At 42.1% G+C, this 288,358-nt stretch overlaps 3 protein-coding genes across 3 annotated transcripts in view; 2 read left to right on the forward strand and 1 right to left on the reverse strand.

Annotated features, from left to right (window-relative positions):
• Positions 1–28,005: 28,005 nt before the first annotated feature.
• lrch2 (leucine-rich repeats and calponin homology (CH) domain containing 2) lies at positions 28,006–172,898 on the reverse strand. The gene is made up of 21 exons (XM_067996862.1): positions 172,676–172,898; positions 113,416–113,560; positions 111,174–111,300; positions 104,260–104,365; positions 104,032–104,168; positions 103,740–103,870; positions 100,654–100,741; positions 80,985–81,096; positions 80,128–80,240; positions 75,910–75,974; positions 71,360–71,467; positions 68,351–68,416; positions 59,643–59,691; positions 57,771–57,911; positions 52,870–52,917; positions 44,925–45,020; positions 43,690–43,759; positions 41,137–41,249; positions 38,923–39,060; positions 34,386–34,463; positions 28,006–29,142 (listed from the first exon to the last, which is right to left on the reverse strand). Exons 1-21 carry the CDS (start codon positions 172,869–172,871, stop codon positions 29,023–29,025), a joined length of 2,247 nt encoding a protein of 748 aa, XP_067852963.1. The 5' UTR covers positions 172,872–172,898; the 3' UTR covers positions 28,006–29,022.
• A 21,544-nt stretch (positions 172,899–194,442) lies between these two features.
• si:dkey-17o15.2 (UAP56-interacting factor) lies at positions 194,443–249,664 on the forward strand. Its single transcript, XM_067996863.1, has 9 exons — positions 194,443–194,603; positions 207,971–208,138; positions 209,225–209,391; positions 209,487–209,602; positions 211,137–211,224; positions 213,332–213,381; positions 235,015–235,089; positions 237,350–237,470; positions 247,125–249,664. Exons 1-9 carry the CDS (start codon positions 194,531–194,533, stop codon positions 247,218–247,220), a joined length of 954 nt encoding a protein of 317 aa, XP_067852964.1. The 5' UTR covers positions 194,443–194,530; the 3' UTR covers positions 247,221–249,664.
• Positions 249,665–279,792: 30,128 nt separating this feature from the next.
• Positions 279,793–288,358, forward strand: part of LOC137332884 (chloride intracellular channel protein 2-like) — an 18,385-nt gene continuing 9,819 nt past the window's right edge. Inside the window, exons 1-3 of the mRNA XM_067996864.1 lie at positions 279,793–280,112; positions 282,652–282,761; positions 285,088–285,213. Coding sequence (XP_067852965.1) covers positions 280,059–280,112; positions 282,652–282,761; positions 285,088–285,213 — 290 coding nt within the window. The 5' untranslated portion in view covers positions 279,793–280,058. The remainder of the gene's footprint in view (positions 280,113–282,651; positions 282,762–285,087; positions 285,214–288,358) is intronic.

The following is a 288,358-nucleotide window of genomic DNA, read 5'->3' on the forward strand; positions in this document are numbered from 1 at the left end:
CTCTCTCTCTCTTTTTTTTGGGGGGGTTTGTATATTCGGTGGCCTTTTAGGTGACACCTTTCTGTCTGCTCACTGTGATTGCCTTGGCAACGGGCAGTAATCACCAGGCATTGTTCTGTGATTTTCAAATGCGAAGGATTCGAAAATGTCATTTCCACACCGTTCACCTGAGGAAGGAGGAAGCCTCCGAAAGCTTGTGGAATTTAAAATAAATTTGTTGGACTATAACTTGGTGTTGTAAAATTGTTTACAATTTTCAACCCCAGTCCATCACTGGCATCTCCACATCTTGGTTAAGATCAGTTAACTCTGTGCAGACCAGAGATTGCATTTGAGACTTTCCTAATCTTGGTATCAAAGCAGGTGGTGCTGATTGAGCCATCAAGAAGACACTCTTTAAAATTTCAAATTGTAGTTGACAATTTTGGTGCGAAGATCTTTTCAAAAGTATTAGACACACCTTGATTTATATAGGATTACATAGAATGTACATCACAGAAACAGGCCATTCAGCCCAACAGGTCCATGCCGGTGTTTATGCTCCACAGGAGCCTCCTCCCTCCCTACTTCATCTAACCTTATCTGCATATCCCTCTATTCTTTTCTCCCTCATGTGTTTATCTAGCTTCCCCTTAAATGCATCTATGCTATTCGCCTCAACTACTCCTTGTGGTAGGGAGTTCTACATTCTAACCACTCTCTGGGTAAAGAAGTTTCTCCTAAATTCCCAATTGGATTTATTAATGACTATCTTATATTTATGGCCCGTAGTTCTGGTCTCCCCTGCAAGTGGAAACATCGTCTCTACATCTACCCTATCAAACCCTTTCATAATCTTAAAGTCCTCTATCAGGTCACCCCTCAGCCTTCTTTTTTCTAGAGAAAAGAGCTCCAGCCTGCTCAATCTTTCCTGATAGGTATAACCTTGCGGAGGCTGAACTCTCCGACACCTCCACCTACCTCCCCCTGGACCATGACCCCACTGCCGAACATCAAGCCATAGTTTCCTGGACCATCACTGATCTCATCTCCTCTGGAGATCTTCCCCTCACGACCTCCAACCTCTTAGTCCCCCAACCCAACACAGCTCGCTTCTACCTCCTTCCCAAGATCCACAAGCAGGACTGCCTCGGGAGACCCATCATTTCAGCCTGTTCTTGCCCCACAGAACTTATTTCTTCCTATCTCGACTCTTTTTTCTCCCCTTGTCCAGTCTCTTCCGACGCTCTCCGCTACTTTAACAGTTTCCAGTTCCCCGGCCCTAACCATCTCCTTTTCACCATGGCTGCCTAGTCCCTCTACACCTCCATCCCCTACCAGGACAGCCTGCTGGCCCTCCGCTTCTTCCTTGAATGGAGGCCCAACCAGTCCCTATCCACCACCACTCTCCTCCGCCTGGCTGAACTTGTTCTTATGTTGAACAATTTCTCCTTTGACTTGACTCACTTCCTCCAAATAAAAAGAGTCACAGGTAGATAGGGTGGTTAAGAAGGCATATGGAATACTTTCCTTTATTAGCCGAGGCATAGAATATATGAGCAGGGAGGTTATGCTGGAACTGTATAAAACACTGGTTGGGCCACAGAGAGAGTACAGAGGAGATTTACGAGGATGTTGCCAGGACTGGAGAATTTTAGCTATGTGGAAAGATTGGATAGGCTGGGGTTGTTTTCTTTGGAACAAAGGAGGCTGAGGAGTGATTTAATTGAGGTGTACAAAATTATGAGGGGCCCAGATAGAGTGGATAGGAAGGACCTATTTCCCTTAGCAGAGAGGTCAATAAACAGGGGGGCATGGATTTAAAGTGATTGGTAGAAGGATTAGAGGGGAGCTGAGGAAAAAAAATTTCACCCAGAGGGTGGTGGGGGTCTGGAATTCACTGCCTGAAAGGGTGGTAGAGGCAGAAACCCTCAACTCATTTAAAAAGTACCTGGATGTGCACCTGAAGTGCCGTAACCTACAGGGCTACAGACCAAGTGCTGGAAAGTGGGATTAGGCTGGGTGGCTCATTTTTGCCCGGCATGGACATGATGGGCTGAATGGCCTCTTTCTGTGCCGTGGCCTCTTTCTGTGCCGTAAATTTTCTATGATTCTATGACTATGGAACCAGTATGGGTCCTAGCCATGCCTGCCTTTTTGTGGGATACGTGGAACATTCTTTGTCCTACTCAGGTCCCCTCCTTCACCTCTTTTTCCAGTACATTGATGACTGTATCGGTGCCGTTTCCTGCTCTAGCCCCGAACTGGAAAATTTCATCAACTTTGCTTCCAATTTCCACCCTTCCCTCGCCTTCACATGGTCCATCTTCTCTTCCTCAACTTCTCTGTCTCTATTTCTGGGGATAGGCTGTCAACCAATATCTACTATAAGCCCACCGACTCACACAGCTACTTTGATTACACTTCCTCCCACCCCGCTTCCTGGAAGGACTCTATTCCCTTCTCCCAATTTCTCCGTCTCAGTCGCATCGATTCCGATGATGCCACCTTTCACACCAGTGCTTCCGATATGTCTTCCTTTTTCCTCAACTGACAATTCCCCTCACATGTTGTTGACAGGGCCCTCGGCCGTGTCCGTCCCATTTCCTGCCCTTCTGCCCTCACTCCTTCCTCTTCCTCCCAGAACCACGACAGGGTCCCCCATGTCCTCACCTTTCACCCTACCAGCCTCCACAATCAACGTATCCGCCATCTCCACTGCGATGCCACCACCAAACACATCTTCCTCTCCCCTTCCCTTTCAGCATTCCGAAGGGACTGCTCCCTCCGCAACATCCTGGTCCACTCTTCCATCATCCCCAACACCTTCCCGTGCGAGCACAGGAGATGCAACACCTGCCCTTTCACCTCCTCTCTTCCCACCGTCCAGGGCCCCAAACACTCCTTCAAGGTGAAACAGCGATTTTCTTGTACTTCTTTCAATTTAGTATAGTGTATTCGCTGCTCACAATGCAGTCCTATACATTGTGTAGATTGGGTGATTGCTTTGCTGAACACCTCCGCTCAGTCCGCAAGCATAACCCTGATCTGCCGGTTGCTTGCCATCTTAATTCCATCCCACTCCCAATCTGACCTCTCTGTCCTCGGCCTCTTGCACTGTTCCAATGAAGCTCAACGAAAGCTCGAGGAACAGCACCTCATCTTTCAATTAGGCACTTTACAACCTTCTGCACTCAACATTGATTTCAGTAACTTCAGATCATAACCACTGTTCCCATTTTTTCGGACAGCAAGTGCTGGTAATGGTTCTGATATTGCCATTTACAGCTCCTCTAGACCCATCTTTTGTTTCTTTACTAGTCCTATTACCACCCTCCTTGCCTTGCACCATCATCTCTTCGGTCATTTAATCACTCCTGCCCTCTACCCAATCAGACACCTTCCCTTTTGTTCTTTCCTCCCCTCCCCTCCTTTCCCTGGCTCTTGCTTAAAAACTGTTTAATCTTCAACTTCTTCTAGTTCTGATGAAAGGTCATGGACCTGAAACGTTAACTCTTTCTTTCTCCACAGATGTTGCCTGCCTTGCTGAGTATTTCCAGCATTTTCTGTTTTTATTTCAGATTTCCAGCATCCGCAGTATTTTGCTTTTGATAACCTCAATTTTGGTATCATCCTAATAAATCTTTTGTGCACCTTCTCCAGTGCCTCTGTATCCTTTTTATAATATGGAGACCAGAACGGATTTAAACAATTCCCTGAAATATACATACATAATAAAATATCCACCATAAAACTATAACCTCCTATAGGCTAGTGGTTCGCAATCTCCATCCCCAGCCATCAACACACAGCAAATAAACTTCTATCCAATCTCTGGTCTTATCTTTTGTATTTTTATTTGGGCTAACATTGTCTAACATTTACTTAAAGGTACACTATCATTTCCAAGGCCAAGTCACTAAATATATTTAAGGAGATAGATAGATTTCTAGACATAGAAGGCATCAAGGGGTATGGGGAGAGAGCGGGAATATGGTATTGAGATAGAGGATCAGCCATGATCACATTGAATGGCGGAGCAGGCTCGAAGGACCGAATGGCCTACTCCTGCTCCTATTTTCTATGTTTCCTATTTGTCCACATGCTGTTTGCTGTGGTGTGCCACATCTAGTTAAAATATTATGTGTGTTTTTTTAAAAACTTCGTAGAAGTTAAATGAATGACTAATTAAAATAAATCCAGTTCATCTGAAATTTAAATTCATTTTTCATCTATTCATACCTAGACTCATAATGGGAAATCCAATTGTTAAAAAAAGTGGCATGTCACTTTTGCAAATTGTAGCCCTACAGCAATGTTATTAAAGTACAAAAGAAATTAAAACATTATTAAAAGGGTTTCGGCAGTTCTGAGCATGTTAACTAAAACAGTGTAAGCAGTAGCAGCGAGCAATATATCAAGCCCTTGGTGGCAATTTTTTTTGAACGTTTATCTTACCCAAACAGTTCAGGCTAACTTACAGATATAATATAAAGTATAGGAGGAGGGATTATATAAAAACAATGTCCACAAGTGGCCTGAGCGCCACCATAGTAATGCTGGGTCTGGAATGAGTTGAGGTAATACCACCGATTGAAATATGGCTCTTACCTTGGATGCAAAGAAGGTATCTGACAGGGTTAAATGGAAATATCTGTGGCGTATCCGGAAATTGTTGGTATATGGGTGGAGTATCTGCTCCACAGCGTCAGGTACATCAAATGCCATTATCTTTTGAGTTAAAACATGTTACTAGATTATTGTCCTTGTACTGGCTCTCGAAGAATAGGGATAAACCTCAAAGCTAACTCAGGGGTTTAAAATCTCAGGAACCGAGCTGACAAACAGAGCTCACATTTTACATTATGTTTCTTTTAAACTGAATTTTCAAGAGTTTACCTTCACATATATAACTTTATTTTGTGTCAAAGCTGTGCAAATGCTGGGAATGTTGGATGCTTAATAGGCTGAAGCAAATCGCTGGGATTTAGCTGGGCAAAACATATAAAAGGGACATGTTTGACTTGGGTTTGGTGGTTGGGGGGAGGGGAGACAAGGGGCAGTGGGCAGTCACCATCCATGACTGGCTTTCAGCACATAACCGTTATTGACATTTTCCCTTCTGTGCTGGTCTGATTTTTCTGGTTGGGAGAAACCACCTTGTATTTTCCCAGTTCTGGACAGAGGCTGGCTATCACTCATTCTGATTGGAGTATGCCCCATAGTTACATATTTGTTGCAGGGAGGGCTATGTTCTGCCACAATGTGGGGTGCTATATTGTTAGAGATGCCGTCTTTGAGATAAGAAGTTAAAATGAGGTCCCATCTGCTTGATCGGACAGACTTAGAAAATTCTGCAATTCTGTTCAAGCAGCAAGTCGAGTTCTCCCAATGTCTTGGCCAACATTCCTATCTCAATCAACATCACACAAAAAAAATTAACTGGTCATTCATCTTATTTACTGCTTGTGGGACCCTGCTGTGTGCAATTGGCTGCCATGGTTACCTACATAACAGTGACTGTACTCTAAAAGGTAATGGATTGGTTGTGAAGTACTTTGCTGTCCCGATTAGGCTATATCAAAATAACCCACCCTTGACCCCTCTGTCCTTGCAAACGACCGCCCCATCTCCAACCTCCTTCTCCTCTCCGAAGTCCTTGAACATGTCGTCTCCCAAATCTGTGCCAATCTTTCCCGTAACTCCATGTTTGAATCCCTCCAATCAGGTTTCTGCCACAGCACTGAAATGGCCCTTATCAAAGTCACAATTGACATCCTGTGCAACTGTGACCGTGGTAAATTATCCCTCCTCATCCTTCTCGACCTGTCTGCAGCCTTTGACATGGTTGACCACACCATCCTCCTCCATCGTCTTTCCTCCGTTGTCCAGCTGCGTGGGACTGCCCTCGTCTGGTTCTATTCCTATCTATCCAGTCATAGCCAGAGAATCAACTGCTTCTCTTCCTGCTCCCGCACCAGTACCCTGGAGTCCCTCAAGGATCTATCCTTGGCCCCCTCCTAATTCTCATCTACATACTGCCCCTCAGCAACATCATCTGAAAACATGTCAGGCACCACATATACGCTGACACCACCTGGTTCTACCACCTCACGACCATCTCTCTCGATCCCTCCACTGTCTCTCATTTGCCACGCTGCTCGTCCAACATCCAGTACTGGATGAGCAGAAATTTCCTCCAATTAAATGTTAGGAAGACCAAAGCTATTGTCTTCAGTCCCCAGCACAAACTCCATCACTCTCTCTGGCCACCGTCTGAGGCTGAACCAGGCCCTTCGTAAACTTGGTGTCCTATTTGACCCTAAGCTGAGCTTCCGACCCCATATCCTCTCCAATACCAAGACTGACGACTTCCACCTCTGTAACAGCGCCCTTCATCACCCCTGCCTTAGCTCATCTGCTGCTGAAATCCTCTTCCATGCCTTTGTTACCTCTAGACTTGGCTATTCCAACGCTCTCCTGGCCTGCCTCCCACCTTACACCCTCCGTAAACTTGAGCTCATCCAAAACACTGCTGCCTGAATTGTAACTCGTGCCAAGTCCCGTTCACTCATCAGCCCTATACTCGCTGACCTACATTCGCTCCCAGTCCGATGTCTCGATTTTAACTCTCATCCTTGTTTACAAATCGCTCCATGGCCTCGCCCTCCCTATCTCTGTAACCTCTGCCAGACCTACAACCCTCCGAGATCTCTACGCTCCTCAAATTCTAGCCTCTTGTGCATCCCCGATTTTAATCGCTCCACCATTGGCGACTATGCCTTCAGCTGCCTAGGCCCTAAGGTCTGGAATTCCCTCCTTAAACCTCTCGGCCTCTCTCTCCTCCTTTAAGATGCTCCTTAAAACCTCTTTGACCAAGATGCTAATATTTCTATGTGGCTTGGTGGTGAATTATGTTTGATAACACGCCTGTGAAGCACTATGGGACATTTTACGACGTTAAAAGGTATTATATAAATGCAAGTAGTTGTTGTTGAACTTCTCTAAACAGGGTGTTAAGCCAGGTAGGTGAATCTTTCCACAGCCAAAGCATGTGATCACCAATAATGATGTTTGGTGGAGTGTATTCCTTGCCCAAGGTTAGTTGGAAGAGCACCAGCGTCTTTTTAAGGCTGATTGTCATGTTAAATTGCAGGCAAGCTATTGCAAGGTGCTTCATAACTGGTTGCATGGCATCCTGGGAGTGGGCCACAACAGCTGTCATCAACAAATAAGACTTCAGAAACAAGTTCTTCCAGCACTTTGTTTTAGCTTGTAGTCTTTTCAGGTTGAAGAGCTGCCCATCAGTCCTGAATCTGATCTTGACTCCGATTTTGAGATTATTGAAAGCCACAAGAAGCATAGCAGCAAAAACACTGAAGCGTGATGGTGCAAGGGCATATCCTTGCTTAACGCAGTTTATAATGTGGCATTGTCCCTAACTGCCATCACTCGAGCAATCATGGAATTGTTTGACAATTTCAGTGGGACACCCAAAATTTGGAGAGTATTTTCCAGCGACCTCCTCCACTGACAGTGTCAAATGCCTGTGCCAAAGACATAACAGATGTCCACAATTTGCTCTCCACATTTTTCTTGGATCATATAATCATAGAATGGTTACAGCACGGAAGGAGGCCATTTGACCCATAGAATCTGTGCCAACTCTATGCAAGAGCAATCCAGCTAGTCCCACTCCCCCGCCCTATCCCCGTAGCCCTGCAAATTTTTTCCTTTCAAGTACTTATCCAGTTCCCTTTTGAAGGCCATGATTTAATCTGCCTCCTGCACCCACTCTGGCAGTGCACTCCAGATCCTAACCCACTCGCTGTGTAAAAAAGTTCTTCCTCATGTCACCTTTGGTTCTTTTGCCAATCACCATAAGACTATGTCCTCTGGTTCTTGACCCTTCTGCCAATGGGAACAGTTTCTCTCTATCTGGACCCCTCATGATTTTGAATACCTCTATCAAATCTCCTCTCAACCATTTCTGTTTCAAGAAGAGCCCCAGCCTCTCCTGTTTATTCATGTTAACTAAAGTCCCTCATCCCTGGTGGAATCATTGTCATAAAACTCTTCTGCACCCTCTCTAAGGCCTTCACATCTTTCCTAAAGTTTTAGCTTTCTTTTTTGAAGCCACATTGACCTTCTCCCTAGAGGTGAAGTGGCTGTTGAACTCTGAAAACACTGGAGTAATGCATTCTGTTCATGATAATCTGGACTTACAGTTCCTGTACCATTTTAACAACAAACATCAGTTTTATTTGCCTAAATTATACTGCTTATAAAACCAATTATAAAAACTCCACTTAGATAGTATTTTGACACCATGTTCCATACAAATACAGTTTAGGATATCTTCAAACTAATTTTTTTCCAAAAAATATAATTTTGATTTTACATCCTTCATGAACAAAGCATTTTAAACAGATCCTGCGGGCAATATGACTAATAGACAGGGCTAACCCCAAGTTGCTAAGTTGCCAACATTTATGCATGCTTTGTAGCATCATCCTAGGTTTACTGAATGATTGATCTAAATTAATTAGAAATTCTTAGAACTCCAAAACAACAAAAAATAGAAGTTTTCATGACATGCACTTAATGTCAGTACCTACAATGATTTTTGGATACCTATTACCAGTTAATGAAACTATTACTTTATTATATAATTAGTATTTCACTGCAACAGTCATCCCAAAGACCCTTACTCAAGGGATATATTTACTTATCTTCCAAGGCTCTTAAAATTTTTACCATAGTCTGCATGCAATCTCATCCATACTCCTTAGACCTGCCTTCAGAAGAGGAACAATGTTACACTCTGAGGCAGCCTACTTTCTTGAAGCAGTATGTTGTCCTTCACATTTCCTCCCTTTAGTTAATTGCCTTGGGACATTTTACAACATTAAAGGCACTGTATAAATGCACGTTGTTGTTGTTATAGTGGGGACCTGTTAATGGTACCTTAACTATTTTTTCTAATATCGGCACAATTGAATAGGCACTGTGTAATGTTTATTTGATCTAATTTTCTTTCACTAATACCTTAACCTGGAATAAAGGCCCTAATGTGGAAAGAAGGCAGGAGAGATTAGTGTTTATGGTGGTCCTTCATCCACAGAAAGGAAACGTCAGTGGTGAATAACCTTATTTAAAACAATGATCTGCATCCTCCCCCAAACTCTTATTTAATAAGTATAGTGAATGCATTAAATCAAAATGTATCATTTTGGTGGGGGTGGAAATGGGGTCCAGGCATCATAACATTCATCAAGGAAAGGAAAGTATAATCATAGATCAAGCAACAAAAGAATCCATCCTGGAGGCATTTTAAATACTGCTGTACTGCATAATGAGAAAAAGTAGGAAAAAGTCAACACAACTGTCCGAAAAGACCGATTTATTTCTTAAACATGAAACAGTTTATGAAACATACTGTACATTATACATATATGTACAGTCTCAGGTTTGGTCAAATGACTCCATGCATGCAAAATGTAATACAAATTATTTACAAATAAGAGGCTCCATAAGAGAAAACATACATATTTGGGAAAGTTTAACAAGTGAATTCATGGTACACACAACTAAAATTACAGAAATATACAGAATTTTGTATTAAAACATTTTGAAAAAAAAAATGCATGAAATGACCTGTATGGAATAATAGGACATCTACACTACATTTATTTACACATGATTTCTTGTATTGCAAAGAACAAATGTCCATGTCAAACTAGCTTTATACTTGTTTCGCTTTATAACTGCATTAATGATATGCTGTCACCAAATTTTCAATTGCTCAGAACCTTTTTTCAGTTGCAGGTAACAAGTTTCCACCAGTATTCTCAATGAATAAAAATATGCTAATTACAAAAATGATTGTTTTTTTTTACAAATTTTGTTTGCAAACATGTTCCATATACACATTAAATTTCTATGTACATTGGACTACTAAAAGAATCATAGGGCATATGCTTCCCTGAAATTACAGTAGGGCAAACTGGCTAATGAGTCTGAAACTTTCTTAGAGAATGATATACAAAAAGGAAAGTTGAAACAACATGAAATATGCATTCTGAGTTCGATGTGGGATTTATAATCTGATCTTTGCACCTGATTGTGCAACATGCATTTCCCAGAACCCTAGAATTAGGTCAGTCACTTTGCCCCGTTTACCATATTGCCACATCTTCCCAGTTGAACCTTGCGTCTATACAATCATACTTGCGATTAAAACTATACCATTATCCATAACCGCAAATCTGAATATTGAAAATTTGGGAAAACCTTTTACAAGCAATAACATTTTTATTCTGTTTTGAAAGTTGGTGGTGTCCCATCTGAAAAAGATCTTTGAAGTAGGACTAACAATTACAAAAAATTCTTAGCCTCTAACTTAACAGTACAGTACTATAAATCCAGTTTATTATTTGTGCAAAAATTTGTTCCCTAATTTTGAATGAAATATTCACAAAAGTGCTCCAGGCTTGGAGAAATGTTTCTGGTAACATTAAAATGTTCACTATTCAAACTACGCTCCACTGATTTCACAACACCAGCTATCTATACAGGAAAAATATGCTTGTAGATGCATGAAGTAGTACAAATAAAAATACATTATTAAATTAGACATCTGTCTGCAGTTATTTGGCAATCAACATTTCAAAAACATTAATACAAAACACATGCTATTTTTAATGTGATATAAATCTCACTCATAATTGGATTCCATTTAGACAGAACAAAGCCGTATGAATTATATACCTATCTGCTCCTGTTCCAAAATCTTTGAGGCTAAATATTCAGGGCTGGTGCTCTTGGATTCAACGCCCAATGTCCATAACCTGATTTATGTTAACAGTGGGGTATCTCATGGAATGTGAAAAGCTGTGCTGAAAAGGTATAAAGTGACTGAAGGTGTGTTGAATATATGCATTAAAGATGTTTTTTTTAAGCAAAGTAAGAGTTTTGACCCGAAGTCAACTTTCGTGGAAGGCGGAGAACCTAAATCTTTTAGCACACACATTTGGAGGGATAAAGACTAAAGGCAGGCCTGACTTGACTGTACACAGCTCTGTTCAGTCTCTCTGGGAGCTATGTTTAGCTCCATTTCAAATCTGAATTTGAAAATGCTGTTCTGTATTTCCTGTCCCAATAATATCCTTATGTACTTCTCCTCCTTGCAGCAACTGTCTGAGATTCTCATCCAAAGAAATTCAGTAAAATAGAGATTAGTTTGAAAACAGAAATTTCTAAATACAAGGCTCAAGTTGTGCATTTATAACCAAGAATCTGCATCCCCATAAAATGTTAATCTGCAATGGTCTATCTGAAGTAAATTTAATAATTTGTAACATTTCTACTGTAAATGTAAGCAATATGTGCTGCAGTATATTCTGAAGTGTAATGAAATTCCAAAACAAAACTTAAATAAATTAATGATTTATATTTTCTGAACTGAGCAAAACGACATTAAACAAAACCTTATACTAAAATTTATGTAAACAATATCATACACCAAATTAAATAGATGGAAATAAACTTGTTAAGCTAGAATACCAATTCCAAGGCACAAATTAAAAACTATACAATTAAAATTTATAAACTATTTCTTTGATACAATGTGCCAGCGTCAAAACTTATATGCTGTATTCATCTCTATTTTCACAGAATATTGTAAACAATTTCACAACATCAAGTTATAGTCCAACAAATTTATTTTAAATTAAAATAAATTTGTTGGACTATAACTTGGTGTTGTGAAATTGTTTACAATTGTCAACCCCAGTCCATCACCGGCATCTCCACATCATTCACAGAATATAGTATCCTTTTTTGTTGGTGCACCGAAATAAAACCTGAACACGATAGTCATCAAATACATTTCATAATTCGCAACCACGTTACATTTGGTTGCATCAAGGAGTCAGTTTACATGCAATAAAGTGTTTAGCATTTATTTTAGTATAACTGACACTGGCTAAATTGTCAACAGAAGTTGGAGGGAATTAATTCTAGTTTTTAGGGCCTAAGCAAATCCCATCAGAATCAATTTAGATACATTATGAATCAACTGGTGGCTGAGGAAACACCCGTCAAAACATACCTATTAGCCAGCATAAACAGCTGTAACATTCTTTTAAGAACAGAAGTATAGACAAACTGTACGTTTTCATTAGTATCAAACCAATTGAATTGGGGTTACTACAGTTAAATTTAATGCCATTTTGAAACCACACAGGAGTCAGATTATCAGGCACTTTCGTAGTGAACAGCCGTAAAAATGACCACATGCTCAAATTAATGTTTTTCCAAAATGTGTGCCAGTTACTCTAACTTTGCAAATCACATCAGAGTACTGCTGATATGGCAGTTTAGAATGCAATCTGTTATCATTACTAAGCTACTGCAACTTTGCAGCATATTTTTCTGACACACAGAAATTAAGCACTACGTCAAGAAATGTTCAAGCATTCCAATGATTGTTATAATGAAAGTAGAGTTCAAAGATGTTGACTGGCATAATCTGACGTATTTGCATTTAGTCTACAATTTCAACAACGTGGTCTTTATCAACTCATACTGCTGGCAGGTCCAAGGAAATCCTAGTCTCCCTGGGTTAAATGGTTCTGTATGTTTTCAACTAATACAATAATAAGGCGGCATCCATATCAGGAATAACTACTTCCTAATCTTAGTAATACAATTAATAAAAACAAACATATCCAAAAATAAAAAATGGAAACTCTTGCCTCACCGTCCCTTTTTTCCTTTTTTTAAATAAAATGTTACTTTTGTTTTACTTAATCTAGCCTATCTTTTCTAATCATTTTTTTTTTAATTTAAAAAAAATTACATTTTAATCTTTTAATTTTCCTGTTTTTTTTCATGTTCTAGCACTGACCCTGGATTTGGCAGGCAGAAAAAAGGTGTTTTTTTTAAAAAAGGTTCATCATTGGTTGACAACTGGCTTTAAAAAGGAGAAAAGGATTTCCAGGGCTCTTGCTCCCAATCACAATAGGAATCATGTATGAGTGGATATCACACGAGATTGGGCTTTGATCTAACCAGATGTCAACGGTTTAGGCTGACAAAATGAATGGCTACTTTGTCAAGAGACCGTTGAGGTAATGATTGTTTCCTCCATAACAGTATTCTAGCAGAATTATTACTTTAAGACTTATGAGACAAAGGGGAGAAATTTGGTTGTGGGGAGCAACAAAATGCACCAGGAGGGCAGAGATGGAAGGGAAAGAGTGGGTTAGACACTAGAATCTGGATGCTAATACAACCCTATCCTATTGGAATAAATTATGTTTGTAAATCATATACAAAAATCAGTGAGCAAACTCAACTCAATTCCTAGTGGACACAAAAGAAAAGCTACTAATTCAGTGTTAATTAATAATTTCACGAGCGAGGTCACAATTGGCCAGTTTGGGAAATGGAAATTGAGCGCTTGCCTGAAGTTGAAGGCCACTAATGATGCCACAGTTATAGCGCAAATGCAGCATAAATCCAGAGTCAGGGTCCAACCTCACACCCGAGCAACACAGAATGGAGGAGGGAGTTTCACTTTGGAGTCGAGTCAGGCACTAGCTCTGAATTTCGTACTAACACTAAACTTTCAGGGTAAATGCACCCAAACAGCAACTTTAGACACCATCGCTGGTTGCTCAAAAAAGGTAACTGTTCCATTTTCCATCGTTAGCATACCTTAACTTTGACGAGATAAAAATTCAACACTCAAATGTTTTAAAAATGACTCATTTTTGGTGCCGGAGGGAGAGAATGTGAAATTTATGCTTCCATGGTGCTAAACATTTCAATCATCAATTGTGTTGCGTGCTCATCGGACTGATCTTATAAAAAGTTTTCAAAAGTATTTATTAGAACTGGGACAGCATTTTTTTTCTACTGGCTATCCATTTCCTCCTCATAACCTCTTCTCAGCTTATTTTAAAGAAAGCATTTACAGATACCTTCCTATTAAAACACTACAAACTAAAGACTACTATGGACTTACCCGTTGCCATCATTATTAATATTGGAAATCCACCTGCTTTAAGAAATTTATAAATTAGAATATTGCTGGACAGTGTTAGATTATTAACTGTTGGTATCACAGTCATTCTATGACTATAGTTCAAGTCGCAGACTACCAAAACATGGTAAAGCTCCTAAAGGGACACTGCACATGTCATTTTACAACTTACAGATTTCTTTGTTACTCTGATTAGGCAAGTACAGATAAATGTCTAGTTTTCAGATTGTTGACATTTTCCACACACAGGTACAAGACACATTATTCTTGTGCAGTGTTACAACGATATGTCAAGTATAATGGGTTCATACTGAATTGCTCAGAAGTCCCACAGCTGGGAATTTCCTCAGTGATTCTGGTTGACTGCCGTAACTTTGGTGGAAGATCGGCAGAAACCCTGAACTTTACACAGAAACAGGAAATTGCTGTCATCTTTTTGAAATGTCCTTTAGGAGCTTTATCCCGTTTTGGCAGTCCTCGAGTTGAACTATATTCATAGAATGACTGTAATATCAACAATTGGCAATCGGACAGTGTTATTGCAATATTCTAATTTATGAACTTCCTGAGAAAGCAGGCAGTTTTCCAACATCAACCCCAGATAGAGGCATAAACATAGCTTCTGCCAAAGTTATGGCAGACAATTGGGAGCGATGATTCAAAATGTAATCCAATTGGAGGGGGCCGAGAAAATCACAGAGCAAGTACCACCTTCAACAGTTCCTAATCATGAGAAATAATCTTCCACCAAATCACAATGGATAAAAACCCTAATCCATTATCCAGCCCCTAGTTCTTTGTGGCAGAGACAGTCTTTAGTGTAAGCTGCAACTGCACAGCAAACAAAACAACCTGCCAAAAATTCAACAAAACGTCTGAACAATTACCAAGACCGGAGCTGTTTGGCAAAAAAAAACTTTTCAATCTAAAGAATGATTTTCTTAAAAAGAAGGATGCTTTCCAACAGATTTCTACAACAATAAACCTGTGGTTTTATAATCTTCTCCGTTTCCAATGGCTAGACCAAAAATAGATTGCCCTGGTTTTCAGCAGAGACACTTGGGCCTGTGCCCGCCAGACTGTTTGTTTCTTCTATTAATTTTAAAACAAAATGCCTGATGCACTCACCCATTTCAGTACTCGGTACTAAAAGTGTGCACAAGTGGCAAATGTGTGCGTTACTACTTAACATGTAATTTCAAAATAAAATTTTAGATCCAAATTTCCACTTAGACTAAATCACCTCCACTATAGTTATAAATACATGTTACAAGTACTAAGCAAGAAAATGGGATTGTGTAAATCAGTCTCAAGAGAGGATGAAACTTTACTAAATCCCACGCAGGACAAGGCAGTCTGCTTGACCGGAACCCCCGCCAATGAACACAATATTCACCCCCTGCACGTCGTGTTTGCAGTTATGTACTATCTATAGAATGCATTGCTGCAATTCTCCAAGCTCATCTTGACAGTAGCTCTAAGCTCCATGACCTCCACTGCAATATCATGGAAACACCATTACCTTCAAGTCTCACACCATCTTCACTTGGGTATATCGCCACTCCTTCATTGTCTCTATGTCAATATCATGGAATTCCCTACCAGGCATTCTCACTGCAAGGACTACAGCAGTTCAAGGATTAAGTCCAACACCCCCACCTTTTCCGGACAATTTGGGATGGGCAATAAATGCAGCCTTGCCAGTGTCACCTACATCCTGAACAAATGTGGAAAAACCAATTTGGAAAACACCCTGTGCTGTATTTGTGTTTTAATACTGTGAATATTAAACAAGCTCCTGAATTATCCTAAAAAATTATTTTACTTTGAATAGTCAATTGTTTAACTATTTTACAACAGCTTCTGCAAGTTTATATATTACAGGGAGAGGAAAATAGAAAGTACTTTCCTTCTGGGGAAAATAATTCAAATCTGCCTACAGTTCTAAAATAGAAAAATGCAACAATAGTTTAACTTCTCCATTGCTGGTAATCTGAAGAACAATTTACCAAGCAATTTAGTAAAAGATCCTTTCCAGTTTCTAACATTTAACAGAACATTTAGTTTCAAACTTGAAACTATATTTAATAAGGGCGACATCTAGCGGTTATTTGCATTCCTCAGATGGAATGTGAATGTGCAAAACTGCTTTCAGTTTCTTCTTCCAGATTAACACCTATTGGTCAAGCACTCAGTACCAATCCAGGTATAAATTTATGAAATTCATAACATGTCCCTGCATGTTTCTGTTTTGACTGCTGGCACAAGTCATCTCAGGGCTATGTAGTAGGATTAGCCAATACTCTCAAAAATTGCATAGGGCACTGGACAAAACCTAGAAGGAACCTAGAGCCAAGACTGGTTGGATTGACAGTAGGCAACAGTATAGTTAGAGGGATAGACACTGTTCTCTGCAGCCAAGAGCAAGAGTCCCAAAGGCTGTGTTGTTGACCCGGTGCCAGGGTTAAGGACATCTCCTCAGAGCTGGAGAGAAACTTGGGAGTGGGAGGGGGAGGATCCAGTTGTCGTGGTCCACGTAGGTACCAACAACATAGGTAGGACTAAGAAAGAGGTTCTGCTGAGGGAGTTTGAACAGTTAGGGACTAAATTAAAAAGCAGAACCACAAAGGTAATAATCTCCGGATTATTACCTGAGCCACGAGCAAATTGCGCAGGGTAAATCAGATCAGAAAGATGAATGTGTGGCTCAAAGATTGGTGTGGGAGAAGTGGGTTTTGATTCATGGGGCACTGACACCAGTACTGGGGAAAGAGGGAGCTGTTCCGTTGGGACAGGCTTCACGTAAACCATGCTGAGACCAGTGTTCTGGCAAATGGAATAACTAGGGCGGTAGAGAACGCGGAGGGGGGGGGGGGGGGGCTCAGGTGGGGCGAAGTTTAGATTGATAAAGAGAAAAGACAAGGAAGTAGTACAGGAAAGCGATGGGGGTAATGATAAATAGTGTGTGTTAGGAAGGGACAGAGCGTACAAACATAAGAGTGCACTCACAAATGGGGCCGGGATAGGAGAGAATGGTAAAAAGACAAAATTAAAGGTTCATCATCTGAACACGCGCTGCATTCGTAATAAGATAGATGAATTGACGGCACAAATAGAAACAAATGGGTATGATCTCATGGCCATTACAGAGACGTGGTTACAGGTGACCAAGGTTGGGAGCTAAATATTCTGGGTTATTTAACATTTCGGAAGGATAGGAAAAAAGGTAAAGGTGGTGGGGTAGCTCTGTTAATAAAGGATGAAATTGGTATAATAGTGAGAAATGATCTTGGCTCAGAAGATCAAGATGTCGAATCAATTTGGGTGGAGGTAAGAAATAACAAGGGAAAGAAATCACTGGTGGGAGTAGTACATAGGCATCCAAACAGTAGCTGCACTATAGGGCAAAATATAAATCAGGAAATAAGGGGGGCTTGTAAAAAATATAATGCAATAATCATGGGCGATTTTAACTTTCACATAGATTGGACAAATCAAATTGGCAAAAATAGCCCTGAGGAGGAGTTCATAGAGTGTACTAGGGACTGTTTCTTAGGCCAATACGTCGGGGAACCAAGTAGGGAACAGGCCATTTTGGATCTGGTAATGGGTAACGAAACAGGATTAATTAATGATCTCAAAGTAAAGGATCCCTTGGGAAGCAGTGATCATAACATGATAGAATTTCACATCCAGTTTGAGAGCGAGGATCTTGGGTCTGAAACTATTGTATTAAACTTAAATAAGGGCAATTATAAAGGAATGAGGGCTGAATTGGCTAAAGTGGACTGGGTAAACAGATTAGATGATATGATGGTGGATAAGCAGTGGCAAACATTTAAAAAGATATTTTATGACTCGCAACAAAAATATATCCCTGTGAGGAGGAAAGATTCCACAAAAAGGGTGAACCAACCATGGCTAACTAAGGAAGTCAAGGATGGCATCAGGTTAAAAGAAAAAGCATAAAACATGGCAAAGATTATTGGTAAGCCCGAAGATTGGGAAAACTTTAAAAACAAGCAAAGGATGACTAAAAGAATAATGAGGGAGAAAATAAATTGAGAGTAAACTAGCAAGAAATATAAAAACTGACAGTAAAAGCTTCTACAAGTATATAAAAAGGAAGAGGGTAGCTAAAGTAAACATTGGTCCCTTCGAGGATGAGACTGGGGAAATAATAATGGAAAACAAGGAAATGACAGAGGAATTGAACAGATATTCTGTATCTGTCTTCACAGTAGAAGACACTAATAATATACCAATAGTAGTAGAAAATCAAGGGGCAATGGGGAGGGAGGAACTAAAAACAATCACTATCACTAGAGAAAAAGTACTAGGTAAACTAATGGGCCTAAAGGCTAACAAGTCCCCTGGACCTGATGGCTTGCATCCAAGGGTCTTAAAAAGGAAGTAGCAACAGAGATAGTGGGTGCATTGGTTGTAATCTTCCAGAATTCACTAGATTCTGGAAAGGTCCCAGCGGATTGGAAAACCACAAACGTAACACCCCTATTCAAGAAGGGAGTAAGACAGAAAGCAGGTAACTATAGACCAGTTAGCCTAACATCTGTCATTGGGAAAATGCTAGAATCCATTATTAAGGAAGTAGTAGCAGGACATTTAGAGACTCATAAAACCATGTTGACTCTCCTTGATTGTATTATGAAGGGGAAATCATGTCTGACAAATTTATTAGAGTTCTTTGAAGAAGTAATGGGCAGAGTGGATAAAGGGGAACCAATGGATGCAGTATATTTGGATTTCCAAAAGGCATTCGATAAGGTGCCACATAAAAGACTACTGCACAGGATAAGAGCTCATGGTGTTAGGGGTAATACACTGGCATGGATAGAGGATTGGCTAACTAACAGAAAACAAAGAGTCAGGATAAAAGGGTCATTTTCAAAATGTCAATCTGTAACTAGTGGGGTGCCGCAGGGATCAGTGCTGGGGCCTCAACTATTTACAATATATATATGTATCAAGTGTCTTGTGGCCAAATTTGCTGATGATACAAAGATAGGTGGAAAAGCAAGTTGCGATGAGGTCACAAAAGGCCCGATATTAGGAGGGAGGTGGGTTGCCAGCAGGTGGTCGACTGGGCGCGTGGGTAACGAGCCCAGTGAAATCGGTGTGCTCCGCATGAAATCGCAGCCTAATTGAAGTTACTTATGCGTGCTTCCGGGTTTCCCGTTGCAGACCTGCGCTGCAGGCGCACCTGCAACAGGCTGTCAGCCCAGAGGCAAGGCTGCTCCAAGGTTCTCAGACTCCTCACTCAGGTGCTGCTCGATAGGGTCAGGAGGAGGGAAACGTTTTTCCCAGCGGATGGGAGGAAGTGGCCTGCCTCTGCCACCAAGAAGGTCTGGCTCGAAGCAGCAGAGGAGGTCAGCAGCAGCAGTAACATCTCCCGAACTTGGGTCCAGTGCAGGAAGCGCTTTAATGACCTAACCAGGTCAGCCAAAATTAGTATAATTACGCATTCTCCCACACTCCGTCTTCCACATCACCTCCACCAACACACAACTCCCTCTGCACTGCCACCACAACATTCTCGCATCACTCCTCACATCCACTCAACCATCATCCTCACCTTGCCTACACTTACTCACCGCCCCAGTTCCTATTCGAACACTACCACGCAACTCAATCCTCATACAATCTCATGACTATGTCTCACACACACCCTCCCATGCATCTCCCTCACGCTCACCCCCACCCACACCAATGCGTGCAGCGGGTCACTATGCAACCATCACTCAATCACGCCTCTGTGTTTTGCCTTGATAGGAGAAGCGATGCCAGAAGGCCCAGGAAAGGGATGATGGCGAAAGGGGACATGGATGTTGGGACGCCACTCAAAGCACTTCCACCTCTCAACCAGTATCCGCAATGCTGCCTCCTCTCCAGGTGTTCGAGTCTGCCCCTGCACAGGTGCAGGTGGAGCAGTCTTTGGAGGGGGTCCTCACGGGCACCGAAACCCAGAAGGCGTCGGCCCAAAGCATCTAATCGGTCAGGGCATGAACAAGAGCAACCTGCCACTACCTCTGCTCCAGCCACAGGGGAGGCACCACGTAGGAGTAGTAGGAAACGTAAGCCAAAGGTTTTGTGAGCACAAAGGGGATGCACAAGGGTGTTTGACGATTTGTCATGTTTTTTTTTTAATTTATATTTGTTTTCTTTCACATTCACAATAAATCTGATTATCACGTCTTGCCCATTCTTGACTGGCTTGTGCAATGAGCCCCTTTCATGAGGTTCACCACGAAGACGCACACTTGATGCCACCCATTGGGTCATTCTACAGTGGGTGTAGGTATAGTTGCACCACTGTTTTGTGCAGGGGGCGGGGGAGGGGGCTGGTGTGGCTGCTCCTCTGTCCTAGTGATGAGGACTGGACTCTTCTCACTGTAATGTTAGGAGAACCGTTCACATATCAGTGACATCCTGGCCTCACGAGCAGCCAGGTGAGCTGCTGTTCTGCCCATGGGTTGCTCCTCCTCCTCCTCCTCAATATGGGTGGCAGATGTGGATGGGGCCTCCTCCAGCTGCACCTCTCTGTTGTGCCACATTGTGCAGGGCACAACAGACGATTATAATGCGTCCCACTCTGTGGTGCGTATTGAAGTGCTCCCCCAGAATGATCAAGGCACCTGAAGTGCATCTTGAGCAGCCCTATAGCCTGCTCAATTGGAGACCTGGCAGCGATGTGGCTGTCGTTATACCGATGCTGTGGCTCGGTGGTGGGGTTCCTCAAAGGTGCCATAAGCCACGTGTGCACAGGGTATCCCTTGTCCCCAAGGAGCCAGCCCTTGTGGAAGTTGGGTGGGACGTTGGACTCAGAGGATGAAGGAATCATGGCAGCTGCCAGGGTATCTGGTGTACACGTGAAGGAATGTCTTACGGTGGTCACAGATGAGCTGAGTGTTCATTGAGTGATAGCCCTTCCTGTTGATGAACAGTCTTGGCTCGTGTGGAGGTGCTCGTATTGCTATATGGGTGCAATCGATTACACCCTGCACCCGTGGGAAGCCAGCCACAGAGTGGAATTTCACTGCCCTCTCCATCTGGCTGAGGTCATCCGTGGGGAAGTTGATATAGTGCGAGGCCCTGCAGAACAAGCTGTCGGTGACCTGCCTTATGCACTTGTATGCAGACGACTGAGAGACCCAGGCGATGTCCCCGGTGGCACCCTGGAAGGATTCGGAGGCAAAGTTGTTGAGGGCAGTGGTGACTTTGACAGCAACAGGTAAGATGATGCTGCTCGGTCCATCCGGGAGCAGCTTGTCATTAAGGAGGCTGCAGATGTCCGCGACTACCTGGCGACTGACTCTGAGCCTCTGTACGCACTGTTCCTCAGGGGTCCAGGAAGCTGAGCCTCTGTCTGTAGACCCCGTGGCGAGGGTAGTGCCTTCTGCGACGCATCTCTCTCTGCGGTTGCCCTCCCTCCTGCTGTGCAAGTGGATGTATCACAGCACTGTGTTGTGGAGCTCCACGTGTCTGAGGTGGACGGCGTGGCTGGCGATGCTGTTCGTCTTCCGAGAAGGTCATGACGCAGCTATGGCAGCCCCATCCGGAAGATGTACATTTGAGGGGGTCCGCAAGGTAGGTAAATGTGTCTGCACACCGGGGTTGAGGTTCCAAGTTGGTGAATTTTAGTGTTAGGAGGAGGGTGGTGCAGAACAAACTTTGTCCAAAGTGACAGAGTGGCCTCCTGCAATGAGTGAGGGTCTCCCCCCCCACCTGTCAAATGGACCTTTGCAACCCCACTGGCTGGTGGCTGCAACACGTCTGTTTCAACTGGGAGTGTTTCCCCCAGCATGGGAAACACACTTTGTTGACATGAAAATCCCACCCCTCCTAAAATATCCCCCTAATCAGGTCTGCAAACAACCTGAACTATGTAATTAATTGCTTTAAGTGGGATCCCGCCGGCTTTAATTGCCGGTGGGAGTCCCGCATGCAGGGGGCCGCGCGCGCATCTAAGCGCGTCATTGGGGAACCCGGAAGTGGGCGGGTTGGAGCCGGGCTCCAAACCCACCCCAGGAATCCCCAATTTGCACCTGCTCAGCCATCTGAAAATTGACCTCAAAGTGTCTGCAAAGGGATATTGACAGGTTAAGCGAATGGGCAAAAATTTGGCAGATGGAATATAATGTGGGAAAATGTGAAGTCATCCACTTTGAGGGGAAAAATAAAAAAGCAAAATATTATTTGAATGGAGAAATACTACAAAATGCTGCGGTACAGAGGGATCCGAGTGTCCTCGTACATGAAACACAAAATGTCAACATATAGGTGTAGCAGGTAATCCGGAAGGCAAACGGAATACGGGCCTTTATTTCTAGGGGGATGAGTATAAAAGCAGGGAAGTCATGCTACAACTGTACAGGGTGCTGGTGAGACCACACCTGGAGTACAGCATACAGTTCTGGTGCCCTTATTTAAGGAAGGACATACTTGCATTGGAGGCAGTTCAGAGAAGGTTCACTAGGTTGATTCCGGGTATGGAAGGGTTGTCTTATGAGGAAAGATTGAACTGGTTGGGTCTATACTCATTGGAGTTTAGAAAAATGAGAGGAGATCTTATTGAAACATACAAGATTCTGAGGGGGACTCAATAGGGTAGATGCTGAGAGGATGTTACCCTCATGGGGGAATCTAAAACTCAGGGGCATAGTCTCAGAATAAGGGGTCGCCCGTTTAAGATGGAAATGAGGAGGAATTTCTTCTCCCAGAGGGTCGTGAATCTTTGGAATTCTTTACCCCAAAAAGCTGTGGAGGCTGAGTCATTGAATACATTCAAGGCTGAGTTAGACAAATTTTTGATCAGCCACGGAGTCAAAGGATATGGGGAAAAGGTGGGAAAGTGGAGTTGAGGCAAAAATCAGATCAGCCATGATCTCATTAAATGGTGGAGCAGGCTCGAGGGGATGAATGGCCTACTCCTGCTCCTATCTCTTATGGTCTTATGATGCAGCTATGTGGTAACCCTTTAATAGCTGCTATCCATCCAAAACAATTAATTTAATTGGCAGATTGTGCTCATACCAGGACTTACAAAAACTGAGGAGCTGTGCTCTTGAAGCCTAATCACTTTAGCTCAGAAACTCCTGCGCCAAAGTGTCAGTCATAGCAATTTGGAAGAAAGCCAAGATGTTTCAAGGCTGATGTTGCAATACTGGAAATAACTGGTCACCTGAGGCCACCAATGCCTTGGGAAGACTTCCAGCTCACAGAAAGACTGAAGCTTTTTCCCTGGCCATACGAGATGGTATAGAGGCTGCCTCATTTGAAGCTGTGATTGCCCTGGCCACCTGTGGCTTACAGTAACTGAGGAAACACTTCTGCTCTAGAGCACCTAGAAAGTTCATCATAATGGTTTTGAATATTCCAATTCTGGGGATTCTGTCAGTGAAGCACTGGTTTGAGGAAAAACCCTTAGGCCTCAAAATCTTCAAATTAAGAAACCCTCAAACAAAAAAATATTTGCCCTTCTTCGTGGAATCCTTCAGTGTGAAAGGATTTGCCTCAATGTAGGTTGCACTTAAGAATTTAAATCCTGCACTGCTATTTTGATCAAATCATTACAAACCTTGGCTTCAGTCTCTGCTTTTAGATAATCATTGCCAACCTTGGCCAGTGTCCCAATGGGCCTGTAATTGGTTGGGAGCAAGGGTTAAAGAGATGTGACAAGTGGTACTCCTCAGGGATCTGTACTGGGCCCTCAGCTTTTCACCATATATATATATATATATATATATGTCTCAATGACATGGGTGAAGGAATAGAGAGTTATTTATCCAAGTTTGCAGATGACACCAAGATCAAAGGTACAGTACATTTGTAGATGGGAGCAGGAAGTTACAAAGGGACATAGACAGATTAAGTGAGCGGGCAAAACTGTGGCAGACGGAGTTCAACATGGGGAAGTGTGAAACCATCCATTTTGGATCCAAGAATGACAAATCGGAATATTTTCTTAATACTGAGAGATTAGGAACCGGAGTAAAGGGATTTGGGTGTCCATTCACATAAATCACTAACAACTAGTGCACAGGTACAAAGGGTAACCATAAAGGCTAATGGAATGTTGGCCTTAATCTTAAGGGGGCTAGAATACAAAGGAGGAAGTTATGCTTCAGTTGTACAGAGCCTTGGAGTCCTGCATTCAGTTTCGGGTACCGCACCTCAGGAAGGATATACTGACCTCGGGTGGGGTACTGGTGCAGATTCACCAGAATAATGCTGAGAGCTTAAAGGACTAAAATTCTGAGGATAGGTTGCATAAATTTGGCTTGTATTCTTTTGAGTTTATAAGTGATAAAAGGATTCAATAGGGTTGAAAAAGAGAAGCTATTTCCTCTGGTGGGGGAATCCAGAACAAGGGGGCATAATCTAAAAATTAGACCCAGCCCATTTCAGGTGTGAATCAGGAAGCACTTCTTCACACAAAGGGTAGTGGAAATCTGGAACTCTCTTCCCCCAAATGGCTGTGGGGACTGGGTCAATTGAAAATTTCAAGACTGAGATTGATAGATGTGCATTAGGTAAGGGTATCAAGAGCTAGGGATCAAAGTCAGGTAAATGGAGTTAAGTAGAGATCCAATGGATTAAGTAGAGATCTGATTGAATGGAGGCAGAAGGCTGAATGGCCTACTCTTGCTCCTATGCCAGTTGAAAATTAGGAAAATTCCAAGACACCTGCTCCTTTATCTTGGGGAACACTGAGCAGTGCACAGGTCATGCTGACATCGCATCTCCCTCAAAGTTCAGTTTATTAAAGGAGCCAGAAAAAGCTCCACACCATCTCCTCAGTCACAAGGTAACAAGGGATCAAGTTTAAAATACATCAGTTCTGCGATTGCGTAACATCCATCTCTGCAAGATGCATCTCTCGCTGACGTGGGATGCTGCACTTTTTTTTTTGGATCTGGCCTGCAAATCCAGTTGTGAAGACCAACTTTTAGTAAGTGACAGAACATTTGAGTGAAACCATGCCTTTATCAAGGTAAAAGTCCAACAGGAAGGGTGAACTTAAAACCCAGCCTGAATATGTAATGGTACGTTTTGCATTGAACAAAAGTAATAAAACACTCCATTATATATAAAAATGAAAATTCCTTCAAACGAATCAAAATGAGGATGATATTTCACAAGACAAATCAACAGTAGAATTGTTTTTCACCACAAAACAGAGATTTCTTCTTAATTCTGGAAACAACAGGAAATGCTAACACTGATAGAAGTGAGCACTGAAAGCAAACACTTGCTCAGCAATTGCCCCTCTGGATGATGGGTCTATGAGGTATGAGAACAAATGAATAATGAATAGTGGTATAAAATATTATTTTTCCAAACCAGAATTTTCACTCTGAATTAAATTTAAACTCCACATACATTCAGGAATGTCCTGCCATCTTTAGGGCGATTTTCTCCCAGCTCTGGCAGCTCACAACCTTGCTCTTGCTCTAACCCCTTAAGTTCTTGTCTGCTGAAGTCCCAGGTAGGTGTCTTTGGATCTAGTGAGCACTCTAATTTTGGTGCACACATGATCATGTAACTGGTGAAACATCAAATCACAAGAAGTAAAAAGAGTGAGGTATAACATTAAAAACTTGAAAGATACATAGAAACATAGAAAATAGGAGCAAGAGTAGGCCATTCGGGCCTGCTCCGCCATTCAAAATGATCATTGCTGATTGTCTAACTCAGTACCTTGTTCCCGCTTTTTCCCCATATCCCTTTGGCACTAAGAAATATATCTATCTCCTTCTTGAATACATCTAATGACTTGGCCTCCAATGCCTTCTGTGGTAGAGAATTTCACAGGTTCACCACCCTCAGTGAAGAAATTTCTCCTCATCTCGGTTCTAAATGGCATACTCCGCATCCTGAGACTGTGACCCGTGCTTCTGGACTCCCCAGCCATCGGGAATATCCTCCCTGCATCTAGTCTGTCTAGTCCTGTTAGAATTTTATGTTTCGATGAGATCATCTCTCATTCTTCTAAACTCTAGTGAATATAGGCCTAGTTGACTCAATCTTTCCTCATACGTCAGTCCTGCCATCCCAGGAATCAGTCTGGTAAACCTTTGTTGCACTCCCTCCACGGCAAGGACATCCTTCCTCAGATAAGGAGACCAAAACTGCACACAATACTCCAGATGTGGTCTCACCAAGGCCCTGTATAACTGCAATAAGACATCCCTGCTCCTGTACTCCAATAAATACTGAAAAGATTTCTTTCCCCCTAATGGAAGGCCACATCCCTAAGCTTTGCCAGGTCAGAAAGAGATGAAAGGTTGACTGTGGGATAGTTTATATGGACTCTGAATGGATAGTGACCATTTGAACCTCAACTTGCAGACAGTAGTATACACAGATGCCCTCCACAACCCAGTTCATTAGCATTTGTTTAGTGAGATGAAACCCAAACTTGTGGAAAGCATAAGAAACAAAGTCTTATGGTCAATCCACATATAAGCTAGCAGCCTGTGTATGTCAAGTACATTATATTTCCTCTTCATGGGGAAGGTTGAAGGGGTGAGTAAAATATCAGTACTGATGAAGTATTGGAGAGGGTTGATGGGGGTAGTGCGGTTAATATTGTGTACGTGGATATTCAAAAGGCATTTGATAAAGTATCAGATAATAGACTTGTTAACAAAATTAAAGCCAATGGGATTAAAGGGGCAGTGGCAGCATAGATACAAAATTGGCTAAGGATCATAAACCAGAGAGTAGTGGTGAATGGTTGTTTTTCAGACTGGAGGGAAGTATACAATGGTGTTCCCCAGGGGTCAGCATTAGGACCACTGCTCTTTTTGATATATATTAATGACCTGGACTTGGGTATAGAGGGTATAATTACAAAGTTTGCAGATGACACAAAACTCAAATGTAGTAAACAATGTGGAGGATAGTAACAGACTTCAGGAGGACATAGACAGACTGATGAAATGGGCAGACACTTGGCAGATGAAATTTAACGCTGAGAAGTGTGAAGTGCTGCATTTTGGTAGCAAGAATAAGAGGCAATATAAACTAAATGGTACAATTTTAAGGGGGGGGTGCAGGAACGGAGAGACCTTGGGGTGTATGTACACAAATCTTTGAAGGTGGCAGGACAAGTTGAGAAGGCTTTTAAAAAAGCAGATGGGATCCTGGGCTTTACTAATAGAGACAGAGTACAAATGCAAGGAAGTTATGCTAAACCTTTATAAAACACTGGTTAGGCCTCAGCTGGAGTACTGAGATCAATTCTGGGCACCACACATTGGAAGGTTGTCAGGGCCTTAGAGAGATTTACTAGAATGGTACCAAGGGTGAGGGACTTCAGTTATGTGGAGACACTGGAGAAGTTGTGGTTGTTCTCTTCAGAACAGAGAAGGTTAAGGGGAGAAGCGAAAGAGGTGCTGATAAGAGTAAATAAGGCGAATCTGTTTACAGTGGCAGAAGGGTCCGTAACCAGAGGACACAGATTTAAGGTGATCGGCAAAAGAGCCAGAGGAAACATTTTTTTACGCAGCAAGTTGTAATGATCTGGAATGCACTGCCTTAAAGGGTGGCAGAAGCAGGTTGAATAGTAATTTTCAAAAGGGAATTAGATAAATACTTGAAAGGAAAAAAAATTACAGAGCTATGGGGAAAGAGCAGGGGATTGGGACTAATTGGATAGCTCTTTCAAAGAGCCAACACAGGCACGATGGGCCGAATGGCTGCCTCCTGTGCTGTACCCATGATATTTCCTACAGGTAGGAATCAGGAACTATATAAAAGAGGGGCGAAATGAGGAAGTTTGAGGGGCTTTGGCTGATGCCTTGGTCACCCAGTCAGAAATGATGGATGGTTTGCTGCCAGCTGAAAGGCCTACTCAAGACTGGTTATAACTTACTGAATGGCACTGGTCCAACTTTGGTGTTTAGGTCACACCCCAGCATCCAATACTGTAGGATGTTGTGCAAAACCCCTTCTCCTAATACCTTGCCCTATACTGTACAAATTCTCACAGTAAGGGTCTTGCTTGGTACATCCATGGCAGGCACCTGAACAGTCCTGGCTTACTAAAACTCCCTCTCTGAACTTGGGGTTGAAGCTAGTTTTACTGACCTGATTATTGATGTTTCCCTAAATTAGAACAAATTCAGTACAGACATTCTAGAGGCCAGGAACACTTCAAATGAATTTTGTGATATTAACTAGCCCTACCCTGTTTTAAGCAAACCTGTCATGCATTAAATCACAAGTAGAGGTAAGGCAACCGGAACAGTCATGAATGTCTGATACTGAAAAGGCTCCATGGCACTCAATATAAAAGAACTAGTAGTTGAAACTGGCATGGAAAACCTAGTAGCCCTGAGAAAACAATGGTACTAGAGTGCACCAATTGAATCTAAAACTTACTGACCAACTCACAAAGCTAGACTAAAATCACAAAAGCAGCAAAGCTACCAAAGAAATGTCAGGTTATACAAAATACAACTGGTCCAAAGATGTCTACAGCATTGAAAATTATTTTTCCTTGTGCGTAAACAGGCAGGTAAACAACCCGCAAACTTGAGTGGGAGAAAAACAAAAATCCAGTTAGGATGAACTTTGCAGAGCTAGGGGAGGAGGAAATCACCTGAAAAGTATGAATAGTGTTGCGAGAATGTTACTTCCTCTTAAATCTGGATAGAATGAGTTTCCTATTTGTTTGTGAGGATTGAGCAAATGACAAAATAAAGTGTTCTGAACTTGTATGGCAGCTGGGTACAATTACCTGGCAAAACAGATGAACATGGACATATAATCCAACTATTGGCTTAAATTGAGAGTGTTGTTATATTGGCTTTTTTTTAAAAAAACAAATAAATGTTGGCTTAAATGTTATTTCTGCAAGTATGATTTTTGAACAGAACCTGGTTTAGCCTTGGCTGTAAAACTGTAACCGAGTCCATGAATGTAACCATTTTATAAATGGTCATTAGCACAGGGAAGAGGAACATTGGTTACACAGCAGATAATTGAGTGTGTTTAGACGTAGGTAGTTCAAGTAGAGCTTGCACTGTAGAACCCACTTTCACCAGTTCCCTTTCTTCCAATATATGATGAGGAAGACAAAGTTTATCCTAAAGAAAAAAAAATTAAAAAATTAGATTCAAATAGAAGTTTTTTCTACAAGTTGTCTGCATGTCCTAAACAAGCAATCCTCTTCTCGAAGTTAGACTACAAATGGCAGTTGTCTTAGACCTTCCCACGTCAACCATATATTCTGTCCAGTATTTTTTTCATTAAGATTACTCAAGTATTCACAGCAATTTTTTTTTTAAAAGTCTGTTTTATATACTTATTCAGCATCCAAAACCATGATTTAAGAGTTTGCTCTGAATGAGCAGAAATTTTAACCAACCTAATTTTCAGACAGAATACACATCGTGACCCATTAAACACTCAAAAAAAGATAAAATTGAAGCGGTTCCTTTGAGAATCGAGGATATACAAGATGGTATTTTGGCACTAAAAGTAGTAAAAGCAATGGTAGAAGTTTTCAGTTAGTTTCAAGCTTTATATGGTAGTAGTATTACAGTGTAGGAATTCTTTATCGAGTGTAAGTAGAAGGGGATTTCTGTAAAAGGTTTCCGTGCAGGTCATCCCTCATCCTCCAAATGAAGAGTGATGGGAGTTAAAGTGAGACACAGCATGAGGCATTACAGGAGCCAAAAATTTACAGTTCTACCAGCCAGATATATATGTGTGACTTAGATGTACACGTTTCCTTTAGACCAAGGGAAGTGAGATTTAAGCCAGCTAGTCCAAATATAGTTATCAGTGCAGAAGGTGAATTTAGCCAGGAGCAGAAGACCAAAGAGGTCCAGATATCACCTCTATGGACAGAGGCTGATCACTGTCTTAAGAGGTTAGCACCATTATTCTAGAGGAGGACAAAGTAACCATCTCCATCACGCCAACTCATATGGCTGTCTAATACTGTTAACTTGTCAGCTGTCAAAGGAGTCTAATCATAAATTAATCTCACCAATTTATATCCTGCTTGGTCATAGATCTTAACTGTCAAAAAATACTCAGCAGGCCAGTTAATGCTGATTACTGTAATATAACTGAACTGTCTTTGGAGCCTCCTTAATTCAATCAGTTAACCTACCTACTAAACAATTTGCATACTCAGTCTAAATTTAAATACTGCTAATTATGATCATGACATTAATCAGGAATTGTTGCTTCATGACTATGGCTTGTCTGCTTGTTATCATTTGGCACAAGAAAGGGTTAATTGATTATCTCAGTAGATTGTGCATATCCTAATGGGAGGTTGGTAGTGTGAATGCTAACATAATCTAAACTGGTTGTCGTAATAGAATTTGGCTTGCCAAATTCAGGCATCATTCTCTCATAGGCATAGAGTGGGCAATAAATTCCAGATAGTTCCTTACTGAGGAACTAAAGTGAGGGGTTAAGGATTTGTCTGGCATTTATCTTCACCACTGACATTCTGCACTGGCTTCTGGATTGATAGATTGCTGTGGCCAGCTCTTCTGTACCTAGGATAAAAGAGGGGGATTGGCCTTGAACATTACCCTAGTCATAATTATAACTGTATAAGTCCATGAAGTTCTAAGAAATTGAGGGGTCTCAAATTCATCAATGATTCCTAAACTCAATGCCCAACACTATGAAATTGATAAATTTAATGGGGCCCCTACCTTTACAGATTCTGCCCAGCAAATGCAAATAGTATAAAAAAAACACAGCTCATCTTGTATAGGAGCAACAACCAGACCACGTATCTCCAATTCTGGAGAGGACAGACGGGCATAAAACGAGAGAATGATTTTCCGAAATACTTTCCCTAACCCATAAGAGCAACATTATAAGGTTCAGTCTCCACAAAGTGTTGTTTTCTCCCTTATTAGCTGACTAGTAATGGAAGACGAAGCATCTCACTGATATTACTGGAGTGCTTTGGTGGGTAGATTGGCACTTTTCTACAACTCTACTTGCCTAAATAATTTGAGCCTAGGCATTTATAGGCACTTCTTTTGGATCAAGTAGCAAACTATTTTTGCTGTGGAAACATAGCTGCAATATCTTCGAGATTTTGCTGGTACTTCTTGAGCACCTCCTTAATATGTTCCCCAAAATAATTCTCTCTCATAAGTGCGGTCTAAATGCTTTATCTGGAAGATTGGTAATGCACAGCTGGGCATGCTACTCAAAGATGATTGGCTAAAACCATATCTTCACTTCAAAAGTGTCACATTGGACCACTTTAGCCATTTCTTGGTATGACTATTCACCATGGGGAGTATGGACCATCTTGGCAACTGAGCAATTATGTACTTTTTAAATTGGTGCATCATTTCACCCAGTGCACCTGTTATGAATTTATCCTCATTTACAAAGTACCCTGAAATACGACCCATGCGTCCGATCTCAGACACCATCTGGCATGTGTTCTTTCCTTTTGGAAAGACTTCCTATAAATAAGGTGTTAGATGAATATTGCAGAGGACAAGTACAGACACCAATTATTACAGTGAATTTATCTTTCTTGGCAGGACTCTGCAATACTGACTCAGATCTCTCTAACCAAATCTACAGGTGAGGTGCCTGAAGATTGGAGGGTAGCAAATGTTGTGCCTTTGTTTAAGGGCGGTAGGGAAAAGCCTGGGAACTACAGACCGGTGAGCCTGACATCTGTAGTGGGTAAGTTGTTAGAGGGTATTCTGAGAGACAGGATCTACAGGCATTTGGAGAGGCAGGGACTGATTAGGCAGAGTCAGCATGGTTTTGTGAGAGGAAAATCATGTCTCACGAATTTGATTGAGTTTTTTGAAGGGGTAACCAAGAAGATAGATGAGGGCTGTGCAGTAGATGTGGTCTACATGGACTTTAGCAAAGCCTTTGACAAGGTACCGCATGGTAGGTTGTTACATAAGGTTAAATCTCATGGGATCAAAGGTAAGGTAGCCAATTGGATACAAAATTGGCTTGACGACAGAAGACAGAGGGTGGATGTAGAGGGTTGTTTTTCAGACTGGAGGCCTGTGACCAGCGGTGTGCCTCAGGGATCGGTGCTGGGTCTGCTGTTATTTGTTATTTATATTAATGATTTGGATGAGAATTTAGGAGGCATGGTTAGTAAGTTTGCAGATGACACCAAGATTGGTGGCATTGTGGACAGTGAAGAAGGTTATCTAGGATTGCAACGGGATCTTGATAAATTGGGCCAGTGGGCCGATGAATGGCAGATGGAGTTTGATTTAGATAAATGTGAGGTGATGCATTTTGGTAGATCGAATCGGACCAGGACCTACTCCGTTAATGGTAGGGCATTGGGGAGAGTTATAGAACAAAGAGATCTGGGAGTACAGGTTCATAGCTCCTTGAAAGTGGAGTCACAGGTGGATAGGGTGGTGAAGAAGGCATTCGGCATGCTTGGTTTCATTGGTCAGAACATTGAATACAGGAGTTGGGATGTCTTGTTGAAGTTGTACAAGGCATTAGTAAGGCCACACTTGGAATACTGTGTACAGTTCTGGTTACCCTACTATAGAAAGGATATTATTAAACTAGAAAGAGTGCAGAAAAGATTTACTAGGATGCTACCGGGACTTGATGGTTTGACTTATAGGGAGAGGTTAGATAGACTGGGACTTTTTTCCCTGGAGAGTAGGAGGTTAAGGGGTGATCTTATAGAAGTCTATAAAATAATGAGGGGCATAGATAAGGTAGTCAAAATCTTTTCCCAAAGGTAGGGGAGTCTATAACGAGGGGACATAGATTTAAGGTGAGAGGGAAGAGATACAAAAGGGTCCAGAGGGGCAATTTTTTCACTCAAAGGGTGGTGAGTGTCTGGAACGAGCTGCCAGAGGCAGTAGTAGAGGCGGGTACAATTTTGGCTTTTAAAAAGCATTTGGACAGTTACATGGGTAAGATGGGTATAGAGGGATATGGGCCAAGTGCAGGCAATTGGGACTAGCTTAGTGGTATAAACTGGGCGACATGGACATGTTGGGCCGAAGGGCCTGTTTCCATGTTGTAAACTTCTATGATTCGATGTAGCAGACCACAAAGTGGAATGGGGAATTCTGAATGTAGGAAATTCTAGGAGTTCTGATTTGCAATACAATAAACAGGAACAAGGTACATAAATAAAATCCTACTTGAGAATTGATGCTGTTTATGTAGATTGTTCTAAAAATTTCAATGGGCTACTCCCAGGAAGTAGTTCCCTCTTTGCTCTCGTTTGAAATTAGATGGGATTATTCAAACCATTACTCAAACACATCAAACAAAGTAAGGGATATGCAGTAGAATTAGCCAATACTCACAAAAACTAGACAGGGCACTGGCCAAAACCACTAGACTTTCTAGAAGGAACCCAGAGCCAAGACTAGTTGGATTGATGCAGCTATGTGGTAACCCTTTAAGAGCTGTTATCCATCCATAACAAATAATTTAATTGGCAGATTGTGCTCATACCAGGACTTACAAAAACTGTTTAAACTTCCAGAACACAGTGAGTTAATCACTTCAGAAATTCCTGAGCCAAAGTGTAGGTAATAGCAAGATGAAAGAAAGCCAAGATGTGTCAAGGCTGATGTAGCAAGACTGGAAATAACTCATCACCTGAGGCCACCAATGCCTTAGGAAGACTTCCAGCTCAAAGACTGAAGCTTTCTCCCTGGCCATAGGAGATGGTATAGAGCCTGCCTCAAACCTCAATATCTGTGACTGACTAGAACATTTTCCTGTTTTAGAGGAATTTTTCTCTAACAGAGATTACTTGTGTTATGAGAATTATACTAAATTACAACGGCCTTTTCCGCAGAGTGCATGAAGCAAATTCGTTCTATTTGAGGGTCTGTTTGTAATGGTTTGTTCTTTCTTGATATGCACTTCTCAAGATGAAGACATTCTTCAGTCTTGAAAGTTGTACCTTATTGAGGCAATGAAGAAAATTGTGGCAATCATGGGAAAAGCCCCACAACTCGATGCAGAGAACCCGAAATTGGGTGTTCAGCAGGAATCGAAAAAGGCTTCAATTTGAATAAAGTCTGCAGGCTGACCTCATGTGGAAAAATCATGCAATAATTGCAAGGGTACAGAAACAAAAAAAACTCAAAGCGACACTATCAGAGTGATTTTCCTTCACAGCATTCTGGTCTTAATAATATACATGGAGTAGAACAGATGAGAAACATAATTTAACGCTCTATTCAAGGATATCAACTTCCAATTAAAGCACTGATTCTAAAATTCTAGGCTTTCAGGCAAACGTTGTTGTAACCTTTTAGTTTTGGAATATCATTTAACTTGCAACACAGAAATCATACTACTTGCTTATTACCTCTGGAACTCCTAATTTTCTGCAAGCCTCGAGAAAACTTTCAACATTCCTTCTGCACTTTGCCATACTCAGTTTAGGCTGGAGAATAAAGAAAATTAGGTCATCATAATATGTTTTTTTTCTACAAAAAAGCATACAAGGCTGCATAAACAAACCCATTAAAATATCTGGTATACATTACATGACTGATAAACCATAAAAAGACATTTAAATTTCACTGATGATAAAATTATGAGAAGTTCCACTCCTGGCACATTGCCAGCCTTTGCTCAGTGAGAAGGTTGTACGTTCAAGCCCCACTCCTGAACCTTGTGCACATCATCCAGACTGGCACTACTTGAGGGAGTGCTACACCGTCACAGGTGCCGTCTTTCGGATGAGACATTAAACCAACTCTGCCCTCTCAGGTAGACGTAAGAGATCCTGTGGCACAATTCAAAGAAAAGCAGGAGAGTTCGCCTAGAATCCTGACCAGTATTTAGCCATCAACCAACATCACCTAAAACAGATTAACTGGTCACATATCTCATTGCTGTTTGTGGGACTTTGCTGTGCGTAATGTGGCTGTTGCGTTTCCCTACATTACAATAGTGACTCCACTGCAAAAAGTTCTTAATTGGCTATATAGTGCTTTGGGACATCCTTGAGGTCATGAAAGGTGCTATATAAATGCAAGTCCCTTCCTTTTCCTTTGCCTTGCTCAACAAGAATGTTGACCGATTCACAGTTCTCCACATTTTCCAGTGATTAAAATTAATCACTGAAAAATCAGGATTTCTGCGAATTAGGTACGCTGATCTCTGCATCCAATGCTCCAATCCACACTGGAGCAGAGCCTCGCTAAATTTCACCGTATGTAGGCTAAATACCAGTTTTGAGCTATATAGTTTTTCCAGTTAATATATTTTCTATGTGCTAGTTTCAGTTATGAACGAATTCATCATTTACCCAATGAAATTTTTTCAGTATAATTTCAGTTTGATCTGAAAATACATTTGGGGTGTACTAGTTGCAATTTAATCCAAACACGAGCAAGTGTAAGTTATCAAGGTTAAGAAATAATAGCACTTGTTATAGTGCTCCACTAACTTGTGCATAATAGGGTTGTTATTTTTGAAGGAAACTTCATATTATCTGTTAGTTCAACAGAAAACTGAAGCAATTATCAATATTTGAATCACAGGCTTTATCATCCAGCCTAGATAATAATCATGCACTATTTTATCTACATCATTTTCTTCCTGTGAACTAGAAGAAAAATGTCATAATACTCCACAAACAATTCAATAACTTCACAGCCACCCAAGTCATGATGACTGCATCTCATTCCCATGACTTTAGTGTTCTTCTGACACTATTTATATACAACACAGAAATCATATTACTGATTAACATGCTATTAGGGATTAATTATTAGGGATGGAATGAATAGATAACACAATTTAACATACACTTTATAAATCACAGTGAAAATTTTTTTGTAACAATACCATCAGCAATCCAGCTACTTGTAGGAACATAGGAACAGGAGTAGGCCATTCAGCCCCTCGTGCCTGCTCCACCATTTGATAAGATCATGGCTGATCTGTGATCTAACTCCACAAAACCACCCTTGGCCCATATCCCTTAATACCTTTGGTTGCCAACAAGCTATCTATCTCACATTTAAATTTAGCAATTGAGCTGGTATCAATTGCCATTTGCAGAAAAGAGTTCCAAACTTCTATAACCCTTTGTGTATAGAAATCTTTTCTAATCTTGCTCCTGAAAGGTCTGGCTCTAATTTTTAGACTGTGCCCCCTACTCCTAAAATCCCCAACCAGCAGAAATAGTTTCTCTCTATCCACCCCGTCTGTTCCCCTTAATATCTCCTAACCTTCGATCAGATCACCCCTTAACCTTCGAAACTCCAGAGAATTCAACCCCAATTTCTGTAATCTCTCCTCATAACTTAACCCTTGAAGTCCAGGTATCATTCCAGTAAAACTACGCTCCACTCCCTCCAAGGCCAATATGTCCTTCCGAAGGTTCGGTGCCCAGATCTGCGCTCAGTACTCCAGGTGCGGTCTAACCAGGGTTTTGTATAGCTGCAGCATAACTTCTGCCACCCTTGTACTCTAGATATAAAGGCCAGCATTCAATTAGCCTTATTGATTATTTTCTGCACCTGTTCATGACACTTCAATGATCTATGTACCTGTACCCCTAGGTCCCTTTGGACATCCACTGTTTTTAACTTTTTACCATTTAGAAAGTACCCTGTTCTATCCTTTTTTGATCCAAAGTGGATGACCTCACATTTGCCTACAATGAATTCCATTTGCCACAGTTTTGCCCATTCACCTAATCTATCAATATCCCTTTGTAATTTTATGTTTTCATCTACACTGCTTACAAAGCCACTAATCTTTGTGTCATCGGCAAACTTAGATAGGAGACTTTCTATGCCTTCATCTAAGTCGTTAATAAATATTGTGAATAATTGAGGCCCCAAGACAGATCCCTGCCGGACTCCACTAGTCACATCCTGCCAATGTGAGTACCTACCCTTTATCCCTACTCTCTGTCGCCTTTCGCTCAGCCAACTTCCTAACCAAGTCTGTACTTTTCCCTCGATTCCATGGGCTTCTATCTTAGCTAACAGTCTCTTATGTGGGACCTTATCAAATGCCTTCTGGAAGTCCATATAAATAACATCCACTGACATTCCCCCGACCACTACTTTAGTCACCTCTTCAAAAAATTCAATCAGGTTTGTCAGGCACGACCTACCCTTCACAAATCCATGCTAGCTCTCTCTGATTAACTGAAAATTCTCGAGGTGTTCAGTCACCCTATCCTTAATTATAGACTCCAGCATTTTCCCCACATCAGATGTTTGGCTAACTGGTCTATAATTCCCTGGTTTCCCTCTCTCTCCTTTCTTAAAAAGTGGAGTGACATGTGCAATTTTCCAATCTAGAGGGACAGGTCTGAATCTAGAGAACTTTGAATGATTATAGTGAGGGCATCTGCAATGTGCTCACCTACTTCCTTTAAAACACTGGGATGGAAACCATCTGGTCCTGGGGATTTGTCACTCTTTAGTGCTATTATTTTCTTCATTACTGTTGCTTTACTTATGTTGATTTTATAGAGTCCCTGTCCCCCATTCAATATTAGTTTTTTGGGGATTTCTGGCATGCTATCCTCTTTTTCTACTGTAAATATTGACACAAAGTAATTGTTCAACATGTCCGCCATTTCCCCATTGTCAATGACAATATCCCCACTTTCAGTTTTTAAGGGGCCAACACCGCTCCTGACCACCCTCTTTTTCCTAATGTAACTATAAAAGTTCTTCGTTTTGATATCCCTTGCGAGTTTCTTTTCATACTCTCTTTTTGTAGCTCTTACTATCTGTTTCGTAACTCTTTGTATCTTTCCCATTTGCTAGGATCTGTGCCATTTTTTGCCTTTTTGTATGCCCTTTTCTTATGTCTTATATTGTCCCTTACCTCTTTAGTTGTCCATGGCTGGTTTTTTTGGCAAGTAGAGTTCTTGCCCCTCAGGGATATAAACAGATTCTGTATCACGTTAAATGTTGCTTTAAACATTTCCCACTGATCATCAGTCGTTTTACCCATTAACAGATTTGCCCAGTTTACTGTGGACAGTCTCTGTCTCCTTCCATTGAAGTCGGCCTTACTCAAGTCTAGAATCTTAGCAGCTGATTCACTTTTTTCCCTTGCAAACACTATATTGAACTCGATCACGTTATGATCGTTATTGGATAGATGTTCGCATACAGTTAAGCCGTTAATTAAATACTTGTGTTCTGGTAGAAATTACAGCCATTTCTCAGCCATTTGTGGTTGCATACACCATTTCAATCCCAGAACGGCCAATAACTGAAGAAAGATTTGAGGTACCTGAGACCAGGACTGACATGGGAGTTTTGACCGACAGATATCCTAACCAAAGGAGGACAGCCAATATTAAATGTTTATGTATAATAAATACTAGTCAGTCAGAGGGGGAAATTAATACAAGAAGCTTTGCCATGGTCAATGCGATCAATTTTAATGGAGCCGACATTTAGGGGTGAGATTTTGAACAAGGTTTTGGGAATCTCTTCGTAAGGTGTGAATATGTTTCTTAATACAATATACTGTGAGGTATGAGCAGTGTTTGCACACATTCAAGCTAGGAACAGGGAAGATACAGCCAAACTGCTCCAATTACAAAATCAAGTAGAAAAGCCTGAACTTATCTCTAACAAATGCTGTTATGCAACACAAAAAGTTAAATCATGAAAACTGAATTAAGGACACAATTATATTCAGGATTTCTTAACCTAAATTAGATTGGTCATTTAAACTTGGTCAGGGTTTTGCACTAGGCATTTTTGCTGCCAATCTAGCTACTTAATTTGATCGCACTCACATCAGGGCTTTTAAAGGATTCTAAAAAGTACCACACTTAAAAGATAAATTAGGTTAGAATTGAGAAAAATATTGGTCAAGGATAACATCTATTTTACTGTAGGTGGACTTACCACTGCTGGTGATGGGACATGGATGCTGGCCACAGACCGTGGCCGAATATGATTAGCAAGATGGCAAAGTACCACCCCATCCATTAGTGCTGCACCTACGTCTTCTGGCAAAATGACTTTTAACCTTATTTCAAGGTTCTGTTTAAGGGAGAAATAAAGGGTTTATTTCATATTACCAAAATCAGTGATACAAAACAAAACATAAAAACAGCTGTATAGCAGAGGAACACTGCCAGGTTACCTTTCAGTAGAGTCTTCCCTCACTTTTTCAACAGATCTTATCCTACACGTGTATCATTTTGAAGGGGAAATTGATGGAGTATGCCCAATAGTATCTTTAGCTTGTGCTGGCCTAAGAACCATACCATCTTCCCTTCCCCAGTTCCATGCTGTATAAGAGTCAAGAGCATCAGACCAGTCTTTAAATCATTTTTGATAGAGTAGTCTGCCAGGGAAAGTATCCGTACACACCCAAGGAACATGTTATCAAACTGTAATATGTAAACACTTACAAGACCAAAAAGCATGAGGAGGAAAGTGAGAATTATATCTGTGGAAGATGAAATATATTCAATGAATGGATACCCTATATACGATAATTGACAAAACTTTTCATCTATTTGTCACAAGTAATTGAATGATAATACAGCAGTGACAAAAATAGCTCTCATTTTCTCTCATGTTGGTAGTTTCAAGGAATTGTGTTTTCCCTAGGATGGTCTTGTTGAGCCAAACACAATTCTGCAAAAAGCTCTCTCTTACCTATAAAATTGGTTTCATAATGTTAGAAATGCCTGCACAAAGTTTTCCCCTGATATACTTGCCCTTCTGTCTGGCCTGGAAATTTCACCTGGGCTTTGGGCAGGTTGCTGTAGACATATTCGAAAAAGAAATGCACTATGGGAAGCGTAGTTTTCACCCTGCTGTGAATCTACGACAACTAGAGTGCACCATGATAATCTAGGTCACATGATAAACAGGTAGAAAAGGATCAGTTATAATTCTGAGTGTATGTGAGAAACAATGCATCAGGGGAGTTGTTGCTTTCATCTTGTCCCTGTGGCGATACAATGTCCAGCATGTACAATGATAATCCATGCCACATGACAACCAGGCAGAAAATATACAAACACTAACCATGAGTCATGAGTGACAGAAACTAGTGAAAAATTAACTTTTTTAATTAAAAAAATGTTTAAGCCATTAAGTAAAGTGGATTTGGAGCATACCCTCAGTCAGCCCTGATCAAGGAGCTGGTCACTGGAGATTCGATAGTGGGGGAAGTCCTTGGTACAGTTGTTTCTGAAGCTATCAGCTTCAGAAACAACTACAAATTCATGAAAAGTGAGGGGTAGAAAAAATATTTTATATGCTCACAAACAACTGAAAGGGAAGAACATTTTTGGGGATGGAGGAGTGAAGCATAAACAAATAGAGCTTTGCATCTTAAGCAAATACTGCAATTCCACTATAAGAGGTAAAGCACAAACAATTATCATGTAAATAACTGAGAATAAGCAACCTGGGGTTGGGAGGAACAAAGTTAATTGCATCTTAGGCAAGTTGTGTGAACTGGTAGATTAACAGTATTACCTTGTATTTATCACCAGTGAAGTAGGTAATAATTTTACTTTATGTTAGTCATGTGAAATATTGATTCAGCAAACCTGCTATTTTACTGCTATGGACGAATCAGTGTCATGAAACCGCAGTAAACATCAGAAACTGCGCTCCAGATCTTGAACTATCCAGGAGGAACACTACAGAAGATTTATTAGCATTATTTTATGTTTAAACGTTCTTAGCTTTTCTTCTATCCCTTCATTGGCTTGTGATCCATTCTAGACCTGGGACCCACATTTCTTACATTTAAGCCATGTCCACTACCTCAACATAACTATTTCCTTACCCACAACCACTCATCCAATGTGCTTCATAAACTTAAACACAGATTAGTGTTTCACTCCACACCACTTCAAATTATAGCTTCGACAAATGACAGATCTGCAACTGCAAATACTTCACACCAGTTTTACACAGCTCAAAATGCTTTCTCCAGGCACAACCCAAGGGAAAAAATATGCAATTATATTGCTGAATGTTTTTCCACAGTTCCTGTACATACATCCCAAAAATCTCAAGCCCACTAATACACTCTATACTGAAATCTTGGTGACAGCATTGCATGAGGAAAAATTGTTTCAAATGGTTCACCTGTTTAAGCTGCCTCATTTGTTCCAATTCTTCTCTTATGTGTTCCATCTTTCTTCTAATAGTAAAACCTGGGTCCATCGCTCCAAACTCCTGGCGAGCTGGGCGTGTAAAAGCTGTTTAAAGTGCAATATAAACAAAAAAAGTAAATATCACATGAAATCATGGGACATGACCACAGAGACAGCAAGAACATTGTGCAGAGGCTGTTGTATCACACATGGCTGAGTCTGGATGGGCCAAGCCTCATCAAACATTTAGAGTGAGCCCCCAGCATGTAATCTGTTTTGGGAGCAAGTCCAATTTTGCTGTAGGCATTTAAAGGGCTAAGAAGGGTGATTTCTGGTCCAAAGAGGTTTTATAGCACTTGCTCAGTGCCATCCAGTTTGAGAATGAATGAATGGCATGTTAGAACACAAAGCTTCCTTGATGATGTAATGGAGGCGCTGGAAGAAGTGGGGTGCCGCAAGGATCAGTGCTTGGGCCTCAGCTATTTACAATCTATATTAATGACGTAGATGAAGGGTCCGAGTGTTATATATCCAAATTTGTTGACGATACAAAGCTATGTGGAAAAGTAAGCTGTGAGAACAACACAGAGTCTGCAAAGGGATAGAGACAGGTTAAGTGTGTGGGCAAAAAGGTGTTAGATGGAGTATAATGTAGGGAAATGTGAGGTTATGCACTTTGGTAGGAAGAGTAGAAAAACAGTTTTTTTTAAAAAAATGATGAGAAATTATTAAATGTTGGTGTTGAGAGAGATTTAGGTGTCCTCGTACAAGAAACACAAGAAGTTAGCATGCAGATACAGCGAGCAATTAGGAAGGCAAATGGTATGCTGGCCTTTATTGCAAGGGGGTTGGAGTACAAGATTAAGGAAGTCTTACTACAATTGTACAGGACTTTGGTGAGACCACACTCGGAGTACTGTGTACAGTTTTGGTCTCCTTATTCAAGCAAGGATATACTTGCCTTGGAGGCGGTACAACAAAGGTTCATTAGATTGATTCCTGGGATGAGAGGGTTATCCTATGAGGAGAGATTGAGTAGAATGGGCCTATACTCTCTGGAGTTTAGAAGAATGAGGGGTGACCTCATTGAAATATAAAAGATTCTGAGGGGGCTTGACAGGGTAGATGCTGAGAGTTTGTTTCCCTTGGCTGGAGAGTCTAGAACTAGGGGGCATAATCTCAGGATCTTAAGACTGAGATGAGGAGGAATTTCTTCACTCAGGAGGGTTGTGAATCTTTGAAATTGTCTACCCTAGAGGGCTGTGGATGCTGAGTTGTTGAGTATATTCAAGGCTGAGATAGATAGATTTTGGACTCTAGGGGAAATCAAGGGATATGGGGAACAGGCTGGAAGGTGGTGTTGAGGTCGAAGATCAGCCATGATCTTACTGAACGGCGGAGCAGGCTCGAGGGGCCGTATGGCCTACTCCTGCTCCTATTTCTTATGAAAGTACTACTACAGCTATACAGAGTGCTGGCCAGGCTTCAATTGAATGCTGTGTTCCGAATAGCGTTGCATTAACAATGATGTAGTTAAAGGGGTACTTACGCTATTAATTTGAGCCCTAACTTTCTGCGGCAAGTTTAATGGGCAATTAATGTGCAAATCCAACAAGTTCTTATAAATAATGGGGAGGCTAAGGGCAAGATACCGTTTGCACGAAGCAAATGGCGAAGCGGCGTAAATCGCCAGCAAGTTCTGGAAATTCGCAACTCATGACTCTCTTCATCCTCTGAATTTATTGACCGATTTGCACATTAATAACGGCATGCCTCATTAACACGCTATTATTTTTCCAGGAAGATTTGGCCCATTGTACATCTAGTACCTCAGGCAGAAGTGCTAAGTAGCTTAGTGAAACTCTCAATATAGTGAAATGTCATGTTCAAACACAAACTGTTTTCCCACCATAAATTGTTGTAAATGTTTTAAAAATTCAAAATAGTCACTATCTACCTCCACTTTTCACATGTAAAAGAATCTAAGTGCATTCCAATGTCTGAATACTAGAATATTTCTTCATTCTGTGTATCTTGCCATTTGTGATAATAAAGCCATTTGTATATATGAAGAAACTATATACTATTTGAATCCAACCCAAAAGTTGCAAGTCAGCTTCTGGACTCTAGAAAGTAGCAGGCGGTTATAGAAAGATAGATTTCCTTTCTGATAAGAGTCATAAATACACCAGTTTTAATTTCAAGTCAGAGATTCACAAACTTTCTTAAATAGATTTGCAGTTGTTCTCTATTTGGAGGCATTTTGTTTGAAGGTGTATCTTTAGCATCTTTGCGTGTCAGCTATGAATCTGACCACAGAGGTAACAACAGGCTGCAGGTTTACAATATGTTCGAGATCGTATTAGATATGCGCCTTATTTTTGTGAAACTGAGCTATGAACAATTAATCTTCGTATCTCTGAAGTCAAATGATAGTGATAAACCCATTTACTAACTTATCAAAATTACCCGTAAAATCACATTGTGTAGATTAACTACATATGAAAAGGAGACCAGATTCAGAGGAAATAACCAGATGACTTACCAGATCTAGGCTTGAGACCAAAAGGTACTGATGAAGGTTGGGTGGAGAAGCCAATAGGTCTTTCATCCTCCTGTGATAAAAAGCTGTATTTTTAACTAGGAGACAAGCCCTTTATTCCTCTGTCAAAGCTTCAATTCCAGAAAGTAAAATGTCAGCAATTCAAAAAAAGTAATTTTATCTGTTATTTCTATTTGCGCTCCATAATTTATTTTCAAATGTACAGTACCCCATTCAAGTGTGCATTATTCACATGCACCAGTAACTGTCAGGTGGCTATTCAACTGTAGTGAGCATCACACCTCTATATACACATACACACACACACACACACACACACACACACAGCAAAATAGCAACCAGGAGCAAGAACACTTGATTTCCCCCTCCCTAGTCCAGAGGTGTAGAGGCCAATTGTGATTTCCTCCTCACCACACCAATTGAGATCATCTAGCGAAGAGTGGGGATCAAATCTGGGATCTTCCAAATCTGTATGATGATAAACACACTGAACCATCAGAGGAACTCGAGGGCATTCATTTTAAATTTGACTTCAATTGATGTATAATAGTTTGCAATAGTCAAACAAATAAATACTATTTTTTGCAATACCTCAGCAAGACAGTGGACATTTGTCTAATAGTCCAATTGTGGGGGTTGAAGTGGTGTAGCAGGTAGCTGGTTTGATGCATCACCCAGAATGGTAGAATATGGTTTTGCATTCTTGATTTGACCCTGTGTTTCTCAGCTAAGTAGTGGTACTGTATTTCCATGGGGGAAGGGAGGGAATCTAACAAATTGGGTGAATGATCCTGAGCCACTTTCACTCACAAAGTTGTTCGTTACAGAGCAGCATTGTTCCAGACCAGAGAGCAAGTCATTTGCCCTTTACCTGAGCCAATGAATACTACACAGGAGGCAGGACTACAACTTTGGGAGGGGTAGAGACAATACAGATATAGCATTAGCTTTTATTCTTTCTAATACATTTCTTGTTTACATCACATACTAAAAAGCAGCATGTAAAACAAATATGATGAACTTCTCAATCATAAGCTGTTTCAAAGCCATGACAAAAACAAAATTCTAAGAGAGCTGTACATACAAGGTAAGTCCGCTGATCCCATTGGAAGTGCAGGATCGGTGAATTTACTCTGTAAGCTAAGCATCTTAATAAAAGGATGTGAAAGAGTTAGAAAGCTAATGATATGAAGAACAAGTAAATGCAGTATCAATACCTCATATGATACACTGGGTATGATCTGGACAGGAGGAGATGAAGGTATGATCTGAACAGAAGGTGGTGAAGGCATGAGTGCAGTTTCATTATCTGGCTGTAGGAGTGAAAACAGAAGTGAATACAATAGGATAAATTATTAAATGGAGGAAAGGCTACAGATAGTACTTTCAATACAAATTATTCCTCCATTAATATAACATACAAGAAAAACTTGAGGTAACAGACAGGAAATAGCTTTGTTTTAACATATTTCCTTTCTCTCTCGAGATCTGCCATTTCATGCCTCTCTTTGCATCAGGAGCTGCTAATATACATATTGGCTATGTGCCTGGGGCGGGGGAAGACATGAAAAAGAAACAAATTGCTCAGTCAGTGCCTTCATTTTCTATTGGGACGAAGAACCATATGAAAGACAATTAGTTAATTAAGTCACCGTTAACTTTCTTCTCATTAGTTACAGTAGAAATATCAAACACCCCTAACGTTTTGTACAAAAATAATTCTGACATTAACTCTTCAGCAAAATAAGATTTTCAATGCCAAAGTGCTCACAATATGTTTGCAATCAAATTCATTAACAGTAAAGAGGTTTCCATTATAGTTCATCTTATCTTGCTCGAGGGTGACCAAGTCTTTAGATAATTAAATGTCTGACAGGACTAATTTGCTTGATAAATTACTTTAAATGGTATTTTAGTAAGTTATAAACTAACATCTTTCAAAATATGCAAAGATAAACGCAGCAAAATATACTGCTAGCTCCATTTGCAGTTCAATGGGATCCCTGTTCATCTGATCTCAGGATGAGTAAAATATCTTAAAGGGCTACTGGGAGGGCTGCCCCAAGTCTGTGTTGGAAGGCACTAAATTATCTGCCTAACACATGCAGAGTTTTGGTCAATAGTTAAAGTTTGCCGAATTTATTACCAAATAAACCCAGTAAAGGATGATTTTTTGCTGCTGAATAATCACATTTGTTTTCCTGCAAGTTTTTTTTTAATCATGATGATTCTAAGCTGGAACAAGAGCGTTTCTGCAGTGGTAGCTCCAAAATGGAAGTCAATCAGTTGTAAGTGATTGCCTGAATAGAGGGTAATTACTGTGAGCTGGAAGCTGCTTGAACAGTTGTTACTGCTGTTCTCAAAAGGTGTATAACGTAGGTTATCTGCTGAAGCACAGTTTTTTTTTTTATTCGTTCATGGGATGTGGGCGTCACTGGCAAGGCCAGCATTTATTGCCCATCCCTAATTGCCCTCGAGAAGGTGGTAGTGAGCTGCTTTCTTGAACCGCTGCAAGAGCGCATTGTGAAGAGTGGATTGTGAACAGAGTGGTAATTTGAGAATTTAGTAAGAGTGGGAATTAGGTGTAGAGGAGAAGCAGGTGCTAAGTTTAAAAAAAGCAAAAAAAAAACCAGGGGAGGAGCCCCAGGTATCAGTACAAAGGTGGGAGCAGAGTCGAGAGAAGTGGTGCCGAGCACCAGGGGAGGAGCCCTTTCCCATTCACTAACAGAGTGACAAAACAGTGACGACACAGTGAATAGTGTGGAGGAGCTCTGAGACCTGGAGTAAAAGGGTAGGTTAATCAGGGTAAGTAAACAGTAAGTAAATTAATAAGAGTATCCAAACGACGTTTAGAAAACAAAGGTTTCTAAATGCAATGGACGGGCAACTGAGACCCATTGCCTGTAATTCCTGCACCATGTGGAAACTTAAGAACGCTTCGTGCATCCTGGAGGGCCACATGTGCAGGAAATGCCTCCAGTTGCTCAAGCTGAGGGTTTCCTGGGTCGTACGCTCCAGGAGGTGGTCCCCCCGCAGCCACAGAGAGTTCAGGATAGCAAGTGGGTGGCCATCCGAAAGGGTAGAAAGAGGCAGGAATCTTCTGGGTGCGTAACAGTCAAACCGGCATTCAGCTCCGAATACCAGTGAAGGTGACGACACCTCAAAGATGTGCTGTCCTGAGCATGGCACCCTGGGGCAAAGGACTGTACTGTGAAGTATAGAATGCAGTAGTCATAGGGACAAACAGGCATTTCTGTGACTGCTGACGTGAGTCCCACATGGTGTGTTGCCTCCATATAGCCAGGGTAAAGGACATCATGGAGAGGGTGCAGAATATTTTGCGGGGGGGAAAGCGAACAGCCAGAAGTCATGGTCCATGTGGGTACCAACGACATAGGAAAGAAAAGGGATGAGAGTCCTGCAGTCAAAGCTAGGGAAGAAGTTAAAAAGCAGGACCTCAAAGGTAGTAATCTCTGGATTACTCCTAGTGCCACATGCCAGCGAGTACAGAAATAGGAAGCTAAGGCAGGTTAATGGGGGCTGGAGACATGGTGCAAGAGGGATGGCTTCAGATTCTTGGGGCATTGGGATCAGTTCTGGGGCAGGAAGGACAGGTTTAAGACTGATGAGTTGCACCTCAACAGAGCTGGGACCAATGCCCTCGCGGGAAGGTTCACTAGAGCTGTGGGGGAGGGTTTAAACTAATTTGGCAGGGGAATGGACACCAGGATGTAGCATTAGAAAGGAGAAACAAGGTGCACAAAGGATTGGGAGAGACAGATGGCACTAGAGTAAGAAACAGTACGGTATTAGGTGGGATCAGACGGAGAGAGAAAAGAAAAGGTCTAAGATAGGTTTAGAGTGCATGTGTGTTAACGCACAAAGCATGGTAAATAAAGTTGGTGAGCTGCAGGCGCTAATAGCCACATGGGGATATGATGTCATGGCGATAACGGAGACCTGGCTCAAAAAAGGTCAGGTTTGGGTACTAAATATCCCTGGATACAAGGTGTTCAGGAAAGATAGGGAAGGAAAAAAGAGGTAAGGGCGGCAGTATTGATTAAGGAGAATATTGCAGTGGTGGAGAGAGAGGATGTCCTTAAGGGGTCAAGGGCAGAATCTATTTGGTTACAGTTAAGAAACAATAGAGGTGCTATTACACTACTGGGGGTAGTCTATAGGCCACCAACTATTTGGATGTGGTTTATTTGGATTTTCAGAAGGCCTTTGATAAAGTCCCACATATGAAATGAATGTACAAAATTAAAGCACATGGGATTGGGGGTAATATACTGGCATGGATTGAAAATTGGTTGACAGACAGGAAACAGTGAGTAGGAATAATTGGGTCTTTTTCAGGGTGGCAGGCAGTGACTAGTGGGGTACCGCAGGGATCAGTGCTTGGGCCCCAGTTATTCACAATATATATCAACGATTTGGATGAGGGAATCAAATGTAATATTTCCAAGTTTGCTGACGACACAAAACTAATTGGGATCGTGAGTCGTGAGGAGGATGCAAAGAGGCTTCAAGGCGATTTGGACAAGTTGAGTGAGTGGGCAAATACATGGCAGATGCAATATAATGTGGATAAATGTGAAGTTATCCACTTTGGAAGGAAAAATAGAAAGGCAAAGTATTATTTAAATGGTGATAGATTGGGAAATGTTGATGTACAAAGGGACCTGGGTGTTCTTGTACACCAGAAAGCAAATATGCAGATGCAGCAAGCAGTTAGGAAGGCAAATGGTATGTTGGCCTTCATTGCAAGAGGATGTGAGTATAGGAGCAAGGATGTCTTACTGCAGTTATACATGGCCTTGGTGAGACCACACCTGGAGTATAGTGTGCAGTTTTGGTTTCCTTACGTAAAAAAGGATATACTTGCCATGGAGGGAGTGCAGCGAAGGTTCACCAGACTGATTCCTGGGATGGCAGGACTGTCGTATGAGGAGAGACTGGGTCGACTCGGCCTGTATTCACTCGAGTTTAGAAGAATGAGAGGGGATCTCATTGAAACATATAAAATTCTGACAGGGCTACACAGACTGGATGCAGGGAGGATGTTTCCCCTGGCTGGGGGGTCCAGAACGAGGGGTCACAGTCTCAGGATATGGGGTAGGACATTTAGGACTGAGATGAGGAAAAATTTCTTCACTGAGGGTAGGGAACCTGTAGAATTCTCTACCACAGAAGGCTGTGGAGGCCAAGTCACTGAATATAATTAAGATGGAGCTAGATAGATTTCTAGACACAAAAGGCATCAAGGGATATGGGGAGAGAGTGGGAATATGGTATTGAGATAGAGGATCAGCCATGATCATATTGAATGGCAGAGTAGGCTCGAAGGGCCGAATGGCCTACTCCTGCTCCTATTTTCTATGTTTCTATGTGGAAGGATATAGAGGAGCAAATTTGCAGGGAAATTACAGAGAGGTTCAAGAACTATAGAGCAGTGATAATGGGGGACTTCAACTATCCTAATATAGACTGGGATAATAATAGTGTAAAGGGCAAAGAGGGGGAAGAAATACTGAAGTGTGTTCAGGAGAACTTTCTTATCAGTATGTTTCCGGCCCAACGAGGAAGGAGGCATTGCTGGATCTAGTTCCAGGGAATGAAGTGGGTCAAGTGGAGCAAGTGTCAGTGGGGGAACAATGATCATAAGGTTTAGATTAGTTATGGAAAAGCACAAGGAGCAATCTAGAGTAAAAATGCTTAATTGGAGGAGGGCCAATTTCAGTGAGTTAAGGACTGATCTGGCCTAGGTAAATTGGAATCAAAGATTGGCAGGCAAAACTGTAATCGAACAATGGGCAGACTTTAAAGAGATGGTTCGGGTGCAGTGTAGGTACATTCCCACGAGGGGGAAAGGTAGGGCAACCAAAGCCAGAGCTCCCTGGATGATGAAAGAGATACAGAGTAAGATGAAGCAGAAAAAGGGGGTATATGACAGATGTCAGGTTGATAATACAAATGGGAACCAGGCTGAATATAGAAAGTAGAGAAGTGAAAAAGAAAATAAGAGGGGCAAAGAGAGAGTATAAAGAATAGACTGACGGCCAACATAAAAGAGAATCCCAAAATCCATGTAAATAGTAAACAGGTAGAAAGAGGAGGGGTGGGGTTGATTAGGGACCAAAACGGAGGTCTATGCAGGAAGGCAGAGGGCATGGCTGAGGTACTAAATGAGTACTTTGCATCTGTCTTTACCAAGGAAGAAGATGCTGCCAAAGTCACAGTAAGAGAGATAGTTGAGGTACTGGATGGGCTAAAAATTGATAGAGGTACTAGAAAGGTTGGCTGTACTTAAACATTTGCCTGAGGAAGGAGAAAATCTCCGAAAGCTTGTGAATTTAAAATAAAATTGCTGGACTATAACTTGGTGTTGTAAAATTGTTTACAATTGTACTTAAAGTAGATAAGTCACCCGATCCAGATGGGATGTTTCCTAGGTTGCTGAGAGAAGTAAGGATGGAAATTGCAGAGGTACTGGCCATAATCTTCCAATCCTCCTTAGATATGGGGGTTGCGCCAGAGGACTGGAGAACAGCAAATGTTACACCCTTGTTCAAAAAAAGGTGCAAGGATAAACCTGGTAAATACAGGTCGGTCAGTTTAACCTTGGTGGTGGGGAAGCTTTTAGAAATGATAATCCGGAACAAAATTAAGAGTCACTTGGACAAGTGTGGACTAATAAAAGAAAGCCAGCACGGATCTGTTAAGGGCAAATAGTGTTTAACTAACTTGATTGAGTTTTTTGATGTGGTGACAGAGAGTGTTGATGAGGGCAATGCAGTTGATGTTGTGTATATGGACTTTCAAAAGACATTTGATAAAGTGCCACATAATGGGCTTTAATTTTGCTGACAAGCCTATGGAATAAAAGGGGCAGAGGCAACATGGATACGAAATTGGCTAAGTGACAGGAAAGAGAATAGTGGTGAACAGTTGTTTTTTGGACTGAGGAAGGTATACAGTGGCGTTCTCCAGGAGTAGGTAGTAGGACCGCTGCTTTTTTGATATATATTAATGACTTGGACGTACAGGGCACAATTTCTAAATTGGCAGATGACACAAAATTTAAGTGTAGTAAACAGGGAGGAGGATAGTAATAGACTTCAAGAGGACATAGACAGGCTGGTTAAATGGGCGGACACATGGCAGATGAAATTTAATACAGAGAAGTGTGAAGTGATATATTTTGGCAGGAAGAATGAGGAGAGGCAATATAAACTAAATGGTATAATTCTAAAGGGGGAGGGGGGTGCAGGAACAGAGAGACCTGGGGGTATACGTGCACAAATCTTTGATGGTGGCAGGGCAGGTTGAGAAATCGATTAAAAAAGCATATGGGATTCTGGGCTTTATAAATAGAGGCACAGAGTACAAAAGCAAGGCAGTTATGTTGAACTTTATAAACACTGGTTCGGCCACAACTGGAGTACTGTGTCCAATTCTGGGCACCACACTTTAGGAAGGACGTGAAGGCCTTAGAGAGGGTGCAGAAAAGATTTACTAGAATGGTTACATGGATGAGGGACTTGAGTTAGGTGGATAGACTAGAGAAGCTGGGGTTGTTCTCCTTTGAGCAGAGAAGATTGAGAGGAGATTTGATTTAAGTGTTCAAAAACATGAAGGGTTTAGATACAGTAAATAAAGATAAATTGTTCGCATTGGTGGAAGGGTCGAGAACCAGAGGACACAGATTTAAGGTGCTTAGCAAAAGAAACAAAAGTGACATGAGGAAAAACTTTTTTACACAGCGAATAGTTATGATCTGGAATGTGCTGCTGGAAGCAAATTTAATCTTGGCTTTCAAAAAGGAATTGGATAAATACTTGAAGGGAAAAAATCTGCAGAGCTACGAGGTAAGAACAGGGGAATGGGACTAACTGGATTGCTCTTACAAAGCCGGCAGGGGCTCGATGGGCCGAATGGCCTCCTTCTGTGCTGTAACCATTCTACGATTCTAATTACTAGAACTAATTTTTTTTTTAATATATACTGCCTCAACCTTTGTACTTTCTTGCTTCCACACTGCCACATTTCAATTGGAAAGGCAATCTTGTCATAAATTTCTCCACAGTTGAGGCCATTGGTACTTTATTGGCCAAATGAAGATGCACAAGGCAGGTGTAATGCAGCTCCGTGACAATTTTTCTGCAATCCATAGTCTGTCTAAAATAAATGTTCAGCACTACTATGTCCTCAGGGGCACTGAAAAAGTTACTCAGTTTGAAGGGGAGTTGAGGCAGTTCTTTGAACTAGGCCCTCAATGCACTAAACAAGTGGGTCAGTTATTGTAAGGTTTAATTTTTAAAAAGCAGATCTCAGCGAGTACTTTTTTCTCATAATTACTCTTCTAAATATAATCTAGGGCATGATGTACCAGAATTCACAGAGTGTCAACAGTGTGATCCTTTCGAGCCAAAGCATTGTAAATATACTATATCCACCTGAACTCACTGCGTAGTATAAGCTGTATCTCGGGTTAGGATTGTGAAAACAGAGTTAGCATGCTTATGTATGACAGACCATTGATCAGACAGATGCAATTGAAGCAGTTTCCTTAAGATGGTGGCAAATTAAATTTAGTGGCAACTGCTCTAAGGCCCATAATTAGAACTTCATCTAAAAAGGAACCACTCTTCCCATGTCTCAATGATCTAAGTTAATGACAGAAATTCTCTCCAATACCAGCACAGTGCACTCCCTGTGAAGACCCAAAGGGATACCACCTGCACTGCATTATAAAACTAGTTGAGATTTGGAGGTTAAACTCTATTCTGGCTTGGTGTGATTTATGACTAAAAAGCTCTTGCGCTGTTTTGGATTCAAAGGAATCTAGTGAATCTGCTGTTAACCATCTCACACATCATAAAAGCAATTCATATATCAAAATGTTAACAGTTAAGAGTGCAAAGCTAATGAAGATTGATGTAATTCATACCTACAAATTCATTGCTCATGAAAGCAACAGGAACAGCAACCAATCATTAAATTGAACTTTTTGAAGTCAAATTGAATATATAATCTAAAAACCACTTAATTTCACAATAATAACATAAAAGATCAAGGCTAACATACTTCAAAACATTTCTAGCTATTTGGAAAAAAATCTACTGTTAAGAATTTTTTTAACAAGTTAAATATACATACCTCATTTTCATATTCAAATTCCTCTTTATTCTTTTTTGAAGATTTTAGCTGCCAGAGGAAAAAAGGCTCGACAGATTACAAGGTAAGTTTAGACAGAAAGCTACATTTTATTAATTACAATTTTTTTTGCATGATAATGCATACATCATTCAAAGTGTATAGTATATAAGGAACAGTATGCACAGTAATGTAGCAGGAGTCTTACAAAGTTGACAGCCCAGGAGGTTGACTAACGTTGGGATGCATTCCCGTTCTTGCCCATTGAGTCAAAATCTGATGTTCTTTGGTTGCAAACTTTGCAAGTGACTGTATTAGGGCAGAATGAAGCACAGCCTATCACGTGGTATTGGTGCTCTTAAAAGGGACTGCTTTGGACAAAACCAGTAGCAGTGGCAGCAGAGGTGATAAATTTGCTGGACTGCTGGTTAGAAACTTAGATGCTCTGGTCAATACCAGAGTCACAGTCAAACACAAATATTGGGCAAAATCGTGGATCCTGAATCCTTTTGCCTGTCTATGAAAGTCGATGTGGAACATGGCTCTGGCAGTGAATCTTTTCAGGGCATTCCTAGGAACAGTCCTTGCTATCACAGAATTCCTCATTTGATTTGGTAGAGAAGTACTTCTGTGCCAAATCAGAACCCGTGCACAGGCAGAAACATCCCTGTAGCCAAGATAGTCAAATGAGCCCTTATGTCAAGCTTGGAGCAGAGTTCACACTTAGTCATGCAATACAAGGAACTTGATCCTCGATATTCAAATCCAATTCTGAACTGAGACTTCGTATTAGCCAAAGACCAAGATAGACTTAACTTGGACTGAGTTAGGCTATGGTGGGTCAATATCAACGAGTGTGAGATGGTGGTAATATTCAATTTGTATGTGAAATTTATATAGAAATGGAAAACAAAGAGTTCTGCCATATTTAAGTGGTAAACAGTGAAAAGGATAGTAGCAGACTTCAGGAGGACATAGACAGACTGGTGAAAGGGGCAGATACATAGCAGATGAAATTTAATTCAGAGAAGTGTGAAGTGATGCATTTTGGAAGGAAGAATGTGGATAGGCAATATAAACCAAATGGTACAATTTTAAAGGGGGTGCAAGAACAGAGACACTTAGGGATTTATATAAGGAAATCTTTGAAGGTGGCAGGGCAAGTAGATAAGGCTGTTCAAAAAAATACTGGCTGTATAAATAGAGGCAGAGAGTACAAAAGCAAGGAAGTTACACTAAACCTTTACAAAGCACTGGTTAGACTTCAGCTGGAGTACTGTGTCTAATTCTGGGCACCACACTTTAGGAAGGATGTCAAGGCCTTGGAGAGGGTGTAGAGAAAATTTACTAGAATGGTACCAGGGATGAGGGACTTTAGTTACGTGGAGAGATTAGAGAAGCTGGGATTGTCCCCCTTAGAGCAGAGAAGATTAAGGGGAGATTTAATAGAGGTGTTCGAAATCACAAAAGGTTTTGGGAGAAACTGTTTCCACTGGCAGAAGGGTCAGTTACCAGAGGACACAGATTTAAGGTAATTGGCAAAAGAGTCAGAGATGAGATGAGGAGAATTTTTTTTACGCAGCAAGTTATGATGAGCTGGAGTGCACTACCTGAAAGGGTGGTGGTAGCAGATTCAATAGTAACTTTCAAAAGGGAATTGTATAAATACATGAAGGGGATAAAATTGCAGGGCTATGGGGAAAAAGCAGAGGGGTGGGACTAATTGGATAGCTCTTTCAAAGAACAGGCACTGGCATGATGGGCTGAATGGCCTCCTTCTGTGTTGTAAGAGTCTATGATTCATTTTAACAATATGGCAAATTGCAGATTTGATAAAACACCAGATAAAAGCATTTTTTTCTTAAACATGCCAGCTAGGCAGCAAAAGGGACCTTCAATACATAATGCCAGCAACATTTTAGAGACATATATACAGATACATGATTGACAGGTTAAAAATTAAAGCACATAGCCCTTGGACTGACATGCCATTTTATACTTTAAAAATAAAGGTTTCTCTGGTCACTTAAGCAGGGAGCCACCATTTGTGATCAGTAATTCATTCAAGACCTTGCTCCCAATCAGTTTAACAAAAACAGTAAAAAAAAAACAGAAAAATCAAAAGGGATCTCAGAGTTTATCCCAACTCTTCAAATGTTTGATTTCCAGTTGTTTTATAAAAATATTAAATCTTCCAATAAAACAGTACTTAGCTGAAAAGCTGGGGCAAGAATCTTTATGTTGTGTACAAAGTTCAAGAAATCTCCATGGATTGACACTATTTCTTTACAAATGACTTTAAATATTTTCTTCAAGAAACTAAGGGCAAAGGGGGAAGCAGAAGGCTCACTGTTCACAGTTGAAAACAGTAAAAAAGACAAAATAATTCAGGAAGTAGTGACTAGGTGACATAAGTTTGGTTTTTAAAAATCTGAATATTGTAGAGGCAAGAAAACTGAGGGAGATAAGGGCCAAGATATCAACTCCCCCATCACAGGCAGGAGGGGGTCGGGTTAAAAATTAAAAATTGGGGGTCGCGTCCCCAACCCGCTGAGTATGCACCTGCCGCCATTTTTACAGCAGTGAGTTGTGTGGCATGCGTCTGTCCTGTGTTGGAGACACAGGACACTTTATTATCATATTTAAATCATGCTCCCACAGTGCAATTGGGAGCCTGATTTAAATTTAATAGACGCCAGCTGGGTTTCCCAGGGCTCGAAATGGAGTCGAGAGCTGTCGTCATAAGGTGAGTGCTGTGGGCCAGGAGAAGCAGAACTGCTTCCCCCCAGACCCTCAAGGAAGCCTGTGGCCTCTCCTAGCTGCTGCGATCAGTGATCTCCCCACCTTACCAAGCCCCAATCTCTTCCCTCGCCATTGCTGGGTTCTTCCAACTCCTCTTCCTCTCTTCCCCTCTTTGCCCCCCCCCCCCCCACTCCTCCTCCTCCCTCCTCTATATATTTGCCTCCATGTATAATTTGGTTTGGTGGGTAGTTTGCCACTTCTACATTTTTTTCTCTACCAGTACTTTATATTATTATTGGTTATTGCCATTTAAGGGATAAGGGTTCAAATTCCTTTGGAGGTTTTGATCGTGCTGCATGATTTGGGTGAGGAAGATGAGTTCACGAGGGGACAACAAATGTAGGTTCAATCATAACAGTCATTTTATCTGCACGTCATTACCCTAGTATCATGTTTGCAGACATCACTACATATCCCTGGACATAACAGAGGAGATATCATCGATGCCTCTGCTGCAGAAGGTAGGCTGCAACGCATTTGTACTGTCTGCTGCAAGAAGGCCTGCAGACAACATTTGGAACATGGATAGCTCTTCCCATAGGACTGAAGGTTACTGCAACATCCAGATCCTTCCAAGCCATAACAGGAAACCTCAAGCATGTATTGAATGTTGTGCTTGCAACATAAGGGACAACACCATCAGCACTTTTGCTCCCTGTGAAAAGGGCACAGAGCAAAACTTTCACCAGATGGCAGGGTTCACTTGAGTGCATGCATCATAGAAGGCATCCATCTGACCACAAATGTCATTAGGCACGTGACTAACAGTTATCCAGGAAGTAGCCATGATGCCTTCATTATGTGGCAGTCTACAATGCCCAACTCTTTGAAGGAAAAGAAACACTGAATGGATAGGAGAACAGGGCTAACCTCTGCATCTATGGCTGCTGACCCTACTGAGAAACCCACCAGCAAAGGAGTGCCTTGGGCTGGGAGCCACCTGCAAAAGTTTGGATTTGGTACTTTGAAATGTGTGTACAAAAGGGCAATGGTTGAGTACAATTCTGTAAATGGTACCTCAATGAGAGTGTGATGGTTCACAACTTAGGTTCATTATGCTTGATGAGCCCCACAAGAAATATGCATAAAAGTGAGGACCTCACATCTTCACTGTCCTCCTGATACCAAAAATCTTCTTCCTAATTTGCAGCCAGAAACAAGAGACCTGGGTAACTGCAACGACTTGGTCAGTGATCTCCTTCCATGCAGCTTATCTGTACTTTTCACTAGAGGGTGTTTTTTAGGCCCAATAGGGCCATTCTCATCTGGTGCACCTCCTGTGATAGGACCTCCATCTCTTCAGAATCAAAGGGAAGCAGCGTTGCCCACAGGTCTCTGCTGTACCACTGAACATAAAGTCCATTTTTTTCCCTCATTACCACAACTTCCTCTATCGGTGAGCTTCAGCCCTTTAACGGGTGTTGCATCACTGGATTTTATGCGTCCCAGCCAAATGTGCTACAAGCCAAGCTTTTGATATGCCAATAGCCTATTCAAATTATAGGGGGTGACTCATGTTGCGAAATTTGGCATGGCCAACCTCTGAACTGCTGGCACCGGCAGCTCAACCCCATTTTTACTAAATCAAGGTTGAGTGTATAGGGGGAAGGAAAAGTGTAAAGGACACCGTATTTGCACCCAGGAGGAAAGTTCAAAGATGCACTGATCACAAGTGTTGAAAAATTAGAGTGAGACACAAAAGGCTGGAGCCTAGAGACAAGAGCAGGATAGCCTAAACGATAATGTTTCTTCTTGAGCTTTGTCCAGGAATGTGAAAGAGGTTTTAAAATAGCCCTCCCACATATGGGTGTGATAACAGACCAACTTGGGTTTGTTAACAACTGTTGAAGAAAACACCTAACAGTGGTATTATTTGAGGGACAAATGTTGGCCAAGGGAGAATCGCCAATTATCTTTGAACAGTACGTATCTTTCAGAACCACTGGAGCATTCAGACGGGTTTCAGTTTTATATCTTATCCGAAGAACACTATCTCAAATGATGGAGCACCTAAGTTCTGGAGTAGGACTTAAACCCACAACCTCATTCAGTGTTTTAGAAACGTATATTATTCAAGCGACTAGCAGAAATTCTTCAGATACCTTCATGTGATCCTTTCTGATCTGTTTAATATGTCGCCTTTCTTCATGACGCCACTTTACATGTTGCTGTGTCTCAGTGCATTTCCGTTCTGTATTAGACACATCTGTTTTTTTTTCAACTTCACCAGAAAAACCTGTAGACTGTAATGTATGCAGAAAAGCTTTAGGCCAATAGTTATAGAAATATATAAAATTATGCAAATTGACAGTAAAATTTTCAGAAACACAGTAATACACAGAAATTGTAAATATCATCAAACCATATTACAAACTACTACAAAAGCTTTGTGGTCTGATTTCAGTAAACATTTTGACTGTGTTTATTTTCCAACTTTAATCAACAACACAAACTCTTTACAAGGAGCAGTGGCCTAATAACAAAGAGAATATACAATCAAAACACTGAACAGGATTGCTGCCCATGGAGTTGGAGCCTCTGCTCAAAGTAAAGTGGAAAATAAATAAAAGTAAAAATAATTTATCCAAAACATCTATTTATATAAAATTTTTGAGTGTCCACTATACTGCAGATGTCACACAATTCAGAGTGTCAAAAATAGAGAAAGGTGTGCTCTAGCCTGGAGCTGGCAATTAGCAAACTTCCCTCACCAAACAGTTATTGGGACCTATTTAGACCACTTCCCCAGGGCGTACTTGTATAGTGGTCTTAAGGGCCAGGCCAGGTTAGCAGCTAAACATCTGAACCCAGACCACCCACCCATCAGCAACACCACTGGAGATTAACTAGTTTGACTAAAACTTCATTTTGAACTGGAGAAAAAGTCTGCCACAAACACGTCAGCAGTCATTAATCGTTACCGATCTCCTTGCAAATGTGAGTACATTGTTCAAAATCTTAAAATCTTTTTTGGAATCATTTAACTAAAAGTACAATGAATGTAATATGGACATGGTTCTGCTCCACAGAATTGTTCCATGGAGCAATTTTGAAACTGATAAGTACATTGACGACATAAGTACATAAAAGATTCTGAGAGGGCTTGACAGGATAGATGATGAGAAGTTGTTTCCCTGGCTGGAGAGTCTAAAACTAGGAGGCATAGTCTCAGGATAAGGGGTAGGCCATTTAGGACTGAGATGAGGAGAAATTTCTTCACTCAGAAGCTTGAGTGTCTTTGGAATTCTCTACCCCAGAGGGCTGTGGATGCTCAGTCATTGAGTATATTCAAGGCTGAGATCGATAAATTTTTGTACTCTGAGGGAATCAAGGGATATGGGGATCGGGAGGGAAAGTGGAGTAGAGATCAAAGATCAGCCATGATCTTATTGAATGGTGGAGCAGGCTCGAGGGGCTGTATAGCCTACTCCTGCTCCTATTTTATATGTTCTTATTTGGTTTTACACCATAACCGAGTGAGCATACATTATGTTTGGATTTTTTAAATTTTGCATAGTCAATATTCAAACTTGGAAACTGAAGAATGCTTTCATTTTAATATCAATTTGTAGTTAATTTGCATGGTTCATAGATTAGGATGCAGTTCACAACTGTGATTCTCTTCACTGATGAGCTAGCTTGAGTACAAGCTCAGTTGTTATGATCTGCAGAGGAAGGTTACCACATTAGTAGTCATTAGTCAGCAGTCATTAACTGCTGATCCAGTAGACTTGGGTAATTTCTTCCTGATCTTGGATGGGGTATGAAGGAAAGGTATTCAGCAGACGCCAGGTACTTCTCAACAGGAAGGGAAGGTCTTTGGCCAAGTCATCTTAGCCACGAGGAGGTACACATGCAGCTCAGGAAAAGACCCAGCTCCAACTTCAACCCACGGTGAAGGGGGCCCCAACACAAATGGAAAAAGATACCAGAATGATACACTAAAAATAACTTCACTGAATACCACAGCTTACCCGACATCTGTAGGGAGATCCTGGTGATGTTACTTTATCTGCTGACCTGCTGGAAGAAAAGTTAAACTTTTAAATTTCACAACATGTATTTATAACAAAATACATATACTACCAATGTTTCTAAATGTAAACTTCTGTTTTCAAAAAAATTTACTGTTGCAGGTAATTTTTTTGAAGGCATCAGTTGCACAGTACTTACATTTGTAACACTGACATTAAATACACAAAGTTAACATATATATACTAAAGGCAATAAATCTCAGTGCCTCGACTACTAAATAAAATCAGAAGTACTATGGTGATGGCACCAGGATAATAACAGCCTTTTCTCTGAAGTTCACCACAGATTGATGAAAACAAAAAGGTACAAGGATCAAAGCTCAATGTTCATGCACTGCTCTGCACTTTTGAGAATGGGTAAGTCTATGCCATCATCTAGACTGGCAAGATCAGGAAGAATCAAGTCCATTTGCAAGGAGTCATCTTGTGGAATGACTGAATCAGCTCATTATGCCTATATCAGCTCCACATTACAGCTATTTCTCTAATCCTATTTCACTACTCTTTTCTTGCAGTTAATATTTTCCTCCAAGTGTGTATCCAATTCCCTCATGAATATGGTGATTGAGCACTTCCCAGAATCTCCAAACTGCATTTTTTTTTCTCCCCCCTTTACATTTTTGACAAATAATTGTGAATGATTGGGAGACATGTCCTTAGTTGCTCTGTTATTCTTCCCCTTGCTGTAGTGATTCAACTGATGTCATAGGGACATTCCCTCTGTGGTGATATTTCAGAGGGTTTCACTTTAGCATGAAAACTATCCTGGGAAAGCTGTGACACTGGCAGGAAGAGGCCCTGCCTAATCCTCTTTCCTCTGTGTTCCTGTCGGTAGATCTTTTCACATTACAGTATACTTAAGAGAATCTGAAGATCTGGGCCTGTCTGCCCCACAAGTAATTCTGATTGAATCACTCACGAGTTGCACAAGTTGCTACTGTGCTGGGGCAAGTGATTTGGCACCCTTAACATCTGTAAATTTCTACACTACTGTGTACAGCACGATTTGTTGCTACAGCATCACAATTTTGTATGTCATCCTGTTTGTGAGCGCTGTAATCGATAACAAATTATCGCTTGCCCTAGATACGGTCCCCCTCTGGAATGAACCTAAACTACGACATCCAGAGGCATTGATTATTCTGTTAAGTCGTCAGCCCTAGCACAGTGGTAGCACTTTCATCTGAGTCAGAAGGTCGTAAGTTCAAACCCCACTCCAGGACTTGACCACATAATTTAGGCTGATACTTCGGTAAACCCTCTGCGATACACGTAAAGATCCCATGGCACCATTTAAGGAAGAGCTGGGGAGACCGCCTAATGTCCTGGCCAACAGTTATCCCTTGACCAACATCACTAAAACAGATTATCTGATCATGTATTTCATGGCTGTTTGTGGGACCTTGCTGTGCGCAAATTGGTTTCCCTACATTACAATAGTGACTACACTGCAAAAAGTACTTCATTGTCTCGGATGTGCTTTGGAACGTCCTACGGTTGTGAACCTGACCACGTAAATGCAAGTTCTTTCTTTCTTCATCTAATGCCAATAAAGGGGCAGCATTGTGCTGTGGGCTGTGCTGAGGAGTAAGTCGAGTTGAGGCTGGCCACATTTATTTCATATAGGACCCTTACAGCTAAGTAGACTTTCATGTTAACAGTCTACAGTAGATTTAATCTACTGATCCAGCATTTGCAGTTTTTTTCTTTTTCTTTGTAACAAGCTTCAGGAACAGTACCCTATTTACTGCTGGGCATTCTGCAGCTCTCTGGTTCGAATATTCACTTCAGACTTTAGCTATATCCTCCATATTCTATATAGAAGAGAGAATTTGGGGAGAGGGGAGGCAGGCTGATGTTTGGGATGGAGGCCCTGGAACAGAACACAGTCTGGCGGGGACTGAAGACCCTGTTTCTCTTTTGATTTGCCAGCATATTGCATTTTAATTTCAGATCTGCTGCATTGGCAGCTTGCTTCCCCCACCCTATGTCCATTCTCCATCACCCAATTTTGTCATTTTTTTTTTGTGAGCCTCTCCCATAGCTTTTCAGCCTTCACTATTTGCACACTCTTTTGTCCTTTATGTCCCTCCATCACCTCAGTGAACATCCTTTATATCTAAGCGTTTTCTATGAAGTATTTGCAGTTTATTCAATCTATTAAATCCATCCATGTGTTTGGTAAACCTGCTAATCGTCTCCCCTCTTCCCCTTTTTCCAATCTTACTGAAATGTCTCATCATCTTTTAGTCTTCAGTTCAGATGATGGGTACACACAAATCATAACCTGCCTTTTCTTAAAGATGCTGAATGACCTGCTGTGCATTTCCAGCATTTTCTGGTTTTACTTGATTTCCAGGATTTGTAGTTTTTAATTTAAAAAAAAATTCATACCACTTACTCCCTTCTCCAAACTGCTTTTGCAGCCTTTTTGTTAGCTAGAACTACAGAAAAACTGTTGAAATCTGCAACCTTGTATTTTCTATTCCAGTATTCTTTCCTTGCTCCATTTTACATGCATTAGTTTGTTTAATGCATAATATAGATATCAAATTTTATCCAAACATATTGAAAAATAACAGAAGCCAACATTGGGATGCTTTACAATAGTGTTTTGCAAATATCCTCACATATCCCCTACATTTTCAAAAATGTGTCAAAACCCATAAAGAGTTCTTTTTTAAAAAAAATACTAAGAAATTACCTCAAAGCTTTTATCTAATTTCACATTCAGGTGAGGTTTATCACAGAGCTCGACCTTCATAGGAATTAACATTGCCACTTAAAGATTTCATTACAGCCTCGCTATATAACTGGTACTATTTACAAAATAACTGGACTATCAAGATCAAGATATTCAGTATGCGAGTTCATTTAAGGATTTTCCCTCTGCAATAAATTGCTGCTAAGGCCAGCAGTGTTTTACAATAGATATCTAAAATCAAACAAAACCTAAATATACATTGCATGTTACTTTCAATAAATACTCTTGAACCTCAGTTATACCTTGTTTATAGTGGCAAACAATTAAATTAATGCCAAAGTAACTCCTTTAGCTACCATTTACCACTAAAAATATTAACTTCTTAAAAAAATTGTAGTGCTTCATTTGTATAGAAATTTGCTGTCTGTGGGATCAGAAGAAATGGAAAAAACATGCAAAAACCAACATGTCCAAGAAAAGTAGAGGCCATACAGTCTCCTGGCTGATACAGACTTTGTCCTCAAGAACAATTATAGGAGCTGATATTTGTCCAGAGATGCGCTATGAACCCAACACACTTGCATTGGCATTTCCATACAGTGAAATGAAATTATACATCTTTTAGGGCTACAGCAAATAACTAGTTCAGTGGGCACACTCCCTCAATAATGTGTGATTGTGTGACCATCTTAAATTTCTTCTGTTTTTGGAATCAGTTTAGGATCCTGATTTCGAGCACAGGACAATTTTTGGGGATGACCCGTTTCCTGATCAGGGTGACGATCTCTCCTGATGCCAGTACTTTATCTACTTTTTTCCTAAAAATACCCTTCCCATCAAAAGATAGCTTTAGGTAGCTGCTGCTGTAGCTCCCAGTAGTAGTAATGCTAAACAAAGCCACATGGAGCAATATGCTGAATCGGGGGTGTGGACTGCTACATGCAGCAGCCTGACTATGGTCCTCAATAAAGGACAGCAACTTCTTTTGAGAAGGCCCAAACTCCCTTATAGAAACTGCCTGAACTGGTTTGGCCCTTTTATGAACAAATCCTACCCAATCAGATTGGTAACATGACATCCTAATCTGATTAGACCTTTGTTGCTAAATTATCCGCTGATTGCATTGATCTACTTGAATTCTTGGTCCAGAGGCTTAAGGTTTTTCTTTCTTGTCCCATGCTGGGAGACGACATGAAATATAACAGAGTCTAACTTGTTAATATGCAAAACAGTCATGGAGGACTTTGTATACTCAGTCTATATAAGGGTTAAATATCTGCTGAGGCCTTTGTGACCATGGTCCATAGGGGCGCAGCCACAAAGATTCTGGAAAAAAAAGTGCCTGACATGGTCTATGACAGATGCACTCCAGGATTTAGATTTTGACTGACTCACAGAGTGCTTCTGAGTAATGAGGGCTTTGGTGTAACCCTCTCTCTCTTTCTCCTCAGAGTCCTGTTACTAATTGCTCCTATGTAGATGGGGCATTCTAAAGTGAACCCTTGGGGTTTATGCTTACTCTGCTACAGACAGGGTCATGCCATTTATTGATTTCAATTCACTGTCCTGTTCAAGGAGTAAACCTGATCATATGGTTCTGATATGATGCCTAGGGAAGAATGCCAGATTTGCCTCAGTTTCCTGGAGTCCTCCTCCCTGGAAGTAGTTTGTGATTTTCTCAGAAGGAGTCCTTAATGATTCATGCATGCAGAAGTGGACTACTCATCTTCTCCATGAGATCACTATCTGATGGGCATCCCATGTTACTGAATAATTGTCACCTTGGTGGAATCAGATGTAATCTATCCTTGGCACCGATCACAGCCAAGACTCTTTCATTATCAGTGAACTCCCAGCACGAAGGGTAGTAATACAGACACCCTAATCCCTAGCTTCGACTGAAATCTTTCTCACAATCTAATGCCAATGTTTCCTCAATACTGGTTGGCACCAATGAGTAATCAACGGCACTCAACTGAGTATGGCTGAATTTTAGGCTTACTGTGTTGATTTGTCCTGTTCTGAATAATGTAGAAAATATAGCTCAGCTGTTCCAATATGTGCTTTTGCCTCTTGTATACTAATGCTCATTCATTTTTGCCTACTTTATGTATTCTCTCTATGGCCCACTAGGACGCTAGAATTGTTCCCTAGCATTACCACAAGGCCTAAGGAGCACAGTTTTTCGTTTTGTGTGCTTATCCTGAAAAGTAATAGCCTGAGCGAGATAATTTCTAGAGATTTGTTGCTCAGTGCTGATGCTTTACACGCTTAGGAAACCTGAAAGAATGAATTCAAAAACCTGGACTGACCATTTAGTTAATAGAATATCTGATAATCTAGTATCTGTAGTACCTGTGGAGAGACTCGGTAGACTTGTCCTAAACTTTGGGAACAGGAAATCAAACACAAGGAGCAAAGAACCTTGAGCTGGGAAAAAAAAATGGCACTGTCTTTATATAAGAGTCAGAGATCACTTTAGATGCTGCCTATCATGACATGGCAAAATTTTCATGCGCCTGCTTAGCATGGTTTCCAAAGAATCCATCAAGCTAGGTATATTCCTATGGCGTGTGAAGGATACCAAATTAAGAAATGAAATTTTAATTTGAAGTATGGTTGCAATATGATCACCTTTGAGACATTTATAGATACAGAGGAACTTTCATCTGAAAGCTAAGTATCTTGTAAAACTCCTGTTGACACTTCCACCGACTTTGCAATAGCTATAGGCCAGCATGTAATATCCAATGCTAATACTAACACAACTCCTATCTAGTTTCAATTCTTCCAAAACAGGGATACAATTTCAGTAATAGCAGCATTCATCTGGCTTTGTGTCTTGTTATACCGTGATGTTTTCAGTCAAGCGATCGTTCATTTTTAAAATAAGTATCAGCCAATTCAAAAAGAAGTCTTCATCTCATCTTTATTTAAAGCAGAACACACTATTTTTGATGAACACACTGCTGCTTCTAATGTAAATTTTGTGTTAGCATGTGCACATCAGTTTGCACCTTAAATAGTCTAAAATCTACCACTCTGCATTCAAAAATTATGCCATGCTATTTTATCTAAAATATATCTCAAGACTAGATTTCACATCAACATTAATCTAGGACAGCAAACAGCTCAAACAAATCAACTGTATATGAGTGTGGAGCAGCACCACAACAGAACTTATCCAGTCTCGTCTTTTCCACTCAGGGGCAAGCTGCTAGCAGAGGTCAAACAGAAAGCAACCATGAGTAAGAACTCTGACCGAAATTCTTTCTCTTTTCTATATCCCAAGGATAGCAAGTCCAAGTTAAGATATGCCAAGATCTTTTCTAGTTTCCATAGCTCAATAGTATACTATGCCACCTATTGAATGTTCTGTTACATTTGGTTTTAACTGAATATAAATATTTATGAGAAAGAAATGCAGTAATTAGAATGCTATCCTTTCATGCCTGCGACCTGGGTTAGAATGCAGCCCTGGTGCAGATGAAACTTTCATGCTGTTGGCTACAAGTGAATTGAGTTCCTGGTGGACATGAGAAAAGCTGCACTAATCTGGAAATCTCAGGGCGTACAAGGATAATTAGATGGCAAATGGATAAAAATAAATGACACTGGTGGAGCGGGACATCCACTTCGAGTTTAGGTTGTAGTACATTCAAACAAAAACAGATTTACTCCACATTAGGCTTGTGCCATGTGGACCTGGGCAAAAACAGGTGCACAGCAACTCCTATATTATAGAATCATAGAATATTTATGGCACAGGAGGAGGCCATTCGACCCATTGTATCTGCGCCGGCTGAAAATGAGCCACCCAGCCTAATGTTACTTTCCAGCACTTGATCTGTAGCCTTGTAGGTTATGGCACTTCAGGTGCATATCCAGGTACTTTTTGAATGTGATGAGGGATTCTGCCTCGACCACCCTTTCAGGCAGTGAGTTTCAGACCCCCGCCACCTTCTGGGTGAAAAAACTTTTCCTCAGCTCTCCTCTAATCCTTCTACCAATCACTTTAAATCTATGCCCCCTGGTCACTGACCCCTCTGCTAAGGGAAATAGGCCCCTCATAATTTTGCACATCTCAATTAAATCACCCCTCAGCCTCCTCTGTTCCAAAGAAAACAGCCCCAGCCTATCCCATCTTTCCTCATAGCTAAAATTCTCCAGTCCTGGCAACATCCTCGTAAATCTCTTCTGTACCCTTTCTAGTGCAATTACATCCTTCCTGTAACGTGGTGGCCAGAGCTGTACGCAATACTCAAGCTGTGGCCTGACCAGTGTTTTATACAGTTCTGGCATAACCTTCCTGCTCTTATATTCTATGCCTCAGCTAATAAAGGAAAGTATCCCTTATGCCTTTTTAACCACCTTATCTACCTGCCCTGCCATCTTGACATGCAAATGTAAGGCATCTCCACATCATGGCTACTATCGACACCACAAACTGCCAGCTCACAGTGGAGAGGATCTCCAAGAAGATCACGCATATTGACACAGACATCAAGTTTTTACAGAGCTGCAAGAAAGCAGACAAGATCCCGAAACATCTCCACATCTTGACATGCACTCCAAGGTCCCTCACTTCCTCTTCACCTCAGTATTCTCCCAATAATTGTGTATTCCCTTGCCTTGTTTGCCCTCCCCAAATGCTTTACCTCACTTCTTCGGATTGAATTCCATTTGCCACTTTTCTGCCCACCTGACCAGTCCATTAATATCTTACTGCAGTCCACAGCTTTCCTCCTCACTATCAACCACATGGCTAATTTTTGTATCATCTGCATACTTCTTAATCATGCCCCCTGCATTTAAGTCCAAATCATTAATACATACCACAAAAAGCAAGGGATCTAGTACTGAGCCCTGCGAAACCCCACTGGAAACAGCCTTCCAGTCACAAAAAGGCCTGTCAACCATTACCCTTTGCTTCCTGACACTGAGCCAATTTTGGATCCCATGGGCTTGTACTTTTTTGACCAATCTGCCTTGTGGACCTTGTCAAAAGCCTTGCTAAAATCCATGTAGATTACATCAAACGCACTACCCTCATCGACCCTCCTTGTTGCCGCCTCAAAAAATTTAATTAAGTTAGTCAGACACGACCTTCCCTTAGCAAATCCATGCTGACTATTCTTGATTACTCTGTGTCTTTCTAAGTGACGGTTTATTCTGTCCCACATAATTGTTTCCAATAATTTGCCCACCACCAAGGTTAGACTGATTGGCCTGTAATTACTTGGTCTATCCCTCTCTCCCTTTTTAAACAACGGTACAACCTTAGCAGTCCTCCAATCCTCCAGCACCACACCTGTATCCAGGGAGGATTGGAAAATGATGCGGAGAGCCTCCGCCATTTCCTCCCTTGCTTCTCTTAACAGCTTGGGATATATTTCATCCGGGCCTGGTGATTTATCTACTTTCAAAGATGCTAATCCCCGTAATACTTCCTCTCTTACTATGTTTATCCCACCCAATATTTCACACGCCTCCTCCTCCTCCTCAACTACAATGTCTGCATCGTCCCTCTCTTTTGTGATGACAGACACAAACTATTCATTAAGAACCATACATCTTCCGCTTCCACACATAGTTTACCTTTTTGGTCTGTATTATGCCCTACTCTTTCCTTAGTTATCCTCTTGCTCTTAATGTATTTATAAAACATCTTTGGGTTTTCCTTGATTTTACTAGCCAATACTTTTTCATGCTTTCTTTTTGCTTTCCTAATTTCCTTTTCAATTTCACCCCTGCACTTTCTATATTCCTCTAGGCTTTCTGTAGTATTGAGTTCTCGGTATCTATGTTTATAGGTACGAACGTTAATGATACGAGGGCAGTGTGCACACATCCAGTGGCGTTCTCAAACTGAAATTTATTAGTGTGACACAAGTTTTGGACAATAGGGGTGTGCTTAGAAAGAGAACACAACATTCACAAATACCTATCAGAATCCAACATTTTCTTCTTCCTGTCCCTTCCATTTATTGAAGATGAGTGAGCGAAAAGTCTGGGAAAAACAAAAAGGTGAAAAGCAATGACTCAATGTCATTTCAAATTCAAAACTTTATAAAATACATTAGCAAAACTCAAAATTCATTATCACATTCCTCCTGAAAAAAAACTCGAGAGTTTCAATATCTTTTGACTCATCATGAGCAATGATGCAGGAGGTGCAGTTTTATATACATGCACTGTTCAAATGTTTCAAAAAGCAATGCTATTTAAAAGGGTGCAGGACACTGATTGCTCATTTACCATGAACACTTAAAATTATCTGTGGAACTATTCAGTTCCCCATTTCTTTTTCAAATCTTCAACAGTTTGCAGGTGCAGGTTGCTAGTTTCATCAGCTGCTTTTCTGGGATCTCATTGTCGATGAGGTGAAGCAGAAAATCAACAATGGGAGTGACTCAATCTCTTCGATAACACAGTTAAACAGGTACATGTGAAGAACATTTGGAAAATAGGAATAGCTTTCATTGTTAGGAGTCAGTGTTTAACCATTTTCCTCCATTCACACTCAGAGAATCCTGAGTGATCGAATTTACTCAAGCTTTCTGACCAGAAAATAAAGTTGGTCTAACTTTACACGGAAGAGTATTCGGTTTTGCTGCTAATATATAAACCTGGAATACCCAACAAAAAATGCAAGGCAGCACCATGCATATGTTCAACACTGCAAGACCAATCATATCTTGTTAAATACCATATATAGAAGTATCTCAACACCAAAACTTAAATATTTACAGAACTGTCATAGTCGAGGCAAAAATTGTATTGCTTCAGCTTAAAGTAAAATACATGAAATCAGAAGAACACATTTACAGAATTGATAAGGTGGCAATAAAAGCTAGATCAAAGTATCTTCACAGCTGGACCCTCAAACAGAAAAAAAGTGCCAGACATTTATCTTCAAATAACTATGGTCACAGCTAGCTGATATTAACTGAAATTTATCTGTAAGGAAGGAGGTCCCACAGTCCATGAACAAATTTAAAGAAAAAGGAAAGGATCTGAAACACTAAAGCTAACATTAGAATAAAAGACAGACAAGATTAGTTATTAAAATTCAAGATGCAGTGTTACATATAGGGTAATAGATTAGCTCAGTTGAAAGTCTTGAGTAGTGGAAGATGTGCCTTTATTTTCAGAAGCCTTAGTCAAACATCTGATCATCCTAATCTGATGTGTTACTACCCAATATCACATTCTTTGCACCAACTCAGAATACTGCTGCTTTAACTACATATTCTATTTAACCATGAGAACAGGAATTCTAATTAGGTGATAAGTGTAAGGAAAAAAAGTAATAAAAACACTATGGGTACAGCTTGGTCAGTATACACAAGAGAAAATGTTAAATGCTGGTCTGGGGACTTAAATTTGAAATGATACAAGTGGGCTGCTAGTTATATAATCCGAACTACAATTTTCCCATTTAGCTACAACTAGTTTAATTGGAACAAGCAAAGAAACACTGTGCCATGATTTCTGCTTAGGCTGTCACAATGAAAACATAGGATGGTTGGATATTTCTCAGGCTAAATAAAAATTGCATACACTAAAATGGTCTCCAGCATCAGTTAAAGAAAGATTCATAAAACTAGGAAAAAGGTTTAGGTCAATTAATTTAATGGAGGTAAAAGGAACTAGCCTCAGATCTTTGTTGAACTGGTAGCAAGCAGTGGTTGATTAAACATGCTGACCCAGAAGCTGGAGGAGTGTCCAATATGAAAGGGATTTGAAACCTTAGAGAAGGAGGGCACTCAACTAGTGAAACTATTCACTTGAGTCCTAGAAGTCTGCCATCAGAACAATGCATGATGCTATTATACATTGTTTTACTTAGTCTTTGAAATTTTATTGTTCCCATTTTCGTTGTCACTATTACTGTTTTAGCTAATATAATGGCTTTTAAATAATAGGTAGGTAGAAATTCAAATAGTGCATATGGCAAAATACCAATATGCAAAATCCGTAACAACATTTCTAAGGATTACTTGTGCGCCACTTTCTAAAAGTACACAAGATTCTGGGCATAATTTCATGCTGTTATATGCGTCAGCTGGAGAAAAATTGGTCTAATGTTTGCTTTATGAATGTTTACACAGTGGTACAAGAAAGCCACTTTATATTTTGTTTTGTTCAATAAATGTACCTTGATCCTGGTCCTGCTGCTTTTCTCCTCTGGATAAAGTTTTCATTGAATGATGCTTTAAAAGTTAATGGCCTCCGTCTGTACTCACACACCATGAGCATCAATCATCCCAATATGAAACAAGGAAGTAATAAAAGGTATAGGGAAAGCATATAGAAGTTATTAGTAATGACATGTGAAAAGAAATCAAGAATAGGTATTTTATAACATTCAAAAAAATTGCCACATTTGGCAACATAGGAACAGAAAGAATAGCAGCATTGGGACTAGACTGCACATTATAAACTCAAAAGGATTAGAGAGAAAAAGAGAGGAAGCAAAAGGGTAAAAACATAAGAGAAAAAGATAGACAATTATCTAATTGTATATTCCCAATCTACAGATTTGCAAAATGTTCTCGTTTTAGGATGCCATCTAAATGAAATCCGTAATGTTTAAAACTTTATCACTGACCACCATTAGAATGTCATTATTTACAAAAAGTGCATTAGATACAAATTTATGTTTGCTACAGAACTTTTTCTATACAGTCTATTTCTGGCAATTTGAAGTAGTTTTTGCAGTAAAAAAAAAATTGAATTGTGATAGTTTGAATTAAGCAAAGTAAACAACAGTAAAGTGCGAATTTAGAGCTTTAAAACATTCAATTATCAGATAATTTGAAATAAGCAACTTCAAATTCAGAGTAGACAGTATATTTTAATTAGATTCAATTGCTGGCTTAAAAATATTTTACTACATCCAAATGGTTGCTTGCAAGAGTCAATCCAGATGGATAAACGTTCATTATACCTGTTTTGTGGTTCTTGCTGCAATAACTGAGCTGCTATTTTCCGCAAATCTGTCACTTCCTTCAACTCATCCTCATCTCGTACCATTTGCTGCAACTCCCTAGAAGACCTGCAATGGCACAATCAAATAATGTTACTTTGAGGCGCCATCTAGAGAAGTCACAAAACAATACCTCTTTTTAAAAAATGGCCTTGAACTCTACTATGACATTAACTTATTTTTCCCCCCAGAATATCAATTTAATATTTTCATTCGTGGGATACCTTTTTCCTGCAAATCATGCTGCCTGATGTGAAGGAAACTTAGGAGGTTTGTGAAACTTTCATTGTGCACCAAAAGGAAACTTGAGAAATCCTCTCAGTTTTGACTTTTAAAAAAATGGAGATAACATCTGGTTCCTGTAACACTCCAGGGCACACCTCCAATATGCTAGTCAGTTTCAACCATGGGATATGTTTATCCTGTAAATTATGCTGGTGGTAAACGGAACTTGGTGTGCGGTCTGTGAAACCTCCTGGCTGTAGCACGGTTTTAAAAAAAGCCTTCTGAAATGTGAGCGGAGTCTTCTGCTTCTCTTTAAAAAGCAAGGTGGACACGTAACAGTTGCAGCAATTCATTGCACATCTATTAAAACAAATTTTGTTGAATTGAATAAAAAGTTACTTCAACATTTTGTTTAAAACTACCATTTGTAGTGTTCTATATTAGTGTAATCAGGATACATTGGTTCAGCAGAAAAATAGGTATAATAGTTGCTGCACATTTCAAATATTTAAAAGTGTGCCTATACAACAGTGACACTTCAAAAGTAATGATGTGGAGATGCCGGTGATGGACTGGGATTGACAATTGTAAACAATTTTACAACACTAAGTTATAGTCCAACAATCTTCAAAAGTAATTCAATGGCTGTGAAACGCTTTGTGGGGCACCCTGATAACAAGACAGCCGCTAAATAACACAAGTTCATTTCTTTCTTTTACTAGCTGATCATGGATAGTCTAAAGTCGGGAGCACAGTTGTTAATTTTGTCTTTTAACCAGGCACATCCCAAGGGCACGACCATGGGAGAAGTGATTGAAAGAAGACAGGACATCAATTAAAGGCTAATTATGGTTGTCAGAAGTTTTTCTAGATTAGCAGCTCCTCGGGCACTTCCTTGTTATCTCAACGGATCAGATCAAAGCTCTGCAGTTCTGCCACATCCAGTCGTGAGGGTGGTGGACAATTAAACAACTAACGGGAGGAGGAGGCTCTGGAAACATTCCCATCCTCAATGACGGCGGAGTCCAGCACGAACGCAAAAGACAAGGCTGAAGCGTTTGCAACCATCTTCAGCCAGAAGTGCCGAGTGGATGATCCATCTCGGCCACCTCCCGATATCTCCACCATTACAGAAGCCAGTCTTCAGCCAATTTGATTCACTCCATGTGATATCAAGAAACGGCCGAGTGCATTGGAATCAGCAAAGGCTATGGGCCCCGACAACATCCTGGCTATAGTGCTGAAGACTTGTGCTCCAGAACTAGCTGCGCCTCTAGCCAAGCTGTTCCAATACAGCTACAACACTGGCATCTACCCGACAATGTGGAAAATTGCCCAGGTATGTTCTGCCCACAAAAAGCAGGACAAATCCAATCCGGCCAATTACCACCCCATCAGTCTACTCTCAATCATCAGCAAAGTGATGGACGGTGTTGTCGACAGTGTTATCAAGCGGCACTTACTCACCAATAACCTGCTCACCAATGCTCAGTTTGGGTTCCGCCAGGACCACTCGGCTCCAGACCTCAATACAGCCTTGGTCCTTGGACAAAAGAGCTGAGGTGAGAGTGACTGCCCTTGACATCAAGGCAGCATTTGACTGAATGTGGCACCAAGGAGCCCTAGTAAAGCTGAAGTAAATGGGAATCCGGGGGAAAACTCTCCAGTGGCTGGAGTCATACCTAGCACAAAGGAAGATGGTAGTGGTTGTTGGAGGTCATCTTCTCAGTCCCAGGACATTGCTGCAGGAGTTCCTCAGGGCAGTGTCCTAGGCCAACCATCTTCAGCTGCTTCATCCATGACCTTCCCTCCATCATAAGGTCAGAAATGGGGATGTTTGCTGATGATTGCACAGTGTTCAGTTCTATTCGCAACCCCTCAGATAATGAAGCAGTCCGTGCACGCATACAACAAGACCTGGACAACATCCAGGCTTGGGCTCATAAGTGGCAAGTAACATTTGCACCAGACAAGTGCCAGGCAATGACCATCTCCAACAAGAGAGAGCCTAACCACCTCCCCTTGACATTCAATGGCATTACCATCACTGAATCCACCATCAACATCCTGGGGGTCACCACTGACCAGAAACTTAACTGGACCAGTCATATAAATACTGTAGCTACAAGAGCAGGTCAGAGGCTGGGTATTCTGCGGAGAGTGACTCACCTCCTGACTCCACAAAGCCTCTCCACCATCTACAAGGCACAAGTCAGGAGTGTGATGGAATACTCTCCACTTGCCTGGACGAGTGCAGCTCCAACAACACAAGAAGCTTGACACCATCCAGGACAAAGCAGCCCACTTGATGGGCACCCCATCCACTACCCTAAACATTCACTCCCTTCACCACTGGCACACTGTGGCTGCAGTGTGTACCGTCCACAGGATACACTGCAGCAACTCGCCAAGGCTTCTTCGACAGCACCTCCAAAACCCGTGACCTCTACCACCTAGAAGGACAAGAGCAGCAGGCACATGGGAACACCACCACCTGCACGTTCCCCTCCAAATCACACACCATCCCGACTTGGAAATATATTGCCGTTCCTTCAACGTCGCTGGGTCAAAATCCTGGAACTCCCTTCCTAACAGCACTGTGGGAGAACCTTTGTTGGGATAAATGGTTCATTCTCGGACTGGCAACCAATAGCCAGTGGTGTTCCGCAGGGGTCGGTGCTGGGTCCCCAACTCTTTACAATCTATATTAACGATTTGGAGGAGGGGACCGAGTGTAACATAACAAAGTTTGCAGATGATATAAAGATGGGAGGGAAAGTAGAGTGAGGAGGACATAAAAAACCTACAAGGGGATATAGACAGGCTGGGGGAGTGGGCGGAGATTTGGCAGATGCAATACAATATTGGAAAATGTGAGGTTATGCACTTTGGCAGGAAAAATCAGAGAGCAAGTTATTATCTTAATGGCGAGAAACTGGAAAGTACTGCAGTACAAAGGGATCTGGGGGTCCTAGTGCAAGAAAATCAAAAAGTTAGTATGCAGGTGCAGCAGGTGATCAAGAAGGCCAACGGAATGTTGGCTTTTATTGCTAGGGGGATAGAATATAAAAACAGGGAGGTATTGCTGCAGTTATATAAGGCATTGGTGAGACCGCACCTGGAATACTGCATACAGTTTTGGTCTCCATACTTAACAAAAGACATACTTGCTCTCGAGGCAGTACAAAGAAGGTTCACTCGGCTAATCCCGGGGATGAGGGGGCGGACATATGAGGAGAGGTTGAGTAGATTGGGACTCTACTCATTGGAGTTCAGAAGAATGAGAGGCGATCTTATTGAAACATATAAGATTGTGAAGGGGCTTGATCGGGTGGATGCGGTAAGGATGTTCCCAAGGATGGGTGAAACTAGAATTAGGGGGCATAATCTTAGAATAAGGGGCTGCTCTTTCAAAACTGAGATGAGGAGAAACTTCTTCACTCAGAGGGTAGTAGGTCTGTAGAATTTGCTGCCCCAAGAAGCTGAGGAAGCTACATCATTAAATAAATTTAAAACAGAAATAGACAGTTTCCTAGAAGTAAAGGGAATTAGGGGTTACAGGGAGCGGGCAGGAAATTGGACATGAATTTAGATTTGAGGTTAGGATCATATCAGCCATGATCTTATTGAATGGCGGAGCAGGCTCGAGGGGCCAATTGGCCTACTCCTGCTCCTATTTCTTATGTTCTTATGTTCTTCACCACACGGACTGCAGCGGTTCAAGGCGGCGGCTCACAACCACCTTCTCAAAAGCAATTAGGGATGGGCAATAAATGCTTGCCTCGCCAGCGACGCCCAAATCCCATGAACGAATATTAAAAAAAACCTTCCCAGGTTATCTCAAGGTCAGAAAATAACTGGTATCTTTCTCTGCTGATAAACATTTCAAAACTCAGTTTTGATGTTTGTCATTTTATACAAAGCGGGACATTTGGAGTGTGTCTGACACTCAAAAACTGTGTGCGGACATGCACACACACGCATAGATATTTAATCCATGCAAATGATAAAGCAGATGAGCAAGGTCCATTTATTAAACTAATTGAAACAATCAAAAGAATACTAAACATTTTGGAGAATGCATTGTTTCACTCGAGAGGTGGCTCAGGTAGTTTAAAGAGCAGTATTAAACAAATTGAAATCTGCTCAAAGTTTGATTTCAGGGATTAAGTTCATTGAGAAACTGGATTTTTTTTGCATTTAAAAAAAAGTGTACAATGGTTTTAAGCTTGAGTACCTCCCAATGCCCTTCTGCATCTTTGAGTAATGTAGCTACACATACATACCTTGGTTCATCTCCCCAATTATTTTCTTCTGTGAACTGTGATTTTTCAGGCAACTTCCCTCGCTCCTGAGACAAAATACATCAGTGAAATCTGTGACCGTTTTCATCCAAGTTACATTATATAAAATAAGGATATCAAGCATGAAACTTTGCAAGATCCAAATAAAATTCTCAAGTTATCATATAACCACAACACCTTTTAGAAGCCCCAGTCCATAATTCCAATTGTAAATTCACAGGATCATTTCAACTAAATTGGCCTAAAGTATTTTAAGAAATTGTGTGGTGTTTTAAAATAGTAAACAGATTACAGCACCTTAAAACTACTAAAATTTTCAGTTATTTCTCTCCCCAGACCTCAATATTATGTACTTTTCCCTAGCCATCAAATTGAGTTACACATAAAATACGTTTTTTTTTTCTTTCAAACTTATTTCCAGCTACCTCATGTTACTATGAACTTTCTTCAGTGTGAAGCATAAGACAACTAACATATGAGTGGCTACACTAGAGGGCACAGTCAGTCACTCATATTAGAAATAGAACTGGAGACTGAACGTGTAAGCAAATCTGTCTCAAATTCAGGGAGGATTCCTGCTCCTGATCACTGTCTAGTAATCTCTGCTAGAAGTGGGTGTGGGTTAGGTGAAGATAAGATTGTGCGCAGCTATAATGTCCCTACCCCACCCTCGTGATTGAATGAACGGCTCATATTAAGGGAAGACAACACAGATTTTTAAGAGGAAAGCCATGTCTGACAAATTTAATAGAGTTATCTGAAGTGCATTTACAATGGAAGTGCGATCAATATGTTTGATACGGTGCTGCATAGGAGACTGTTGATAATGTTAAGATGTGTAGTATTAAAGGGAATGCAGCAGCATGGATATGAAGTTGGTTGAAGAACAGAAAACAATATAGCAGTCAATAGATTTTTTTCCAGACTGGAGGGATGTAAACAACGGTGTCCTCCAGTGGTCATTTTTGGGACCATTGCTCTTATAAATGATCTAGTAGAGAGAACACAATGTGAAAACTTTCAGATTACACAAATATAGGAAGCAGGATTAACTGTGAAGAGGTGTGTAAGTGCCTTCAGAGAACAAAAACAGGTTAGTAAATAGAGCATAGTTCTGAGATTAAATTTTATGTGAGAAATGGAGGTGATGCATTTTGGGAGAATGAATGAGGAAATATATACCACATTGTAAAAAAAAGTACAGCAAGAGGGAGACTTAGGGCTCCACATTCACAAATCTTTATAAGTTGGAGGACAAGTTGATAAAACAGTAAAAAAAACAGCATATTGAATGCTGGATTTTAAAAGTAGGGGTATAGAGTATAAGAGCGAAGAGATAATGTTGAACTTCTACAAATCATTGGTGAGGCCACATAGCTAAAATACTGTGTCCTGTTTTGGGCACCATACTTTAGGAAAGATGTTATGGCCACAGAAAGGGTGTTGACGAGATTCATTATGATAAGGATAATTACGAGGAGACACCGGAGAAACTGGGGCTCTTAATTACAGCTAAGAATTTAAGAGATTTGATTGAAGTGTTCAAAATTACAAGAGGTTTTGATAAAGTCAATCAGGAAAACTATTTCCACTGGTTGGTGAGTTAATAAGAGGGCATAAATTTAAGAACATTGCCAAAAGAATAAAATGAGAGACATGTGGATTTATTACATTTTTTTTAAAAAAGAAAGGGTTGTTAAGATATGGAACGTCCTACCAGAAACAGTGGCAGAAGCAGAATTCACGATAGCTTTTAAAAGAGAAGTAGATAAATATTTTAAAAAGAAATATTTACAAAGAGTATGAAAAAAGTGCCGAGAAATAGAACTAAGTGGAGAGCTCTTTCGGAGAGCTGGCATTTACACAATGTGCCAATTGGACTCCTTCTGTGCTATAAACTTCGATGATTCTATGCTTTACCCAGACTGACTGACTAGTTATTCAACAGGATCCATGACATGTAACAGCAAGTATTAATAAAGATAGATGCGTCAGAAAAGTTTAGTATTTGCACAGAAATTTTAAATATCTGGAAAAAGCAAGCCAATCCAATAGTACTGAGAGCTTGAGTCTCATCAGCACTTCGTCGGAATTCACATCATTTCATTTTAATGGAATATATACTAGCTTAAGAAGGATGGCACAATATTTAGACTGGAGTCCCAGAAATTTTTAAACAGTAGTAGTCAAGACATTTAGCTTTTGGGCACGTAACCAATTACATAAATTAAAAGCTGGAATAAAGTTTACACTTTCAATTTATTTTTGTTCTAACCAGGCCTTTTTCTTGATGTTGATTTCCTGTGTATCTACACTTTCCCACTAGTTCCTAGTCTCTCCACATCTACCACGTGCAGCAAGGTGTGGAATTCCCCAAAAATCTCATCTGGATCCTTGACTGTTCACATAAGTCATAAATGATATTGATGAGGACACATCTTGAAATATAACAAAGATTTGATAAATTATATCAAGCTACATGGCTAGGTGACCAGTACAAAGGAAAATTATGGCATTCAAAATACTCTGGTTCAATTAAGCAGATTGCTTAGGGGCGGTAGAGGAATTTGATGTGGAAAATGTAAAATACTGCACATTAACCGAGAAACATATGCATTATGAATGAATGACCACATGCAATGTTTACCACAATTGATTCGCTGTAAGTATCCAGTCAATATGATGTTAACCGGGCTAATCATGACTCAGATACATCTTGACATATTAGAAAGTGAGTCAAAACAAGTTGTTCTAGGGACATTAAGCAGGGCAGTGGATTAAACATCAGCTTTCTATCTCTGGGGCCTGATGTTTGATTCCAGCTCAGAGTTACAGGATAATAGTCTATTCTCCAGCATATCTGAAATGAATTTAACAGTCCGAACCCAGTCCACTATATAAAACTGCTCCTAATTCAGAACTAAACTGGCAATTTTACTCAAAGAATGGGCATAAGACAGCTGGTGGTGGAAATAGAATAATGCCACACTAGTGCAGGGTGGACTGCTCTTCTGAGGTTGGGATAGAGACAGCTTTACTCTGCATTAAATCCCTAGGAATTCTTGATGCTGACACTTGTCATGAAGTGTAAAGTGCTATATTCCTTCACCCTGAAGTCAAAAAACTAACCGTATACAGATCACTAGTGAGGCCCTAATTGGAATTATGTGTGGAAATTTTGGACCAACCCATCTTTAAAAATGACAATGGTGACTTGGAAGGGGTTCAGAGAAAAGCAAGGTGACAGCTATGAAATTATGAAGAGCAAATTACAAATTGAACTGATCAATAGAGAAGTGATGATCCAAGATTTTGAAGTTTCTGGATGTATGCAACAAATTGCCATATAAAGCAGTTAATGCTGTATTGATCAGAACATTTAAAAATCAACAACCTGGACAAACACCCGGTTATGAATGGAATTGTGGGTTATAAAGATAAAGTAGAAAGAAAGATACTCAAATGTTATGTGTGAACATAATTCTGGATTGGTTAAGAGCATGAAAAGGCCAATTTAGGAATGCAAACTGTCTAAGATGGATAAAATAGGATGTAAAATTGGACAAATATTCTAGCATCTTGCTCGACATACCTTTTGGAAATAAAATTGGTTTGGTAGAATCAATGATAAAGCAAACTGTACATTGTCAGTGGGAGAAATTGGCTTGATTAGCCAAATTACCCTTTCCCCATTCTGTGCTTTACTCTTATTCCAAAGTTTTGTACACTTGTGAGCCAGTTAATTTTTGAACATGCAATTTGGGTCACATTATCAAATTATAGGCAAAACTATATGGCTAGCATATGTGCTTTGTTCAAAAAATGTGAATTGTCTGAAAATATGATAGGAAAAAGGAACCACTTTGTTTTGTAACATGTCATGTATTTGCACACTCAACTAGTAGAGATCAGAACTAGACTATATAGTGGGGATTATACTGTACAATTTTATCTGCAACTCCAGTTTTGCTAACTACAAGAGTTCCCAGGTTAGTCATTCTATGGCATGACTTGTTGACACTGGGTAAAGAACAACGGTGTTCAGGCTATAAGATGGACAGCTTTGTTATTAAGCTATTTGTATAAAGCTTAAAATGTTAAAATAACAAATTCAAAAATAAAGCTAATTGGCACTGTTAACATCCATTCTCAGCATTGTGTTATATCAGTCACTCCTATGCACCAAAGTAAACATCTTACTTTTATATAAGTCACAAATGGAGCACTTAGATGAACATCTCCTGCTTCAGATGGTGGTGTCTCCTCCTCTTCTGCATTATCAATGAAATCTAAAGGTTCCTGATCCAATGAGGCTAAAATATGTGCCAAAAAATATTCAGAGGGCATGATCACATTTTAACATCCAGTTGTCTTTCACATTTAAACTTTATTACTGCTTAGTTGCTCATTCACAAGCCTGTAGGTATGTTATGGAGAAACCAAATAAAAGTTCATTTAAAATTGGTACAAATTCCAGTAAAAGTTATTTTTTCATAATCATATTTAAAATGTATCAAATTAACACTCCAGCATTTTTTTTTTAAAAGTTCTAAATATTTTCCATAGTTTAGTGAGTTTATCCGATCAGCAGCTGCACTATACAGACCAGGAAGATTCCAGGTTCAATTGCCAGTCTATGCGGAGTTAGCTGATCTCAACTGAGACAGTTGCAAGGGCTCGACCGAGGGGAAAATCATTAAAATTCTTGAACATCCAGCAACTCCTGCTGGAAGTATGTGATTAGGGAACCCATGTGCGGATAGGATCAGGCTTGGATGTGATGCTGACAGCTCAATAGCCTACCAATACTCTTAACTAGTTGAGGTAACAGCCACTTAGACAAGATACCGGAAGGTGCCCAGTGCCCACTGAAAGTTACCTCAGCATGGAGTCAGCACTTTCAGGGAAGGAGAAAGAAGAGGGAAGAAAACTGCTGAGAAATAAAAACATTCCACAATGGTACTCAAATATTGTTCAAAAACAATTTTAACAGCTAAAATTACATTTAAAAATAAAATTCAAATATTACTTCAAAAACATATATGTAATGTTCTTACTTTTGTGTGAGTTGAATTTATTCCCAACTAAATGATTGTCTGATTTCAGAGGTAAGTCCTTGGCTATTTCAGATACCTGAGAATGTAGGCTAATTGTATCATCATCTGAGGGCTAAACAAAGAAACGTTAGCATGAGAACATTTTCCAACATTAAAAAGTTAAAGCTAAACTTAAAACTATTAGAATTATAAATAGCGCTCATTGCAACATGAGGGCTAAAGACAAATATTAGCATCAGATTTTCCAAAAACAAAAATATTAAAACTGAATTGAAAATTAGTAGAACAAGTGCTTTTTGCTTTCAAACAGTAATGAATACTCATTTTCAAAGTATCATCAGGGTGTAATACCTCAGTCCAGACCTATTCTTCCTACTCCAAACTTGGTCAGTAACCAAAACTTTGCTTTTCACCTCTGTAAAAAATGCCTGTCTGCATCCCTGTATCTCTCCCTCTCTGCCACCAACACCCTAATCCACATTTTCACCACTCCCAGAATACAATTTTCTAGCGCTCTCATCAATGTGGCCTTATCCACCCTTCATAATCTACAATTAATTCAGATGTTGCAGTCAGAGTCCTGTCTTGCAGTCCCATTCTCCTATCACCTGTCTCTTTGCCAAACTCTGATCGCCCATCCTGTCCCGTCTCAAGCACTGACTTCAAAATCCTTATCCTAATCTTCAAGTACCCCCACCATGATCTCATCTAAAATTATCTGAGCGTTCACCAGAAACCAAATGCACTCGTATGCACCCTTCACTCCCATGAGCCTGATTACTGCTCATTCCTTACTTCCTCCACTCTACCGTTGGCAGCCACTTTATAAGCACTATGCCCCTGTTCTTTGGACCACTCTCCCCTTGCTTCACTTTGCTGCCTCTCTCTCTTAAAAAAAAAACCCATATCTGACTGAGCTTTCAGTCCTTCTCAACCACCTCCGCTTCTTCTCAGCTCCTGCCAAGTGCCCTCCTCCTCATCTTGTAAAGATTCTCAGAGAGCACCATAAAAAAAGTTTGTGTTGTCATAGTTGAACGAAAAACTATTCTGAAATATTACACATTTCAAACCTGTCAACAGAAAGTAGAAACTTTTAATATTACACACTGCCCAACACAGAAAAGTAGAGAACTGGGTTGCAGAAGGTTTTATAATCTGGGATCTGGATTGCAATCCAGCCCAGACTGATGTGATGAAAGCTCATTTCATCAGGGTCCCAAACTGAAATCAGTCAAGACTCAACTGAATCACTGCATGCAGGCTCACAGCACAAAACTGCCTATAATTTAATACAAATTGATATTTAATTAGCAATGGAAGACCATAGTACAGCCAGTATAGTAAAATGAAAAAACTCACCAGTGCAGCAGGGGTATACTTTTGTCCCGAAACTCGGAAGTACGTTATTGGGTCAAGTACCGGAAACTTTACTTCATACCAGGCTATACTATATTTGAGCTGAGAATGTTTAATGCTAATAACTAGCTGAAAATAAAATTAAGTAAGTTTTGGCTTTCACTAGTATTGACATCCACTTACTTTGCTGAGCATATAATTCACCCAAATTACGAAAAAAAAATTCAATATTTCCTCATAACTGGGACCATTTGTTTACTGAAACACACTGACCATGTCACATCTGAATAAAAGGAAGTCTATTCATAAACAGTGTTAACAGCTTGAAAATGAAAAAGAGAACTTGAATTTATGTTGTGCCTTCCACATCCTCAGGACCCCTCAAAGCACTTCACAGCCAATAGAATACATTTGAAGTGTAGTTGCTATTCCAATATAGGGAACCTCCATCAAATATTTGGACCAACTATATACAAGTTTTAACAACTATACACAAGTTAGCTCAACATGCAAATGGTAACAATAGATGGTCCTAGGTAACAATTTTTTTATAAGATGATGTTTCAGGGAGTGGCCCTTTGCATTTGGCCACAGGCGTCACATGGAACAACTCTGCAGGTGAAAGGTTCCTTTCTCTGAACCCATTCTACAACTACCTCCATTAGGCATTTTAAAAAAGTGCAGCTCTCCAAGGAAAGAGCTTGCATTTATATGCCACATTTCTTGACCTCAGGACATCCCAAAGTGTTTTGCAGCCAATTAAATACTTTTGAGGCATAGTCCCTGTTGTAATGTAGAGAAATACGGCAGCCAATGTGCACCGCAAGGTCCTACAAACTACAATGAGATAAATGACCGCATAATCTGTTTTAGTGATGTTGGTTGAGGGACAAATGTTTGCTAGGACACTAGGAGAACTCTTACTCTACTTTGAACACTGCCATGGGATTATTTACATCCACCCGAGGGGGCAGACAGACCTTGGCTCAATATCTCATTCTAAAGACACCACCTCCAACAGTGCACCACTCCCTGCAGTGGAGTGTCAGCCTAGATGATGTGCTCAAGTCTCTGGAGTGGGACTTGAACCCATGACCTTCTGATTCAAGAATCAGGGTGCTACCACTGAGCCAAGGATGACATCTTTCTGACAAGAGTTCCAAAGAATAACATACTAACAAAAGGTAATAGATTTTAAATGTTTTTCTTGAAAAAGAGTAATGATAATTATGTTGTAAAAAATTCACCTGCTGTATTCATTTCACCTGAGTAAAACCAAGTAAGCTTGTGTCAAATACTACATTACTGATCAAAAAAAGGTTGGAAGAGTAAATAGGTAATTGTGCAAATCAGTAAGTAATTTGAACTATGGTGATCACTATCCAAAAATCCCAGGCACATTGTCCAACATATGCTATCAGTGGGCGAGGGTTCCCACTGCTGGGCATTCAAAACTTAGGCTAATGTCTTATGATGTAGACATTTATTGACTAATTCTTTTGAACAATAGTAATTCTGAGAAAGAAGCAAACCTTGAGGTTATGAATGCCAACCACAATTTGTTTTGCGTTGTTAGGCAGAAGTTAGTCTAATACTTAAAATTCAAAATCAGTTTTAATAAACTGCATTTGAAAATTTATAATGACTGACTGATGGCAAGTACATTTGAGTACTGACGAGCCAGTGCCCTAAGTGGTGGGACAGAAGAAGTTTAATCCTCAAACTACCAAAGTCCTGATCTCAACAGTGTTGACATGGTAAACACTAAGCAGAGGCCAGATGCTTCCTCAAAGGCAGAAAAAAAACGAAGAAAAACCGCAGGAGTCTCTTCAGTGGGCTACACGTACACCTAGTAAGTGCTTCAGAGCAGGAGTGATGCAGGCCTGAAAGGAAGTCATCTCCTGCTATAGCCATCATTGTTGGTGTACGTTGTGGGTGGTGAAGAGAGGGCAAAGTGAAACAAAATTATAAGAGCATTCAAAAATAAAAGAATGAGTTTCCTGAAATAGTGTGTGCTTGAATTTTTCCGAATTATATGAAATGTATACAATATTAGATCAAAATTTGTAAATGCAAAACCTGTACTTCCATCTCTTTGGCATGTAATTAAACTTACCCAAGGACACCCTCTTTGCCTTCGATAGTTGGCACACTTCTAATTCTATTGATGTGCAACCTTCCCTTCAGGGGCTCTGTGCCATTCTTTTCCCTTGCCATTTCATCTGCTCTTCCTAAGCACTCAATAACTGAAAATATTACACTGACTTGTTAATCAACAGCCATTTTATATGGGCATTTGATGTAACAGGCGCTCAGCTGTTAAAGCAGCTTCCTATTCAACTGCTAACACAGTACATTTGCTTTGCTTGGTTTTGTTGGCCAGGTGTCCGCAGAAAACTACGGAGCTTAATTCGAATTGCTAACAAAGACACTGACTTTTGAACTGAGGTGACCTGGAGTTCAGTCACTGGTCTGAACTGGCCAGAACCGGTTTGAATTCATTCCGCTTCTTAGAGGGACAAAGGAGCTTTGATGAGACACCAGGCCTTATTTAGAAAAGGTGATGCTACCTAGCCCCTTGGAACAGAGCCAATCAGGGGATGACACTGACCACTCCAGCAACTTTGAGCCAGCCGGAGAAGACAGCATCATTCGAAAAGACAGGCTTGGGAATAAAACTGAAGAATTGCAGGCTTGGTGCCAGAGAGTGAGAGTTTGTTTGTGAGGGATACTCCGGAGACTAACCATCGTGGAAGTAGGGACCCTACGTCAGGGACGTAAAGACGACGTCGAGAGTGAGAGCGCGAATCGCCTGGCCAGCATTATCTCTCCTTTCCGGGTAATAGAATATCCTTTCTATTCTGTGACCACTCAGGGAGTATTAGTCAGAGAAACCTAGTGGGTGTGCATTTAAATCCTAGTTTGAGTATAAAACTGTATAACCTGCTGTAAACTGCATGCCTATATCTAACTAGATGTATAAGCGGTATGTACATGATCTAATAACGTTAATAAAGCGAATTGAGAATTAAGAGAGAATTGATTCTTCCTGTGTACTAAGCCAAAACCGTTAACCGGTGACTTCCGGTCAACATCTTTGGCGTCCCTGGGTGGGCTCGAGGATAAATCTCTCCGTTGCGTCAGTGGGAGCCTCGAGGCGAACCGAATTTGGCAAAGTATACAGAGAACACGAGTTTGGGTTAATTCATAGTTAAGAACATAAGATGATGAATAAAGGGAAATCACCAAGCCCTGGGGACTTGGACTGTTTTGATTGGAAGGGACTCCTTCAAAAATATGTAATAGAGAAGTGGCCGCAATACGGGGAGTATGCGGGTCACATTGGAGACAAGGGAACGCCTGTTGGGGAGGTCCTTTGGAAAATTGCGCAAACAAAGATGTCAGATAGGAAATTTAAAAAGATACAGAAGTCCGTAGCGATCGGACGTTTACTTGAGGAATGGATAGAATGCCGACAGCAGGCTAGGAGAGAGAAGAGACTCAGAAAATCCAAGACAAATTAGGGGAAGAGAATAAAAAACTCCGTGAGGAGATAGCCCGCCTTAGTGAGAAGGTAACTGATCTACAGGGACAGAGAAGTGCAGATTTGATGCACATGAATCAATATCAGTTACAGTGCGAAAAAGTGACTAATGAAAAGAATAAGAGAGGGAGAAGCCCAAGCAGCTAAAGCTGAGGTGGAGAGATGGAAACAACAATGTAGTGATTTAAAAACTGCTATGAATGTGATTCACAGGTCAGCTCAGGAGAAGAGGAGTAGTACTGGCGATCACACAACGTGTCAGAAACTGATAGGGAGGCTGCAAGATCAGCTAGCCGCACAGAGGGGCATATTGTGTGCTTTCGCACCCGGAAGAGGTGAAGAAAGTGGTCTTGGGGATGTAGATTGGGATGATTTAGCAGACAAGGCGGACAGATACAGCAACGGTGATAGGGAACCTCCACTAGGGGACCCACCGCCAGCATATGCTCCAGAGCCGAAAAAACCGCCTGCCCCAATGGTCCCCCTTGTAACCACTAGAGCACAGATGGGGGAAGATGGTCAGGATATGACATATTCCACCCCACTTGGGGTACAAGAACTGAGGGTTATTGCGAAAGATATTGGAACGTGTGCGCCTGGGGAAGATCCTAGGGAGTTGTTCCTAGCGGTCAAGCAACAAAGAGCGATACACGGCTTAGACGATGCTGAGGAAAGGAAATTAATCCTAATGTGCCTACACCCACATATACACTCCGCCCTACCGGAGGAACAAAAACTTGGTAGAGGCACAAATGAGGCCTTAAAGGACCAGGTATTATCTGTCATGGGCGATAACAGAGGGGATCCAGTGGAGGCACTGATGAAATGCTATCAAAGGAAAGGTGAACACCCCACTGTATTTTCTGCCCGCATTTGGGCGGTGTTTCAGGGGGTCTACGGTACAGACTTAGATAGGAATAATTTACAGCGGGAGGTTAGGAACCGATGACTGAGAACACTAGTGTCGCATGGCACTGAGGAGTCAAGGAAGGCACTAGATCAGTTTGATCCTGCTGATGAGACACATACGGAACCCTGGATAATTAGGAAGATGGTTAGAGTATGGGAAAGGGAAATACCAAAACGATCCAAGGCATCCGGGGACACAACAATGCCTGTTAAAGATCAGATGATAACCTGGAGAAATGAAGGGAGGGGGCCTACTCAGGGGGAACCCCCCCTCCAGCTTATCAGACAGTAGGAAGAGGTAGAGGCAGAGGAAGAGGAAACTTCTCAGGAACGGGGAGAACTCAAGGCGAGGTGTCCAAATGCTATAACTGTGGCCAACAGGGACACTTCGCAAGGGACTTCCCGAACCCGAGACGAGAGAATGAAGATCGGGGAAGAAATCAGAGCCTACTCGTGGAAGGGCCGAATAGACCAAGTCCTCAGTGTGATACGATAGAAATATCACCGAGTTCCGGGTTGTACCCCGAACTGCAATGACGGTCTCAGGCCTCTCCATTATGGGTGTGTGATGCGCAGTTGGATGACATGGGGAGACCCCTAGTGAATGGTAGGGTTGGAGGCTGCCCTCTTACATTCCTTTGGGACACAGGGGGATCCCGAACCACCGTTAACACCACTCAGATCAATGACAGATTGGAAAATTCAAAACGAAATTATTCTCAGTGGATTCACAGGGCATTCACAAGTGGGATATGTGAGTGTACCGTTGGAAGTCGGTGTGGGAGACATAGTGATAGAGCATTCAGTGGTCGTTATTAAATTACCCAGAGAACAAGAACATTCTGGAGGGGGAGGGTGAACAGCCAGTTGTCGTGGTGCATATAGGCACCAACGATATAGGTAAAAAACAGGATGAGGTCCTACAAGCTGAATTTAGGGAGTTAGGAGTTAAACTAAAGAGTAGGACCTCAAAGGTAGTAATCTCAGGATTGCTACCAGTGCCACGGGCAAGTCAGAGTCGGAATGACAGGATAGCTAAGATGAATACGTGGCTTGAGAGATGGTGCAAGAGGGAGGGATTCAAATTCCTGGGCCATTGGAACCGGTTCTGGGGGAGGTGGGACCAGTACAAATTGGACGGTCTGCATCTGGGCAGGACTGGAACCAATGTCCTAGGGGGAGTGTTTGCCAGTGCTGTTGGGGAGGGTTTAAACTAATGTGGCAGGGGGATGGGAACCGATGCAGGAAGTCAGTAGGAAATAAAATGGTGACAGAAACAAAAGGAAGTAAGGGAGAGTGTACAGAACATGACCGGACAGATGGTCTGAGAAAGCAGGGCAAAGACCAAGGGAAGTCTAGATTAAACTGCATTTATTTCAATGCAAGAAGTCTGATGGGCAAGGCAGATGAACTCAGGGCATGGATGGGTACATGGGACTGGGATGTTATAGCTATTACTGAAACATGGATAAGGGAGGGGCAGGACTGGCAGCTCAATGTTCCAGGGTACAGATGCTATAGGAAAGATAGAGCAGGAGGTAAGAGAGGAGGGGGAGTTGCGTTCTTGATTAGGGAGAACATCACGGCAGTAGTGAGGGGGGATATATCCGAGGGTTCGCCCACTGAGTCTATATGGGTAGAACTGAAAAATAAGAAGGGAGAGATCACTTTGATAGGATTGTACGACAGACCCCCAAATAGTCAACGGGAAATTGAGGAGCAAATATGTAAGGAGATTACAGACAGCTGCAAGAAAAATAGGGTGGTAATAGTAGGGGACTTTAACTTTCCCAACATTGACTGGGACAGCCATAGCATTAGGGGCTTGGATGGAGAGAAATTTGTTGAGTGTATTCAGGAGGAATTTCTCATTCAGTATGTGGATGGCCCGACTAGAGAGGGGGCAAAACTTGACCTCCTCTTGGGAAATAAGGAAGGGCAGGTGACAGAAGTGTTAGTGAGGGATCACTTTGGGACAAGTGATCATAATTCCATTAGTTTTAAGATAGCTATGGAGAAGGATAGGTCTGGCCCAAAAGTTAAAATTCTAAATTGGGGAAAGGCCAATTTTGATGGTATTAGACAGGAACTTTCAGAAGTTGATTGGGAGAGTCTGTTGGCAGGCAAAGGGACGTCTGGTAAGTGGGAGGCTTTCAAAAGTGTGTTAACCAGGGTTCAGGGTAAGCACATTCCTTATAAAGTGAAGGGCAAGGCTGGTAGAAGTAGGGAACCTTGGATGACTCGGGAGATTGAGGCACTAATCAAAAAGAAGAAGAAGGCATATGACATGCATAGGCAGCTGGGATCAAGTGGATCCCTTGAAGAGTATAGAGATTGCCGGAGTAGAGTTAAGAGAGAAATCAGGAGGGCAAAAAGGGTATATGAGATTGCTTTGGCAGATCAGGCAAAGGTGAATCCAAAGAGCTTCTACAAATACATAAAGGGCAAAAGGGTAACTGGGGAGAGAGTAGGGCCTCTTAAGGATCAACAAGGTCATCTATGTGCGGAACCACAAGAAATGGGTGAGATCCTGAATGAATATTTCACATCGGTATTTACGGTTGAGAAAGGCATGGATGTTAGGGAACTTGGGGAAATAAATAGTGATGTCTTGAGGAGTGTACATATTACAGAGAGGGAGGTGCTGGAAGTCTTAACGCGCATCAAGGTAGATAAATCTCCGGGACCTGATTAAATGTATCCCAGGACGTTATGGGAGGTTAGGGAGGAAATTGCGGGTCCCCTAGCAGAGATATTTGAATCATCCACCGCTACAGGTGAGGTGCCTGAAGATTGGAGGGTAGCAAATGTTGTGCCTTTGTTTAAGAAGGGCGGCAGGGAAAAGCCTGGGAACTACAGACCAGTGAGCCTGACATCTGTAGTGGGTAAGTTGTTCGAGGGTATTCTGAGGGACAGGATCTACAGGCATTTGGAGAGGCAGGGACTAATTAGGAACAGTCAGCATGGTTTTGTGAGAGGAAAATCATGTCTCACGAATTTGATTGAGTTTTTTGAAGGGGTAACCAAGAAGATAGATGAGGGCTGTGCAGTAGACGTGGTCTACATGGACTTCAGCAAAGCATTTGACAAGGTACCGCATGGTAGGTTGTTACATAAGGTTAAATCTCATGGGATCCAAGGTGAGGTAGCCAATTGGATACAAGATTGGCTTGACGACAGAAGACAGAGGGTGGTTGTAGAGGGTTGTTTTTCAAACTGGATGCCTGTGTCCAGCAGTGTGCCTCAGGGATCGGTGCTGGGTCCGCTGTTATTTGTTATTTATATTAATGATTTGGATGAGAATTTAGGAGGCATGGTTAGTAAGTTTGCAGATGACACCAAGATTGGTGGCATTGTGGACAGTGAAGAAGGTTATCTAGGATTGCAACGGGATCTTGATCAATTGGGCCAGTGGGCCGATGAATGGCAGATGGAGTTTAATTTAGATAAATGTGAGGTGATGCATTTTGGTAGATCGAATCGGGCCAGGACCTACTCCGTTAATGGTAGGGCGTTGGGGAGAGTTATAGAACAAAGAGATCTAGGAGTACAGATTCATAGCTCCTTGAAAGTGGAGTCACAGGTGGATAGGGTGGTGAAGAAGGCATTCGGCATGCTTGGTTTCATTGGTCAGAACATTGAATGCAGGAGTTGGGATGTCTTGTTGAAGTTGTACAGGGCATTGGTAAGGCCACACTTGGAGTACTGTGTACAGTTCTGGTCACCCTATTATAGAAAGGATATTATTAAACTAGAAAGAGTGCAGAAAAGATTTACTAGGATGCTACCGGGACTTGATGGTTTGACTTACAGGGAGAGGTTAGACAGACTGGGACTTTTTTCCCTGGAGAGTAGGAGGTTAAGGGGTGATCTTATAGAAGTCTATAAAATAATGAGGGGCATAGATAAGGTCGATAGTCAAAATCTTTTCCCAAAGGTAGGGGAGTCTATAACGAGGGGGCATAGATTTAAGGTGAGAGGGGAGAGATACAAAAGGGTCCAGAGGGGCAATTTTTTCACTCAAAGGGTGGTGAGTGTCTGGAACGAGCTGCCAGAGGCAGTAGTAGAGGCGGGTACAATTTTGTCTTTTAAAAAGCATTTGGACAGTTACATGGGTAAGATGGGTATAGAGGGATATGGGCCAAGTGCAGGCAATTGGGACTAGCTTCGTGGTATAAACTGGGCGACATGGACATGTTGGGCCGAAGGGCCTGTTTCCATGTTGTAACTTCTATGATTCTATGATTCTATATATTAGGGAGTGACTATATGGCCAAAGCGGGATTCTGCTTCGACCCTGTTAATTGTATGATTTGGCAAATGCCTTTGGGCATGGGCAGTATAAATCACACTCTCGTCCCGGTGGGGGAATATCAGGATAGGATATGCACGATCGGGGAAATGTGGATAGAACCAGGAGAAATGAGTAACGATCGTGAAGTACAACAGATTATTGCACAAAACTCAATAGTATTTGCCCGACCTAATCATGATTGTGGGAAAATGACCCGGAGTGTGTGTATACAAGGTCCAGACCCCAAACCACAAAAGCAGCATGGTTTCCCAAAGCAAGCAGAAGAAGAGATAGAGAAGGTGATACAGAGTCTGCTGCAGCAAGGGATATTAAGACCAATAGCTTCTACTAATAACGCACCTATTTGGCCAGTGAGGAAACCAGACGGTAGCTGGCGACTAACGATAGACTACAGAGAATTAAATAAAGTCACCCCGTTAACAGCCCCTACAGTAGCAACTAGCCCAGAGACAGTAGTTCGACAAAATGAGGATGCGCAGTGGTTTACGGTTTTGGACATAAGTAATGGTTTTTGGTCTATTCCACTGGAGAAAGAATGTCAATATAAATTCGCGTTTACTTTCCAAGGACAGCAATATACATGGACCGCCCTGCCGCAGGGGTTTCACAATTCCCCGTCCATATTTCACCAACGGCTGAGGGAAGGGTTAAAAGGATTCTCGAGGCCTGAATGTCTAATGCAGTATGTAGACGATTTACTCCTACAAACTGAAACCAAGAGGGAACATTATCAACTGCTAAGTGAATTACTGCAGTTGTTACATGACTTGGGATTAAAGATTAACCCTAAAAAAGCACAGATCATGAAACAAAAAGTTACTTACTTGGGAACGATTCTGACGCCGGGACTAAGGGACATTGACAAACGAAGGGTAGAGACGGTTGGCAGACTCCCTGTTCCGCGGGATGTAAAAGGGTTAAGGTCCTTCTTAGGGTTGGTGGGATATTGCAGGGACCATATTGATGGATTCGCCACAAAGGCAGCCCCGCTGATGGAATTATTAAAAAAGAATGTGGCTTGTGAGTGGAAAACAGAACACACCCAGGCCATGACTGATCTAAAGCAAGCACTAGCTGCCGCGCCTGCTCTAAAAACCCCAAATTCAACTGAACCGTTTGCATTGGAGGTGGCTACCACAGACACCACCCCTCTCGGCAGTTCTATTACAGGAGACACACGGGAAATTACGACCAGTAGCGTACGCCTCACGTATGCTCTCACCAGTAGAGCAGGGGTATACGGTATGCGAAAGACACTTGCTAGCTGTCTTTTGGGCAGTGCAGCATTTTACCTATATAGTGGGACTAAACCCACTTACAATATTAACAGAACACACCCCACAGCTACTGTTAGACGAAAGGATCAAGAATGGTTCAGTTAGCCAAAATAGAATCGCTAGATGGACATTGTTGCTGCAAGGGAGAAACATAACCGGAAAGGGGGTAAAAACCACTACTATGTTAGCAGACAACTTAGTTTATCAGGGAGAAAAACATGAGTGTCAATTGATGATAGCAAATGACCCCAAGGGCCCATTTGTATCAAAACAAAAAGGAGGGGGTAGGACGGGGCCTGAAAGCAGAAAGACAAAGGAAACAGGAAAGGAAGAACCCTATTTTAAAATTTTTGTGGATGGCTCTTCATCAGTACAGGATGGGGAAAGGAGAATTGGCTGTGGGATATACGTAGAGTTGAGCCCTGGACAGAGAGTAATGATTAGAATACAACAGCCCACCTCATTCCTGAGTCCAAAGTTTGCCGGTCCCTATGAGATAATAGACAAAGCTAGCCCATCTGTATACAGGATATTAACGGCACCAGATAAGAGTGGCTGGTACCACATTAATCAGCTAAAGTTGGTAGGAGAAAAACAAGATAATCATCGTTGGCATGTGCTGCTCGATGCTAACGATGTTCTGAATTCTGAAGGTCAGGGAGATCAAGAACAGGTCCAAGAAGAGGTGACTGAAAACAAATTTGATATTGTCCATTCGCATGCAGAGGCGAATCCAGGAAAAAAACAAAAGAAAAATAAAACAGAGGGGGAATAAGTGGGTTCGAAGAAACGGACGGTTAGAATCTGAAACAAATTGGGAACAGGATTCGGACGGTCTGGCTCAGTATATGGAGAGACTGGACTTATGCACAGTTTCTTTTAGGTACTATCATAAGAGCAGAAATTACGCTTGTTTATTACAGGTCCAGCCTAGAATGAAGGGGATAATGCATTTTGTTGCTATCGGATTGACCATCATCAGAACTGCGGTTGAACCTGCCTCGGAGCCGTCATGACGAACGAACGTGCCTGAAGCAGTGTCGACGACGGAGGGATATCCCGAGACCAGGGACAGCTTTGCTCTGCAGAATAAGACCGTCCGAACCAACAAAGGGAAAAGAGAGGATTTAAATTTGTATTATACGGGAGTGGATGGGTTAGCGTGCGCGGGAAAGACTTTGGGTATACCGGAGGGAGCGGGAGTACGGTTTTCATGTAACACAGTTCTAGAGGTGACATTGTCGGTAATCCCAGAGGGAAAAATTATTAATCAATTTGCGGGTCCATTTATGGAGCGACCATCGGGGAGCGACGGTCGAGGTAAAATTATGGTCCACTGGGACCACACCCATGTAAATATTGATTGGGGTAGTGACTCGTACCAGAGATATATTGATTGGGGTGGATATAGTCGGCGTTTTAGAAAGATCGGCTGGATCATCATCAATTGTACAAAGGAAGACACAACACAGAAAGGGGATAGAGCAAAAAGGGCGTTAAGGGTTGCAGACAGGAGTTTCTGTCGGGGGCCAGGACCCTTCATAATTTTCAGGACCCCGAGGAGGCTTACCACACCACCCCCTCCAGTGATTAAAACCACACCGGAACCTAGATGTAGCGAAGCTCAGTACAAAACAGACGGTGTAGGTCTGGTACTGGAAGAAACGGGAGAATCTGTCACTTTGGTACCGGGATATCAACATGTGCAGGTGGTCTTCAATTTGACTGAAATAACTGCTCCAGAATGGTGTTCATATGCCACAAAACACTTATTTATCCACCTCCTTAGGAGACAGTTAAGCAGGAATGAGTTCCGGTCAGTAAAAAACAGGAAAAAGAGAGGGCTATTAGAACTGGCAGGGGCAGGTTATGCATCGGGCGTGGCAACAGTTAACACGTTGGACATAGCTGAGTTGGAAAACCAGATACAATCCCTCCAGCAGAAAATGCAGGTCATTACTGGAGAGGGTTATCGGGATCAAACACGAGACAGCCAAATAGGTCAGGATGCATCACAAGTGACCCTAGACACAGTAAAATTGCTGAAACCTTTACAAGATACAATAAATTTGATCATTGACCGTACGGCTAATACTTCAGAGGAGGCCCATAAGGCTGAGACGTGTGCCATATATACTAGCTGGGTGTTTGGTACTAAATTTGGTACTAATTTGTTACAGCTCAATACACACCAAGTTCCAGACTGGGTGTCGGATGAACAGTTAGAGAAATGGGTCGGAGAAGAAACACCTCTATGCCATCTCAGAAGTTTAACCTTAGCTAACAGGGTGTTGGGTACCTGTCCCGAGGATAAAGGGAAATATTACGCTGGGGTGGTGTTTCATATTCCCCGGCACGGAAGCAATTTGACCTACCCTTTTAAAAGAGTTCATAATGTGGGCAAGTATCATGAGGGTACTTGGATCTTTGAGCAATCCACCATCTCATGCTATTGTAATGGACGGTGCTGAGAAAGGGGTAGATTTGTCAAAGTGTCACCAAGGAGGGAATCACTGGGCCTGTCCAGAAGAGATAACGAGACAGAGACTTACTAATTGTGGGTTCAGTACTTATGAAAATTGTTCATTGTCCATTTTGCCGGTTAACAACCAGTCCTTTTTACGATACGCCCTTGTGGGACAAACGTATTACATAGCCACAGCAGCTATGAACTATAATAAAGGATGGAAACAGTGCCCTCTGGAAGGACACAATGTGGCCATTAACAACGTGACCTCGGACCTGGTTGTCGGTGGACAAGTTCTGCCTAAGCCAATAATGAGGATCGCAATAAACGAAAACCTCACAGTCCAACGTACCGATATAGACCAAGATCTGTGGAAATATGTTCCAACCGAACTACCACCCATTCCGCACCTGACTGCAAATTGGACGCAAATAGCGGAGGAAGACAATGAGATAATTCATCAATGGACTAAACACACTAAAATAATTAAAACGCATGCTGATAAAGCAGATGAACTGCTACGGGACCCCGGGTTCTGGGATAAGTTTTGGAATTGGGGATCTAATGTTCAAATACATCCATGGGTCAGGATTTTATCACATGCTGCTGTAGTTGTGATTTTATGTGCATTAATACTTGTCATGTTCAATGTATATCAGCTTAGAAGGTGGAAAAATGAAATTTTGCAACAATTGAGTGTTAGTGCTATAATGAAACAGAAGAAGCGATTATCAATATAAGGACACTGTGTGAAGTATATTTTATATGTTTTTTTTAATATTGTTTCTATAACCATTTATATTTTTTCTATAATCATATGATGTCACGGATGTAATATGCCCATTGGGGGACAATGACAGCCTCAGGAGTGGTACACAGAAAGGGAGAGTAATGATCCTAAGATAGGCATCGTTGGATCAAAAGGGGGGGGGGGGGGAGACGTTGGCCAGGTGTCTGCAGAAAACTACGGAGCTTAATTCGAATTGCTAACAAAGACACTGACTTTTGAACTGAGGTGACCTGGAGTTCAGTCACTGGTCTGAACTGGCCAGAACCGGTATGAATTCGTTCCGCTTCTTAGAGGGACAAAGGAGCTTTGATGAGACACCAGGCCTTATTTAGAAAAGGAGTATTGAGGTGATGCTACCTAGCCCCTTGGAACAGAGCCAATCAGGGGATGACACTGACCACTCCAGCAACTTTGAGCCAGCCGGAGAAGACAGCATCATTCGAAAAGACAGACTTGGGAATAAAACTGAAGAATTGCAGGCTTGGTGCCAGATAGTGAGAGTTTGTTTGTGAGGGAGACTCCGGAGACTAACCATCGTGGAAGTAGGGACCCTACGTCAGGGACGTAAAGACGACGTCGAGAGTGAGAGCGCAAATCACCTGGCCAGCATTATCTCTCCTTTCCGGGTAATAGAATATCCTTTCTATTCTGTGACCACTCAGGGAGTGTTAGTCAGAGAAACCTAGTGGGTGTGCATGCCTATATCTAACTAGACGTATAAGCGGTATGTACATGATCTAATAACGTTAATAAAGTGAATTGAGAATTAAGAGAGAATTGATTCTTCCTCTGTGTACTAAGCCAAAACCGTTAACCGGTGACTTCCGGTCAACAGTTTATATAAAAAGTAGTGCAGGATATAAGCCAAGTGCAGCTTCTCAAATAGAGTCTAAATGGATAATTCTGCAAATCATCAAAATATTGCCATCACTTATTGGAATTTCTCATATCAATAATATTTTATTTTGTTTTAAGCGTCACATTGCTTAGACAGGCTACGTTCAACACAGATTGTACTTTTTGTTGTGGTTTTGGAGAAGTGGGGGGGGGGTGGAGGGGGGAGAAGGAAGAAAGACAAGGCGCAGAGTTGGATTTAGTAGCACATGGGTAACTTGGTTCTATGAGCAGACCAAAGGAATTCAAAAAGGAAATTTTGGGAGAGATGGGCAAAGAGCTGGGAGGCAATGATATGCTCGAGGACCTCAGAGAAGAAATGGAAATTAGAGAAAGGTAATAGTTGGAGGCGACAAACAAGTCAAGGGTGGTTTTTTTTTTGAAGAGGAGTCTTTCAAAGCAAGAGGGGCAGTGCCTAAGTAAAGTGAGCTATTAACAAAATTGGCAAGCACAGGGCCCAAGAAAGGTAACTGAGTGGTCAGGAGTTGGGTAGGGAGAAGATTGAGGGAACAAAAAGGTAGGCCTCACGAAAAAGATAAGCCATGGAAAACATAGGGGAGCGAGGATATGGAAGGGTCACTACAGAGTGACGAGATTGGTGGGTTGGGCGAGTTGGTGACTGAAGCTTGGTCAGGAGCGGGGGGGGGCGGTGATGGTTGCAACAGCTGCATGGATACTCTCAATCGTCGAGTGATAGAAATTCATGAACTTTTTGCACTTGATGTTGGAGCAGAGAGTGGAGGAACCAGGGAAAAAGGAGTTTTGAGAAAGTGGTTTGTCATGCTGAAATAAAGCCATAGGTTGTCCTTGCCTTCCAGTATAATCTTAAAGTAATAAGAGGATTTTGGGGGGGGGGAAGGGCGGAGGGGAAGAAATAAGGCATGGTAGAGCTTGACAGTCGCATCACATCTAGCAATGAATGATTAGGACAGTTATGCAGCCTTTGGACCTAAGGGAGCAAAGATGGGAACAGTACCAGGGAAACGGCAAGATGTTGAACTATTTGGTGGCAATACGGATGTTGAAAGAAGGTGATGGAGCAATTGAGAAGAACAACAGCGTCAGAGGTGTTGTGACAAGTTTTTGGGATTTATTCCCTTCATTAGAACTAATCAAAGATATACAACCCAAAATGTAGGATCACAGAATTTTTCAGCACAGGAGGCCGTATAGCCATGGCGTCTATGCCGGCTCTCTGATAGAGCTCATCAATTTGGTTCCATTCCTTAGCTCTTATCCTATGCCATTTAAAATATTTATTTTGAATATTTATTCACTTCCTTTTTAAAAACTACTAGGGATTTGCTTCTACCACCAATTCTCATAGGGTGGTGAATGCCCTAACAACTCCCTGCATAAAAAGGAAAATTCTCCTAACCTCTCTGAGTGTTCTTTTGGTAATGTTAAATTGCTCCACTGCCTTCTCTTGTACTCTTCCATTCCCATTTTTGCATTCTTCTGTGAAAACTGAGTCAAAGTTCTCATTTAGTATCTCTGCCACTCCTTCACCCTTCATAAAGATTTCCTTTTTGATCTCTGATGGGTTCTACCCTTTCTTTAACTTTGTATTTTTATAAAACCCTTTATTATTTCATTAAGTTCCTGGTCAGTTTTTCTTCATACCACTCAACCGTTCAAATATTTTTTGCTTCCCCACTAATTTCTATATTTTGCTTGAATGTCTTTTATATAATTCCATAGTTCCCAATTGAGCATACAGTCCACTTTTTGGTGTGCAAATATATACTGGATTCACCTCTGTTTTCCATTTCTACATTGGTATTTGATTAGAAGTTGATTATTAGTATGGTTTTAAATCACATTAGACACTTAAATAAAAAGTTCCAGAAAAGGTTTATTCCTCACTTTCTGTACCTGGAATTTAAATCTTCTACGACTTTTTTTGACTACCTGTAGGGAGTTAACATGCAGCTAGTCCAAAAATAAAGACAACCAACTTCCTCCGTGATACGGTATGGCTCAGGAACTTTATCTCCATCAATTTTCAACAATTTGGACATGACTAAACAAATATTTTTAACCATGAGCAAGTCTAGGCACAATCCAACCTTCAAACAGGAGGTAAAAGTATGCAAAACAAAGGAAGTCAAACTGTAAACCCCAAAACATTAGAGGTGCTTTTATAACTGGCACTTGCTTAATTTGGATCATAGGAGAGCACATCCGTGCACTTGCTTCCCGTGCTTAATGTTAAAACTACTTCCCCAAATAACCTTTATAGAAAGATACACAATAATCATAAAAATGACAAAATTATTTGCAATCAAAAGAACAAAAGCTTCCCCTGCACACTGAAACTTGGTGGTCAAGCCAGAAAAAAAACAGCAGCCCTGTTCAACCAGGAAATCCAACAAAGCACAATCAATTGAATGGGTAATGAAATCTAAACAGATACGAATTCTTAACAAGAAATCCACTCTTTACTCATACCCTCTCTTTAATACCAAGCACAATTATAGAGAACTGGCAAGCAATGCCCAAAGCTGAATGCCAGTTAGGAGTGCCATTGAAAAAATAGAAAGCACAAACAGCAGACACAACAGCACCTATTCTCTACTGCCACTTGCTGGACATTTCTGTCAAAGCAAGCTTAGAATGCACAGTAAAGATAAGGCAAAAAAAATCAAGTAGCCACACAGTAAACACTTAAGGTTTGATGAGCTCTGCCAAAGAAGCCACCCTAGTCACATGGCATAACACTCCATCAGGCCAGAATGGATGTATTTTTGATTATTATGCATTAGCCACACATCAGTATGATTTCAAGGTAGCTTATTGTTCAAAAATTCTCACCCATCTCAGTTCTTGTTAAACCAAAAGAAATCTGTCTGAAGTCCTGCATGCAGAAGATATAACAGTATCAGACTGTTGACCTTACTTGGTTTTCAGGCACAGAGAACCTAATATTAATTTGTACCAAAACAAGGTATAAACTTTGGTGGGAACTCTGGTCAGGTCTCAAGAACATTCTTGAAGAATCAATAAGTAAGGGTTTTAAGTGCATCAATATGCATGGCTGAGATAATAGCCAAGATGATGAAGTTTTCACCATTAGGTATTCCAAAATGCTCAGTGAAACTGCATATGGATTTCCAGCACCAGATTAAGGTACCAATCAACACAAAAGTAGTTATGATTTTTCCAAGAGTTCTCTGCTTGTGTTTTGTAGGGTTGCCTGATACAAAAAGCTCCTTTTAATCCCATTTCTATAATTCCTTAGGGAGAGGAATCTCTACTGGTGATTCGTCAGCAATTCAGAAAAGTTCAAGGACACACATAGTAAGTGCACTGCTTCCTGCAAATAGGAAGAAGCCAACAAAATAAAATGGAAGAGCAAGTTACTAAGCTTGACAGAATTTGGAAGCAGTGTTGTTTCTTTCCATGACTGCATTACATTCAGACCTATGCCCACTGAGCTGCCTAGACAGGGACCTTAATATTCATAATCTCAATTTATATAGACTGCTTTGTTCAGCCTCATATGCCATGAGCTACAGTTTGTACTGAACTAATTTTTCTTAAATGAGCACAACAGAATATTTTTTGAATTCCAGTGGCTGCTTTCCCTTCACCCATGCACTAGCAGCACACACTTAAATGTTCTCCTAATACAGATACTGCCAATGAACAAGGGTCTCATTCTAACCAATTAGGGTAACCTATGCAGTCATGACTGCAATAGAGCCAATGATTTTTTGTCACTGTTTTGATATGTCACTACATGCCCGATCAACCGAATCCACAGCATAATTAATTCACTTTTAGGTCCATTTTCTGACCTATGATCGCAAGAAAATGTGACAACAATACATCAGGACCCAGTGAACACAGTCAACTGGATAATGTTGCACTGGGGTCCCCAATGTGCACCCACAGATTATTTTAAGTCCAAAAAGAATGTTAAAACCTACATTCAAATCAAAAGCACTACCTCTACAAAGAAACACCAAAGATAAAATCAAACAGGAGTTATTACTAGGCTTAAATCAATGGAAGATCAATGCTTTGTTTTCTGAGGTTAGTGCACACCCATCACTGCAACAAGTGAAGAAGCTGTTAAAAAGTCTGAGTTGCAGTAAATAGTTAAAGAACTCACTTCAGTTGTAGACAACCGCTTATCACCATTATCGCTACCAATGCCTGAGTCAGGGCCATGGTTTTTGGCTGGATAAAAATCTTCCATGCTGAAAAATAAGGAAATATTAAAATCATGATATAGAACAGAAGGTGCAAAATAAAATCTTACCTTTAATAATTTCCACATTTCACATATAACAATTTGGGCAAGGAAACAAAACCTCTCAATACAGCAACACTAAGGTTTTTGTTCTGAAAAATTATTTTCTATCTTTCAATCTTTGTAATCCATGCCATGCACTATGAGGGAGAACAAACTGTGGATCTACTCCCAAATCTCTGCCAATTCTACACGATAGTCAGCTGTTGTGAAGAGTGGCAAAGAGTGACTGGCTTGAATTTCCTATGTCTGTTCCCTGTGGGAAACTACCTCACTCCTACTTAACACATGATCAAGAACTTGATGAGCATAGTGTTGGGTTTCCACTGTGCTGCACCATTTTTACCAGTGGTTATGTACTGTACATTCGTTTTTGGCATTTATTATAGAAATTGAAAGATAAAAGCATCAATTTTGTTGACCTACTCTAGATTTCTAAATTTTATAGTTATTGTTAGATATTTTTTAATCTGTGGTGTAAACATGATTTGTCCCTTTTCAGCCATTGCATCTTTTTTCAAAAACTGGTAATTCACAGAAGTTTGCTCAAAAATATTTTGAACTGCTACTGTGGAAACAAAACCACTTAGCACACATCTAGTGACATCTATATTCTTGTTCCCTCAGACAATTTAGCTATTTCTCATTCAGTTCACCAAGACACAATTTAAAAATTTGCCCTCATTTGCCTCCGAACTCCTTCATTCTCTTCCACTTGCACATCACGCACGCACGCAGACACAGACACACGAAAAGGGGAAGTTTGTTTTAATTTTAAATCAGGGTCACAATGCTTTATTAATTTCTGATGTGGAGATGCCGGTGATGGACTGGGGTTGACAATTGTAAACAATTTTACAACACCAAGTTATAGTCCAGCAATTTTATTTTAAATTCACAAGCTTTCGGAGGCTTCCTCCTTCCTCAGGTAAATGTTCAGGAGCTCCTCGAAGCCTACGCATTTATACATATAGAACAATACATGGTGTTTACAGAATGCCCCTGCAACTGCCCGTTGCCAAGGCAATCACCGTGTTCAGACAGAGAGGTGTCACCTGCAGAACCCCCGAATACACATTCAACAAAAAAACAAACAGGAAAAAAAAACAGAGAGGCAGAAACATCCGGAAGGCAGAGAAAGCCAGCAAATGACCCATTATATTAAAAACAGATAACATTTGTTCGCTGGTGGGGTAACGTGTAGCGTGACATGAACCCAAGATCCCGGTTGAGGCCGTCCTCATGGGTGCGGAACTTGGCTATCAATTTCTGCTCGACGATTTTGCGTTGTCGTGTGTCTCGAAGGCCGACTTGGAGTACGCTTACCAGTTCTTTACCCAAACACACGGAACAGCCATGGGGACCAAATTCGCACCCCAATACGCCAACATTTTCATGCACAAGTTCGAGCAGGACTTCTTCACTGCACAAGACCTCCAACCAACACTATACACCAGATACATCGACGACATTTTCTTTCTATGGACCCACGGCAAGGAATCACTAAAGAGACTATACGATAACATCAACAAGTTCCATCCCACCATCAAGCTCACCATGGACTACTCCTCAGAATCAGTTTCTTTCTTGGACACACGAATCTCCATCAAAGACGGGCACCTCAGCACCTCACTCTACCGCAAGCCCACGGACCACCTCACGATGCTCCACTTTTCCAGCTTCCACCCTAACCACGTCAAAGAGGCCATCCCCTATGGACAGGCCCTGCAAATACACAGGGTCTGCTCAGACGAGGAGGAACGCGATGGACACCTACAGACGCTGAAAGAGGCCCTAGTAAGAACGGGATATGACGCTCGACTCATCGATCGACAGTTCCGACGGGCCACAGCAAAAAATCGCATAGACCTCCTCAGGAGACTAACACGGGACGCAACCAACAGAGTACCCTTTGTCGTCCAGTACTTCCCCGGAGCGGAGAAACTACGCCATGTTCTCCGCAGCCTTCAACATGTCATCAATGAGGACAAACACCTCGCTATGGCCATCCCCACACCTCCACTACTCGCCTTTAAACAGCCACCCAACCTCAAACAGACCATCGTTCGCAGCAAATTACCTAGCTTTCAAGAGAACAGCGTCCACGACACCACACAACCCTGCCACGGTAACCTCTGCAAGACATGCCAGATCATCGACACAGATACCACCATCACACGAGAGGACACCACCCACCAGGTGCATGGTTCATACTCCTGTGATTCGGCCAACGTTGTCTACCTCATACGTTGCAGGAAAGGATGCCCCAGAGCATGGTACATTGGCGAGACCATGCAGACGCTGCGACAACGGATGAACGGACACCGCGCAACAATCGCCAAACAGGAGGGTTCCCTCCCAGTCGGGGAACACTTCAGCAGTCATGGACATTCATCCACCGACCTTCGGGTAAGCGTACTCCAAGGCGGCCTTCGAGACACACGACAACGCAAAATCGTCGAGCAGAAATTGATAGCCAAGTTCCGCACCCATGAGGACGGCCTCAACCGGGATCTTGGGTTCATGTCACGCTACACGTTACCCCACCAGCGAACAAATGTTATCTGTTTTTAATATAATGGGTCATTTGCTGGCTTTCTCTGCCTTCCGGATGTTTCTGCCTCTCTCTGTTTTTTTTCCTGTTTGTTTTTTTGTTGAATGTGTATTCGGGGGTTCTGCAGGTGACACCTCTCTGTCTGAACACGGTGATTGCCTTGGCAACGGGCAGTTGCAGGGGCATTCTGTAAACACCATGTATTGTTCTATATGTATAAATGCGTAGGCTTCGAGGAGCTCCTGAACATTTACCTGAGGAAGGAGGAAGCCTCCGAAAGCTTGTGAATTTAAAATAAAATTGCTGGACTATAACTTGGTGTTGTAAAATTGTGTACAATTATTAATTTCTATACAATATGTTCTATACAAAATAAGTAAGCCAAAGTAACCTGTCTGTAAGAGGTTGAGGAAGTGCTCTCTTATCCAAAGAGGGGAGATCCAGAGAATCTGGCTTCTTATCTATCCGGCATGATTGGATATTCAGGAATTTGAATATGTGCACTTTACCTTTTAGACAAATCTGCAGAGAATGAAAAGATTTATATTTTTAAGCAACTAAGTTCAGCACATTCATACAGTAATTTAAATAATGGGATGATATTCAAAAATCATACATTAAAAAAGTTTGTGCTAATTCAAATTAATTCGGAAAAGTTTAAGTACTTATCATTTTATACAAACCTGTGCTGGAGGCGACTGCATTGGGTTGTTATCTAATATTATAACCTGAAGGTATCTCAGTTTTCTAAAACAGATGGGTATTTCTGTCACTTTATTGCAGGAGAAGTCTAATTTTACCAGAGGAAGTTCTGCTAATTCTGGAAAAGGGAGACAGAGACATCAATATGCAGATTCCAAAAAATCTATACTCTTACGGGAAAGTAAAGTGCACAAATGTTATCTTCTTACCCTCAGGTAACACTTGCAGATGATTTCTCCGTATATTTAATTCTCTGAGTGACTGAAGTTTTTCCATTTGGTGAGGGAGGATTTGAATCTCATTACAGCTAACATCCTGTGAAAATGCAGTATACAGGAATCTATAAGTACATTTTATATTTTGTCTTCCTCAGTATGAGAACTTTAAAGAAGAAACCATTTTACACTTTCCATTCTATTCATAACCAAGGATTCATAGCCAGACCTGATCTGCAATTCTAAACCTAGGAGTCCATTTAGACTGACATGTACCAGTTTTCTTGAATCCTTGATTCAAGGATTCAAGAAAACTGGTACAAGAATATGTTTAGAATTATTTGCAATATGTGCTAGTGCCAGATCATCAGTACTGCATCAAATGCACACTGTTTAGAGATGGCTGTCCAAGTTAGACATCTTGGATGTTTTCTATGGTTTCTAAATAGAATGCTGACTACCTTTCTCACTAAATGCAACACTGATTTCAGTTACGAAATTGATATATTACAATCTAGACACCCCTTGCTGTACTTCATATATACGAGTCTTGCGTTCATCAAATCGTCAATGTACATTGCCCAATTAGATCTTTAGAAGCACAAGCAACCTTGGGATGAGAAAGATCCTGTGCCCATTCTTTCCAGACTATATACAAATTGTGCTCACTCAATTTATTTAATCTCTTGAAATATTCTGAGAGATTTGTCCCTTGATTAACAGGGCACAATTCCAGCATATCTAAAAATACAGTCTTCATTCAATTGCTTCTGCTGTGAGATATTTACTTAGTTTCAGCAGGTCAAGAAGAATCATGGTCCATTTTGATTTGACTATCTCTACAACTATTTTTTATAAATTCACTCCCTTTTCTGACCAGCTGTTGTTATAGCCCTATCTTAATGCACACTCACATCTAGCGATGCTCCATTGCCTACAGAGGAGACAAAAAACCTGGTGCTACAGTAGAGATTTTATTTTTGTGGATACACACTGAATTGCGTGACAGTTGCCTTACAGCATTGAATTCACACAAAATATAATCCAATTAAAATGTTATCAATGTTAGAATCAGCTTGATGGTAACACTAAACAGCTATTTGGCGTTTCAAAATCCAATATAACAAGTGCAACAACCAGTGGAGTACTCAATTACTCTTAGTCAACATTTTAGTATTTGTAGGTTTTAAACCATATTACACCACTCTTGCAAATGAATGGAACCATTCAGGAACATATGTGGACTATTGCCATAAGATGCATTGTTGGAATAGATTCAGGTACAAGTGGGGATTTGAAATAACGAGTCTCCATGCGAAGGAAATAATGCTACTGAAAATAAGGCTTCAATCACGGTAAATGATTCCACAGACTCCTGCTTCAATTGGATCCACATTTTAACAATTGGATAAACTGGTAGATTTTTCTGACTTGCAGCAGATGGTGTAAATTCAGGCAAAATCCAAATTTCCAAACAGTAGAAAACAAGCAGAAAATTTACCAATACCTGAATAATTTGTCGCTGCCTCCTTACAAGCAGCAACCCCAACTGTCCCATCCTACTCTCTCTCCGACCTTCCCGCCCAGTGCGACTGCTGGGGGCCAATTTCTTTCCCATTCCACTCACCCCTCCCAGTGCAGACCTCATGATCTCTGCCAGCCTATTAGCTTTCACCACCCCCCTCTGCATTTCCCTCCAGAGTATCCGTTCACTTGTTAACATGCCCTTGCCATCCAGGAGCTTATTGTGGATGACTGCATCGTCATCATGGTCTTGACAGAAACTTGGCTGACGGGTGATGACACCTTCCCCTTAATGAAGCCTGGCTATACCTTCCACCACCTGCCCCATCCAAACCGCCGTGCGGCGTTGTGGCCCTTATCACCAAATCACACCCTGGTCTATCCCCCTACTCCTCTGGCACCATCTCCTCCTTTGAGTATTTCACCTTGTTGCACCCTCTTGTCTCTTCTTTAAAATCCTTGTTCTCTAGCGCCCACCCAACTTTCTCACCGAAATATCTTCACTTCTTTCCTCCCTCAGCCTCTGCACCGAGCAACTTCTCATCCTCGTTGAATTCAACCTCCATCTGAATTCATCATTCCCTCTCTCCTGAATTCACTGCCCTCCTATCCTCCCTTAATCTCTCCCTCCAGGGCAGAAATTTTCTCCATTTAAACATTGGGAAGACCAAAGCCATTGTCTTCAGTCTCCGCCACAAACTCCATTCCCTCGCCAACAACTCCATTCCCCTCCCTGGTCACTGCCTGAGGCTGAACTGGACTGTTTGCAAACACGGTGTCCTATTTGTCCCAGAGGTGAATTTGACCACATACCCAACTCCATCACCAAGACCACCTAGTTTCCACCTACGTAACATCGCCCATCTCATCTGCTGCTGAAACCCTCATCCATGCCTATGTTACCTCTAGACTTCAATATGCTCTCCTGGTTGGCCAGCTATCTTCCACCCTCCATACACTTGAGCTCATCCAAAATACTGCTGCCCTTATACTAACTTGCACCAAGTCTCCCTCTGTGCTTGCTGACCTACATTGGCACCTGGTCTGGCAATGCCTCAATTTTAAAATTCTCATCCTTTTTTCAAATCCCTCCATGGCCTTGCCCCTCCCCATCTCTATAACCTCCTCTAACCCTACAACCGTTTGAGATCTCTGCGCTCCTCCAATTCTGGCCTCTTGCACATCCCTGATTTTAATCGCTCCACCATTGGCAGCAGTGCCTTCAACTGCATAGGCCTTAAGCTCTGGAATTCCCTCACTAAATTTCGCTGCCTCTCTACCTCCATCTCCTCCTTTAAGCCACTCCTTCAAATCTACCTCTGACCAAGCTTTTGGTCACTTGACCAAATATTTCATGTGGGTTGGTGTCAAATTTTGTTTGGTAACGCTCCTGTGAAGTGCCTTGGGGCGTTTTACTATGTTAGAGGCGCTATATAAATGCAAGTTGTTGCTATGTTATCTAAAGGAATATATGAACTGCCAGATTGTTTGGTGGCTATTTCTTTAAATCTAGGCATAGTACATAGCCAGATTTAAAAGGAACTTCAAAATTCTTGTACCAAGCTTGAATTTATACAATGTTGCAAGTTTCATCAGTTACAGATGACAGAAAGAAATAACGATTTAATCAATGCAGTGCGATTGTCTCAGTTTGTATATGCCTAACTGTTCCTTTGAGTGGTTGGACATTTAAAATCTAGGAATTCTCAACAACTCGGTTATAAAAACATTTGTTTAGTTTGATTCTGGAAGTCAATTTGAAAATCTCAAAGAACCGATAAGTTTGACACCCAAGGCAGAAGCAAATCAGTTTAAAGTTTCTAATATATTTTAGATTAGTGCAGATTCTCACATGGGTAAGAAATTTAAAAGAAATTATAATTAATTTTCATATTACACAAGATAGTAGTTGCCAACTCTGGTTGGAGGCATTCCTGGAGGTTTGATCGTGTGACATTCTGATCACATGACATCTGACCATGTGATGCATGATCACATGACTTCTACAAATGTTACTGCATTTATGTCATAAAGGTTGGGTCCCCTGTAGTTGAGTATTTTCACTCGTAGTTTCGCACCAGCAGCTGTTGTGTGAGAAGTTATAAGAACCAGGAGGGAAAACGGGGGGGGGGGGGGGGGGGGCAGGGAGAGAGAAGAAACTGAGGGTGGGAAGGAGGGCAAACCGAGCGACCCCAGTGTTTCAGAGACGATCCCCACCCCATTTCAGAGCACCCCGGATGCGACTCTCCAGCCCCCTCCCAACTGCATTCCACGCAGTCGCGGCTCTACGGGTGATGTTTGGTGAAAAGGCAGCACAAATTTAGGATTAGTAAAGGCAGCATAAAAGGGGAAGCCAGAAGAAACTTTTTCTACATGTAGAGTTGTTAGAACATGGATTACATCATCACAAGTGGCTATTGAAGCCGAATCAAAGTGTCTAAGAGGGAATTACATCAACATGAAGGAAAATATTGAAGGGTACAGAGTACATGGTTCCAGTGTGAAGTTAGCAGTGGCACAGGCATGATTGTGTGTAATGACTTCCTTCGATGTGCATAGAATCATAAACATCAAACACTTGAGAAGCTTGGATTAAAATTCTAAAACACAAGTGATCACCAAAATTAAAATGCCAGTTATGGTCCATCTGATTAATGCTTGCATTTAAAAATGTATAGACGTCTACTAGAATCATAGAATGGTTACAGCACAGGAGGCCATATGACCCTTCAAGCCCGTGTCGGCTCTCTGCAAGAGCAATTCAGCTAGTCCCACTCCTCCGCTCTTTCCCCGTAGCCCTGCAAACTTTTTCCTTTCAAGTACTTATCCAATTCCCTTTAGAATGCCACGATTGAATCTGCCTCCACCACCTTTTCAGGCAGTGCATTCCAGATCATAAACATTTGTTGCTTAAAAAAGTTTTTCCTCACGTCGCCTTTGGTTCTTTTGCCAATCACCTTAAATCTGCGTCCTCTGGTTCTCGACCCTTCCGCCAATGGGAACAGTTTCTCTCCATCTACTCTGTCTAGACCCCTCATGATTTTGAGCACCTCTATCAAATCTCTTCTCAACCTTCTCTGCTCTAAAAGGAGAGCAACCCAGTTTCTGCAGTCTATGCACATAACTGAAGTCCTTCATCCCTGGAACCATTCTAGTAAATCTTTTGTGCACCCTCTCCAAGGGCTTCACATCTTTTCTAAAGTGCAGTGCCCAGAATGGGACACAATACTCCGGTTGTGGCCGAACCAGTGTTTTATAAAGGGTCATCGTGACTTCCTTGCTTTTGTAATCTATGCCTCTATTTATGAAGGCCAGGATCGTGTATGCTTTTTTAACCGCTTTCTCAACCCACCCTGCCATCTTCAACGACCTGTGCACATATGCCCCCAGGTCTCTATTCCTGCACCCCCTTTAGAATTGTACCCTTTAGTTTATATTGCCTCTCTTATATTGCCTTCTTCCTACCAAAATGTATTACTTCGCACTTCTCTGCATTAAATTTCATCTGCCACGTGTCCGCCCATTCTACCAGCCTGTATGTGTCCTCTTGAAGTCTATCACTATCCTCCACACTGTTTACTACACTTCCAAGTTGTGTCATCTGCAAATTTTGAAATTGTGCCCTGTACACCCAAGTCCAAGCCATTAATATATATCAAGAAAAGCAGTGGTCCTAGTATCGACCCCTGGGGAACACCATTGTATACCTTCCTGCAGTCCGAAAAACAACCAACCATTCACCACTACTCTGTTTCCTGTCACTTAGCCAATTTCATATCCATGCTGCCACTGCCCCTTTTATTCCATAGGCTTGTCGGCAAAATTGAAGCCAATTATGTGGCACTTTAGCAAACGCCTTTTGGAAGTCCATATACACATCAACCCTCTCTGTTACCTCATCAAAAAACTCAATCAAGTTAGTTAAACACGATTTGTCTTTAACAAATCCATGCCGGCTTTCTTTTATTAATCCACACTTGTCCAAGTGACTTAATTTTGTCCCGGATTATCGTTTCTAAAAGCTTCCCCACCAATGAGGTTAAACTGACTGGCCTGTAGTTGCTGAGTTTATCCTTATACCCTTTTCTGAACAAGGGTGTAACATTTGCAATTTTCCAGTGCTCTGGCACCACCCCTGTACCTAAGGACGATTTGAAGATTATGGCCAGTACCTCCACCCTTACTTCCCTCACAAACTTAGGATGCATCTCACCTCACCTCTCAGGGAACTCACCTCCTGACTCCCCAAAGCCTTTCCACCATCTACAAGGCACAAGTCAGGAGTGTGATGGAATACTCTCCACTTGCTTGGATGAGTGCAGCTCCAACAACACTCAAGAAGCTCGACACCATCCAGCACAAAGCAGCCCGCTTGATTGGCACCCCATCCACCATCCTAAACATTCACTCCCTTCACCACCGGCGCACTGTGGCTGCAGTGTGTACCATCCACAGGATGCACTGCAGCAACTTGCCAAGGCTTCTTCGACAGCACCTCCCAAACCCACGACCTCTATCACCTAGAAGGGCAAGGGCAGCAGGCACATGGGAACACCACCACCTGCATGTTGCCCTCCAAGTCACACACCATCCCGACATGGAAATATATCGCCGTTCCTTCATCGTGGCTGGGTCAAAATCCTGGAGCTCCCTACCTAACAGCACTGTGGGAGAACCTTCACCACCACCTACTCGAGGGCAATTAGGGATGGGCAATAAATGCTGGCCTCACCAGTGACGTCCACATCCCATGAACGAATAAAAAAAAAACCTGGGCCAGGTGATTTATCTACTTTAAGTACAGCCAGCCTCTCTAGTACCTCCTCTATCAATTTTTAGCCCATCCAGTATCTCAACTACCTCTTCTTTTACTGTGACTTTGGCACCATCTGCTTCCTTGGTAAAGTCAGATGCAAAGTACTCATTTAGTACCTCAGCCATGTCCTCTGCATCCATGTGTAGATCTCCTTTTAGGTCCCTAATCAGCCCCACCCCACCTCTTGCTATCTGTTTACTACTTATATGCCTGTAGAAAACTTTTGGATTCCCTCTTAAGTTAGTTGCCAGTCTCTTCTCATAATATCTCTGTCCCTCATTTCTTTTTTCACTTCCCCTCTGAACTTCCTATATTCAGCCTGGTTCTCACTTGTATTATATCAACTTGACATCTATCATACGCCCCCTTTTTCTGCTTCATCTTACTCACTATCTCTTTCCCTGTCCAAGAAGCTCTGGCTTTGGTTCCCTACCTTTCCTCCTCATGGGAATGTACCTAGATTGTATCCAACTCATCTCCTCTTTAAAGGCCTGGTCACTAAAAGAATAAATGTAGCATTACTGAATTAATCTACAGCATTGATGCAGGCAAGCAAATCTGGACCTACCAATTCCATTAAGTCTTTAAGCTTTCCAATTTCTTCTGGAAGGGAAACTAACTTATTGTTGCTTACAACTAGAACTTTAAGTGGAAGATTAAACAGGTATTTTGGCAATGTTGATAGAAGATTTCGACTAAAAAAAAAGAAAACAGAATTCAAAGCCAAGCCAAGCAGTGATAACAGTATCTTTAAATACAAAAAGGACATTATCAGGGACCAGCTTATTGTGGATATTGTTTTACCAGAGGTTTTGCTCAGTTGGACATTGCCAAAAAGAAAAGCTCCACTAAAAGCATGGCAACTTCAAATTTCTGAATAAATCTATGCTTAACTTAACTATCGTACAAAGACATGTATATTACAAGTAAATTCCCAATAACCACTGAAGTATTTACTGCAGTAACATTTCTACATTTAAAAAGATATTTCACAGATGCACAATTCAAGGATTGGTCATTTTTATAGATTTAATATAAAGAGAAAAGTTCTATTGCAGCAAAACTGCTGAAATATGCCATTTCACATTCTCAGGATACAATCAATGGATTACTTCTAAAGTGCAGTCAACATTATGTTGGCAAATACGGCAGCCAATTTTCGCACAGCAAGGTTGCGGAAACAACAAACAAAGGAATGACCCGATAATTCATTTTTGGTGGCGTTGTTTGAAGCAGAAGTATTGGTCAGGACGTACAGAATTCCCTGCTCTTCTCTCAAAATATCCTGTGGCATTATTATGTCCTCCTGAGCAAACAAATGATGCCTCAGTTTAACGTTTCATCCAAAAGACATCACTGCCCACAGTACAGCATTCTTTCAGTAATGCAGTAAAGTGTCAGCCTTGATTATACTCTCACGTTCAGAGAGGGGCTTGAACCGACAACATTCTGTCTCGGAAGAGAGCGCGACCAATTGAGCCAAGCTGACAAAGGCTTTACGGTTTCCCTGACCCCATTAGTCACAATGCTTCTCCCACTGAGCTGAAAATCCCTGTAAGTAATCTCCTACCAAAGGCCTGGGTGAGGGGGGAGGGAGGAATGGTGGGGAGATCAGTATTGGTAAGTGAGGAACTACCAATAGGTGAGGTGGACATTTAGCTTCTATTCTATTGACTGGCCTTGAATTGAAATGTTTGATTCCCTGAAAGGAACTTCACTGGCCATTCCCAAAGTCTCAAAAGGACTGCTGAGGCTGAGCTTCCCAAGTCTTGTAGAAAATCTCTGGCCAATCAATCCCTTTGGCATTATCCATGCAATAACCCAAAGATTCATCTGATGACGTTCAAGATCCAAAAGACCCTCCACCTGGTCACCGGGAAACACTTTCACGTGAAAGAACGCTTATAAAGCTTGTAATGCAACCACAAACACACAGCTAAGCAGGGCATCGCATGAGTATGCCCTGCACAAACCGGTGCTATGCCAAAGCATAAGCTGAAGGCATTAACTGCAGCTGTAGTGAAAGTGTGTTCAGGAAATCCTCTAGGAATGGGAGGTAATGCCCCCTAAATGGTGACTATATTGACCTCACGACAGCAAGGAGTTGTGAAGCCCTTTAAATGAAAAAAATTCTAACCAATGCATATAATGATTAAATATCCTCATCCAGAGTATGCCCTGACAAAAGATTTTGTTCATTAATCAAACAGTTCGAACTACTATTGCAGGGGTTACTACTGTGGATCAATGTCCTTCTATGCTTCAAATTTACTTGGCGTGCCAATGAAGAGACTGAGTTAAAAGGTTTAAGTTCAAACCCTACTCCAGCACTTGAGCTCAATTTAGGCTAGCAGCACAGTGTAATACTGAGGGAATGCTGCATGTCAGAGGCGCTATCCTTTGAATGATACATTAAACTGAAGCCCTGTCTGCCGTCATTGGTAAAAGCTGATCTAAACACACATGCCTTTTACATGAGAAAAATCCCTTTAAAGGACTTTGTCTTCTAAAAACAAATGCATAGTTAAGGTCCAAAATCTAAAGCTGGTCTTTGTTAGGCCATTACCTTCACAGTCAGCGCTACATTAAAATGAAAAGAGCCAATGCCTTAGAAATAAGGTTTACAGCAGTCTTAAAGGACACGCACACATCCTGTCTTCGTGGGGTCAACCTCCCCGTTATTAACGTTGATTTACTCGTGCTGTATATGAAAAGAAGATTGCTTAATATCCTAGGTTAATCTGATTAGTGCTTGAGGTAAATTCTAGACCCTTTAGAATAGCTCATGATTAACACAGTTGAGCACTTACCTAATATTTAAGAATGTTAACATTTGCAGATTAACAACAGTTTCTGGAATGCATTTGATGCAATTGTGATATAAATGTAATGTCTCCAATGGTGCAAACAAACAAACTTCTTGTGGAATTTCAATAAATCTGTTCTTTGAGAGATCTGAAAAAAATGAACAGTGACACAATTATAAACCATTTCACTCAGAATTCAAGTTAGTGAAAAATTACATTTCACATATGCAGATGTCATTTGTAAAGCATCTTGGCCCATTAATAACAAGTCTTTTGAGTTTTAAGAGGATCTTTTTAAGCATTTTGACTCTTGCCTCCATCAGAACTCTTTAGAATTCATTACTGAATAAGCCATTTAAAATAGTTCAATCCCATTTTTATTTCTGAATTGCCCAATTTCTACAACAGAACTTTGTTATAGGACAATACTGAAATGACTCAAATTGTAAAGTCCAGAAGGCAGGGAGCACAAGTCCAAACCAGCTGAACTAATCCACTGCACCGAATATACTAGCTATGATTGTTCTAAAACTAATTATGTATAAAAGCAAAAGTATCCAAAAGGTAGATTGTTTAGCAAGGTTAACCACCAACACAAGTCAGGGCCTGAAGGGATACATCCTAGAATCCTATGAAAGATGAGGGAGGAAATTGCAGAGGCCTCAAAAATTTATATTTTGGATGGGCTATGCTATTATGGTAGTGTGGAATGCAACATTAACTACTGTTGTCTTCAAGCCAAATCCTCCTTTTAAGAAGGCATTCATTCACTGGACACTATATTAAAGACAGACTTTGAGGTTTCATTGTGGTTCACTGTCAGCTGTGGAATGCACTCCACCGAGAGGCAAAGAGGACCTTTCTAAGATTATAATTCATGTGAAGATCCATGTTGACCAAAACAAAGTCTTTGTTATCCACACAAAATTGACTAGTGAAAAATTGAGCATGAACCAAACACTATCCATGCTTTCATAATCACTTGCCATTATATGAAATGTTTATAACAAGACCTGTTCAAAATAGGTCAAGCTTTTCAAGATGCTGTGCAATTTAGCATTACTATGGAAACACCATTGGTTGCTAAAGAGGCCCAATAGGATTTGCAGAATTTGAATCTGGCCACAAACACCAGCATCTGTCTTGATTGAACAGCACAGAAAATATTAAAACCACTCTCAGGTCAAAGGGCAGAACTGAGAAATGGACAAAATGACATACAAAACTAAGCAAGCTGATAATTAAACCAATTGTTAATATTAACACTCATACTACTACTACTACTACATCTACAATTATAAGTTGCTTTTATTTAGTCCCTTCAGGTATTTCACAATGGAAAAAGGCAGAGAAACAGACAGCAAGCCATTTATAGAGCAATTAGGATAAGTGACCAAATGGAGACCATAGAGGGACTTAATGACAAAGATTTTACATTTGATATGCTGGGGGAAATAAGCCAATGTAAGTCACAACAGTGGGGTGATGAGCATAACTGAATGCAGGTTAGGAAACAGGCAGCTAAGGTTTTGGCAAGTTGGAGCTTTTGGAGGGTAGGACATTGAGGCCATTGGGAAATATGAGGTGTCTTTCTTAATTTCTCAGGATGTGGACAACACTGACAAGGCCAAATTTATTGCTCCCCCCTCCCCGAATTGCCCCAAGGTGGTGGTGATGGGCCTAATCCTTAAACTGCTGCAGTCTTTATGGTGATGGTGATCCCATGATATGTTAGTATGGAATTCTATGATTTTTGACCCAATGATGAATAAATGACAGTATAAATCCAAGTAAGGATGGTGCGGGACTTGGAGGGGAGCTTGCAGGTGAAGGTGCTCCCATGATGTGGCTGCTCTTGCCCTTCTTGATGGTAGAGGTCACAGGGCTGGAGGGGGTACTGCTAAAGTAAGCTTGGAGAGTTGCTGCAGTGTATCCTGCAGATAGCTCATACTGCAGTTACAGTGCACTGGTGGTTTGGGGATATTGTATTCAGTGACTAGGGTGCAAATCATGAGAACTGCTTTGTCCTGGATGGTGTTGAGTTTCTAGAATTTTGTTGTAGCTGTACCCAGTCAGATGAGTATGCCATCACACTCCTGACTTGAGCCTTGTTGATGGTGGGAGAGGCATCGAGAGGTCAAAAGGTTACCCAGTGCTCCCCCTCTGCCCTGCTACTATAGCCAAAGTTTTGATATGGTTGGTCCAGTTAAACTTCTGATCAATGGTGAGCCCCCAGAAACTTAATAGTAGGGGACTCTGCAATGGCAGTGCCATTGAAGGTGCAGGAGAGCTTGTTGGGCCTTTTCCAGTTGGAGGTAGTTGGGATTTAATTGTTGTTGATGTTATTGCCTGGAACTTAAGTAGCATGAATGTTACCTGTCATTTGTCAGTCCACATCCTGCTGCTGGCTGGGATGTCCTACACCATTATTGAAGAAGGTTTGAATGGAGCTGAACACTGAAGAATCATTAGCAAACAACCCCACTTCTGCCCTTATGAAGTGACAGTCATTGATGAAGCAGTTAAAGATAGTTGTGCCAAGGACATGGCCTGAGGAACTCTAGCAGTGATATCCTAAGGCTTTGATGATTGGCCTCTGACAACCACAATCACCTTCCCGTGTGCCAGTTATGACTCCTGCCACTGAGGAGTTTTCTTGACAGAATGTGACAGGGCTACAGCCTTACTCTGATCACTTGGTTCTGGGACCACTTAGCTCTGTCTATATCCTAATGCTTTTGGTGTTTAACATGCAGGTTGCCCTCTGCTGCAGCTTCATTAGGTTGGTGTGCTCATTTGCATGGTGCTGCTCCTGGCATGACCTTCTACACTCCCCATTGAATCAGGATTGATTGATCTGGATTGATGGAGATGTGGGGGATGTTCAGGACCAGGTTACAAATTATGGTGGCATATAATTCTGTTGCTGATGACCCACGGTGCTTCATAGATATCCAGTTTTGGATTTAGGATGCTGGTAATACCACACTAGACAATGAAGGATGTCCTCACTAAAAAGATGAGACTTTGTCTTCATAAGTACTGTGCAGCGATCACTCCGACCAGCACTACAGTAGGCAGACGTGTAAGCAACAGGTAGGGTGAAGATGTCAAGGTCAAGCAGGTTATTCCCTTGGATTGGTTCCCTCACTGCCTGACATGGGTTCACTCTGGCAGCTATCTCCTTTGGGACTCTGCCAGCTTGTCAGTGGTGGTACTAACAAGCCATTCTCGGTGGTGGACATTGATGTCCTCTACCTATTGTCTTTGCTTCCCTCAATACCTCCTCCAAGTGGTGTTCAACATGGAGAAATATTGACAGTCACCCACTGCTCCACCCCACCCTCCAAGTGACCAATCAGGTTTCCTTGCCTTGTTTGGATCACATGAAGTGTCATGGATTTAAGTCAGAGTCAATGTTGAGGACTCCCAGAGCCACACCTACCCCACTATAAAAGGCTGTGAGCCCTCATCAGGTAGGTCTATCCCACCAGTGAGACAGGACATACCCAGGAATGTTGGCTGATGGGTATGATTTGAATATGGCTGTCAATCTGTTTCTCAGCTAGCCTGAGACAGTTCGCCCAACCAGGGCACCAGGCCCCGTATATTGGCAAGGATTGCTTTGCAATGTTGACCAGACTGGGATCATGTCAGAGTCTCGACCTGATCCGATGCCTATGTATTCCGATAGTCCATCAGATAGTTCTCTAGGGGTGACAAATTCAAGGCAAAAGGTTTCAGCAGCAAAGCAGCTGAGGTAGGGGTGGAGGTGGGCAATGCTTCGGAGGCAGAAATAAGGAACAGTGGCGTAGTGGTTATGTTACTGGACTAGTAATCCAGAGAACATGAGTTCGAATCCTACTTTAAGAATTTGAATTCAGGTAAAAGGAAATAAAAAGTTGGTACCATTAAATGGTGTAGTCTATATAATGACTCCAATTCCACACCAACGTGGTTGACTCTTACCTGCACTTTGAACTGGCCTAGCAAAGCAATCAATTATACAAGAGTAACTAGGGATGGGCAATCAATGCCAGCCTTGCCAGTGATAATCATATCCTGAGATTGAATTTTTAACAATAAGTAGTTTTGACAGTAAATAGAACGTGGGATTTGAAGCTCAGCTATGGGTCAAACAGAATTCAGGAGTTTTGTATGGTCTGGTTCTGCCAGTGGAACGGAGTCAGCGATAAGGGAGCAGAGTTTATGGAGCATGCCAAAAAGTATTAGTTCGATCTTCTCAACTGGAAAACATTGTTATTAATCCATGACAATGTCAGACAGTCTGACAGCAGAGGTAGTGGAGAGACAGAGTCATCAGCTTGGAACTCTGCCACTGAATAAGGTTACTGAGACCGCATACAGACGAGTAAGAGGAACAGGTAGACGATTGATTTTGAATAGGTATTTTGAGATATTGCAATGGAGTTGGGAGGCGACAGCACATTTGAATACCTTGGACAGGAAAAGGAGGTTGAAAATATACCTGTAGTTGGAGAGGATAGATAGGTCAAGGATGTGTGTGTGTGTTTTTTTTTGAGAGGATGAGTGATGACACTGGCTTTGAAAAGGAGAAAGATAATGCCAGAAGAAAGGAAGCCCCAAAACAATGTCAGTGAGCACTGGGGCCAGCAGGCATTAAGTGATCAGCAGTGCAGTAGAGTGGATCAGATTAAAGGGTCAGGAAATGAGTCATGTCAAACTGAATAAGAGAGGGAATGGGGGAAAAATAGGGGAAGCGGGGGGGAAGAATGAGGAACCCAAGTGGTTGATAGAGGCAGCAGCACGGATGGTCTCAATTGTCGAAATGGAGAAATCTATGAACTCTTTATAATCCACTGGCTCCATGGCCAGGTAACCGATGTTTGAAACATTTTTTGTCTATACAGATCACTGGAACACTAAATGTCAACAGGAATTGAGAGAACATAGAATGGGTATTTATGTACAAGAGCAGGGCAGATTATGTGAGACAAAGAAAAAGACGAAAGGGACAGTATGCCACAAGTTCCTTTTCCATAACAGTCTCTTCATTTGCACATACTGCGATGTACAGTTTTATTTTAATACAGTTTTATAGTCCAGATTATACTCATAACTGCAAATGGCAATCTGTTGTTTAAATGATCTTTAACAGTAAACAGTATAAATGTTTCAAAGTTGTCCTAAATTGATCAACTATAAATACTATGTACACAGGGATTTCTAAATATAACATTTAATTCTCATCTCACATCCCTTTGAATGAAATGTCCAAAAATACACATCAATGTTACCATATACTCCCAGGAACAAGCAACATGCAACATAAATGGCATTAATCTCATGAGAATTGTGCCAATACGAAGTGCTATTGCGTCGACGGTGATAGAAAAGTGTCAGCATAACCTGAGAGTCAGGTCAGTGCTGTGAATCCTACATATACTAAGTCAAGCAATATTAAACCACCTCTAGTTCAGAGGTGGCTTGTAGTTGACACCCAGTGTACCACAACCAGCCAGTAAAAAGACACAAATGTCAGGCAGATAATTGGATTGCCTTGTGACTTTATGTAAACATTAAAAAATTTGGAAAAATAAGTTATGAGAAATCAGGCAAAGCTGTCGACTATCATTAAAAATTAAATGCCCCAGGAGCAGAGCTCTGTACATGCGTACCAACATGCACGCACAGTAAATGCAGTGCAAGGTATAATGAGACGCACAACTTGGGTCTGTTGATTCAGAATGATTATCTGTAATATGACTGCACCCTTCCACTACTGATGAAAAAGCCGAACCACAACATGGGAGTCAGGTCAGGTTCACTAACGACAAGACCTACAAGGCCATCTCGAGGAAGCACCAGCAGCAAAACCAAGTTTAAGAAATTCCTAGGAGTCCAGTTTTAATGTTTTCATGTTAGGAGAGAGCTCACATTCCTGTTAGTTTAACATTAAAAATGAAATGGCTGTGAGCAATCATGCACAGAATTCTTTTGCCGTTAGACAACGCGTGGCCTGCAGCATATCACAATCTATAGGTACTGGTCTGAGTCCTTATGCCGTAATACACTAATAGTTCAAGAAATTTGCCTTCTGCACAAAAAATGCCCATACAAGGACCACAGACAAACAATTTTGTAAATAGCATCAGAAATCCAATAGACTATAACAATCCCAAAAGCAACTCGTCTGTTGTCACTATTTGCAAAAAAAAATCAGTTTGACTTTTTAAAATGGGTTTCCTTGCTTTATACTCATGCTGACTTTTTCCATTAACATTAGCAAATGGGGAGAATATACCTCAGTTGCCAGTCTCTATTTGACAATGTTCGGCAAACCTTTTGCTGACCCAACACTGCAACATGATATCACAATTATATTTTCAATCAATAGGTACTGCATTGCAAGTCATTGTCAAAAGTGATGCACAGTTTTTACAGCAGATCCTCTCTGTTGGGATTGACAGTGTGCCTCTTTAATATGGTCCATTTGTGTGGTATGTAGAACTGTTTAGCACATTGACCTAATTTGGTATGGCACACAGACATTTTACTATCCAGATGTACAGGGTGACCTACTTTTTTTAAAAAAAACATTATCTTTTGATGAAAACTAAAAGTATTGTGTCAAATATTTTGCAATTGTGTTGTTTAATTTTTACATAAAGCCAATGGTTTGGCATTAAAACAAATGTGGAATACATTTTATCCTGTGGCTTGGACTGGAGTAAAGAATTGTATTTACCCTCCACACCAACATGCACACATGCATTGAAAACTATTAATAGTTGCCACTGAGTCAAATAATTCCCACACTTTCACAACATTTAAAAAAATTAGACCAACTTAAATTTTCACAGTAAAACCCTCTCATAGGAATTTCAATGATTTTTTTTTATTATTCTTTCATGGGATGTGGGCGTCGCTGGTGAGGCCGGCATTTATTGCCCATCGCTAATTGCCCTCGAGAAGGTGGTGGTGAGCCGCCTTCTTGAACCGCTGCAGTCCGTGTGGTGAAGGTTCTCCCACAGTGGTTAGGTAGGGAGTTCCAGGATTTTGACCCAGCCACGATGAAGGAACGGCGATATATTTCCATGTCGGGATGGTGTGTAACTTGGAGGGGAACGTGCAGGTGGTGTTGTTCCCATGTGCCTGCTGCTCTTGTCCTTCTAGGTGGTAGAGGTCACAGGTTTGGGAGGTGCTGTCGAAGAAGCCTTGGCGAGTTGCTGCAGTGCATTCTGTGGATGGTACACACTGCAGCCACAGTGCGCCGCTGCTGAAGGGATGTTGCCAGTTTTATGATTTTTAGCTGGAAAAATGATTCACAGCCAATTAAAATGAACTAATAAATTGATAGAGAACATCCATCTTCACTGGATATAAAAACAGGAGACAGCAACAGTTTTAACATGCTTTTTACATTACCTATGTGGTTAATATGCAGTGGCATCTGTTTTTACTTCTCAACTTCAGAGACAGAGACCTTTTCCTCCTACTCACGGAATATTTCAAATTTAAGCAAATCTAAAATTGGCTATTAGCATATACACATGAAGAGCAATTAAGGTTATAATTGAGAGTTTTGATTTCTATATTTTGCCATTTTTAGCATTTATTTTTGCCAAACTTGAGTCATTCCTGGTTAAGAAAAATTCTGAAGGATTTAAAAAGTGTTATCGATACTGAACCAAAAAAATCTGTACTAACAGCAGCACTTGAAATTACAAGGAGTTGTAGACTTTGCAGCATATTTGTCTAAAATGTTAAAATAATGAGGTGGAATTTCCTGTATATTTGCACAATTGAAGTGTAAAGCAAATACTCAGTGTAAAAGATCGAGGAAACTCAGGTGCAAATGTGTTAAGCAAATAATTACACTATTCCCAAAATTCTTTGATCTTTTACACCTGTCTGTTGATCCCTGCGCCCACACACTGTTGAAGAAATTTAAGTAGTGCTGCCACTAACGTCAGTGAATTCCAATGACCAAAAGTGAGCCATTTTTGGCAACTGGCTCAGCTTGATGCGAAGAAAACTGTTCACTGATCAAGTCATGGTCTAAAACACTAGTGATGGAGGAATGAATACTTGCTTGAAAAATGCTTTATGTAATTCAGAAATCTTTGAGACAGATATGAGGTTTCTGGTTCAAAAATCTTCAATTATGTTGCATCCAAAAAAATGTCATCAAGTAACTAGCATGGACCTCAGAGAGAAAAGACATTAAAAGCTGGCTAATCATTTTTCAAGTTCTCAAAGCTTTTTCACGTGGTTCACAGAATCACTGCAAAGGCAGAAAATTTCCTCAACTTATTTTTGAAAATGTCTAGCACTTTGTTCAAGAGTACAGCAATAGAAACGGTTTTGCATGCTGGCTGTGCTATTATTTTAACTTCATTTTGATTATAGAAAGCAAGCAATGTGAGTGTCCAAGTCACCATGAATATATGGCATTGCATTAATCACAAAAATGTCCAGAATTTTCACTACATCCTTTATGTGCACAATGTCAACTTGAAAAACTCAGGGAAGATGCTGCTCAAACATGAGTAGACCTGTCTAATGCTCCTTTCCAAAATTGTTCACCTATTAGGTCATCAGTTTGGTTTAACTCCAGATTGCATCAGAACTTGAACAACCTTGTGTAATATTGCTTTGTTTCTCTTCCTTTTGAAACATTTTGGCAAGAGGCAGTTAACTGGTTAGAGCAGCACCATTTTAGGTGGAATTCTTCAGTTTTTGTGGTGAGTCTGTATAGCTAAGTAATCAGAAAAATAATTTGCTGCCCTCCCACAGAAAAAAAGTTATACTGATAATTAAGCTTGCTAACAGAATTGCATTTGCTGTTTTTCACAACAAAATCATCAGGAAAGTGACATGCACAGACCTCAACATACTTTTATCTGTGTATCATAATCACTCTTCCTTCACATTTCCTACTTTATATACTTCCTCTATATCTGCTTTACAGATGCCTCTTTCACGTCCCATAGAAAGATGAAGCAGATTTCAGATTATTACCCTTTGATATGTTGAAAAACCTCAGCTCTCCCTCTTAGACAGCAGCATAATCCTGTAACTTCCTTTGGAAGTGCCTGAACAGTCAAATCTCAGTCAAATTAGAGGTCATGAAATTACTCCCATCACCATCCTGATAATCCCACCTCCACCACACTTGCCTTGTCTATTTTCAAAAACTTTTCTTAGAAGGTTCAGATACAGGCTATCCTTGTCGAAATCCGGACGTCTCCTTCCCTGGACCACTCCAAGGACGTTTGCAACACCAAGCAGTTTAAAAGCAAGCTGCAGTTTCTCATCCGCTTCCTGCAAAACTCTAGGTTGAGTAACTAGGGGACAGAAGGAAGTGGAGATAGGAGGTCTGAAGTCCTTGGACATAAAGCTACCCGGAGCAGGGGCAGCCACTCTGCTCCTTTTCTCTGGCATCTGAAGGCAAGGCCAGAGAAAAGAAGTAGCGACTGGAGTCACCCAGGCCAGAAGTGGCCAGAAAGAGGAAGCGGGGGCTAGAGTCACCTAAACTATGAGCAGTGAGGTCTGGGACTTGAGGGAAGGACAGGAGTTAGAGGCTGGCTACAAAATGGAGACCAGGATCAGAAATAGCAAGACCAAGGATGCAGGAGTTCAGAGGCTGGTCTCTGGTAACTGCTTAACCGATAATACATCTTCAGTTATATGCTTAAGATGAACTGTGATGTTGCCAAATGAGTATACAAGATAGGTACACATTTTTTTTGAAAGTATGATACATTCAGATTAGTTGGAGTTGGATAAATTCCAGCAGACTAATGGCAGATCGAATAAATTATGCACTTAATGCTACAACTAGTGCAGCTGGCATGGAGTTATTCATAGAAAACAGAGAAACATAGAAAATAGGAGCAGGAGTAGGCCATTCGGCCCTTCGAGCATGGTCCGTCATTCAATATGATCATGGCTGATCCTCTATCTTTATACCATATTCCCACTCTCTCCCCATACTCCTTGATGTCTTTTGTGTCTAGAAATCTATTTAGCTCCTTCTTAAATATATTCAGTGACTTGGCCTCCACAGCCTTCTGTGGTAGAGAATTCCACAGGTTCACCACCCTCTGAATGAAGAAATTTCTCCTCATCTCAGTCCTAAATGTCCTACCCCGTATCCTGAGACTGTGACCCCACATTCTAGAACCCCCCCAGCCAGGGGAAACATCCTCCCTGCATTCAGTCTGTGCAGCCCTGTCAGAATTTTATGCGGTTCAATTAGATCCCATCTCATTCTTCTAAACTCGAGTGAATACAGGCCGTGTCAACCCAATCTCTCCTCATACGACAGTCCTGCCATCCCAGGAATCAGTCTGGTGAACCTTCGCTGCACTCCCTCTATGGCAAGTATATCCTTTTTTAGGTAAGGACACCAAAACTGCACACAATACTCCAGGTGTGGTCTCACCAAGGCCCTGTATAACTGCAGTAAGACATCCTTGCTGTTATACTCAAATCCTCTTGTAATGAAGGCCAAAATACCATGTGCCTTCCTAACTGCTTGCTGCACCTGCATGTTTGCTTTCCGTGACTGGTGTACAAGGACACCCAGGTCCCTTTGTACATCAACGTTTCCCAATCTATCACCATTTAAATAATACTCTGCCTTACTGTTTTTCCTTCCGAAGTGGATAACTTCACCTTCATCCACATTATAACTTCACCTGCCATGTATTTGCCACTCACTCGACTTGTCTTTTTTTTAAAAAAAATTTGTTCATGGGACATGGGCGTCGCTGGCGAGACCAGCATTTATTGCCCATCCCTAATTGCCCTCAAGAAGGTGGTTGTGAGCCGCCTTGAACCGCTGCAGTCCGCCTTGAAGCCTCTTTGCATCCTCCTCACAACTCACAATCCCACTGTGTCATCAGCAAATTTGGAAATATTACATTTGCTTCCCTCATCCAAATCGTTTATATGTATGTATATATATATATATATATATATATATTTATTGAGCACTGATCCCTGCGGTACCCCACTTGTCACCGCCTGCCACCCCGAAAAAGAATAATTTATTCCTACTCTCTGTTTTCTGTCTGTTAACCAATTTTCAATCCATGCCAGTATATTCCCCCCAATCCCATAATTTTGTACACTAACTTCTTGTGGACCTTATCAAAGGCCTTCTGAAAATCCAAATACACCACATCCACTGGTTCTCCCTTACCTATTCTATCAGTTACATATTCAAAAAACTCCAGCAGGTTTGTCAAACACAATTGTCAGGAGAAAATTAAAAAGAAATCCATGAAGCACATTAAAAATTTGTTTCCCTAATCCATCCCCTAGTCATACCTCTCATATGGAATTCCACATACGTTCTGCAACAAAAACTGATTTTTCTCTGGACTTTTTAAACTTGTATTTTATATTGTCAGAAGCAGAATGTAAGGGGTTAAAACCCAAAAAGCTCAAAGAAAAGCCATCAGCCTATAGACCATACAGGTTGCAGTGGGCTACATAAGGTGCCAGTTGCTTTGGCAAGCACAACGGGATGCCCAAGGTTGATTTATTTGGTTAAAAATTGAATAGTCATTCAATACTGATGGGAAATGCATCCTTCTGTTGGTCCAATGTAATTGAGTGAGCGAGATGCAGTTGTCCATTGCCTTTATTTCAGTATAGCTTCAAAGGAGCTGTGATTAAGCCAATCCAAAAAAAGTGGACAGACACATTTCAGCTTTGCAGTTAGTACCTGAAGACCTGTTTTAAGTTTGTACTGATCCAACAAGGAAGCTAAGCCAGACTGAAGCTACAGCAAGTAAACTTCTGTTTAAAGACTACAGCTAGAAAGTGTGCAGCATCTTTATTATTATGTTTGGAGAAGGGTAGTGGAGAACTGATCATTTATTTAAATAACTATGTCGGTTCAGAGCCCACGGGCATGATTTTAGCTCGAAGCTGGGAACCTAGCATGTGAGGAACCTGAAAGTCAAATGAGCTGCGAGTCGGGAGGGGGGAAAAGAGCAAGAGAGAGCAAGTTGACTGATCGCTGGGTGAGCTTGTTGGGCCTGGATGAAGCATTCCTGCTCCTCCCGGCCAACAAGCAGGGCAATAAAGGCGCTCACCTCATGGATCCTGCCCTTCTCGCCTGCTTCCACCTGACGTGAATCAGAAGCGATGGGAAACCCAAACAGGTAAATTTGTTTGACATTTCTAATACAGAAGAAATTATGTGCCTCAACTATCACAATGAGGTACATTTCCCCTTTAAGTACTGGTTCACCAGCTTTAAGTGGGGTCGGGACTTCCAAGTTTCAGTTGCACACGTGTATCCAAATGCGCCTGGGTTAAACCCAGAAGTGGGCACATTGGAGCAGGGATGCGGTCCCGGTCCCGCTCCAAAAACAAACTATTTTTACTGCCCACCCGCCCCCAACCCATCCGTTCTTGGGGGTTAAAATTACCCCCCAAGTCTCTGTCTAAACTGTACATTCTAAGAGAGGAGAATTACAAGTAGCAGGTATATGGAGTAGGGCTTCTCCATTAAGATCACCAGGTCTAGTTATTGATACCTAGAAATAGAGCTCCAGATCGAAGGAAGTGCAAGGTTGGGCACGGTTGATGACGCTGAACCCAAGAAAACATCTAGCGTGAAAACCCAAAAACGTAACAAGGGCTTTTGCATGTCCAGGCTTCAATTCAAGCCATTCTACAGGATATCAATAGTTCAGTACTGGCCTGTCCTGCATCTTACATTAAATGAAAAAAAAAAAATCCATAAAGTGCAGTTAAGTTTCGCGCTGATCAACTCAATCATTTGATAAAAGCAAAATCTTAAAACTTTCTGTATGTTGAAACTTCTGTACTTTACATACAAGCAAAAAGTTCAATTTATGACACTGCTTTATGCAGTTTTGTGTATAAAAAGGTGACTAATGTAAACACCAAGTCAATGAAGATAAATCTAAACATATGCATAAGGTTTACATTTTTTTAAATTGTAATCGAATGTGATTTAATCAAAGAACGCATTCTGATCCAACCACACGTGTCAAGTTTGTCCGCCATGCAATTATGAGGTTAACAATGTAAATCAACCTTCCTCTACACATCAAGCAAGTACATCTAGGTTGTCAATAAAGGAGAAGGATACATAGCCCTTTAAAAATATAATGCTATAATGAATGATAATATCACTAGATTTGGTGTATTGCTACCTATATATTATAGACAGAAAATAATTGCTCATCCATCAGTATACATTTATTCTTAATTCATCAACTTATTTTGTTCCCACCAATATCACCACCAGTATTTCACTGCTTTTAAATCTTAAAATGTTTATCAAACAAACCCAAGCTTGGAAGGATAAAATCTACAGTTGTACTGCTGGATTATTTAAATACACACGTTCAGATGCACACATTATGAAAACTTGACACACTGTGCGTGACAGACAGTCCAGCTACAATAATTAAGATATCTTCCTTGTGACTGTCTTTCCTAGGCTACTCAAAAGGAACTTTTCCTAGCCTGATATGCATTTTGTTTCTTCCCAGAGACAGGATAATTAAATATTAACAAAAGTTACACAAAAAAATTTTGAAATGTGAGATTTAAATCCAATTCACAAATACAACTCATTGCCAATTCCTTTCCTTTAGCAAAACGGTTAAACGTCCTAAAATGTGACACTTGGTTAGATGAAAAGGACTAAATGCCGCTCCTTTCTTTGATCGTGCACATTTCTTTCCACAAGCTAGCATAATATATCCTCTCTTGCACTACTTGCAATTAACCATATTATTTCTGTACCTGGTTCTCCTATGAAAGCAATTAATGCTTTTCAGTCAAATTTCTCTCCCCTCAGCTTCATAATCAAAGAGAGAAAGAAACTGGGCTATCTTCCAAATTTCACACCAAGAAAGCCATTTCATTAATGTTACCACATCTCTATAACCAAACTCTCAAGAAGTTATTGGCTCCAAAATTACAGATTACATTATAGCCAAGAGACTTCCTCGTTCATGGATTGAATAAAGTGTTTGTTCCACATGTGAACGACAACGTATCTTGTAAGAAAAAGCTGCAAATGAGATACACAAGGAGCCGTGAGTCTGAAATAGACAGGAAAAAAAAAATCGAAAAGTGATGTCACAAGACAAGGAGCACCGAGGGTGAGTCAGTTTAAGTATCTAGTTTATTGCTTAGTAGTTTTAGTGTTAGCTAAACAGTTAAATAGCCTTAAAGATATAGCTGAAACCCACTGCCTTCAATTCCTGTGCCATTTGAGAACTCCAGGTCACCCAGGATACCTGAAGTGTCCATGTGTGCTGGAAGGGCCTGTGGTTGCTCGAGCTCAGAGTTTGAGCTTGAGGAGGGGTTGGAATCATTGCAGGGCATAAGGAAGGCTGAGAATTTCCTGGATTGTATGTTCCAAGAGGTGTTCACCCCACAGCCATAAAAAGCTCAGGGCAGTAAGTGGGTGGCTATCTGATAGGGTAGGGAGAGGCAGGCAGTGCAGGAGTTCTCTAGTAGCGTGTCACTCACTAACCGGTTTTCAGTATTGAATACCGATGAGGGCGACGACACAAAGGAATGCAGTCCGGAGCATGGCACCGCGGGGCAAAGGACTGCACAGGGGCACAGCAAAGTGTAGGAATGCAATGGTTATAGGGGATTCAACAGTCAGGGACAGGCAAGCGTTTCTGCAACAACGTGAGTCGCGCATGGTGTATTGCCTCCCTGGTGCCAGGGTAAAGGACATGACAAAGGGTGCAGAATATTTTGAGTGGGGGGGGGGGGGGGGGGGAAGAAAGAGAGGAGAAGGGGGAACAGCCAGAAGTCGTGGTCCATGTGGGAACATATGACATTGGAAGAAAAAGGTTTGAGGTCCTGCAGAGTATCAGGAAGTTAAAAAGGTAGCAATTTCTGGATTACTCACGGTGCCACATACTAGTGAGTATAGGAATAGTATGATAACATGTTAATACAGAACTGCAGAAATGTGCAGGAGGGAGGGCTTCAGATTCCAGGGGAAGGAGGGATTTGTTCAAGATGGACGGGTTGCACCTCAACAAAGCTGGGACCAATGTCCTCGCGGGGAGGTTAACCTGCGCTGTGGCGGACGGTTTAAACTCATTTGGCAGGGGGATAGGTACCAGGATGAAACAGTAGAGAGGAGAAACAAGGTGCACAGGGAACTGGGAGAGACAAATAGCACTACAGTAAAGAATAGTTCAGAAACAGGAGGGATCAAACAGGGGGCAAATGTGAGGCAGTCTAAGATGATTTTGGAGTGCATATGCATAAATGCACGTAGAGTGGTAAATAAGGTTGGTGAGCTGCAGGTACAAGTCGCCACATGGGACTATGATATAGTGGCAATAACAGAGACCTGGCTCGAAGAAGGGGATGATTGGGTACTTAATATTCCTGGCTACAAAGGTATACAGGAAAGATAGGGAAGGAAAGAAAGGAGGTTGTGGGGCGGGGGGTGTTGGCAGCTTTGATCAAAGAAACTTTTATAGCACTGAAAAGGGATGATGCAGTTGAGGGGTCAAAGGTATTCCGCTACTGGGTGTATTTTATAGGCCAAAAAGTGGGAAGGTGATAGACTAGCAAATTTGCAGGGAAATTTCAGAAAGATGCACAAATTATAGAGTAGCAATAATGGGGGACTTCAATTATCCCAATATAGACTGGGATAATAACAGCGTTAAAGGCAAAGAGGGGGAGGAATTCCTGAAAAGTATACAAAAGAACTTTCTTGATCAGTGTGTTTCCAGCCTAACAAGCAAGGTAGCAGTGCTGGATCTAGTTTTGGGGAATGAAGTGGGGCAAGTGGAGCATGGTTCAGTGGGATAGCATTCGGGGGAACAGCGACCATAATATCATTAGGTTTAGAACAGTTACAGAAAAGGGCAAGGAACAATCAAGCATAAAAATACTTAACTGGAGGAGGGCTAATTTCAGTGAGTTAAAAAGGGATCGTGCCCTGGTGGATTGGAATCAAAAACTGATAGGCAAAACAATAGTTGAACGGGAGGCTTTATGGAGAAGATGGTTCGGGTACAGAGTAAACATATTCCCATGAGGGAAAAAGGAAGGGCATCCAATGCTGGAGTTCCCTGGATGACTAAAGATATAGAGATTAAAATGAAACAGAAAAAGGAGGCTTATGACAAATGTACAGTTCATAATACAGTACAGAATCAATCTAAATACAGAAAGTACAGGAGATCTAAAAAAAGGAATAAAAGGGGCAGAGAGAGTATGAGAATAGATTAGCGGCTAACATAAAAGGGAATCCAAAAGTCTTTTATAAATATACAAATAGTAAAAGGATAGTCAAAAGGTGAGGCTGAATAGGGACAAAAAAAAAGATCTTCTTGTGGAGGCAGAGGTTATAGCTAGGGAACCATGTGAATACTTCACATCGGTCTTCACTAAAGAGGATGCTGCCAATGTACCAGTAAAGAAGGCAGTAGTACCGACATTGGATAGGATAAAAATAAAGCGGAGGTACTTAAAAGGTTGGCAATACTCAAAGTAGAAAGGTCACCCGGTCCAGATGGGATGCATTCTAGGTTACTGAGGGAAGCAAGGGTAGGAATTGCAAAGGCTCTGGCCACAATCATCCAATCCTCCTTAGATATGGGGGCAGTGCCAGAGGACTGAAGGATTGCAAATGTCACACCCTGTTCAAAAAAGGAGAGGAATAAACCCAGCAATTATAAGCCAGTCAGCCTAAGTCGGTGGTGGAGAAACTTTTAAAGACAATAATCTGGGACAAAATAAATTGGCACTTGGAAAAGTATGGGCTAATAAATGAAAGTCAGCATGGATTTGTTAAAGGAAAATCATGTTTGACTAACTTGATTGAGTTCTTTGATGAAATAATGGAGAGGGATAATGTTGTGTATAAGGACTTTCAAATGACATTTGATAATGTACCATATAATAGACTTGTAAGCAAAATTAAAGCCCATGGGATTAAAGGGACTGTGGTAGCATGGACACAAACTTGGCTACTGGACAGAAAGCAGAGTAGTGGCAAACAGTTGTTTTTCACACTGGAAGGAAGTATACAGTGGTGTTCCCAGGGTTCAGTATTAGGACCACTGCTCTTTTTGATATATATTAATGACCTGGACTTGGGTATACAATATAGAGGAGAGCAACAGACTTCAAGAGGACATCGACAAACTGGTGAAATGGGCACACATATGACAGATGAAATTTAATAGAGAAATGTGAAGTGATGCATTTTGGTGGGAAGAATGAGAGGGGCAATATAAACTAAATGGTACAATTTTAAAGGGGGTGCAGGAACAGAGAGACCTGGGGGCATATGTACACAAATCTTTGAAGATGGTAGGACAAGTTGGGACGGCTGTTAAAAAAGCATATGGGATCCTGGGCTTTAATAATAGACATAGAATACAAAAGCAAGGAAGTGGTGCTAAACCTTTATAAAACACTAGTTAGGCCTCAGCTGGAGTATTGTGTTCAATTCTGGGCACCACACTTTAGGAAGGATGTCAAGGCCTTAGAGAGGTTGCAGAAGAGATTTACTAGAATGGTTCCAGGGATGAGGGACTTCAGTTATGTGGAGAGACTGAAGAAGCTGGGGTTGTTCTGCTTAGAGCAGAGAAGGTTAAGAGGAGATTTGATAGAGGTGTTCAAAATCATGAACGGTTTTGAGAGAAAATAAGGAGAAACCGTTTCCAGTGGCAGAAGGGTCAGTAACCAGAGGACACAGATTTAAGGTGATTGGCAAAAGAATTAGAAGCGAAATGAGGAAGTGTTTTTTTTAAAAAACGCAGTGAGTTGTTATGATCTGGAATGCACTGCCTGAAAGGGTGGTGAAAGTAGATTCAATAATAACTTTCAAAATAGAATTGGAGAAATACTTGAAGGGAAAAAAAGAGCTATGGGGAAAGAACAGGGGGATGGGACTAATTGGATAGCTCCACCAAAGAGCTGGCACAAGCATAATGGACCGAATGGCCTTCTTGTGTGCTGTATCATACTGTGATACTATGAAGTCCTTTTACTCAGAACAAACATGAGTGTCAATAAATGATTATATATGATAACTTACCAGGTCTAACAAGTTTTAGTTCAATGTCTCACCCCTTTTTATTGAGCAACACAGAGCAGCACATAATAGCACCCCAGAATGTTTAAGGGCAGTAATCACAATGCAAATTGAAAGGTCAAACCTTGCCATTTCACTGAACAGGATACTGTGATGGACTGTGTGTACGAGGCAGTTAAGACCCCAATAGAAAGGTGGTTTGGCTCCGTTTTTTCCATTTAGTTTATGTTGATATCAGTTTGCTGAGGCTTCCTCAAGTCTTCATGTGCCTTTTTTGTGGGTCAACAGTGTATCACTGGGTACCCCAGAATTCCTAGAATCAAATAGTCATGTTTGAGCAGCTGAGTCTCACTGATGGTGAGAATGAATATGCAGCTGTTCAGTTTGTTTTGAACTGCTTGCAGGAATATAATTCTGGTTGGGTTAGTCTCATGTAAGAAGAATAAATTCCATACTCTATGCACTTGGAAGTAGCAAGTGGATAATTTCTTGTTCCGAGTCACACTGTTCAATCAGAGCTGTTTTCCAATGGTTACTACTACAAAATTTGAGCGATTGTTTGGTGGGGGGAGGGGGGAGGAGAAGAGGGAGGAAAGAGAGGAAGAAGCAACAGCAGGGAGGGGCAGCTAGCAATTTCATCTGATGGGGCAGTGGGGGGAAAAGGACAGGTGATTATCTATCCACCCCTCCACTACAGCCATGACTTCCTTCTCAGCGAGGTGGGGGCTTTGGTGACCTACTTTCTTCCACCTATGTCCCAAAATACCTCTGTGCAGGCAGGGGTTGTTATACTGAGCTACAACTTAGCACCCAAGCCCACGTCATTCCTCTCACCGTGGGCAGGTGGAGTTGCACCTTCCCTTCCACTCCCAGACCCCAAAATTAAAAAGGGAGGGGGGAAAACTACATTATATCTCTCCTGCTATTTGGGCCACAGAATTTGAGAAAATAAAGTATACCATCTTTTCCACTCTTATAATTCATCTCGGGGGGGGGGGGGGGGGGGGGGCAGGGAAAGACATGACATCCACGGTACAAAATTATTCACCCTGGAGGGGCAGAAACTACTTATGATAGAAAATAGCAGGTAACTTGCTGTAGGCGGTAGAGGTGTTTCTACTTGCACCCAAGTCTCAACAGAAGTGAGGCGACAATGACAGCTACATCAATGTCAGCAGTTGAGAGAGTGAACCGTCTCATTGACCACATTTTTATTCACCCCTCTTAATATCCCCCCTTTTGACTTGACGCCCATTTTTTGATTATGCCTGTGAAGCACTGTTTTTCTTGACCATTAAAGGCACTATATAAATGCTAATTGTTGTTCTTTATCTCTCACCAGAAAGGCCATTCTTTGTACATAGTAACCATCGATATGCATACATTTTACAGCAAGAGTCAATGGGTTAAAAAAAAGTGGGATCAATAAATCTTATTCCCCTCCCTAGACTGGGACAGTAAGGTCAATTGCAGTTCCTCACATACTGCTTCCACTGAGATTAGTTAGGTCAGCAGAGCAAGAATTGAACCTTCAAATCTGTATGGCTTTATGCTACACCAGGTAGTGCTTTTACTCGCCAGGACATCTGTGGAGTTACGGATACCATTACGAATGTATAATAGGATCCATCAAAAGATAAACCTCACAATTGAAAAATGTAATGCCATAATAAGACTAAGCTCCTTTGTTAACTTGCCCCTATAACAGTACAATAATTGATTATAATAAAACTTCAGTGAACACAAAATGATAGGTACTAAACCCCATTTACAGTACTTTGCAATTAGTCACCCATCACTTCTGTCCTCGCTGATTCAAATTGGCCTCTGGTCTCCCAACACTTCATTTAAAGTACATTACGGTACTATATAACGGAAAGTTTTGTTTAAAACAATACCGATGCACATCAAAATGGTTAAATTATGAGGACAAGTTGCATAGACTAGGCTTGTATTCCCTTGAATATAGAAGGTTATAGGGTGATCTACTTGAAGTGTTTAAGATGATTAAAGGATTTGATAGAGTAGATAGAGAGAAATTATTTCCTCTGGTAGGGGAGTCCAGAACAAAAGGAGCTTAACCTGAAAATTAGAGCTAGGCCATTCAGGGGCGATGTTAGGAAGCACTTCTTTACAAAGGTAGTGGAAATCTGGAACTCTCCCTCCCCCAAAAAGCTGTTGAGGCTAGGTTACTTGAAAATTTCAAAACTGAGATTGATAAGATTTTAGTTAGGTATGGGTATTAAGGGATAAGGAACCAAGGCAAGTGGATGGAGTTAAGATACAGATCAGGCATGATCTAATTGAGTGGCTGAACGGCCTACTCCTGTTCCTATGTCCCAAGGCATTTCACAGTGGTGTTTTTGGCATGCTGATGATTGGCATGTATGGATGTACATTAGAATTTCCTGTAAACTCCAACTACACTAATATGGAAATTGCAGTTTTTGGATGTCACAACACATTGCCCTTGCAGGAGTAGCTGAAGGAGAAAAAAATTGTACAAATCAATGTTCTTGAGTGTGGACTGAATGAAGATTGTACAGGAGAGCATTTACTGAAGGTTTGTTCACAGTCAGGAAGAAATGCTCCTTGATCTCTTCACTTTTTTTGGTCTGACAAGTGCTGCAAATTTTAAGTAAGTTTGTTTCATTTTTAAATTAAAGCAACATGGTGTATTTTGATCTCAAAGTAGTTCATTCCAATGAATGAGTGAATGTTAGGTACCTTAGGTTTGGATTTTTGACCGTTTGAGTTTTCCTACTGCTTGGATCAGGTGAATCCTGCCTTTGTCCCTATATACATTATCTACACATTCAGATATTTGCTACAGCTGGTCCATTGTACATTTGTGTGTAATATTGTTACATTCATCTGATAACCATTCAATCTGTTTGAACTCAGGTTAAAAACAAAGCACTGAAAAAGTTCTGGAGTTTCTTGCAACTTAAGGCAATAGAACAAATGGAGACCTTACTTTCAACTCAATTTTGAGGACGAACTTACACCAATAACCAAAACGGTATGAGAAAACAAACAATTGAAATCACCTTGCAAATAGCCAGAAATTTGTCTCTAAAATTAACATTAATGTTTAAATACAAATATATTTCTTAAGGGTAATTAACCTACCACAAATTTTACTGGTACTTATATTTTGCATTGAACTCTTTATGGGAATTCAATGGCCAGGTCGCACACTCAAGGTAACACTTTTACTACAAAATAATAGCTATTGTGCAGTACAGTGTGACACATTTAACATTAAAAAATACCTCTCACAGCACCACCTACAGAAAGAAGGTTGAGTTTTCAATGGAACACAAGGCCCACATACTGAATTTTATATATAGATGTGGTCAAACCATTTTAATTGTACTTACTACCTTGTTTCACTCCACTATCTTTGTTCCTTGCCCTTAGCCTCTTTTGCCAGTGATTTTTCTTTAGATATTTTATTTAAAACAATTAGCCTATAATTTAGTATGTTTAAAAAAATGTATTTTGCTTTGAATTAATACACTAGTATCTTACGTTTGCTCAAGGTTTTCCTAATTTTTTCTGTGCAAGAAATAAATAGTACACCATCGTAAATGCTGGCAATCTGGAGTATACAAAGCATCCTTACAACAGCATATAATTCACTGGATTGTTTCTTCTGTTCAGAATCAATACTTTGGTACCTTAAATTTGTTCAGGACTTACAACTTGTGTTGGTAAATAAAATTGGTTAAGTAGGCAATACTATTGTATTGCAAACAGCCAATAGCTACACTAAAAAGCACACACTTCCTTTAAGTGTCATACTCTGTCACATTAAGGAGATAACCCTATTGATATAAACAGTGTATCTTTCAAGTTAGTGAGCACCGCTGAATATCTGCTGGTAACATTAAAAGTCTTCCACAAAGCACACACCATCACATGCTTCCTTTAATGCTCTCTAACACTATCAGTTACGATGTGGAGATGCCGGTGATGGACTGGGGTTGACAATTGTAAACAATTTTACAACACCAAGTTATAGTCCAGCAATTTTATTTTAAATTCACAAGCTTTCGGAGACTTCCTCCTTCCTCAGGTAAATGTTTCCTGAGGAAGGAGGAAGGAGGAAACATTTACCTGAGGAAGGAGGAAGTCTCCGAAAGCTAGTGAATTTAAAATAAAATTGCTGGACTATAACTTGGTGTTGTAAAATTGTTTACAACTATCAGTTACAGAATAGATTTGTCCATAACTTAAGTAACAGACAAATTTTATTCTACAACCTGATTTTGACTGTTTCTACAGCTTATTGCAGACCACAGAGAAGCAAGCTAAACAAACTAAAAATAATTGAACAGATCCAAGCTAGGTGTAAATTTAGAAAAGTTTCAAATTTTTCAACGATTCTTCTACCGTCTGCATTCAGCTCTCTTACAAGTGTAAAATCTTTCTTACAAATGCAAAGCAATCTTAAAATGCTATGTTATAATCTTGAAGAGGGAATTGTACCAGTTGAACAAGGTCAATTAAACTGGGACACATCAAATAAGACAAGAGTTCCAATCTGCAGCCTGACCTGTAAATGACCCCATATTCATTTCAAGAATGCACAGCAGAATCCAAGAATCCTGCCTTAAGGGCTAGACACACACCTGCATTCTATTTTGCATGGCACAAATATTCTTATCCTTAAAACAGATTGATGGCTTACCATGAGCAATGCCAAAGGAATTTAATTAGCATATAGTAAATATAAAATATTGATATTGTTTAAATTTACAATGTGTAATTTTGATTATGATGCAATTATACAATTACGTGTACCATTGCATATGTCATTTTCATTGTGTTTAATTTGATAAGTTCTTTGAAGATATGATTGCTGCTTGAAATTTTTACAATGAGATATTTCTAATTTATTGCGTATTATATTCTATTTTTAATGTCATGCATTGTATATATAAAGTTTTTCATTCTATTTGATTATGTATGGAGCATCAGATACTAATTTATGCATATAACTACAGTATGTGAGGGCTGTTTTTGACTTGTGTAGATCGCAATAAATAAACACTTTAAAGTTGTGGTAAACCCCACCACCACTACACCTACCACTTTTCTTTACTATGACACCACAAAAGTGCGGTAGGCACTGGAGCAGAATGGATTGGATACAATTTCCAAACAAGGTCTTTCATACAACACGGACTATGGGGAAGATAAGAAGATTGGCATACTACTGTGAGTATATTAAATTTCAAGTGGACCCCCCCCCCCCCCCCCAAAATGATTTATTCCCATTTGGACAATAGTTATTCATTTTTATTTGTTCTTGGGATGTGGGCAACATTGTTACGGTTGCAATTATTGTCCATCCCCAGTTGCAGAGATGGTGGTGCCCTGATGTACCGCCACAGTCCTTGTAGTGATGGTATTTCCATTATGGTGTTAGATAGATAATTCCAGGATTCAGACCCAGCGTTGATGAAGGAACAACGATGTATGTCCCAAATCAGGATGGTGTATGAATTGGAGATGATAGGGTTTCCAAACATTGCTGCTTTTCTTCTTCTCTGTGTTAGAGGCCATGGGGGAGGGAGGTGCTATCGAAGTAATCTTGGTGAATTGCTGTAGATTGTACATACTGCGTCCAGTGGTGGACATAAAGTCCAGTGGTAAGGGCCCTTTCTTGGATGGTGTTGAGCTTCTTGAATGTTATTGCGGCTACACCCATCCAGGCAAGTGGTGAGTATTCCACCACACTCCTGAATCAAGCCTTGTAGATGGTAAAGAGGCTTTGAGGGGGTCAAGAGATGAGACACTTGTTGTCTGGTCTCTGTCCTGCTGTTGCAGCCGCAATGTTGACAATGACTGGCCCAGTTCAACTTCCAGTCAATGGTGAACTCCAGGATGTTGATGGAGGGCTCAGCGCTGGTGGTGCCACAAGGTCATGGGGAGATGGTTGGGCTCTCTCTTGTTCAAGGTGGTCATTACTTGGCATTTATTCATTTGCACAAGAATAAAAATATTGAAGAATTGAGATTATCTTGAATTCTGATCCTCATAAGGAAAATCCCATCTCCACTTCTAACACAAATTTTCCATAAAACAGTACGGAAAATAACATACATAAATATACAGAGTTAGTCAATATTTCACAGTCATTTTAATCACAAGATTACAAACTTGGTGGAGGCATCATATTGATGTAATTACTTTTCTATGAAATACATTAAATAGTAGTTTTGAATTTACACTAAATCCACACCACATAACAAATAGTACTTGCACTAGAACCAAAACGAAGGAATATATTGCACCATTAAACCATCTGAAAATAAATTTGGTAAAGGTAAAGTAAATACGTAAAGAAGATATGTTGCATTAGGCCACATCCCACTCATGAGATAGATGCCATGGATCTTCATAATGAATTTCAGATAATATGTGCTTGGATTAATTCAACATTACAAAGTCAATGAGAATTGAAAAATATAAGTGGATGGTGAAAGACTGAAAATATTGCACTTTTCATTTTCCATGACATGTACCATCTATCCAGAGTCACACCAGTTCATCTAGATACGGGGATGGTGCCACAGGACTGGAGAATTGCAAATGTTACACTCTTGTTCAAAAAAGGGTGTAAGGATAAACCCAGCAACTACAGGCCAGTCAGTTTAACCTCAGTGGTGGGGAAACATTTAGAAACGATAATCCAGAACAAAATGAACAGTCACTTGGACAAGTGTGGATTTGTTAACTAACTTGATTGAGTTTTTTGATGAGGTAACAGAGAGGGTTGATGAGAGCAATGCAACTGATGTAGTGAATATGGACATCCAAAAGGCATTTGATAAAAATGCCACATAATAGGCTTGTCAAAGTTGAAGACCATGGAATAAAAGTGGCAGTGGCAGCATGGATGCGAAGTTGGCTAAGTGACAGGAAACAGTAGCGGCGAACAGTTGTTTTTCTGAATGGAGGGAGGAATACAGTGGTGTTCCCCAGGGGTCAGTACTGGGACCACTGCTTTTCTGGATATATATTAATGGCTTGGACTTGGGTGTACAGGGCACAATTTCAAAATTTGCAGATGACACAACTTGGAAGTGTAGTAAACAGTGTGAGCTGCAAGTACAGTGGTTGTTCCCGGGCTTCTCTGAACTGCAAGAGGAGGAAAGGAACTCTATGTCCCCTCCACCAATCAGCTGAAGCAAGCCACGCTGTGAGAACCAGGAAGTGAATCTCATCCACAAATCTCATTCATTCAGAGTAAGAACTAGGAAGGGTCAGATAAGATTAGTAAATGTACTATAAAATCAGATCGAGAAAGCAAAATAAGAGAGGATAAGATTAAACGACTGAGATAAAAGAGGCAAAGTAAAAAAAAAATTAAATTTTAATTTAAATGTGCAAAACTATTAAAATTGGGAGTAAAGAGACACAACATTTTTAAAAATTGATTTTCAGTGCCAGAGATTGCTTGGCAGTCATTAACACTTACCACACCGTTAAGTTAGTTTAAACCTGATATAACTCAGCGTATCTTTTTTCTGGCGAGATTAGTTAGTTTCTAGCTGGACAGGAAAGTAAATTCATGGTGGTCCATTGATTCCTGCCTGCGATATCTCTCATGCAAAGCTGTCAGATCAGCAGGGAATCAGGAAGAGCAAGTTCCGGATTTCCGTGTTTGACTGTGCACGTGCTGTGGTCAGAACTTACTCTTCGATTGGCCTATTAATAACGGTGACACTTTTAGGCTCATCGTTACTTCACAAGCAATTTCAGGCCCAATATCACCTCTTAGGATTTGTGCTCGATCCCTCTGGCCGTACATTCCAAGATCCAGTTAACTTTCTTTACTGCTGCGGCAAACTGGGCTGCTGATTTCAGTAAGATACCCACAAATATCACTAGACCCCCTGTTGATATTGTGTCCTCTAGAAGAGAGCCATTTAATTTATATTCTGTTTATTTCCTTTATCTAGTCTTATTACCTTGCATTTGTCCACAGTAACTGCCATTTGCCACTCACCATCCCAGCCTCCCAACCTACCCTAGTCCTTTTCTATCTATTCCCAATTGCTTGAATCCCAATTTGATGTAATCTACAGAGTTATTTCTGTTCCCAGCTCCAAATCATGTATATACGCTATAGAACAGCAATGGCTCCAGCATTAATCCCTGTAGCACCCAATAGTGATCCCTTGCCATCATGATGCAGCTCAGTCACCCTTTTTTTCACTTGTTTAGCCAATTTTCAGTCCACATCAGAAGCTTGACTACTATTCCATATCTTCCCTGTGGGACATTAGTTGTGTGGCATGGTAACAAAAGCCTTGGTGAAATATGACAGTCACAGAGTTTCTGTCGTGAGCAAGGTCTGTAAATGACTCAAAGAACTCCAATAAGTATGTTAGGAAAGATTTCCATTTACAAATGTTTACAGCTTCTAAAAGTGGTTTTAGTGGAGAAAGCATCAGTAGGAGAACAGTGATCATAGTATCATAAGGTCTAAGTTAGCTATGGAAAAGGAGCAATCTACAGTAAAAATACTTAATTGGAGGAGGGCCAATTTCAGTGGGTTGAAAATGGATCTGGCCCAGGTAAATTGGAATCGAAGATTGGCAGGCAAAACTGCAATCGAACAATGGGTAGTCTTTAAGAAGGACATGGTTTGGGTACAGTCTAGGTACATTCCCACGAAGGGGAAAGGTAGGGCAACCAAAGCCAGAGCGCCCTGGATGACGAAAGAGATAAAGAGTAAGATGAAGCAGAAAAAGGGGGCATATAACAGATGTCAGGTTGATAATAAGTGAGAACCAGGCTCAATATAGAAAATTCAGAGGGGAAGTGAAAAAGGAAATAAGAAGGGCAAAGAGAAATTATAATAGACTGGCAGCCAACATAAAAGGGAATCCAAAAGTCTTCTATAGACATACAAATAATAAAACGAGTCGTAAGAGTAGGGGTGGGGCCAATTAGGGACTAAAAAGGAGGCCTACTCATGGAGGCAGAGGGCATGGGTAAGGCACTGAATAAGTACTTTGCATCCGTCTTTACCGAGAAGATGCTGTCAAAATCACAGTAGAAAAGGAGGTACTTGAAATACTGAATGGGCTAAAAATTGATAAAGAGGTAGTACTAGAAAGGCTAGCTGTACTTAAAGTAGATAAGTCACCCAGTCCAGATGAGATGCATGCTAGGTTGCTGAGGGAAGGGTGGAAATTGCACAGGTACTGGCCATAATCTTCCAATCATCCTTAGATACAGCGGTGGTGCCAGAGGACTGGAGAATTGCAAATGTTACACCCTTGTTCAAAAAAAGGGTGCAAGGATAATTCCAGCAACTACAGGCCAGTCAGTTCAACCTCGGTGGTGGGGAAGTGTGGGTTAGTTAAGGAAAGCCAGCATGGATTTGTTAACGCCAAATTGTGTTTAACTAACTTGATAGAGTTTTTTGACGAGGTAACAGAGAGGGTTGATGAGGGCAATGCGGTTGATGTGGTGTATATGGACTTCCATGAATTAATCACCAGACCCAGATGAAATGTATCCAAGCAAGGGAGGGATATAGTGGAGGCTCTGACCATCATTTTCCAATCCTCCCTGGCTACAGGCATGGTGTTGGAGGATTGGAGGACTGCTAACGTTATACCGTTGTTTTAAAAAGGGAGGAAGAGATAGACCGAGTAATTATAGGCCAGTCAGTCTAACCTCGGTGGTGGGAAAATTATTGGAATTGATTGCGAGGGATAGCATAAATCATTTAGAAAGGCACGGGTTAATCAAGGACAGTCAGCATGGATTTGTTAAGGGAAGGTCGTGCCTGGCTAACTGGACTGAATTTTTTGAGCAGGTAACAAGGAGGGTCGATGAGGGTAACTCGTTTGATGTAGTGTATATGGATTTTAGCAGGGATTTTGACAAGGTCCCACATGGCAGACTGGTCAAAAAAGTAAAAGCCCATGGGATCCAAGGGAAAGTGGCTAGTTGAATCCAAAACTGGCTCTGTGGCAGGAAGCAAAGGGTAATGGTTGACGGGTGTTTTCGCAACTGGAAGGCTGTTTCCAGTGCGGTGCTGCAAGGCTCAGTACAAGGTGCCTTGCTTCTTGTGGTATATATTAAAGATTTGAACTTGAATGTCAGGGGCTTGATCAAGAAGTTTGCAGATGATCCAAAAACTGGCCGTGTGGTTGATAGTGAGGAGGAAAGCTGTAGACTGCAGGGAGATATCAGTGGACTGGTCAGATGGGCAGAAAAGTAGCAAATGGAATTCAATCCAGAGAAGTGTGAGGTAATGCATTTGGGAGGGCAAACAAGGCAAGGGAGTACACAATAAATGGGAGGATACTGAGAGGTGTAGAGGAACAAAGGGACCTTGGAGTGCATGTCCACAGATCCCTGAAGGTAGCAGGACAGGTAGATAAGGTGGTTAAAACGGCATACAGGATACTTTCCTTTATTAGCAGAGGCACTGAATACAAGTCATGATGTGGAGATGCCTGTGATGGACTGGGGTTGATAAATGTAAAGAATCTTACAACACCAGGTTATAGTCCAACAGTTTTATTTGAAAATCACAAGCTTTCGGAGATTATCTCCTTCGTCAGGTGAGTGAGTGGGATTCCTTGAACGTTTCGCATTTATAGTCAGAGAACAATACCTGGTGATTACAGATAATCTTTCCAACTGCCCGTTGTCAAGGCAATCAAAGTGTTCAGACAGAGAGGTGTTACCTACAGGACCACCGAATATACAAACGGCCAGAACAAAAGACAGAGACACCTGGGGTATATGTGCACAGGTCGTTGAAAAAAACATACAGGATCCTGGGTTTTATAAGTATAGGGGCATGGAGTACAAAAGCAAGGAGGTTATGACGAACCTTTATAAACACTGGTTCAGCCACAACTGGAGTACTGTGTCCAGTTCTGGGCACCGCACTTTAGGAAAGATGTGAAGGCCTTGGAGAGGGTGCAGAAAAGCTTTACTGGAATGGTTCCAGGGATGAGGGACTTCAGTTACGTGGACAGACTGGAGAAGCTGGGGTTGCTCTCCTTAAAGTAGAGAAGGTTGAGAGGAGATTTGATAGAGGTGTTCAAAATCATGAGGGGTCTAGACAGAGTAGATAGAGAGAAACTGTTCCCATTGGTGGAAGGGTCGAGAACCAGAGGACACAGATTTAAGGTGATTGGCAAAAGAACCAAAGGCGACATGAGGACTTTTTTTTTAATGCAGCAAGTGGTTATGATCTGGAACACACTGCCTGAAAAGGTGGTGGAGGCAGATTCAATTGTGGCTTTCAAAAGGGAATTGGATAAGTACTTAAAGGGAAAAAATTTGCAAGGCTAGAGGGAAAGTCAGGCTAGCTGGATTGCTCTTGCAGAGAATTGGCACAGGCTTGACAGGCTGAATGACCTCTTTCTGTGCTGTTATGATTCTATTCTATGGTTCTCAACAAGGGATGATTTTGGTTCACAATTTATAGCTTTTATGATTCCACTATATATCAGCAACCATGGAAATCTTCCCCAATATCCATTTCTTTTATAAATATAATAAAGGCACAATATTATTTTGAATAGTTGTACCACTACAAAAGTAATGATAAGTATTAATGATTTTATATAATTGGTGCTTAGTAAACAAAACCGTACAATTGTTTTCCCAACACAAGCTAGCTGTCTCCAGAGTCTACTTTAGTATGTCCAGCGACTGCCATAGTTTGACGATACCCACAGGGTTAAAGTTGGAAAACACTCTCAGTCTTGAATAGTTCATATAAGTACTCGTGCATCTGCCTTCAAGCAAATTCTCCCATCCGATTTGCATCACTGAACAGATGCTCTAAGTCAGCAATCAATGTAGCAGGACAAACAGTCTAGAAGTGAACGAAAACAGAGATTTGCTTTCATTCTGGGGAATTTTCATTTCCCTAACATAATGCAAATATTGATCCACGGGCAACAAAACCTTTCGTTCCGATACGGACAAGAATTCACAAGGCAATGTTTTACCCTGTATTTGTTCCCCAACTGTGTTTGATACCTCCACTATGGTCACGTAAGCCAAGGACATAAAACACTTAACTGAAAACAATCCTGTTTTCTGTTCGCACGGTCTTTCTGCAATTTTGCTCACGAAAGGCAGATTCTTTGGAAACACAACACTTTGCCACTAAATATACTGTTCTCCATATTGCTTCAGCTGGCAAACCTTTACCGTACAATCTGCTCTGCCAAGAGCAATGTTTTAAGAGGCAGGTGCTGGGCTTCATTATTTCTACAGAGAATGTTGCTCAAAAGACAGACTAAAATGGGATAAACTTGTAACAGAATGCTAATCATAGAAAGGTTACAGCATGGAAGGAGGCCATTCAGCCCATTGAGTCCGCACCGGCTCTATGCAAGAGCAATCCAGCGAAACCCATTCACCCGCCCTTTCCCCATAGCCCTGCAAATTTTTTCCTTTCAAGTACTTATCCAGTTCCCTTTTGAAGGCCATGATTGAATCTGCCTCCACCACCCCCTCAGGCAGTGCATTCCAGATCCTAACCACTCACTGTGTAAAAAAGTTTTTCCCTCATGTTACCTTTGGTTCTCTTGCCAATCACCTTAAATCTATGCCCTCTGGTCCTTGACCCTTCCGCCAATGGGAACAGTTTCTCTATCTACTCTGTCTAGACCCTTCATGATTTTGAATACCTCTATCAAATCTCCTCACAAATATCTCTGTTCCAAGGAAAACAACCCCAGCTTCTCCAATTTATCGATGTAACTGAAGCCCCCCCCATCCCTGGAATCATTCTAGTAAATCTCTCCTGTACCCTTTCTAAGGCCTTCACATCTTTTCTGAAGTGTGGTGCCCAGAACTGGACAAAATACTCCAGTTGTGACCAAACCAGTGTTTTATAAAAGGTTCATCATGACTTCCATACATTTGTACTCTATGCTTCTATTTATAATGCCCAGGATCCCGGATGCTTTTTTTAAACTGCTTTCTCAACCTGCCCTGCCAACTTCAATGATTTGTGCACATATACCCCCAGATCTCTCTGCTCCTGTACCCCTTTTAGAGTTGTGCCCTCTAGTTTATACTGCCTCTCCTCATTCTTCCTACCGAAATGTATCACTTTGGAGCAGTGGAGGTGGCGGGAGCGGACCTAGAGGAGCACTAGAGGCGGCAGAGGGAAGCAAATAAAGGCCGAGGTTCGAAGGCCTGAACTCACTTGGAGCAGCGGAGCAGTGATTCTTGCAGAGACAGTCAGGAGGAATCGACAAAAAAAAACAAGAAGTGACGTCACAGGAGAGCAGGTAGGTGATTGGCTGGTAAGTGTTACAGCTTCTTTTTTCCCTGAGTTAGGAAAGTGGGTGAAATTAATTTAAAAGCTGGGAGCTTAAAACTGCGGTTAGTTTATTAAATTTAATAACGAACTAATTTATTAACTAGACTAATAAAACTAAATAAACAGGGGAAGGAGCTGATTGGCTGGTAGCTGGTAAGCATTTCTTTTTCTGTTGAGTTTTTTTTTTAAAAAGCTTAATTTATTTCTGTTAAGGTTAGTAGACAATCTTATAAATCGAGGCATGGCAGGGCAGCTCACACCCTTCGAATGCATGCTTTCCGTGTCCTGGCCAACCACAGATGCAGGAAGTGTCGTTAGCTGGAGCAGCTCGAGCTCCAGATTTCGGAGCAGCAGCTAGTGTCTCTGCAGTGCATCAGCGAGGCTGAGAGCTACATGCATAGCACTTTTTAGGAGGTGGCCTCCCCGCATATTAAGAAAGTGCAGGCAGAGGGGGACTGGGTGACCGCCAGACAGACAAGGACCACCAGGCAGGTAGTGCAGGAGTCTTCTGAGTGCATGTCACTCTCTAACTAGTATTCAATTCTGAATACTGGTGAGGGAGAGGGTTCCTCTGCAGAGTGCAGCCAGAGCCAAGTCCACAGCACCATGGATGGCTCAGCTATATGGGGGGGGGGGGGGGATGAGTGAGGAGAGAAGAAAAGTCAGGAGAGCAATAGTGATAGGAGATTCTATAGTTAGGGGAGCAGACAAGCGTTTCTGCGGCCGCAGACGTGATTCCAGGATGGTATGTTGCCTCCCTGGTGCCAGGGTCAAGGATGTCACTGAGCGGCTGCAGAACATTCTGTGACCAGGGTGGGGGGGGGTTAACAGCCAGAGGTCATGGTCCATATTGGTACCAACGACATAGGTAGAAAGAGGGATAAGATCCTGCAGACAGATTTTAAGGAGTTAGGAAAGAGATTAAGAAGCAGGACCTCAAAGGGTAATAATCTCCGGATTACTCCACATGCTAGTGAGCATAGAAATAGGAGGATACATCAGATGAATGCTTGGCTGGAGAAATGGTGCAGGAGGGAGGGCTTTAGATTCCTGGGGCATTGGGACCAGTTCTGGGAAAGGTGGGACCTGTACAGGCCAGATGGGTTGCACCTCAACGGAGCTGGGACCAATGCCCTCGTGGGGAGGTTCGCTAATGCTCTTTGCGGGGGGGGGGGGGGGGGGGGTTTAAAATTAATGTGCCAGGGGGATGGGCACCAGGATGTAGCAACGGAAAGGAGAAACAAGGAGCACAAAGGATCGGGGAGAAAATTAGTACTCAAGCAAGTAATAATACAGTATCAGGTGGGATCAGATTAAGAGAGAGTACAAGAAAGTCTAAGACTGGTTTGCAGTGCATGTGTGTAAACACACGAAGTGTGGTAAACAAGGTTGGTGAGCTGCAGGAGTAAATAGTCACATGGGAATACAATGTTGTGGCGATAATGGAGACCTGGCTCAAAAAAAGAGCAGGATTGGGTACTAAATATTCCTGGATACAAGGTGTTCAGCAAAGATAGGGAATGAAAGAAAGGAGGGGGGATAGCAGTATTGATTAAGGAGAATACTGCAGTACTGGAGAGAGAGGATGTCTTGGAGGGGTCAAGGACAAAATCTATTTGGTTAGAGTTAAGAAACAATAGAGGTGCCATTACACTACTGGGTGTATTCTATAGGCCACCAACTAGTGGGAAGGATATAGAGGTGCTTGGTTAATGTCCTTAAACTTGATAAAGACTGACTCCTCATCAGCATCGGGAACGTGTGTGACTTGCATCTAGAAACTCTTGAAAGATAGTTCACATCTACCCATTCTTTTATTTAAAAAATCTTATGTCTAGTGCGAATTCTGAAGGGCACAGGAAAACGTCTGTGGATCAGAAAACCCCAAATGGCAAAGTTGATTAAATATCACAAATCACACTGATAAGCAAACAATGCCTATAGCAAAAACTACATGTTTATTAAAAAAGCAGTACATTTTTTCAATTAAAAAAATCTAATTCACTAGAGTTCAACCAATAAGCAATCCAGAACCAGCACAACAGCAAAATTACCAAAAAAGACATCAAACTCCTTCTCCAGCCATTCTACTACACACCCCTAAAATGATATGTTATAATACATCAAAAATAAATTAAACATTTAAAAAACAAACTCATCCAGCCCATCTTCCAATACATAGAAACAGCTTCCACCCACATGCACACCACCTCCCCGTCTTCTCCTCAGGGGTTTCAGTCGTGCTTACTGCTCAATTTCCAGAGCTTCACTTGAGCCCTGGATGTTAGGTCTCTGTCACTCGTCTTAAAGCATTACCGCAGGCAGAGATTAAACGTCATCACTAGAACAATTTTTATTTTTTGTGCAACATGATACAAACAATATTCAACATGCATGGAAGTTTGTGCCTTAGGCACACTGATTCCCCACGTGTACTCCCAGAGTGCACACTGCTGCCATCATTTTTTTTTTGCAGCCTGTACTACAGTAACAACAATTTATCTTGAAGCTATATTTCTATGCCTGCAATCATAATTGCAGAACCCAGTATAGCTTCCTCTACATTCTGTAGACAAAAAAAAACTCAAAAACCAAAAGTGCCAATAGAAAAAACATTTTTTTATACATGCATATTCAGCTTATTATTGCTACCATTCAACAATGCAGATAAGTATCCATAGTTGAGTAGAAACAGGCTATCATACCCAAATCCACAAGACCCAGAAAATCCATGAATTAAGGAATTAATATATGAACACCGTTTGTATTTAATACTTCTGGGGCTTATTTTATTAACTACTCACTGTCTAATGCAACAAAAAGGTCTCAAAGGAAAATTCATTGGTACTTAAATAATTTAGAAAAGGTCCAGTTAGAGGCCAAACACTTTTAAAATAACAGTATTGAATCCTGTTCTTACTACTCCTCTTACAAAGTCATGAAAGAAACATACTTTCTGAACCATAAAATCCAATGAAAAAGTATGAATCTATGAAGAATTGTGTAGAAAGGACACTGTAGAGCATTGCTCTGTGTGAATTGTAAATTAAAGATTACATTTTTATTCCCGTTATTTATAACAGACCCTGGATTTTAACAGCTTAATTTCTAATCTCCAGTCTAAAATATAGGTGCAGTTTCTGCACTGGGACAAGAGCTCAACTGCAAAGTCAGATGAAGGCCAGTATAAATAATAAACTAGCACAGCTCTAAGTCAAAGTCAAACATGATTGGCCAAGTAATGCATATGTCTACTGCATCCAAAATTGCTATGCTCCAGTTTGCACCCCACCCTCCCGACCCCCAAATTTTCTCAACGGTGAGGAAATACAGTTCATAGACACCCTACCGGGTCTCACCATTCATTATTCATGCGTCAACCTTGACAGTTAAGTGTCTGCAGGCTGTTCAACCATGAATAGGGTTTGGAGGCATTCTACCTTTTTTTTTGTTCACGGGATGTGGGCGTCGCTGGCGAGGCCAGCATTTATTGCCCATCCCTAATTGCCCTCGAGAAGGTGGTGGTGAGCCGCCTTCTTGAACCGCTGCAGTCCGTGTGGTGACGGTTCTCCCACAGTGCTGTGAGGAAGGGAGTTCCAGGATTTTGACCCAGTGACAATGAAAGAACGGCGATATATTTCCTGGCTGAATACTTACACACATGCAATTCCAGCAAAGGTCACTAAATAATGAGGAATAGGAACCTCGACTAATCTCCTCCCTCCTCTCCGCAATGCACCCCCCCTCCCCCCGAACTCCGCATAACCCAGAGGCGCCGATATCAATTGTAGCACTTCTATCACTACCTTGGCTGAAATTCTGTAATTCAATATGGGCCAGGAATTGAACCTGGGGCCTTACTATTTTATACAGCACAACTATTCACTCAATATAATCACAGCCGAGAAAGGAATTAATTTCTTTTACTAAGAAAGGACTTGTAACATACAAAAGATGGGTGAATAACTTAAGATGGCTGAAGCACCTAATTTTTCCAATTATAAGCAATTTGGCTTTGAAATCATGCACAGATTTTTTTTAATTAGAAAAGTTCCAATGTGCACACAGCTTAATAAGCCACACATGCTGCTTATTTTCAATGATCAGATTTTTTAAAAAAGCATGTGCAGGAGGTGGCAGGACAGATATTAACAGTTGAACTAGAAACTGATTAATGGGGGTATTTAAGTGACCTTGCTAATAAACTCTAGTAATCAAGTTTTCATTTCAATTATAAGCTTAAGGAACATATTGTTAACACAGCCTTAATTTTCACATGCTTCTGTAAATACTTAATCACAAGAACTAGTCAATTAGCATAATGATTAATAATTAGTAATAACCATCAGAATATCACAAGTTCTAATGAAGTAGAGGCACTATACATATGGAATATTCGAGGTGTGCACCAGTCTTCATCTGCTTTAACAAAGGGAACAGAAATACTATATTTGATGCGCTTTAAACGAGTAAATTAAATCCTATTACTGCATATTACCCACTTTCTATCTGCCTTTGCTGTAGTGTACTGAATAATGAATGGCAAGGTCAGTAAAACATTATTAGCTGTACCCATATTTAAGAAAGTACAGTAGTTCCATTCCGTGGAATTAGACAGTTGTGGCATTTAAAGTTCATCAGTGACTTACAGCACTAGCAGCTTTATGTATATACACAATTAGAAACCAGGTATCTTAACTTGTAAAAATAATTTTAAGAGTTGCTTCAGCAAAAATAAACAATATTTTTGAAGAGCAAATTTTCAGTTATAATCAACAGACTACCTTCACATTTAGAGGAAGAGATAGTTCCTTGAAAAAAGTTTTTACACTGTGTCCCATGGACAGAAGCTATCAGAAAACATAGGCAGATTTAAATGAAAGCTATTTGGAATTTACCAGGTATATAGGAAGAAAAAACTGCATTTATATAGCACCTTTCACATACACAGGATGTCCCTAAATGCTTCACACCAATGAACTACTTTTAAAGTGCAGTCACCATTGTTACGTAGGTACAGAGCAACGTCCCACAAACAAGATGAACGATCAGTCATGTACTTTTTGTAATTCTGGTTGACGAAACAAATGTTGGCCAAATCACGAGAACTTCCTATTCTTCAAAAAAGTGTCATGGGATCGGTTTCATCCACCTCAAAAGGCAGACAGAGTATCAGCTTAACATCTCATCTGAAAGATGGCACTGATGACAATGTAACACACCCTCAGTACTGCATTGAAGTGTCAGCCTAGATTGTGGGCTCAAGTCTATAGTGAGGCTTGAACCCACAACCTCCTGATTCAGAATTGAGAATACTACCCGAGCCTAGCGGACAGTCAAAACCGCCAAATAAATAATATGGCATATTATAAACAAAATAGTTGAATTTTAATGAAAAAAATTATCCAACTGTAAAATACATACTAGACAAGAACATCAACTATATGCGAATGAGGGAAGCCAGTTTCTGGAAAAAAGTTACCCCAATGAAATGGGGTATTTTATATTCTTGTACAAAGGTTAGACGAAGGGTTTAACTATAGATGACAATAAAAGGTTCACTATGGAACATTTTTAAAATCATGCAGTACTTCAAAAATGTTGCTTCAATTAAAAAAAAGTACACAAACATTTTAATATCTTTCTCTCCCCCCAAATTCTCAACTGTTTTAGTCACCCCCTTGCCAGGATGAACAAGCAAAGCCATAGTTATTGACCTAAGACATGCTGAGTCTCAAGTGTCGAGTAAAGGCTACAGTGCTTCCCTCAGAGGTGGAAAAACACAGAAGAGTCACACCTGAAAGGTCCCTAGCATTTCCTGACAGTCAGCTACAGGGGCAGTGCCAATGATCTCAACGGGCTTCCCACCTGTCGAGCAGATGGGAAATAATTTAACAGTAGAAAAAAAAAGTTACATTAAAACACACATTGTTATCTAAGCATAGCTCATACCAGTCCAGCCAACAGAACAGGCAAATAATATTTGCCATCAGATCTCTGATGATCTAACGGGCCATAAGGAGGTATGAAAGATGGTTGTTGACATGCAACTTTTCCATCCATCCCAAGTTGGGAAGGCTATTGATGAACCGTGCCAATGAAAAGTATAACCAAGAATTACGTAAATTTTGAGTTATGAAAAAAAGTCCTTTGCACTAACTCAAGGGGAGCATAAGGATTACATTTTCTTGTCCAAACAGCCCAAACACAAAGATAAAAAACAAGTGCAAATGCTTGACAACTTGTATAAAAAGAAAAACTGAAAGTAACAGGATCGTTAGCAGCTGAAAAGATAAGTATAACTTCCAGTGTGCACTTCCATTAGAACCAAGTTCAAACAACGGGTCTACATCCTAAACATTAACCTACATCAGAACTCACCCGTTACTGTGATGAGGAGCACATCAGATAGTAAAGAGCCCTGCTGTGTATTTCCATCATTTTCTATTTTCATTGCAAACTCACTGGCCAATGTTGTTATTTGTGAAGGCTAAAGTACAATCTACAATACCTGGTCCAAAAAAAAGTTTCCACTGATGCTGGTGCATACTGCATTTGTAATTTTTAATATCGGGATCAGTATAGTACTACTTGTTACATCAGTGCACCCCCATGACTATTTCAATGCAACTTGGAGGCTTCATTGTCTAGTAACGCTTCCAAAAAAATATTTTTAATATACATACATGATTTTAGCACAACAGTCCATTATTTTTACTTCTGCTACTCATACACAGTCATAATTTTAAATAGGATATTGGAAAAATGACTGCCTCTATATTTCTCTTGCTAGCGACTGCAACATATTACTAAGTGCATAATTTATCATGAGCCAAGCATTTGCACAAAGACACCAATAATTGCAGATTTTGGTTGAACAAGTATCAGCAAATATGAAATGGCAAAATAATTCTTCCAATTCCTTGCAAAATTCCAGTCAAAAATTAAAAATTAAAAATGAAACCTCACTCAGTTTGCAATTGTTATCCATATTTGACCACTTTTGAGAGACTCTAACCACACCTTTCCATGACAATAGCTTGTCTATTTCTAACACTACGATACCTGTAATCAACTCTGTATGGTTTCAGCCTTTTTAAACCAACCAATCTCATAGTAAAGTACAAAACCATAAGAACCTGCCCATTTCAAGTTGGGCTTGACTAAGAAGTTGTCAGAGTAGCAGACATCTGAAACTGTGTTTTTCTATGATGATTCCGCTATCTTTGAACGTCTGTGCAGGAGCTTCCTGTATGATGACATCATTTCTATACTAGATTTGCTGCGCTCGCCACTGTAACCATTTCAAAAAAGTTCAAACCCAGATCATACAGTCAACTATCATGAGATGCATCCCTTTACATTACACGTCTATGCCCCTTCATCTAACTTAGTTCCAGGATTTTGGTTTGAGAAACCAAGGTATAAGATCAAGACTCAGGGCAGAACACCGGGGTTATGTAAATCAGGAAGCAATGAATAGGAAATACCAATTTTGGGTTTAAAAGCCTCTATTATAGAGGGAAGGAAAGATGAAGGATGACTGAAATCAGAATTTTGGCTACTTTGCTTTTCTGAACTTGTATATCAAACTGCTGGATAGCTTGAATATCAGAAATGGACCCTACACAAGACAACAGACAGGACTGACATTTATTTAGCACCTTTCACGACCTCAGGACAAATCTAAAGGGGCATAAAGCCAATTAAATATTTCTTTTTGAAACATAGTCATTGTAGGAGACACAGCAGCCAATTTGTACACAAGGTTTCACAAACAGCAATTAAATAAATGACTAAATAATCTGTTTTAGGTGTTGGATGAGGGATAAATATTAGTCAGGACACCGGGAGAACTCCCCTACTCTTCTTTAAATAGTGCCATGGGATCTTTTGCGTCCACTTGAGGGCAGACAGGGCCTCGGTTTAACGTCTCATCCGAAAGACGGCATCTCCGACATTGCCGCACTCACTGACAGTTCAGTGCAGTACTGAAGAAATGCTGCATTGTCAGAGGTACTCTCCTTTGGCTTCGACATTCAATTAACGTCCTGTTTTCCTGCTCCAAGAATTCAGATGCACAAAGATACCATGGCACTATTTGAAGAGCAGGAGTTGCCCTGATGTTCTGGCAAACATTATTCCCTCAACTACCACCGAAAATAGATTAAGTGACTTTTTCTTCATTTCTTTCATTAACGGTCCTGCCAGTGAATTGCCCAGAATTCAGCAGCACTACAAAATAAATATGGTGGCACTAAAATCCACCTGAAGAAGTTGCTTTTCCTGGCAGCTCGAGCACAGCATGGCAGCTACCAGTAGCAAATACAAGCTCTGCTTGTGTTAGCGTATATGTACAGAGTGAAGTCCAATATATTTTGTCTTTTCCGCACCTCTGAAGCTAGTATCAATCTCCTTCCAGAACTCTTGGTGATTGCATGCTTTTGGGAGGCGGGTGGGGTGCTGGTGAAGAATAAAAAAAAACACAACTTTGGTCAATCAAACCCACTTAGCTATATCTCTGATAATTCATCTCTGCTCAGAATCAGGATTCGGCTCTGGGCATTGAGTTTCTCTTATCTCACCCCTCTCCCCTCCCATGGCTAGTGAAATCTCACCATTTATGTTACCGTGCAGCATTGAGGTACCAAGGTTCATAGTGCAGGAAACCAAGGTTAAAACACCAAATGAGAAGACTACATAAATCAGGAAGTAATTATTAGGAGATGACAGTTAATCTATTTCTAGTACTGTTGGTACAGGTAATAACGATGGCCAGGTCAAACTGGGACCCTCATTCTCCAAACAGTGCCGTGAGTTCTTTAATGTCTATCAACCACCAGAACAAGCAAACAGGATCTCCATTTAACCACCCAAAGTAGACACCTCTGACAATGCACTTCCTCAGTACTGCTTTGAAATATCAGCCTAGATCAGTGTTGGCCAATAGAAATTGCTGATGAGCCACAAGTGTGACTATAACACCACTGTTTTAGCCACATGCACTAATCTTAATAGAAAACGCCATACATACATTCACACAATACATGCACATATTAACATCTACCACCATTCAGTAGCCAAGGAACTAAAGCACTCAACAATCAAAATATACTCACTGCTTTTCATACCAATAAATGCATAAAAAGCAGCACATGAAACGCTATGTCAATACGAGCATTGAAATCACATGCCCAATGATGGTGTACATTACTAAATTTTCATTTACTAATCTTTTTTTAAATTCGTTCATGGGATGTGGGTGTCGCTGGCAAAGCCAGCATCTATCCCTAATTGCCCTCGAGAAGGTGGTGGTAAGCCTCCGCCTTGAACCGCTGCAGTCCACGTGGTGAAGGTTCTCCCACAGTGCTGTTAGGTAAGGAGTTCCAGGATTTTGACCCAGCGACGATGAAGGAACGGCGATATATTTCCAAGTCGGGATGGTGTGTGACTTGGAGGGGAACGGGCAGGTGGTGTTGTTCCCATGTGCCTGCTGCCCTTGTCCTTCTAGGTAGTAGAGGTCGCGAGTTTGGGAGGTGCTATCACAGAAGCCTTGGCGAGTTGCTGCAGTGCATCCTGCAGATGGTACACACTGCAGCCACAGTGCGCTGGCGAAGAGAGTGAATGTTTATGGTGGTGAATGGGGCTGCTTTCTCCTGGATGGTGTCGAGCTTCTTTTAGTGTTGTTGGAGCTGCACTCATCGATGCAAGTGGACAGTATTTCATCACACTCCTGATTTGTGCCTTGTAGATGGTGGAAAGGGTTTGGGGGGGGGGGGGGGGGGGGGTGGTCAGGAGGTGAGTCACTCGCTGCAGAATATCCAGCCTCTGACCTGCTCTTGTAGCCACATTACTTATGTGGCTGATCCAGTTAAGTTTTTGAGGGGTTGCGAATGGAACTGAACACCATGCTATCAGCGAACATTCCCATTTCTGACCTTATGATGGAAGGAAGGTCATTGATGAAGCAGCTGAAGATGGTTGGGCCTAGAACACTGCTCTGAGGAACTCTTGCTGCAATGTCCTGGGGCTGAGATGATTGGCCTCCAACAACCACTACCTGCTTTTTGTGGACAGGACATACCTGGACAATTTTCCACATTGTCGTCAGGTAGATGTCAGTGTTGTAGCTGTATTGGAACAGCTTGGCTCGAGGCATGGCTAGTTCTGGAGCACAAGTCCTCAGCACTACAGCCGGGATGTTGTCAGGGCCCATAGCCTTTGCTGTGTCCAGTGCACTCAGCCGTTTCTTGATATCACGTGGAGTGAATCGAATTGGCTGAAGACTGGCTTCTGTGATGGTGGGGATATCGGGAGGAGGCAGAGATGGATCATTCTCTCGGCACTTCTGGCTGAAGATGGTTGCAAAGGCTTCAGCCTTGTCTTTTGCACTCACCTGCTGGGCTCTGCCATCATTGAGGATTGGGATGTTCACGGAGCCTCCTCCTCCCATTAGTTGTTTAATTGTCCACCACCATTCATGACTGGATGTGGCAGGACTGCAGAGCTTTGATCTAATCTGTTGGTTGTGGAATCGCTTAGCACTGTCTATAGCATGTTGCTTCTGCTGTTTAGCATGCATGTAGTCCTGTGTTGCAGCTTCACCAGGTTGGCACCTCATTTTTAGGTATGCCTGGTGCTGCTCCTGGCATACTCTTCTACACTCCTCATTGAACCAGGGTTGATCCCCTGGCTTGTTGGTAATGGTAGTGAGGAATATGCCGGGCCATGAGGTTTACAGATTGCGCTGGAATATAATTCTGCTGCTCCTGATGGCCCACAGCAACTCATGGATGCCCAGTTTTGAGCTGCTGGATCTGTTCTGAACCTATCCCATTTAGCACAGCAGTAGTGCCACACAACACGTTGGATGGTGTCCTCAGTGTGAAGACAGGACTTTGTCTCCACAACATAAAATGCAATTCACCACATCTGGATCCCCATCTCGCCACATGTGGCTAGTGGCTAATGTATTGGACAACCCTGGTCTAGATTATATGAAAAATCATGTTGGAAATAAAGTCTGTTAGCAGGGCATGATAATAGCATTAAACAAAAATTGGATAATACAGCATGCATAAGCCACCAGTTGGCACAGTTTGTTTTTTTTTAAATATAGTAAGATCTTGCTGGCATCTTGCAATACAATACCAAAAATACCTTGAAATTTCTGTAAATCTCAGCATTAACATGAAGGAGTGGATAAAAAGTATATATACTCAAGTGATTTTGGTAATGCACAATACTTTTAAGTGGAATATTTATCATAAGAACAGTACTGTAGTGTACGTTTCCTGTCACACTTTTTGATTCCACTCAAATTTCATATTCAACAATTCATAACTCTAGCCACAGAATCCACGAATCTAAAGCAAACAAAGCACCTCAAGACAGAGCAATCAGAATCTACTAATTAAAGAGACCAGAACCTAAACCAATTAATTAAGAAAATGACTTCAGTTGCTTTCAGCTACCATCCTGAATCCACCCCAGATCTAAATCTGAAAAGGAGCATTTATCACCTAACAAGCTCATAAAAAATGTATTCCCTATTATACTTATTCTTACTAATACACTTGCTTGTATACTGTTGTAAATCCTTCAAACAGATTTTCTTTCACCGGCCTGCATTAGATTTGTATTTGCCAGATACCACCCGTTTCTTCCAAATATAATTTCCATCATGCATGCGTGGCGTTTGCCTCCAGTGCATCAACTCAATGTCTGCTAGTCCCACTTCCAAATTGCTAACCTCGCTCTTTTTTGTCCATTGCCCCTTCCATTACCTCTACTGCTCCCCGGGCAAGCTCCCGGCTACTGCACTCCTCTCTACACACTGAAAACACCATAACTTTCAAATGTATCAAATATTGACAACACTATTTTATTCTTCATTTACATGAAGAGTCAATTATTTAAAGACCACAAAATAAATCCAAGTTCAACTCAATTAACAGGTGTGCTAAATTCATATCCATAAATTTATGAGCTATATACTGAAATCATATATTTTCAAATTCACTAAATTTACATTCAAATGTTGTCACTCTTTACTAACCGCATAAATTTTATTCTGTATTTAACTATATTACGTAAAATTCTGCAAACTCCATGCCAGTTACATAAGCTAAACACAATGCATATAACCTATAATTTTTTTTGCATAAAATCTAATATATTTAAATTCTGAACTGTACAAGTTATATTCAGCATGGTGTTAAATATATATCCAAGCTCCTTCCTGGTACCACATCCAGCCCCATGAAAACTGTGCAAAACACTAACAGATAAAGCATAGTGTTCATTCCTGTTCAACACATTTGTTCAATTTACCTTGAATAATGCCAAAGGAGATGGATTAATATAATGAAAGTATACTAAAAATGGGAGGTGCAGACAATGTTTCTATGCCAATAAAAAATGTTCATATTATTGAGGATCAATTTTAAAAGATTTCTTCCCCTCCCACCTCCCCACAACTAAAATATACAGCATTGTTAATCCATGCCAGAGCAAATGTTTATTTGGAACAGAAGTGCCCAAATTGCAGCCTATGGTCACATACAGCTTCCACATCCATTTATACTTCTTCATTAGTCTATCTAGTTTGAAAATTTGTGGACCTGGAAGTTTGGAAAGAGCTGTTCTTAGTGCCTTTGTCTTTTTGGTGGATAAATCCCAACTTAGAAGGTCTGATCATTTAGTATCAGCAAACTGAGATAGGAGAAATTATGATGGAGAATAAAGAAATGACAGATGTTAAACAAATATTCTGTATCTGTCTTCACAGTAGATAACACAAAAAGCATACCAGAAATAGTGGGGAACTTGAAGTAATTAATATCAGTAGAGAAAAAGTATTAGAGAAACTAATGGGACTAAAAGCCGACAAATCCCTTGGACGTGATAGTGGATGCATTGGTTTCCTAGATTCTAGAACGGTCCCAGGGGAATGGAAGGTAGCAAATGTAACACCACTATTCTAAAGGAGGGAGAGAGAAAACATGGAATTACAGGCCAGTTAGCCTGACATCAGTTGTCGGAAAATGCTGGAATCTATTATTAAGGAAGTGGTAAGAGGGCACTTAGAAAATCATATGATTAGGCAGAGTCAACATGGTTTTATGAAAGGGAAATCATATTTGACAAATTTAGAGTTTTTTGAGGATGTAACTAGCAGGGTAGATAAAGGGGAAACAATAAATGTAGTATATTTGGATTTCCAAAAGGTGCCATGTAAAAGGCTGTTTCGCAAGATAAGGGCTCTTGGGGTTCGGGGTAATATATTGGCAAGGACAGATGATTACTTTCTGTCCGTTAATCAGAGTGTAGGGATAAACAAGTCATTTTCAGGTTGGCTGGCTGTAACTAGTGGGGTGTCGCAAGGATCCGTGCTTGGGCCTCAGCTATTCACAATCTATATTAATGACTTAAATGAAGGGACAGAGAGCAAGTTTGCCGATGATACAAAGCTAGGTGGCAAAGAAAGCTTGAGGAGGACACAAAGAGTCTGCAAAGGGATACAGACAGGTTAAGTGAATGGGCAAGAAGGTGGCAGATGGAGTATAATGTGGGGAAATGTGAGGATATTCATTTTGGTAGGAATAATAGAAAAACAGAATATTTTTTAAAACGGTGAGAAACTATTAAATGTTGGTTTTCGGAGAGATTTGGGCGTCCGCGCACAAGACAGACAGAAAGTTAGCATGCAATTACAGCAAGCAATTAAGGCGGCAAATGGCATGTTGGCCTTTATTGCAAGGGGGTTGGAGTACAAGAGTAAGGTCGTCTTGCTACAATTGTACAGGGATTTGGTGAGACCACACCTGGAGTACTGTGTACAGTTTTGGCCTGCTTATCAAAGGGAGGATATACATGCCTTGGAGGCAGTCCAACAACAGTTCACTAGATTGATCCCGGAGATGAGTGGGTTGTCCTATGGTGAGGGATGGAGTAAAATGGGCCTATATTCAATAGAGTTTAGAAGAATGAGAGGTGATCTCATTGAAACATGTAAGATTCTGAGGGGGCTTGTCAGGGTAGACACAGAGGTTGTTTCCCCTGGCTGGAGAGTCTAGATCTAGGGGGCATAATCTCAGGATAAGGGGTCGGCCAAGGAGAAGGAATTTCTTTACTCACAGGGTTGTGAATCTTTGGAATTCTCTACCTCAAAGAGCTGTGGATGCTGAGTCGTTGAGTATATTCAAGGCCGAGATAGATAGATTTTTGGACTCTAGGGGAATCAAGAGATATGGGGATTGGGCGGGAAAGTGGAGTTGAGTTCGAAGATCAGCCATGATTTGATTGAATGGCCTACTCCTGCTCCTATTTCTCATGTTCTTATGTAAATTAATGGGTACGTGGATTTAGACTTGATATGTGGCCTGCAACGTTCCCTGGTATGCATCTAAGCAGCCGATGAAGGTGAAAGCTTGGAAATCCCTGCTCTAGAAGGGCTCGGCCAAAAAAAGGAACAAGTCAACTTCTATTTTTAGACCATTTCATACTTTCTGTAAAGTACAGTCTAATTCTAGCTTGACAATTGTTCAGACAGGATGTTGTTCCGCACTTGCCAAATCCACTAATCGTTCATTTATTTAATAAGTTTTATTTCCATATTTGGTACAAGCAAAAGACAAGGCATATACCCCAAACTCACCCAAAAAGCACAGTAAATATGGACATTCAGACGTCAACACATTTCTCTATTCATCTTTTACTTAGTAATCAGTTTTTAAAAACCTGTGTAAAATGATTTTCCCTATAATGTAGCAATGGATTGGTGATGGAGAATGTGATATATTTGGTATTGGAAAATATACAATCTACACTGTTAGCTCTCAGAACTTGTACCTTAGTACCTCATTATTCCAATTCAATGCAGCACTAACTCAGCTATCAGTTGAAATATTAACTAATAAACACAAAATTCCTACCTGTAGAGGTCCAAGAAAGGTCAAAAGATTATATTTAGTAACTACGCAAAATTGGCCAACTGGTAAATCCTACCCGACAACCCTTACTCAAAAATATTCTGTTCAGAGCTGATTTGTTTGATGTGCAAAAGAACTGTTTTTTGTAATGTAATCCACTACTAAGAATGCATTTACATTACAGTTGTTGAGTCACTGCAAAAACAGATTCACTTTACACCGACACTGTCATTAGTGTAAATGCAATCAGAATCTGGAGTTGAAATCTGACCAGACGCTGGAGGGAAGCAGGTGAGACAAAGACAGGGTTTCACACAAGTCAGTTTAGTCCTCAACTGGACTTTTTTTCTTGAACATTGAAAAAAAAGATTACAATATTAATAATCCTTCCACAATTTAAAATGAAATATTCCTACAAACAGTTTGTTCCCCTCTCTACTGGCTGTCATTCCATTCCAGATTTCTTTCATCTTAACCTATTTCAGGGATGGGGGAGGGGGCGGGGGAACAAAAAAAGAGGCAGTGGAGAACAAATACCGAAATATCAGTATGTTTACCAAGTCTGGACAACAGAACAGCATACATACATCTCTCATGAAGATGGTCAATGGCAATCTTTAACTCATCACCACCTCACTTCACTTTACATTCTGAATCTTCCACCAGTAACAATGGAACGCCAGTGGGGCAATTCTGACTTTGGGCGATGGTGTAAAACGGGCGATATTGGATCAGCTGCCCTTATACATTCATGATGTGGAGATGCCGGTGATGGACTGGGGTGGACAAATGTAAGGAATCTTACAACACCAGGTTATAGTCCAACAGTTTTATTTGAAAATCACCAATCTCCAGACGCCATCCTACAACTCATCCGCTTCATCCTGGATCACAATGTCTTCACCTTCAATAACCAGTTCTTTACCCAAACACACGGAACAGCCATGGGGACCAAATTCGCACCCCAATACGCTAACATTTTCAAGCACAAGTTCGAGCACGACTTCTTCACTGCACAGGACCTCCAACCAACGCTATACACCAGATACAAAGACGACATTTTCTTCCTATGGACCCACGGCGAAGAATCACTGAAGAGACTACACGATAACATCAACAAGTTCCATCCCACCATCAAACGCACCATGGACTACTCCTCAGAATCGGTTTCTTTCTTGGACACACAAATCTCCATCAAAGACGGGCACCTCACTCTACCGCAAGCCCACGGACAACCTCACAATGCTCCACTTTGCCAGCTTCCACCCTAACCACGTCAAAGAGGCCATCCCCTATGGACAGGCCCTGCGAATACACAGGATCTGCTCAGATGAGGAGGAACGCGATGGACACCTACAGACGCTGAAAGACGCCCTCGTAAGAACGGGATATGACGCTCGACTCGTCGATCGACAGTTCCGACGGGCCACAGTGAAGAATCGCATAGACCTCCTCAGAAGACAAACATGGGACGCAACCAACAGAGTACCCTTCGTCGTCCAGTACTTCCCCCGGAGCGGAGAAACTACGCCATGTTCTCCGCAGCCTTCAACACGTCATCGATGACGACGAACACCTCGCTAAGGCCATCCCCACACCTCCACTACTCTCCTTCAAATAGCCACCCAACCTCAAACAGACCATCGTTCGCAGCAAATTACCCAGCTTTCAGGAGAACAGCGTCCACGACACCACACAACCCTGCCACGGTAACCTCTGCAAGACATGCCAGATCATCGACACAGATACCACCATCACACGAGAGGACACCACCCACCAGGTACATGGTTCATACTCCTGTGACTCGGCCAACGTTGTCGACCTCATACGTTGCAGGAAAGGATGCCCCGGAGCATGGTACATTGGCGAGACCATGCAGACACTGCGACAACGGATGAACGGACACCGCGCAACAATCGCCAGACAAGAGGGTTCCCTCCCAGTCGGGGAACACTTCAGCAGTCAAGGACATTCAGCCACTGATCTACGGGTAAGCGTTCTCCGAGGCGGCCTTCGAGACACACGACAACACAAAATCGTCGAGCAGAAATTGATAGCCAAGTTCCGCACCCATGAGGACAGCCTCAACCGGGATCTTGGGTTCATGTCACGCTACACGTAACCCCACCAGCGGGGAAAAAAGTTATCTGTTTTTAAATACAACTGGACATTCTCTCTCTCTCTGCCTTTCGGGTCTCTTTCTCTCTGTCTGTGTAATCTGACCCATTGTGTATTCAGTATACTGGGATGTAATGTTTTCCGTGGCTAACCTGTCTGAACACCAACGACACCTTTGATTGCTGTGATTGTCTCCCAGCCTAATATATGCTATGCGATTTTAAAACCCTTCACTCACTCACCTGACGAAGGAGGTAAGCTCCGAAAGCTTGTGATTTTCAAATAAAACTGTTGGACTATAACCTGGTGTTGTAAGATTCCTTACATTTATACATTCAGGCTTTTCATTTCCATTTAATGAAAACTGGCAGAGATGTGTAACTTGCAGCTGATCCATTTTACACTACCCCAAAAGTCAAAATTACCCCCCAATGCGACATTACAAGGCCCATCTACGACATATTCCATGAGATCTACTCCCAAACTGTCTGCTAAAAGGTCATAGGCTTCTAAGGTCTAAGCTTGAAAAAAAGGGTGTTGTTAGAGAGAGGAAGAACTCGTCAACAGTGCGATAATTATCATTTAAATATTATTCACTTCTTCCCCCACCGCCCCCCCCCCCTCCCCACTCACTCCATTCCAATGCCAAATCGCTATTCCCAACCATAAATTAAACAACTTGCAGTATAAAATTCCTTTAATGCAGAAAAAAACTCCTAAGGCACTTCACAGAAGCATAACCAGCCAAAAATCATCAGGAATGCCTGTTTTCAGCAGGCCAACTAGGAGAATTACAACATTCTGGGCCCCATTCATTAAGAACCAATGTAGCTACCAAACTTCTGTCAACTTTTCTCTCCTCCCTGTATTATAAATTGCTATGTCCACATTTGTAACTGGAAACTGCCTTTGTAAACTGGTCACATTGTAATTACACCCAACTGTGATGTCATTGCACCTCAGTTTTACATCTCCCAGTTCTATGCTCCAACCAACTGTTCTTCCGTTTCCCAAACTGCTGTAGGTTTTGCTATTTAACTAGTAACTAATTAACTATTAAAAAATATTTATAAAATTAAGAACAGAATGTATGACTTTAAAGTGGGGACTAAATTACATCTGCGTGCCCTGGTCCAATTATTCGCTGCTCTTTAGCCCTCCTTCATCTGAAGACTACACTTGGCCTTGACTTCCCACCTACAATGCCACAGGACATTGACTATTATTTTACAAAATACATGCCTAAAATATAGATCAAGATTCTCATACTCACACCATCAGGTCTAAATGAGATATTAGAATTATCGAAATTATAGTACAGTAGGAGGCAATTTAGCTCATCAAGCCTGTGTCAGTCTTTCTCTTTCACTGGAGTTATCCACTTAATCCCATTTCCCTGCACTTCGTCCATATAGCTTTAGATTCTTCCTTGTCAAATACTTATCCAATTCCCTTTAATATATTCTCCGCCTCACTAGTCACCACTTTAGTTCGGCACATATTTGCACCCCTTAGTTACGCCACTTTGTTGGGCAGGATTCAGATCTCCAGACTCGCATGAAAATCTTAATTACAAAAAAACACTTCATATGAGATAAGTGGCAAGATGAATTAAAAACAATCCAACATATTATAAAACTAATGATATTCAATAAATAAATGTTATATTCATGAACTTCAGCAGCTCCAGTAAATTATTTTCATCTTGCACACAACAATCTGTTTCACTAATTTGCCGGCACTTTTAATTTTAACTAAGATAAAAAAATGTTGGTACTCTGCCTCTCCCCACCTACCTAACCATGAAGGAAGCTGTCAACTAGCCAATTTTGGTGTATATGCACTCCACCCATGACTGTTTAAAAGTTGTTAGCACTTGAATTAAGTGCTGGCTAGTAGAACAGTAGATGCATTGGCTGTAAGGCCAGTTTGTTACTGTACCAGCTGATAACATCCTCCACAATCAGGCAGACAGGAAGAGGCACAGTTCTAGCACTTCACATACCTGGCTGATTAAAGTTTAAAGCGCTGGTGAGTAAAGAAACTAGCAAGGGAAGCCATTGCATGCATAGATTAGATTTCATGCAACCAGAGTCTCAATTTAAAAGCAGAAAATGTTCTTTGCCTAAGTCCAGAATCCCTACTCACCCAAGATGTACCATATGCATAAATTTCCTGTTTTGTAGCAATACTAGGCCATACAGACCACAAAGTCCCAGGTTGAATTGACAGTCATTATGAATTGGCTGATATCAGCCTGGACACCAGTTGGGATGCCACGATTGGCCTCAGCATCCCTGCTAAGGAAGGAAAGTCGGAGGAAAACAGCCAGAGCCCTTGCTCCTAATCTACATTTAAATGACTCCTGAATGTGCACATATGAATGTCAGAGAACGAAAGGATCATGTTTGATTTCAGTCTGTGCTGAGTTAGTGCATTTCAGCCGGAACAGTGATTTCGGCACTACCCTTTAACTTGGAACGGTGGCAAATAGAGTTAAGGTTTCCACTCCATATCACAAACCAGTTTAGTCCTGGTGGAAAGGGCATGTATAAATGCTACATTAGGACAGGTTTAGATTTGGGTTTAACTGTTGATGCTTCTGTGATTGAACAGCCTACCAACAAGTTAAGAATCTAATTTAATAGCCACTTCGACGAGATACAAGAGAGCTGCGCCTCATCAACAGTAATCAATGATGGATGGTAGGTGGAAGGAAGGACAATCGCATCAAAAGTAAATGTGGATGAGGGAGGCCATTCACTCCATCTAGCTCCTCGTTCCTTGTAACTAAAGAAGGTAAGGATACTATTAGATTAAAAGAAGCCTATAATGTTGCTAAAAAGAGTAGTAAGCCTGAGGATTGGGGATGTTTTAGAAACCAGCAAAGGATGACCAAAAAATTGATAGAGGGAGAAAATAGAATGAGAGTAAACTAGCAAGAAATATAAAAATGGATTGTAAGAGCTTCTACAAGTATGAAAAAAGGAAGAGAGAGTAGCAAAAGTAAACGTTGGTCCCGTAGAGGCTGAGACAGGAGAAATTATATGGGGAATAAGGAAATGGCAGAGACATTAAACAAATATTTTGTATCTACCTTCACAGTCGAAGACACAAAAAGCATACCAGAAATTGTGGGGAACCAAGGGGCTAATGAGAGTGAGGAACTTCAAATAATTAAGTATCGGTGGAGGGTAAGTACCAGAGAAACAAATGGGACTAAAAGCCAATAAATCCCCTGGACCTGATGGCCTACATCCTAGGGTTCTTAAAGAGGTGGCTGCAGAGATAGTGGATGGATCGGTTGTGATCGTCCAAAATTCCCTAGATTCTGAAACGGTCCCTGGGGAATGGAAGGTAGCAAACGTAACCCCGCTATTCAAGAAAGGAGACAGAAAAAAGGGAACTACAGACCAGTTAGCCTGACATCAGTTGTCAGGAAAATGCTGGAATCCATTATTAAGGAAGTGGTAACAGGACAACTTAGAAAATCATAATACGATTAAGGCAGAGGCAACATAGTCTTATGAAAGGGATATAGTTTTGACAAATTTATTAGAGTTTTTTTTAGGATGTAACTAGCAGGGTAGGTAAAGGGGAACCAGTGGATGTAGCATATTTGGATTTTCAAAAGGCATTCAATAAGGTGCCACATAAAAGGTTATTATACAAGATAAAGACTTATGGGGTTGGGGGTAATATATTAGCACGGATAGAGGATTGGTTAACGGACAGAAGACAGAGAGTAGGGATAAACAGGTCATTTTCAGGTTGGCAGGCTGTAACTTGCGGGGTGCCGCAAGGATCATTGCTTGGACCTCAGCTATTTACAATCTATATTAATGACTTAGATGAAGGGACTGAAGTTAATGTATCCAAGTTTTTTTTTAAAATTAGTTCATGGGATGTGGGCGTCGCTGGCGAGGCCGGCATTTACTGCCCATCCCTAATTGCCCTTGAGAAGGTGGTCGTGAGCCACCTTCTTGAACCGCTGCATTCCGTGTGGTGAAGGTTCTCTCAGTGCTGTGAGGAAGGGAGTTCCAGGATTTCGACCCAAGTTTGCTGATGATGCAAAACTAGGTGGGAAAGGAAGCTGTGAGGACAGAGATTATAGACAGATTAAGTGAGTGGGCAAGAAGGTGGCAGATGGTGTGTAATGTGGGGAAATGTGAGGTTATTCACTTTGGTAGGAAGAATAGAAAAACAGAATATTTTTTAAATGGTGAGAAATTATTAAATGTTGGTGTTGAGAGGTTTGGGTGTCCTTGTACAAGAAACACAAAACATTAGCATGCAGGTACAGCAGGCAATTAGGAAGGCAAATGGCATGTTGGCCTTTGTTGCAAGGGGGTTGGAGTACAAGAGTAAGGAAGTCTTACTGCAATTGTACAGGGACTTGGTGAGACCTCACCTGGAGTACCGTGTACAGTTCTGGTCTCCTTATCTAAGGAAAGATATACTTGCCTTGGAGACAGTGCAACAAAGGTTCACTAGATTCCTGGGATGAAAGGGTTGTCCTATGAGGAGAGACTGAGTAGAATGGGCCTATATTCACTAGAGTTCAGAAGAATGAGAGGTGATCTCATTGAAACATGTAAGATTCTGAGGGGGGTTGACAGGGTAGATGCAGAGAGATTGTTTCTCCTGGCTGGAGGGTCTAGAACTAGGGGGCATAGTTGCAGCCATTTAAGACTGAGACGAAGAGGAATTTCTTCACTCAGAGGGTTGTGAATCTTTGGAATTCTCTACCCCAGAGGTGGCTGTGAATGCTGTGTTGTTAAGTATATTCAAGGCTGAGATTGATAGATTTTTGGACCATAGGGGAATCAAGGGATTTGGGAATCGGGCAGGAAAGTGGAGGTGAGGTCGAAGATCAGCCATGATCTTATTGAATGGCAGAGCAGGCTCGAGGTGCCGTATGGCCTACTCCTGCTCCTATTTCTTATGTTCCGCAGAAACCTACGGTAGCAGCAACACAATTTTGAAATCTCTCGAATTAATTTGGAGATTTTAATCTTCATTACCTTACCCAGACGACCAATCCAGATACTAATTATGCTTGAATGAATTGTTTGCATGAACTGTTTATCATCAGCTGAAGTTACCTTTTAACAGTTTATGCCTATGTCTCCTTGCCCTGCAGCTGAAATTAATGTTTACCTTTTCTATTCTTAGTATCTCTCATTCACTCCCTTTCAAGGTTAATAACCAAAATTTTCCTAACCTATTCTCATACTCCCAACACCAGGAGCCTGCCTTGTGGCCCTTCTTTGTACTGCCTCCAGGGCTTGGTTGTTTCCCTCATGTCTCAGTGACTAGAACTCAACGCAGTACTTGAAAATACGGCCTGACCAGAATATTGTATAATTTCAACAGGGCAGCCTCACACTTGTACTGATTTGGCAATGTAGCTCAGCATTGTTAGCTGAATTGATTGCTGCTGCATTATGACTGGGCATGGTAAATGTTCAGTCGCTCACTCCCAGATTTCGTTCAATTTCACCTAAATAAGTCAAACACCACTGAGTAAGCCAATCTCACACTTACATCCAGATGTGTAATACCTCACACTTGTCTATTGAATTTCATCTGCCATAGCTCTGCCCACTTATAAACTTTGCTTGCGTCCTTCTGCAGTTAATTTGCTCCGCACCGACCCCCACAGCTTAGTATCACCTGGAAATTTGACCAAAAATTGTGTTATCTAAATCCAAGTTGTTTACATAGAATAGGAACAGCAAGGGTTTCAGCACCAATCTCTGGGGAACTCTACACAGTTCATTACCCAAGCCAGCATCACTCTCAACTATTACCCTTGCCTCCTCTCTTTCAGGTAATTCCTTATTCATACCTAGGTATTACCATGCCTTAAGCTTGCGTAACAGCCATCTATGCAGAACTATCAAGCGTTTCTGGAGGTTTAGATATGCTACATCATAGCACTTCCCATCGTCCACTTGGGAACCCACATCTTTTTATTTAAAAAAAAAGGTCAAGGACAAAAAGACAACATAACAAAGTCTATTTGAATTCAATATTTATCAACGGTTAAAAAGTAGTGCACGAGATATTTGTCATCACGAGATATTAGAACAGGATTTGGATCTTTATCATCTAAGGAATTCCTTGTTAGATGTGATGAGAAAACATTCAATCGCTGGAAATCTCAAATAAAAACAAAATACCGGAAATACGCAGCATGTCAATCAGCATCTGCCATTTTAACTAGGTTGACTGTCAGATGAAGGGTTCTCACAAAGAATCTAAACTTTAAAATATCTTATTGCTCAGAAATGTTGTTAAACCTTTGGAGATGTAATATGTTTATAATTTAGAGCCACTGTGTAATTTCTCAGTACCATAGCAGTAAGATGATTCCAGTTATCATTTATCCTGTCATCTTAAGGATATATCTGCTTTTGTACATACTCATCCGACACACAATGAAATCAGTCTTCAAATGACGTTTCCATACCATAGCTTTTTTAAACTTAAGCTGTGTTGGACGAACCAATTTTAAATGAAATTTCACAATTCATATACATTTGAAAGGCCCTGTAAATACACTAATTAACCTGCATAATGGTATTAAGAGTGGATAAAGCTACTTTATCCAAAAACATGAAAAGTGCTCCTTGCAAGGCCATCGCAAATACACAACCTTTCAAATGGATCTTACCAGGCATCTTTCAATATCTTATAATCAGGACCGACTTGATTTTAGTAATTAAAACTTTCATCGTTTAGTGGCCTAACACATTCTTTCCCATCATATGGTGCTGTCTTGGGATTTGTCACAGAATGTGGCCGACACTATCAACCCACATTTACTGTCCATCCTAGTTGCCCTAAGGTGGGCTATGTACCTTCGCCACAATGCATATCAACCTTATGTTATATGATGTAAACATCCCAAAGGAATGAATGCCACTAACCTACATTGATGTGGAGATGCCGGTGATGGACTGGGGTGTACAAATGTAAGGAATCTTACAACACCAGGTTATAGTCCAACAGTTTTATTTGAAAATCACAAGCTTTCGGAGGCTTTCTCCTTCGTCAGGTGACTGAAGATAAGACACAGAGTGCTGTAATTCCCTGCTAGTCATGCAATTCCTTAAATGTGATTTCAATCACAACCATTTCATTGAATGACATAATAAAACTCTGATCCAAATAACCCCACAGGAATTATGTTTACAAATTAACAAGTTGTTTTGTTTTAAAAATGCACACAATACCCAATTTCTACGTTTGGATGAAAACCCATACCTTGTAACTGACTCCAACCAAAGAAACCAATTATTTGTGTCACCTGTGGAGTCTATGAATTGCACAGATGCAATTCATAGCTTCACATCCAAGATCATAAAAATAAGTGTTTTAAAGAAACTGTTCAAAACATGGTAAAGTATGACACTGCCATCAGTAAACTGTAAACAATTTTACAACACCAAGTTATAGTCTAGCAATTTTATTTTAAATTCACAAGCTTTCGGAGACTTCCTCCTTCCTCAGGTAAATGTTCAGGAGCTCCTCGAAGCCTACGCATTTATACATATAGAACAATACATGGTGTTTACAGAATGCCCCTGCAACTGCCCGTTGCCAAGGCAATCACCGTGTTCAGACAGAGAGGTGTCACCTGCAGAACCCCCGAATACACATTCAACAAAAAAACAAACAGGAAAAAAAACAGAGAGGCAGAAACATCCGGAAGGCAGAGAAAGCCAGCAAATGACCCATTATATTAAAAACAGATAACATTTGTTCGCTGGTGGGGTAACGTGTAGCGTGACATGAACCCAAGATCCCGGTTGAGGCCGTCCTCATGGGTGCGGAACTTGGCTATCAATTTCTGCTCGACGATTTTGCGTTGTCGTGTGTCTCGAAGGCCGCCTTGGAGTACGCTTACCCGAAGGTCGGTGGATGAATGTCCATGACTGCTGAAGTGTTCCCCGACTGGGAGGGAACCCTCCTGTTTGGCGATTGTTGCGCGGTGTCCGTTCATCCGTTGTCGCAGCGTCTGCATGGTCTCGCCAATGTACCATGCTCTGGGGCATCCTTTCCTGCAACGTATGAGGTAGACAACGTTGGCCGAGTCACAGGAGTATGAACCATGCACCTGGTGGGTGGTGTCCTCTCGTGTGATGGTGGTATCTGTGTCGATGATCTGGCATGTCTTGCAGAGGTTACCGTGGCAGGGTTGTGTGGTGTCGTGGACGCTGTTCTCTTGAAAGCTAGGTAATTTGCTGCGAACGATGGTCTGTTTGAGGTTGGGTGGCTGTTTAAAGGCGAGTAGTGGAGGTGTGGGGATGGCCATAGCGAGGTGTTTGTCCTCATTGATGACATGTTGAAGGCTGCGGAGAACATGGCGTAGTTTCTCCGCTCCGGGGAAGTACTGGACGACAAAGGGTACTCTGTTGGTTGCGTCCCGTGTTAGTCTCCTGAGGAGGTCTATGCGATTTTTTGCTGTGGCCCGTCGGAACTGTCGATCGATGAGTCGAGCGTCATATCCCGTTCTTACTAGGGCGTCTTTCAGCGTCTGTAGGTGTCCATCGCGTTCCTCCTCGTCTGAGCAGACCCTGTGTATTCGCAGGGCCTGTCCATTAGGGATGGCCTCTTTGACGTGGTTAGGGTGGAAGCTGGAAAAGTGGAGCATCGTGAGGTTGTCCGTGGGCTTGCGGTAGAGTGAGGTGCTGAGCACCTCAGCACCTCACTCTACCGCAAGCCCACGGACAACCTCACGATGCTCCACTTTTCCAGCTTCCACCCTAACCACGTCAAAGAGGCCATCCCCTATGGACAGGCCCTGCGAATACACAGGGTCTGCTCAGACGAGGAGGAACGCGATGGACACCTACAGACGCTGAAAGACGCCCTAGTAAGAACGGGATATGACGCTCGACTCATCGATCGACAGTTCCGACGGGCCACAGCAAAAAATCGCATAGACCTCCTCAGGAGACTAACACGGGACGCAACCAACAGAGTACCCTTTGTCGTCCAGTACTTCCCCGGAGCGGAGAAACTACGCCATGTTCTCCGCAGCCTTCAACATGTCATCAATGAGGACAAACACCTCGCTATGGCCATCCCCACACCTCCACTACTCGCCTTTAAACAGCCACCCAACCTCAAACAGACCATCGTTCGCAGCAAATTACCTAGCTTTCAAGAGAACAGCGTCCACGACACCACACAACCCTGCCACGGTAACCTCTGCAAGACATGCCAGATCATCGACACAGATACCACCATCACACGAGAGGACACCACCCACCAGGTGCATGGTTCATACTCCTGTGACTCGGCCAACGTTGTCTACCTCATACGTTGCAGGAAAGGATGCCCCAGAGCATGGTACATTGGCGAGACCATGCAGACGCTGCGACAACGGATGAACGGACACCGCGCAACAATCGCCAAACAGGAGGGTTCCCTCCCAGTCGGGGAACACTTCAGCAGTCATGGACATTCATCCACCGACCTTCGGGTAAGCGTACTCCAAGGCGGCCTTCGAGACACACGACAACGCAAAATCGTCGAGCAGAAATTGATAGCCAAGTTCCGCACCCATGAGGACGGCCTCAACCGGGATCTTGGGTTCATGTCACGCTACACGTTACCCCACCAGCGAGCAAATGTTATCTGTTTTTAATATAATGGGTCATTTGCTGGCTTTCTCTGCCTTCCGGATGTTTCTGCCTCTCTGTTTTTTTTCCTGTTTGTTTTTTTGTTGAATGTGTATTCGGGGGTTCTGCAGGTGACACCTCTCTGTCTGAACACGGTGATTGCCTTGGCAACGGGCAGTTGCAGGGGCATTCTGTAAACACCATGTATTGTTCTATATGTATAAATGCGTAGGCTTCGAGGAGCTCCTGAACATTTACCTGAGGAAGGAGGAAGTCTCCGAAAGCTTGTGAATTTAAAATAAAATTGCTGGACTATAACTTGGTGTTGTAAAATTGTTTACAATTGTCAACCCCAGTCCATCACCGGCATCTCCACATCAGTAAACTGATCACCACCACCACAAAGTGGACCTGAATTTACAAATGGCACCAGTCAAGAATTTATTTATTTAATAACCCCCGATTTCTGAATTAAACACAACATATCCCTGCATTTATGATTAAAGACTTACTATGTCTGCACAAAAAAAAGTTCCACCATGGGCTGCAATATGAAGGAACTTAAAAAGGAAGCAAAATGGATCCTGGAAACCAAACATACGTAGGATTTTCAAAATGCAACCTACGAACAAAAAGAAAACGGTACTAGTGCTGTAATCCAGATGGTGATGGTGGGAGGACCACCACGAAGGGGGATATGAGGGTTTATTTACAACACTGGTGGTTCCTGATCTCCCGTCGTCGGTATTACAGCGCAAAATCCAGCAAACATAAAAAAGACCCCCGCCCAATTCTGCATCGCCCTCCTCACAGTCGAAACCCTCTTGAATAAAGCCGGTTTGCAGCTTCTTGCCCCAGGGCCAATCGGACCCAGCTATTGTTCCCCAAAACACTCGCTGCTCCTTGAAACATACATGGAGCCTCGGACACCGCCGTTACCTGCACCGTTAGATTTTAATTTAACGGTAAACGCGAACACGCGTCGCTTCAATCGGCGAGCCGGCGCTGCGTTTTATTTTGTGTGCAAAAAGAAAGACGCCCTTTTCAGCCGAGGCTCCATTTCCCCCGCGCCCCGTTCCCCGTTCCCCCCCAACCCCAACCCCTCATTAAAAGGGCCGCTCCGACCCGGGGAGGGGAAGTGAGAGAGACCGACCGACGACCGACCCACCTGCCTGCACCGTATCTGTCAAATCGTAGTTAACGGCTGGGAACTCCTTCAGTTTTCGGCCGCTGAGGTTGAGAATCCCCGAATGGACGGCCTCCTCTAAGACCCTCTCGAGGCTGCGGTTGAGCAGTGCGGGCGGAGCGACGGTCCTCGAGTGCCAGTGCTGGGAGTGCTGATGCCCACCCAAATTCGCCGCCATTTCTCTCCCAATTGTGTTAACGGCCTCTCGGGCAGCCGCCACTGCGCACGCGCGGCAAATCAACGCGCACCCATGGGGCGGGGCGGGGAGGGGAGGGAGGGGGGGAGGGGAGCGCTGATCACGTGATAGAGACGCTGGAACCGGCTCAGGTGGGCGTTCGTGCTCACGTGATGCCAACCAACCGTTTGACGGTCACCTGTTCCTTCAGGTCAGAGCCGCCAGCATGAGGGCAATGGCCGTGGATCTCCCAATCTGGGAGGGCTGGTGTTTCAGGGGGTGGTGGAATATCTCTAGCTTGTTCGTCTGTGTTACACTGAAGTTATATCACAACTACCTTCATTTTGTAAGGCACCTTTACTAGTAAAACGTCCCTTCAGAGGAGCATAAAAAGACAAAATTCGACACCTGGCTAAATGAAGAAAGACATTGGGGCTCGATTTTCGAGTGAAGTAGCTGGTGCGTTGGGGGCTCCGAAATCCCGAGTGGGTTTGGGCCCCGGTTCCAACTCTCAGACTTCTGGGTTCCCCACTGACTCGTCTGGGTGCGCACGCGTGACTCCCGAATGCAGAAGTCTCACCAGCAATTGAATCCGGCGGGATAATAGTTAAGAGATTTATTTAGATACTTGAAGTACTTAATTTTGTCCACATTAAGGCAGGGATCCGATTTTTAAACATCCGCAGCGTGTTTCCCGTGCTCTGGGAAACACCCCATGTTCTGCCAGACGTGTTTCAGCCAGCAGCTAGTTGGACATTAAAATGCTTGTTTGACAGTTGGGTAGAAAAGGTGAGTTCTTGCTACAGGGCACTCAGTACTTTCACACAAACTTCTGGCTACACTGAACATTCTTACTTTTCACTCAGAATTCTTCTGTTCACACATTTAACAACTTTTCAGACCCCTTCAAACTCACACCATCTGGATGGGGGGGTGCCATGGCTGCATTCACCACTACATCCTAGGAGGAGCAACATCACCAGCCTCACCAGGCATGGCATGCACTTCCACCACTTGGAGCTCCACAACACAGTGCTACGCCACAGGCACCTACACAAGAGCACAGAGGGCAACAACAGAGAGCGACATCGCAGGAGGCACTACCCTCGCAACAGGGTCTACAGTCCGAGGCTCAGCTTCCTGGACTTCTGAGGAACAGCACGTACGGAGACTCAGAGTCGCCAGGTAGTCACTAACATCTGCAGCCTCCTTCATGCCGAGCTGCTCCTGGCTGGGCCGAGCGGCATCTCATTACCCGTCAACTTCTTTGCCTCAGGATCATTCCAGGCTGCCACCGGAATCAGCGCTGGGGTCTCTCAGTCATCTGCACACAAGCGCATAAGGCAGGTCACCAACGGCTTGTTTCGCAGAGCCTTGCAGTAGGTCAACTTCCCCGTGGACGACCTCAGCCAGACAGAGGGGGTAGTGGGATTCCACTCTGTGGCTGGCTTCCCACGGATGCAGGGTGTAATCGATTGTACCCATACAGCAATCCGAGCACCTCCACACAAGCCAGGACTGTTCAGCAACAGGAAGGGGTATCACTCCATTAACACTCGGCTTGTTTGTGACCACCGCAAAAGCTTCTTTCACGTCTGCACCAGATTCCCTGGCAGCTGCCACGACTCCTTCATTCTGAGGGAATCCAACATCCCGCCCCTCTTCCACTTAAGGGCTGCCTCCTTGGGGACAAGGGATACCCCCTGCATACGTGGCTCATGACACCTCTGGGAAACCCTATCACGGAGCAACAGCATCGATATAAGAACAGCCACATCGCCACCAGGTCTACAATTGAGCATGCTATAGTGCTGCTCAAGATACGATTTATGTGCTTGATCGTTCAGAGGGAGCACTTCAATACGGACCAGACAGAGCGGGATGCATCATGGCACAACAGAGGGGGGTGCCGCTTGAGGAGGCCCCATCCACATTGAGGAGGAGGAAGAACCCATGGGCAGAGCAGCTCACTTGGTTGTTAATGAGGACAGGGAGTCACTGATATGTGACTGGTTCTCCTAACATCAGAAAGTGTGAAGAGTCCAGTCCTCACACCACCTGGAAAGAGCAGCGCCCACACCAGGCCATCCACCCCTCCCTGCACAAAACTGTCCTGCAACTACACATACACCCACTGTAAAGTAACCCAATGGGTGGCATCAAGTGCCGCTGTTCATGGTGAACCTCATGAAAGGGCCCTATCACAAAAGCCAGTCAAGAATGGGCAAGGCATGGCAGTAGTGGTGACGATCATAACATTTAATGTCACTTCAACAAAAAGCAAATATAAATGAAAAAGATGACAGTCTGTCAGACACCCTTGTGCATTCCTTCGTGCTCAAAAAACCTTTTCCTTTCTCTTATGACTACTTCTACGTGGTGCATCCACTGTGGCTGCAGCAGAGGGTAGTGGCAGGTTGCTCATGTTCATGACCTGACTGCTCAGATGCTTTGGGCCTACACCTTCTGAGTTTTGGGGCCCGCGAGGGGCCCTTCCAAAGACTGCTCCACCTGCACCTGTGCAGGGGCAGACTCGGCCACCTGGAGAGGAGGCAGCATTGCAGATACTGGTTGAGAGGGGGGCAATGGGTGAGACGTGGGAGCACTTTGAGTGGTGTCCCCACTTCCATGTCCCCTTTCACCCTCATCCCTCCCCTGGGCCAGGCCCACATCACTCCTACCATCCTGCTGGAGAACAGAGTGGTGGACATGTGTGATGTGTTGGAAGCCACTTCTAAAGTATCCATCAGCCTGTTTAAGGCAGCAGAATGTTGTTCACCCTGAGTCCAAATGGCCATTGTAAGGGCCTGAATGGACTCATTTTTGAGCCATGCTTGAAGCTCAACGGAGGCTAGCCTTCTTTCCAACATTTGGACATTCCCGCAGTTACCTGCGACACTATCTCAGAGTTGCTCACGTCCCTGTGACACTATCGCAGAGATTCCCTCCCATACCTATGCCACCATTCCACTCATGCAGGAGTTGGATTCCTCCAACCTCTGCGCTATTGTGGAGAGTGCGGGTGGCACCTTTTCCAGTACCTTGCAAATGTACTGCTGTCCCTCTTGTGGGGGGACGGTGGCGGTGATGTGGAACACAAAATGTAGGAGAATCAGTAAGTGTACTCACTTTTGCTGACCTAGTTAGGTCACTAAAGTGCTTCCTGCACTGGATCCAGGTGCGGGAGATGATGCTACTGCTGGTGACCCCTTCTGCCACCTTGAGCCAGGCATTCTTGGTGGCAGAAGCAGGGCACTTCCTCCCATTCGCCAGGTAAAACACATCCATCCTCCTTCTCACCCTGTCCAGTAGCACCTGGAGTGAGGCATTGTTAAATCTTGGAGCAGCCTTGCCCATGTGCTGCTCCATTGTGGCCTGTGGGTGTTTGGTCCAGCAAAAGCTTTAAGCAATGGCCCTTTAAATAGAGCGCCTCCAGTTGACAGCCTGTGATGCTGGTGCACAGTCCGCTCGCTGCGCAGCTTTCTAATGGCAAACCTGGAAGCCACATTAAGTGGCACCAGTTGAAATGCGATCGCGTGGGAAACACATTTTTTATTGGTCAGGTTACCCATGCGCCCATTCACCCCCCCCCCCCCCCCCAGCTGCCATCCCGCCTCCATTCTAATATTGGGGCCATTAGGACAGGTGGCCAAATGCTTGGTCAAAGAGGTAGGTTTCAAGGAGCATCTTGAAGGAAGAGAGAGAGGCAAAGAGGTTTGGGGAGGGAATTCCAGAGTTTTGGGGCCTCGGCAGCTGAAGGCACGACCACCAATGGTGCAGCAAAGGGAGTGGGGGATGCACAAGATGCCAGAATTGGAGGAGCACAGAGATCTTGGAGGGTTGTAGGGCTGGAGACGGGCGAGGCCATGGAAAGATTTGATCACAAGGATGAGAATTTTAAAATGAAGGCGTTGTTTTTTTGGGAGCCAATGTAGGTCAGCGAACAGAGGGCTGATAAGTAAATGGGACTCATTCACCAAGTTATTAATCATATAGTGCATGTTCATCAAGAGATTTCAACATACAAGAGCATAGTAGCATTACTAGAGGTCATTCATATAAAATCAAGAGGCAAAACAAGTATACAGAATTTTACAGCATAGAGCAGGCCATTCTGCTCAACATGTATATGCCTTTTTTTCATAAGAGAATAGTCACCCTCTAGAACAGACTGCGTAAACATGCAGTGGGTACGGCCTTGCTAAAGTGCTTTAAAGGGGAACTTGACAAGTTCCTAAGTGAAGAGGGTAATTTGATAGTTAGCTACAATTATGAAAATTATGGACTACTGCAGTCCCTTAGAACCTTGCCTGATTGTCTTTGGGAAAAACTCTGGGAAAATTCCCTAATTAGCCATGTTTTTTTCTGCCTTAGGAATGGGTCAATGTGTATGTCATTGCACCATATCTGGAATGGGTGTGCTTGATGGTCTTTTCTCATCTTTTTGTACATTCATGTAGTAAAACTTATTTTGTACAAAACTGTGGCTCAAGGTTGTAATTCACATTTGTGCATCCACAGTTGAGTTACATATCTATCTACACCGATATAAGCACACATACCCTTCCTCCCAACTCCTAGCTACTGATTTTAAAAAAAGTTTTGTACCAAATCCAGTGCAAAGATTTAGCTTTTTAACCAACTTCCTTCCAAATCTGCATCTGGATATTATGAGCATTCAACTGTGAGACAAGACTAATGCAATTGCAATACGAACAAAGTGCCCTGATTTAAATTCTGTTCTCAACCACAGCTAGCTATCATTGGTGATATCACTTCAATACCTTACCAGTGAAGTGATGCATATAACTACATTTTAAAAACTAAAAACTTAATTTAATTAATCTAATAAATTAAACATGATAAATAATTTGATTAACACTAAATTACTTAGTTAAATAAATAAAATAATGGGAGAACAGGAGATGTGTTGCTGGTGCAATATGTGGGAGCTTGTGGACGTTTTTGTCCAGGGCGACTACATCTGCAGTAAGTATCTGCGGTTCGAGGAACTTCGGCTCAGAGTTGAGGAGCTGGAGTCCGAGCTGCGGACGTTGCAAGACATCAGGGAGGGAGAAAGCGACCTGGACCTTTTGCTCCAAGAGGCAGCCACACCCCTTAGATTAAATACTTTAGAATTGACACATGGTCAGGGACAGGAGGGTGTGACTGCGAGTGAGGCAGGTATAGGAATCCAGGAGGTAGTATTGCAGGAGCCTCGGTCCCTGCGCTTGTCCAATAGATTTGAGGTTCTTGCAATGCTTGTGGACAAGTGCGAGGATGGAGAGCAAACTGACCGTGGCACCGTTGTACAGGAAGCCGTTCAAGTGAGGGGGGGAGGGGGGGAGGGGGGGGGAGGGGGGGAGGGGGGGGAGGGGGGGGGGGGGGGAGAGTAAAAAGGAAGGCGGTTGTCGTAGGCGACAGTATAGTTAGAGGGATAGACACTGTTCTCTGTAGCCAGGAGCATGAGTCCTGAAGGCTATGTTGCCTACCCGGTGCCAGGGTTAAGGGTCCAGGCTGGAGAAGAACTTGGAGTGGGAGGGGGAGGATCCCATTGTCGCGGTCCACGTAGGTACCAACGACATAGGTAGGACTAAGAAAAAGGTTCTGCTGAGAGAGTTTGAGCAGATAGGGACTGAATTAAAAAGCAGAACCACAAAGGTAATAATCTCTGGATTATTACCTGAGCGAGGAGCAAATTGGCATAGGGTAAATAAGATCAGAGAGATGAATGCGTGACTCAAAGATTGGTGTGGAAGAAGTGGGTTTCGATTTGTGGGGCACTGGCACCAGTACTGAAGAAAGAGAGAGCTGTTCCAGTGGGATGGACTACACCCGAACCATGCTGGGACCAGAGTTATAGCGAATCAAATACCTATGGAGGTAGATAGAGCTTTAAACTAATGGGGGGTGGGTGGGGGGGGGGGGGGGGTGGGGGGTGAGGGTCCTGGTGGAGAGAAATCTAGAATGCTAAAAAGAGAAAAGACAAAGAAGCAGTGCAGGAAAGTGATCGGGGTGAGGATAACCAGATTGTCAGGAAGGTACAGAGCATACATACAAAAGAGTGCACTCACAAATAGGGGTCCGGGTAAGAAAAAATGGTAACACAAATAGGGCCATAGTATAAAAAAATATTAAGATGTCTAAAAATGTTAAAAGAACAGATCTAAAGGCACAGTATCTGAATGCACAAAACATTCGTAATAAGGTAGACGAATTAACAGCGCAAATAGATGTAAACGGATAAGATATAATTGCGATTATGGAGACATGGCTGCAGGGTGACCAAGGCTGGGAACCAAATATCCAAGGGTATTCGATATTTAGGAAGGACAGGCAAAAAGGAAAAGGAGGTGAGGTGGCGTTGTTAGTAAAGGATGATGAAATCAGAGCAAGTGAGAAAGGATATTGGCTCAGAAAATCAAGATGTAGAATCAGTCTGGGTGGAGTTAAGAAGCACCAAGGGACAGAAAACACTGGTGGGAATCATCTATAGGCCTCCAAACAATAGTGCTAATGTAGGGGTTGGCATCAAACAGGAAATTAAAGATGCATGTAACAAGGGTACTACAGTAATCATGGTGACTTTAATCTACATATAGACTGGCCAAACCAAATTAGCAATAATACTGTGGAGGATGAATTCCTGGAGTGTGTATGAGATGGTTTTTTAGACCAGTATGTTGAGGAGCCAACCAGGGAACAGGCTATCCTAGTTGGGTATTGTGCAATGAGAAGGGGTTAATTAATAATCTTGTTGTGCGGGGTCCTTTAGGGAAGAGTGACCATAACATGATAGAAGTCTTCATTAAAATGGAAAATGAAGGAGTCCAATCCGAAACTAGGATCCTAAATCTAAACAAAGGAAACTACGAAGGTATGAGGAGTGAGTTGGCTATGATAGATTGGGAAGCTTCATTAAAAGGCATGACGGTGTATAGGCCTTGGCTAACATTTAAGGAACGAATGCATGAATTGCAACAATTCCAAAACATTCCTTTCTGGCGCAAAAGCACAAAAGGAAAAGCGGCCCAACCATGGCCAACAAAAGAAATTATGGATAGTATTGGATCCAAAGAGGAGTCATATAAAGATGCCAGAAAAAGTAGCAAGTCTGAGGATTGGGAGCAGTTTAGAATTCAGCAAAACAGGACCAAGAGATTGATTAAGAGGGGAAAAATAGAGTATGAGAATAAACTTGCAAGGAACATAAGTGGACTGTAAAAGCTTCTATAAGTATGTAAAAAGAAAAAAGATTAGTGAAGACAAATTTAGGTCCCTCACTGTCAGGAACGGGAGAATTTACAATGGGGAACAAGGAAATGGCAGAGCAATTAAACAAATACTTTGGTTCTGTCTTCATGGAAGAGGACACAAATAACTTCCCAGAAATGCGAGGGAACCAAGGGTCTAGTGAGAAGGAGGAATTGAAGGAAATGAGTATTAGTAAAAAAAGTGCTGGAGAAATTAATGGGACTGAAAGCTGATAAATCCCCAAGGCCTGATAATCTGTATCCCAGAGTACTAAAAGAGGTAGCCATGGAAATAGTGGATGCATTAGTTGTCATCTTCCAAAATTCTATACATTATGGAACAGTTCCTGCAGATTGGAGGGTGGCAAATTTAACCCCACTATTTAAAAAAGGAGGGAGAGAAAACAGGGAACTACAGACCGGTTAGCCTAACATCAGTAGTAGGGAAAATACTAGAGTCTATGATAAAGGATATGATAACAGGACACTTAGAAAATATCAGTGGGATTAGACACAGTCAACATGGATTTATGAAAGGGAAATCATGTTTGACAAACCTACTGGAGTTTTTTGAGGATGTAACTGGTAGAATAGATAAGGGAGAACCAGTGGATGTGGTTTATTTGGATTTTCAGAAGGCCTTTGATAAAGTCCCACTTAAGAGGTTAGTGTGCAAAATTAAAACACATGGGATTGGGGGTAATATACTGGCATGGATTGAAAATTGGTTAACAGACAGGAAACACAGAGTAGGAATAAACGAGTCTTTTTCAGGGTGGCAGGCAGTGACTAGTGGGGTACCACAGGGATCAGTGCTCGGGCCCCAGCTATTCACAATATATATCAATGATTTGGATGAGGGAACCAAATGTAATATTTCCAAGTTTGCTGACAACACAAAACTAAGTGGGATCGTGAGTTGTGAGGAGGATGCAAAGAGGCTTCAAGACGATTTAGACAAGTTGAGTGAGTGGGCAAATACATGGCAGATGCAGTATAATGTGGATAAATGTGAAGCAATCAACTTCAGAAGGAAAAACAGAAAGGCAGAGTATTATTTAAATGGTGATAGATTGGGAAATGTTGATGTACAAAGGGACCTGGGTGTCCTTGTACACCAGTCACCGAAAGTAAACATGCAGGTGCAGCAAGCAGTTAGGAAGGCAAATGGAATGTTGGCCTTCATTACAAGAGGATGTGAGTACAGGAGCAAGGATGTTCTATAGCAGTTATACAGGGCCTTTGTGAGACCACACCTGGAGTATTGTGTGCGGTTTTGTTCTCCTTACTTAAGAAAGGATATACTTGCCACAGAGGGAGTGTAGCGAAGGTTCACCAGACTGATTCCTGGGATGGCAGGACTGTCGGATGAGGAGAGATTGGGTCGACTCGGCCTTTATTCACTCGAGTTTAGAAGAGTGAGAGGGGATCTCATTGAAACATAAAATTCTGACAGGGCTAGACAGACTGGATGCAGGGAAGATGTTCCCCTGGCTGGAGGGTCCAGAACGTGGGGTCAAAGTCTCAGGATATGGGGTAGGACATTTAGGACTAAGATGAGGAGAAATTTCTTCACTCAGAGGGTGGTGAACCTGTGGAATTCTCTACCACAGAAGGCTGTGGAGACCAAGTCACTGAATATATCTAAGAAGGAGTTAGATAGATTTCTAGACACAAAAGGCATCACAGGGTATGGGGAGAGAGCGGGAATATGTTATTGAGATAGAGGATCAGCCATGATCATATTGAATGGCAGAGCAGGCTCAAATGGCCGATTGGCCTACTCCTGCTCCTATTTTCTATGTTTCTATTTACAGAAGTTACTTCATGAAAAATCAGCAAATCAAAAGGTAGTTTTACGAATTCCGGAAAGTGGACGTCATCTCAAATTAGAGATGGTACATGAGAGGGAGCTTGTAATTAATATGGAGTTACTGCAGTTTCCAGGAGCTCGGCTGATTGCTTTTCGGAGTCATAGACGACTTTCCCAGAGTTTTTTCCTAAATTGGTTTACCAGTTTTTCTCTTTTTTTGATTCTCTTGGGAGATTGCATGACTGGGGGTGGGGGTAGTTGATGGTGCATGTAAGCTGCACCATGTCTGGATGAGATTGGCTTAATGGGCCAGTTGGTCTTTTCCTGTTCTTCCCTTTCATATGTTGAATACTGAAATTAATTGGAATATGAAATGGTATAGATAGCAAACTGGAGATTGGAATTAGACTAGGCTCAGACGAAAACTGACAGGCATATTTCTGTGCTATAACATTCTATGATTCTAGGTACTTTATGCAATTGAAAGTACTTTTATAAATTATACACCACCAATGGTGCAATCTATTTATTCTGCGGGTTCATTTTAAATATGTTCTGGAATTAGGTAGATCGTGCAAACCAAGTAATAATTACTGTGATTAGTTACTACTTTTCTTTTCACTGTTAATGATCACATTCCTGGGCTATGCAATTATCAACAAAATCCATCTAAATATTTCAGTTTCAGTCGTACGAACATTAAGGATGCAGATGCAGTCAAAAATTGTGAAAGCAGAGCATAAGGGGTATGTGACCATCAGTTTACAGCTCAAAATTACTCACATTAATAAGCTAGGTTGGACATTTTTATATCAAAGCTTATTTGGGCTGGGGACACATACAATAAAAATATCCTCAATTCAAATTGCAGCTCCATCAATCACAGATTTAAAATCTCATTCCTGGCAACAAACAGAAGTTGAGAGGTGAAAGTGGACTTGGTACAAAAATCGATAGAAATAGAGACAGAGGACAATATAGCAAATTGCAACGTTTTCTCTTAACCTCTTGGAGCTGTTGATCATCTTTTTCTACCAATAATAAGGGCCCCAAATCTATCACGTTTGGGCAGTGTCAACCTAGTTCCTACAGCTCAAAACATCCCCTAATACTACAGTAGATGGCAGTTTCACTTAGAGGACACAAGATGACTCATGGAAGATAGAAGATTCAGTGATCACTATAAATGTTGGTATTTACAATACTTCCAGCATTTTGGACAAGCTAAAAGATAAGTACCAATATAGGTTTTATTACTAGCAATTTTTGTTCCAAAATACTGAACTGATTTTTCCTTTGTATAAAATATATTAATCAATATAGATTCATCACAAGTCTCTGCCAATTTAAGTATCAAATAAGCTTTAGATATGGAAGGTGAAGCTACAGTCCTGGTATGGAATTGAAGGAAAGAGGTTAAAGATTCATCTGATATCCTTACTCCTTATATGGTTTACAGATTTGTTCCCACAACTTTCTTCTTACAGCTCCTATAAAACTATTGCTCCAAAACGTTAACGGCCTTTTTTTTTTAAAAATAAAAGCAATTATTTAATACCAGGAAAGTGCTGATGTTGATTCAGCATTTTGATAATAAAAGCAGGACTCTTGTTTGATTCTCCAGAATCAGGTCTCTGCCCAGATAACAAACCAATGACTACTCCATTCAGTCCTTTGTTGCAGGCAACGGGGAGGAGAAGGGAACAGAACAGCTGCAATAAACCAGTAAGGTATTCTCAGGAGTAGTAGTACCACTTTTCAGTTTAAATTGTTGTAAGATGCATTATTTGGCTATGTGTCACTGTTGCTGTCATTTTTCGGTGAAAATTTCACAAAAATACACTAAAATGAAAGGCGAACATTAAGGGAGAATCCTGAAAATGTAGCTTTCAAGAAACATTCATTGTATTACCAATTTATACAAAACTGTTCATACTCAAGACTACAACTTCTGCACTTGACAATATACAGGTTGTAATAGTTGCATGCACTTGTCTGATATGCATCTCACCAAAAGCTAGGTGTTACCCATGTGCCACTTCATACTGTTCAATATAACCTCCTCCTCCTGCCCCCAAAGTTATTTGGTAGAAATGCAGATGCTGAAATTGACAAAGAATCAGTACTCAGTGAGATAAAATTAATTCTTCCAACAGTTCAAACTTTCATTGTCTGTGCTGGTAGAATGTAGATTTCCATTGTGTAAAAATAACGAAGTCAATGATTGCCTCATGATGACGTTAGAGGCAGAGTTGAATAGGAGGGTTATGTTTCACAGAAGACGACATTTAGTTTACAAAACATTATAGCTCTGCATTAATCTATAGGAAAGTGCTATGACCGTACTTGCTACCATTTAACTCACAGATCAAAAGGTTTTAACTATGACTGGGAGAATCTTTCAAAATTAAATATGCCAATTATCCATTCCTTTATATTCAAAACAGTCTGAACTGTCAAGTTTCAGTTCCCACTACCTTAGAGAAGTAGAGCCTCAACTTCACCCACAAAAGCAGAGTTTCACAGTTAGATGCTTTAAAGTTCTGCAGTTAGTACAACGCAAGTAAAAGAAACTGAACTTTGTTCTGCTTTGTAACACAAAGCATTACTTCCTGCTTCCAGTATTCTGCAAGATTAAAAACAACAATTTGCATTTATATGGTGCCTTTAACGTAGTAAAACGTCCTAAGGCGCTTCACAGGAACATTATCAGACAAAATTTGACACCGAGCCACATAGCGAAATTATGATCAAAGAGGTAGGTTTTATGGAGTGAATTAAAGGAAGAGAGAGAGGTAGAGTGTTTTAGGGAGAGAATTTCAGAGCATAGGGCCTACATAATACTACACAATATTGTCATTTACCAAGCTTTGTGAAAGACTCCAAGTGAACATCTACACTTTTGTTTCTTACTTGTCTTGAAATATATGCATTTTGTGTGCATTCCCTTGTTCAACCCTTGGGGTTTTTCTTCTGCCTTCACTCCCAAGAATTGAAAATGCAGCTCACAATGAGGCCTTCCACTTTGGCAGTGAAGAACATGTTATTCAATCATGGTACCTCTTAAAAGGTGTCAAATATTGAAAAATGTTCCTATGTGAGATTTGCTACAACTGTTGTTCTGTATGTTCACTTACTGCTGTAAAATAAAGCAGCTTAATGATTCATATCTGGCCTTGTCTAACATAAGTGTTAAGTCCTTCTTTCCAAAGATTGGAGAAGCACATGTGAGAACATGTGTAGAGGATTATGGTGTCCAGTAGAGCTACCAATTAAACTTGTTAGTGTTCTCCTGAATGTCGGCTCCTTGAAACTGGCTCCTGCAGAGCCCCAAAGGATAAGAGATTAATTGATAACATGTGAATGTTTGTTGACATTTTTTTTTAAATGAACTTCAGTTGTCTAAGGTCATCTAGATAGAGGTTTCATCTGACTACTGTTCCGCATCTCGATTATGTGGCTGAATCTAACCACTTGAGAGCATAATTTAACTTAATTTGACTTACATTTAATAAAAATTACATCAAGAATCCCAAAACACAAGATATCTCCCTGCTCTTGTGGAGGCCGTTCTGAGAGCGCCCTATGGCTCACCCATGAAATCCTTGCATCCAAATCAGGCATGTCTGCCAATCCTCCAGGTCCCCAGGAGTCTACAGGAAACCTGCACTCCTGTCCCTCAGCTCGATATATTGTGCAGCAACGTATACTTGCGACGTCCAATGGGCCTTAAATTTCCTGCATGGCTCTTGTAGCCAGATTACCGCACACCACCAGCTTTGTCCAAAGTCAGTAGCTGGTGCTACCCCTGGTTTCTGTCCTGGGATGTCCCTTCCTGTCCATCCACTGCCTAGCCAAAGAAACCACACCTGGTGAATGACTTGCTCTTCCCCCAACCAGCTGGTTTACACCATTTGGCCTCCTGTGTCTTTCCCCTGAGCAGATAAGACATATAGGCTATCTCAACCTGGATGTGTGTGGTGCAGAACCACTTGACCACCCTGGGTTCCTCTATGTGGCTAGAAATACAATCCCTGAATAAAGTGCCTTTAGAAATTCATTCTGAGGTGAGACGTGTCCTTCCCTGAGCCCTTAGGCGTGGTTGGTTAGCTGTACTTATTCCAGGCCCCTGGCCCATTAAATTCCTAAAGTTGTTTAGCATCCAACTTCCTCCTGCACTGCACATCTCCTTTAGCTCGTAGCTAATCTAACAAATCCTTTGTCTGAATTAACCATTATCTTCCTGAGTCAATTCAGGGGGGTGTAGCCTTAGGCCTTGTGTCACTCGGTTGGTTGCGGTGGACAAGCAAGGCCTGCCCTTTCTCTGCATTACCCTGATTTCTTCTTCCCTGAGCTGCTTGTCTATTATTCCTTTGGTATGTATGTCATTTCCGATCAAAACATTGAAAGACAGACAGACTTGCATTTATATAGCACTTTTCACAACGTCCCAAAGCGCTTTACAGCCAATGAAGTATTTTTGAACTGTAGTCACTGTTGCAGGAAACAGGGCAGCCAATTTTGCGCACAGCAAGCTCCCACAAACAGCACTGTGATAATGACCAGATAACCTGTTTTAGTGATGTGTAGGGATAAATATTGGCCAGGACACTGGGGATAACTCCCCTGCTCTTCAAAATAGTACTGTAGGATCTTTTACATCCACCTGAGAGGGCAGGCAAGGCCTCGGTTTAATGTCTCATCTAAAAGATGGCACCTCCAACAATGCTGCACTTGCTCAGTACTGCACTGGAGTGTCAGCCTAGATTTTGTGCTCAAGTCTCTGGGATGGGACTTGAACCCATGACCTTCTGGCTCAGAGGAGAGAGTGATATTAACTGAGCCACAGCTAAAAGGCATGGAAGAATAGACTCCCAACTCTGTCACTTCTGTAACCAAAATATTCCAGCCAAACCCTGGCCACAGGTAACTCTGTGGTCATCCACATTCCTTGAATGTAGGAAACTTTTCCCTTTACATCATCATAGACCTTCACCAGGCTGCCACGCACTACCATAAAAGAACAACCAGTGTCTCGCAAATCTTTACGTGTGTCCCATTCACTGTGGTTGGGTCAAGGCAAAGAGCTAGCTTATCTCCATCAGTGGTCATCACATAAGTGGTCCTCTGATACCTTATAGCCTTATGGTTTGCATTTCTAAGAGATCAGCAGAGGTGGCCCCCTTCACAGCATTTAAAACATGTGATTTCATTATCTTCAAATCTCAGAGTTTTAGCAAGACCAATATCAATATTAGCATCTATAATTGCCGCATCCCCCACCAACGCGGAGGATCTCACCAGCAAGAACAGACGGTCTGTCCAAACCTATGTAACAAAAGGAAGTATATAGTAACTTCCCTTGCAATCATATCAAGTTGAAGGAAGAAGTTAACCGTATGCGATGCCCATCATGGAATGCTTCTAGCAAACTGGTGGAAGTCTGTACTTGAGGATCACTCGGGCACGTACCAAAACTCAAAACATGAGCAAGAAGTTAGGATGTGAAGGATGACAGTGGTCAAGGGAGGAACATTTTCCCATTTTTTTGGACCCAAAATTAGGTTTTTAATGCCTAGGTTTTTAAACCTCATCTGATTGAGTCTTAATTCTGCACCAGATGAAAGCCTGAAGTCTTTTTAGAAAATTCTTGTGTGTCTACAGTTGATTGGATACACAACCAACAAGTACTTAAATTGGCAGAAAATTCAGACTGGCAGCAAAGCACCCAAAATCATTTTCCACTAAATCCAGGAGCTATGCAGGCAATTCAGAGCCCATCAGATGATGCATGAGAACATAAGAAATAGGATCAGCAGCAGGCCACACAGCCCCTCATACAACCTGCTCCACCGTTCAATAAGATCATGACTGATCTTCAACCTCAACTCCACTTTCCTGCCTGAATCCCATAGAGTTCAAAAATTTATCTATCTCAGCCTTGAATACACTCAATGACTCAGCATCCACAGCCTTCTGGGGTAGAGATTTCCAAAGATTCACAACCCTCCGAGTGAAGAAATTCGTCCTCATCTCAGTCTTAAATGGCTGACCCCTTATGGCGACTATGCCCTCCAGTTCTAGACTTTGCAGCCCGGGGAAACAACCTCTCAGCCTCCACCCTGTCAAGCCCCCACAGAATTTTATATGTTTCAATGAGATCACCTCTCATTCTTCTAAACTCCAGAGATTATAGGCCCAGTCTACTCAACCTCTCCTCATAGGTCAACCCTCTCATCCCAGGAATTATGCTTGTGAACCTTCGTTGCACCGCCCGAGGCGAGTATATCCTTCCTTAAATAAGGAGACTAAAACTGTACGCAATACTCCAGGTGAGGTTTCACCCGGTACAATTGTAGTAAGACTTCCTTGCTCTTGTACTCCAACCCCCTTGCAATAAAGGCCAACATGCCATTTGCCTTCCTAATTGCTTGCTATACCTGCATGCTAACTTCTTGTACCAGGGCACCCAAGTCTCTCTGGACACCAACATTTAATAGTTTCTCACCATTTAAAAAATATCCTGTTTTTCTATTCTTCTTACCAAAATGAATAACCTCACATTTCCCCACATTATATTCCAACTGCCACCTTCTTGCCACTCACTTAGCCTGTCTATATCCCTTTGCAGATTCTGTGTCCTCCTCACAGCTTACTTTCCCACCTAGCTTTGTATCGTTAGCAAACTACACTCGGTCCCTTCATCCAAGTCATTAATATGGATTGTAAATAGCTGAGGTCCAAGCAACAATCCTTGCGGTACCCCATTAGTTACATCCTGCTAATCTGAAAATGACCCGTTTATCCCTACTCTCTGTTTTCTGTCCGTTAACCAATCCTCTATCCATGCTAATATGTTACGCGCAACCCCATGAGCCCTTATCTTGTGTAACACCCTTTTACGTGGTACCTTACCTAAATGATAAAAAGTTAAAAACAGTGGATGTCCAAAGGGACTTAGGGGCTCAGGTACATAGATCATTGAAATGTCATGAACAGGTGCAGAAAATAATCAAGAAGGCTAATGGAATGCTGGCCTTTATATCTAGAGGACTGGAGTACAAGGGGGCAGAAGTTATGCTGCAGCTATACAAAACCCTGGTTAGACCGCACCTGGAGTACTGTGAGCAGTTCTGGGCACCGCACCTTCGGAAGGACATATTGGCCTTGGAGGGAGTGCAGCGTAGGTTTACTAGAATGATACCCGGACTTCAAGGTTAAAGTTACGAGGAGAGATTACACAAATTGGGGTTGTATTCTCTGGAGTTTCGAAGGTTAAGGGGTGATCTGATCGAAGTTTAGAAGATATTAAGGGGAACGGATAGGGTGGATAGAGAGAAACTATTTCCACTGGTTGGGGATTCTAGGAGTAGGGGGCACAGTCTAAAGATTAGAGGCAGACCTTTCAGGAGTGAGATTAGAAAACATTTCTACACACAAAGGGTGGTAGAAGTTTGGAACACTCTTCCGCAAACGGCAATTGATACTAGCTCAATTGCTAATTTTAAATCAGAGATAGATAGCTTTTTGGCAACCAAAGGTATTAAGGGATATGGGCCAAAGGCAGGTATATGGAGTTAGGTCACAGATCAGCCATGATCTTATCAAATGGCGGAGCAGGCACAAGGGGCTGAATGGCCTACTCCTGTTCCTATGTACCTTATCGAATGCATTTTGAAAATCTAAATATACTACATCCACTGGTTCCCCAGTATCTACCCTACTAGTTACATCCTCAAAAAACTCTAAAATTTATCAAACACGATTTCCCTTTCATAAAACCATGTTGACTCTGCCTAATCATATTATGATTTTCTAAGTGCCCTGTTACCACTTCCTTAAAATGGATTCCAACATTTTTCCGACGACTGATGCTAGGCTAACTGGCCTGCAGTTCCCTGTTTTCTCTCTCCGTCCTTGAACAGCGGGGTTACATTTGCTCCCTTCCAATCCGCTGAGACCATTCTAGAATCTAGGGAATTTTGGGAGATCATAACCAATGCATCCACTATTTCTGCAGCCACCTCTTTTAGAGCCCTCGGATGTAGGCTCAGGCCCAGGGGATTTATCGGCTTTTAGTCCCATTAGTTTCTCCAGTACTTTTCCTCTACTGATACTTAATTATTTTAAGTTCCTTACTCATTAGCCCTTTGGTTCCCCACAATTTCTGGTATGCTTTTTGTGTCTTCTACTGTGAAAACAGATACAAAATATTTGTTTAATGCATCTGCCATTTCCTGATTCCCCATTATAATTTCTCCTGTCTCAGCCTCGAGGGGACAAACATTGACTTTTGCTACTCTCTTCCTTTTTACATACTTGTTGAAGCTCTTACAATCCGTTTTTATATTTCTTGCTAATTTACTTTCATTTTCGATTTTCTCCCTTTTTATAAGTTTTTTGGTCGTCCTTTGCTGGTTTCTACTCTTCTTGGCATGGCAACATTATAGGCCTCTTCTTTCAATCTATTACTTTCCTTAACTTCTTTAGTTAGCTATGGGTGGTTCACTTTTCCCATGGAGTTTTTATTTCTCAAAGGAATGTATATTTGTTGAGAATATTGAAATATTTCTTTAAATGTTTGTCATTGCTTTTCAACAGTCATACCCTTTAATTTAATTTCCCAAACTACCTTAGCCAAATCACCCCTTATACCTATATAATTGGGTTTATTCAAGTTTAAGACTCTAGTTTCAGACTTAAGCACATCACTCTCAAACTCAATGTGAAATTCTATCATATTATGATCGCTCTTCCCCAGAGGATCCTTTACTGTGAGATTACTAATTAGCCCTATCTCATTACACAATACAAGATCTAAAATAGCCTGTTCCCTGGTTGGTTCCATGACTTATTGCTCTAGGAAACCATCTTGAATGCATTCCATGAACTCGTTCCCCAAACTACCTTTGCCAATTTGATTTGCCCAGTCTATATGAAGATTAAAGTCCCCCATGATTGTTGCATTACCTTTGATACAAGTTCCTATTATTTCATGATTAATACTATGTTCAACAGTATAGTTACTATAAATTACTTCCACCAGTGTTTTCTACCCCTTGTTATTTCTTATTTCCACCCATACGGATTCTATTTTCTGATCTTCTGAGCCAAGATCCTTTCTCACCATTGTCTTTATGTCATCCTTTATTATTAGGGCTACACCCTGTCCTTTTCCATTCTGCTGTCTTTTCTAAACGTTATGTACCCTGGAATATTTAGTTCCCAATCTTGGTCACTTTGCAACCATGCCTCCGTAATGACTATTAGATCAAACCCATTTATCTCCATTTTTGCAACTAATTCACCTATCTTGTTACGAATGCTTCCTGCATTCAGATAAAAAAAGGCTTCAATTTTGACTTTTTAACCATTTTTTGCTACCATTCTTACTTGTTGAATGCTTTATTATTGGTAAACTCTCTGTCCCTTCCTGCCACACTCTGCTTATCTTTACCCAAATCACTACACTGCTCTGTTGCCTTCACCTCTCATTAAATTTTTAAATTTCCCATCACCTGACCCCTCCCCTCCTTAGTTTAAAGCCCTAGTTATTCGATTTGCCAGGACGCTGGTCCCAGCCCGGTTTAAGTGAAGCCCGTCCCAACAGAACAGCTCCCTCTTTCCCCAGTACTGGTGCCAATACCCCGTGAATCAAAATCCCTGTCTTCCACACCACTCTTTGAGCCACGCATTTAACTCTCTGATCTGTTTGTCCCTGTGCCAATTTGCACGTGGCTCAGGTAGTAATCCAAAGATTATCATCTTTAAGGTTCTGCTTATTAATTTAGACCCTAGCTCCTCAAACTGTCTCAGCAGAACCCCATTCCTAGTTCTACTTATGTCGTTGGTTCCTACGTGGACCACGATAACTGGATCCTCCCCCTCATGCTCCAAGTTCTTTTCCAGCCACGAGGAGATGTCCTTAATCGTGACACCGGGCAGGCATGCCCTGCTGCATAATGCATTGGAATCATGGTTGGACAAAGGGTCAGAGGCAGGAATTAAACAACTAATTTACTAATATACAATAAATAGTCTCCAATACATTAGCTGCTAATATGTCTTAATTGCGCAATAAAATTATTTTTTGGGGAACTCATTCGACCTACAGAATTCTCTCCCAGATGTGTTGTCAGCAGTAAATGTATTTCTTGTATGCAGAAACATAAGCTCAGTTAACCACCAATTCCTGAGCCAGGGTTTTTGGACGGCACATGAGATGTGCTGCCTTTTGGTTTGTCCAAACTCTTCCTGTGAACAGGGACAATTTTGAGAGATATCTAGCTATGTTACACTTGAAGCTGCAGTGTTTTGTGTTACTTTTTATATAAGATACACTGATAAAAGTGAGATATCTGAATGGTAAAAATGCATCTGAACATTTGAAAGTATTCTGCCTTTAGCATATTAAAAATTACATACAGCATAGACATCACAAACCATTTTATTCCAAGTCAACCAGGGGCTATAAACTCTCAACTGGAAAAAAAGTCAATGTGTTTATTTGCATGATGGTTGAAAATGTACAGAGGCCAGGATATTAACAAACAAATAGGTTTAAGTTGTTTTCACATCTCTTAGACTAAGGAAGAAGATGCTTCCAAAGTCACAGTAAAAGGGGAGGTCGTTGAGATACTGGATGGGGTGAAAATTGATAAAAAGGACGTACTAGAAAGGCTGGCTATGCTTAAAGTAGATAAGACACCCGGTCTGGATGGTTACTGAGGGAAGTAAGAGTGGAAATTGCAGAGGTGCTGGCCTTAATCTTCCAATCCTCCTTAGATATGGGGGTGGTGCCAGTGGACTGGAGAATTGCAAATGTTACACCCTTGTTCAAAAAAGGGTGTAAGGACAAACCTGGCAAATACAGGTCGGTCAGTTTGACCTCGGTGGTGGGGAAGCTTTTAGAAATGATAATCTGGGACAAAATTAGTAGTCACTTGGACAAGTGTGGATTAATAAAAGAAAGCCAGCACAGATTTGTTAAAGGCAAATCGTGTTTAACTAACTTGAGTTTTTTTGATGGGGTAACAGAAAGGGCCGATGAGGGCAATGTGGTTGATGTGTATATGGACTTCCAAAAGGCGTTTGATAAAATGCCACAAAATAGGCTTGTCAGCAAAATTGAAGCCCATGGAACAAAAGGGGCAGTGGCAGCAGGGATACAAAATTGGCTAAGTGACAGGAAACAGAGTAGTGGTGAATGGTTGTTTTTCGGACTGGAGGAAGGTATACTGTTGTGGTGTTCCACAGGGGTCGGTACTAGGACTGCTGCTTTTTTTGATATTTATTAATGACTTGGACTTAGGTGAACAGGGCACAATTTCAAAATTTGCAGATGACACAAAACTTGGAAGTGTAGTAAACAGTGAGGAGGATAGTGATAGACTTCAAGAGGACATAGACAGGCTGGTAGAATGGGCAGACACGTAGCAGATGAAATTTAATGCAGAGAAATGGGAAGTAATACATTTTGGCAGGAAGAATGAGGAGCGGCAATATAAACCATATGGTACAATTCTAAAGGGGGTGCAGGAACAGAGACCTGGGCGTATATGTGCACAAATCTTTGAAGGTGGTAGGACAGGTTGAGAAAGCAGTTAAAAATGCATACGGGATCCTGGGCTTTATAAATAGAGGCATAGAATAAAAAAGCAAGGAAGTCATCATGAACCTTTATAAAACACTGGTTCAGCCACAGCTGAACTAGTGTCCAATTCTGGGCACCCCACTTTAGGAAGGATGTGAAGGCCTTAGAGAGGGTGCAGAAAAGATTTACGAGAATGGTTCCAGGGATGAGGGACTTCAGTTACGAGGATAGACTGGAGAAGTTGGGGTTGTTCTCCCTAGAGCAGTGAAGGTTGAGAGGAGATTTGAAAGAATTGTTCAAAATGACGATGGTTTTAGATAAAGTAAATAAAGAGAAACTGTTCCCATTGGCGGGAGGGTCAAGAATCAGAGGACACAGATTTAAGGCGATTGGCAAAACAACCAAAGGCAACGTGAGGAAAACTTTTTTATGCAGCGAGTAGTTATGATCTGGAATGCATTGCCTGAAAGGGTCGTGGATGCAGATTCAACCGCGGCTTTGAAAAAGGGATTGGATAAATATTTGAAGGGAAAACATTTGCAGGGCTACAGGGAGACAGCAGGGGAATGGGACTAACTGTATTGCAATTACAAAGAGCCGGCATGGGCTTGATGGGCCGAATGGCCTACTTCTGTGCTTTAATGATTCTATGCTTCTAAGTTATTGCAAAAGTTACCTGAGACATCAGTTCCTTCTGAAGATAAATCTTTCAATATGTTAAAATTGATCTTATTAATCATTTCCCTCATGTCTGACCCACATTGACATTGACAAAAATGAAAGCAGTGGAATAAAATAATGAATCTGTTGCAATCCCTGGAGGTTTGAGTTGGTCCTTTATTATCAACACTTCAGGTCACGTTATCAGTACCACAGCACAAGAGACAGCATTCCGCACATGCGCTATTGGGTACCAGCTGAATCTGGACAAGTGACAAACTCTTAAGTGTACTCTTCACTTTAATATTTGGATCATTCATTAGCACCCACTTTAAAAGAGAAAATGACCGAGTTCGCGGCTGAACCTGCTCCCATGGAAGTAGAAAAAAGTTCAGAAAAAATTGACATGTCTTTGGGCAAGTATACGTTCTCCTAAAATCATGTGTGTACGTTCTTCGAAAATTATTGACATGAACATACTTAGGAGAGCAGCTGACTATTAGAGATAAACTGAAATATAGGATGTGTAATCTAAAAACTCATTTAGATGATACTTTTGTACTTTTAATGGGATCTGGGGAGGAGGGGGTAAAGTGTCAGGAGTAGTGTGAGATCACACAGATCCAATTTGTTGGAGTCAGTACTAAATATGGAGCGATGATATTAAATACTTGTAGCGTCACACACAGCGATCAGAAATACTGCGGCAGAAGGTTGGCGTTGGCAAGAGAAACATGACTAATTATTAGTTGGAAAACAGTTGCGTCGCTGTTTTAGTCCCTTCGCCAGTTTTATTGCTTTTTAAAATTGTTGTTCGTATTGTTAAAGTCACTTTCTTAAACGAACAGCCTTAAAGTTCAACCCTAAATTCAAGAGGTCATCTGGTTAAAAGTGAAAGGTCGGTTTTCTCGCGGACTTGCACACGTTCAGAACAGCTGAAGAGACTGATGAAAATCTCAAACCACCACATGCAATTTGACATCAACGGTTGTTTTGGGAAATAGCTGCTAGCACCTGTCACTTAATTTTAAAAAAATATACCTTGGCAGTGAATTGATCAGATCGGAATTGTAAGATATTCAGAGTCACGTTTTTAATCTTTAGTGTGAAAGGATGCGTTTTTCTTCATAGAGCTTGGATTTAGATAGCATCTTTAATGTAGCAAAATGTTCCAGGGCACTTCACAGAAGCGAGAATGGTCACCAAGCAATGGTAGGAGAAGAATTAAGGAAGGTTACCATGGGCACAGTTGAAGATTAGATTTTGAGAAGTGGCTTGAAGGTGGTTCGAGAGGTAACAAGGCAGAGGGATTTAGGGAGGGAGTTCTAGAGTGTAAATTCAAGACAGCTCTGCCACCAGGGGTGTCATGGATGGCATTGGCAGAGCAGAGAATGTAAACTGGCACAAAAGGCTGCATGAGGTGATAGAGGGATTCATAAACAAAGAGGAGGATTTTGAATTCTAGGCATGGGGAAACAGAGCCAATGGAGATCAGCAAGTCATGGGGACCAGAATGTAACGTGGGATGGGTTGTAAATGATAGACATTTTAACACTTAGCAATAAGTGTGGAGTGGTGTTTGTTAGGTCAGCAAACAAAGCATTAGCAAAGTAAGCTTTGAGAAGACAAAGGCGTAGATTGAGGGTTTCAGCAGCAGTGGGTTGAGGTAAGAGTGGAGGTGGAAATCAGTAATGGAAAAGATATAGGATTTGAAACCCAGTTCAGAATCAAACAGCACATCGAGGGTATGCACTGTTGGCATCAGTCTTAGTAAACAGCCAGGGAGTGAGATGGAATCAGGAACTGGAGTGTAAAGTTTTTGCCAAGAGTGGGTTTAGTCTTGCTCATGTTAAGTTGGACTGCTTGTCCAATGTAAATTGTCAAACAGCACAATGAGAGTGGTGGTAGAGGGGTGAAGCTGGGTGTTATAATCAACTTCCCATATATATTGTCACAGAAGGGCAAACTGTAGATGAGGAGTAAGAGGGGGCCAATAATGGAAACTTAGCGATTGGTGATTGTGCAATGGTGGAAAGAAGGAAAGAAAGATAAATTGATATAGTGCCTTTCATGACCGCAGGACATCTCAAAGTGCTTTACAGCCAATGAAGTATACTTGAAGTGCAGTCACTGTTGTAACGTAGGAATTTAAAAAAAAAATTCGTTCATGGTATGCGGGAGTCACTGGCGAGGCCGGCATTTATTCCCATCCCTAATTGCCCTTGAGAAGGTGGTGGTGAGCCGCCTTCTTGAACTGCTGCAGTCCATGTGGTGAAGGTTCTCCCACAGTGCTGTTAGGAAGGGAGTTCCAGGATTTTGACCCAGCGACGATATATTTCCAAGTCGGGCTGGTGTGTGACATGGAGAGGAACGTGCAGGTGGTGTTGTTCCCATGTACCTGCTGTTCTCGTCCTTCTAGGTGGTAGAGGTCGCGAGTTTGGGAGGTGCTGTCGAAGAAGCCTTGGTGAGTTGCTGCAGTGCATCCTGTGGATGGTACACACTGCAGCCACTGTGCCGGTGAAGGGAGTGAATGTTTAGGGTGGTGGATGAGGTGCCAATCAAGCGGGCTGCTTTGTCCTGGATGTTGTTGAGCTTCTTGAGTGTTGTTGGAGCTGCACTCATCCAGGCAAGTGGAGAGTATTCCATCACACTCCTGACTTGTGCCTTGTCGATGGTGGAAAGGCTTTGGGGAGTCCGGAGGGGAGTCACTCGCCACAGAATACCCAGCCTCTGACCTGCTTTTGTAGCCACAGTATTTATATGGTTGGTCCAGTTAAGTTTCTGGTCAATGGTGACCCCCAGGATGTTGATGGTGGGGAATTCAGTGATGGTAATGCCGTTGAATGTCAAGGGGAGGTGGTTAGACTCTCTCTTGTTGGAGATGGTCATTGCCTGGCACGAATGTTACTTGCCACTTATGAGCCCAGGCCTGGATGTTGTCCAGGCCTTGCTGCATGGGGGCTCGGACTGCTTCATTATTTGAGGGGTTGTGAATGGAACTGAACACTGTGCAATCATCAGCGAACATCCCCATTTCTGACCTTATGATGGAGGGAAGGTCATTGATGAAGCAGCTGAAGATGGTTGGGCCTAGGACACAACCCTGAGGAACTCCTGCAGCAATGTCCTGGGGCTGAGATGATTGGCCTCCAACAACTACTACCATCTTCCTTTGTGCTAGATATGACTCCAGCCACTGGAGAATTATTCCCCTGGACTTCAATTTTACTAGGGCTCGTTGGTGCCACGCTTGGTCAAATGCTGCCTTGATGTCAAGGGCAGTCACTCTCACCTCACCTCTGGAATTCAGCTCTTTTGTCCATGTTTGGACCAAGGCTGTAATGAGGTCTGGAGCAGAGTGGTCCTGGCGGAACCCAAACTGAGGATCGGTGAGCAGGTTATTGGTGAGTAAGTGCCACTTGATAGCACAGTCGATGACACCTTCCATCACTTTGCTGATGATTGAGAATAGACTGATGGGGCAGTAATTGGCCGGATTTGATTTGTCCTGCTTTTTGTGGACAAGACATACCTGGACAATTTTCCACATTGTCAGGTAGATGCCAGTGTTGTAGCTGTACTGGAACAGCTTGGCTAGAGGCACAGCTAGTTCTGGAGCACAAGTCTTCAGCACTACAGCCAGGATGTTGTCGGGGCCCATAGCCTTTGCTGTATTCAGTGCACTCAGCTGCTTCTTGATATCACGTGGAGTGAATCGAATTGGCTGAAGACTGGCTTCTGTGATGGTGGGGATATCGGGAGGAGGCCGAGATGGATCATCCACTTGGCACTTCTGGCTGAAGATGGTTGCAAACGCTTCAGCCTTGTCTTTTGCACTCACGTGCTGGACTCTGCCATCATTGAGGATGGGGATGTTTGCAGAGCCTCCTCCTCCCGTTAGTTGTTTAATTGTCCACCACCATTCACGACTGGATGTGGCAGGACTGCAGAGCTTTGATCTGATCCGTTGGTTGTGGAATCGCTTAGCTCTGTCTATAGCATGTTGCTTCTGCTGTTTAGCATGCATGTCGTCCTGAGTTGTAGCTTCACCAGGTTTTTCGGTAAGCCTGGTGCTGCTCCTGGCATGCTAGTCTAGACTCCTCATTGAACCAGGGTTGATCTCCTGGCTTGTTGGTAATGGTAGAGTGAGGAATGTGCCGGGCCATGAGGTTACAGATTGTGCTGCTGCTGATTGCCCACAGCGCCTCATGGATGCCCAGTTTTGTAGTGCCACACAACACGTTGGATGGTGTCCTCAGTGCAAAGACGGGACTTTGTCTCCATGAGGACTGTGCGGTGGTCACTCCTACCAATACTGTCATGGACAGATGCCTTTGCAACAGGTAGATTGGTGAGGACAAGGTCAAGTAAATTTTTCCCTCGTGTTGGTTCGCTCACCACCTGCCACAGGCCCAGTCTGGCAGTTATGTCCTTCAGGACTCGGCCAGCTCGGTCAGTAGTGGTGCTACAGAGCCACTCTTGGTGATGGACATTGAAGTCCCCACCCAGAGTACATTCTGTGACCTTGCTACCCTCAGTGCTTCCTCCAAGTGGTGTTCAACAGGGAGGAAGACGGATTCATCAGCTGAGGGAGGACAGTAGGTGGTAATCAGCAGGAGGTTTTTTTGCCCATGTTTGAGCTGATACCATGAGATTTCATGTGATCCAGAGTCAATGTTGAGGACTCCCAGGGTCACTCCCTCCTGACTGTATATCACTGTACCGCCACCTCTGGTGGGTCTGTCCTGCCGGTGGGACAGGACATACCCAGGGATGGCAATGGAAGTGTCTGGGATGTTGGTTGAAAGGTATGATTGAGAGTATGGCTATGTCAGGCTGTTGCTTGACTAGTCTGTGGGACAGCTCTCCCAATTTTGGCACAAGTCCTCAGATGTTAGTGAGGAAGACTTTGCAGGGTCGACTGCGCTTGGTTTACCTTTGTCGTGTCCCGTGCCAAGTGGTCCGATGCCAGGTGGTCCATCTGGTGTTATTCTTATGACTTTTTTTTTTTAAAGTGACATTGTGCAACTGAGTGGCTTGCTAGGCCATTTCAGAGGGCAATTAAGAATCAACCACATTGCTGTGGGTCTGGAGTCACGTAGGCCAGACCTGGTAAGGACAGCAGGTTTCCTTCCCTGAAGGACACAAGGTCCCATAAACAGATAATAGTTTTTTTAAAAAAGTGATGTTGGTAAAGGGATAAATATTGCAGGACATTGGGCAGTACTCCCCTGCTATTCTTCAAAATTATGTCCACCTGAGGGGGCAGACAGCGCCTCATTTTAACGTCTCACCTGAAGGACAACACCTCCAACAGTGCAGCACTCCCTCAGTACTGCACTGGAGTGTCAGCCTAGATTTTGTGCTCTAGTCTCTGGAGTGCGACTTGAACCTACAACCTTCTGCCTCAGAGGCAAGAGTGCTACCAACTGAGTGATGGCTGACACAATGGAGAAGTACTTTTGAAGTATAGTCACTATACTGTATATAGTGGCAGCCAATTTGCGCACTCTGTCCTGATAAGTACAAAGGGAGGCCATTTGCCCATCCAACTCATCCTTCCATAGAAACATACGATTCTCAGCAAAGCATCTAATTGCTTCTTAAATTATTCCAGTGTTTTCCCCTCCACTACCTTACTTTACTCAGACCACCATTCCAGGTATTAATCATGACCTGGCATCAGTCCTAAACTTGCCTTTTAGAACTTTGTACGCCGAGCTCCAGTCCTGCGGTCTTCAAAGTGAAAGGGACCATGAAGAATATGTGTGCATTGCAGCTTCTATAGCTAGTATTTATGCTTCAAAAAAAAACCATGAGGCAAATGTGGGGACTGCAGTTTGAATTATTCATCAACGAAACTTAAAGAAAGGAATGGCTGTGTAATTGCACCAAAGAAATTTTAAAAAGAGTGGTTGCAAAATATTTCTTTGTTCAATGTATTTATTCCCTTTATAGAATCATAGAATTGTTACGGCACAGAAGGCAGCCATTCGGCCCATTGAACCTGTGCCAGCTCTTTGTAAGAGCAATCCAATTAGTCCCATTCCCATGAATGGGCAAATACATGGCATATGCAGTATAATGTGGATAAATGTGAAGTTATCCACTTCAGAAGGAAAAACAGAAAGGCAGAGTATTATTTAAATGGTGATAGATTGGGAAATGTTGATGTACAAAGGGACCTGGGTGTCCTTGTACACCAGTCACTGAAAGCAAACATGCAGGTGCAGCAAGCAGTTAGGCAGGTAAATGGTATGTTGGTCTTCATTGCAAGAGGATTTGAGTACAGGAACAAGGATGTCTTACTGCAGTTATACAGGGCCTTGGTGAGACCACACCTGGAATATTGTGTGCAGTTTTGGTCTCCTTACCTAAGGATATACTTGCCATAGAGGGAGTGCAGCGAAGGTTCACCAGACTGATTCCTGGGATGGCAGGACTGTCGTTTGAGGAGAGATTGGATTGACTCGGCATGTTTAGAAGAATGAGAGGGGATCTCATTGAAAAATTATAAAATTCTGACAGAGCTGGACAGACTGGATGCAGGGAGGATGTTTCCCCTGGCTGGGGGGTCCAGAACGAGGGGTCATAGTCTCAGGATACAGGGTAGGACATTTAGGACTGAGATGAGGAATTAATTTCTTCACTCGGAGGGTGGTGAACCTGTGGAATTCTCTACCACAGAAGGCTGTGGAGGCCAAGTCACTGAATATATTTAAGGAGCTAGATAGATTTCTAGACACAAAAGGCATCACAGGGTATGGGAAGAGAGCGGGATTACGGTATGGAGATAGATCAACCATGATCATATTGAATGGCAGGACAGGCTCGAAGGGCCGAATGGCCTACTCCTGCTCCTATTTTCGATGTTTCTATTCCCCTGCTATTTCCCCATAACCCTGCAAATTTTTTCCCTTCAAGTATTTTTCCAATTCCTTTTTGAAAGCCATGATTGAAGCAGATTCAAACACCCTTACAGGCAGTGCATTCCAGATCATAACTACTCGCTGCGTAAAAAAAAGTTTATCCTCATGTCACCTTTGGTTCTTTTGCCAATCTCCTTAAATCTGTGTCCTCTGGTTCTCAACCCTTCCGCCAATGGGAACAGTTTCTCTTCATTTACTTTATCTAAACCCTTCATGATTTTGAACACTTCTATCAAATCTCCTCTTAACCTTCTCTGCTCTAAGGAGAACAACCCCAACTTCACTAGTCTATCCACGTAACTGAAGTCCCTCATCCCTGGAACCATTCTAGTAAATCTTCTGCACCCTCTCTAAAGCCTTCACATCCTTCCTAAAGTGCACTGCCCAGAATTGGACACAATACTCCAGTTGAAGGTGAACCAGTGTTTTATAAAAGTTCAACATAACTTCCTTGCTTTTGTATTCTATGCTTTTATTTATAAAGCCCAGGATCCCATATGCTTTTTAAACCACTTTCTCAACCTGTCCTACCACCTTCAAAGCTGTGTGCACATTTACCCCCAGGTCTCTCTGTACCATTTAGTTTATATTGCCTCTCATTCTTCCTGCCAAAATGTATCACTTCACACTTCTCTGCATTAAATTTCATCTGCCATGTGTCTGCCCATCCCACTAGTTTGTCTATGTCCTCCTGAAGTGTATTACTATCCTCTTCACTGTTTACTACACTTCCAAGTTTTCTGTCATCTGCAAATTTGGAAATTGCGCCCTGAACACCCAAGTCCAAGTCATTAATATATAGCCAAAAAAAACAATGGTCCTAGTACCGACTCCTGGAGAACACCACTGTATACCCTATTCCAGTCCGAAAAACAACCGGTTCACCACTACTCTGTTTCCTGTCACTTAGCCAATTTTTAAATCCATGCTGCCACTGCCCCTTTTATTCTATGGGCTTCAATTTTGCTGACAAGCCTATTTTGTGGCACTTTATCAAACGCCTTTTGAAAGTCCATATACACAACCACCTTGCCTTCATCAAAAAACTTAATCAAGTTAGTTAAACACAATTTGCCTTTAACAAATCTGTGCTGGCTTTCTTTAATTAGTCCACAGGTAGTGGTTGTTGGAGGCCAATCATCTCAGCCCCAGGACATTGCTGCAGGAGTTCCTCAGGGCAGTGTCCTAGGCCCAACCATCTTCAGCTGCTTCATCAATGACCTTCCCTCCATCATAAGGTCAGAAATGGGGATGTTCACTGATGATTGCACAGTGTTCAGTTCCATTCGCAACCCCTCAAATAATGAAGCAGTCAGAGCCCACATGTAGCAAGACCTAGACAACATCCAGACTTGGGCTGATAAGTGGCGAGTAACATTCACGCCAGGCAATGACCATCTCCAACAAGAGAGAGTCTAACTACCTCCCCTTGACATTCAACGGCATTACCATCACCAAATCCCCCACCCTCAACATCCTGGGGGTCACCATTGACCAGAAACTTACTGGACCAGCCATATAAATACTGTGGCTACAAGAGCGGGCCAGAGGTTGGATATTCTGCGGCGAGTGACTCACCTCCTGACTCCCCTCAGCCTTTCCACCATCTACAAGGCACAAGCCAGGAGTGTGATGCCTGGATGAGTGCAGCTCCAACAACACTCCAGAAGCTCGATACCATCCAGGACAAAGCAGCCCGCTTGATTGGCACCCCATCCACCACCCTAAACGTTCACTCCCTTTACCACCAGCGCACAGTGGCTGTAGTGTGTACTATCCACAGGATGCACTGTAGCAACTCGCCAAGGCTTCTTCGACAGCACCTCCCAAACCCGCGACCTCTACCACCTAGAAGGACAAGAGCTGCAGGCACATGGGAACAACTCCACCTGCCCGTTCCCCTCCAAGTCACACACCATCCCGACTTGGAAATATATCGCCGTTCCTTCATCGTCGCTGGGTCAAAATCCTGGAACTCCCTACCTAACAGCACTGTGGGAGAACCTTCACCACATGGACTGCAGCAGTTCAAGACGGCTCACCACCACCTTCTCAAGGGCAATTAGGGATTGGCAATAAATGCTGGCGTCGCCAGCGAAGCCCACATCCCATGAATGAATAATTTTTTAAAAATCCCATCTGGGTCAGGTGACTTATCTACTTTAAGTACAGCCAGCCTTTCTGGTACCTTCACTTTATTAATTTTTAGCCCATCCAGCATCTCAACTGCTTCATCTTTTACTGTGACTTTGGCACCATCTTCTTCCTTGGTAAAGACAGATGCAAAGTTCTCATTCAGCCTTGCCCTCTGCCTCCATGCATAGATCTCCTTTTTGGTCCCTAATCGGCATCACCCCTCCTCATTACCCATTTACTATTTATATGCCTGTAGAAGTCTTTTGGACCCCTTTTGTGTTAGCCTGGTTCTCACTTGTATTATCATCCTGACATGTGTCATGTGCCCCCTTTTTCTGCTTCATCTGACTCTCTTTGGGGGCGGGGGCGGGTTTCATTTCGATAACCCGAGCCTGGTCGATGAGATGCACACATCATGTGAGATTCGTGCTGCCTGGTCATTTACCTGATATCTGCGAACAGTCAGACTTAGCTGCACTGTTGAGTGGCTGGTCACCAGCAGGGTGGTGAGGGGGGCGGGAAAACTGATAGCGCGTGAGTGGCTAGTACCACGTAAAGGCAGCCTGCACCTCTTATTAGCAAAGTATAAGATATGGGTCTACACTGAGCCTGAACAGAGGTCAGACATCATACACATAAAACACAGATGCAGCTCCTGTCCCTTTGTTTACAAACTGATGAGTTATTTTAAAACATTGAATAAAGATTGCACACTACTAAAGCCCACACCCTCCAATCTACACACCAGACCTCACCAATCTGCCGATCTGAGTTTGTACCAGGTCTACGAGAGAGCATGCACCAAGATTATCTGCTGATGCACTAGAGGCCTTGGTGCAAGAGGTGGACAGAAGGAGGGGCATCCTATATCTGCAGTGGGGCAAGAGGCCCTCCAGACATACACAGAAGAAACAGTGGGAGACGAAGTTAATGCCATGCACATAGCACCACGAACATGGATGCAGTGCAGGAAGAAGTTTAATGCTTTGACACGCATGGTCAAGGTGAGTGAGGTCAGTCAAGTGGCGTTTCCTACCAACTACACCACAATCTGCATCCACTGCTCCACACACCACACCCATCACTCACATACTGACAAACTCCTTCAATCAGTATTCAACTCTTCCAATCAGATGGTTCCCCTCACATTACCACTGTTGCAAGCCACACACCCATAACTCACAGGTCACACACACTGGCAGTTATTCAACCATCGTGGGCACATCACCCAAACATGTCTTATTTTCTTGCAGGAGAAGGTGGCGCATAACAGGAGGTGGCAGTGGCTGCATGGAAAGTGAACCTGCTGTCTTCTCAGGATGACAGCACCCCTGTCCCACCCCTGATACTCTGCCACTGCCCTTGCTGTTGCTCGTCAGCTAGCCAGCCCACAACTTTATTATAGAAACATAGGAAGATAGGAACAGGAGTTGGCCATTTAGCCCCTTGAGCCTCTTTCGCCATTCAATGAGATCATGGTTGATCTGTGACCTAACTCCATATACCCGCCTTAGCCCCATATCCCTCAGTACCTTTGCTTAACAAAAATCTTTCAATCTCAGATTTACAATTAACAATTGAGCTAGCATCAACTGCCGTTTGCAGAAGAGCTAACCAAACTTCTACCACTCTGCGTTTCCTAACTTCACTCCTGCATGTCCTGGCTCTAATTTTAAGCTATGTCCACTAGTCCTAGTATTCAAGTATAGAAGACCTCCAAAAACAGGTACAAATGCATCAGCAGCTGAAGCAATAATCCAGCAACTAATCTGTAAATCCTGCATGGTCCCTTTAAATAGCACTGGTGGGGTGGTCCTCCATGCTGTTTATGAGCTGTTCAGCTATGTGAGGTTAAGACAGTGCATTGGCTGGAGCGTTGAGTTCCAAAATCATATCTGTCCCCTTAAAATCAGTATTGCACACTGATCTAGCGCATATTCTCCCTACCTAACATGGTGCCAGTGTTCGTAATCCGTGTGTGCGCAAACGCCTTTGCCGAGATGGTGTCTGGTGCACGCGCGAATTCCGAATGCCATTTTGGATCCTTAAGAGGCTGCGTAGCACCTACAAAAGGGTGCGCTGTGGCCCAATTTATAGCCCTCTCTTTCGTCATCCAGGGAGCTCTGGCTTTGGTTGCCCTACCTTTCCCCCTTAACAGACAATAGAAGTGTTGGGTATATGTGCAGACAAATGGTCCCAGAATTAATTCAGTACTTTTTTTTGGGAATACACTGCATAACAGAGAAATAGCGAAGGCACCTATAGACACTACTTGGGTTCAATTGTAGCCTACCTATTGCCCGGCAAGAGAAAAATCGGAATAGTGTTGAAAGAATTGTGTGTATGTATATGCATTGAAATGTTAGTGTTAAGATATAAAATAATTGATGAGTGAATTAAAAGGCAGCAACACATGAAACAGGTCAGGGGACTGTATAAATCATGATAAAGATGATTTGGTTTGTCATTATCATCTGAAGTATCAGAAAAGGTACTAGTGCAAAATGTACTCCCAAGAATGTCATTTTTTTGCCATTTGCATAGGTATGAGTTAATTTTTTTAACTACCTGCTTGATTCAATGACAAACAAGTTAGCATCGTAATTTGAACAGAGAAAGCAGAGTTATAGAGTCAGAAATGATGCAAAGAAGGAGGCCATTTGGCCCATCGTATCTGTGCTGGCTCTTTGAAAGCTATCTAATTAGACCCACTCCTCTCCCTTTCCTCAGCCGTGCAAATTTTTCCCCTTCAAGTATTTATCCAATTCTCTTTTGAAAGTTATTATTTAATCTGCTTCCACCACACTTTCAAGCAGTGTGTTCCAGACCATCATAACTCGCTGCGTAAAAAAAAATTCTCCTCATCTCGCCTCTGGTTCTTTTGCCAATTACCTTAAAAAGTGTACTAAAAACTTTGTTCTGATGAAAGGTTGTCGTTCTGAAACATTAACTCTGTTTCTTTCTCCACTGATGCTGCCTGACTAGCTGAGTGTTTCCAGCATTTTCTGTTTTTATCTGAGTTCCAGCATTTGCAGCATTTTGCTTTTGTTTCTTATGTGTACTGTCTGACATACTGAAGGGATGTAAACTGCATTTAATTGAATGAGAGAATGTACGTATATTAGTGGGTTACATTATTTTCATTTCGATCGCATTCTCTTTTCAGCCAACGCAGTCCACACAGATGGGCTAAAAGTTCACCTTTTCAGATAGGCATCCAGGACACTAACTGCAATGTGCACTTGTAATCCAATTCCCAGCGGGATGAGAGTTCTCCACATTAAAATTGCCTCTAATTTAGCTGCATTTGTATTTTTCAATATCTCTCAATGAAGCTATTAGGGTAGATGGTAAGTGTAAAATTCCCATTACTTCAATAGAGAGGTTGTGACCTAGAATTGTAAGACATTGTTCTGAAGTTGAAGTTAAGGCATATTGTTCCAACCGTGCCTTACATGTCATCTGACCTTTTAGTGAAATGGGTTTGCCAATGTTATGTGGCACAGAGACAAAGATGCCCTATTTGCCAGTATCAGTGTCCATTTTCCCTTTAGTGGGTTCCTCCAATTCTGGCCTCTTGTGCATCCCTGATTTTAATCGCACCATCATTGAGGTCGTGCCTTCAGCTGCATGGGGCCTAAGCTCTGGAATTCCTTTCCTAAACCTCTCCGCCTCTCTACCTCTCTCTCCTCCTTTAAAACACTCCTTAAAACCTCTCTCTTTGACCAAGCTATCGGTCACCAAGCTATCTCCTTATGTAGCTCGGTGTGAAATTTTGTTTCATTACACTCCTGTGAAGCACCTTGGGACGTTTTACTATGTTAAAGGTGCTATATAAATGCAAGTTGTTGTTGTTGGATGTGGACATATTTGAATAAGTGATTGGTCCCAGCATGACATCCTATGATTTTACTCGAACAGGTAGATAAGGTGGTAAAGAAGGCATATGGGATACTTGCCTTTATTTGCCGAGGCATAGAATATAAGGGCAAGGAGGTTATGATGGAGCTGTATAAAACACTGGTTAGGCCACAGCTGGAGTACTGTGTGCAGTTCTGGTCGCCACACTACAGGAAGGATGTGATCGCTTTGGAGAGGGTGCAGAGGAGATTCACCAGGATGTTACCAGGGCTGGAGCGCTTCAGCTATGAAGAGAGACTGGGAAGATTGGGTTTGTTTTCCTTGGAGCAGAGGAGGCTGAGGGGGGACATGATTGAGGTGTACAAAATTATGAGGGGCACAGATAGGATGGATACTAAAGAGCTTTTTCCCTTCGTTGAGGGTTCTATAACAAGGGGACATAGATTCAAGGTAAAAGGCGGGAGGTTTAGAGGGGATTTGAGAAAGAACTTTTTCACCCAGAGGGTGGTTGGAGTCTGGAACTCACTGCCTGAAAGGGTTGTGGAGGCAGGAACCCTCAACATTCAAGAAGCATTTGGATGAGCACTTGAAATGCCATAGCATACAAGGCTACGGACCAAATGCTGGAAGATGGGATTAGAGTAGACAGGGCTTGATGGCCGGCGCGGACACGATGGGCCGAAGGGCCTCTATCCGTGCTGTATAACTCTATGACTCTATACCAAGGTAAGGGGAAAATATATTTTCATTTCTTAAATATCCCAAAACACAATCTAATTTTCTGCAGCAACATTATGCAGTAATATCTGCAAACAGTACAGTTTTTAAACTTTAAATCATTCTTGTGCATTTTTCAGATGACATTATTGAACTCAATAAAAGGGAAACCAGCTCTACAACAACTGCATTAATTAGGACAAGGGAGCAACAGAAAAGACAAAGGAATTTCGGTCCTCGTAAGCCACAAAATCAGCTTGGAAGAGGAGTGCAGCAGAATGTACAAGGTGACCTCAACTTCATCAAAGGTAATCATGCTATTATATGACAGAACGTGCTGACAACTGCAAGCCCAGGAACTGAATAATATATCTAGCCTTGCATTTTTAGTGACAGATTTATGTTACTCCACTGCTAACATTTGATCTCCTCTGTAGGTTCGTGACCAATGGTATTATCAGTAAAGGGGGAGGAGGAGATTTCCTCTCTGCATTAGCTGAAGCAAAGTTGCAAACCCATTTATAAAAGACAAATTTATGATCGCTACACCAAACCCCCATCTGTTGAATGAATGAAACAATGTAATAAGCAGAATAATTCTACAGAATAATTGAAAAAGTCCTCCAAAACTGCAGCTATTTTGTTTTTGCTTATGTTCTCCAATTAGTAAACAAAACACTTTCAACTTGAATACATTATCTAATTTGTTATAATAGTGCAGAAACGAATTTCTGTATTTGATGGTGCCGAAATACAATACAAAAGGTAGGAAATTTTAAATACAATATAGATTGAAAAGCAAGGTATAGAAGAAAGGAGGAAGAAAGTAAAACAAAATATAAATAAATGGAAAAAACAAAAAGCATAGAAAAAGTTTCATAGGAAGTTGTCATAAAGCAGAAATTATTTATATATATATATATATATATTTCAAAGAAATCGAATGGCAGGAAAATAAAAACACCAGGGCCTTACTAATGCACATCTTCATTCATGAACCTATGATTTTTTTTTAAAAAGTACTAATTTGATCAAGTGATGCCAGCTTCAAACTTTTTAAACATGGATATTGCAAATGTTGTTAATTCTCAGCAGTTTTGATTCTCATGTTGTATTTCTTAAATGTGTGCACAATTAGTCTCTGTATGGGGTCAAGTTTGAGACTCCTCAATCATCAAAATACCGTTGGCGGAGCAAATCAGGTGTGGGTCGCCATGCCCGATTCACTGACCTGCGCTGCTGTCCAGCGAGGCTCCTGGCAAGGGAGCTTCGCCTTACAAAATCCATCCATTCATTTACTAACCCCAATGCTGAATTGCAGATGCAACAAATCAGTAAGGTTATTAAAACATGGCCAACTGTGCTCAGCAGATTATTTGTGTCATTTTAAATAGGACCCAATGGACCAAGGAGAAATACCTCTGGGTTACAAGGGTACGGCAGGGCTAATCAACGTGGGCAGACACAGGCTAAAACCACCAGAACAAGACCAGGTGGAAGACCACCTACTGTAGCAGCCAAAGGAGTGAGCCCTTTAAATCGTAAACCCACAGTTCGCATGGTAATGCAAATCAATCAGTTGACCATATCGGCCTTTATTTTTGATTGATAAATATTAAAAAAATGTTTAAAAATTATTTCCACTGTTCTTTGTAGGATTTGCAACAAATTGCACCTGCTAGGAAAGGAACTCAAAGGATCTTATGGGGAAGAGCACAGCAGGCCCAGAAAAGGTTCAGGCCGACAGGACAGGGGCCTCAAATTCCAAAAAGGTAACAAGCAATAACTGACCTAACTGGCACATAATCTACAGTCTTTCACCCCTCCCCAATCCATTGACCATATTGTCTACCATAATGCTTTATTTATGCAGACATCCAGTACTGTAATCAAAGCCAATGAAAATTTGATGCCTCTAATTTCACAATACTGCCCTATTTATATGCTGGTAGTTCCCACCAAAAAATTTACCCCTGCACATGGCCCAAATGCTTCTATTTTCTTGCTGCTTTTTCTCCCTCTCAGCCAGAGGTTCCCCTACTTGGTCAGCTTGCTAGTCAACAATTTCTACCTCCCCTATCAATACTGTCCCCTCCGTACACCTGCCATGAAGCAAAAAAGTAAAAATTGAAAGTCCTGTCCATTCACAAGCAAGTTGTGTATCTGCACACACTGCAGATAGAGTTCTTTTTTTACTTTTATACATTTTTTTTTATCATGTGATGGTACCTGGAGGTGGCAGTGGGAATAAGTGAAGGAGGAGGCGGGATTGACAATGGTAGTACAGGAGTGGTAGGAAATAAGTCTGGTTGTCAAGTGTATATTGTTCGGCTTCCTTATTCTTCCAGTTCAATCCCTGAAATGGGTTGCATTGATCCAGAACCAATTCTGAAAGAGATGGATCAGACATTTTTATAATAGCAAAAGAAGTCTAGATCTGACACAAAATCTGGACTTCTTTTGCTCATAAGGAAATATGGGGCATCATAGTGCAGCATTAAGAACGATTGAGGTACATTTTTGTATTCACCGCCTGGTCAGTAATTTGGTGAGTGGATTGTCCGCCCGTTGTAAACCCACCCGATTTTCATTTCATTGATAGAGACTAAGAGGGTGGTGCCAAGTTATGGGTGGGGGAGGGGAACAGAGAAAACAAGTATGAAGAGTGATTGGGAGGATGATGTCAGTTTGATTGTGAGGCTTCTCTTTATTCCAGGTGGCATGAAGCACGTGTATAGTCAGGGAGAGAGGGATTCCTACTCTACACAAAAGAGAGAGGGAGGCCTTTAAAAGAATATATTGTTACACCATGGTTTTTACTGGAAAGTAAAGTGTGTGGGATAGAAATTCATCTGAGACTGTTTTTGATTGCTTTGCAAGTTTGTAGATACATTCTTGAGCAAGTAGATAAAGCTTAAGAATATTAAAATTCAAAAATATAAACAATTACCTACAACATTCAATTAACAATGTCGTACAGAAGCATAGATACATTTTTGTCTGCCAAAATTCACAAGATTTACTTGTTACCAGACAAATAGAATGGATAAACAGTTATGTTGTTCAGGATACAGCAACAACCTGTTTCCATTAAGGCACCATTAGGCCATCATCTGTACTTCATCTTAAACTACCACAAGCAAATCCACATTTTTGTGACAACACAATACGTGATATACTTCAATTATATTGACCGAAACATCAGCCATGCCACAGCTATTAAAAATTTAGCTATGAAAGTGCTGTTGTGCACTTCTCTTCAAAATGCCTTGCCTGAAAATGTTACTTTATTTTTTGCTGTTACAGGATTTTGTTCCAGAATAGAGCGGTAAGGCAGCAGAAGAAACAGCAAACACAGAAGCAACGACAAACCGCAATCAACATTAACAGAGGGGTGTGTTGCACACTATACTTTATATCATTTTATGAAAAGGATTTGAAGGAATGCATTAGGTTCCAGCGAAAAAAAAAATCAATCAGGCCCTCACCCAATTGCAAATTAGCAATAATCTAGAGAATAAACTGCTGCCATTTGTTTCCAGAATAGTTCCATCACATTGGGTTCCATTTCCCAAAAATGAGCAGGAGCAGGTTGACCAGCTACATTTTAAGCACCACTGCTCAATTTCATTAGTTTTCTTTAAGGGTAGCAAAAAGAAAACTAAAAAAGCAAATATATGCTGATCACACTCTACAGGAGGAATTTACTGATCCTGCTCACTCGGTGGGAAACCATGCTTAAAGGCCGCACAAGTTGTGAAATGAGCGCTACAGTGCTGTAGTTCTTTCTCTAATCCGTGCTCCCTTCGAGCACCACTCACTGCTGGGAGCACAGGACTGCTGAATTTACCCTAACATTTTGAAGCAGCTTTTTTTAAAAAAAAAAAAATGTTACTGCTAGACTGCAATAGCCCAGCTCTCCTCCACAAGGGATAAGTGGTTTATTTTTGCTTTTATCTCAACTAAGAGTGACAACATGGCTGTGAATCTGTCTGTCTCCATCGTCTGGGACACAATGTAGTGAGTCTGATTACAGCAACAGGGACAAGAGTGATGCTAGTAGCGTTTCCATTAAGAGGAAAACATTGAGTAGTGGATTGTTAGTACCCACGATCTGCCCATTTGTAAGCTGTGCCATCCTAGTCTTCATCCTACTATTAATGTTAAAGAGAAGGGAAGAGAAAGTCTTTGCTACTGTCGTCAGGTAGAAACTCACCATATCCCCAGTGACAACTTTGCTTTATATTACTAGCACGAGGAAAAAAACTAGTTTATGGATAGATGCTTCCCCAATGGTTCAGTTGGTAAGTGTACTGTCTGCTGTGAAACTGAGCCTTAAAGACCGGGAAGGTTGTAGGTTTGATCCCTGGCTTTTGCAGGTCTTAGTTGGAATGGCAGAGGGATGCTACAATTGGATTCACTGCCCCTCAGTTTGAAAGAGAATGAAATCAGTGGGGATTCCATCTCCTGATGGCTAAATAGTCGTGCGTAGGGATATCAGGTGATGACCGAATCAGGCTAGACTATGATGCCCTGCACAGCCAAATACCTTGACTGCATTTACTGTCCTCACCCAAACATGAAGGGGTCGACTTTGACTTTTGGGCGACAAAATGGCAGAGCGCACTAGCCGGTCGTCTTGACACACGGCAAAGAGGTACGATTTTGAGGTCGCGTCCTCATTTACATCCGACCAGCGAGCTGTGGGGTGGCCCGCTCCGGCCGCCAGCAAGGTTGGGGGGTGGGGGGGATTAAAATCGCTATTGTGGAACTGCCCCATAAAAATAATTTCAAACCTACTTTTGGTACACCTCTTTGTCCATGGAACGGAGCGTGCACGATGCATGTGCTCCAACCAGTTCCAGCAGTCGGGGTACTAGGAGCTGGATTTGCATATTAAAAAAGGTGGCTACTGCCTGGTACAGGCATGTGCTTTGGGTGTCCAGAGATAGGCCCCTTTCAAAATGTAACCAACCGCATCGTTGAGGTTAACGTGGCAGTAAGACTACTGACCCTTTTTTAGGCCATTTTCCCTCCCCCAATCCGTTAACACCAGGTGAAACAAGTTTAAAATCGGCCACAACAAATGGGCATTTGTATGAGGTACTAGATGATGACTTTTGGTTGTGGAATTATACCCCAGCGTAAGTTAGCACATTGAGGAAAGGGTAGTAGGAAAATGAAGGAAAGGAGAAAGATTCAAATGCACCTTGCAGTTATTAACTTGTTGCGAGTGAGGAATATTATTGAAGTATAGTATAAAAGAGCCAAAAATATGGAAGATTTGATATTTACGTAGAGAAGCCTGGGTCATTTAATTTTGCCAAAGAAAAAAAGTGACAATAACAATTTGATATTTTCAGAAATTAACACTGATATTTAATGTAGATCATCTTACACAATTGATCTTAACAGGAATGTGATCTTACTGGAGTGACAGCAACAAAATTTGTAGAATTATAGATTTTGATTCATTTTGTTTTAACCCATATAATCTTTAGTTTGCACCAGTGGGTGCGAGAGCTGGACAGAAGAAACAAAGGACTAGAATGTAAGTAACTGCCTGCTAGAAAAGCATTGTATCAAAATGTTCTATTGTATACATAAAATGCTAATTACTCCATACATGTACTGCTGTTCCCGTCATATTTTGTAGCATGTCAACAGCTTTAGAATGGCATCAAATAATCACTGCAATTAAAAAACTGTAGCTAGTTGCTTGAAACTTCTATGTCTTGTAAATGTCCTACAAGTATATATTAAACTAATTAACACAATCTTTGGTCACATTGATACTTATTCTGGCCCTTTACTTGTGGCAGAGTTTAGTACCTATGGGTAAGGAACCAGAGTTATTTTTAAAAGCAGTTGAGATTTGGTTTACCAACTCGTCACAAAGGAACCCCATTTTGGGCACAAAAATAAGTTCTGGATTTTTAGTACTATCAGTTCAATACACAATATAATGTGAGCAGTAAAATATTGCTAATAGGTCATTACAAATAGCACTTGCCTTACATGCATTAATGCATACTCTTCTGAAAGGAGAAAGTAGAAGCTTGGTGATGAAGCCCTCTTTGTACTAATGACAGGTCCAGACCTCACTACCAGCAGTAAAACACTTAGTGATGTACCAGGAGGAATATTAGGCTGCAATGTCAGTTTTCTAGCTACAGCGATGGCACCAGAATTTCCCGAAATGACGTAATGGTAAAGTTACATTGAAATTTATGGCAAAATTACCACAAAAATGGCTAAAACAAATCTATTCTACTTAAAACTGAGGGTAATATGTATCATAACAGATCTCAGGCAGTGATTTCCAGGTGTAATCTAATCTGTCAGTTCAGTTATCCATCATTCTCTATTTAATATAAACTTTTTGTTGGTGAAGGAAAAGTGCTTTTTCCATGCTGAAAATTATGTTACATTAGTGTAAATTTTCAGCTGTTTGCTCAAGTAACATTAGTCCAACATTTTTATAAGCAAACCTTTTGCTGAAGCCCAACATAAAAACGTATCATTTACTTGTCGCATTTTCACCTTATTAGATAACACTGAAACTTGTTGACTTTGTGCTTGCTCAAAGGTGTTGAGTTTAACCTTTAGAGATTAGCAAGGAACTAGTTTCAAAAGCAGTTCTAAAATGTAGTTGGTTCAGGTGGTATTTTGGAGACATGTACTAAGAATCAGAACAATGGTTCGATTGGATTTACTTGAGCCAAAAGCACAAGAACCGCTGCAGTTTTGATTCCATGTTTGGCTCAAATTCTGGGGTAGATAAGGGTTGAAGCATGGCATCAAAGGATATGGAACTACAGTGGGTAAATGGAGTTGAAGTAGAAATCAGCTATGATCTAATTGAATGGTAGAGCAGGCTTGAGGGACTGAATGGCCTACTCCTGTTCCTATGTTACTTGCACTATTTGACTTCTTTGCTTTAGGCCACAACTGATATCTTAGTGCTCTTTGATATAGCTGTCAGGAAATATCTAGTCAGAATTTAGCACTATGCCTTAATGCTTAGTTTCAGCTACTCATAAGCACCAGAATTGGAGAATGCAATACTCTAGCCTTCTTTTCTCTTAAGTATGTCAGTTTAGAACAAAGCTAAGGGAAGACTGCTGAGAGACTTGAGGAACACCACATACATAATGGGGCAAATTTTCATGTCTAGCGCTCCCAATGCAAAGCCTTGTGCAGCAGGAGCAGAGAATTCAAGCATGTACGTGCAATGCTTTTTGGGCAAATGAAAGTTGGGGCTGAAATACTGTGTGTAACATGTGACTGAATTCCAGATGTGCACACCCAGCGGACGAAGCTCTCCACTGGGATCGTGAGATAAAAAAGTTACTCCTTGAAATGTAATTGTGGGAACCTTTTCCTCCTGTGAGTCACAGCTGGCCAAAACAAATTGAAACAAAACCACTCCACCTATGCATATTATATAGAACAGGTAGGAGTGTACTTCAAGTGCTGATAAATCAGTCAAACTTTGCTCTTGTGGTTTATAATGCCATCTGAATCATTTAACATGCTACAACCTTGTAACACACTCCGGCCTATGTGTTAATCCTAACTTTATTTCTTTGTCACTGCTGTTCTGTCAAAATACTGGTGCATTAGGCTGCAGTTACATGTCAGCGAGCTGTCTCAGACTGCCACTTGTGGAATGTGACGTGCAGTCGGCAGACTGAAGTTAACCTGCCAACCATATATCACTGACATCAGCCTCAAAACAGCTCTGTGCACGTGCATGTGCAGCGCTCAGCTTCCCGTCCTATACATCAGGAAAGTGGGGGTGGGCACACAAGCTTTCTATTGGCTGTCAAAACATTTCATACAAAATTTTAAAGTTCCCAAAGCAACATAACTGTTATTTTCCTCTGCTAATAGCAAGAACCTGAGTTAAGTCCTGTATCACCACTGGATGCAAACTCAACCAAGTGTGAGGCAGTTTCTTGGAGAATTAGTGCACTTGGGAATTTGACTCTACTTTCATGTCAATATGCACCTAAAACCACTTCACACTGAGGCAAAAGTGGCACTTAAAAAAAAATGTTGTTGAATTGTTTTAAATCTTCGTAAGGTCTGTGGTAGAGCATATTCTCAAAGGAAATAGTTTTGGCATCACCACGGCCATTTTCCTCTTCCTCATACGTTCAAAAAAGTACAACCAGCACCACCAGAATGCAATAACATCTCCAGCAGGAGCACATTTCTATGAGGCTAAAAATCATGTCAAAGCATGATCTGTGATTTCCTACAACTCTAACAGAATCTTGGGGGTGGTGAAAGGAAGAATATTCAGCACTTTTTTTTAAGGCTAGGAAGTACACTGATTGTGGCTGCTTTATTTTGGCACACGTTTCAAAGAAGCAAAATTGAGAGAAAATGAAAGTTACCATTACCCTGCCCTGATAACAATCTGTTCATGTAGGCAGTAAGTCATTAAAGAAAGAAGTTGCGTTTATATAACACCTTCCATATTTTCAAAGTGCTCCACAGATAATGAATTACTTTTGAAGTGTAGTCACTGTTGTAAACACAGCAGCCAATTAGTACATATCCTAACCTAATATAGACTGGGATAACAAGGGGCAGAGGGGGAGGAATTTTTGAAATGAGTTCAAGATAACTTTCTTAACCAGAATGTTTCCGGCCCAATGAGGAAGGAGGCATTGCTGGACTTGATTCTAGGGAATGAGACGGGCCAAGTGGAGCAAGTGTCAGTGGGGGAGCTTTTAGGGAGTGGCCCTATTCATAAGGTTTAGAATAGCTATGGAAAAGGACACAGACCAGTCTGAAGTAACAATACTCAATTGGAGGAGGGCCAATTTCAATGGGATGAGAACAGATCTGGACCAGGTAAATTGGAATCAAAGATTGGCAGGCAAAACTTTAATTGAACAGTGGGCGGTTTTTAAAGAGATGATTTGGGTATAGTCTAAGCACATTTCCACGAGGCAGAAAGGTAGGGCAACTAAAGCCAGAGCGCCCTGAATGACAAAAAAGGGATGGTGAGTAAGATGAAATAGAAAAAAGGGACATATGACAGATGTCAGGTTGATAACACAAGTGCTAACCTGAGAATATAAAAAGTTCAGAGGGGAAGGAAATAAAAGGGGCAAAGAGAGAGTATGAGAATAGACTGGCGGCCAACATAAAAGGGAATCCAAAACAGTCTTCTATAGGCATGCAAACAGTAAACGGGTACTAAGAGGAGGGGTAGGGCTGATTAGGGACCATAAAGAAGATCTACTCATGGAGGCAGAGGGGATGGCTGAGGTACTAAATGAGTACTTTGCATCTGTCTTTACCAAGGAAGATGCTGTCAGAATCTCAGTAAAGGAAGATGTAGTTGAGATACTGGATGGGCTAAAAATTGAGAAAGAAGAGGTACTCGAAAGGTTGGCTGTACTAAAACTAGATAAGTCAACCGGTCCGGATGGGATGCATCCTAGGTTGCGGAGGGAAGTATGGGTGGAAATTGCAGCGGTACTGGCCATAATCTTGCAAACATCCGTAGATACAGGGGACTGGAGAATTGTAAATGTTACAACATTTTTTAAACAAGGGTGCAAGGATAAACCCAGCAATTATAGGCCAGTAGGTTTAACCTTAATGGTGGGGAAACTTTTAGAAACAATAATCCGGGATAGAATTAGCAGTCACTTGGACGAGTGGATTGATTACGGAAAACCAGCGCGGATTTGTTAAAGGCAAATCGTGTTTAACTAACTTGATAGAGTTTTTTGATGAGGTAACGGAGAGTAGACGAGAGCAATGCAGTTGATGCGGTGTATACGGACTTTCAAAAGGCATTTGGTAAAGTGCCGCACGGTAGGCATATCATGAAGATTGCGGCCCATGGAATAAGGGGGCAGTAGCAACATGGCTAAGGGACAGGAAACTAGTGTGAACAGTTGTTTCTCGGACTGGAGGGAGGTGCACAGTGGTGTTCCCCAGGGGTCAGTGCTGGGACCACTGCTTTTCTTGATATATATTAATGACTTGGACTTGGCTCAATTTCAAAATTTGCAGATGACACAAAACTAGGATGGGTAGTAAACAGTGAGGTGGAGAGTTATAGACTTCAAGAGGATATAGACAGGCTGGTGGCATGGGCAGACACGTAGCAGATGAAATTTAACGCAGAAAAATGCGAAGTGATACATTTCGGTAGGAAGAACGAGAAGAAACAATATGAACTAGAGGGCACAACTCTAAAAGGGGTACAGGAACAGAGACCTGGGGGTAGACGTGCACAAATTGTTGAAGGTGACAGGGCAGATTGAGAAAGTGATTAAAATAGCATACAGGATCCTGGGCTTTATAAATAGAGGCATAGAGTGCAAAAGTAAGGAAGTCATGATGAACCTTTATAAAACACTGGTTCAGCCGCAACCGGATTATTGTTTCCACTTCTGGGCACCGCACTTTAGGAAAGATGTGAAGGCCTTAGAGAGGGTGCAGAAGAGATTTACTAGAATGATTCCAAGGATGAGGGATTTTAGTCACGTGGATAGACTGGAGAAGCTGGGGTTGTTCTCCTTGGAATCGTCAGTTGCAAGGAGATTTGATAGGAGGTATTCAAAATCATGAAGGGTCTAGACAGAGTAGATAGAGAAACTGTTTCCATTGGTGGAAGGGTCAAGAACCAGAGGACATAGATTTAAAGTGATTAGGAAAAGAACCAAAAGGCGACATGAGGAAAAACCTTTATTTCTTATAAACACCGTGAGTGTTTAGGATCTGAATGCACTGCCCAAGGGGGTGGTGAAGGCAGATTCAATCATGGCCTTCAAAAAGGGAACTGGATAAGTACTTGAAAGGAAAAAAATTTGCATTGCTACGGGGATAGGGCTGGATTGCTCTTGCATGGAGCCGGCGTGGGCTTGAGGGGCCGAATGCCCTCCTTCCATGCTGTAACCTTTTCTATATCAAGGTCCAACCAACAGCAAAGAGATAAATAACTAGATAACCTGTTTTAATGGTGTCGGTTGAGGGATAAATATTGGCCAGAATATAAGAACTCCCCTCCTCTTCTTCAAATAATGACCAACGATTTGGACTTGGGAATTAGAATTACAACTTCAAAATTTGCAGATGACCCCAAATTGGGGGGTGTAATTAATACAAAGGAAGAATGCATCAAAGTGCAAGATGACATTAATAAACTTGCAGAATGGATGTGTAACTTATATTGAAATTCATTTGCCAATAAGTGTGAGGTGGTGCATTTTATCATAAGAGATAAGAGCAAGAGTAGGCCATTTGGTCCTTCGAGCCAGATCCGCCAATTAATGAGATCACGGCTGATCTGATTTTTACCTCAACTCCACTTTCCCCATATCCTTTGACTCCCTTGCTGATCAAAAATTTATCTAACTCAGGTAGGAAGATGAAGGAGGCCACATACTGCTTGGATAATGAGTCTAAATGGGGTAGAGGAGCAAAGGGACCTCAGGGTACAGATACACAAATCACTAAAAGTAGTGACACAGGTTAATAAGGTAAATCAAACACTCGGGTTCATTTCTACAGAGATGAAATTGAAAAGCAGAGAAGTTATGTTAAACTTGTATAGAACCTTGGTTAGACCACACTTGGAGTACTGTGCACGGTTCTGGTCTCCAGATTATAAAAAGGATGGAGGCATTGGAGAGGGTACAAAAAAGATTCACAAGAATGATACCAGAACTTAGGAGGATATACTTCTCAGCAAAGGCTGAACAGGTTGGGGCTCTTTTCTCCAGGTGATGTGATAGAGGTATTTAAGATTATGAAAGGGTTTGATAGGGTAGATGTAGAGAAAATGTTTCCACTTGTGGAAGAGTCCAAAACTAGAGGTCATCAATATAAGATAGTCACTAATAAATCCAATAGGGAATTCAGCAGGCATTTCTTAACCCAGAGAGTGGTTAGAATGTGGACCTTGCTACCACATGGACTAGTTGAGGCGAATAGCATAGAAGCTAGATAAACACATGAGGGAGAAAGGAATAGGAGGATATGCTGATAGGGTTAGATGAAGTAGGAAGGGAGGCGGCTTGTCTGGAGCATAAACGCTGGCATAGACCAGTTGGGCTGAATGTCCGGTCTTTGTGCTGTAGACTCGACGTAACATGGGACCTTTTACATTCACAGAAATATAGGAACACGAGTAGGCCATTCAGCCCTTCGAGCCTGTTCCTCATTCTGTTAGATCATGGCTGGTCTGTACCTCAACTCCATTTACACCTTTTCTCCATATTCTTGGCAACCCTGACCCAACAAAAATCTATCAATTTCTGAAAATTTCAAATGGTCCATCATCCACAATCTTGTGTGTAATAAATTGGATAGCCAGGCGAAGGATAAAATACTAAAATCGGATCTTCAGTTGCTGCCAAGCCTTTATTCACAGATGCACATTACCCACACGAGAGACCACCTGAATACAATTAACACTAAATGATATAAATTATATGGATACAATTAACAGAGGCCCTTCTCACTCTTTAAATAAAAAACAAACTTTATATATACACAATTGTAACCAATTTTACAACACCAAGTTATAGTCCAACGATTTTATTTGAAATTTACAAGCTTTCGGAGGCTTCCTCCTTCCTCAGGTAAATGTCAGGAACTCCTCGAAGCCTACGCATTTATAAATCACAGAATACATGGTGATTACAGACAGTCTTTGCAACTGCCCGTTGCCAAGGCAATCACCGTGTTCAGACAGAGAGGTGTTACCTACAGAGCCCCCGAATATACAGTCAACAAAAAAAAACAAACAGGAACAAAAGAGCGAGGCAGAAACATCCAGAAGGCAGAGAAAGCCAGCAAATGACCCGTTATATTAAAAACAGATAGCTTTTGTTCGCTGGTGGGCTTACGTGTAGCGTAAACGTGAACCCAAGATCCCGGTTGAGGCCGTCCTCATGGGTGCTGTCGGGAAATGCGTCAATGCCAGATTCATCAGGCACACTCAGAAGACAATCTAGAATGTCACCCGAGCACAATGCAACGCCATCAACGCTCTCAAGACCAACAGCAACATCGTCATCAAACCAGCGGACAAAGGAGGAGCCATCGTCATACAGAACAGAACGGACTATTGCAAAGAAGCATACCGACAACTGGACAACCAGGAACACTACAGACGGTTACCCGCAGATCCGACCAAAGGACACACCCACCAGCTCAACAAACTGATCAAGTCCTTCGATCCAGACCTTCAAAGCATCCTACGTGCTCTCATCCCACGTACTCCCCGTGTGGGAGACTTCTACTGCCTCCCAAAGATACACAAAGCCAACACACGCGGACGTCCTATCGTATCAGGCAACGGAACCCTGTGTGAGAACCTCTCTGGATACATCGAGGGCATCCTGAAACCCATCGTACAGGGAACCCCCAGCTTCTGTCGCGACACTACAGACTTCCTACAAAAACTCAGCACCCACGGACCAGTTTAAACAGGAACACTTCTCACCACGATGGACGTCTCGGCACTCTACGCCAGTATCCCCCACGATGACGGCATCGCTGCGACAGCATCAATACTCAACACCAACAGCCAATCTCCAGACGCCATCCTACAACTCATCCGCTTCATCCTGGATCACAATGTCTTCACCTTCGATAACCAGTTCTTTACCCAAACACACGGAACAGCCATGGGGACCAAATTTGCACCCCAATACGCCAACATTTTCATGCACAAGTTCGAGCAGGACTTCTTCACTGCACAGGACCTCCAACCAACGCTATACACCAGATACATAGACAACATTTTCTTTCTATGGACCCACGGCGAAGAATCACTAAAGAGACTGCACGATATCATCAACAAGTTCCATCCCACCATCAAGCTCACCATGGACTACTCCTCAGAATCAGTTTCTTTCTTGGACACACGAATCTCCATCAAAGACGGGCACCTCAGCACCTCACTCTACCGCAAGCCCACGGACCACCTCACGATGCTCCACTTTTCCAGCTTCCACCCTAACCACGTCAAAGAGGCCATCCCCTATGGACACTCCCTGCTCAGATGAGGAGGAACGCGATGGACACCTACAGACGCTGAAAGATGCCCTAGTAAGAACGGGATATGACGCTCGACTGTTCCGACGGGCCACAGTGAAAAATCGCATAGACCTCCTCAGAAGACTAACACGGGATGCAACCAACAGAGTACCCTTCGTCGTCCAGTACTTCCCTGGAGCGGAGAAACTACGCCATGTTCTCCGCAGCCTTCAACATGTCAATGATGACGAACACCTTGCTATGGCCATCCCCACACCTCCACTACTCGCCTTTAAACAGCCACCCAACCTCAAACAGACCATCGTTCGCAGCAAATTACCCTGCAAATTACCTAGCTTTCAGGAGAACAGCGTCCACGACACCACACAACCCTGCCACGGTAACCTCTGCAAGACATGCCAGATCATCGACACAGATACCACCATCACACGAGAGGACACCACCCACCAGGTGCATGGTTCATACTCCTGTGACTCGGCCAACGTTGTCTACCTCATACGTTGCAGGAAAGGATGCCCCAGAGCATGGTACATTGACAAGACCATGCAGACGCTGCGACAACGGATAAATGGACACCGCGCAACAATCGCCAGACAGGAGGGTTCCCTCCCAGTCGGGGAACACTTCAGCAGTCAGGGACATTCAGCCACCGACCTTCGGGTAAGCGTACTCCAAGGCGGCCTTCGAGACACACGACAACGCAAAATCGTCGAGCAGAAATTGATAGCCAAGTTCCGCACCCATGAGGACGGCCTCAACCGGGATCTTGGGTTCACGTTTACGCTACACGTAAGCCCACAGCGAACAAAAGCTATCTGTTTTTAATATAACAGGTCATTTGCTGGCTTTCTCTGCCTTCTGGATGTTTCTGCCTCTCTCTCTGTTTTTTTCCTGTTTGTGTTTTTTTTGTTGACTGTATATTCGGGGGCTCTGTAGGTAACACCTCTCTGTCTGAACACGGTGATTGCCTTGGCAACGGGCAGTTGCAAAGACTGTCTGTAATCACCATGTATTATTCTGTGATTTATAAATGCGTAGGCTTCGAGGAGTTCCTGACATTTACCGGAGGAAGGAGGAAGCCTCCGAAAGCTTGTAAATTTCAAATAAAATCGTTGGACTATAACTTGGTGTTGTAAAATTGTTTCCAGTTGTCAACCCCAGTCCATCACCGGCATCTCCACATCATTATATATACACACAATACAAACAAAAATTTCAAAAATCAAAACTTCCTAACTCTGTACAACTTATACTATTCAAAGCATTACATTGTGAGGTGACCCTTCTCCAGAACCCCAAATAATTTCTTTGTTCATGTATTTATAGAATCATAGAAAGGTTACAGTATGTCTAGACCCTTAATGATTTAATACCTCTATCAAATCTCCTCTCAACCATCTCTGTTCCAAGGAGAACAACCCCAGCTTCTCCAGTCTATCCAGGTAATTTAAGTCCCTCATCCTTGGAATCATCCCAGTACATCTCCTTTGCACCCTCATTAAGGCCTTCACATTCTTCCAAAAGTACAGTGCCCAGAACTGGACACAATACTACAGTTATGGCCAAATCAGTGTTTTATAAAAGGTTCATCATGACTTCCTTACTTTTGTACTCTATGCCTCTATTTATAAAGCTCAGGATCCCATGTGCTTTTTTAACCGCTTTCTCAACTTGCCCTGCCAACTTCAACGATTTGTGCACATATACCCCCAGATCTCTCTGTTCCTCTATCCCTTTTAGAATTGTGCCTTCTAGTTTATTTGCCTCTCATTTTTCCTACCGAAATGCATCACCTCACATTTTTCCACGTTGAACTTGATCTGCCATGTGTCCGCCCATGCCACCAGCGTGCCTGGATCGTCGAGTTTTTTGTCATCTGCAAATTTTGAAATTGTGCCCTGTACTCCCAAGTCCAAGTCATTAATATATATATATATCTATCACGAAAAGCTATGGCCCCAGCACTGACCCCAGGGAACACCATTGCACACCTCCCTCCTGTCCAAAAAAAAACCAGTTCACCACCTACTGTTGTTTCATGTCATTTAGCCAATTCTGTATCCATGTTGATTTTGCCCCCTTTATTCCATAGGCCACAATCTTAATAGCAAGCCTACCATGTGGCACTTGATCAAACGCTTTTTGAAAATCCATACACACATCAACTGCATTGCCCTCATCTACCCCCTCTCTGTTAACTCATCAAAAAACTATCAAGTTAGTTAAACACAATTTGCCTTTAACAAATCCATGCTGGCTTCGCCTAATCAATCCACTCGTTCAAAGGTTTCCCCACCAGAGGTTAAACTGACTGGCCTATAGTTTCTGGGTTTATCTTCACACCTTTTTTGAACAAGGGTGTAACATTTGCAATTCTCTAGTCCTTCGGCACCACCCCCATATCTACGGATGTTTGGAAGATTATGGCCAGTACCTCTGCAATTTCCCTCCTCACTTCCCTCAGCATCCTAGGGTGCATCCCATCCGGACCAGGTGACTTATCTATTTTAAGTACAGCTAGCTTTCCAGTACCTCTTCTTTCTCAATTTTTAGTCCATCCATATCTTAGCTATATCTTCCTTTACCAAGACTCCAGCAGCATTTTCTTCCTTGGTAAAGACCGATGCAAAGTATTCATTTAATACCTCAGTCATACCCACTGCCTCCATGAGCAGATCTCCTTTATGGTCCCTAATAGGCCCCACCCCTCCTCTTAGTACCAGTTTAAGTTCTGTAGAAGACTTTTAGATTCCCTTTTATGTTGTCCGCTAGTCTATTCTCAATCTCTGCCCCTCTTACTTCATTTTTCACTTCCACTCTGAACCTTCGATATTCTCTCTGGTTGGCACTTGTGTTATCAACCTGACACCTGTCATAGGCCACTTTTTTCTGCTTCATCTTACTGTATCTCCTTTGTCATCCAGGGTGCTCTGGCTTTAATGGCCCTACCTTTCTCCCTCGTTGGAATGTACCTAGACTGTACCTGAACCATCTCCTCCTTAAAAGGCCAGCCATTGTTCAATTACAGCTTTGCCTGCCAATCTTTGATTCCAATTTACCCAGGTCAGATCTGTTCTCATCCCACTGAAATTGACCCTCCTCCAATTGAGTCTTGTTAGTGGTCCATGTCCTTTTCCAAAGCTATTCTAAATCTTACGATACTATGATCATTGCTCTAAGTGCTCTCCCACTGACACTTGCTCCACTTGGCCCATCTCATTCCCTAGAACCAAGTCGAGCAATACCTCCTTACTCATTGGGCTGGAAACATACTGGTCAAGATAGTCACCCTGAACACTTCAAAAATTCCTCCCCTTCTTTGCCCCTTATATTGTTATCCCAGTCTATATTAGGAAAGTTTCTTTTAGTAAAACAATCCCACAGTTGATGGTTTGATCCACCTATTTAATTTTAGAGATTACCTTTCTCTCCAGCATTTGTTTTAAGCCAGCAAGGTCAATCCATAATCTTTCTCACACATTTTTTGTAGGGTGGTGCTGGACAATTAAACAACTAACGGGAGGAGGAGTCTCTGAACATCCCCATCCTCAATGATGGTGGAGTCCAGCACGCGAGTGCAAAAAACATGGCTGAAGCGTTTGCAATCATCTTCAGCCAGAAGTGTCAAGTGGATGATCCATTTCTGCCTCCTTCCGATATCCCCACCATCACAGAAGCCAGTCTTCAGCCAATTCGATTCACTCCACGTGATATCAAGAAACGGCTGAGTGCGCTGGATAAAACAAAGGCTATGGGCCCCAACACAGCTGTAGTGCTGAAGACTTGTGCTCCAGAACTAGCCTGGCCTCTAGCCAAACTGTTCCAGTACAGCTACAACACTGGCATCTAGCAGACACTGGAAAATTGCCGAGGTATGTCCTGTCCACGAAAAGCAGGACAAATCCTATCTGACCAATTACCGCCCCGTCAGTCAACACTCAAATCAGCAGCAAAATGACGGAAGGTGTCGTCGACAGTGCTATCACGCAGCACTTACCCACCAATGCTCAGTTTGGGTTCTGCCAGGACCACTCTGCTCCAGACCTCATTACAGCCTTGGTCCAAACATGGACAAAAGAGCTGAATTCCAGAGGTGAGGTGAGAGTGACTGCCCTTGACATCAAGGCAGCATTTGACCGAGTGTGGCACCAAGGAGCCCTCGTAAAATTGAAGTCAATGGGAATTGGGGGAAAACTCTCCAGTGGCTGGAGTCATACCTAGCACAAAGGAAGATGGTATTGGTTGTTGGAGGCCAATCATCTCAGCCCCAGGACATTGCTACAGGAGGTCCTCAGGGCAGTGTTCTAGGCCCAACCATCTTCAGCTGCTTCATCAATGACCTTCCCTCCATCATAAGGTCAGAAATGGGGATGTTCGCTGATGATTGCACACTGTTCAGTTCCATTCGCAACCCCTCAGATAATGAAGCAATCCATGCCTGTATGCAGCAAGACCTGGACAACATCCAGGCTTGGGCTGATAAGTGGCAAGTTACATTCATGCCAGACAAATGCCAGGCAATGACCATCTCCAGCAAGAGAGTGTCTAACCACCTCCCCTTGACATTCAATGCATTAGCATTGCCGAATCCCCCATCAACATCCTGGGGGTCACCATTGACCAGAAACTTAACTGGACCAGCCACATAAATACTGTGGCTACAAGAGCGGGTCAGAGGTTGGGTATTCTGCAGCAAGTGACTCCCCAAAGCCGTTCCACCATCTACAAGGGACAAGTCAGGAGTGTGCTGGAATACTCTCCACTTGCCAGGATGAGTGCAGCTCCAACAACACTCAAGAAGCTCGACACCATCCAGGACAAAGCAGCCCACTTGATTGACACCCCATCCACCACCCTAAACATTCACTCCCTTCACCACCAGCGCAGTGGCTGCCTTATGTACCATCCACAGGATGCACTGCAGCAACTCGCCAAGGCAGCTTCGACAGCACCTCCCAAAACCGCGACCTCTACCACCTAGAAGGACAAGAGCAGCAGGCACATGGGACCATCACCTGCACGTTCCCCTCCAAGTCACACACCATCCCGACTTGGAAATATATCGCCGTTCCTTCATCGTGGCTGGGTCAAAATCCTGGAACTCCCTACCTAACAGCACTGTGGGAGAACCTTAACCACACAGTCTGCAGTGGTTCAAGGTGGCGGCTCACCACCTTCTCAAGGCCAATTAGGGATGGGCAATAAATGCCGGTCTTGCCAGTGCTGCCCACATCCCATGAACAAATAAAAAACATTATCCTACAATGAACTATAGTACACCCATTGAATGTTATGTAGACAATCTTCAGTACTCCCATTATACAGGATGTCACCAAAAATATTTGCCAAATAGAATCCCATATCCACTGCGTCAACAAGAGCCAGTGTTTCAGCAGTCAGAGTACTTTTAACAACCCTTTTTATTTTCTTAGTTTCCCAAGCTAAAGGGCAACATTTCTCATTCTCACCCATAAGAAACACTATGAAATGAGCTGCACGAGAATTCCCATCAGGAAGATTAACATGTGAAGCATCTCTAAAGATAATTAGCTTCATTTTCTTTGGGTCACCTATGGATGGGAACTTAAGCACACATTTATCTATACTTAATTTTTGTAATGGTTTATTTGCCCTTAAAACATTCTCCACCATCGGGTGTTTCGTTGAAGTACTTAACTCCAACACATCAAAACTAGTATCTGGCCTAGTCTGAGTGCACAACCAGTTCAACTGACCAATCAAGCTTCATAATCGCTGTCTCTTTATTAGATATAACATCGCCTTTCTGTGATTACCTAGTACGATTAACCGAGATGGGAGTAACACTCTTTAAATGAGACTGTTGATTTAAAGTTATCCCAGACCCACTCTGCTTAATATCTAAACCAATATATTTAAAAGCCCCACAGGCCTGACTCCCAATTTTAAATTCTACTCTAACCTTATTAATGACGAATTTCTCAAATTCCACAGTTCCACCCCATTAGAAATCAACATGCATCATGAAGATGCCTGAAAGTTTTCCGTTATGGTACCAATAAAACATTGCGGGATCTGATTTTAGTTGAACATAACCTATTTTCAGCAAAACAGATCTCACCAAAAAATACCATACCCTGGAAGCATCACAGGCCATGGACTATAGTTTCTATAGTTTTCCTTCCGCATCTGCTGTCTTAGGCGGTTTCAGAAACACTTCTCTTCAAAAAGTATTGCCCTGCAGAAATGCGGCTTTTATGTCAATTGACCTACATTCCCATGAATATGTAGCCGAAAAATTTTTTAAAGTACCTTTCCAGCAGTGGGAGAATCCACTCGAACATCTATCATCTCTTCAAAACCCTAGCTACCAACCTCGCTTTAGCCTTATAAGTCCCATTTGCAAGGACTTTTTCAGTACAAACCTATTATGTAACAAAGCTGGTTGACCCTTATCTGTTACCTCAGAATAAACTCCAAATTCTTTCCTACTATCTTACTCCCTTTGTTTTGCCTGTCTTTCTTGTTTATCCTCAAGTTTATTGGCAGCCACCAAAACTTCACGATCACGTGGACATCTGCTTCTAGTTCTGTTACGTGACCGTTCTGTGGTCTTTGTTTCATTGTCTGACCTAGTCAAGCTATGTCTTCGATTCCCACTTCTGTGCCTGTAGGAACTACTACTGCGAGATCTCTCTTTCATCTCTAGTTCGTGATCGTTTTGATCATGAGAGATTCAATTCCGGACTCCCTATCACCACTTGTACTCCGCTTTCGTATTCTCCACTCTTTTACCCCATTCTGCCAATCCATGGACTTCGCTTCATGGCCATCATCCTGAACATTCAACCAAAATTTAAAACTACCAGCAGCTTTGCCTGCACGTCCCAAAATTGTTGCACCCTCCATTCATTAGTCCCTTCTGGAACATATGTCCCCTGAGTACCCACTTTGGGTAATTATTTTGTGGATGTGATAGCTCTGTCATGTGTTTCTTGATCATTGACATTACCACTGTCCAGCCCTTGATCCACCTCAGGAACCTCATCAAAAAAATCATGAGCATCTGAGGCACAAGGTGCCTCGGTTACTTATATCAACTGCTTAGAGTCCACGGTTTTATAATTAATTCCAATTAATCATGAGGGATGAACCTCAACTGTTTGATTGCCATGTTGGACAAGTACTGTCTTACCATCTCGACCTATTACCTTACTAGGGCCTTTCCATTCCCTATGACCCTCTCTTTTATAGTTATACCAAATCTCCTGAATTGAACTCTGCCTCAGATGGTGTAATACGATGCCTCAGTGCTCTACGAATTTTCTGATACCTCAACCTTGATAAAAGTCTGTCTCCCTGCATGCATAGTATTTAAATACTCAGAAAAAATGGCACTAATTGTAGTACCTGCTAGATCAGGAGGATTATCACAAAGAACAGAAGGTAATTTGGGATTGCACCCATAGACTAGTTGGTAAGGATTATATCCTCCAACCATCTGAAGAAATTCTTTGCATGAATGGCCCATGCAATGGCCGTTGACAATTTACACTCTTCAATCAGCCAAAATTTTATGCACCATGTTATCAATCACAGCATGCTTCCTTTCACAAAGCCCATTGCTGAAAAGGGCTCTCAGCTGCTGTATTCATGACAATTACATTCATATTCTCACACATATCTCTGAACTCCACGTTAGCAAATTCACCTCCATTAATCGGTCAAAAACTTTGCTGGTGTCCCAAGTCCAGTCCCTATTCATTTTTCCATAATTTTATCCAGAATAACCTTCTTCTCCTTACTATATATTAGTGTAGAAATACTAAATCTCAACCAGGTCAATAAAATGTAAGATGAAAACATTTCTGTCTTCCATACTTTCAGATCCATGACAACCCACTTGTTAAAGTCACATGCTAATGGAACACTTACAATAGGACATGGGGGCGTCCATCTATACCTCTTACAGGTGTCACATTTCTCACTAATCTCTATTAGCCTTGCATGCTCCTCAACAACGACATCTGCATCTTTTAGCAGGTTTTTTTAAAATGTTGACAAGTAGCGTAGCAAATTGTCAAATTGTCTGTGTAACTTTAAGACAATGTTTTTTTTCCTCTTATCCTTATCACCTGATGCCATTAATACTTGTTTCTCATCCACCTGTTAGACATCAGGTTTTATTAAGGGGATACAATACCACCCTGACTGGGTAAACTGCAAATCAACCGATTTCCCAAAAATGATTGCCTCATCGTGTTCCATTTCAAGTTTAATTTTTGCCTTTTTCATGGAAGGTTTACCCAAAGGCATAGGTCTCTCACTAGAGACTACATCCGTACTTATAAAATGGCTTACTCCAGCTAGCTTACATGGAATTACCACTCTCAAGTGACCTCAAGGTGTTGTCATCTCCAAACCTAAAACATGTACATTTATATTCCTTAACCTTGCGTTGATCCTCACTACTTAGTGAATCAAGATAACATTTTAACCAATCTACCCCGCAAACAGTTGAAGTACATGCACTAACACCGCACGATTAAAGGAATCCGCAACTAATACATTCATCACAGGATTAAAACTCCTTGTGTCCAGTATAATCTGTTCACATTCATCATTATCTTCATCCTCTTCATCAGAACTACTTCATGCATCTTTCAAAGACCCCATGTCTTCATTCTGGGCAATTCACCTTAATGATACTTAGTCACATCCTTGAGCATTCCTGGAATTCAGTCACCCATTATTATTGTCCCAATTTTGTCTTCTGTTCATATAACTGGATTTGCTGTACCTGATTTCACCACCAATCTGGCTATCTTTTATCCTTCCATCATATTGACGCCAGTGTCCGGTCTCGAAAATTTTGGAATCTGGTCTGGCGCCTGAGTTTAGTATCTGGAACATCAGTCCACCTCCATGTTGAACACCACTTGGAGGAAGCACTGAGGGTAGCAGGGGCACAGAATGTACTCTGGGTGGGGGACTTCAATGTCCATCACCAAGAGTGGCTCAGTAGCACCACGACTGACCGAGCTGGCCGAGTCCTGAAGGACATAGTTGCCAGACTGGACCTGCGGCAGGTGGTGAGCAAACCAACACAAGGGAAAAACTTACTTGACCTTGTCCTCACCAATCTACCTGTCGCAAATGCATCTGTCCATGACAGTATTGATAGGAGTGACCACCGGACAGTCCTCATGGAGACGAAGTCCTGTCTTCGCACTGAGGACATCATCCAACATGTTGTGTGGCACTACCACCGTGCTAAATGGGATAGATTCAGAACAGATCTAGCAGCTCAAAACTGGGCATCCATGAGGTGCTGTAGGCCATCAGCAGCAGCAGAATTCTATTCTAGCACAATCTGTAACCTCATGGCCCAGCATATTCCTCACTCTACCATTACCAACAAGCCAGGGGATCAACCCTGGTTCAAGGAGTATAGAAGAGCATGCCAGGAGCAGCACCAGGCGTATCTAAAAATGAGGTGCCAACCTGGTGAAGCTACAACTCAGGACTACATGCATGCTAAACAACTGAAGCAACATGCTATAGACAGAGCTAAGCGATTCCACAACCAACGGATCAGATCAAAGCTCTGCAGTCCTGCCACATCCAGTCATGAATGGTGGTGGACAATTAAACAACTAACGGGAGGAGGAGGCTCTGTAAACATCCCCATCCTTAATGATGGCTGAGTCCAGCAGGTGAGTGCAAAAGACAAGGCTGAAGCATTTGCAACCATCTTCAGCCAGAAGTGCCGAGTGGATGATCCATCTCGGCTTCCTCCTGATATCCCCACCATCACAGAAGCCAGTCTTCAGCCAATTCGATTCACTCCACGTGATATCAAGAAACGGCAGAGTGCACTAGATAAAACAAAGGCTATGGGCCCTGACAACATCCCGTCTGTAATGCTGAAGACTTGTGCTCCAGAACTATCTGCACCTCTAGCCAAGCTGTTCCAGTACAGCTACAGCACTGGCATCTACCCAACAATGTGGAAAATTGCCCAGGTATGTCCTATCCACCAAAAGCAGGACAAATCCAATCCAGCCAATTACCACCCCATTAATCTATTCTCAATCAGCAAAGTGATGGACGGTGTCGTCAACAGTGCTATCAAGCGGCACTTACTCACCGATAGCTGCTCATCGATGCTCAGTTTGGGTTCCGCCAGGACCACTCGGCTCCAGACCTCATTACAGCCTTGGTCCAAACATGGACAAAAGAGCTGAATTCCAGAGGAGAGGAGAGAGTGACTGCCCTTGACATCAAGGCAGCATTTGACAGAGTGTGACGTCAAGGAGCCCCAGTAAAATTGAAGTCAATGGAAATCAGGGGGAAAACTCTCCAGTGGCTGGAGTCATACCTAGCACAAAGGAAGATGGTAGTGGTTGTTGGAGGCCAATCATCTCAGGAGTTCCTCAAGGCAGTGTCCTGGGCCCAACCATCTTCAGCTGCTTCATCAATGACCTTCCCTCTGCCATAAGGTCAGAAATGGGGATGTTCGCTGATGATTGCACACTGCTCAGTTCCATTCGCAACCCCTCAAATAATGAAGCACTCCATGCCTGTATGCAACAAGACCTGGACAACATCCAGGCTTGGGCTCATGAGTGGCAAGTAACGTTCGTGCCAGACAATGACCATCTCCAACAAGAGAGAATCTAACCACCTCCCCTTGACATTCAACGGCATTACCATCGCTGAATCCCCAACCATCAACATCCTGGGGGTCACCATTGACCAGAAACTTAACTGGACCAGTCATATAAATACTATGGCTACAAGAGCAGGTCAGAGGCTAGGTATTCTGCAGCAAGTGACTCACCTCCTGACTCCCCAAAGCCTTTCCACCATCTACAAGGCACAAGTCAGGAGTGTGATAGATTACTCACCACTTGCCAGGATGACTGCAGCTTTAACAACACTCAAGAAGCTCAACACTATTCAGGACAAAGCAGCCCGCTTGATTGGCACCCCATCCACGACCCTAAACACTCACTCCCTTCACCACCGGCGCACAGCGGTTGCAGTGTGCACCATCCACAGGATGCACTGTAGCAACTCGCCAAGGCTTCTTTGACAGCACCTTTCAAACCCATGACCTCTACCATCTAGAAGGACAAGGGCAGCAGGCACATGGGAACAACATCACCTGCTCGTTCCCCTCCAAGTCACACACCATCCCGACTTGGAAATATATTGCCGTTCCTTCATTGTCGCTGGGTCAAAATCCTGGAACTCCCTTCCTAACAGTACTGTGGGAGAACCTTCACCACACTGATTGCAGCAGTTCAAGAAGCTCACCACCACCTTCTCAAGGGCAATAAATGCTGGCCTTGCCAGCGACACCCACATCCCATGAACGAATTAAAAAAAAGTGAAATCTGGTATCCATCAAATCTTCTTCTGTGTCACAGCAGAAGCCTCAGTTGTTCCATGAAGGCTAAATGGAATGACTGTTTCCCCAGGAATTTCTTTACGGCATTAGACATTTGATTGAATATAGTTTCCTTTACCAAGAACTGGACACCAGTTAGGATCAGTTGCCTGTCCATATGAGATACCTTAGCACAATCTAGTAATTTAAACACTAGTACTGATCCAGGGATTCCCAAGTGGAACTTTGTCAACCTTTTGTACAATTTGTTAGAGTCCACAATATACTCTTCCATTGAATGACTGCCCATTTTCTAAAATCTATCAAATGCTGACCAGGCCTCATAGGCACCTAACAATCATCTTTCTTGTAGATTTGATCCAGAAATTCTATTAGAAAAGGTAAAACCTTCATTATCTAAAAGATCTGCTTCCATCTCAGAAAATATTTTACTTCTGATTTTACTTCATTCAGGAAGCAACACCACCAAGACCATACCTTGTTTTCTCTTTGGTAGAGTATAACTTATGTCCAGATCTCAGCCTCATTCTTCCACTGGTCATACAGTTCAAACTCCAAGAACATCAGAGGGAAATTGTATCTTGATGATTTAAACTTTTTTTCTGCTATTTTCCACAATGGCCACTTGGCTTTCAAATTTTTTTTGTCAAAAAAAATCGTAGTTTCCAGCCTCCACCTTTAGGCAACCATCCTCGACTACCATATAATAAATTGGATAGCCAGGTGGTGAAGGATAAAATACTAGCACCTGATCTTCAGTTACCTGCAAGCCTTTATTCAGAGATCCACACCACACCCTATATAAGCTCTCATAAATGGATACGAGAGTCCCCAATTGATACACATCACCTGAATACAATTAACACATTGATATAAATCAAATGGATGCAATCAACATTATGGAGGAGGGAGTTCTAGATTTCCATTACCTTTTGAGTGTAAAAGTGCTTCTTGATTTCACTTCTAAATGCCGAGCTCCAATTTTAAAGATTGTGCCCTCTTGTTCTGGATGCCCAGAGGAAATAGTTTCTCTGTATCGACACTATCACATTCCTATATCATTTTAAATACCTTGATTTGATCACCCACTCAACCTTCTAAACTCAAGGGAATACAAACCAAGTTTCTTCAACCTGTCATCATAATTTAATCCTTTCAGCCCTTATATCATTCTGGTGAATCTGCGTTGCACCCCCTCCAATATATCTTTGCTGAGGCGCAGGGCCCAAAACTGAGCACAGTACTCCAGATGGGGTCTGACCAAGGCTCGATACAACTAAAACATCACTGCCTCACTTTTGTACTCCAATCCCCTTAAGGTAAAGGCAAACATACATTAGGCAGACAGGATTTTGATTTAACTTCTCACCTCGAATGGTGCAGCACTGAAGTGTCAGCCCAGATGATGTGCTCAAGTCTCTAGAGTGGGGCTTGAACTGAACATTCCGATTCAGAAGCAAGAATGCTACTTCTGAACCAAGGCTAACACCACGTGTTTGCGTATCTAGTAGAAAATGGGATTACTGGGAAGGGATCGGATTGATCCTTGGAAAATTAGATAGTTCCAAGAGCATCCTGCTGGAAAATCCTCCCAGTAACTTTGGTTATGACAACAATGCGCATTATCCAAATCTAAATCTTGAGAATCTTTAGTACTTTCCACTAATCTTTTCAAATATACATTCATATGGAGTACGCTACGCTGATCTCAGATTGATCTCTGTATACCTGATTTTTGTTTTCTAGGTGGCGACAGCAGTCAACGTCTAGCTCCATCTTAACAGTATCTGTACCCAATCCACAGGCCAACCAGCAAGCAGTGTAAGTCAACAGCAGCAAGTATCCTCCATTGTCAGAAAAATGTAAACATAAAAATTATTTATACCAGCATATTTCCTGTGCCATTGCTCATGGTGAGTCATAGGATACACTGTTAGAACAATAGGGGTGTCATTAGCCAAATGTAAAAGGGGAAAGTGTTAGAGGAAGTGGGTGTGGCACTTACAGGACTTTAACTCCACGTGTAGGACTATAAATATACTCTAGATACATCGTTAGATCTCCGCCAGCTCCACACCATCCCCCAGCAGAAAATAAGCAGGCATTCACAATACAGCTCTCTACATAGGATTCCAGACGTGTACTAGGGACGTTCTGATGACTTTCCCATTGTTTTGTTTTTCTTATCCCCTGTAGGGCAGTGTCTCCTTTTTACTCAGTTCTTCCCTCTTACAATGTGGCCAAGATCAGACACTCACTCTGTGCCCATGAATCTAGATCCTACAATGCCAAGGCACAACCCGTTTGCACCTGTATGGCTTATTGACGTACCTCCATAAATATCTTAAAGATCTCTGGATCAATGGGGATGATAATGGCTGTTAAATATCAGCGAGGAAATGGGATATGCACGTGAGCCAGCTTCCTACCTCTACAATGCCCATTATTTTGAAGTTTGCAGATGATACAAAACTTGGCAACGTAGTAAATAGTGAGGAGGATAGTAGCAGACTTCAGGAGGACATAGACAGACTGGTGAAATGGGCTGACATACAGCAGATGCAATTTAATGCAGATAAGTGTGAAGTGATGCACTTTGGGAGGAACAATATGGAGAGGCAGTATAATCGAAATGGTACTATTTTGAGAGGGATGCAAAATCACAACTTTTTGTAGGTGGCAGGGAAAGTTAATAAGGCAGTTAAAAAAGCATATGGGATACTCAGCTTTGTAAATAGGGGCATTGAATACAAAAACAAGGAAGTTATGCTAAACTTTTACAAAGCACTGCTTAGGCCTCAGCTGGAGTATTGCGCACAATTCTGGGCACCACACTTTAGGAAGGATGTCAAGACCTCAGAGGGTACAGAGAAGGTTTACCAGGGATGAAGGACTTCAGTTACGTAGAGAGATTGGAGAAGCTGGGATTTTTCTCCTTAGAACAGAGAAGGTTAAGGGGAGACCTAATAGAGGTATTCAAAATTGAGAGAGAGATTTTGATAGTTTCTCCCTACTTGCTCTGTTTCCTCTGGCAAGTGGGTCGGTAACCGGAGGTCATAGATTTAAAATAATTGGCAAAAGAACTGGAAGGGAAAAGAGACATTTTTTCCCACAGAGGGTAGTTAAGATCTGGAATGCACTACCTGAAAGGGTGGTGGAAACAGATTCCACAGGAACTTTCAAAAGGCAATTAGACAAGTACTTGAAGAGAACTAATTTACAGGGCTATGGGGAAAAATCTGGGGTGTGGCACTAAATTGGACAGCTCTTTCAAAGAGCCAGCACAAGCATGATGGGCTGAATGGCCGCCTCCTTTGCTGCAAGATTCTATGATTCTATTGCTTTTCAAGCTGAAATTGGCCTTGAAATCTAGTTCCTAGTGACTTTGGTACTGGCCTAGCATCCCAGAGGTTGAGATTAAATCCCAGAATGCAAGCTGTTGAAATTTAATTCAATACATTTGATAATTTGTGAGCTAGCACCAAAAAATGGCTATGAAAGCTGTTGGATTGTCATAAAAATCCAACTGCTACACTAATATCCTTCAGGGAAGGGAACCTGCTACCCTACCTGGATCTGGTTTACATGTGATTGACTCTTGATGCCCGCAGGGCAACTGGGATCGGCAATAAGTAGATAAGTAGTGCCTTGCCAGTGTTGCCAGTGGTCCAAGAACAAATAATTGCTTTTTCCGATATGAATTTATGAACCAGCACTTCACTTCAGTATAATTTATTTTCAAACTGAGGGTCAAATTTCTGGAAGACAACCCTCCCCTATATAATTGCTAAAAATATTTGTTGCATACAACATGCAATTTTTTATGCACCACTTAAGCAGGCAATATTGGCATATCACTTGTCAACAAATAATAGTTAAAATTACTTAGTTTATGAGAATTGATACAAAGGAAAGGAAATAATGCTAATTAGGTGTAGTGGGACACATTTTTTGAATTTTGCAAATTATAAAGTAGTAATTTTATCACCCTCGAGGTGATGTAATCCTCTGTGCACTATATAATAAATTAATTGATTGAAATAATGCAGAGATTTTACTGGAGTATCTTCTATATCCACAGTCAAAGACCAAGAATTCAACACCCATCTTTAACTGGAAGTAAAAGGATGACAACAAAAGCAGTGAGGAAACAACCAAAAGGAGTTTACCTTGGGTTCAACTTTAACAGCATAGCCAATCAGGTAGTAGACTAATTGAGTCATTAGACCATTGCATCAATGATCAACATTCAGTTGAAGTATCAACTTCATCTACACAAGGATAGTTGTCAACATAAATCTTTTTTATTTCTGGAACATTCTATATTAGGGGTAATTCAAGGTCATGCTCCCTGGCAAATATTTACTTATATGCATCTGGAGATGCAGTCTAAAGACACAGACATGAGAAGAGTATCTCCAGAATGGGACTATAATATAGATGAAAATTTCTTCTTTCTGATTTTAAAATTGAAGACTATAAATATTTTAGGATGTTTTTTGCCCAACATATAATTGGAGAGTGATCACACACAATAATGTGAAGGATGACAGTATTGACAGTATTCACCGGGATTTCATTTCAAAGGCACACAGTGCTTCAAACGATGAGTCTTGGTAGATATTTTGCTATAGCTAAAGCATCCACATTGATTCACTATGAAAATGCAGACAGCCTTATGCTAGCAAAGACTGGCTGATTCAGGCCCTAGTGCCCACCATGTCAGTGCCAACTCAAAGTTATAACATTCAAGGCGATTTAGACAAGTTGAGTGAGTGGGGCAAATACATGGCAGATGCAGTATAATGTGGATAAATGTGAAGTTATCCACTTCAGAAGGAAAATCAGAAAGACAGTATTATTTAAATGGTGATAGTTTGGGAAATGTTGATATACAAAGGGACCTGGGTGTCCTTGTACACCAGTCACTGAAAGCAAACATGCAGGTGCAGCAAGCAGTTAGGAAGGCAAATGGTATGTTGGTCTTCATTGCAAGAGGATTTGAGTACAGGAGCAAGGATGTCTTACTGCAGTTATACAGGGCCTTGGTGAGACCACACCTGGAGTATTGTGTGCAGTTTTGGTCTCCTTACCTAAGAAAGGATATACTTGCCATAGAGGGAGTGCAGCGAAGGTTCACCAGACTGATTCCTGGGATGGCAGGACTGTCGTATGAGGAGAGATTGGGTCGACTCGGCCTGTATTCATTCGAGTTTGGAAGAACGAGAGGGGATTTCATTGAAACATATAAAGTTCTGACAGGGCTAGACAGACTGCATGCAGAGAGGATGTTTCCCCTGGCTGGGGGGTCCAGAACGAGAGGTCACAGTCTCAGGATACGGGGTAGGACATTTAGGACTGAGATGAGGAGAAATTTCTTCACTCAGAGGGTGGTGAACCTGTGGAATTCTCTACCACAGAAGGCTGTGGAGGCCAAGTCACTGAATATATTTAAGAAAGAGCTAGATAGATTTCTAGACACAAGGCATCAGGGAGTATGGGGAGAGAGTGGGAATATGGTATTGAGATAGAGGATCAGCCAATATCATTGAATGGTGAAGCAGGCTCGAAGGGCCAAATGGCTTACTCCTGCTCTTGTTTTCTATGTTTCTATAACACCCTTTGGAACACCACTCCTAAATAATATAAGTGAAGATCAGTGGCATTTGAATGTGATGACACAATGCTTATACGTTTATTATATGTTTGGAAAGTTAAATAAGTATTCCTGTGACAAAAGTTGAATTTGGTCCATGTTTTTTGTATTGTCACTATTTTTCTCATACTTTCAAATGGGATTTTAAAAAAAAAACTGAAAATGGAGGTTATACATTGAGTTAGAAGTCAACATGTTGGTTCAGAGATGAGGATCTAGATTTTCCAATCTGGTGGGGCGAGCCTGGTGCTAGACAATCTCTCTCCGCCCTGAACTCTGCAGATCTTCCACGGTCAGGCTCATTACCATGTTGTTGGCAGGCTCTCCACGGTATTTTTAATGCCAGTGAGTTGCCCGTCTCAGGTGGTGGAGAGGTGGGAGTAGGTGAGGGGAAATTGGCTACGGCACCTGCCCTCTGTTCTGGTCTGTGGTTTAATTAGAGGAAATGAAGGGGCCCTTAAGTAAAGGGTTGCTAAACTATCCATTTTTACTGGCAAATCTGTGGTGGGAACAGTGAAAGGATTATCACAATGTATTACTGGGAAGTGAACTAAAGTAAGAGGGCAACTTGGGTAGTTACCTAGAGTCAGGCAAAGACTAAAAAACAAAACTAGAGCAAGGGAGCGCCAACAATGCCAGCAGCAGTGGCAGGCACAGCCTGCAGTGTGCCAGAGAATAGGATTTTGCAATCTAACCAAAAATAGCAGCAAAGTCAAATGCTCCTGCTGCCACAATGCCAGCAAATGTCACAGAAGCATGTGAGGGGGCAAGTTTCCAGCACAATATCTTGCAAGTTCTGCGAGAAATATGCGAAAGAGTCCCGAAATCGCAACAATTGCTAGTGCTGTTGGGATTCCTTTCACAGTACAGGGAGTGCTTCCAATTAGAATTTACATATAACAAATGAGAAATCAAATATATCTTGGAAATATATTGCCGTTCTTCATCGTCTCTGGGTCAAAATCCTGGAACTCCCTTCCTAACAGCACTGTGGGAGAACCTTCACCACACGGACTGCAGCGGTTCAAGAAGGCGGCTCACCACCACCTTCGCCAGCGACGCCCACATCCCATGAACAAATTTTTAAAAATAGGCAAATCATGGAATTGCATAGAATGTACAGCACAGAAACAGGCCATTCGGCCCAACAGGTCCATGCCGGTGTTCATGCTCCACATGAGCCTCCTCCCTCCCTACTTCATCTAACGCTATCAGCATAACCTTCTATTCCTTTCTTCCTCATGTGTTTATCTAGCTTCTCCTTAAATGCATCTATGCTAGGCACCTCAACTACTCCTTAGAGTCATAGAGTCATAGAGTTATACAGCACGGATAGAGGCCCTTCAGCCCATCGTGTCCGCACCGGCCATCAAGCCCTGTCTACTCTAATCCCATATTCCAGGATTTGGTCCGTAGCCTTGTATGCTATGGCATTTCAAGTGCTCATCCAAATGCTTCTTGAATGTTGAGGGTTCCTGCCTCCACAACCCTTTCAGGCAGTGAGTTCCAGACTCCAACCACCCTCTGGGTGAAAAAGTTCTTTCTCAAATCCCCTCTAAACCTCCCGCCTTTCACCTTGAATCTATGTCCCCTTGTTATAGAACCCTCAACGAAGGGAAAAAGCTCCTTAGTATCTATCCTATCTGTGCCCCTCATAATTTTGTACACCTCAATCATGTCCCCCCTCAGCCTCCTCTGCTCCAAGGAAAACAAACCCAATCTTCCCAGTCTCTCTTCATAGCTGAAGCGCTCCAGCCCTGGTAACATCCTGGTGAATCTCCTCTGCACCCTCTCCAAAGCGATCACATCCTTCCTGTAGTGTGGCGACCAGAACTGCACACAGTACTCCAGCTGTGGCCTAACCAGTGTTTTATACAGCTCCATCATAACCTCCTTGCCCTTATATTCTATGCCTCGGCTAATAAAGGCAAGTATCCCATATGCCTTCTTTACCACCTTATCTACCTGTTCCGCCGCCTTCAGGGATCTGTGAACTTGCACACCAAGATCCCTCTGACCCTCTGTCTTGCCTAGGGTCCTCCCATTCATTGTGTATTCCCTTGCCTTGTTAGTCCCTCCAAAGTGCATCACCTCGCACTTTTCCGGGTTAAATTCCATTTGCCACTGTTCCGCCCATCTGACCAACCCATCTATATCGTCCTGCAGACTGAGGCTATCCTCCTCGCTATTTACCACCCTACCAATTTTTGTATCATCAGCGAACTTACTGATCATACCTTTTACATTCATATCCAAGTCATTAATGTAGACCACAAACAGCAAGGGACCCAGCACCGATCCCTGTGGTACCCCACTGGCCACAGGCTGCCAGTCACAAAAACAACCTTCGACCATCACCCTCTGCCTTCTGCCACTAAGCCAGTTTTGTATCCAAAGTGCCAAGGCACCCTGGATTCCTTGTGGTAGCGAGTTCCACATTCTATCGACTCTCTGGGTAAAGAAGTTTCTCCTGAATTCCCCATTGGATTTATTAGTGACTATCTTATATTTATGGCCCTTATGGCCCATTCTGGTCTCTCCCGCAAGTGGAAACATCTTCTCTTCATCTACCCTATCAAACCCTTTCATATTCTTAAAGTCCTCCATCAGGTCATCCCTCAGTCGTCTCTTTTCTAGAGAAAAGAGCCCCAGCCTGCTTAATTTTTCCTGATAGGTATAACCTCTTAGTTCTTGTATCATCCTAGTAAATCTGTTTGCACCTTCTCCAATGCCTATACACCCTTTCTATAATATGGAAACCAGAACTATTCACAGTACTCCAAGTATGGTATAACCAAGGTTCTATACAAGTTTAACATAACTCCTCTACTTTTCAATTCTATCCCTCTAGAAATGAACCCCAGTGCTTGGTTTGCTTTTTTCATGGCCTTATTAACCTGCATCGTGTCTATCCATACCCCCAGATCCCTCTGCTCCTCTACCCCATTTAGACTCTTATTTTCCAATGACTCTTATTAATATGTAGCTCCCTCAATTCTTCCTACCAAAATAATACCTCACACAACTTTTTTGAAATTCATTTGCCAATTACGTGCCCATTCTGCAAGTTTATTAATGCCTTCCTGTATTTTGTCACAGATCCCCTCGGTATGAACTATACCTCCCAATTTGGTGTCATCTGCAAATTTTGAAATTGTACTTCTGATTCCCGAGTCCAAATCATTTATGTAAATGGTGGACAATAGTGGTCCCAGCACCGAACACCACTTCGTGCCTTTTGTCAGTCTGAGTAGCTACCCTTAACCCCTACTCTTTTCTGTTTTGTAGCCAGCTTGCTATCCATTTTGCTGCCTGTCCCCTGACTCCATATGTTCTGACATTAGTCATGACTCTACTATGTGGTACCTCATCGAAGGCCTTTTGAAAATCCAAATATATTACATCCACTACATTACGTTTACTCTTTCTGTTACTTCTTCAAAGAGTTCAATGAGGTTGATCAAGCATGACCTTCCCTTTTGCATATAAGTCCCAGAATATCTTTATAGGACTTTTTCTTTAAACAGATTTCATATGGAATTGGGCTGCTCAGTTAGTCTTTCAGATGTGCTGAGTATGAAGATAAATATACTTCAACATGCAGTCTTCAGCTTTTTTTGGCAGTTGACATTTAGCAATTACTGAAATTTGAAAGATACAAACCTAACCTACAGTAGCAGCATTGGACTGTGAGATGCTCAATATTTTTCCAGGCAATTTACATTTGAAACTAACATTACTTGGATGGCATTTCCTTTAACAAATTTTGCTATCCACCTGCATATTAATTAAATGATTCCACACATTAGAATACCATCAAAACACATCCATATAGAATGATCATTCAAATAGTGAAACACATTGATGTTTAAATTGATTTAGGAGGTGATTTTATGAATGTGTTCCCCCAGCAGGGAGCCCTGCCCATCAGGACAATTCACAAAATCAGTCCTATGGTTTTGTCATTTGGATTATTTTTGTAGAGTTTTTCATTAATCTCATACAAGTAAATTCTGTCACATCATGTCTATTGTACTCTGAGTCACATAGCTTTGGACTTCTTTATTCACAGTGCTCTTAGCTCACAATCAGACTTCTACTGCAGATTTTGCATCTTTCCTTTTATTTCCTTGATGTTATTCCATTACTTCCCATTTTTCCCCCTCCCCCATATTCATGAAAGTGAAAGTGAAACAGCATCAAAGAAAATTTGGAAATAATAAATTGTGTTGATATTGTCTAACCAATAAAGTGGAACTGTTCCGGCTGGTTGAAACAGTGATAACTCATTAAGTGCTGCTTGCATGACCCAATGCATGAGGTCTTCATGCATTGAAAATTGTTTGATACCTGGTTTGATCCCTGTGGAGGATGTACACATTCTACCCATTCTGTTTCAAGTACTCTGTGGTGTCCCAATTTCAAAATCACTGCAATTTGTAAGTGGGACACTGGGCACACTTACACCTTCAGGGATTACCAGATCAAACATTTCACACTAAAGCTGCCTACTTATGCACATTTATCACATCATTTGGCACCTCCCAAACCCACAACCTCTACCACCTAGAAGGACAAGAGCAGCAGGCACATGGGAACAACACCACCTGCACGTTCCCCTCCAAGTCACACACCATCCCGACTTGGAAATATATCGCCGTTCCTTCATCGTCACTGGGTCAAAATCCTGGAACTCCCTTCCTAACAACACCGTGGGAGAACCTTCACCACATGGAGTGCAGCAGTTCAAGAAGGCGGCTCACCACCACCTTCTGAAGGGCAATTAGAGATGGGCAATAAATGCTGGCCTCACCGGCAACACCCACATCCCATGAACGAATGAAAAAAAAAATCAAGGTTTCACACCGATAACCTACGATCCCAAGCTGTCATACTTAGCTGTTGTCCCATTACAACAACTTGCATTTGTATAGCACCTTTAATGTAGTAAAACGTCCCAAGGCGCTTCATAAGAGCGTTATCAGACAAAATTTGACACCAAGCATATCAAGATCTCCAGCTATCAGATGTACCCTTTATAACAATGAAAAAGGTATTTGTTAAATAACTGGATTTTTAGAGGTTACTATAATACTATTTTAAAACGATTGCATAAATTAGCTGTTCACTTAAACATAGCCCTTTACCCAGTTCTGAACCAAATCCATTTTGTTATTAAGAAACCAAGCTTGTTGCATTGCACTCTACGATACGATTATTTTCCCCTTTATTCAGTATCTTCTGGGTGATTGCCCAAAGTGATATAAAGACTGAATTAACTTTTACAATACAATATTTTGTCACAAGAAATAAAATCAATTGACACTATTTATATTAAAATTGTAAATGGTACTGAAATTTTATATATCAAAAATTAAACTCTGCTAGATTTGTATATTTGCCAAAAGCCATTGCTTTCCATTGCATATCAATTAAATAGAACTATTGTAAAGTAACAGGAGAGCACAGCTTTGCTATCTCAAGTCTCATCTCAATTCATATGTATGTAACACAAAACTGTCGCTGAATTAACAATCTTATTTTGAAATACGTAGATAAAGTGAGAAAGAAAAAGTAATCTGGGAGGATTGCATTCTAAGTGTTAAGTATGCTTCAGTGGTCTTTATTACTGCTGTACCAATCTAACTTAAGAACATTAAAGATGCTCTCTCTTGTATATCTGAGTGTCTTATGTTTAGGAATGTGCCCATATAGCCCAATATCTAACTATGATAGCGTAAGTTAGAAGTGTAACAATGTTGTGCTCTGAACTGAATATTTGTATCATGTGCACCTTTCAATTCTTTTCAAAGGCAGACTGAGAAAACATTTAGTAGGATAAGGCCAGGTATGAATTATTAGATCATTTCATTTCTCAGACAGCAAGTGAACCTACAGAGCAACAGTTAAGATCAGACTCACTCACTTGAATCAATACAACTTGTCTTTGTGCAACAATACAAAATAATGAACACTATGCTCCCCCACATTGGTTGATCGTTTTTCATGGCACTTATGCCAGGATTATGCCTGCTGATGCCCATCAGTGCTGGAAGTTTTTTTTTTGGGGGGGGGGGGTAGGACACCTAATTAACTGATGGGCACCCATGCTACTATCACTCATCGCTGGCACCTATTTGCCAGGAAATCTAGCCTCTGACAGTTAGGTTCGAGGGTGGTGTGTTGGGCCCCCCAGAAACATACATAGATCACCCCCAAGTGGCCCACTTTGTAAAGGGGGGGGGGGAAAGTGGGTGGCTTAAGTATTAAAAAAGATCACCTTTTGGAACTCTTCAGAATGGATGCCCACACCAGGTGGGGAAACTTCCACCCTTCAAGAGATCAGGATGCCTCCTTTTGCTCAGTATTCTGGCCTCCAAAGTTACTAGGTCTCAGTGGAGTTTGTGGTCATTCCAGCAGACTCCCACCAAACTTACAGCAAGGGTCCACCAAAATGGCTGAGGAATTTTGGCCTGCATATCTTTTCTCCAGTACATCATCTGCCACCACTTCCTTATCTGTGTCACTAAGTTTGCCTTTATGAACTGGAAACTAAGCCATAAATGCAAAGTTTTGCTTTGTTTTGTGTACTCTGCAGCTGGACAAATAAAATATTTTTACCAGTTGAATGGCACTTTAGATGCCAAAGAAGTGTGGCAGCATTATTACAGGTGTGTCACGATTAGCTGATTTTCTGTTGTTCCAACTGTTGGGTTTGTATTTCACAAAATGGACTGCACGAAAATTGTGATCAGCATTTTGGTTGGCAGACAATTAAATCTAAAAAAAGGGTAAAAGACCATGTCTTATTCAAAAACTAAAATAGCCCCCATTATGTTCTGCCTCTATGATGGTCACATTCCTAGCTTCATTTGACTTTGAATATCTATGGCTTGTTCATTTGTGTTACACTGAAGTTATGTCATAGGAACAGGAATAAGCCATCCAGTCCCTCGTGCCTGTTCTGCCATTCCATTCGATCATGGCTGATCTGTACCTCAGCTCCATTTACTTGTCTTTTCTCCATATCCCTTGATATCCTTACCTAATGAAAATCGATTGAACTCAGTCTTGAAAATTTCAATTGACTCAGCATCCACAGCCTTTTGGGGAGAGAGTTCTAGACTTCAACTACCCTGTATGAAAAAGTGCTTTCTGATTTCATTCCTAACTGGCATAACTCGAATTTTAACATCATGTCCCATTGTTCTGAATTCCCCCATCAGAAGAAATAGTTTCTCTGTATCTACCCTGTCGAATCCTTTTATGATTTTAAACACCTTCATTAGATTATCCTTCAACCTTCTACGCTCAAGGGTATACAAATTAGGTTTATGCAACCAGGTCTCATAATTTAACCCTTTAAGGGGTGAATCTGTGCTGCACCACCTCCAAGGCCAATACATCCTTCCTGAGTTGCAGTGCCCAAAACTGAACAATACTTCAGTTGGGGTCTGACTAAGGCTCTATACAACTGAAGCATCACTTCCTGACTTTATATTCCAACCCCCTTGAGATAAAGGCCAACATTCCATTAGCTTTTTTGATTGCTTTTTGTACCTGTGCACTAGTTTTTTAGTGATTTGTGGACACCCAAATCCCTTTGCTCTGCCACAGCTCCTAGTCTCTCGCCATTTACAAACTATTCCAATTTATCTTTTTCAGATGTAACCTCACACCTCCCCAAATTGAACTCCATCTGCCAAAGTTCTGCCCTCTCACTTAGTCTATGTCCCTCTGTAACTTTCTGCTCCCATCTACACAACTTACTACGCCTCCTAATTTAGTGCCATCTGCAAACTTAGATGCACAACGCTCTATTCCTTCGTCCAAGTTATCAATAGATATATAGTGAAAACCTGAAGTTCCAATACAGATCACTTGCAGTACCACCAATCAGAGAATGAACCCTTTATCGCTACTCTGTCTATCCCCCAACCAATTACCAACCCATGTCACAAGGTTACCTCCAATTCCGTGCTCTTTCATTTTTGATCATCTCTTTCGCGGAACCTTATCAAATGCCATCTGAAAGTCCATATAACCATATCTGTAGACACGCCCCTATCCACTAGTGACCTCAAAAATTCAATTAGGTTAATCAAACATGACCTACCCTTCACAAATCCACACTGACTCTCTGATCAGTTCATACTTGTCCAATCAGTTTATTAAATTCTAACAATGTGTTTTATTGCAGACAAATGTGACTCTGAATGACCGTTTCTCCTCTTTGAAGATTCGTCGTCGTATTGCAGCATCAAGAAGAGGAGGCAGAACAGTCACTTTGGGCTAATGTTTGCCTTAGTTGCTTTATTTAAGGTTTTCAGTGCAAAATATATAAAAAGGAACACATTTTATTTATTATTAGCGATGCTTTCAAATAAACTATTTAAAGTGCAAATATAGTGTTTGAAATGAGCACAGAACATCTCAAATGCTCTCAGTGCACATTATTTTTATTAAACAAATGTACAGTCTACACCCGTTAATTTAAAGTCATTTTTGCTCAAAAAAATTTGAATTATTCAGTTGCTCAAATTAAGTGATTTAAATAAACCGGCGTTGAAACCATTTTTTGCCTGAATAAAATCAAATAACAGATAATTCAAATTGAGCAACTTTGAATTAAGGAGAATAAACTGGATCTTGAAGTGAAAAATGGAGGGTGTAGTTTTGTAATTGTTATCTGTGAGAATGGTCCGCATCACTGGAGTTCTGAGCTCTGTGTTAATGGTGAGTGGACCGCAAGCTGTAACAGTGCATTTGAGAGCCAAAGAAGAAAGCTTTTACAGTATTGCAAAGGGTCGGGTACAAAGAGTGTTTTATCGGGTCATTTATTAATGGCTGAGCCACAGTCAATATATTACATCAGAGACCATGGTATATCAAAGAGTGTTATACTAAAGGATACTATGTCATCAGAGACACTTGTAAAATGAGCAGGAAGTTAATTAACAGAATTGCTGGAGTTATAGCCAATTAATGAGGGGGGGGGGGGTTAATGGCTCAGATATCAAGAGTGATATAAATGCTTGGTTTGGGGAGTGGGCATAATCCATTAAAGTTGACCTTGTAGCAAGGTCACAGTTGAGCAAATGCAACTTTAGTCTATAAGTGCTGTTAACACCAACACTGATGCAGCTCCAAACTTCTCCATTTCTGCTGGAGCCCAAAAATTCTGTTTCATTTATTTTTGCCTTAAGTTCTTAATGAGCACTTCTATTATTGGGTAGAAATCAGGATCAAAGCTATTTTGGTACAAATGCTTAACTTACTCTAGCCAAATTCTCTGCTTGATTTTAAAATGTAGCTGATAACCCAAACAAGGCTAGAATAGCACAGTGTGACTTGGTACATGTAGTTACCGCCAATCGTAATTTTTATCTTAATAATGTGACTATAGTCGTAAAAACCTCTACTCATAGGTGACGTGCAAGAGTGAAGTGACCCTCAAAGTGTGAAATCCACTTCCCTGATCTTTATGTTTAATTTTCAATTTTTGTGATTGTTTTCAGTACTCAAGTCGAGGACAGAATCCCTTTATGGTGTTTATTTAAAGAAAAAAGTAACTGACTATTGTTCGGGTGATGGAATTTCAAACCTATCCACCAAAAACATCGGTTAAATTAAATGGTTATTTTGTTTACAACAACACAAAAAAAATGCACTTTAACAAAATTGTGCCCTAAAACCGCTATTTTATTCGTCAGCACAAAACATCGCTTTGCAGGGCCAAATAATCATAATGCTAAATCTTGCTGGAAAAATAAGTGTGTTAACGATGCACTGAGTTATTAATGCGCAGATTGGTCAGCAAGTTCAGGCGAAGAAGAGATACGCCGTGAGTTGCGAATGGCCATAACTTGCTGGTCGATGCGGCTCTGCTCCACTGACTGCCTCGCAGAAATGGCAGCTCTCCCTCAACCTCCCCATTGTTTTTAAGAATTTGCTGCATTTGCACATTAATTGCCCATTAAACTTACTGCATAAAGGGTACGGTACCCTTTTATAATTAAAAGGGTACCGTACCCTTTTAATGACATGATAATTGTTAATGCAATGCCAATCAATCTCTCTGACCCAGAAAGGGATCAATTTAAACTGTTGAGTCTCATTCTTGCATGTAGTAAAATCTTCTTAGGGATTTTTTAAAAAATCAAATTTAAAATTTTTTTCTTACTTTTCCTTGCTGTCTTTTCCCCTCCCCCCCCTCTCAATCCAATCTTTCTTTCCCTCTCTTTCTCTACCTGATCTGACTAATTCGCCCACCTTCTTCGTTGTTGCTCTGTTTCTTTCTCAATCCTTAAATCTCATGGGTTAAGGAGATAGACTTTTGGTCCGGTCACTCACTAAAGGAACAGATACCCCCATTGCCCTCACCGTTATCAGCTTGCACTTCCAGCAACTTCTGAGCTAAAGGATGAAGGGAAAAAAACCTAACAGCGCATGCTACAAGATGCCCACTCCAGCAAGATTTGGGCCAATGTGTTTTTAGCGTGCTGTAGTATTTACAGTGAATTTCATTAGCCTGCCAAGTGAAAGTGGGTTGATAGGATACATTAAAGAATGCAGAGGCTGTTCCCTCCACAAGATAAAGGAGCAGCAGCAAAGAAATGTTTTAAAATAAAAACTAAAAAAAAGTACTACAGTTGTTTTGACTAGTGTCAGATGTACATATGTAAACTTATAAAGCATTAACAATAAAAAATGAAATGGATGTAAGCCACTTATACTGCACTTGTAGTCCGAGTATTTTATCTCATGGTTGGCACCACCTGATAGTTGTCAGGATTTCTGTGATGGCACCACAGGTTATTATCGTTTTCGTAGCTTCACACTTGGAGAATAGTGTGAAGTAGTGGAAGGATTTGCGGTCTGACAGGCTTTGATGTGAATGCTCCGTCCATGGACGTAATCATCTTTATACCAGCTGATTTGGTGGGAGGATTTTTTTTAAAATAAGCTTCCACAACCCAAAACGATGAGGGGGTGGAGGGGGTGACCCACACCTACCAGACGCAAGGATCGCACTGGATGTCAGCCGAGAATTCAGAGCTGGTATTCTGGTCTCCACTCACCAGGACTGTCTGATGCAGGGTTCAAACCCTGCACTTTCTAACTCAGAGGCGGGAATGCTACCAGTAACCCAAAGGCTCAGTCTGGCAACACAGGTATTGCTCATTTATACTCATTTTAAGGTGCTTTTACAATCAAAGATGGCATTGAGAGTGTGACACTATACCAGCCTCTTCACACTTCCACCTGGCACCACTCAGTCAGGCATTGCGCAGAAGAAAAATGTGGCCCTTTGCTGCCAGAGAGAAATATAAACTGCCTGACATATCTGCTAACTGTTATCAGGCAGGCGAGTGAACAGCATATTTGCTGTCAGATGCAGTTGTTAAATGTAAAAATGCCTTTACTGTCACAACAAATCAGGTGGAGAGAATGTATAACCACCTCCTCTTGACATTCAACGGCATTACCATTGCCAAATCCCCCACCATCAACATCCCGGGGGTCACCATTGACCAGAAACTTAGCTGGACCAACCACATAAATACTGTAGCTACAAGAGCAGGTCAGAGGCTGGGTATTCTGCATTGAGTCACTCACCTCCTGACTCCCCAAAGCCTTTCCACCATCTACAAGGCTCGTCAGGAATGTGATGGAATACTCTCCCCTTGCCTGGATGAGTGCAGCTCCAACAACACTCAAGAAGCTCCAGGACAAAGCAACCCGCTTGATTGGCACCCCATCCATCACCTTAAAGAACATTCATTCCCTTCACCATTGGCGCACCGCGGCTGCAGTGTATACCATTTACAAGATGCACTGCAGCAACTCACCAAGGCTTCTTTGACAGCATCTCCCGCACCCACAACCTCTACCACCTAAAAGGGCAAGGGCAGCAGGTGCACAGGACCACCACCTGCACGTTCCCCTCCAAGTCACACATCATCCCAACTTGGAAATATATCTCCGTTCCTTAATCGTCACTGGAATCCTGGAACTCCCTACCTAACAGCACTGTGGGAGTTCCTTCACCACACGGACTGCAGCGGTTCAAGAAGATGGCTCACCACCACCTTCTCAAGGGCAATTAGGGATGGCCTTGCCAGGGACGCCCACATCCCATGAATGAATTAAAAAAATTGCAGCATGTCTGTCTCAAAAATGTTCCTGTTCCACAAAATTCAGAGTAAATCTATTCCTGTGGTGACAAATAAAATAGAGTGCAACACTCAGTCTAATTTGTGCAGTCACGTCCAGTCACTTAAAACAGCATCCATTGTGGCACTAGGAGCAAAATACCCAGAAGCTCAAAGAATTGTTTCTCCCTTTACAATTGTTAAGTACAAACTTCTAATGCTGTTGTAAAGAATAGGCACCAGCAGTGCACTGATGCATGAAATAGAAAGACAAAGTATCACATTTTAAAAAAAAATTTCAAAAGGATAAATCAAGCGATCAATTGATAAAACAGGCACAAGTTTTGTTTCTTTTTTGGGGTGAAACAAATTACTTGTTCCCACAGCAAGTATTGAACAAGTCATCTTTATTTAGTTTATGGACCTCGAAAGCAAATCAACCCACAGCCTTACTCACCGAGCCAAACTGGGAATGTAAAAAATAAAAATCCCGAGAGGTTAAGCCAGAGAAATCCTGGAAAACAGTGAGTCAATCCCAAGAAAAGTTACAGGGCATTTGAGCTTTTTTAAATTAAAATTAAAGCTGTAGTCAACCAAAACAATTTTTTTTTAATTTCAAATTTACAGAATTGTTTTTTTAAAAATGGAATTCTATTTAGTATGTTTTGCTTTTCTGTTAAACCTAAACTGAAATGTGAGAAAGGTTGCTTAGAAGTCACAGAAAAGAGAAAAATACATTCTTTTCACATTTCCAGTAACCTTTCAGTTTGACTTGAGCAAAAAAAAGCTTATTAAACAAAGTAAATTTAAAATATTTATCTAGAGAAAATGTATTCATTCTCATTGAGTTTAAGGTTTTTCAATTTCCTGATTTTCTGGACTTTTTCCTCTTTCCTTTCTCCTGAATCTCCTAGCGTCATGTAAGAATTTACAGGACTGACTCATGGAGTATCATTTTAGCACCCGCTATCGGGTGCGTTCCTGGCGGGGGGACTCTGAAAATCGGGGAATCCCGGAGCGGGTTCGGAGCCCGGCTCCAACCCGCCCACTTCCGGGTTCCCCACAGACGTGCCGATGTGCGCGCGCAGCCCCCGCATGTGGGACTCCCGCAGGCAATTAAAGCCAGCGGGATGCCACTTAAAAGTATTTACTGAGGTATTTCAGGTCATTAACAGACCTGATTAAGTGAATATGTGAGGAGGGGTGGAATTTTATTGACAACTGGGACTGTTTCCCATACTGGGGGAAACACTCCCAGTTGAAATGGACGTGTTGCAGTTGTCAGCCTGTGGCAGCTGCAAAGGTCCATTTGACAGGTGGGGGGGGGGGGGGGGGGGAGACCCTCACTCATTGCAGGAGGCCACTCTGTCACTTGGGACAAAGTTTGGCCTCCAACACCCACCTCCTGACAATCAAAGTCACCAACCTGCACACTTACCCCGGGGTCCGGAGACATGTACCTACCTTGCGGACCCCCTCAGATGTACATCTTCCGGATGGGGGCCGCCGTAGCTGCAGTCATGACCTCCTCGGAGGGCGAACAGCATCGCCAGCCTCGCCATCCACGCCGTCCACCTCTGACACGTGGAGCTCCACAACAGAGTGCTGTGACACATCCACCTGCACAGCAGGAGGGAGGGCAACCACAGAGAGAGATGCGTCGCAGAGGGCACTACCCTCGCCACAGGGTCCACAGACCGAGGCTCAGCTTCCTGGACCTCTGAGCAGCAGTGCACACGGAGGCTCAGAGTCACTCGATATGTAGTCGTGGACATGTGCAGCCTCCTTCATGCCAAGCTGCTCCCGGCTGGCCCAAGCACCATCTTCTTACCTGTTGCTGTCAAAGTCACCACTGCCCTCAAAAACTTCTCCTCCGCATCCTTCCAGGGTGCAACTGGGGACATCGCCGACGTCTCTCAGTCATCTGCACAAAAGAGCCCTGCAAATACACCGACACCCACTCTACAGTGACACAATGGGTGGCATCAGTTGTGAGTCTTCATTGTGATCCTCAGGAAAGGGCATTATTGCACAAACCAGACAAGATTCGCAAAGACGTGCCAGTAGTGGTGCCAATATAATATGTAATGCGAGTTGGTCAGAAATTCAATATAAGTAACAACCATGACAAACCCTCAAACACCCTTGTGCATCCCCTTCATGCTCATGACACGTTTGCCTTATGCTGCCTACTGCACATATGTGATGCATGCCCTGTGGCTGCAGCATAGGTAGTGGCAGGTTGAGTGAGGCTGACTGTGAAAGAGGTGCACGAGAGGGTGAGTATAAGATAGAGCCATGAGATTGTATGAGGATTGGGTTGAGTGGTAGTGGCGGGATGAGTACTGGCGAGGTGAGTGAGTGCAGGTAAGATGAGGATGAGCTTTGAGTGGGTATGAGGGGTGATGTGACAGAGTAGTGTTGGCAGTGCAGAAGGAGTTGTGGGGTGGGGGCGGTGATGTGGCAGATGGAGTGTAGGGGAAAGAGTAAGTGTACTCACTTTGGCTGACCTACTTAGGTTATTGGAGCGCCTCCTGCACTATATGCAGGTGGGCGATATGTGGGTGGTGCAGGTGACCTCCTCTGCCACCTCGAGCCAGGCCTTCCTGGTGGCAGAAGCAGGCCGCTTCCTCCCGCCTGCCGGGGGGGGGGGGGGGGGGGGAAGATCTCTGTCCTCCCCCTCCTCCTCACCCCATCTAATGATACCTGGAGTGAGGCATCATTAAACTGGGAGCAGCCATCCCCCTGAGCTGCTCCATGCTGTACTTTTTGCTATTTCTTGCAGCATCTGTCAGTGGAGGACTGCCCCTTTAAATAGAGCTCCTCCAGCTGACAGACCTTACTGCGCATGCGCAGTCCGCCCGATGCGCAGATCAGCAGCGGGGAACCCGGAAGACCAGGTAAGTGGCTCCAATTAGGCTGCGATCGTGCGGGGGGGCAGACCGATTTCACCGGGCGCGTTACCCACGCGCCCAATAGCCCCCCCGCCTCGAACCCGCAGCCCTGGTAACATCGAGCCCATGGTTTGTCTTAATTTGTCACTTGTTTGACTTCTCAAGAGGTTTTTACTTAGTGGGGGAAAAAAAAAATTTCGGGGCTATTATTGGGCGGGGGTATCCCAATCCACTATTAATCCTTGACCAATAACCCCTGTGTAGGCAGGACAAGACTTTCGTCCGGCCTCAGTACTCATCTTCAAGCAGCGTTGGATATCAGCGTTGACACGAGGATTCCCTGCAATTCACACTTTCCACCAGCAGGGGGCGCCCCAATCTCAAAGGCACTCTGAAATCTCTTAAGGTAGCCGGTACCTGTTATTTACTGAAAATAACAGTCTGCTGTCTGCACGGAGTCTGTACAGAGATCAGACATCACACACTTAAAACACAGATGCAGCTCCTGTCTCTTTGTTTACCAACTGATGAGTTATTTTTAAAAATTGAATAAAGGTTGCGTACTACTAAATCCCACATCCTCCAATCTGCGTGCCAGACCTCACCAATCTGCTGATCTGAGTTGGTACCAGGCCTGCGAGAGTGTGTGCACCAAGGTTCTCTGCTGATGCACTAGAGACCTAGGAGCAAGAGGTGGACAGAAGAAGAGACATCCTCTACCCTTAGTGAGGGGGTGTGTGGCAAGAGGCCTTCCAGACATATATCCAAAAGGCAGTGGGGGATGAAGTCAATGCCAGGCCTACAGCACTACGAACATGGATGCAGTACGGGAAGAAAGTCAATGCTTTGACACGAGTGGTCAATTGTCAAGTAGCATCTCCTACCAACTGCAACACGAGCTGCATCCACTGCTCCACAGACTAAACCCTCCATCACCCAAATACCAACAAACTCTTCCCATCAATACTCAACTCTTCCAGTCAGATGTTTCCCCTCAGCTTTACACATTACCACTGTTGCAAACCACCCACAACTCACAGGCCACATACACTGGCAGCTATTCAACCATGGTAGGCACATCACCCAGACACACTTGCTTGCAGGAGAAGGTAGCACATAACAGGAGGCAGCAAGTGCCAGTGGCATTTAGCCCCTTAAGCCTGTTCCACCATTCAATGAGATCATGGTTGATCTGTGACCTAACCCCATATCTCTTAATACCCTTGGTTCACAAAAATCTATCAATCTCAGATTTAGAATTCCCAATTGAGCTAGCATCAGCTGCCGTTTGCAGAAGAGCTTCCCAAACTTCTCCCACCCTTTGCATGTAGAAGCGTTTCCTAACTTCACTCCTGTACGTCCTAGCTCTAAATGTTAGGCTATGTCCCCGCGTCCTAGTATTCAAGTATAGGAGACCTCCAAAAACAGTTATAAATGCATCAGCTGCCAAAAGCAATAATTCAGCCATTAACCTGTAAATCCTGCAAGGTCCCTTTAAATAGCGCCGGTGGGGGATTCTCCAGGCACTCTAAGACACGTTCAGATGGTCGTGGTGAAGACTGTGCATTGAGTTGAGTGTTCAGTCCCAAAATGGAGTCTATCACTTTAAATCAGCGTTGCACACTGATTGTATCCATTTTCTCCTTACTTTACATGCTGCCGGCGTTCATTATTTGCGCCTACGCTGATACCTGTACCAAGCTGGCGTCTGGCGGACGTCATGCTGGAAACACGCATGCGCAGCCAACTGACCATCTTGGCACTTCGGAAGTCCACGTAGTACCGGAACAATGGATGCTAGGCAGTCGAATTTCTAGCCCAGTAAGATTTTTTCATTTTCCTCCAGTGTTCAGATTAGAGTCAGTTTTTTTTTTACTTCAAGAAAGTCAGTGCCATTAACAAAGTTTTCTGTAAATGGCTCACTTAATGGTGAGGAGGTTTGTTCTTAACTTAAAAGGGCAGGAATAATTCTTCAATCTTCAAAGGGTTAAATGCACAAAGGGTTATCTTTGACCCTGCAATAGCCTGTACTCTGAAGCAAAGACAATTTCAGTGGTTTTTGTAAGTATTGTAAATAAAGTAATATCCTCTGATTCTATATATGTTGTCAATTCTACTCTATATTTAGCATTATAACATATCAAAAAAAAGGATTTGTGAATGCTGTAACTAGATGGAGTCTGGTACTTGCCATTTAACATTCACTACAGTGAATGGATCACTAGCCTACGTCACAGAAGTGACCACTAGAGGTCAGTACAGTAAAGTGTGATTTAATGGCAGTAAGTCAGTATTGAAATTTAATTCGACTGTCACATTTAAACCAGACATTTTATCAATTGTGTTTAATTCAGTTCTGCTGACTCTCAGGTCAGTTGATAGTACTCTTTCCTCTGAATTAGAAGGCTGAGCATTCACTGCAGTAGTGAGGGAGTGCTGCATTGTTGGGTGCGATGTTAAACCAAGGCCCCGTCTGCCTCTTCAGTTAGATGTAAAAGATACCACTGGGCCTCCCCTATTCTATCCTCTGTATGCACACTATGTGCGCATAGAATCGCCTTGTTGCCATCGCAGAGAAACATACTGTGCAATTAAAAGAAGCGGTCCTACAATACCACTGCAGGTCCCTGGAGAATGGATTCCACAGCGAGCCAGAAAACAAACTGAACAGTTGCTTTTAAGTCGTGAGTCACAACTTTATTTCTGGCCAAAACACACTTACCTGTGGCTGCAGGAATGCATGTAAACCAGTGATCATAAAACCAGCTCTCTTCTGTACAGGCACAATGAGCCACCCCGGTCACCTTCACCTCTGACTATGATGTTTAGCTGCCAAGAACTGCGCAGCCTCCAGAATTATCTGTGGGAACAGACCTGTGTGGGCCTCCGAGGCAGCAGTGCCACCATGTTTACTTTAGCACAATGCAGCAGGCCTCAGCAGTGCAGTTATAACACTGCCCATAAGAAATCGGAGCAGGAGTAGGCCGTAAGGCCCCTCAAGCTTGTTCCACCATTCAATAAGATCACAGCTGATCTTTGAACTCAACTCCACTTTCCCACCCGATCCCCATATCCCTTGATTCCCTTAGAGTCCAAAAACTATCGATCTCAATCTTGAATATACTCAATGACTCAGCATCCACAGCCCTCTGGGGTAGAGAATTCCAAAGATTCACAACCTTCTGAGTGAAGAAGTTTCTCCTCATCTCTGTCCTAAATGGTTGACTCCTTATCCTGAGACTATGTTTCCTAGTTCTAGACACTTCAGCCAGGAGAAACAGCCTCTCAGCATTTACCCTGACAAGCCCTCTCAGAATCTTATATTTATCAATGAGTCCTCTCATTCTTCAAAACTCCAGAGAGTATAGGCCCATTCTACTCAATCTCTCCTCATAGGAGAGCCCTCTTATCCCAGGTATCAATCTAGTGAACCTATCTGTTCATCTGACAGAAAAGCACCAGTCAATAAACTGGTACTAAATTACTTAAAAGTTGTAATTAAATGGAACTCTACATTGCAAAGTGTAAATAATGAAATGTTGCAAAAAATACAAATGAATTCTAATCACTGCTTTACCTCAAACCTACTGCATCTCAGTGGACCATAACAAGTTGGGCAGCTGGAGTTTTCACCACAGTTCAATGATACTGGACCTGTGTGAAACAGAGACTAAAGTGCTTATTAAAGCCCTTTATATAGAATTCAGTCCCATTGGTATAATGTGGCTGTCAATGGCTAATTGTGTGCAGCTGAGCTGAACTGAGGATTGTTCTGAATGAGATCAGACATTACAGAGATCAGTAATATCCATGTAATTGCATGAATGTCAGTCCCAAGTTGGGGGTCATATACGAGGCCGTTGGATTTATCTACACAGGAAGGGGGGGCAGTGAGCTTATCTACAACAAAATATAAAAGAATGCACTGCATGAAATGGTGCTGGAAGCAAACTCAACAGTAACTTTCAAAAGGGAATTGTATATATACTTGAAATGGAAACATTTTCAGGGCTATGGGGAAAGAGCTGGGGAGTGAGACTAATTGGATAGCTCCATTCTTAGAGCCAGCACTGGCATGATGGGCTGAATAGCCTCCTTCTTTGCTGTAAGATTCTATGAATTGCAGTGAGTTAAACCAGTTCCCAGGACAGGGCTCATGAATTATTTTTAATTCAATTATGTCCAGTGGAAGTCAGTGATAGAAAACAGCAAATGGACAATGGTGTGTGTTAATTCTTATTTTTCAACCAGCAATGTGCTGAAACGGTGGGATTCAGGTCAACACTTGGGGGAAGGAGAGTGGTTCCTGCAAAATCGGCAAGTCACTAGATTTTGACAGTTCGAACTTCTTGAGTAGCAACTGATAGTTACCCAGTGGCACTGTTGAATGTTAGGACAATCCAATTAAATCAGGACTAGTCGAAAGCTCCACATTGATTATCTGAATCGGATTATTTAATAAAGACCAGGTGTAGAAATCCGAAGTTCTCCAATAGAGGATCCAACCAGCTCATTGCAAACATGCAGATTTATTTTTTTCTCTAGTTTGCGACAAACAGGCATATCTATTGGGAACAAAACCAATAATGCGAAGAATACTCCAAACTCAGACAGACTAAAGAACAATGTGGCTCTCAGTGAATCTGCTGCAAAAGTGTGTTAAAATACCAATGTACCAAATATTGCAGGAACAGAGCAGCTAACTGGGGACATGAGAAGAACAAACAATGTGGAAAGAACATGCCTTTTACAGGAAGCACAGGAAAAGGCCAATCCCATACCCGGACATCAAAACGCAGTGAAAAACAAGTTGTGGGCGAAGGAAAAGAAATACAATCCAGTGAAGGCACATTGCAAATAAAATGCAGTCCAAGGACAGGCTGACAGTGTGCAGTTTTACTATTTTTTATATGTTGAGAACTTCAAGAAAATGAAGGAGGCAGAATAATTTAATTCAAACATGAAGATATCTTTAATAAGCATTGTAAAAGTTCAATGTTATTATTCCAAACAAGCATGAACAGTGCAGTGAGGAAACACAAAGGGATGATTGACATAATGTTCACAGCTCTGTGTGTTCATAATGAATCATATACGGACAACCTGGTGACCTCAAAGTGGTCCAGCAACATCACAATTTTTGAGCCTAGAAATTTGGAGATGCAGCGCCTGTTTTTCGGGCACTAAACGACCTCCTTAGCCTCCAATATGGCGGCCTAGAAGCACACGCTCATTACAAGCCATAAATGCACCACAATTGGAGCCCTCTGTGGTTGAGCTTCAAAAGGTAAGCTAGCTTAATTTTAAGGGTTAAGCTAGAGAGAGTGGTCTTCTGTCTTACGACCATTGTTTAAAGAGAAAGCAAATTGCACCCTTATTGTTTTCAAAACTAAGGAATATATGTTCTCATTGTATCAAACTCCTTACAGTTCAGTCATGAATTTTATGTAAATAAACCAGTTAATGGTCTGAAGCTTATGCCTCATCTCTATAGAGTGCTTATTCAATCTTCCTTCCATAAAGAGAAAAGAATTCATGTGACAGCAGGTTTTATACCTGTTGTCCTCCTAGCAAGGGGTCAAAACTGCACTTGTCAGTTGTCTGACAACCAACTAATGACTATCCTCCTTGGGGCGGGAAGGTAAACAAGGTCTCTTTATGGTTGAGGTGGATCAAAGGTAACATGGCTGACAAAGGAAGTTCGGAATTAAGTGAATCCTCTGTGGTGGACTTTGTAATCTAATATCGGAAATAGGCAGGTCTGCCTACTCCAGGGCTCTTTTAATGATTGACCAGTCATTAATGGAACCTGGAGGGGTAGACATAAGAAACAAAAGAAACATAAGAAATAGGAGCAGTAGTAGACCATACAACCCCTCGAGCCTGCTCCGCCATTCAATGAGATTATAGCTGACCTGCCACTGGGGCCTGAAAAGTCTTCCCACTTGGTTCCAGATAATCCTGTAAGCCAATGTCCCAATTAAAAGGGTGGTACCAGCTGGATAAGCTGTGGGAAGCTTACTACTGCTCTGTACTAGTAAAATAAAAGAAAGAACTTGCATTTATATAGTGCCTTTCATGACCTCAGGATATCCCAAAGCGCTTTACAGCCAATGACGTATTTTTGAAGTGTAGTCACTGTTGTAATATAGGAATGGTGGCAGCCAAATTGTGCACAGTCAAGCCCCCCCAAACAGCAATGTGATAATGACCAGGTAATCTGTTTTTAGTTGTTGGTTGAGAGATAAATATTGGCCAGGACACCGGGGAGAACTCCCCTGCTCTTCTTCAAGATAGTGCCATGGGATCCTTAACGTCCACCTGAGAGGGCAGATGGGGCCTCAGTATAACATCTCATGCAAAAGCCAGCAACTCCGACAGTGCAGCGCTCCCTCAGTATTGCATCGAAGTGTCAGCCTGGATTATGTGCTCAAGTCTCTGGAGTGGGACTTGAACCTTTTGACTCAGAGGCAAGAGTGCTAAGCTATTCAGTCTTAGCTGGTTAAACTCCAGCAGTGTTCCTGTGTACATTGGAGGGTTTATAGATCTTCGGTCTGCCAACCTGCATTAAGCTCTCTGGACTGGGTAGGCAGGATGTGTTCTTCCTGAGATGTGTCCGTAGTTGGAAAAAATACAAACATATGTAGATTTCTCCGTGGTTTGATTTGGAGACTCCTAAACAAGGTGATAGGTTTCTGTGCGTGTCAGACACCAACTGATCCGAAACAGTTGGCCTCAATGTCTTTGGTGTTAACTAGGGAATAATCAATCCCAGGATTCCCAATCCTCATCACTATCCAGTGATGCATAGTGAAAACTGTGCAAGTTTGCATGTTGGATGAGGAGATGGTCAGGCTGGACTGCAATGCTTCCACACCAAGATTGGCCACTTCAGTAAGGGACCAGGGAGCAGCCCGTGTTTGTAGAAGCATATCTTAGCACAAGTTAATACCATCAAGAGAAAAGAGAACAGTTGAAAAAAAACATTCTTAACAGCGAGGGTATTTTTATTTTTGTATAATTGCTGACATTTGTCCATTCTGCCTTTAGCTTCATGGGATAGATATTAATTATTGGTCCTATAGCTGAGATGGAATACAAGTGACTCCCACTGACTCCAGTTTCTCACATCCAAGGCAGAATGAATGACAATATACACTGGCCACAGACTTATCAGCAGGAAACACGCTGTTCATTCGATTATACTCAAATTTCCATTACACAATGCTAAGATGATGTGGCACATAACAAAAATAGAACACATTGCTGCAGCAAATTAAAGTAATACTTTAATATGAGATCATTTCAACTTGTACGAACTCACCTCTATACTTTGTTATCAATATCATCTACTTATACTTGTTTGTGGTTTTCTTTTGTAATTGAGCAGAATTGTACAAATAAAATTACCTCCCTTTCATGATTTTGGCTATACCATCTACTTAACATAAAGTCCTGTAAATGTATAGGATATTTTTAGTGAAAAGCTCAAATTTCCTCTTATTCATTTCTATGGAAATCTATTTCCGTGAAGTGATACATAAACAGAACAGGTCATTTTCTAAATAGTGCACAATTAGCCATTCCTGGCCTTGTTCACTAACAATGAGAATGCATATGTGTCTTTTGACCATCTGTTTACCAGAGTCTAATTAGTGTTAGACATCATGCAATGTGTTCTTGGACAGGCTGAAGGATCCAAAGATTCCACAAAGGCTGTGTAATGTAGGCAGGTGGGGGTGAAACCTGAGGTGGGAACTAGAAACCTTCTCAGGGGGCTGTTAAGTGATAGAAAAACACTTACCAACCTGTCTTTGGCCTACCCCTGAAACACTTACAGACCCTCCAGTTGGCAGGGGGACAGAGCATAGCACCACTGGGAAGCCAAATAAACAGAATGGGTACGGTAGCACAGTGGTTATGTTACTGGACTAATAATCCACAGTCATGAGTTCAAATCCTGTCACGGCAACTGGGGAATTTAAATTCAATTAAATAAAATCTGGAATAATAAACAATTAGTATTAGCATTGGTGGCATGAAACTACCAGATTGTCGTAAAAACCCATTTGATTCACTAATGCCCTTTAGGGAAGGAAACCTACCATCCTTACTTGGTGGCTTGGTAGCACTACTGCTGGCCGAGTCCTGAAGACATAGCTGCCAGACTGGGCCTGCAGCAGGTGGTGAGCAAACCAACACGAGGGGGAAAAACCTACTTGACCCCGTCCTTACCAATCTACCTGTTGCAGATGCATCTGTCCATGATAGGAGTGACCACCACGCAGTCCGTGTGGAGATGAAAACATGTCCTCACACCATCCAAAGTGTTGAGTGGATTAGCACTGTGCTAAATTCTGATAGATTCAGAACAGACCTATGAGGTGCTGTGGGCCATCAACAGCAGAATTATATTCCACCACAATCTCTAACCTCATGGCCCGGCATATTCCTCACTCTATTATCACCAACAAGCCAGGGGATCAACCCTGGCTCAATGAGGAGTGTGGAGGAGCTATGCCAGGAGTAGCACCAAGCATACCTGAAAATGAGGTACCAACTCTAATGAAGCTACAACACATTCACGCTCAACAGCGGAAGCAACATGCTATAGATAGAGCGAAGAGATTCCACAACCAACGGATCAGATCAAAGCTCTGCAGTCCTGCCACATCCAGTTGTGAATGGTGGTGGATAATTAAACAACAAATGAGAGGAGGAGGCTCCGCAAACATCCCCATCCTCAATGATGGCAGAGTCCAGCACTTGAGTGCAAAAGACAAGGCTGAAGCGTTTGCAACCATCTTCAGTCAGAAGTGCCGAGTCGGATGATGCATCGCGGCCTCCTCCCTCCATCACAGAAGCCAGTCTTCAGCCAATTCGATTCACTCTACGTGCTATCAAGAAATGGCTGAGTGCACTGGATACAACGAAGGCTATGGGCTCCTGTAGTGCTGAAGATTTGTGCTCCAGAACTAAATGTGCCTCTAGCCAAGCTGTTCCAGTACAGCTACAACACTGGCATCTACCCGACAATGTGGAAAATTGCCCAGGTATGTCCTGTCCACAAAAAGCAGGACAAATCCAATCCGGCCAATTACTGCCCCATTAGTCTACTCTCAATCATCAGCAAAGTGATGGAAGGTGTCATCGACAGCGCTATCAAGCGGCACTTACTCACCAATAACCTGCTCACCGATGCTCAGTTTGGGTTCCGCCAGGGCTGCTTAGCTCCAGACCTCATTACAGCCTTGGTCCAAACATGGACAAAAGAGCTGAATTCTAGAGGTGAGGTGAGAATGACTGCCCTTGACATCAAGGCAGCATTTGACCGAGTGTGGCACCAAGGAGTCCTAGTAAAATTGAAGTCAATGGGAATCAGGGGAAAACTCTTCAGTGGCTAGATTCGTACCTAGCACAAAGGAAGATGGTAGTGGTTGTTGGAGGCTGTTCGCTGATGATTGCACAGTGCTCAGTTCCATTCGCAACATGGACAACATGACCTGGACAACATCCAGGCTTGGGCTCATAAGTGGCAAGTAACATTCGTGCCAGACAAGTTCCAGGCAATGACCATCTCCAACAAGAGAGAGTCTAACCATCTCCCCTTGAATCCCCCACCATCAACAGAAACTTAACTGAACCAGCCATTTAAATACTGTGGCTACAAGAGCAGGTCAGAGGCTGGGTATTCTGCGGCGAGTGACTCACCTCCTGACTCCCCAAAGCCTTTCCACCATCTACAAGGCACAAGTCAGGAATGTGATGGAATACTCTCCACTTGCCTGGATGAGTGCAGCTCCAACAACACTCAAGAAACTCGACACCATCCAGGACAAAGCAGCTCGCTTGATTGGCACCCCATCCACCACCCTAAACATTCACTTCCTTCACCACCGGCGCACCGTGGCTGCAGTGTGTACCATCCACAGGATGCACTGCAGCAACTCGCCAAGGCTTCTTCGACAGCACCTCCCAAACCCGCGACCTCTACCACCTAGAAGGACAAGGGCAGTAGGCACATGGCAACACCACCACCTGCACGTTCCCCTCCAAGTCACAGATCATCCCGACTTGGAAATATATTGCCGTTCCTTCATCGTCACTGGGTCAAAATCCTGGAACTCCCTTCCTAACAGCACTGTGGGAGAACCTTCACCACACAGACTGCAGCAATTCAAGAAGGCGGCTCACCACCACCTTCTCGAGGGCAATTAGGGATGGGCAATAAATGCTGGCCTTGCCAGCGACGCCCACATTCCATGAACGGATATATCTCTGCAATGTTCCTGTGCCTACTGCCTCACCAGCCCAGATTCACGCTCCTGGAGAAGACCCAGTAATCAGGGCAATGTGAACGGGGCAGAGACCTTGCGAAACGGATCTCTTTCTCTGTTTCCTTACCTTTGCACTTGGGGTCTTTTTTTGTGTCTGAGGAGTACTCAATTCCCAGCCATGGCGAAAAGGAAATGGGGGCAGAGATAGAAGCCTGGCACAGGTATTTAGATCTTCACTCTCCCCAGGATGATCTTTGAGCTTTGTGGCCTTCTGGTTGCTGCTCTCCAGCCGGCAGCCTGGCCTGCAGCTCCGCTCCTGTAACTGTCCGCCAATTCCTTGCCCCTTCAGGGAGCAAGCCTACTCGAGGAGTGCATTCAGACTATACAAATGGCCCAGGAAAGGAAAATTGTAGGCATCTTTCCTCTCACAAGTACGCTGCACCTGTTGGATGCCCAATGCCCACCCTGCCCCCCCCCTCCTCCCCCCCGAGGTAGAGAATTGGCCCTACTGCCTTTCAGATGAGGTGTTAAAGTAAGGCCCTGCATGATTTTAATAGGTCAATGTTAAGAGCCCATGGCAATATGTGAAGAAAAGCCGGGGGGTAGTTCCACTTTCCTGGCCAACATTCCTCCTTCAATCAATGCCACCAAAAGTAGCTTTGACTGGCCATTGTTTTTGTTACTCTTTGTGGATGCAAAATGGCTGCTGCTTTTGTCTACATGACAACAGACACTGCATTTCAAAGTAATTAATTTTTGTACTGTTTTCAGTTGCCTTTTCTTTTCATCATGGTACCATTAGGGTTAAAACTAGATTCACCTAAGGAAAATAAACCAGTCTGTTTGATATGCAACAGCTCAGGAAACAAGTGACATGACTTTTACATGTATCAGGGAGACATTAATATGTAAATGCCTTAAATTGCATCCTTGGTCAACTGCTTGTCTTTTTCATTGATTTCATAGAGCTGTCGCAACATGGTGACAATTAGATTATTCCAGCAGCTGTTAGCTGACCAGTGGTGTGGCCTACATTTCTGGTAAACTGTTTGCAAGCAGACAGAAATTGACCAGGCTTCTGAGTTATCACCTTGGAGACAGTTACTGGGAAACTCAGCCATTATCTAATACATCCTGTGCATGTTTGGCAGCCTGTTGCAATTAGGAGATATGTAGATATTTGATTTCCTTTGTTCACCAGTTGTACTTCATAGGAATTGGAACATAAATCTCAGGCCAACTTGCCCTAGTTGACCGGTCCTTCTGAAGCCAATAGCGAAAGGCAGAGACAGGCAGGAAGTTCCATGGAAGGTTAGTAATAAACCCCAAAATAAAGTTACAGTCAGTGACCCAGTTTCAGGTTAACTTTTACATTGAGTTTTAACATAGGAGATATGACTGTTTATTATTTCCTATATTCCAAGGAAGGATGGTTAAGTTCTGTATATTACTGTAAATCTGCTGTTTGTGTTTGCTGCTGTTTACCTATTAACTGTTAATAAATCTCTTTGGTAGTTTGTAGCCTAAGGCATGATCTGCTAGAGTGTTTATTCAACTGCTTTCCAAAGTCAATGTGATCACATGAGGCCATGTGTTTAATCCAGCAAGCCGAATTCAGTGACACGGGTTTCTGTTTGACCCTTGGGCATGCTGCAGAGTGTAGATATTGAACACTCTGGCTTGTTGGGAAGTGGGGCTCCCTTATGGTCTTTGGCACTGAGCATGAGGAACGTGTAACTGTGATAAGGTATATAAGTATTTACAAGGAAATTTATAAAGGCAACCTAATATCATGACATGCTTGGAAAGCACTCCGCCTGGGCTTACTAATGTGAACCCAATCCCTCAGAGAGTAGCATTCACTGGTAGGTAGACACTGGTGTTGTGAGTCCCTCTGAAATTTGGACCGTTATCATGTATGCCGAGCTATGCACACTACTCCTGGTCCGGATGGATTGCATCCCCACACATTAAAAGAAGTTAGGGAAGAGATAGCAGAGGCACTATTACATATATATAAAAATTCATTGGAAAAAGGAATAGTGCCAGAGGACTGGCAGACAGCTAATGTTATTCCTATATTTAAAAAAGGAGATAGAACAAGTCCAGAGAACTATAGTCCAATTAACTTAATGTCGGTGGAATTAAAAATAATGGAATACTTACTCAAAGATATAATAGAAAAACATCTAGAAACCAAAAATACAATAAAGAATAGTCAGCACAGATTTCAAAAGGGAAGGTCATGCTTAACCAACCTTATTAAATTCTTTGAAGAAGTAACAGAAAGGGTAGTCAAGGGTAATGTAATAGATGTAATATATTTGGATTTTCAAAAGTCCTTCGATAAATTACCACATAATAGATTCATGACTAAGGTCAGAGTATGTGGAATCAGGGGACAAGTAGCAGAATGGATAGCAAGTTGGCCACAAAACAGAAAACAGAGAGTAGGGCTTAAAGGTAGCTACTCAGACTGACAAAAGGTGGAAAGTGATGTTCCACAAAGATCAGTGCTGGGACCACTATTATTCACCATTTACATAAATGATTTGGACTCGGGAACCAAAAGTACAATGTCAAAACTTGCAGATGACACCAAATTGGGGGGTTACAGTTAATACCGAGGAGGACTGCGACAAAATACAGGAAGACATTAATAAACTTGCAGAATGGGCATGTAATTGGCAAATGAATTTCAATATAGGTAAGTGTGAGGTGGTACATTTTGGTAGGAAGAATAAAGAGGACACATACTGCATGGAAAATAAGAGTCTACATGGGGTAGAGGAGCAGTGGAGTTCATTTCTAGAGGGATAGAATTGAAAAGCAGAGGAGATATGTTAAACTTTAAGAGAATCTTGGTTAGACCACACTTGGAATATTGTGAACAGTTCTGGTTTCCATATTATAAAAAGGATAAGGAGCTAAAAAGATTTACTAGGATGATACCAGAGTTGAGAGGTTATACCTATCAGGAAAGATTGAACAGGCTAGGGCTCTTTTCTCTAGAAAAGAGAAGACTCAGGGGTGACCTGATAGAGACTTTTAAGATTATGAAAGGATTTCATAGGGTAGACGTAGAGAAGATGTTTCCATTTGCGGGGAAGACCAGAGCTAGAGGCCATAAATGTAAGACAGTCACTAATAAATCCAATAGGGAATTCTGGAGAAACTTCTTTACCCAGAGAGTGGTTAGAATATGGATCTTGCTACCACAAGGAGTAGTTGAAGCGAATAGCATAGGTGCATTTAAGGGGAAGCTAGATAAACACATGAGGGAGAAAGGAATAGAATACATAACATTTTTTTAAAACTAGGACTAAGACTGAGTGGAACATAACGGGAGTCGCACGAGGAATCAAAAAATCAAGTTAAAGGTCAAAAGTGATGTCACAAGACAAGGAAGGTCGCCAAGGGTCAGTAAGTATTTAGTTTAATGGTTAGTATTTTTAGTGTTTATTGTTCTTAGTGGTTAGTATGTTTAGTGGTTGGTTAGTTTTTTTATAGTGGTTAGTGTTTTAGTGTTAGCTAAACAGTAAATTGCCTTAAAGCTAAACAAACAGTTTAAATAACTGTAGGTAACATGGCAGGACAGCTGGGGCCCATTGCATGCACACCCTGTGCCATGTGGGAACTTCAGAATACTTCGTGTGTCCTGAAAAACCACTTGTGCAGGAAGTGCCACCAACTGCTCGAGCTCGAGCTCAGAGTTCCTGAGCTTGAGGGGCGGCTGGCGTCACTACAGTATATACGGGAAGCTGAGAGTTTCGTGGATAGCACGTTTCAGGAGGTGGTCACCCCGTAGCTACAGAGAGTTCAGGCGGAGAGGGAGTGGGTGAACACAAATAGACTAGGAGGGACAGGCAGGCAGTGCGGGCGTCCCCTAGGAGTGTAACACTCACAAACCAGTATTCAGTGTTGACTACCAGTGAGGGTGTTGACACCTCAGGGGAGTGCAGTCAGGAGCAAATCCACGGCACCTGTGGGAGACTCGGCTGCACGGGGGGGCAAAAGAAATGCAATTGTTATAGGGGATTTGATAGTCAGGGGATAGACGGGCATTTCTGTGACCGCTGAGGTGAGTCCCACATGGTGTGTTGCCTCCCTGGTGCCAGGGTAAAGGACATCATTGAGAGGGTGCAGAACATTTTGAGGGGGGAAGGGGAACAGCCAGAAGCTGTGGTCCATGTGAGAACCAATAACATAGGAAGGAAAAGGGTTGAGGTCCTGCAGTCAGAGTTTCAGGAGCTAGGGAGGAAGTTAAAAAGCAGGACCTCAAAGGTAGTAATCTCTGGATTACTCCCAGTGCCACGCGCTAGTGAATATAAGAATAGTAGGATAAGATAGGTAAATGCGTGACTGGAGAAATGGAGCAGGTGGGAGGGCTTCATATTCCTGAGGTATTGATACCAGTTCTGGTGCAGGAAGATCTGTTCAAGATGGACAGGTTGCACCTCAACAGAGCTGGGACCAATATCCTCGTGAGGAGGTTAATTAGTGCTGAGGGGGAGGGTCTAAACTAATTTGGCAGGGGGATAGACAACAGAATGAAACATTAGAGAGGAGAAACAAGTTGCACAGAGGACTGGGAGGGACAAGTAGCACTAGAATAAAGAATAGTTCAGAAATAGGAGGGATCAAACATGGGGCAAATGCGAGGCAGTCTAAGATGAGTTTGGAGTGCATGTGAGTAAATGCACGTAGCATTCTAATAAGGTTGGTGAGCTGCAGGTACAAGTCGCCAAATAGGACTATGATATAGTGGCAATCCTGGCTCAAAGAAGGGGATGATTGGGTACTTAATATTCCTGGCTAACAGGTGTTCAGGAAAGATAGGGAAGGAAAGAAAGGAGGGGGGTGGCAGTATTGATCAAAGAAACTATTATAGCACTGGAAAAGGATGATGTAGTTGAGGGGTCAACTAGTTCTGGGGAATGAAGTGGGCAGTTGGAGCATGTTTCAGTGAGGGAGCATTTGGGGAACAGTGATCATAATAAAATTAAGTTTAGAATACTTATGGAAAAGGACGAGGAACAATCAAATGTGAAAATGCTTAACTGGAGGAGGGTTGATTTCTTTGAGTTAAAAAGGGATCTTGCCCAGGTGGAATGGAATGAAACATTGACAGGCAAAACAGTAATTGAACAATGCAAGGAGGAGTTGGTTTGGGTACAGAGTAGACACATTCCTACGGGGGGGGGGGGGCGGGGAAGGAAGGGCATCCAAAGATAGAGCCCCCTGGAAGACTAAAGATATAGAGATTAAAATGAAACAGAAAAAGGAGGCTTATGACAAATGTAAGGTTCATAATACAGTAGAGAACGAGGCTGAATACAGAAAGTACAGAGGAGATCTAAAAGAGGGAATAAGAGGGGCAAAGAAAAAGTATGAGAATAGATTAGTGGCTAACATAAAAGGGAAACCAAAAATCTTTTATAAACATATAAATAGTAAAAGGATAGCCAAAGGAAGGGTGGGCCTGATTAGGGACAAAAAAGATCTTCTTGTTGAGGCACAGGGAATGGCTGAGACACTAACTGAATACTTTGCATCTATCTTCACTAGAGAACAGAATGCTACCATTGTAGCAGAAAAGGAGGAGATAGTAGTGTTATTGGATAGGATAAAAATAGATAAAGAGGAGGCACTTAAAAGATTGACAGTAGTCAAAGTAGAAAGGTCACCCTGTCCAGATGGGGTGCATCCTAGGTTACTGAGGGAAGTAAGGGTGAAGGCTCTGGACACAATCCCCAATCCTCCTTAGATATGGAGATGGTGCCGGAGGACTGGAGGATTGCAAATGTTACACACTTCTTCAAAAAGGGGAGAGGGATAAACCCGACAATTACAGGCCAGTCAGCCTAATGTGGGGAAACTTTTAAAGACAATAATCCAGGACAAAATAAATTGGCACTTGGTAAAGTACGGGCTAATAAATTAAAGTCAGCACAGATTTGTTAAAGGAAAATCATGTTTGACTAACTTAATTGAGTTCTTTGATGAAGTAATGGAGAGGGTTGATGAGGGAAATGCGGTTGATGGTGTGTATATGGACTTTCAAAAGACATTTGATAAATTACCACATAATAGACTTGTTAGCAAAATTAAAGCCCATGGGATTAAAGGGACAGTGGTATCGTGGATACAAAATTGGCTATGAAAGCAGAGAGTAGTGGTGAACGGTTGTTTATCAGCGAGGGAAGTATACAGTGTTGTTTCCCAGGGGTCGGTATTAGGAACACTGCTCTTTTTGATATATATTAATGACCTGGACCTAGATATAGAGGGTGTAACTTCAAATTTGCAAGATGACACGAAACTCGGAAATGTAAACAATGTGGATGATAGTAACAGATTTCAGGAGGACATAAACAGACAGGTGAAACGGGCAGACACATGACAGATGAAATTTAATGCAAAGAAGTGTGAAGTGATGCATTTTGGTAGAAAGAATGAGAGAGGCAATATAAACTAAATGGTACAATTTTAAAGGGGGTGCAGGAACAGAGAGAGCTGGGGGTGCACAAATTGAGAAAGCTGTTAAAAAAGCATATGGGATCCTGAGCTTTATTGATAGAGGTATAGAGTACAAAAGCAAGAAAGTTATGCTAAACCTTTATAAAACACTGGTTAGGCCTCAGCTGGAGTATTGTGTTCAATTCTAGGCACCACACTTTAGGAAGGATGTCAAGGCCTTAGAGAGGGTGCAAAAGAAACTTACTAGAATGGTGCCAGGGATGAGGGACTTCAGTTATATGGAGAGATTGGAGAAGCTGGGGTTGTTCTCCTTAGAACAGAGAAGGTTAAGGGGAGATTTGATAGAGGTGTTCAAAATCATGAACGGTTTTGACAGAGTAAATAAGGAGAAACTGTTTCCAGTGGCAGGAGGGTTGGTAACCAGGGGACACAGATTTAAGGTGATCGGCAAAAGAGCCAGAGGTGACATGAGGAAGCATTTTTTTACGCAGCGAGTTGTGATGATCTGGAATCCACTGCCTGAAAGGCTGGTAGAAGCAGATTCAATAGTAACTTTCAAAAGGGAATTGGATAAATACTTGATGGAAAAAAATTACAGGGCTATGGGGAAAGAGCAGAGGGATGGGACTAATTGATTAGCTCTTTCGAAGAGCCGGCTCAGGTATGGTGGGCTGAATGGCCTCCTCCTGTGCACTACCTACTATGATACTATGACCCTATGATATGATGATAGGCTTCGATGAAGTAGGGAGGGAGGAGGCTCGTGTGCCGCTATCAGGTCTAAAACCAGCCTGAGCTCCTGACGCTTGTGGTGTACTCTTGCTGGTTGTGCGGTCAGTTAACCCCATCAGATTCAGTAGGGTCCGTTAGTTTAAATAATTTGCTTTAGCTCTCCGTGCATTTTTTACATGCAAGGAAAGCACCGAGTCACCCGAGGAGGGGGGAGGGGGAATCTAAAGTGCAACAAATCTTAACGGGCTGCAGCACTGTTTCTGGTGGAGGCTGACTGTTGTATGGAAAAGACAGCAGGAGCAGCTCTAAGAACTGCCCCATTCACTGAGGAGAGCCTGGAGGTCTGGCTGGATGAGATGGTGTTCAGCTATTGCAGGAGGTGGTGCACAGAGTGAATGCAGCATCGTACGTCCATAGGTTGTGGGGGCGAATCTGCAAAAAGGTGTCAGGACTGAGGAAGAGTACAACGGTAAACTTCATAAATGTCACCTACTTAAAGGAAAGGAAAGCCTGTAATAGGCTTGCAGTAAGCACTCCGTCTACAGTATGTTGCCAAATCAGCAACAGAGCCTGCAAAGCACTGGCCCAAGGCACTCACATCTAATGCCCCCTCACTGCCATCTCAGTGAAGCCTCAGCTCCAACTTGGTAATAGAGGAAGGCCAAAGCTTTCTTTTAGTCACAGAAATGTACATGTTTGCTAACCCACTTACTATTGGCTCCTCCAATTACTTGTATGCTCACCACTCCTTCTTTCACAGCAGGAGGAAACGTAGGCAGGGCACTAGGGCTGCACCTAGTCTTCATTGCTAATGAAGAAATTCTCTGCTCTGTTTTGAAGGTCACACACAACCTTCGCAAGTGGACATACACTGAGGGCGGACCACATAACCTGCATTGCCTCAAGCAGACCTTCCAAGTAATTTGCGTGGATGCCATTAGGAGAGTGGGTGAGGGAGAGCTTAGTGGCTCCATGCCAGCCAAGCAAGGCTAACTTCAACTTCCTCTTCTCACTATCATTTGGCACTTAATCAACAGCTAAGAGGATGTCACATTTGCCCTTCTGCTGCAAGGAACCATTTAGATTATTACACATAGGCATTGCCCACCAGCTCTGTGCCACCGTGTTCCCTCTCCCTTGTGCAGAGCTCTCCCAAGATGAGGTCACTGGCATCAGGGAGAAGCAGGAAGCAGCACCATCACATGAGTACCCATCTAGCACTCCAGACCTTGCAAGCACAGAAATATCCACTTTGGGGAATCAGATAGAGGGAATCAGCAGGAAGCATCTGGTGAGGCACCGAGCAACAACGAGGAGGAACTAGTGGAGTTGGCAGCATAACAGCAGCAACAGGATAAAGAGAGGGGTAGGGCCAGATGGACTACACCCTGAGATCTTTGTTCAGTCCTTTGCAAATCTTCAGAGCTCCCTGCATGGAATGGCAGAGAACATGCAACAGTGGTCTGTGTAGGCATGGGAGAGGGTTTTGTGAACCTGCATGGTACCATGGAATGAGTGGAAGCCCAAGGCATCGTGTTGGGGAGTCCCCAAAGACAGAAGGCCCAAGCACTGATGCAGTTTTGCTTGTCAACACTATGTCTGTCACTATTGCCACCTTAGGCTCCAATATATAGGAGGCTTTTACTTGTGGTCTACAAGGTCTGGGAGATTTACTTGAGAATATCTTGACAGGCTTCATTCTTTTTAGTAATGGCTAAAGGCACAAAATGGCACAAAGAACTCTGGTCATCTGCATCCATCAGCGGGGGTATGGCAAGCAAAGAGACAGATGAGCACTAGGCCTTTCAGGGTGAGGAGCCATCCACCGCTCCCAGCTGGTCCTTCATAGGACCGAAAGCAGGTAGAGAACAGCAGCTGTCAGCCAGGAGAGGCAGGTGGAGAACAGCAGCTGTCAGCCAGGAGGAGAACAGCAGCCAGCAGGGCACCGAGGTGCTGGAAGCGATGACAGGACCATTTCATGACTTGGCTGAAACACGGCTTTCGGCACAGGCGAGTCACCAGGTCCTCACTGAGGAGCAGCATTGTGCCACCACACTTGTTCCTCACACTGAAGTGACACTTAGAAGGATCAGGAGATTCGACCTCCTGCGAAGATTGACACACTTCTGAATATCACCTGTCCTAGCTTCTGAAAGATAGTGTCAACGCCCCAAAGTAAAACAGTGGTATCATTGCAGTATGAGTATGCAGCAACAGAAATATTGCACAGATAAGTCAACAAATACAGAAATCTAATAACAGACAGAAGGTCAGAAATATGATGACCTTGCAAACCCACTAGGATCCACTTGTGGACCAGCTAGAGTCCAGTGAAAACCTATGGCCTTCATCATAACAATTACTATACTTCATTGGGTTCAGTCTTTATTAAATTAGTTCATCTATTGTTTGAAATAAGTGCTGTACATATTTTTGTAAAACTCTAGCTTGCGTTGCAAACCAATTTTGCACTTTTTAATTTCTAAGTAAATATTTTCATTGTTGTGGAGCTCCTGATATGTATGTTTTTTAAAAACATCCTCTGAATTACAGGAATCATACTTCCTCTGACTTTCTAAGGTTTCTCCACCACAGTTTCCATTTTCCTGTTGGTAACTCCCAAAGGCCCTGATCATCATCCTTTCCATTGTTCCTTCGCTGCTAAGAGGCTTGGTGGGAGGGGTCACCATCTCATTTGTTTGGTTTGGCTCCCTTGACTATGATGTATTATATTTGGCTCCTTAGGCCTGTTTCAATGCCTTCAAGACTAGAAATTACTATTAGCAATTTTTAAAAAGTTAATTCTCGGGGTGTGGGCGTCGCTGGCAAGGCTGGCATTTATTGCCCATCCCTAGTTGCCCTTGCGAAGATGGTGATAGGCCTTCTTCTTAAACCTCTGCAGTCTGTGTGGTGAAGGTGCTCCCACAATGCTGTTAGATAGGGAGTTCCAGGATTTTGACCCAGCAACAGTGAAGGAACGGCGATATATGTCCAAATCGGGACAGTGTGTGACTTGGAGGGGAACGTGCAGGTGGTGTTGTTCCCATGCATCTGCTGCACTTGTCCTTCTAGGTGGTGGAGAGCATGAGTTTAGGAGGTGCTCCTGAAAAAGCCTTGGCGAGTTGCTGCAGTGCATCCCGTAGATAGAATTACATAGAAATTACAGCACAGAAACAGTCCATTTGGGCCAACAGGCCTATGCTGATGTTTATGCTCCACACCGGCCTACTCCCACCCCACTTCATCTAACCCTATCAGCATATCCTTCTATTCCTTTCTCCCTCGTGTACTTATCTAACCTCCCCTTAAATGCATCTATGCTATTCCCCTCAACTAGTCCATGTGGTAGGGAGTTCCACATTCTAACCACTCTCTGGGTAAAGAAGTTTCTCCTCAATTTCTTATTGGATTTATTAGTGACTATTTTAGATTAGTGGATGAAAGTTTATCAGGAAAGAGCATGGACCTGAAGTTGGGAGAGAGAGTGTAGTGAGGCCTGTGGCTTGAAGTTATAGTGGGTGGGCAGTTTAATGGGATTTGAGAGCTCAAGCTGGAGTGGATGGAAGGGTAGAAGTAGGTTCAGGGGATCAAATGTGGAATTGAGAGGGAAGAAGATTTTGTGAAGTTGCCTTCTTTGTCTTTGGGAGTCTGAGGAGTGCTGCCAGAATCTGATTTGAGGGCATAGTGCGGTAGACCAGAAGGGTAAGTCTAACTAAATTATAGTCAACCTTGTGACTGTCAGATCAGCTGATTTCTGCAGCACTGATTCTGCTGTTTCTCAACTTAAAATTTGAGAAGCAACAGGATCAGCACTTGTCAGGTCAGCTGATCCTCCAACCATGAAGCTAAGTGAGGCTGCTTGCCCTCTTAAACTAGTGCTCCCAGGCCACACCAACTCCCAGCTTTATCTCTAACTGGAGAGATTGGTGAGGGTGGCTCTGGAGTCATGGAATTGCAGGAGGTGGGGTCTTGTGCCCTTAGGAAGCAGCAGGGAACTGGGCCATTCCGAAAACTACTGCAAGGAGCAGAGCTGGGTCCTCAGTGGGAGGGAAGGAGTTGATTCTGAGAGAGCGAGGGAGCAGATCAGAGCTGGAATAATGGCTCAGGTCTGATAGAGAGCGAAGCAGAGCTGAGCACTTGTGGTGGTTCTACATGGAAGGGAGGGTTGAGCAGAGCCGGAGCACTCAGGGTAGAAGAGGAAGTGAGCAACCAAGATAACAGGAGAAATAAAATGGAATGGTGGCGGGGGGGTGGGAATTATTTTACGTTCTTGGGAACGTCTAGGGCAGGATGTCAGAGTGAAGAATAAGAATCCCATGGAAATTCAATGTCAAAATCATATGACGTAGTGAGAGCACAGGCCACATAAATCTCAATCTGCCTTCAAAGTATCTCTGCAGCAATTAGGACAAGCTCTTGGTGAACCCTGAGTGAAGCAATTTACCACTTCAGTAAGTAGATTAAAAATAACCTTGCCATCCGTCCTGCTACAGTTACACCTTCTGCTGGGTTACAATGTATTGACTGTAGTGGTGATCGTGGAAAAGTCAAAGGCTTTAATTGTGGCAGAGCCTCTAAATTAGAGGATTTTTTTTTGAGTTTCAAGAATAAATCAATAATTTTTCAATGCACCATTTTCTTTTAGGAATCCTCTCTCTGGTGAGGGGCAATCTCTTGGGTAACCTTGTACTCTAATTTCATAATATATTCACCTTGACTGTGTATAGAATGTGAACAGGAAAGGTTTTTCGCACAAGCACGAGGACAGATCATCAAATATTAGTGACCTTTGATGAAATAATTGGATAACTCTTTCAAAAAGCCACAATGGGCCGAATAGCCTCCTTCTGTGCTCTCTGAATGTGGAAAAACAATGTTTAGTTTATCAAGACCAATATTTCAGTGGGTGAAAGTTTAGAGCTTATTTTAAACTTGTTGTAAAAGTAGTGACATGTATGCAACAGAATTCACATCTGAAAATGTCACAGAATCAATAGTAAATTAAAGGGACATGGGTGCTGAATCTGTCACTTTGTTCTGGAAGGAGTAATTTTGTCTGCCTCAGCTCCTTGCTCGGCAGGAGTTCGAGAAAGGACTAGAATACCACAGGGCCCAATTCTCTGACCTGCATTCCCATCTACCAGGCCTCTACGCCAGAAGCCTTGCAAAATTACCCCTATAATTTAATAGTTATCTATGTGTATGATGCATTCTAATACAATGATCAAAAATATAAGATATCAAAATGTGATCAAGAATATTTGAATAATTAAAGGGGAAAAAACATGACTGATGCCTCAAGCACTAAACTGTAGATCTTTGTGTTAAGGGGAAGTTGTCGCATGATTATGAAAACTGTACAAACAAAAGCCCCGATTTTAACCTAACCCACCCGGTGGGAACGGGGCAGGTTTGGGTCGGACGCTCGTTTTGACTTCAATGGAGCGTAAAAATGAAGTGGGGTGTAATAAGGGCGCCTGACCTGACATTTTCTTTGATGTTTCAATAACTTGTTAAGTCCCTTACTCGTGTGAAAAGCTTTTAGTCAGAGATTCCTTTCTGCCAAGGCACTCCAATCACATCCAACTTCAGGACATACAATGCTATAGGTTTCGCTTTGCTTTTAATGAAAATAAATTTGCATGTGTAACAGGCACACATACATGTTTTTTTGTGTGTGTGTGCCGAGGGTGTAGCATTAAGTTAACTTTTGAATTTCAAAGTAATAAGATCCCAGGCTGAGAGAATGAAGACAATGCCAGAATTTAGGCCTAAATTTGCAGCTTTGAAACCTGGCTATACTAGGGATTTGTTAAAGAAAATGCAATCAATAGATGTGGAAGATATAGTTCAGAGGCTGATGGACTGAATAAATGGACAATATAGTGTCGGTTGCTTATTTTATGAAACAGTGCAAATTACCTCATTGTACAATGCCCCAGAAAGACCCCAGCAAACATTACACAAAATTGGTGACTGCGGAGCCAAAATCCTTCTGTTCAATAACTTTATTGATAAAGTAGATGTTTGTAATCGATAGTGGAATCAAGGGAGGAAGGACTAATGAACTATTCAGTAGAATTTTAGAAAAGAAGTAGCTGAGAATGCCTATTGAGAAAATTTAATAGCCTTGCACTTCATAATGCTGGAAAATGTATCAGCGTATCAAAAATCACAATTTCCTGCGAGTCCCAGACAGCTCTTAGAAAATAAATCTTCATAATACCCCCACCCTTTCAAAAATGCCTATACTAGTTGCTGTTATAAAGTCAGAGAGCTTAACCATAAACTTGCTAACCATCTTAAATAACATTTCAAATTTTAAAAAAATATATTTTTTCTTTTCTTCTCCAGATCAAGAACGATGCCCCACTTCTGGCCATCAGGGTGGATCATGGGTTTCACCTCCGCCTGTGAAACTTGTTCAGTTCCATTCGCAACCCCTCAGATAATGAAGCAGTCCGAGCCTGCATGCAGCAAGACCTGGACAACATCCAGGCTTGGGCTGATAAGTGGCAAGTAACATTCGCGCCAGACAAGTGCCAGGCAATGACTATCTCCAACAACAGAGAGTCTAACCACCTCCCCATGACATTCAATGGTATTACCATCGCCAAATCCCCCACCATCGACATCCTGGGGGTCACCATTGACCAGAAACTTAACTGGACCAGCCACATAAATACTGCGGCTACAAGAGCAGGACAGAGGCTGGGTATTCTGTGGCGAGTGACTCACCTCCTGACTCCACAAAACCTTTCCACCATCTACAAGGCACAAATCAGGCGTGTGATGGAATACCCCCCACTCGCCTGGAGGAGTGCAGCTCCAACAACACTCAAGAAGCTCGACACCATCCAGGATAAAGCAGCCCGCTTGATTGGCACCCCATCTACCACCCTAAACATTCACTCCCTTCACCACCGGCGCACTGTGGCTGCAGTGTGTACCATCCACAGGATGCAATGCAGCAACTCGCCAAAGCTTCTTCGACAGCACCTCCCAAACCCGTGACCTCTACCACCTAGAAGGATAAGAGCAGCAGGCAGATGGGAACAACACCACCTGCACATTCCCCTCCAAGTCACACACCATCCTGACTTGGAAATATATCGCTGTTCCTTCATCGTCGCTGGGTCAAAATCCTGGAACTCCCTTCCTAACAGCACTGTGGGAGAACCGTCACCACACGGACTGCAGCGGTTCAAGAAGGCGGCTCACCACCACCTTCTCAAGGGCAATTAAGGATGGGCAATAAATGCTGGCCTCGCCAGCGACGCACACATCCCATGAACGAATAAAAAAAAAGCTCAGTAATGCCAGAACTGACCTAAAATGTTCACTTTCTGAATTGATTTTATAGTGACAGAATGGTACACTGCCTCCTCATTAATGGCCCTGACAGCACTTTAAAATGCACAGCACAGTATTCCCCCAATCTCTTCTCCAGGGTTCATTCATCATATCTGGAGCAGTAGGAATCGTCAGAAAAGCACTGAACATCGACAAATGAACTTTCCCCCCACATTCTACCCCATTTTCTGGGCATCTATTTTATCAGCAGATAATTTCAGTCTGATAGTCATCAAGATGTCAGCCTTGTCTTAGAGTCCAGAAGGTTGTGAGTTCAAGTCCCACTCCAGAGACTTGAGCACATAATCTAAGGGAGCACTTTAGTATAGTAGAGGGAGTGCTGCACTGCCAGAGGTGGTGTCTTCCACTGAGATATTAAACTAAGGCCCCATCTGTCCTCTCATCAGGGGGATGTAAAAGATCCCATGGCACTATTTGAAGAAGAGCTGGGGAGTTCTCCCCAGTGCCCTGGCCAATATTTAAACCTCAACCAACATTCCTAAAATAGATTATCTGGTCATTATCTCATTGCTGTTTATAGGACCTTGTTATATTTTAACTGACTATTCTGTTCACCTACATTACAACAGTGACTACACTTCAAAAATATTTAATTGGCTGTAAAGTACTTTGGGACATCTTGAGGTCATGAAAGGCGCTATATAAATGCAAGTTCTTTCTTTCAATTGTCAATGTCTGCTGACAGGTATTTATAGGGTGTTATATAATCAGCCTTAAGGATTCAGGAATTTATACGAATGCTTCTAATCTAAATATCTTTGTTGAATTATAGAGGCTAGCGATCTAGCAATATTACATATCAATAAGAAATTTTTTTGTAAATTTATTGGTCTTTTGCAAATATCTGCTCTTTTTTAACATTGTTCGAATTTTTTCCTGTATTTTACTGTAAATAATATTGTGATAGTGCTGAGTCATAGTTGTTGCTTTCTGGCTTATAACGTTAGAGACACATCCCACCCTCTGAGCGAAGCACAGTGTTAAGGCAGGCAGGACGTTACACCCTAACTGAAGAGAAAGCAAACTCTTGTGTGCCTTGTGGAAGCTTATTGCTGCTGAAGTGGACTCTAAAATACCCTGTTCCTTAAGAAAAGCTCACAAGAGAGTCAGATAATCAAAGAGGCTGCCATACTTGTTTGGTGCTTCTTGCTTCTTTTGAGACTCCTTATGAAGACTTTCCCTACACTTGGACTGCTTGTTTGTTTGTTCCTCTGATCCAGCAATGGACAAACAAAGATCTGCCCGGAAAAACCCAGACATTGAACTTTTCATTAAGGTAAAAAGCTGATTTTTTTTCGACATTACACAAAAGCCATCTCTGTGAATTTTTTTTTACTTCATCCATATAGATTATCTTTTAAATGTTGACATATTCATTATCTAAATGAGTAAACATTTAATATATTGTTTCCTTAAATTCTTTTAAAGACTCTGAATTGTGGTTCAATTTAGAATGACACTATATATCAATGAGTATTAAAATAAATTGAAGTATTGCACTAGGGCTATAATGAATGCAGTATTTTGACTTTAGGTATGTTTAGTACCAAGCTTGAGTTCTACTCCATATTCTCCACATTTTAATCGCTCCACCATTGGCGGCCATAACTTCAGCTACTTAGGCCCTAAGCTCTGGAATTCCCTTCCTAAACCTCTCCGCCTCTCTACCTCTCTCTCCTCCTTTAAGACGCTCCTTAAAACCTACCTCTTTGACTAAGCTTTTGGTCACCTGTCCTAATATCTCCTTATGTGGCTCGGTGTCAAATTTTGTTTGATAACGCTCCTGTGGAGCACCTTGGGACGTTTTACTATGTTAAAGGTGCGATATAAATGCAAGTTGTTTTTGTTTGTTGTGTTGTAGGGATAAGGAAGCTACCAACAGCCAGTAGAGAGTAAAATTGCTGGTGGTGAGTGTTGTGAAACAAATTGACAGCATTAAATGGAGTGTAATCTGTTCGCCTATCCCCAGTGTTTCTGGTTAACGCACCAGTGTTAAAAGGAGCACAGAACTTGACGAGCCAGATAAAAACTGACACTGATCTTGGACCAGGGTATGGGATTGGCCTGACTCCTTGAACCCAAGGATGAGCCAAACCAATAATAAAAAAAGCAGAAAGTCTCATTTTGTCTCATTACCTCTATTGTGTAGAAATTGGCAGAGGTAACACTTCCCATAATATAATAACCCTTTCCTTTCTTTTTTTAGTCTTGCTTTCAGTGGGCATTGGCTGTGTCCTATCTTTTTCTAGCTTAACATTCCTTACCAGGTTCCTGATCATTTTGTGTGCAGAGATCTTTTTGTCCAAGATGCAACTTGAATTGATCAGATTTTTGAGACAAGTATTGATCTTCTCTGCAAGGAAATAACAGACTTTAAAAAACATCACAGCTAAGGCTTCACATTAAATATATCACTCATGGGATTGCATGGTGTTCACTGGGTGGGGAGAGGGTTAATTTCACACCAGTTCAATTTGACACCCCATGGAGTGTAAATCCAGTTAAACCTGGTTTGCAAAGCACTCAGAGGGTTTTCTGGACACTTTGCAAATCTGACCTTAACTTAAATATCGAGAGAGCAGCGATTCTCCCCTCCTCGTCCTCCAAATATGTCCATTTCAAACTTTGGAGAAACAACTGTGCCTGTGTGTGTATCCAAGCATGTGCAGAACTCTCTGCTAAACAGGAGCCAAGCAATAGCTGTGAACCTAATCGGCAACTGCAATATCAATGCATCCTCAGAGTGGTGACAGGGCAAGAAGCTTATTCCTGAACCCTGCTGGGTGCGTGACCTTCTACACTATTTGTAGATTCGAGAAGTACTCAGTGAAGTTTATCAGTCGTTCCCTGATGGTGAAGTTTGGCAGTTACCCCTATGATGGATGTCTTATCTAAAAATGCTGGTTGTCAGAAATTGAGGCTCCTAGCGCTTTGGAAATGAAATGTTATTTCAGATGTATATTACCATTCACCGATAAGTTAAATGACAAAAAAAAGTTATAAACCAGTTTTGATGTGTTCAAATTCAAATACATAGAAAATAATTTTCTCTATATATAAAGGAGCCATTAACCTGTTTAAAATGAATGGTTAATACCTCTGTTAAAGTAGTGGAGAGAGGGATTTGAGAAGAGGATATTTGTGTGATAACAGCACCAGCAGTAATTTCTACCCTTCCATGACTGAGATTAGCAGTAAATTATTTTCAGTTTAGAAATTTAGCAATTCATATTAGAAATTGTTAAATTTCTCAAGCAGTACTAGCATTCCGAACAGTAAATGATTAATTTTGAATGTGTTTTGCATTATGGTGAGTTTCTCACCAAACACTGTTACTGGTTGCTAACTTTGTTCACTGAACTGAGACATTTCTTAACCATTTTTACATCTTCCACATTCCGAGCAGTCTAACCCTTTAAAGAATTTATGGTCTTATCTAAGAAGCAAGGTGTCAGAAAATGAAGTCCCAAGCACTTGCAAATTAAACGTTATCTAATGTATATATTACCAGTCACCAACACTAAAGCCCTATTTGTAATTCATTGGCTGTAAAGCACTTTGAAACATCCTGAGGTCTTCAAAAGCACTATAGAAATGCAAGTTCTTTCTTTATTGGACTGCAGGTAGTTATAAAAGAAGTTTCTTACTGGGCTTTTCCTGCGATCCCTTACAGCTGATGTTATAAAATCATCATCAGTTTTCCCTTCGGAATAATAACCCTTCAGTCCCTTACATTAGTTTTGTTAAAACAGAATACTGTGGAATACTTTATTGCAAACCTAAGCTTCCTGTTATTCTTTTTGCCTTTTCTCTAGGCTGGTTTCGATGGAGAGAACATTGGGAACTGCCCATTTTGCCAACGTCTCTTCATGGTTCTGTGGCTGAAAGGAGTTGTCTTTAACGTAACAACAGTGGATATGAAAAAGTAAGGTCCTCAGAGCTGGGAGAGGGGTTTAATACTTGGCAGAATTTTAGTGACCATTAGGGACTGATCTATCCCATTTTAAATCAATCTATCATGTAAGTTTATCTAGAAACCTCTGTGGTTTTTGGGAAAGGGTCGGCAGATTAAAAAGAGTGTTTCGTACTGTTCCATTCTCAAATCAATACACAGATCCTTATATTTTCCTGTTATGTTTTCTTTGTAATTGTGTGCTGATTAAAGTGGGATTAGAGCTCAAACTTTTGGAGGGATTTTAACTCCTGGTGAAACTGGGCAGAACGGGAATCCAAATGAAAGCGGTTCACTTACCACTCTGTTTCCGCCCCACTGCCTGTTTTCCTGGGTGGTTGAGGTACCCACTAGACTTAGGTGGCCATCTCATAAATATATGCAACTAGGGATCTTATCACTTAGATGGAACCAAACAGCTATTTTAATGGCCCATTGATCAATAGAAGCAGTCGGAGCTGAAGTGGAGGTAAGTACAAAACTTATTTCTCTGAGATGACAGGTAGTATAGTGGTTATGAAGATAGTGAAGTGACAGGTAGTATAGTGATTATGCTAATCGACTAGTAATCCAGAGGACTGGACTAATAATCCAGAGAACGGGAGCTCCAATCCCACCATGGCAGTTTGAGAATTTGAATTCAGTTTAAAAAATGTGGTAAAAATAATTAAAAGTGACCATGTAGCTGTCGGATTGTCCTCAAAGCCCAACTGATTTGCTAATATCCTGTAGAGAAGGAAACCTGCCATCTTTACCCGGTCTGGCCTATAAGAACATAAGAAATAGGAGCAGGAGTTGGCCATATGGCCTCTTGAGCCTGTTCCACCATTCAATAAGATCATGGCTGATCTTCGACCTCAACTCCACTTTCCCACCCAATCTCCATATGCCTTGATTCCCCTAGAGTCCAAAAATCTATCGATCTCAGTCTTGAATATATTTCATACACTGTACACTATATATGACTCCAGTCCTACCCCATCATGGGCGGCTCTTAACTGCCCTCTGAACTGGCCTAGCAAGCCATTCAGTTGCATTGAACTACTACAGCGGTTCAAGAGGAAGGCCCACCACCTTCTTCTCAGGGCAACTAACGATGGACAATAAATGCCGGCCTTGCCAGCGACGCCCACAAAAGGTGAAAAAGTTCATTAAGATGCTAATCAGCTAAGTTCGATGTTGCTTTCCCATGAGCTGTAAATAATTTGCAATTCATTAGCTTATTTGGGTAATCGATAACCCCCTGGTAAATTGTTGGTCCCAGGCACTCAATAGGGACTCTGACAGGTTTTCTTTTACTAGCTGTGAACAGTCAGCGATAAAACACTGAGATCGACAATCAGTTAGGTTTTTTTTTGAACAGAATGCTGTGAGGAAGTCAGGCAGTGAGAAGGTTGGAATGCAGGTGAGAATATTCTCCCAGTACTACACTGAAGTGTCAGCTTAGATTATGTTCTCCAGTCTCTGGAATGGGGCTTCAACCCACAGCCTTCCAACATCAGAGGCAAGAGTCATAACACTGAGTCAAGGCTAACATTTAGGAGGTGATTTTAAATCCCAAGAACGGGGGAGGGGAGGGGGGGGGGGTTGGGGGCAGGTTTTTTTGGGTCGCAATCGCAAAATTTTCGGAGTTTGCGTTCCCAGTGGGAAGCCTGTACTTTTACACGCCAACATTAAACCCGGAAGTAAAGCCGGGTTGCAGTTGCAACCCAAAAAACATCCATTTTCAACTCCCACCTGCCCCTAGCCCACCCATTCTTGGAGTTTAAAATCATCCCCTTAATGGACATTTTCTTGGTGACTCTTGTGTTTATTTAGGGTGCTTGTAGTGTGATTTTTAAGCTTGTTGATATAGTAGTGTTTGAAAAGTAGCAAGGATGATCAGGACTGTTAAGGACATGACTAGAGATGTTCTGGTAGTTGCACAACACCGCAACACAACTCTAACTTGTGACAATAAATTTAGTTTAAGGGATTTATAATGTGTTTGCAGCTGGGCACCACACGGGTTCCTTAGGAGAGAGCCTAGCACAGGACTGATGGTTCCTGATGTTAGTTCTGTTGCCCTGCTTCCCACGGGCCCTGATATGCCTCATGGACCCCCATTTTGCAAGGATAGACATCTCAGTATTTTGAAATTTGGCATCTCTGAATATGCAGCATTGCTAGTCACTGCCAACAGCCATCAGTGAGAGAAGACTTTCATTCTGTATATGGGACACATTGTAATCTTATTCCCACTTAACGTTGGAGTCACTTATTTCCATTACTTGACTGACAACAGTTCTAATTCTCACAGGAGACCAGAAGAATTGAAAGATTTGGCTCCAGGCACTAATCCTCCATTCCTTATCTACAATGGGGAGCTGAAAACTGATTTCATCAAGATTGAAGAGTTTCTTGAGGAGACACTTGCTCCACCCAGGTACAAAATGTAGACCATAATAGGAATGTAGCTGCTATAATGATATATTTACTTGAACTCATTTAGTTATACTAATAAATTGCCAGTGCTGTTCCTCGTCGATAGTTTTAGGCACTGGCTGGGAGATGGAGTACAGGAATATAAGAAGAGCATAGGGCTGGGAATTGAGTATCGGGGCCAAAGAGCAGAGCAGTTGAGTGAAATTAGAACTGGAGCAAGGATTGGATGGGTAATGAGACCTGAGTGGAAGCAGTAATGAGTGGAGTCAGTTTCCTGTTACCAGGCAACTGGGAGTGTCAAAGTGTGGAGTCTGTGGAGGGGAGTAGAGATGGTCCTAGGACTGAGGACAAGAGTGGAGGAGTTCCTAGGGTTCAGTCAGGAGTGGGAACCTAAGGTCGAGACTGAGATGACTTTTCTAATGACTTAAACTTTTATTTTTGAGTTTTACAACACGTTTTAGAGGATTGGGAGAATAAAAAAATCAGAAAGCTTTTTACTAAAGACAGCAAGGCATGTCCATTAAAATCAGCATAATGTGGTATCCCTGGGCTGCATTTTGGGAATTGTAGCCCATCAGAATACTTATGTAGAGGCCCACAAATGCATTCTGTAATGCATTACTGGACTAGTAACCCAGAGGTTGTGAGTTCAAATCTCCCTATGGTAAATTGAATTCAATAAAGCTGGTAATTTTTGGGCTGCCACCAGGAAGTTGACCACGAAAACTGACAGATTGTTGTAACAATCCAGTGTGTTCATTAATCTACTTCAAGGAAGGGAACCTACCGCTCTTAGCCGGTCTGGCCTACATGTGTGTCCAGTCTCCCAGTACATGGTTTGAATCTTAATTCCATCTGAAGTGACCTAGCAAGTGACTCAAATCCCTTCAAGACAAAGGTCCACCATCACCTTCTTAGGGCAGCTAGGGATGGGCAATAAATGTGGCCTTGCCAGCATCACTGTTGACGATCCGGATTCTTTCCCCTCAGTCTGGTTCAGTAAAATCTGAAGTCGAGTAAATTTTAAAGTTCATCACAACTTTAATAGCAGGGTTCTTAGTCTGCAGCATTGATTTGGACTCCTGATAGAGTCCCTCTATGCTGGCAGAGCAAGAACAAAAACATACAGAAATCCACACGTTTTTATATAAATCAATAGGGTTGGAACATACTTAACGAGGGTCAACACCAATCATAAGCCGGGCACAGGTTGCCATGCGAGGTTACATTATTTCCGGCCAATCATAGATAATCATGTGCTGACCATGTTGCTGTTAGACATCAAAGGGGATACTTCCTCACCTTCCAACTTGGAATGTTCTTCCCTGTTCCTTCTGTTCCTTATCTCCCAACCTGGAATGTCTTTCAACTTTGGCTAAGCTCGTTACCTATATTGATCTGCCATAAACATGGAGACATTCAGACCAGTCCTTGAATCACATCAAAGACTCTACATTGCTAAGACCATGCAAACCTGCTGACTACGCAAACATATGGCCCAGCAGGAGGCCAGGCCACCTGTACCAATCTCAGTTACTAACTAATTAACCCTTTCTAACCATTTTGCATTCTGCTTCTTTGCCACGTAGGCATTTTAATATTTTACCGAAAACTGACCATGTAGGGATTCTCACTGTCACATACATCCTGAGAACAAATAACAAATTTTTAGTTTATCGATGCACACTTTAATTTAGGGAGCTAAGAAGGAGTCATAAATATATAGTGTACAGGGTAAGGGGAACCTAGATGAGATAGAGAACAAGGATCCACAGGAAACTGATCCTATCCAACAGGTACAATGCACTTGCTACCTGTGAGGATAAGGATAAAGACTGCCGGAAGGACAGCCAGAATGCTGACCATGGCACCTTAGAGCAGGAGGTTGTCCAATGGGAGGAGGAGGAGAAGCATGATGTGGTAGTATTAGGGGATTCAATAATTAGGAGGATTGATAGCATTCTTTGTAAACAGGATCGACATATGATATGTTGCCTACCTGGTGCCAGGGTGAGAGACATCTCGAACCAGCTTAAAAGGATATTGGAGAGGGAGGGGAGGATCTAGTCATGGTACATGTTGGGACCAACAACATAGGAAAGAGTAGGCAAGAGGTCCTGTTCAGAAAGTACCAAGAGCTAGGAGCTAAATTAAAAAACAAGATCTCAAGGGTTATAATCTCTGGATTATTAGCCGAGCCACGCACAAATTGGCGTAGGGAAAAGCAGATTAGGGAGGTGAACAGGTGGCTGAAGGAGTGGTTTGGGAAAGAGGGATTCCATTTTATTGGGCACTGGCAGCAGTACCGGGACATGAAGGAACTGTACTGTTGGGATGGGCTCCACCTGAACTAGGCTGGGACCAGGGTCCTAGCGGGAAGGATAAATAGGGTGGTCACAAGGACTTTAAACTAATAAATAGGGGGAAGGCTCAGGTGGAAAAAGTAGTATAAATAATAATTCTAAAACAAACGAAAAGGAAGAGAGTAGAGTAATAGTCAAAAGTTATGCTTTAGGCACTACAGGTAAAGGGAAAACTAAAAGATGTAAAATAATTAAATCAGGAGAGAGAAATAAGAAATGTGTGAGAGAAACAACATTAGAGCAGAAGGACAGGTTAGGGTGTGTGGCCCAAATAAGCTTTATACAAACGCACAGAGTATAAGGAACAAATTGAATGAATTACAGGCGCAAATTCAACTTAGAGGGTATGACGTGGTAGCCATTACTGAGACATGACTGCAAGATGGTCAGGAACTGAATATACCAGGTTATAAGGTCTACAGGAAGGATAAGGAAATTGATAGAGGGGGAGGAGTAGCCTTAGTGATTAAGGATGAAATTACTTAAATGATAAGAGAGGATATAATGAGAGGTAAGCAGGCAGTGGAGACTTTATGGGTAGAATTAAAGAAATAGAAAAGGATTTAAGACTGTAGTGGGAGTTGTGTATAGGCCCCCTGGTAGCAGCTGTGAAGTAGCAGAATGTATAAATGCAGAGATTAGACAAGCATGTAGCGTAGGCAGAGTGGTTTTAACGGGTGGTTTTAACTTTCATATAGATTGGGGTAAGCAGACGAGCTCAAGTCAGAAAGATAGCAAATTTCTTGAGTGTGTTCAGAACAGCTTTCTGCAACAATAAGTCCA

This window comes from Heptranchias perlo, chromosome 15 (genome assembly GCF_035084215.1).
Source record: "Heptranchias perlo isolate sHepPer1 chromosome 15, sHepPer1.hap1, whole genome shotgun sequence".
NCBI classification, from domain to species: Eukaryota; Metazoa; Chordata; class Chondrichthyes; order Hexanchiformes; family Hexanchidae; genus Heptranchias; species Heptranchias perlo.

Bases quoted from the DNA above. Each gene is read 5' to 3' on its own strand.
- lrch2 (XM_067996862.1), bottom strand. From the start codon at position 172,871: ATGGCGGCGAATTTGGGTGGGCATCAGCACTCCCAGCACTGGCACTCG. The intron at 59,692-68,350 runs GTATTTGTGAAT...CTTTTCTTCCAG, and splicing joins AAAATGTTGGATTCTGATAG to CAGGTCAGCAGATAAAGTAA. The intron at 39,061-41,136 runs GTGAACCATTTG...TCCCTTAAACAG, and splicing joins AAATGAGGCAGCTTAAACAG to AACCTTGAAATAAGGTTAAA.
- si:dkey-17o15.2 (XM_067996863.1), top strand. From the start codon at position 194,531: ATGACCGAGTTCGCGGCTGAACCTGCTCCCATGGAAGTAGAAAAAAGT. The intron at 208,139-209,224 runs GTAATCATGCTA...CATTTTAAATAG, and splicing joins TGACCTCAACTTCATCAAAG to GACCCAATGGACCAAGGAGA. The intron at 237,471-247,124 runs GTAGTAGACTAA...GTTTTATTGCAG, and splicing joins TTAACAGCATAGCCAATCAG to ACAAATGTGACTCTGAATGA.